General features: G+C 39.5%; 5 protein-coding genes and 2 pseudogenes across 10 annotated transcripts in view; 6 read left to right on the plus strand and 1 right to left on the minus strand.

The window, feature by feature from the left end:
- Window positions 1-23,353: 23,353 nt before the first annotated feature.
- Window positions 23,354-155,541, minus strand: RNLS (renalase, FAD dependent amine oxidase). Of its 2 annotated transcripts, XM_067552789.1 has the most exons (7): window positions 155,363-155,541; window positions 154,638-154,743; window positions 150,448-150,590; window positions 148,532-148,690; window positions 58,073-58,246; window positions 37,598-37,773; window positions 23,354-23,699 (listed from the first exon to the last, which is right to left on the minus strand). In XM_067552789.1, the coding sequence occupies exons 1-7, from the start codon at window positions 155,481-155,483 to the stop codon at window positions 23,547-23,549; spliced, it is 1,032 nt and encodes a 343-aa protein (XP_067408890.1). In that variant the 5' UTR covers window positions 155,484-155,541; the 3' UTR covers window positions 23,354-23,546. The 2 variants fall into 2 exon arrangements, with proteins under 2 accessions (XP_067408890.1, XP_067408891.1); XM_067552790.1 differs by lacking the exon at window positions 58,073-58,246.
- LOC137156120 (lysosomal acid lipase/cholesteryl ester hydrolase-like) lies at window positions 146,211-186,819 on the plus strand. 5 transcript variants are annotated; one of them, XM_067552785.1, is made up of 12 exons: window positions 146,211-146,766; window positions 158,559-158,598; window positions 170,381-170,454; window positions 174,596-174,709; window positions 174,977-175,094; window positions 180,034-180,232; window positions 181,057-181,166; window positions 182,642-182,778; window positions 183,815-183,958; window positions 184,106-184,177; window positions 185,006-185,074; window positions 185,791-186,819. In XM_067552785.1, the coding sequence occupies exons 4-12, from the start codon at window positions 174,605-174,607 to the stop codon at window positions 186,022-186,024; spliced, it is 1,188 nt and encodes a 395-aa protein (XP_067408886.1). In that variant the 5' UTR covers window positions 146,211-146,766; window positions 158,559-158,598; window positions 170,381-170,454; window positions 174,596-174,604; the 3' UTR covers window positions 186,025-186,819. The 5 variants fall into 5 exon arrangements, with proteins under 5 accessions (XP_067408886.1, XP_067408888.1, XP_067408889.1 ...); XM_067552786.1 differs by lacking the exon at window positions 146,211-146,766 and adding an exon at window positions 166,863-166,977 and having other exon boundaries at window positions 158,580-158,598; XM_067552787.1 differs by lacking the exon at window positions 158,559-158,598.
- A 2,909-nt stretch (window positions 186,820-189,728) lies between these two features.
- LOC137156268 (lipase member N-like) lies at window positions 189,729-197,566 on the plus strand. The gene is given in 6 exon segments (XM_067552989.1): window positions 189,729-189,825; window positions 190,077-190,194; window positions 193,513-193,711; window positions 196,890-196,964; window positions 196,966-197,002; window positions 197,474-197,566. Coding segments are annotated over 6 exon segments (531 nt in total). The 5' UTR covers window positions 189,729-189,816.
- A 757-nt stretch (window positions 197,567-198,323) lies between these two features.
- Window positions 198,324-224,504, plus strand: LOC137156269 (lipase member M-like; annotated as a pseudogene).
- An 8,253-nt stretch (window positions 224,505-232,757) lies between these two features.
- Window positions 232,758-250,157, plus strand: LOC137156270 (lipase member M-like). Its single transcript, XM_067552991.1, has 9 exons — window positions 232,758-232,859; window positions 235,116-235,233; window positions 236,645-236,843; window positions 238,577-238,686; window positions 239,558-239,694; window positions 240,724-240,873; window positions 242,650-242,721; window positions 247,077-247,142; window positions 249,822-250,157. The coding sequence occupies exons 1-9, from the start codon at window positions 232,758-232,760 to the stop codon at window positions 250,053-250,055; spliced, it is 1,188 nt and encodes a 395-aa protein (XP_067409092.1). The 3' UTR covers window positions 250,056-250,157.
- Window positions 250,158-259,177: 9,020 nt separating this feature from the next.
- LOC137156271 (lipase member M-like) lies at window positions 259,178-279,058 on the plus strand (annotated as a pseudogene).
- A 4,404-nt stretch (window positions 279,059-283,462) lies between these two features.
- Window positions 283,463-288,358, plus strand: part of LOC137156240 (lysosomal acid lipase/cholesteryl ester hydrolase-like) — a 12,313-nt gene continuing 7,417 nt past the window's right edge. Inside the window, exons 1-4 of the mRNA XM_067552960.1 lie at window positions 283,463-283,567; window positions 285,705-285,822; window positions 286,538-286,736; window positions 288,267-288,358. The exon at window positions 288,267-288,358 is cut by the window's right edge and continues 18 nt beyond it. Coding sequence (XP_067409061.1) covers window positions 283,463-283,567; window positions 285,705-285,822; window positions 286,538-286,736; window positions 288,267-288,358 — 514 coding nt within the window. The remainder of the gene's footprint in view (window positions 283,568-285,704; window positions 285,823-286,537; window positions 286,737-288,266) is intronic.

Raw genomic sequence — 288,358 nt, forward strand, 5'->3', positions numbered from 1 at the left:
TCTGCCATAGGCTCATTGTGTAACTTTGTTAACATCTCTGCTTCCATTTCCCCATCTGCCAAAAGAAACTAATAGTACCTACCTCACAGTGATGTTGTGAGCTTTAATTTATGAACATTTGTGGCCTCCACAGATGGAAGGTCTGGTTGGAGCATTATTACTTAAGTATTAAAAGAAGTACATATTTAACTTACTTTATTCAGAGTGTTAGTAGATGCACCCAAGTAATAAGTCCAGAGCCACGCAGTGGACTCCATATCAGAACAGTTTGAGTCAAGAATGTGTCAGCAGTAATGGCAAAGAAGGAGAGCTTCTGACTATTGAACACGGGAGAGTATAGATTTAGGCTAATATAGTATATATACATGGTTTAACAAAAAGTACAGTAGCTGTAGACATTTCTTAATGCCTTATCAATAATATTGAGAGATTCTTTTAACCTTTTATATGTGAGAAAAGAGTCAGTTGACTGTCATGTACTTGTAATGAGCCAAGGACAGTCTCTTTCTGGTTGGCTGGGATGAGGAGTGTCTTCTCATTAAAGTATGGCCCTGCTCTGTATAAATAGTCTGTATAAATAGTCTCATGAGTATCTTTATTTCACTCAGTGGCTTCCTAAGTGAATGTCAGGATGTTGGGCCTGAGTCTCCCTTTCCCCTTTATGCTACTCCAGTAATGTAAAATGGCTGCAACAGTATGCCTAGTGTAGACTTCCTTTGAGTGTGTGCAGCCAGCATCCTTGGCTGTGCACCAATCCTCTCGTATCCACCAGAATAGGATCATGGAAGTGGGGAAAGAGGCATCCTAGGGGTGTCTACTCTAACAGCCCCTACAGACCAGTGCCAGCCCTTAGGCTATATTAACTTATGACGGGCTAGGCAAGACCCAGAATGGCCCCACAATATCAGGAGGGGCAAAGCAAATCCACCTTGTTCCATTCCTTTGCTGACTGTAGCTTGGCTGGAATAGAGAATAAAGGCTGGAGGTTTCTAATTTCCATCCATACAGGCTCATCCTGGGGTGTGATAGTCAGACTCTAGACACATTCTTTCATGCTCACGGGTCATTATAAAGGTGTCGTCATGAATCTAAAGACCCAACTCTGCCCTTGGTTACACTTGAGAAAAGTCCTTGTTTGTAGGCAGAAGCTGGCTCTGGAACTTAACGTACATGTTTGTCAATAATGTGAGAACCAGAATAGATTCCATCTCACTCTCCCATAGCTATTTGGCTCTCTTCTGCTAACTGGAGCAAAAAGTAGCAACAACTTATTTTTGTCACTTAAGTAAGCAAATGTGATCCTGAATACACCATGAAGAGCAGATCTACTGAGTAAGAAGGTGCCATTTTTATATAGCCCCATTTCAGTATAGAACTGCGTTCTAAAGACCTTACACATCAATTAGATAAATTAATATTTTGTCATAAAGCTTTTTAAAATCAAATCGGTGAGGCATAATAATTCTCCAAGCTCATTAATATTGGGTATAATATACCATGTATGAGAATGAAAAGAAAAAAAGAATTGCTAAATTAGTGTCAGAAGGTTACTTTTTTTTAAGTCTCTCTGGCCTCCTGAAATTTTATATCTGTTCATTATGAATCTGTTCCCCAAATGGCCAGCACATGTTGAATCTTGCTGTCCTCTGAGCTACAGGAAGAGGCCTCTGATGGGTTAACCACAGCGGATCTAAAATCTTTTCAAGTCACTTGAGAAAAATTTTCTACCCTACAACGGATAATGTCATTGTCACTGAAGCAGCAGGCAATCCTTTCTGACTATAAAGGGGTCTAGTCTCATCTCTCTTTTCCCTGGCTGTTTTCATAACGCTGTAATTCTATTCTAAACTGAACAAAATCTAGACTTTAGTGTAAATATTGCAGCAGAATCCCATAACACAGATCTGAAGCAGTTCCTAAAATTACAGCTGTAAAGCAGACATCTCGGCAGTACATTCTGCTCCTGCGTGCATTTCTTCAACTGCAGTGGAGTGATGTCATCCTTTCTCTTAGCCCTCTCAATTACTGCTATACTTGTTGTTTTCATAATGTCTGGAAAGCTGTCTGTAACTTTTGTTTCTGCAAATTCCCACCACTTTCTGAACCCTTCCCTGTGCTGCTGATGCACTCCATTTACAGCCAGATTTGCTCTTTCTCTTTAGATAGAGATTGGACTGCTTCTTCCATTGCAAGGACAATGAAGGCAAAGCTTTCATTGGAAAGAGCTGAATATTCACCCTTCTCCTCTACGGAAGAAAAACAGCTCTTCTACTCTCCATGTTTTCCCACCACACTGAAGAATATCCAGAGCACTTATATGCTGTTCAAAAGGAGTCACATTTTATGTAATTAATCTATACACGTAGGCCAAACTTCAGAGGTGATGTATATGGCGATATGTTACACTCCTTTACATCTAACTGCACACACTTACTAATGCGCAAGTAATACCAACTTGTAAGTAATACATCAGTAAATGGATGCAACTAGATGAAAAACATATTTGAACAACATAAAGGTAGATTATTAAAGTATGCTCAGCTGGCTACATGGGGAGCCCTGTGGTATAGGGGAATCCTTGGCTGGCATACAGCTGGTATAGGTAGCCTTATGGCAACTGGTTCCAGGGTAGGAAGTGTGTTGGAGGAATGACCATGAGGAAGGGGCATGACTGGAACAACTCTGCTCTGTGGTTCTCTCTTGTTGTGCCCTGCTGCCTTTGGGGCCGTAGCTGCCCTGTGGCTGCTCCAGGGAGTGGGTTGGCTCCCAACTGGCCCCAGAACTGAGAGGGAGATGGACAAATCCCTACCTTCTCTCTGTGTGGTGGATGAGGGAATTAATTTCATAGGGACAGTATGGGACTGGTGGTATTTGCACTGCTCCCATCCATGAGAGTTCTGCCTTGGGAAGAGTAGTTTTGAAGGATAACCAAGGCACAGGTGTCTTTCCAATGTGGCATGCAGATAATGAGTACATCACTCAGATGTTTGCGCTATACCTCATCCCCAGACTGTACCAGCCACTCTCAACCAACTTTCCAAAGGAGATATTATGCTACTGAAAATCCTGTCCAGGTAAAATTTCTGCCATCGGGGTCCTCAGCTATGGGTTATATTGGTGGAATTTGTGATATCCCAGAGCTGCATCAAGCCTAGTTTGGGACAAGTGGTAGTCCTTTCTCCAGAGAAAGGACCACAGAAGTGTACCACTGTGCTTGGAATGAAATACTGTGTATTTGGCTCCTCCCCCTGAGGAAAAAAGACAGAGCTGGGCAAATGAAGGAAAACTTGTACAATGTTATCCAGGAAATACAAGGCAGGGTCTGAAGCACAGTCAGCCCTACTCTTTTTGAAAAGTACCAGTGTTTTCTATTAAAACTTAAAACCAAAACACATTTAATTCATTGTTGTTATAGGACACGCTAACTATTGAACTTTAGTGCTAACGGAACAGAAAACAGGCTGGTCAATTTAAGTTTCTGTATCACTTCCTGGTTCCTACGCTCTAGCCAAACCCTGTCAGGTTGGGCTTGGAAATACCATACGGGAATATTTGAAGACAACAAACGATTTTGACTGACAAAATATCCTGAAAACATTTCCATTCCTATTATGTTTTGTAAAAAGCTTCACTTTTTTGGATCAGGCTTGCTTACATTTTGCAAAACCGGCACTACCAACAGTAAGTATTTAAAAAATCTTCAGTCAGGCCCTCCAAAAGCCTTTAAAATCAAGAGGTTAAACGTAATAAATTTGGGGTTCTTGCTATTTGCCTTCTTGTTTTGAGCCTGTAGAGTGCATGTTTTCAAGCATTTCTCCAAAACCCTGGGGACTGAAAATTTCCTTTAAATAAAAAAAAAAAAAAAAAAAGGTTTGAGATTTGCACATAACAGCATGACTCCAGGAACTGGGATTTTAAGGAAGATACTAAATACAAAATGGCAGAAGTTGACAATACTGAAAACCTGAGTTTTGGGCCTAAATTGCCACACAGCCTCCCAATAACAAGGTAATAATTTTACAAGGCCAATAGCTATTCAGCACTGACCTACTGGAAAAAGAACATCTGCAGGTCCATCTTTTTGCATCTGAACTGTTCAGCAATTGAATGTCATTTGTTTTCTCCAGCAATCTGACACAGCTACACACGTTACCACTCACTTCAGTAGTGGAATCAAGTGTTAAGGAAAAGTCATTGCCTGGAGCAAAAATAATTGGCAGGTGTGTTCTGCCTTGCATGTTGACCTTCAGCCTTCCTGAGACACTTTACTTATCTTGGTGACTGAGACAGGTCAAGAAAGTTTGGGAATTTAAATTAAACGTGCTAGACAGAAAGCAATGAAGAATGATCCTCTCTTCTTCTTCTTTCTTATTGTTTTCCCTTCCCAATCTGTCCCCTTTCCCTTTCTCTCTTGTAGCTAAAGCAACATGCTAGGGTTAGGCTATGACCCAAGTGACCCATGCTTGCTTGGAGTAGAGGCCAGTATATTGACCTATATTCCAGTGACATGCACTAGAGCTGAGCAGTGCATTACTGGTCAGAACCCTTTCCAGTCAGACTGGAAATTGAGGAGCACAGCCAGCTCTGTGCACTGGGCCCCTATGTGTTCTGGATGATCAACCTTTCGGCTCTCTGGATCGGGCTGTGAAACACTACCAGGGCAATGCTGTAGGGCATCTCACAAGGGCTAGAACCCCAGAGCTAAAACTCAGCCATAGTGTATTATAAACTCCTTAAAAGAAAGAAGGTAAGAAACAAAATGGCATTTGTTTACTTAGAATTGTTTCTTCCAAGATTTTCACTTTAGCACATTTGTCTGTCCTTTCTTAAGTATAAAGAAAGATACCATGACTGTCAAAAGGCATTACAACAGCTGGGAATACTGTATATACAAAGCCTTGCTTGATCTCTGCTCCGGGGATCGTTCAAAAGATGTTTGTTTTGGCTTGTGAGTTCAGTAATGTTTCAATACATCACATTTTAAAATCATGCGCAAATTGCAAAATGGATGCCCTTCGTTCTTTTTTTTTTAACATTCTTTAAACGTCTTTTGCTCATTTTGGGCAAAATTCTGGCACCCTTACTCATGCTGAGTTGCACTTAATCACACAGGTAGTCCCAGTGGATTGGAGAATTTGGCCTTAAAGATTAATGTATTTTGCTTTTAAAGATTTTGAAATGCACAATCAATCCCCATACAGATTTGAGCAAAGGATAGAGATAATAAAGAAAGGGCTTTTCAGCTGAAGAGCAGGTGATGCAGGAGGTGCCATCCAGCTCAACAGGAACTGTGTTCTAAAAAAGATAATTTCAAGTTGAGCTGTGGTTTACCACAATGTTCTTGTGATCAGCTGAGTGGTCAGATGTCAGGGGTGACTGAAAAAAAAGTTCATTTTCCCACAGTAGATGCGCGCACACACACACACACAAGCCCTGTGCATATAAGAGGAAATCACTTTTACATTTCATATCTTGGCTGTGGCAAAGTTTAGAACTTTTTCTCACCCTTGTGACTTATACTTCAACCGACCTGTTGAAAAATGCTGTTTTTAATTTCATTAGCATGACCCATTCTCTTATTCTATTGTTTTATAAACCTATGCCGACTTTTAGTACATTCATTCTGTGCACACTCCCATAGAGCAGTAAGGCATAAGAGCTTTAACTGCTCTCCTTACTACCACAAAGTTGGGCTTAGAGAAAAAGAGAGGTCCCACAGAACTCAGGGAAATTAATTTTCTTGTCACTTAATGCTCTTTGTTCCCTAGACATTTAACACTCAGCAAAAGGTCAATCGTTTGGCTTTTGACTGATCTATACTGTGTCCCAGTGAAAACAACAGAGCGGCATTGAAAGGCTTAGCTTGAGGTGTGGAAATCAAAGGGTTAAAGTGTCATCTGTGATGGCAGAAATAGCTTTTACCACTAATTCTTCCTGTGCTGGGGTGGGTAAATTGTTTTAATGAACCGAAGTTCTCTTTCGTGATTAAATATACTTCAATCCCTACATTTCTAATTTAGTGAGAACACTGAGTGTATCAAATGGGAGAGTTGTTAACTCTATTTGCATGTTTTTAGATGATAAATATATTTCAGAAATTCAAGTCAAGACCAAAAAAGCACATCATTTGAAGGTTTCACTGAATATTTTACACATGGCATAAGACAGACTGCACCAATCCTTCTATAAAGAGACATGCCTAGAGCTCCACTTTACTGATCCATTTTCCTGAAAACTGACACTGTCTTGTTTTCAGTGCTGTGCATTTTTCATAACACCCCAGTCTCTGCAAGCTTCAGGCATGTTTCAGAATGGTGCTGTTGTATCATCACTGAGCCGGGTTGTTTTGACTCAAACTGCAACCCAAATGAGAGAATTAACAAAATTGTAACAGAGCTAATGCTGAGTCTGTGCAGTAGCATATACAGAACAGCAGCAGAAGGTGACATCATTGATATTTCAGGATTTCAGCTCTGCAGTGCAAAGCAGCTTACAAACTGCACATCAGAGTCAAAACCTGGATTAGAGACAAAAACAGCCCTCACTTCTCATAAATATCTTCTCAGTGGCTCAAAATATTCAGAGTGCAACAGCTCAGAAATGTCCCTTCTTCCCTTAGAGATCATTTGAATTGCCAATCCCTATCACAATTGCCAAACCCAATCTCAACTCTTAAGAGCACAGTCCAAGCCTCACAGTTCATTATTTCGCTTCAAAGTCATTTAGCTAAAGTTAAATCCTGAAAAAAAAATGTTGCTCAGTAATATGATGCTTAAAAATAATTGCACAGTTCATGCCATGTTGATGCAGCTACTATTTCTGCATTTTTCAAACAGGAACTTGTCAGTCACAATGATTTGCAATTTTGGTGCAACTGTTCAGAAACGTATGTGTCTTCAGACTGTTGCTCTATTAATGTGTAGCAGACGTACAGAGGCATAAATATGCTCTCTCTCCCTTTCTCCCTCTTTCTCTTTCTCAGCTGATGCAGCAGACACACACACTGGAAAAGACAGACCTAACAGTTTGACCTGCTGAACTGACATTTGTGGTTTTCATCACAGAACTATCTTTCTACTGGGAATCAAACCCATAGAACCACTGAAATGCAGCTCTAAAACTCATTTTGTTCAATTTGGAATAACGAGGGTGGGGAATTTGTCCTCACTAATGAGGAAAGGCATTAGTGAAGAAAGCTGGGGGAGGAAAATCAGGGGATTGAATGCACTCCAGGATGTTTTAGGTCTTCACCCCAGGGCTTATTGTCACATATATGATATGTGACTAGCATCATTAGAATAAATGGGAGAATATAAGCATGGAGACTTTCTGTAAAGCAACTAGAATACATATGAAAACAGTTAATGGGAAAAGCCCCTAGACAAGGAGCAGGGAGGTTCTTTAATAAAATGCCAAGTTAAACTGTTCGAGGCAATACAGAGGCTGATAGGGGATTGGTCCTATAAGGTGCTGAACACCCTCTTCTCCTCATTGCCATTTTGTGACTCCATCCTGGGTGCCCTTCACCTGGAAATATGTGAGCAGGTTTGGGCCCCAAACATTTCAGTGATCCAAGCAATATTTCGTTTCAATCCAACTTTAGGAAGCCAAAGGGCACAGACTCTGGGAAACAAGCACGTTTAGCCAGGGCCTATGTTTCCTTCATATGGTTTTTGTGGTGTTTCTTTTAAATAGCTTAGATTCCATCTGGCGAAGAGGGAAATGAATCTGATTGGTGGTATGGAGCAGGTAAAGGAATGTCCAAAGTCTGCGTCTGCCACTCAGCTGAGGTGTATGCCCAGTTTTTGCCATTATGGTTCACATCCTCTGAGTTCCGTTGGATCCACTGCTGCTCCTTGATTCAAATAGTAGTAGAGGTCCATAATACCTGCCATCATTCCTATCTCATGCAGACTTTGTAAAAGTCATGCTCACCGTTGTTACCTTTAACTGGTCTGCTGGAAGGTGAGTTAGACTCTTCAACAGTCACAGAGTGCAACTTCATGTCTCCTGAGTGGGTGAGCTGCTGTGAACCCCTGACAGTCGTGTTCAGTTCTCCTAGGGCAATTAAAAATACCTAACGGATACGTCTCTAGAGACATTTCTGTCAGTCAGGTCCAGGTCAAAGCAAGCCAGATCTCTAGGCACACTCCACACGCAAAACTCCGTGATACTGCCCCAGCACTGTGGTCTCACGCTGCGCTATGGCCCTGCCTCTGCTTGGGTTGGCGGTGACATGCCTCACCCCAAGAGGTGCCAGCTGGAGCACAGGAACTGACAGTCGGGATCAGGCCAGGGGTCAATCTAGTCCAGTATTCTATCTCTGACAGCAGCCAGTAGGAGATTCTTCAGGGGAAGGTGCAGGAAGCTCTGTAGAAGGCAGTTATAGCATAACCTATCCTCAGGGAAGTTTTTTCTATCCTTCATTAATTCGAGTCTTAAGCTCGGGTGTTAAGATCCCTTCCAAACCTCTTGTATTTTTCAGTCTTTACTATTGTAATTCTGGATGTTATTGTTATCCATGTACATGTCTGCTGCTTTTTGAGACGTCTCAGTCATGGGCTGTGCTCATAGGAGTGGCAGTGCAGCTCCTGTTTGGGCAGACTGAGGACTCCCCTTTCTCCACCCCGGTGCTCACTGCCTTCATATGGGATGGAATCCAGCCTAGAAAAACCCACCCCCTGAGCACAGGTTTCTGTGTTTGGAGGACTTCTATTGACACTATGGACCCATGATGGAGTAGCATCAGCAAGGGATCTTTCCCACAAAGTCCTCTGTGGGGGTGCTGTTGGTTGGGGCTTTCTCAGAAAGCAACTGGTCTCGGAGTTAACATCCCAATAAGCCCTAGTGTACACCCCATTTTTTGCACTGATTTGATGATATTTGTTTCTAAACCAACAATATTAAATTGGTGCAACCCCCTCATGTGAACACAATTTGATAGAAAAGTGCTTAGATCAATATTGCTTGTTTAGCTCAGTAAATGGGTTTAGAAATGGGTATAGTTCAATTGTAGGAAATACTGTATGTAGCGAAACCCTAAAATGGATGTGGCTCATGCCACTCAGAGTCATTGCTCTAGTCTAGGCTGTCTTCGGGTTCAGGAAGACACCACTGACTTCATTACTGGACTGGGCCTAGGGTCACCAGAAGGATGGCCTGAGGAAGAAATAAAAGAAATGGGTGGACTCCGAGAGGGAGAGATGAGACAGCTGGAGAGAAGGGCAGGTCCTTTGATCTGCAATCACCTCTGGGGTGCTACTAAAGTGGGATGTTTGGGTAAAAAGGCATGTTTAAGCTTTGCCATGTCAGCATGCTGATCTCAGCAGAACGAGCAGTTTTCCTTTGCGTAACCTGAGTACAATTATAGCAAAATTAACATTGACAAAATCCATATGTCTCTGACTGATATCCTAGTTTATGGATCCATAGCCCTCCTGGGAGCGTCACAAATCCACATCATGTTCTGGAGTGCTACACTTTGCATTTGGGTCACTGATTCAGCTGACAGATGTGTATCTCTGTAAACACACTTGTAGCTAAGCAGCCCCCTAGTGACTACACAGATGTGGATGCCGAAGAGTGCAAGTTATTTCAGATAAGGTTGGCATTAAGTTGAACTGAACATTTTCTCCCCAGATCTGCCTCTTTTTGACTGTTATTAGTATTTAGTGCTGTCTGCTCAAACCACATCCCCTTCTTGGGGGAGTGGGGAGGATCTGCCAGCTCAAACTAAGTAGACATGCAGATCTGCCCTTTTGGAGCTGCAGGTCTTCAAGTGGGTGTAGAAGTGGCTGTGAGCTCTTTAAACGCATAATTAAAACCACATTTTGGAGACAGGCATTGTGGCTCTGATGAAATCCTATAGGCCCAAATTAAGCTTCATTTTAAACTTTTTTTAAAAACACATCTGAGTTCTTTGTTTATTTGAATGAGACTTTGGACCAGCACAGTAATCTGTTAACAATGCTCATGTAAAATGCGAGCAACAGGTACAGCACAAGGCGCATTACTGCAGTTATCGTCACATGCAACCAATGAGCTGGAGAAGCACCTCCTAGGGGAAAAGAGCGCTGCACAGTCTCCCAGGATCTCAAGCCCGTGGAAGAACTAGTAGTGATGGTGGAAAGTTCCTTACTAGGCATGGGCGTAAGAATGAAACACTTTCATGCTTACGGGGACTACAGCAAGTCACAACAAAACAGCCATCAGTTGGGAACAATTTCTGGTTGCTTTTGACCTAAGCTGGAATTAGACAGTTGGTTGCTATGCAGGTGACCGATCCCCCATTACATGAGAGGGAGACAGGCACATACAGAAGGCCCTCTCTGCATGTGTATTCCGGTGGGGAGACGCTCTGCCAATTTATTTACCTTGGCAGTGTCCTCTAAAAACTGGTCTATTAGTTGTTCATCGCTTTTATTTAAACTGTTTGTCTCTCAGTTCATCCTTTAACCCCTTTGATGCTAGGCAGTGGCCACTGTTCGTCCTTTTGACCAGCCTGAGCTGAGCACACCAGGATATCCTAGCTTGATGTCAGAGACTACAGTGATTTGGGCCTTCTGAGTGAATAAAAGGGGAGTTCTCTACAATGTGATTAAAAAGAACTAGGTTAATCAGCTGCCATTCCCCTCTGAACTGGTGGGAACTTGGCACATTCACAGCAGCAAGCAGTTGACTTCTGAGCTGTAGCATAGATTATATCAGTGCTAGATCCAATAGGCTGGGCCACATTTTGTGTCTAAATCTGAGATCACTGGGGAACTTCACTGACTTCAGCAGAACTATACCAGAGTTGCATTAGTTTCAATGAGATCAGAATAAGATCCCTTATTTTGACATGGTCATACGTCCTGCCTGCTGACAGTAAATTCCCTTACAGCAGCTGACCAGTATGAAAGGGGAGATGACATAGGGCAAAAATAAGTGTTTGAAAGACTGATGCTAGAGGAAGGAGCACACTTTCCAGTGCATGGGCCATTAACTTCTCTGTCTCCAAAAATGCCTCTCCTGCTTTCTCGGCAAAACTGAGGGCTTTTTTCCCCCTCCTGATTAGCAAAGCATGTTGGATGCACACAAAAGTCCCTGAGTACTTTGTGCTCCAGGCCAGCAAGTTCCTCTCTTTAATGTTGCTTCTTTTTAAAGTGGTGAAATTATTTTATTTCAACCAAGCTTATAGAACAGGAGTTAGCGTCCTCCCAAAGAAAACTATGATTTGCTCCTTTTTGCTATTATTTTTACCATCAATGCCATACTCAAGACCTATAATTTAAAGGCTGGTCTTTTCTTCCTTTCTTCCCTCCCTTCCCCTTGCCAGTTTTTGCTTCTTTTCTCCCCTGATCATTGAACATTTCTTATGGATGAGCAGATTTATGGTGACATGTTGATGCAACTCTGATACACAATTTATAAGCATTACTCTCAAAATCTAAGGTGTGTTTTTACACCCATCTGAAAACATTATGATTTATTTAGCTCTTAATAGAAAAATTGTGCAGTCTATAAATTTCAGAAATGCTACCTGTCCATTGAACAGCGACACAACTCAGTCTGGGATTTGGACTTGGGTTTTTTTTGTTTTTTGTTTTAAAAGATAAGTTCAAAAGCATGCATAAAGCCATGCTGCTGAAATCTCACAAGCAGACAATGAGTGTAGTGAGTGGGGGTTATCAGATGTAGGAATTAACCTCTAAGACCTATCAGATGATATGCGCCTCAGCCAATTTACATGGTGTCTATGGTGCAGGAGCAGACTGGTTGAGTTCAGGCCTTGATGTGAGGCCTGATCAATGCCACTCCCCAATGCAAACTCCTAACCACACTCCTCTTCAAATTTTCCCCTAGATCATGGCCTCAAACCATTCACCTCTACAAGGAAGATGTCTGTCCCCACTGCTGGCAGGCAACCAATCTTCTTTCCTTCCACTTTAGCCAGTGCAGGCAGACACCCACCCCATTGTCCCCATCTATGTACAGTACTAGTAGCCGAACACTTCGCAAACACTATTGAGTTTATCCTGAAGGGTAGGGAGATAGCATTATTCCCAATTAAACGGTGGGAGCTGAGGTTTCGAGAGATTGTTACTTATCTCAGGTCAAACAGCTAGTTTGAGGCAGAGCCAGCTGAACACACATCTCCTGATTTCCCAGCCAGTGTCCTGACGTTGAGGTCATCTTTCTCACACCATAAGTGCTGTTCTTGAGAGTTCAGTGTGGGTGGTGGTTGTGCTGCTCTTCCCATGTGGGGAGACTGGAAGAGATTGTTGTTGGGTTGAGGGTGCTGATACCTCAAAGAGGAAGTGGCCATTCATAGTCAAAGTAAGTGTCTGTAGTCGAGAGGAGAATGAGGAATTCTCAGAGGGAACAGAAGCCTATCTGTGTAATAGCCTGTATTTTTGCCAGTCTTATCATCTGTTTTTATTTTATTTGCCAGTCAGACTAGGAACCTTTCAGCAGCCACAGGGTCCTGGACAAGTTGCCCTGACACTGGTGCACACAGTGATCAGAAGGAAATAAGTGGTCTATAACCCTGCCTGAGGGGTTAAAGTGTTGCTCTGGACTTGAGTGGCCCTGCAGGCATGTCAGGACTGGAGGGAGAGTTCAAAAGAGGGAGAAGCCCGACCCACCAGTGGGTAGCTTTGGGTGAAGAGTAGATTTCTGATCATTCCAGCTCATGAGGGAGGGGATGGAGACAGGGTAGTATCTGCTCCATGCCTATGGACTGTCTGAGCTCCCTGAGAGGACCTCCCTGGGCTGCACTATAAACCATTATCACAAGATGGTCCCTGATGACTGATGAGAGAACGTTAAGCCGGAATGTGGCTTGCCCCTGGCTCCCCTGAAGGAAAAGCGACTGGTGGCTTCTTTAAGACTTTTTATTGTTGTTTCTGAACCCTGGAGGTGGCAAACCCCAGAGAAATTCACATGGAGAGCTGAGTTTCAGGCTTTGGGCTGGTGATATTAACTGTCCCCACCTAAATGACTGTAGCCTAAGTAAGTACATGGCCCTGACATGTTGCAGAGGGACGAAGCCTTTGACATACCTACCCAAGCTCTACCTAACTGTGGTGCCAAAAAGAGACACTGCTCACAGTAGATTGTGAAGCTGTTCATAATGGGATCATCCTTCTAACGATGTCAATATTTAAATAATCACTGTTGGGCTCCAGAATCAACATTCTGTGAGATAAATGGGTCAGCACACCCCTCTCTGACCCATCATTTCAGGGTGTCTGCAGACTAAGAAGACATCACTTCTTCTGAAGGTTTTCTTTGTGAGCATAAGAACTTTTAAAGTGAAAATTTACATTCTAGAGCACAAGATAGCAGACTCCAGGAAAATGTACCTACCCAGCAGGCCAGTGTGACCTCACCCAATCCAGCTCTTGTGCATATCCAACTATCTAACCAAATGGCATGCTAAGCCCACTCTGAATGCCATGATCTTGTGCTAACAATACTATCTGTTTCTTAAATCTCTAAGTCCTCTGGAGTTTCTGCACGGAGGTATGTTGAGGGGAAAAAAGATGTAAAGGCATTAACTGTTTCATTTAGAGAGGAAGGGTGGCCTTGAAGTACCACGCTGGGAGCCAGGAGATATAGGTTATACCTGATTTACCTATCACATAAACTGAAGGTTATGCCCAAACAGGCAAAAGTGCAGGAATTTTATCTGACTAATCTCTTCAGCTACCTTAAAAGATTCTGCCACTCTCCTTTCAACTATGGATAGTGGCTTCTGAAGTATCGGCATCAAGTACTGGCCTTCCTGTGGGGACGTCAATCTCTTCATGACTCGTTTTTCTCCTGGATAGAGTGAGGATAATATATAATGATGATATGAGACTAGACTACAAAACATTACGAGGATTCAAATCCTCTGGAATGTCTGTCATGTCCCTCACAGGTACAGACAATATAGGGGGCAAAGAAAAAAGAAAACCCTTCAGAAAGGTTTCCAATTTCCCTTAAACTTGATGTTCAAATTGATCAAAGGAGGGTCTTGGTGTTTTGGTTTGTTTGGGTGAGGTAATATCTTTTGTTGAATCGACTTCTGCTGGTGAGAAAGACAAGCTTTTGAGCCACACAAAGCTCTTCTTCAGGTCTGTGAAAGGGACTCCCAACCTCACAGTCAAATGCAAAGTGGAGCTGATTGTTTAACACATCTTGTAAGGGATCATTCAAGGTAGAGTGGCCTGTTTAAGATCTCATCAGTCATAGGACAAAAAGAAGGATGAGTGGGTCACAGGTTTTGTTATAAACTGTAAATCCAGTGTCTCTGTTCAGACCATGATTTTTGGTGTCCAGCACAGTAACAAATTTAAGTTCTCAGGCTTGTCTTTTGAAAGTGTTGGGCAGGTTTCCTTTGAGAATAAGGACTGAGAGATCAAAGAGAAATGGAAAGGAAGCTATAATATCATTTCCATTAGCTACTGAAAGACTAATATGGAATACTCAGTCCACTGGATGACAATATTTTGGCTTACATTTTTTTGATTAGTTGATTGCAGATAAGTTTTTTTTTTATAAGGTATAATGAGTTAAAATATTTAAAAGATATATGAAATATTTTGTCCATATTTCCATTCCTCTGACCATAAAAAAAGAAAAGAAAAGATGAATTCTTCTAGTTCTAGAGTGTGCATTTGTCAGTTTATAAGTTAACTAGTGAAGAGTCAGTCATGAGATTGCAGGTCAGAACATGGGATCAGTCATGATTAGTGATAAAACTAGATGATCATAATGATCCCTTCTGGCCTTAAAAAAATCTATGTCTTTTATATTATCAGATATTTTGAGGTCTAATAATGACCATAGTAGTTGGATTGCTGGAAGGATGGGGTCATAATCATTTCCCCTTATCTATCTTTGGCTTGCGGTATTTTAGTGTGTCTCTGATAGAAGGCATCACTTTCACAATTACTTTGAATTAAGTCATTCTTTCATTTGGGGGAGTTTTTGATTTACTCTTAATAGCTGAGATTTTCAAAATACAAGGTCTCACTCCCACAAAGGAAAAACCACAATAGTTACAGTCAGAGCTGTATTATCTTCTCAGTTTCTGTTTTCCATGATTTTGTACAAAGTGTTCTGCATTTAACAGTTTCAGATTTGGCTTTAGTTGCAGTTTCAATGAGATGGCTCTTTCCCAATTAAAAATAAGTGAAGAAGCAAATGTTAGCATGTCTCTGCAAATCCATCCTCATTTGGACAAAGGGTCCCATTTGTACCAGAAAACATTTCAGCCCATTTTTAAGCAAAAATATATCTATCATAGCAAAATTTTCCACGAAAATTAGCCCGTTTTACAGTTCTTTACAAAATATAAAAATGTTGAATTTCAAGATCTTCAATTTTATTGAAAAAATGTTGCACCCCTCAACTCATAAACTTTGGGCCACTGACGTCAACAGGAGCTGTAAATGGTTGTATGAGGCCAGAATTTATTTTTTACCTTCTTAAAAATGTATTTTCTACACGATAGCCATCTGCTCCTCTCCACTGCATAGCAGGGAGGGAAGCAGACATTATTAGAAAGGGGCTAAGGGTCACAAAGAGGGGAAAGACAACTATGCAATAGTATTTTTCCTCTAGAGTGTAGCCACACTTACTCATTGTGGTCTCTACACAACAGCTGCATGGTTGTGGGTATGTGGCAAGAGACAAGATGGCGGTACCTAAGCAACATGTGGCTTTACATGGTATTTTCCCTTCATACAGCAGTATAACTTGTCAAGCAAGAAGGCATGGTCAACCAATGGCTATGTAGCAGAGACAAGAAATGAGAAGCTACTGCGGTCAATGCAGAAAGGAGGGAAGTGCAGACTATCTGAATTGCCCCTGATGTTCCTGTCAATCTCAGCCTTCTGTTAGAAGCACCTCTCATGATGCCTGGCTGTTCTGCTTTGGCACTGCCCCTTCTCCCAAAGAGGTCAAAGCAGTGGCTCAGAAAGGGTGAGCAAGTGTATGGCTCTGGGCTGCCTCAGTTTTACATGTGCAGAGGAGTGCAAGAGCCAAAGAAATACTGTTTATTCAAAATTCATGTTGAGGATAGTTTTTGGGTTGTGATTGTTTTCAATGTGCTTGTAACAGTACATGTTGGTGGCTCTTGCTAAGCTACCATCTTACTGCAGTATAGCATGATCATGTAATTTGAGGCACCACTGAGCAGGTGCTGAAACACAGACTACCTGAACAGCCTGAATGGGAACAAAGGTCCCAGTCCTGTAAAGACCGCTACACGTGAGTAGATTCATGGATGTCTACGCACATGTAGAGTTAAGCATGTGCATAAGTCTCTGAATGATTGAGGTCTGTCTTTAATTTACACATTGTGATAAAAGCTGCCATGAGCTTTAGGATGTCAGATGGGTCAAAGACTTATATTTAGTTAACTAAACTGACTAGAACGAACACTACTGTTAATGACAATTTGAAATTATTTTTTTCTTATTGAGTAAGATAGCTGTGATGGATTTATCTATAGATGCAACTACTTTGTTTCTTTTTGTTTATACATAATAAAAAAACCTTTCCCCACCAAACAGACTTCTTTCAAAATATATTATTAATGCCCCCCTCCTAAACTATGACAACTACACTTTATCAAGTATGTGCCATTGTCACACAACACACCAGAGGTATGCAGTTATCAGATTTCAACCCAAGCCTTGTCATGTGTCATTGCCTACCTGGCAATTCCACACAATACTATTATCCCAGGATATTCCTGCTCTCAGCACTTTCTCTGTTGCTTACTTTCTAAGAACAGCATTATACAGCAACAATCTTCCTTTGACAGTGGAAAGTTTTTGCTTGCCAGCTACAGGTTACTGGTACATATACAGCTGATCCTAGTCAGAAATGACTGCTGAGGCTCTTGACAATTCTAGGGCAAACAGGTTTATAAAGGGAGGGAAGATACCAAAGTTCTTATATGGTGCCCATCACTAGGATAACACCTCCCAAAATAACAGTGGACACAGATATCTCTCTCTTTCCTCCAAGCAGCAAGGCCTGGATTTTGTTTTTTTTAAAATTTCCTTATCAGGAGCTGTAATGACACAACTGTTTCTAAATATATAAATGTAGGCTGTTTACTCAATCAAATTCTGAGTAACTGCATTCACTCCATAACATTCTTCACAAAGATTCCTTTAAAAAGGGCCATTCATAACAGTAAAATTGAAAGGACAGGATAGTTGTGTCAGAACAAACTTACAGGTACATGAGGCATCCTGCATTCTTTGCTCACCCAAGCTCCTTTATACGTTTAACTGGAGATCTGGGTGCTCAAGGAATACAGAATTAGGCTCTTACTTTTCCTGCATTCCCGTTGCTCCTATGAAAGATGTGCTTTCTGATTAGGGCATTTCTCCTTGCAGCCCAGTTTCTCTTTCCACTTGAAACTGCAGCAAAGTCATTATCTTGTGTTTATGACTCCATAGTCTGGTGCAGAGGAAACTATTGACAGGTCACAAATTCAGCATTATGTGGCTTCAATACAGGATGAAAAAGGAGATGGGCTGTGAGGGAGAAAAGCCCTCATTAAAACAAATGGCTTTGGTAATTAAAGTTGATATGACAAATTATATTTAAAAAAAAAGTGAAGGGTAAATGGATTTATATTCCTCTTTAAGATAATGATTTCCTTCCCAAGTTAAAACCACCCAATTCAAAATCTTTCAGCTTTTTAAAAAATTGGACTTCAAATAAGCTATTCATATATTTCAATCAAAGTCTATTTTAACAACCATGTATATATTGCTCTTGATTTCTGGTGATATCGTAGTCTAATGGAGATACAAAATTCTAGGGAATTCCTGTTCTGAAGAGAGAATGTACCCTGACTGAATCGCAGAACAGTATTTCCAGGCTGGTTTCATTGCCCTGCAGGGCATAATTGCGTGTCACAGTAGTTGCCCCATGACAAGGACAAAAGAACTGGAAGGGTGTAAATTACAGAAATCTGAATCACAGCTGTGTGAAGCTTTGCTCCAGGCAGACAGACACCCCATGAAGTTTGTGAATTCTCAGAAGTCAATATGAGGAGCATGGATGAATAAAATAAGAACACTGATTTTTTGGGGTCTTTTTTTCTGATTCACTGAATCCATGGCTGTTGAACTGCAGTTTTCATTTTGACAAGCGGTAGCATATTTAAATTGAAAGTCCACCAGTAACTCCAACAGACTGAATGAGGAGACTGGCTGCACTGTATGTGTGAGACAACAGGACAGATTCTGTTATGGCTAACACCAGTGTAAATCTTGAGTACTTTAACTGATGTTGATATTCTCCATTGCATTTAGTGGCGTTAATCTGGATTACACTGATGTATCAGAGATTAGACTAAGGACCGGTATCTCAATGATACACTATTTTTCAATAGACACAATACACTGGAAAACATTGGTAAAACTGTTCCCATTTTTTCCAAGGCTTCTTTCTCCTTTCAGAAACATCAAAGGAAAAAATCCTGCTTAAGGTTACTATCATTTGTCATCCTTAGCTCCTGAGCAGAACTTGTGAGGAGACAATTTGTTAATATAGCTTCGTCAACATTGCAGCACAAAGGTTTATTTCAACTAGAAGACTGGGCTTATTAGCCAGTGTGCATTAAATCAAGCAACAGCTAAACCCATTTCTCACTTGAATACATTTATTTCTAAAGTGATCAGCTTTTTGTGGCTACTCTAATGTTTCTTTTTTTTTTAAGTTCTTGTTTGGAAGTATTGTGTTCAGGCATTGCTCCTCCAAGAGTGACATGTGCACATTTACAACACTTGCCACTCTGTTCCTGGCCAGGGTTTCATGAGACAGTTCCACAGGTTGGTCTCAATGGTCTTTTAAACAATATGGACCATTTGAAGCCTGGCTTCCTTTGTGATTTATACCATGCTGCCCATTTACAGGATTTTGCTTGTTCAAATATACAAACCTAATAGAAAGAATTTGACATTAAAAACAGAAATGCCATGAAGCATACTTAGGTACTAAATTAAATTTTAAGCAAGTTATGTCACTTAAAATGTAGCATTAGTTTATGGACACTATTAAAGGAACAAACCATAGTGATTTAACTGTTGTATTAGATTTTGGTTTCTTGTCAGAGCTTTCAGATACCCCAAAAAATTCAGGAAAAAAAAAGATTAAGAAAAAACAGTCTGAGTGATAGTTACTTCTTGGATACATGGGCTAAAATGCAGGCTCTGAGAGCAGGTCTACATTTAAAACGCTTCAGTGGCACAGCTGCACCTGTGCTGCTGCTGTGCTGTAGCGCTTCAGTAAAGACACTCCTCTGCTGACGGGAGAGCCGCTCCCATCTGCATAATTGGTCCACCTCCCCAGGTGAACCTCCTGTTGACAAAGCACTGTCTACACCAGGGGTAAGGTCGGTATAACAGGGTTGCTCAGAGGTGTGGAATTTTCACAGCCCTGAGCAACATAGTTACACCAATGTAAGTTTATAGTAGAGATCTGGCCTGAGAGTATGTAGTACAGTTGTAGCAGTGTTGTTCTCAGAATACTAGAGAGACAAGGTGGGTGGGTGAGATAGTAATGGGCCACTCTACCTTGAATGGTCCCTTAGAATATATGCTAATTACTTATATATGTAAGCAGTCTCCACCCACTAACCCCTTCTTTTTGTCCTATGACTGCAGAGGTATTAATTGGCCACTCTACCTTGAATGGTCCCTTACAATATGTACTAACTACTTGTTCTTAACAATCTGTTCCACCTTGCCTTTTGCTGTGACACTAGAAGTACCTTTCCCAGACCTGAATAAGAGCTCTATGTGACTCGAAAGCTTGTCTTTCTCACCAACAGAAGTTGGCCCAATAAAAGGGATTACCTCACCCACCTTGTCTGCTCTGAGAGTGACATTTTATTCCTTGCTGCAATGCAGAAGAATACCTAATACTTCCAAATTGCTAAATATGACCTAGTGAAAGGGCTAATTAAAATAAAATTTGTGTCTAACTTCAGTTGGGAATGTCTGTAAATGTAGATTTAACATAGGGGCCAAAAGTGTTAATATGACCCAGTCACTGTCCAGCATTAATCAGAGACCTCAGCCTGTTTAGCACCATGGCAAATGCATCATTATGAATACTATTAATCTTTTATTAGAGATAAAGAAAGGAAGGATGCACAGTTAAAGCATCTGAAATGTACACTATTAAATAAGGCTTTTATTTTAGCAGCATCCCTTGTTCCCTTTTCATTTAGCTGGAAGGAAAACACCCCTTGTTTGACAGCCTTCTAGATGGTAATAAAGTGTCTTGAGGAAAATAGCTAGTTGCTGCTGCTGCTGCTGTTGTTGTAAAGCTCAATTCAATTTCATCCTAGCTGTTGGCTGGAATTGGCTGTAGCCGGTAGAGGTGGAGATGTCATCTGGGTCCCTTTCTCTGGCCCAGTCTAGTCAAGACACCTTTTAGGATCAGTTTGATGAAGGCCTGGGTGCCAAGAGATGGTGGGGGTAGCAGCCACGATGGTGAAGTTTCTCCGGTAGTCTCTAGCTGTACTTTCATATTTCCCTCCCAAAGTGCCTTTTCCCCCTTTTTTGTAAGGACTCCAAAAGGGAGTGATGGGTGGAATAGCCCATCTCCTCATTATTTTGTCCACCAATTAGGCCTAATATCTGACACATTCATTTTGGTTCATTAATTTCCAGACCCATATTATCTTTATGAAGCATGATCTCAACAGACAGTCCTAAGTTTATAGCAGTGAGCCTTTTTGGTTGGATTAATTCACTCTTTCTATCTCCCTTTTGTACCATTTCCCATCAACATTTGTTGTTGTGACTGTAGGAACTTTCATGTACTTTTTCTCACATTTTGGGCCTAAAAATTTACACTATCACCACAACAGGTCTGATCAATTACAACTTGACTTCACAGAACCAAATTAAAAGTAGTTTAAGAATATTTGACATTCTGACAGTCCGTATTTCTCAAAGCAATTAGACTATTTTTTATTAATTTATTTTTCAGGTCTCATCATATTGACTTAATTGTTTGTTCAAGTATATACATAGAAATATCACTGCCATTGCACACCTACAAATGTTCTACCAAAACAAAGTATCTAACATCTATTGTTAACTACAGTTTAATTGCGACTACTTAAATTAATTGTGTTTTAATGTTTTTAGTGTAGCTACTGTAACTCTGAACCTGGAAAGCCATCAGAGTTTTATTGCTGTTATCACACTGGTATGTAATTGTGCTCATGTAAAGTCCTTATCTACATTTTCTCTTTGCATTTGTTATCCACTAAAGCAATGGCAAATTCTTCTATAGCTGCTGCTCCTGTACCTTTCCTAAAGTCGCCAGAGTGCACCTTGTTTAGTAGGCTAAGAATCAATGTCTCTCCAGACAGCAAAGAGTCAAAGAACTGAGGCATGATGCACCCTTCGCTGAACCACTATGCTGGCAAATATTGAACTATTTTAAGTGCATCTATTTTCAGGTCCAGTAACTTTGTGCACGCATGTGCGTGTGTGTGTGTGCGCTTGTGTTAAACTCATTAAGTTAACTTAATGTTACAATTTAGCATTACAACTTAGCATTATAGCCCAGATGAAAACATATATATTAGAAAACGCTACAAGGTAACAAATCTAGTGAAATTAGATAGGTGCATTTGTATGTCTGCCTATTTTCTTTCTAGCACCCTCTTCATTCTTCCTTTCACATGTACAGGCTGTTTGTTTTTGGTTGCACCACTTCTAGGATGGGTGACAAATTTTATTGGTACTTTATCTCTAGAAGTGAAGAAATAAATCCTTCTATGAGCTTGCAGAAAGCTCTCAGTAACATCTTTTGAATATAAAGCCAGTATTACTTGACTAGTAATAAATAAAGATAATAAATATACCACCTCAGAAACACAAAAAGCAGATTACCCCAGAGCATAAGTAGATTATGATGTAATTAAGTAAATAATAACATCACCAGTCATCTTGCACTGGATGTTGGATTTTCTATTACTGTAGGGCACAACCCTGTGCTGCACAAGTGTGGTAGTGAGAGGAGAGGGAGCCACTGCTTGCTTGCATGGAAGAACTGCCATGTAACACAGTGTGGGGGCCGGGGACAATGACAGGGACGTGCAACTACCCTCCCTGGCACACTGTATCTCCACAGACATGATCTTTTGCCTTGGAGACACAGTCAGAGCTTTGACTAGCCCAGTGGGTTATGAAGCTGGCTGTAGGCAGTGGGTACATTTTGCTGCTTTTTAGAAGAGCAGGAAGGTGTGTCCCATTCCACACTCCCCAGAGTCCCTATGGTCAACCTTACCCACTCTGCACCAGGACCTATCAAATGTATTGTTGGATGGTTGGGAGCAGTGCTGAATGAAATAACTTTGGGGCCCTATGCACTATGGGGGGATGTTGGAGAGTGAGCCTGCCCCATGCTGACCCCGCAGAAGCTCCCGCACGGCTGGCCTGGCTCCCCAATCTGACGCATTGGCTTTTGCCACAGCATGGAGGCAGGGCCATCCCTCTGTTATGCCACACCCCCTTCCTGACCCTGGGTGGTTTGTTATTGTTTTGGGGTGTGTGTGGAGGGTGTGTGTGTGTGTGGAGGGTGTGTGTGTGTGTGGAGGGTGTGTGTGTGTGTGTGGAGGGTGTTCCCTGCCTCCCGATGGTGGTAGGACTGCTCTGAGATATTGGGGAAGGAGGGACCCAGTAAGTGCACAGTGCATATTGGTTAATCTGCACCTGTTTGGGGGACACACTGGGCAATGATATTACTCTACTCTGTCACTTCCATGACTTCAGATAGTAGGGGCAGGATTTTATTCTGAATATGTACTATATAGCTCCTGAAGAACTTCTTGATGTAGGCCAAGATTTCCAAACATGGATGCCTAAAGTTAGGCTCCCAAGTCCATAGTTAGGCACCTAAATAAATGGCCTGATTTTTCAAAAATACTGAGCATCCAGGAGTCTTGATGACTTCACTGGAAGCTGTTGGGTACTCAGTACCTCTGGGGAAAAAAGGACACTTATTTAGGTACCTAACTATGGATTTAGCAGCCCAACTTTTGGCAACCACATCTGAAAAGCATGCTTGTAACTATTATGGCCACTTTTTATACTTGTTCTATGTGCAAGGCTCTCACTGATCTCAATGAGAGTCTTGGGCAAAGATCAAGAGTTGACAATAGTGTGCATTCCTATGGTAAAATGTTCAGACATTTCTAGGGGCCTTTTTAAAGGTATTGAGTAGCCCAGTGTGACTTTTGAAAAACATCTTTTACCCCTTAAGTTTGTAACACCAGATAAAGTCAATGGGACACTTGTGGGCAAAAAGATGGTGGAATCAGGCGATCAGAAGAGTTTCCTTTATAGCAGAGTAGCAAATTATGTACCAGAAGCCTCAACATTTATTTACATTTAAACAGATATGAGCAAATTCATTGTTTTTTTTTAATTTATGTAAAATATAGGCCAATCATGTCAACAATACACTAATATTTAACATCGTGATAAAATTCACCATAGAACTAAAACTATATGGAGACAACTTTATACATTAGTTTTTAAAGCCTCCACAATACATGTGGCAGAATCTATGCACCCATCAAAGTTCGAATGAGTAAATCCATCACCCCCACACACCAGGGAAGGTTTGATATGAAGAGTCATTTGTCCTGGAGAATGGGGAATGGCTTTTGTAACCTGCAAAAGAAAAACATACGGGAAGAATAGGTAAATATTTATTGCTCTGCATGCTGTATCAGATTCTAACAATGACCAAAATATCACATACAATGTTTACATTTTGGTTTTGCTCATTAAAATACTTTCTAGCCAAACTGTGATCACCTTATTCGCACAAGTAGTGCCACTGACAGGCTGGCTCTTAGGAAGCACTTAGCTATCACCTTAAATTATTCACATATATAACCCCCTACAATATTACAATATTAATTTTTATGGTTATGCTTATTATGTGCTATGGGCTTTCCAAATGATCAAGAGAGATGGTCCCTGCTCAGAGGAGCTCAAAGGACAGAGACAAGTAGACATAAGTTAGGGGAATGGCAGTGAGCAATTTATATAGATGTCAACTTAATTCACTGTAGGAAGTGTAGTTGAAGTGGGTCTACAAGAGGGATTTAAATATGGACAGGGTAGAGGCCTTGTGAATGACTCAGGGAAGTTGTATCATGCATGAAAAAGACAAGTAATTGATTGTCAGAAACCAACTATATTTTAATTCAGCTACAAAAATTGACCATTCCACTGTAAAGCGCTTTGAGATCTACAAGTGAAACACAAGAACTAAGGATCAGTATGATCTGTAGACTAAAGGGTAAATATGCTAGAGATTATTCAGTAATATGGATCCCAAATGCATAAAAATTCACTTAATTTTTTTTTAAAGTAAGAGATTCTTATAGGCCTCTTTTTAAAAAAAATCAGAAAGTAAACTGTACATTTAAAAACCAAAATCCATAAACAATTCCTCCCTAGTTAGACTAAATCCTTGCATGCTAGTTTCCTACCCAAAGCAAATTTTCATGGCCACAACTAATGCCACTACAAATAGAAAGTCGACTTTAAGTAAGTTAACTTCACTCTGCAGTGTAGACATACCCTCAGAGACATGCATTCATCTCCCTTTAACTCCCCATGTGTAAGTGAGATAAAAATTTGGTTCAATAGCTGTGTTTTGACCTGGGAAAGGCAGGGTGGACCTAGATAGCGAGGAGTCATATGCATGTAACCTAGGGCGGAATGTAGGTCAAATGTTTTTCTAACTTGTTCATTGCGTGTTCTTTTCTGGGCAAAGGCTGTTCTATGGAATTCCCAAGGTACTTATTTTAGTATCTATAGGCCTGTTTACAGAAACACAGAGTAATATAAACAAATGGAGCAGAGACCGGAATGCTGATGCAAATGACAATAACTGTTTGCATGTTTATAAATATGGAATTTGTCCAGTCTCTTTAAAAGGATAGAACCACAGATCTATGTCAGCAGTTCAAAAATTCTGTGTAGCATTTAGTAAACTTCCAGAACAGATAAAAGAACCAACACTGAATTATTAAAAGGGCATCTTCATTTCACTTTCTCATGTCCAACTAGTTTACTTTTTCTGTCTCAGAAACCTTAAACATGCTCATGTGCAATCTGTCTTCATCTGTATCACAAAGTGCTGTGCATTTCATGTTACTGAGCAACAGATAATAATATACTTGAGGATCTCCATAGCACTTTCAACTTTTTTATTTTCCTCATCTTCATTGGACCAAACTCTTTTCTAACTGAGGAGAGTTAGAATACAAACTCCCTCTGGAGTATACAAAACGATTCCTGAGGTAAGCCGAGGTGTCACTTAAGCTTCAACCAACCATGTAGTTGTGCTGCTACTAAGCCTCTAACCTCATCAGTACTATTTCATACCTAAGAATGTAAACCACAGAATGTTATTCTGGCAACAGGTGAAAAATGGGATAACAAACATGCTGTTGGGAAAACACACAGACCTCTTAGGACACATTTTTCATAACATCAGTTACAGATGAAGATACTATTTATGACTCATGATACTGCTTTATTTTATCTTATCACTAAGACTAGCAACCATAAAAAACTTTATACATTTTATTTTTGTAAAAATGTATTTAATACGACAGATTAACAAATAATTAATACCAGCATTTGTATCATAAATGTGAAAAAGATGCACAATTGAAGTGTCTCACATTGGCTCCCTTCACAGACTGTTGAAAATACTAGGGATGGAGTCTGGGGGTCGGGGTGTGCTATAAGTGCAGATAGATATCCACCCCACCCCTCCAATTTTCTGACTATGAAAATTTTCATTTCAATTTTTAATTGAAATTTATTTTTCATCACAATTTTCTGATTGTCTGTCTATGAGAGAGATGGCACATTCCTTCATAATGTGATCCACCTGAAATGTGCATGTCTGCAACAGCAATGTAATTCTAATTTAAGAAAGACACTTCTATATATACTTTCTGGCATAATTAGCGAGTGGTAGTTTTGCATATTAAATGGAATGCATCAGTGGCAAAAAATTGAATGAGTAGTTGTTATACGTTATGTTATATAGCTCTCTCTATCACATTATATACATTTTACAACAATTTATATTACTTCAAAATAATGTCAACATATAGCATTGTTTTTACCAGTTTTATCAAATTTGCTCTCCATTCCCATCACCCACATTCCTTTTCTTACAATCCTGCATGGACTCTACATTTTCAATCGCTTGTGATAGTCTGTGAAGGTTTTTTTTGTTTTGTCTATACAGCACTATATCTCTAGTGCCTCATTACCTTTAAAGGTTTTTATTATAAAAACATGTATTTTGGGGGGGATGATCATTTACAATATGGGCACATGGACACAGTACTGGTCATTGTTATTTGCTGTGAAAACGACAATGAAGTCTGTGGGTCTGATCCAAAGCCCACTGAAGTCAATGGGAATCTTTCAATGGATCTTTGGATCAAGCCCTATAATAGAATTTGTCTCCTACATGTGTAGGAAAGTGAAGTACTCACAGAGGAACGAGTACTGGGAGGGACCAAAGATTTAGGGGGTGGCTCTAAGGAAAGCTGGGAGGGGTGCTATAGGGTGCTTTATGCAGGACTACTAATCTCACTCCCTTTCCTCCCTCTCCCTGTGTTCTGGTTGGAGAGGAGGCACTGTTTAAAGTGGGTGTGGACCCAACTGATTGCTAGGTGCGCCAGCTGCTTTGGTGTCTCGGCAGCCTGTACTATCCTTAAATGGTACCTGTAACCTGCTTTTCTCCTGGAGCTCATCATGGCCTGGGTGGGGAGGAGGGAAGAGAGCAGCCGTGGGAGGAAGGGAGTGATTTTTCTTGTTCTCTGTCTGTCAGCCTGGGTCCTTGCAGCTGCATACTATGAAGCAGTCTGACATTTGTTTTAAATGTGAGAATGTTGACTATAATCCCTTGCCAGACCCTAGTAATCCACCTAGTAAGGGTGACCCACATCTGAGAACTGGTGATGTAGTAAATTGGTGAATTCTCAGTAGGGCTTTCCTCCGCATTAATAAGGGTTATTTTCCTTTCATGGGCTATGGTTCAAACAAACCATGGTGTACAGAACACTACAAATCACTTACAGTATATGGGCAATGCAGCAGCGTTTAGCTTTGTAATAACGAAAGGAATCTACTTTTTTGAAACTGTTTTAAGCCACAACATCCTGTAGTCAGTTAATTTCACTCCATTCCATCTCTAAAAAAAAACCCTAACCCATGAAAAACAAGCCCATATAAAAGCAGCCTCTCTGGATGGCAAAGAATACAGCAGATAATGAATCATGCACTGTATTATAGTGACATCTGCTACTGCCAGTGTAGTTATGGATCCATAAGCCTGTCTGTTAAAAACCCCTATATTGATGGGCTAACTTGGCTGAAAAAATTTACTCGGCCTTGAACTGTAATGTAGGGCCAGATTGTAGCTTTTAAAGCCACAGCTGCTCTAGGGGTTTGCAGAGGGGCACTGCACCAATGGCTGTCCCTGCAGGCAATCTGCCTGCAGAGAGCAGAGGCAGAGTGTTCCCAGGGATCTTGTGGACTGCAGACAGAAGCAGCTACTGCTGAACGTAACTCACTACAAGGATGTAGTGTGTTGCACCCCCATAATAATAATCACCAAGCTAAATTATTCCCTCTTCTGGTCTGCACAGTGCATCTTTCCTTCCTAGTGTTTGTATTTCAGATGTACAGCATAGCAGGACAGCAACTGTCTTTAGCTTTGTGCCTTGCTCAGTGCTGAGCACAGTGCCAGTATTAAGTAAATAAAAAGTACCAGTAAAAGTCTGTCCCCAGACTACCAGGCAGTGCAGAGAGCTAGCCTCACCTGTACCTTTTTGGGTTGCTTCCACCAACCAATGCGCCAACACTTTCTCCCTTAGTCTGTGTGCCGGCAGTGCAAAGTGTGGGATTTAAACTGACCTCTGTAAAGGAGTGTGAGAGCAGGGTGGGCTCACCATGTCTCCTCTCTACAGTCCCAGCTTTAGTCCAGAATCTGTCTCAGGCTTGAGAAAGAAAATTACCATTTTGTGCTCATATATGTAATATTGTCAATTAATTACTGTGGGGGGGCCCTATCTGGTAGGCATTATAAAATCATCTGATTGCCATCATCAATAGGATGGCATCTACGCAAATAGGCTTGGTGTGGTTTGTTTCCTCTCCCCTGAGAGCGTGGAAGGGAGCTGGACTCCTAGGAACCACTCTGGTTCCTACAGAATCTCTTTTTTCTGTTCAGACCTCCCTCTTTTTTAATCCTTCCTTCAGAAACGTTGCATACGCTAACCAATCCTCTAGTGGAAAAAGGCTAGACATGGCTTCTTACATTAGCAAGAAGGGTCACTCACACACAGCTGGACATCTGATAGGCATATTATTCAGGCAAAATGACTCGCTTGCAAGCTCTTTAATATATAGCCCAGTACAGCAGATTATGGATAGAGTGGCAGCCTTAACTCTTGATTGCTTGAGGTTTAAAAGGCAGATCCCTAATAATGTCCAGTGCATGTTTTGTTAGGTACTTTAGAATATATCTGAATTGCTCTTCTCATTCCCCAGAGCAGTACATTGCAAAACAAATGAGACACTTCTATAAACTTTCATCTCTGCTGCCTACAGTCTAGGAGCCCAAGCATGTTCCTGAATCCAGGTTTCCTAAATTGCAGCTCACTGTATCACCCCACACCAATAAGCTGGCTCCATGCTTGTCCTTCTATGGGAACATTTCTTTATTTAGTAGGTTCTGCTGGCATTATAGATACTGTTTCTAAAGCTTTCTATACTCTTGTCACTATCTTCTTATGGAAAGTAGATTAATATTTGGTTATTGGAAGACTGAGCGGCTTCATTAAACTAAAATAAGCTGAACTGTTATTTTCACTGAGCAGCTTTGTCTAACTGTCTAACTGGGGAAAAAAGGACCAAGGAAGAGATACAGTTAATTCTATATTTATAACCCACACAATGGGCTCCAATCTGTTGGAAGTCCACTCTAGGTAGAGATGTTAGATGCAGATTTTTCCACTATCCCTGCAGAGTGCCTGCAACAATCTTCACCATCTGTCATTATATGCATCACTTTGTGGCCTCATGACTGACAGTACTGGTACTATATTTTTTTTTCCTTTTCTAAAAATGAATAAATATGTAACTTTCAACAGACACCATAAGGTAAAACAAACCACTAAGTACAGCAGCACACTGAAATGCTTTAAGACAAGGATTGCACCAGGTTATGCAAGCGAAGAAGGATATGACATATATCCTAATAACCTGTCTCCTCTCACAAAACAGAAATTCAAAATAGAGTATAAATACCAGAATATATTTATATACATTTATATACATGGTAATCATCTGTCACTGGAGCATATGATAACTTTCTCCTGCTGGGAGGTACTGAAGGTCTTCAGGATTATAGGAAAAGAATAATATGAGGAGTCAAGAGGTCAAGGAAACTAACACAGAACATACTGGTAATAAATATCATCATACATAGCTCGTAGGTCACATTTTTCATCAGTAGATCTCAAAGTACTTGACAAAGGAGTTCAGTGTTGTTATTCCCATTTTATGAGTGGGGAAACTGAGGCAACCAGCAGTGATGTGACTTGCCCACAGTCACTCAGTAGAGCCAGGAATAGAACTCAGGACACTTGAATCCCAAGATAATCCTCTAGTCCCTAGGCCACACTGATCATCCCCATCCATATAAAAGTGACTTGTTACGATTTATTGTGATTAGCAACTGCTTTGAAGGAATTCAAGATAGCAGTCTGCCACTTGTTCACCAGCGGGCAAATAACTGAGACCACACAAAGGATTGGTCTAAAAATAGTTTTTACATTGATTTAACTAAATCAGTAAAATACCTGATTTTGTTAAATGGGCGCAACCTCCTAGTGAGAGCAGTTATTTTAGCATAAAGGTGTTTATGCCAGTATGGTTTGTCTTGGTACATTTATCAAAGTGGGAAGGGAAAACTCTGACACAAAAGGGCTTCTGAAAGTTTTATTAGAAAACTGCAATTTCAGCCCCTTACTTTACTGTCTATCAAATAAATATAGTTTAGCTAGTGGAAAACGTGGTTCTACTCTGAAAAGTGACCATAAATATGGCATTATGAGATCCCAGATTATGGTATCTCAGTGACTTCCAGTTCAAACAAAGAGATGTTTTTAATACGTAGCAAGCTCTGCAGACTCAATCTGCAAATCTTTCAATCTAGATTGGGTTATTTTTCTTTTTTTAAAGCATTCTTCTACAGCAAAACATATGTGCCTTCTTTAAAACTGGGATGGCTACTTTTTTCAAAATGTGTATTACTTCTGTCACTTAAGTAGCAGAACATGATTAAAAGAGCACACAATTACAGAAGTGACTGTTTTGGTAAAAAATCATCGAATGCATTGCTCACTAAAGCTCCAATTCTACCTGTCAGTGCAGAGCTACAACTCCCTTTGATTTCAGTGTATCAGCATGCCACCCTGACCGTGTATGAAAGGCTAGAAACTGGAGGGCCAAATTGTGCCCTTACATACATCTTCGTTTCCCCGATAACGAACACACAATTAAGTTATGCCAAGGAAGAAAACATAACCATTCATTGAGATGCAGGAGAGTATATTCAAGGGAGTAGTTTTTTAAAAAAAAAATCCCACGCATAGCCAATACTCTCAGCTTTTAAAAATGTTTCAATAGCCCAAATTTTTAAATAACGTCCATGATGCCACAAAATATCTTTGAGGGAACTTTCAAAGGCACAAAGGGCAGTTAGGTGCCCAGTTCCCATTCTGTATAAACTATAGTTAGTACTCCTCGTGGGCATCATATCATCCCAAGACTCCCCCCGAGGCTGTGCTGTAGAAAATAAGAGGAAACCCCCTTAAAAAAATCTGATGCTGGTAGCTGTGCCACAAAAGTTGTTAACTAAAAAATGTCTTCATCAGCCTTCACATAAACGTACTATAAAATTTAAGAGTTCAGATGGCAAATCTTGCGAAACAGGAAATGGCTGTAACCTGAAACACCAAATAGGGTATAGCTGCAGAGCATTGCTTCAACCATTGTCCACTTTCCTCCACTGATTTCATCATACCTATGTAGCTGCTCCTCAATATCCCAGTAATAGAAACCTAATAACTTGACCCAAACCGTATAATATACCAATAATTAAAAAATTAACTCAATTCAATATTTGGGGAGCTTAAAAACATTTTATTTCAATAAATGTTGGCATCATCTAGATTCTCCCATTGACATGTTCATTTTAAATGGATTTTCCCTACAAGGGTGACAATTTCAAAGTTTCATTTAGTCAGTGTCTATTCATTTCAAGGTACTTGGAACTCATGGGAGGAAAGGAGTTTATTTTTGGTACCGTGTTTTGTGCCAGGAAATCTTGACTAATGGTATTAATGTGTTAAACACAGAGTAAAAGACCATGACTTTTTTTTTTTTTTTTTTTTTTTAACCATGCTTCACATTTTCACACCTTGTTTGAACACGATTCCATTGTATGTGGCAAGACTGAATGTCCATATTGTATGAAATCACTACTTCTCAAAGCAGCTGATATCAGTTATTCAACACTGTAAGAGCTAACACAGTGTGGACTTAAAATAAGTGAAACCAAGCTGGAAGGGAAGGGAGAGGGGATAAAATAGATAAGAACTGGGTAGAAGTTGATGACAGAAACAGACAGAGGAGGAACGTGGGAAAAAAAGTAGCTACAGAAAGGAGGGAGGGAAGGAAAAATGAGACTGAAGAAGTTGAAAAAGAAAATAATCCCGAGAGAAACAAAGAAAAGAAAAACAAAGAACAGCAGGGGGTTGAGGAGAGGGGAGGAATAGGGTAGAAATTAAGAAAATAATGCTGGAGATTACAGAGGAAAAAAGTGGAAGATGCAATTTTCCCCTCCATCATTCCTTGACTGTCTAGACTCTCTTGGATCAAAAATGTGTTTTGGCTGACTCAGGTTACCTTGCAGTACAATTTTCAGGTCTCCTGCAGTATAATTGTAAGCTCCAGTCAATTAGTGAAATCCTGGCCCCACTGAAATCAATGGGATCTTTGCTCTTTGACTTCAATGTGACCAGAACTTCACCCCCCCACCCTCCCTTCTTTTTTATTTGTCATTGACAACAGATGATCACATAGACTAGCTCAGTAATTAACAGAAAGAAAAATGAATACTCTGCAGAAAATAATTGTTATAGGACATGTCTTAACTGAGCAAATAGACAAAGAGGAGAGAGGGAGACTGTATATAGTAATCACTCCTATGTAGGATGCTATGGGTCATATTAAGGATCAAAGGAGCTCACCAAATCATGGGCTCAGTGGGGACAAAAGACCCACAATATTAAATAATATTGCCAATAATATTAACATGCTCTTTAAAAATAGACAAATATAAAAGTAAAATATTTAAACAATTAAAAAAGTAAAGAACATCTCACCATTGGGTAACTTTTTCCCCCATTGAAACCAAGCCTGCATCACTTTTACATTTTTGACCAGTTAGGAGGCATTTAAAAGCTCTAACAAGCTCAATTAATCATAGACATTGAAAAGAATATGATGGGGGATATAGACTGCATTTATAATGCATCCATCCATCACTGTGATATATAAACACCTTATGGCATAGAATACCTCCAATATTTTCCAGGGTGGACCAACAAAAAAAAAAAATCCTTTGTGTGTTTTACATTATTAGCAGATTGTAGGTGTTTTCAGGGCAACTCTTTGAGGGGAATTTGCAGCAAATTATAATCCATCATCCAATATTAAATGCAATGAGAGATAATTTAGTTTGTCTGCATATGGTATATCCTCCCCGAGATCATGTTTTTATTCAGGTCACTAGACAATTTTTTTCTAAGTTTTTCTAATAGGTCAATGTCATTGAGCATAAACAATGGAGGGAGGGTTAGTAGGAGAACAGTGTTTGTATGTTGCTCATTCAATCTTTCATTTTCCTCTTCTGAATTTTTTTCTATATTAGCTATTTAAAATTGTTTCCAATTTGTAAATAATGAGAGAATGGTGAGCGTTCAACCTTAAATGTTACTTTACATTGAACAAATGAGACAAGGTGATCATGTTTGAATCTGTATATTTTAATCAAAACAGCATATGTGAGGTCCATTTTTGTAAGTCACCCCATTCTACATGTAACAATGGGCGTCAACACTGGACATTTCTGGCCCTCTTTTAAAGATACTGCTCAGAAAGCAGTCATCAAAGCCATCCTATAGCCATATTGCATAGGCTATTCTCCCCACCCCTGCAACCCTCAGATAAAGCAGCTCTATCAAAGAGACATCCTGGGTTGGGAAGTCTTTGATTCTAAATGCTAATATAGTCTTATCATAATTAAACCAGGGGATACAGAAGTGCAGCTGTGCTGCTAAGTAGTATCAGTCAAAGTTTGGAAGCACTAATCCCTCATCCTCTATGGGTAATTGTAATGTCTTCATTTTAATCCTAGGATTGTGTTTGGCCCATATGAAAGACATAACTGCAGTATTTAATTAACAAGCAGGACAAATCCTGCATAAAAGAATCAGGGGAAAGACCCATACATCTTTCTATTTCATTTTGCTTCTGTCCTAACAGCTTATCATAATTAAAAAAAAATGGTTGTAAGGGAATTAGTGAGTTCTGCACTCAGGTATTTAATTTGGATAGTGATTATTTGTATGGGGCCCTCCTTCTGATATAGGGATAGAGTTTTATCAAGAGTTTTATCAGTTTTATGCCCACTTATTTACCTAGTATGTTAAAGTCTCATGGTAATTCTTCCTGTGGAGTGGCCAAATAAATTAAAAAGCTGTTGAAATAAATTCCGTTGTTTGGGACCAGTACTGTTTATATCTTCTCCGAAACTTACTTTGAGTGTTTCAATTGCCAGTGTCAACAGCATGCCTGACAGTGGGAATGCTTGAAACAGTCCTTTGGTTTTAATGACAGACCTTGGCTTTTACGGAAGATGTAAATGCTGGTCTCTTTCAGAAAACCCAACCCAGTGAACTTTTTACATTTTTTTAAAAAAAATTTCTGTGTCACTCTGCAGCATTTACATGAACAAAATGTGTATTTAAAAAAAAAATTGGATACCAGAAACATTAGGCTCCAATTTCAGAAAACTTAACTATTCTAAAAAGCTAAAGAGAAGCTATAAGAATATCAGAGTTCTTGTTATATCTATTAAATATACAGGGAAACAATACAAAAATTAAAGAACTGTCTAACATAAGAAAGGGAATTTCAGTTGAAATCACTGGGGATTGGAGAAAAGATTGTGGCTAGCGAGTGAAACCATCTGTCATTGTATATTGAGAGTGAAGTGGGTAGAGCTGTAATTGTTCAGGGACTGGGTATCTTCGAATCTAGCAACTTCTAAAAAGTGGGCAGCATTTATGTTCAGGTTTAGTTTTTTTCAATTACTGAAAAATGGACAAATTCTAGGACATCATAAAGATAATCACAAAATACACTATTTTAGAAATATGAAGTAAATGAACCTACTATGCAAAATAAGGTACATTATTATAAAGTAATTGTTTTATTTCATTCTATATTTAGCAATGTGTATGGATTTACAAAAAAACCCCAAATCCCCATGTCTGAACATCAGGGAAAACTCATTTTGCAAGGACTCACAAAGTATAAATTATCTTGGAGAATATACTTGTTAATTCTATTCAGTACCATGAAATTAACTGTCTTTTTTAGTCCTTTACTTAACACACATTCTCATGGTGAAATAAATCAGAATTATACCATACATAATACATATGAATCAATATCACTCCATCATATAGCCATTAAAGGGAATATTATAAATAAGACCACTGTGATGTATGAACACAATTAAATGAAATTTGCAAAATATGCTACGATAGCATTCTGTTGTAATAATGCAATGGAAAATGGATTTCTTTTATTTAGCTCAACAGATGGTTTTGTTTTGTGAGCTCTTCCTTGATCCAGTCACTATGTCTCCACCTGCTTCTCTTTAAATCATACCTATTCCAAAAAGCCCAACAAACCCTATCCTCCACTCAAAGTGTGAACTAGATAGACATCAGATAACATAGAAGACTCTAAATAAATATTAGATTATTAATACATTATCTAATTTATTATACGTATTTAAAAATAAATTATTAATTATATTAAAGATCATAGTGGACAAGCAACTCACTATGAGCTCCCAGTGCGATGCTGTGGGGGAAAGGCTAATGAGGAGCATAGGAACAGGGAGATGATTTTACTTCTGTATACAGCATTTGTGAGACTGATACTGGAATACTGTGCCTACTTCTGGTGTCTTCACTTTAAAAAAGATGTTGAAAATGAGAGAGCCACAAAAAATTATTCAAAGGCTGCCGAAAATGCCTTACAGTGAAAGACTTAAAGAGCTTAATCTGTTTATTTTATCAAAAAGAAGATTGAAAGGTAACAATTAAAATGTATAAGTATCTTCACGGGGAGCAAATACCAAGTATTAGAAAGCTATTTAATCCAGCAGAGAGAGGCTCAACAGGAACCAATAGCTGGACATTAAAGCCAGACAAATTTAAAATTAGAAAGAAGGTATAAATTTTAACTGTGAGGGTGATTAATCAATTGGACAAAACTACTAAGAGAAGTGGTAGATTCTCCATGTTTTGATGTTTTCAAATTAAGACTGGATGCCTTTCTGGAGTTAGACAAACAGAAGTTACTGGGCTCAATCAGGGGCAAGAGGGTGTAATTCTCTGGCCTGTGTTATACAGAAGGTCAGACTAGATGATATAATGGTCCTTTCTGGCCTTAAAAATCTATGCATCTATTAACGTGGACTAAAGTCAGTCCTCAACCCCTGTTTTTAATGCCCTTGCCTAGGCACTCTGTCTTCTGGTCTTGATTCTGCAGTGGGATTTCTATGAGCAGGATCCAGAAGCCTGTGCAGCTCCTATTGCACAATCAAAATCTCTCTGTGTTCTCTGGGACAGGGATCATGCTTCTGACTTAAGCATGTAGCACTGGCATTTTGGGTGCTATTGTAATAGGAATGATTAACTATAGTAATAAACCTAATTAACATAATGTTATCTTGTACTTAAATTACCTAGCTGCCATAATGATAGGCATTGTGGGAATTAATAAAATAATACTATTGAATTATAACCAATCAGAGAACTATATGACTATTTTCAGTGTAAATGGTTTTAAGGAATTTGAACCCATATCAAAGATTTGTACTAGGGTTTGAATATCCAGAATGTTTTTATTTAAAAAAAAAAAAAAAAAAGATTTTTATTAACACAAAAAAGCAAAGAAAAATGTATAAAACACAAAATATTTCTAAATAAAAGTAATGAATGATTTTCAAGTAAAATATGAAACTGTTATGTTCATAGTTACATAATTTATTTTTAAAAATATTGTGAACTGGGAGCTGACTTGGCAAATATATATATATATATATATATGTATATGTAGCTTATAGCAAATGAAAAGAGCTTACCCAACTAGGCCAGGTTCCTAAACTTGGTTGCAAGCCAATGTTACGAGAATAGAACTTACAACCAATCCTTTACGGTCACTTTTGCAGATTTCATAAAAAGTAAAAACCTTTGAAGTGACTAACTACTTTAAGTAAACAGTTTGCATGAATGTCCATGTTCAATTTTCCAACGTAATTTAACTTAAGAGGTTCTGAGTAATACCTACATATATTTCAGTACTTTGGTAAATGATTAACCATTTTCTTTGATTTTTGAGACATTTAAAATATCCAAATTTTTCTGTTATTTCCCCTAAGATAACTTACTGACAAACAGAACTGGGCCAAATCCACTGATAACAATTAGTGTCTCTGACAATGGGAGTATTTGCTTCTCTGCAGTAGGCTGGGAATTTTGTTAATACTATCCCCTACTCACCAACACTTGGAAAAGGCAGCTTGAGTTACTATATTGAATAATACAGCAAAAATCCCACTGAAAGACATGGGTACATGGGAAAAGGGCTGCTGATTTATTTCCTTATTGTACCCCTTACAACACTCTCTACTTTCACTTATAGTGAACTCTGGGTAACTTTATTCCTTGTACAAAAGGGATAAAAAAAATTCCAAAAATGCTCAATAGTTCAAAAAATTACACAGCTCTTAAAATTATCTTGCTGTATTCTTTATGTAGTAGTTTAACTATGGATAAATGGATTATGGATACTGATCATCTTTCATAATCAGATTTTCATCTACTTATTTCTGTAAACCTGTGGCAAGTTGGTAATACACTTAGTTGTAAGTGTCCTGCACATATGGGATACAGTATACCTGTAAAATGGCAGTGCCTATATATCTATATAGCACCTAACATCCAGATTGATTGTAAAGCATTCTACAAATTGATTGTACAGATGTACGAGAGCTCAATAGTATTACATACACATACACCATTTTCTTCAGAGTAAGCTGCAATTTGATGGCCTCTGTTACTCACAGATGGTTCTTTATGATAGATAATTACCTGAGAGTATCTCCACTTCTGGCACTTGATGCTAGCTGGTTTAGGCAAACCTGGCATAATATTTTCTAGCTGATCCAGGATTATCTGCTGCACCTTTTCATTGTCCCATTCTAGATGTGCAATTCCAAATGGTACACTGGTATGCACAACAACAGATGGCCCAAATTCAGAAGATTCTACATGGGTGACAAAGAAGGAAAGACAATTGCTTCCATAAATAACCCCCAAAAGTTTCAATGAATCAACTGAACTAAGAATTGGTTGCACTGCTCCTAAATTTAAAATCTTAGCTGTAGAAATTGATGGTAGATGTCATGGATGTCAGTCTGCCACCACCCTTACTACAAAGAGTTACTCAATATATCTTTAGGAGAGACTTAGACACATGGCGTAGACACTTAAGGACATTTTCAAAGAGGCTTCTGCTGTGCTCTCAAGTTTTTGGATGCACACTCTTGTTCACCCAAAGTTTTTTGTAACCCCAAAGATTTTGTGCCTATATTGAGCAGATATATGTAGGTAAGGTAACAATTATGACGTAGACATCCATTTACTATGGAGGGAATTGAAACAGAGGTCTTTAAGTTAAGCAGACTATGTACTAAATCAGGACAGCAATGCTAACAACTTCTCTAGTTAATGCAGAATGTTCCTTCTTTATCATAGTTTAATACCATGACTTAGATTGATAGATATACAGTTTGAGGCTGGGTTCTCATCTTTGCAGATATGTCAAATTATTTATTGCTCATTCTGAATTTTGAATTATGCACAAGTGTGCATCTATCAGAAAATGAAAAATGGGTGCAAGTAAGTAAGACGTTGGATGTTTTGTTTTACAGGAGAATGTGAAGCTCTTGGGGAAACTATCACATTCCCTGATGGATATAATTTGGGATTGGCTAATTTCCAGAGATTTGTTAGGGCCCCTTAGGGATTGCTGTTGTGGGGAGGAAGGAGGACGTGAGGCCATTGGGAGGGAGAAGTGGGTCAGAAATCCTACGTGCAGTAAATCTTGACTGAATCCAACTCCCCTGCCCAGTAACACCCTTCTCCCTTGCAAGACTACTCATTGACTTCTCTCTTGCAAGACTACTCAGCTTTCCCCGGATGCTGGGTCTGATTTTGTTTCAGTCTAAGAAATAACAGGAAAGAGGCAGAAAGTGTCTGCAATAGAGGTTGGTGATGAGGATTTAGTCTGCAAAAGAGAAGAATGAGGGGGGATTTGATAGCAGCCTTTAACTACCTGAAAGGGGGTCCCAGGGAGGGTAGAACTAGGCTGTTCTCGGTGGTGGCAGATGACAGAACAAGGAGCAACGGTCTCGAGTTGCAGGGCGGGAGGTCTAGGTTGGACATTAGGAAAAAGTTTTTCACTAGGAGGGTGGTAAGCACTGGAATGGATTACCTAGGGAGGTGGTGGAATCTCCATCCTTAGAGGTTTTTAAGCTGAGGCTTGACAAAGCCCTGGCTGGGATGATATAGCTGAGGTAGTCCTGCTTTGAGCAGGGGGTTGGACTAGATGACCTCCTGAGTCTGGCAGGCAGGCTGTCGAGAAGCCATGCAGACGAAGTAGAAGGAAATCAGACCGGATTCTGTCAGAACACAGACGTACTCCCCAATTGTCACAGGGACTTCCTTGTATGGAGCATATTTGTGGGAGGACAGCCTTCTTCATAAGCGCTCATAAAGAGAGGCTGGAAGCTTTATTGTAAAGAGAGGAGAAAAAGGGATGGAACTGTGCTGTAAAGGAGAGCATACACATTTTGGGGACATGGGAAGCAAGTTGCCTGAGAAGCATACACATCCTCAGCACAGCATAGTAAATATACTCACCTTCAGGGTGCTAAGAGTTAAAGTCACATGGGCCTTGAGGCAGCCTACTGCCAGCTACCTATCTGTTTGCACTGGCCACCAAATACAAAGAATAATGTAAAAACATGAAGCTTCCTAGGCAGAAAAGGAGAACAATAAAAAGGGAAAGGTTCCTATTAACTAAAGTGAAAAGACTCGATGTGTCACCCTATCGAATAGCAATCAGGAGAAATGTTTTTGTTGGGAACAGCAGAAGAGAACTTCCTGTAATTTCAGCTGAAACCTAAACAGCTATGAACTTAAAACAGTAGATATTGGATGCAAGGCATTTTTTTAAATTAAGGGTTATTCTTGGATGCTAAAGTTCAAAAACACAAACAGAGCAAATCAGTTTTAAAAAATGGCCAAGATGTTGGCCAACTTCACTGTAGTTCTGTAAACACAGTAGTGTGGTAGCTCACAAAAGTAAAATTATACAATGAGATAAGTTTGTCTGTTACAGTTCTTGCAGTATGTGCTGGATTTGATCCTTTTTTTGCTCTAGTGAGCTTTAGCTGATTGCAATCACACAATTCATTTTTCACCATGAAATTTAAAAGTGGCCTACATTCTAGCTCCACTCTGCTGCCAAAATATAAACAAGTTATAACCATTTGGTACAACCCCACTTTTCTTCTGTATGATCATTTTAATGTTCTGGAGGGCAGGCCATTGCAAAATGCGCAGACGTACTGTAGTTTAACAAGATTGTGATTATCTGTCAAGAACCAGCACTCCTACTGCCGCTTACGTCATTTTTAGAACTCTCTGAAACACAGCAGCAAATGCCAAGTGTAATTTAAACAAATAACATCCATAACTCTGACACAGACAAGCAGCCACACCCATGAGAGCTAGAGTATGAAAGTATGAGTCAAGAGGGGATCCACTTCCTCTTTCTAATCTGAACTGCTGAAGAACTGTATATACTAATGTGTACAACCACAAGTGAAGTACTTACCAATGTTCTAGGAGCCTGCAGACCATAACTAATTTGCTTACATATTTACTTAAGTATATATGCATTCTGTCAATTTATATTCACCCCTCGGTGCTTTTCAAAGCATAGACTACAGGCCTTAAAACGAATTTCTTTTTCCTCCATCTCTTTCATTCTCTCATAATATGTTACTTTCCTTTTCCCATGTAACTCTGTCTCTTCTTTTCATTATGTTCTCTGTCCTTTCCTCGTTTCTACCACGTACTATTTTCTTCTCTGCTCTATCTTCCTCTCCCTCCTTCCCTTCATTCCACCCATTGCTCTTTTCTCCATCCTCTGTTTTCCATGCGCAGGCTGGCATCAGCAATGGCTAGTGGGTCAGAGAAAGAGCTGCTGTTACTTGGCAAAGGATGGAGAGGTGTAGGAACTGCTCGCAAGTGGGAGGGAAAGGAAGTGCTGCTTGTGGATGGGTGGGACAGAAGTGCTATGGCCTTTCAAAGAAGCATCGCCGTGAAGCACATAGACTGCACCTGCTATTCAATGTGCAGATGTCACCCATCTGGGCTGAATGTGCAATTGTGTGTAATGAAATGGACTGTCTCTTTCTGTCAGCTGTCATTTCATTGCAGCAGCAGCTCCTTTACTGTTATGAATTGTTAACCAAGGGTGAGAAACTCATTCTTGCTATGGGATGTGTCAGCTGCAATAATACTGTTATTGTAACCTATCTTTCCTCTTATGCATCTTGCAATGCAAATTAACATTATGCCCCGAGAAACAGAAAATCTAGGACATAAAGCAAAAACAAGCACAGAAATTGCAAACCCATATACCAAAGAAATTAGAACCATTGTAAAAGTTCAAGGAGTGACATAAGGTTTTTAATAAAAATTAATCATAAACACTTGTAAGTTTAAGTACACACAGGAAATAATCCTTCATAAACAACAGAAAATTGTGCATGGCACACAGCAATCATATTTCAGGTTGCTCCAAAAGGACCACCTCTGCAGCAATATGAAACTTGAACTGTTATAATAAGCTAGTAAGAATAAAAAAATTAACTTTAAGGTAAATGTAAATATCAGACCAAAAACTTCTGTTCTGTTTTATTTTTGTTAAATTATCATTGGAATAACCCAATTATTCTTCGTATTTTTAATTGACCATATGATTGTCCAAAAATTATTTGCATAGTGCTGGAATGAAGCAAATACTTAAATTCTCTTTGCTTTAATAATAATAATAATAATAAAAAAGCAGAGGTAGTTAGCTGGATAAAGCATTATTGCCTTGGAATTCATCTCTTATAAAATGCATTTTCTTAACAAGCAGTATCACTTCTCTCTTGTCTGGATTAAATCTCAGGCAGCTCACTCATCCATCCCAACCCCTATCCCATCTATACAATGGGATATTAGATTAAGCTGTCCAATTCAGATGAAAAGATTTAGAAGTGTGTGTCCGTGCCAGTGCCATCCACATGCTGATAGCAGCACACAGAGTGACCAAATGTTCCAATTTTATAGGGACAGTCTCAAGATTCGGGGCTTTTATCTTACATAGGCGCCTATTACCACCCACGGCCTGTTCCAATTTTTCACATTTGTTATCCGGTCATCCTAGCAGCACAGCACAGACCATTGCACTTACCATCTCACCATCTTGCCTAGTGGCTTTTTACATACATGTTGAACAGAAATGGCATTAGTATACAGCCTTGCAGAATCAGACAAGAGAACCTTCAGGGCATCCCTTGGATTCTCCTGTCCTGAAAGAACAGAACGAATAAAATGTGAACCAGACCACACAAGCCAAGGTCCACAAGTGAGACACCGAAATATCATGATCAATGATAATGTAAACTGCTGATAGTCTAAAAAAATTGCCATGGACATGGAGAAGAAAAGAGTGAACAGGAGAACAGTCCCAGCAGGAAAATGAGAGGGAGAGGCACCAAACCCAATTATGCAGACCCTTGTTGATTTAAGGTCCAAAAATTTTGGACTCCCCACACTTTGCAATTCTTAGAGAACTCTATGGTAGCAATGCCCTATGCCCCCCCAAAATACTACGTGGCAACATGGGCTACATCCTTATCCTTACCACTCCAGGCCAGGGACAGTAAGGGAAACCACAGCTTCACAAACATTGACCTATGAAAACCAAAGCTGCTGTATGTGTAACCACAATGAACTATATTTATGCACGGAAATGGACAGCAATGTTTGGTGCCTTTCCAATTTTAAAGTTCCGGTCTGTTAATCTATATTAAAAGTTTGTATTGCATTGCCTGGTTTTTTTGCACACTGATTTTCTGCACTGTTTTTGCCACTCAGTAAATTTCTATTTTTTTTAAAATAAAACATATGTACTGTTTCACAACACATGTTGTAGAAAGCATAGCAGAACTCCAAGCATCCAGTGCTTGTAAATGTACAGCATTACAGAACTCATTGGTTCAGGAAAACAGTGTCTCATATTTATAAACGTTCTGCAAGCATTACACAATTCCTAACAGCTCTCAGAGCTCTAGGCCCCTAGAGAACAGTCTAGCACAGAGACTTCTGGGGTGCTCTTTCAACCACATGGCTCCACACTGAGCTCTTGTAATGGGCCTTGTGTCTGGCTGTTCAGAGTCAGCATGCAGCTGCTCCACTTCCACCCTAGTGGCAGCTCTGCCCCCTTTATCTCACAGATATTATGCAGGACACAAGAGGCAGCTTTAATCATTGGGATATTTTTCTCACTGAAATCCAGTCTGGTGAGTAAACACCACCAGCGTCCCTTCAACCAAAAGCAAACTCCACAGTCATTCTGCACTTGCAGAACTGATAGTTGAATCTTTCCTTGAGGCTGAGCTAGGGGAGCAAGGGATAAGTGGGGTCTCCCAGGATCACTACTGGTATTTCAATATTGCCAATGGTAATCCACTAGTTGGGAAAGAAAGTCTCTACTTGCAACTCTCTGAACATTCCTGTGTTCTTAAAGATGTAAGCGTCGTGCACCTTCCCTGACCAGCCTACGTTGATGTAAATGAACTGTCCCTTGTGATCCACCACTGCTTGTACAATCAGAGAAAAGTAACCCTTTCTGTTGATGTACTCTGTGGCAAAGCAGGCTGGTGACAAAATAGGAATATGTGTGCTATCTATCATCTCAATACAGTTCAGGAACCCCACTGCTGCAAATCCATCTGCTGTGGCCAGCATACTGCCAAGAATCCCAGTTTTGCATAGCGCAACACACTTGCATGACAGTGGTCTCCTCTATGGATTTGCTCACTGATTAGTAGCAATCCAAGTTTACAAGCCTCCAGAGTGTGATCACCACTTGCTTTTCCACTGTCAACTCACTGATTCACAGATGTGGCCTTTCACATCAAAATGTTCTACTGCCACTACTTGTCATCCCAAACCTGCATTACGATGCCATCCCACTAGTCAGTGCTCGTTTCTCGGGCCCAGAAGCCTGTTAGGCAGCATATTACACGTATTTCTGAAATCTGCAATAGCTTACAGTTTGCTCTCTGTTGCAATTCATGGTGTTGATTTTCATCTATAATTCCTGATATGTCTTGGGACCCAAGTAATTAAAAGGCCACATTTTTCCATGAGCTGAGATTAGCCATGTAGTTTTTGCTCACAGTGACCAGATTTTAAATGGCTGGCAACTATGGACAGGGTTTTGTCAATGGCTTTTCCTCTTGACCTGACAGAGCCTTCATCTATTGACCTTTGGAGCTTGCTTCTTTTCTTAGGGCTCAGTTATGGCTTAATGGCCCAACCCCCCAAAGCTCCTGGATGCTCTACACCTGTTTCACTAACATTTCAGATGGTGCAGCATGTTCCCCTCTGCACATCAACTAGCTTTGCTAGCTAGTAGAGAGACAGGGCCTAGCTTCTACTCCCCACTTAGGGGTTGATCATGCACGTTGGGATGCTAGAAGTGAACTATCCCTACCCTAGAAGCACAAAGGGGAAAGACACCTTTGGCTTTCCCCACCAAGGCAGTAGCCACTCAGCCTGACTTTTGCCTGAGTGAAGGACTATTGGAAGGTTTTTTTTTCAAAGTGGGTGAATATTTTTGTTACTCTGGGCTTTGTTGCTGCATGTATCGTATCTTTACAAGTTCTTGCACACGCATTCAGAAAGGGGGCTTATCTGAATGATCACTGAATGTTTTAATAAAACAAATATTCCTAACCCGCTGTGACTTGTTGTGCTTAGTAGCCTGAGATTTCCATAGAGGGGCTGGTTCTTTAAAATCTCTCATCTCCTCTGTAGCATGTGCAAAACAAACTTCAGAAAACAGTCAGTTGAGTTTTTAATTTCTCCTGAAAGCTACTCCGTTTGGAGATCTTCCAGATTCCATTGAGTCAGAGTCTTGTAGTTTTGAAACATGCAAACTGTTAAGGATCCAGTTCACCCTCAAGCCTTTTCTCCATAGAAGCACTGGTCACGGGAATAACTCTATGGAGATTTTTCCCAAAAGCACCAGAGTATAGGGGGATGGGACAGCTCAGCCACCACACCTAACTACCTAAAGTTGCTGCAGGGGGCCTGAGTGATACGCACAGTTGTCAGGGAAGTAACACTTGCAGTTACCTCTCCCAATTTGCTTAGATCAGATGACAGCAGCTAACCCAAGAAGCAGTGCTTCTTATCATCGGACATTTTTGGGGGGGGTGGTGTGATGCAAACAAACCACTGATGCATACAACACTGTGATATAACATACAAAAGTCAGTTAAAGAACTTTGTAACGGCCAGTCATTTCAGGGATAGCATATGTAGACAAGTAGAAATAGAATGAAAGCATAAGTTTGCTCACAATTCCTCTCTCCATCCCTGATCCTGTGTGTATAATGAATCCAAACAATGGACACAATCGTGCTGAAAGTCACAGGTAACATAGTGGATGAGAACTGGTTACATCTCTGACTATTTTGGTGGGTGAGCAGCTGATTTGACCATTCGCTTATGTTGCCAGAGTTCATAGCGTTCAGCACTCACATATTAGTGTGACCGGTGCACACCCTCCTAAGAAAGGCAAGTTTGCTCCTGGATTTTGTTTTAGGTTTCTAGGCTTGCTTGGGTGGGTGAGGTTCCACGTTGTGCAGGAGGTCAGACTAGATGATCATAATGGTCCCTTCTGACCTTAAAGTCTATGAGACTATGCTTGCAGTGAACAAGGCAGTCCCATTTGCCATCATGATTAGAGATAGGAGAGCAAAACATGCTCCAATGCTATGCAGACATCAGGAAGTAAAGTCTGGAACTGGTTTTACTAGTCATATAGCATGTTTACACTGCAGTATAAGCCCTAGTTCAAACTTAGGCTCAATCCCAACTCCACATTCTACCTACATACACATCTGTCCGACTTGGGCCAGTATAAGCCCTCAGGATCTGGGCCCTAAGACCTGCCACCTGGATGGGTCTGAGCCCAAGTCCCATGAGGACTTGCATCCGAACTACATAATTTTGCAGTGTGGGTGCAGCAGACCCAGGTCCCCAGACTCGTGTCCTGACAGTTCACCAACACTATCCTACAATCCTATGGGCCACCGTCCCCTGGACTTTCTATCCCAAGACTAGCAAATCAACTCCCAGGAAATGGAAACAAAACTACCTGTTTTAAATACAGCTGCCTGGCATTAAACCATTCCATTTCACTGTGGCTGTTCAACTGCCAACGGGGTGAACCGTCTCCTGAACTAGCTATGGCCACCAGCAAGATGAAGTCCTTTGCCAAGTGCACTGCTACTTGGTCATGGCACCACACTCAGACTCTGTTAAGTCTGTGGTGCGAGGCGAGCAAGACATTCAATTTTAGTACGAGAACCACAAATGTACCAAGAAATAGCAGATGAGCTGGCTGTGTTGGTTCATGAAAGTCCATAATGGGTGCACAAAATAACCCTGATTTCTGTTGCCTGTATGCATCTGTGACAGGTGCACTTTCTGGCTCAGTGGACTTGTGCATGGGTGACAAATTCACGGTCCAAAATACAGGGCTCTTAATGTTGTCCAGAAATGTGCCAGAGAAGAGGGAGGGGTGCAGTTCTTTAAGAGTCTGTATTATCATACGTGTTTGTATGTAGCCCATTGGTAGATGCGGTCATAGCAGGCTGTACCATAATCTATAGGAAGGCAGTAATCCATGTGGATGCTAATGCAGCATTCTGTTGATTTCACCTACGAATTTTGGCCTAATCACAGGTGCTGATAACTGTGGACTATTCCCATAATAGGAACACCAGAGAGGAAGACACAAGAAGGAACTGGGAGAGGAACAGGAGAGATTGCAATTGCTCTTCCTTGCTTGCCTCAGAAGCTAACAATTCCCTAGGACTGTAGGGGTGAGGCTATAGAGCATACAAGGGCAGTGGAAACTAATATTGTAAAACTACTGTGCAAGGTGGTTTACCAGAAAAAGATCTCTGAGCTGTTTGTGGACATGAGCAGAGGCAGGAGCAAGCGGGCCTTGGCAAAGTTTGAAATCCTGTTGGTGCTGTTTACAATCTGCCGAACGCACATTCAATCACCATTCTACACCTACTGAGAGTGGAATTAAACTTTATTTTGCCAGCGCCTCTGAAATCAGGAAAGGGAGTATGCAGGGTCCTCTAGAATAACAATGGGGACGGTAACTCTATTTATGACAATGTCATTTGGTGGGAATAGTGTCCCAGTCTGTCCATGAAGGTAGACTCCTTATTGGTAGAAACCCTGGCATCCTGAATGTTTCCTGTGCAGCCCACATTGGCATCCACAAATCAGCATCTGTAGTTGACAAGAACCTGCATAATAATGGAGTAGGACCCTTGGCGATTTATGTACTCATGTGCCTTGAGAGAGGTAAACCATGGTGAACCTGGTGCAGTTTGGAAACCCCATTCTCTCTAAACCATCATTTACTTGAGGGATATTGTTTGTGCCAACCACCTTTTGGGTAAATCACATGCCTCACTGCTTCAGAAAATTCTACCATTACAGTTCCCACAGTTGGCTTTCTAACACCAAACTTCTCAGCAACGGACCTGTAGCAGGCTAGGGTAGCAGCTTCCAGAGGGTTATAGCATCCTGTTATTGACAAGGATGGCAGCTCTCATGCATGTGTTCTGATGCTGCAGGGTCAGGGCAAGCTGCTCGCAAAGCTCCAGAAATGTAGCTTTCTTCGTGCAAAAGTTCTGGAGTCAATGCTGGTCTTCCCAGTTCTGCATGACTATGTGATCCCATCAGACTGTGCTTGTGGCCCTGCTCCAGAAACAACAATCTACACTATATGGTGGCATCAGTGGCTATACTGAGAATTGTGAGCAGCATCAGCCAGCTTGAGTCTGCCGTGTTTGTATCGTCATTGTCCTCCTCCAAAAGTGCCTTTGGTAGATCAGAAAATGCCACTGAAATGTTCACCAGCATCTCATGGATGCTTAGCCCATTTCCTGAAGCAGAAGTGAAAGTGCAAACAGGACATGTTCTTCAAATGATGACTCCTCCATGTTTCAGACTGCTGTTGCCGGGAGCATGTAGCCCCAAAAGACCACTCGGCAGGAAGTGTTGGCAGGCTGTGACAACTTCATGTAAAAAGTGCCATTGGATGGACAGTCAAGTTTTCCCACAGGGCACCACAAATTAAGGACTAGAGCAGCTACGGCTAGGGAGGGCACTAGGAAGCCTGGGATAGTCTGGTTTGGTTCAGCTCTGCATAGAGCAGTATAGATGCCTGATCACAGGTGTGAGACCTGGGTCCGGAAATTCTAAACTCTGGGTCAATATTCAGTGTGGATGTTCAAACCTGGCCTTATAAACACCGAGCGTGTGGGCTCGAGTCCCACAGAGCTGGATTTACACTGCAGTGTAGATATAGCCATTTAACCCACATTAGCAGGCCTCAGTCTCCTGACCTTCTTTTAGTTAATTTAGCCGTGAATAGCGCAAGGGACATGAAACTTCTTCCTGCATTTTTTTTTTTGATGTTTCAGCCTCCTTTGACTTCAGGATCCACAGCAATTATACTTTTTTAAAGGTGAATTCTGTCCTTTAGTCTTTGAGTCTTTTTATAAAGTTCCTAACACTGATAACTCCTCTCAAACCTACTGGCTCAATGCCAATAATTCAGTTTAACATCTGGCTCTTCAGATCACAAAGATCTTTGATCCTTGAAAAATACTGGACCTATTGACAGACATCTATCTTAACAAGAATTCACTAAAAGTCATATCCCAAACAGGTATTTTTCTCCAGCTGATCAGTGTCTTCATTTTCAGTAACACCGCCAGATACTGCGAGGGTGGAAAATTAACTGAATATAAATTCATACTCTGATTTTCTTATGAATTCTGAAGGACACAGTCATAAATGGATTAGTTTTTCTTGTTTTACCATGTCACAAAATGCTAACAATAGGGGATACCTGATTCAAGGTAAAAAATTCAGAGATTAAATCCATTTCTTTGAGGATTCGTTTTACTTTCAGATATATAGAAAAGAATCATACATTATGTTGTGTTTGGAGTATTATCTCAATGGATTCTTTTCCAAAATCTGTAAAGAAGCAGAAAAAGAAAGTGGTCTTTACATGCATTTATACTTTGCAAAACACACAATTTGGCAGGGAAGAGAATGAGGAAAGGAGATTATAAGATTCTGAATGGGAGAGCTTCATGAAATATGCTTATTTGTATTTGACTTGGATGGCATTCATTTTCATTAATTTTGTGGTTTAAAGCACTTAGGCAAATTATTATTGTTCCCTACTTGTTAATGTCCTTCAGAAATGCCTAACTTTTCTATCAGCCTTTCCTCTAGGAAACTCAGTTTTACTCACTCAAGTTTGATAGGTATATTTTAAATGTTTAGCTCAAATGAATCTTAATTAAAGATACAGTACCATATCCATGGTGAAACCATTCATCAAGTCTCTAGCACCAGAGTCTTAGCTGAAAATTGACTTCTGGGTTTAAACAGTGAATAAAATTTAAAAAATATTTTGGGCTCTTTGCATCGGTTCTGTTCTCTGCTGAATGGGCACAAAGTGAACAGATTCTGGCGGGAGCTGGTCAGCAGAGAATTCCCATTGTCGAGAGGAACTCTCTGCAGGGGTATGCCTGGCCAAGCCAGATGCTGTGGCAGCCACCCCCTAACCTTTGGTGAGAGGGCAGGAATGAGGCATGCTAGGATCACCTATCTTCCACTGGCATAAGTTAGAGCAGGCCCTTAACTGCTCCAACTTCTATAAGGGCTGACTGGCATATGATGAGGGAGCTGCAACTGGGCAAAATTGCCTCCACCCTGCATCCTAGCAGAGCTTGGACTCAGTGGAGATTTTAAGTCCTTTGGTTTTTCAACTTGTTTTAGTGCTGTATTCTGACAACTCTTTTCATGCTGAGTAGTACTTTACTCTTAAAGTACTGCTACTGATTTCAGTGAGGCTACTTACAGAACTAGCTGCTACCTAGGGAAAGGTGTCAGAATATGGCCCTTAAGGTTTTAAAGACACTTTTGTGTAATATGGCATACAATATTAACAGCTTAAAATTGGATCACTTCTATTAGTCAAGAATATAGATGTGCAAGGCAAATTAGTGACTATGCATATAAAATAATGAAATCTCAGCAAAACTTAGACACTTCTAAAGTTCCATTAAAGATGAAGAAAAAAGGGAGGTTTTATTTGCTTAGTCATCTTCAGTAGTTTGTGGGGAGGGGAAAAAAGGGGACTTTGCATGGATCAAACTGAACCACACAGTCTCTCATGCAGAACATTACAGTGGTTCATTTGTTCATAAGTATTTTCTAACTTGTAGATTGTAAAAGCTTCTGTTATCTTTACAGATAAAACGAAAAATGTTGGTCCACAAATTCTATCAAAGTCAGGCTGTGTAATCATTCAGTTTAGAAGAAAATGTAGAGCTTTCAACATAGCAGCAATCTGTGATCAGTGTGGTGATATTTATTACCAGATGTGCCCCAAAACTTCTGTGTAATTGATGTAAACAGTGAGATGCTTCTGACAAACTGTATCTTTAGCTCAGCTAAAAAGCCAAGGTTCAGAAATAGTCAAAGTTTAGTGCTCCTTTAGCTAGTGGTAAATAATCTGACAAAGTTACAGGTTTTGCTTGGTCAGTCACTACATATTTTGCAACCTGAGAATTAATTAACCTCTGATTCTGGGATGCCTGGCATCCCTCAGTCTTGGGATCAGAGAAGCTGAAAACTATACCTTTGATGAAGAGGACGAAGAAACAGAGAACGGCAGACTTTAAAAAAAAAGCATCACGTTCAGAAGACAAAGGCATAAAAACAGGGATATATTCAAGGCCTTCTGAGTTGTTTTAATTACACAAGAGAATATTTTGTGAGCATCTTGCATCCCTCTCCTCTCTAGTCTGAATGCTGATCAGGTTAGTGCTGCGTTCCAATGCAAAGAAATAAGGAACTGCTGTACCCTTTAGTCCTGGGTAAGATAAGGTCAGGATTTGGCCCTGGGTGAAGGACCCGATAGTTGCTTCAAATTGCTATTGAAGTAAGAATTGGGCAGCCCTCACAGGGCAGAGGCCAACATTTCTGGGAGGGGAAAAAAAAAAATAGAAGCCAGCTGTATTTGTCCAAAGATAATTATACACCCTGAGAGAATTTTATGTGCTTGGCCTGAATTGGTGATCACTATTCAATTCCTATGCTAAAATATTTAACACCGACAAAACATTGCCATATTAACACCCTTGTTCAGCCTCCACAGAGGCGCCAAGAACTGAATGTACAGAGAATGAACATCTTCGCTCTTAGAAGTGGTCGCTCTGGCTCCTGACTGAAGCATGTTTGTGGGGAGTGTGAGAAAACTTGTGCAACAGCCTGTGTTTGCTGTATCTGCTCTGCGGTTTAGAGAGAAGACTCAGTAACTTTCAACAAAACAAAAACCACTGTGAACTTTGAAACAATAGCCACACCCTAGCTTCTGGCTTTAGCAAAACAGGAGCAATTACTTCCATGTAATTACTAAAGATGTCCAACAATAAGGAAATCCAGAAAAAATTCCCACTGGTTCATCTGAACAATACTAAAACTGGAAGGAACAATTCTGTAGCCGGGGGAGCAAGACCCATTTTCACCACAGGTTTGATTACACCTGCTTCTCAATAGGTTTAGTAAAACAGTGGTTAAAAACTATTCTGGTCACTAGACCACTGTCTATACTGTGAATCCCACTATTATTAACAGGGGTTGCTTGGAAGTTTTTGGCAAGTCTCTTCCTCATATAGGTAGCCAAAGGGACTTACTTATAAACCTCAGGTTGCAACCCAACCTGCAAATGGGGCATCTTTATTTATAAGGCTGCCATAAGCACTTTACCATCTTTCATACAGGAAAATCTACCAGGTTTTTTTCCTCACATGTTCCTGGGAAGTGGAGGATACCAGCGTCACAAAACCTGGAGTTAGAAGAGATTTAAAAAGGAAAGATACTTTATTTCCTGCTAGTCTGTAGATTTTGATGGCAGTTAATGTGAGACATGGCGTATCTTCTGACATTATCCCAAAATCCATTTTGAGTGTGAAGATTTGGGGGAGGGATTTTGCTTTCTCCTCAGCAAAATAAGCTATTAAAGCTAGGCAGGCAACAGAAAAAGGAGTGCATAAATGCACTCTGTGACAGTAGCAGCAGAGAATCTGAGGCAAAAGGGGAATGGCCTCACTTGTTCCTTAGACCTTGTGGATAAGGCTGAACTGCCTCACTATTTTCAGTAAGAGAGGAATGCTCCAATCCCTCAGACTGGAAAAGAGGTCAGGACATAGAGGTAACAAAATTACATCTAAACTAAAAATACAAATTTCTAAAACCTAGAAATAAACAGGAAAAATACATGAATTTCCTCCAAAATGCCATTATTAATTGAATCTATTTCATTGATTGGTAAAAGAACAGACTGTTCTTGAAGTCTCTTAAAAATATTCATGGTGTGCAGAGGTTCTTTTATTCTGCATGGTATCGCTGTAATGTGCGGACTATATCTCAGAAGAACTCATGTAAGGAGAATCTGAACAGTACTAGATTTCTGATCCAGTATTTCTTTATCCTCATGGATAGTTTCTGATTGGCTTAATAATAAGCAGGCAGACTAGGGATGGGATTATCAAGGAAATTCACATGTAATAAGCTACAGACTCTTCCATGAGACAAAGCTTTAGCTGTTACCTATTCCTAAAATTGCTCTATTGGTACTGAGGGATAAAGGAGTCTTCCCTTTACAACCCAAAAAGGATACTTAAGAATTATGCTGAACATGAAAAAGTGTCTTTTCTTCTTTTAAACTGTATAATGACATAGCCGATTAAACAAGAGAAGGGAACTTACTACCTTTTTGTGAGTCATTCATCTTTTATATCTATAGAAAGCAAAGATTCTGCAGTCTTATGAATATGATTTTTGGAATAATTTTGCTGAAGCAGTCCCACTGTCCCTTATAAATATAAATATTGATGGAGTTTTTAAAACCAACTATTGTGTAATTATTTAATATACATACATACTATGCAGAGAATTTAATATACAATAGAAGTAGGCTCTTTTCATGATGCAATGTTCAATAACATTACATCTGCAGGTGTGAGCCGCATTAAAAAACAATGAGTCAGCTCCTCAGCTTGTGTATATAGGTGTGACTCCATCGAGGCTACTGGCTGAGCATACTCCATATGGAGACTGGGAATGGTGGTATCAGTGATTTTTACTACTGATTTTTCTGTTATATGATATACATCCAGAAGGTGAGACCAGCTGAAGTAACTGATACTGTGATTGATAAGGAGCTAGAATTTTCAGGTAAGAATGAGGCTACTGTAACAGTTGCTTTTTAAAACCCCGTACAGATTTTACAAATGCAGGGATTGGTTCAGTCCTGCAGGCACCACAGAGTTCAGTTTGCAACCACTGAGTCCCCAGAGTCTTTCCAGTAGAGGCTGCCCATGGAAATCACAGAATCAGTGCATCACCTGCCCACCCACTCTCTGTCTTGACTCAGTCCATTGTGTGTTGTGTTTGCCATCTTCTGATCCACCAGAGTAGGGATTGGAGTCAGCTTGTGCTGACATATCCTCCATCTGAGAAGACTTGCTATTTCTAGTCCACATCGGAGCTTGTCTGATAGAGTAAACTGGGCCAACACTGAAAATTGCACAGAGTAATTTACCATCAAGGAAATCCAGAGCCTTTTGTTCTGCTCCTGAATCAGAGTACTCAAACTGTATAAATTTAGCCCTAGTCAAGTTCTGCCTTCACCTATGCACCTGCACAACCAACTCATGCCAATAAGGATGCATCGCTGTGAGATCAAGTTTGGTATATAGTAGCTATGTGTAGTGGATTCATAGGGAAACTTTACCTAGAGGACAGAGGTTGCAATTTCTCTCTCAATGACATACTAAAAGGGCAGGTCTACTCTAGAAGTGCTACATTGGCGCATCTACATGCTGTAGCACGTCTGGTGAAAACACTGTATGCTGACGGGAGAGCACTCTCCTGTTAGCATAATTACTTCACCTCCACGGGGAAGCTATATTGGCGGGAGACCGTCTAGTGTAGACCTGCCCTACGTGTGATGGGACAAGTGTAAGTGGTAGTGTAGTCCTGCCTTGAATGTGATGGGACAGACTCTGCTCACTCCTCCTTGTTAACAGAGCACCCTATCCTATAGGAATAGGGAGGGCCAAAGCAAGGTCACTTCTCCTTTGCAGAGAGGGATACACTAGCCATTGAGTTTTTTGCAACCTCTGGGCCACTATAGCAGCTTCAGAGCTGCTCCAATGGAAGATTCCTTCCTTATCTGTCCCTTGTGAAGATCCTCAGCACATAGTGAAGTCAAGGGTTACCTATGCAGGATCAAGTTTTATAACACAACTCAGAGTGGGAATCTTGAGCAGTACCTCCCAGGATATCAAGGTGCAGTTAAAAGGATACTGTACATTACTTTATACAGTTACTGGGTCTCCTAGCAGTGATATATGGCCTGAATCTAATGTACAGTAAATACAACATAAAGAATTCATTTACCTGATTAACACAGAGTGGTAAGCAGTGCCTATGTGGAAGCACAGTAATGCCCTAAGTGAACATTCCTTAAAATGAACAAAATTTCTATTTCTGTATTCTTTCTTCATTTACTTCTCATCTGCCAAACTCTGACAACCGACTAGCTTTGATAACAAACTGCATCCTATCATGATTTTAGTAACAGGCTGATTGTTCACATTTTATTTGGAAATCTCACCAGTATAAAGTCAAACTACCACTATAAAGTGCTATTTATTTTTGTTCCTTATCTTCTGTTATTTGCTAAATGAGTCAAAGTGATAATTACCAAGTCTTGTGTAAACAAACAAACAAAACAAAAAATACTTGGGACTTCTGTAAAGAGCAATGGAATGTAACAGCCATAAATAATCTTGCCTTTGTGTAGACAGCATATGCATATCTATTTTAGCAACATCTATTACTTTGAAAAATAACTCAGCTTCCCATGACAGAAGGCTGCAGTGCTCTTCAAGCACTCTGTTGTTTGCCAACAAGATTTCATCTGCAGTGTAAAACCCAGATAATATAAAATCTTTGTTTAATGTATTGTGAATTATTATTGTACATAAAAGTACATGAAAGTAAGTGGGGAAGTGTTTCCCGCACCGTTCATGTTTCATTTGTATCTTGCCACTATCTCTTATTAAACATTATGTACATCTATCAAGGGTGCAATAAGAGAAAAATGAGAGTGTAAAATATTTATATATGTACTAAAATAAATCAAAGAAAACTTTGTAAAACAGTGTTTCTGTTACTATACCATTAATATAAATAAATTACACATTGCATGCTACTGGTGTGTGTGTATAATTATACATATTCCCATTAACTTTAGGAGTTTTGTATATGCCTAAATAAATGAGAATCTCTCGACAGTTTACATGTGCTATTCAGCTGTTTATATTTCTATTTATTAAAATATCCTTAATAAACAGAGCAAGGACATGTCTTTCAAACCTCCCATGCCATGAAGCAGCACCCACCATCAGAAATATTTCTCTGTTTCCTTGCTAACATGCATTATTCTCCCACTCCACTACTAGTTTTCTTGGAACAAAGTTGAAATTTGTAAAATTCTAGTTAACAAGGAACAGAGTACAAAAGAAAGGGCTGGCTGGCTGTTTATATGTTGTAATGAGGCCTTGTGGGAGGCAGCTCACGTGCAATTGCTGGTCCTCAGCTTGTTCAAACCCTGCAACTGCTATGCAGTTCGTTCCTCTTGAGAAATTGCACTTTCCTAGAGAAATTACCATCATGATATTTTGGAACCTTCACTCCGAGATGAAAAGAGTGAGTCATTTTGAATAGATGTGTGTTGATAATCTTTAGTAACGTATTAATGATATGTCCAAAACATTTGCTGCCCAGCTGGTTAAGTGCATCAATAAACAGTACCATCAGTCAGTATGCCTGAGGCAGGACAAGTCACTGGTTGAAACAAAACCTGAAAAAGATGCCAGATGATTTTGGTGGGACAAAGGAAATATTTAGAAGAGAGAGCCCAAACTATATCCTTACCCTCAATTTGGGGGCACTGTCTGATCATCAAGGGAGATGTCTTTTTGAGTTCTCATGCTCCTGAATACCAAAATAGCAGCAGTAACAAGAAATGCCTGTTATCATCCCCAGTGGCCAAGAGGCTGTGCCCTTTCCTATTGGGACCTGGTTACATCAATACAGAAGTTTTCCACCACCTGATTATCACAACTAGTTCCTGTAAATGTGAGGATGGAAGTCTGAGTATGCAACAGCTCATCTACTATGTAGCACAGCAAGACTCAAGCATATCACTTTGGAACTTCTTATTTTACACCGGATCCTTGTTCAGTATTGGATTCAGATCAAGGTCCAGATGGCGATCTTTCATGACCTCACACGAACTGCACCTGGGATATTTCAGGAACAACCCCTCTCTCTGAGCACTACTTGACAGCTGTATTATTTGGGGATGCTGGAGTTAGAAAACGGTGAAAATTGCCTTTCCAGGCAACTGGCCCATAGCTGTACCCTTACACCAGCAAGCAGAACGACCTCAAGTTTTCTTGTTGCCTGAGGGAAATGTGAGATCATCTCGTTGCCACAGCTTTCCCACAATAATAAAGCTAAAGAATGGCTTGCCTCACTTCCTGAAGAGGGTAACTAATATAATAATAGTTTTAAAATTCCATGTATTTGGCATAATAATACAAGGAAAAATAAATTCAATCTTTCTGATATGGTTGCTTTATACAATTTTGGAAACCTCAGTGGTAGGTGCATCTGAAGTACTCTCATAGACAGAAGCTGATCAGTGCACATACTCAGTATGAATTTAAACTCAATCAGTCCAGACTGAACAAGATACATAAAAAAGAAACATTTCTAGGTTCATATGCTTGCATAAAAAACCCTGCTTCAGTCCAGTTAATGAATACTATTTTGGTATTGATATAGCACCTGATTCTGAAAATCCTTACTAACTCCAGTTGTTCAATAGTTCATAGTATTTTCTGCGCAGCTCTCCACGTTTAGCAAAAATGGATAGATTGTTATTCCCATTTCACAGATGAAGTAATTGAAGTTAATTGACTTGGTCCAGGTCAGAAGAAATCAGTGGCAGAGCCAGGAAGAGAAATTCAGATCTCTTTACTCCTAACCCCATGCTCAAATCCACTAGACTATCACTGTCCCAGTTACATTTTTTAAATAGTTGTGCATTTCAGGATGTTCTAAGAAACTCTACCAAATATAAGTGCATGAGATTTAAATGAGGCAGTTAGACCCTAACTTCACACCAATCTATTGATAACAAACCTATGCCAGTTTTTATTTGCCAAGAATTCCAGTAATATAGGATTCACATTCTGCCCTTCCCCTAATAACAAAACAAAAAAATCCCTCCTCCCTGAAAAAAAGATTAATGGTTCACAAAAAATTCATATTGGAAAGTTGCCCATAGTTACTCTTAACATGACCCAGAGTAGTAGTTTTCCCATGGGATTCTTGCTAACTATGTTTAATAAGTACAGTATAATATCTGTTTTCATGACCATCTTCAACAAAGATGAGAGGTGTAAGCCTCACTGAATAACTGCTAAGCTCTTAAGCAGCACTCTGCAAAGTAGACTTGTGAAGTAATATTATACATACTGTAATCTCAAGGATTTACCATGATGAAAATGTAAACTAGCTAACACTGAATTAGACTGATCAGGCTTGATTATATAATTCATTAATAGTTCCAAACATGCTCAATGGAAAGATCAAGAGTTGTAAAATAATGGATCACGGTATATAAACCGGCATGTGCATGAATCAGTGTTTAAATAATGGAATGGAGACTATTTCTTGGAATAGTAACATTTGTGATGTTTTAAATCCTCTGACACTGTTTTCATAAAGTCAGTAATACAAACCATGTGCTGGGTGATGATTTTCTGAAAATTTCCCTGGTTTCATAGTGCATTTTTATTACAGGCCAAATGTGACATTAAATTTTATCCCCTGTGGCTTGGAGTTAAATACTTGCTCTTTTCAGAATAGCAACACTCAATTAAACAGCATTTTTCATGATCTACACTCTCTATTGTTACTGTGTTTAAGGGAAATAATAGGAGCACTGACCTATATTGCGCTTCTTATTATCGATGGAGATGAAGCGTATGCAGGGATTATTGGTGATGTACTGTGCAGCCCAGGGAACATCAATCCATGTGCCAGCTTCATAAAAGAGTCCCAGAGCGTAGCGAGAGGAGTAGCTCACAGATTCCAGTTGCTGCTTTTGACTTTCCTTAATTACTGTTGGAAAAAATTAGACAAGAACTTTTCTCTCAGAGCATTAAACGTGTGAGTATGATAGTTAAGCTGCTTAACCTTTTCCTAAAACAGGGACTAGAATGCTTAAAGGCTGTTTATCATTTAATATTAAAAACTAAAAGTTTCTTATTTCTTTCTGGGAGATTTATCCAAACATTTTAGAGGTACGGTATTAAGAGTGTATCCTTGACACGCTCAATTTTGTTAGTGGTTTATATCCTATTTTTCCAGTAGCAGACACTGACTTAAAGCTTTTATGAGAGGAGCCTGTTAGTGGAACTCTTAGTCCTGGTGTGCTCACTGGGGCTGCTCAGGTGAGAAAATGCTATTCAGGGTGTGTAAAGGGTTGCAGAATAAGGCACTAATGTAGCCAATGCACTATTGGTTATGTGATTCTGCCTAAACAAAATGGTTGTACGTATTAACAGACCCTTTAGGAACCCTTGAAACTTGGGAAAAAATAGTGACTTGGGCCCTGATTCTGCGGTCTATCCTATTCCAACAAAGTTTAGGCTTAATTTTAGGGATGGGCTCATATCCTGTTGACATCAGTGTTAAGTATTACTTAAAGTTAAGCATGTGCTTTAGTGCTTTACTGAATTAGGCTTTAGGGCTCAGTCTTCTGAGGTATAGATCAGAAGAGCACTGAACCACTGCTAGGGCAACTGAGCATAGCGCTTTGTTATTTATGATCCATAAGGTGAAGTAAACTGAAAATGGCTACTGCCAGATGATGGAGCAGGAAGAACATTGGGTCCAGAACACAGCCTGAAGCACTGGTCTTCATTGGCTGAGGAAGGTTATGTTTCAGGGGAACAGTGGGAAGCATTTTTATCAGTGATTAGTGCTCATGGCTGCCAATGTTTTATCTCTTCCAAGTGCCGCTCCAAAGCACACTCCAGCATCACGATTCATGGTGAGCAATAGGAAGAACTGCAAATCCTAACACAAAGGAATGACTCTCAGTTCATCTAGTTCAGTATCTTCTGTCCTCATCACATTTGAACTCTTTATTTTAATCTTGAGCTATATCAAGCATACAAATGATAAGCAACTTGATGAGCAAGGGAGCATAAAAAGAAATAACTGAAATAAAAAATAGTTTAAATCTATTCAGCAATAAATGTACTTTGTACAAAAGTCCAGATTTAAACTACCACCATCATAGAGAGGATAGAAAAAAATATCCAAAGGAATTTAAAATAAAATGTAATTCTTTTAGCTGCATGTATTTTAAGCTTATTTAGATGCTTTTAGTTCAACTCTAAGTCAAATTTTTCTGTTACCAACTTTTCTTTTTCTTCATTTTTATTAAGTTTGATTGTCATAATTTTGCAATCTTTATAAAATGTTGGAGAAAGTTTTTGTAACAGCAGATGGCAAACTTCAAAAATGATTGTTTCATCTGAGAAAACAGCAACAGTTACACTATTTACTGGGACAGAGATATGGTACATATTTTTGTATTGCTAAAGTATATGGTCAATAAGGTCTTTGAGACCTGAAGTTAGTAGACAATAAAGATGCAGTACAATTACAGGATGTCAGAGTTCCCTTGTCAAATGTGAAGTGTCTCCTTCCATTACCATGTTTTACAGTTTCAGTATCAAAACAGAGACAAGAAACCAATCTAGGAGAGACAAAAGACCAACTCTCAACACCTAGCTTTATACTGAATTACATCAACAGCAAAAGGATTAGCAGCTTTTATTAAGGAATTATTAGGCATACTGAATACTTGTATCCAATTATAATACTTCCTGTAGTCATACCACATACCTAGGCAGCACAACTGTTGGATAAATGGTGACATTTCAGGAAGAGGAAATAGACTGATTTTCTGTTCTTGTTAGTGTCATACTCATACCAACGTAATCTGCCTTCTATGATCAACATACATCAAATGGAAAAATGTTGATGTGGTTGGCCCTGCCACTTGTGGATAACGCTGCTGCCCCAAACTCCTAGCAATAAAAAATTTATAACACATCAAACCAGCACATATTCTGTCTCTATGAACTGACATTTCATTGGGCTGAGGCAACAACTGTAGGATCCAGGATTATAAATCAGAACTTCTGAATCTGGTGATTTCATTCAGGAACTCCCGAATCAGGCAGCGTCTCTCAGGCTCTCGAATTCAATGTCAGGACAGAATTTTAGAAGCACATTTTAAACTTGCCCAGCTGGGTTGATCACTTCTCTCCTTTATGTGCAAAAAATTCCCAGTGTATATAATTCTTACTACATAAACCCCCGAAACCTGCAAATTATGCACACTACCCAGTCCATGTAACTTTGTTTCCATTACTGTTACCCTCTCCCTCTCTCTTGTTCACTCTTATGTCCTCTCTGTAATTAGGTTATAAGCTAGTTGGGGCAAAGCCTGTCTTTTAGAACTGTATATATTTGTATAGCGCCCAACCCATTTGGGACCCTGGAAATTTACTGGAGTCAGGTGGTGCTACTATTCTACAAATAATAGTAGTAGTAGTAAGTCTGGGAATTTTTAAGATAGAGAGCTGAGTCAAGCACCTTCTCTTTCTAGGCTCAGAAGAAGAAGGTAGTCAACGCAGATGTCAATATGTCTTCTTTTCTCTAAAGCGACAGCTGGGAATTATCCCAACAAACCACACTGCTAAAACCTCTGCAGTTTGTGTGATCTCTGTGGGGTAAGCAGCTTGTACAAACCTGCTTGCAATAAGTGTCAGTGTTTTCAGAAACCATTGTTGCAATTTCTAGTAGCTGTTCACACAGCATCTGGTTGGAACAAAGACAGAGCAGCCTCTGCTAAATACTCACTCCAGAGCAAAAAGAGATTACACTTGCCCAGCATCACCATTGTTGTTACACTTCAAAAATGAAAGAGACGCCCTCAGGACCCAGAGCTGTTCAGGGGCGACCTTCCCTCGGGAAGCACTAGGGCCCATGCAGTGGCGCCCCTCCCAACACCATCATGTGGCTTTGGGGAAAGAAATAGCGAGGAGGAATCAACCAGAGACCAAAGCTGGCAGGAGAAGCTACAGAAGCAGCTTGAACCGGGATCAACAGATGCTGCTGATGTCCTCAGAGTATTTTCTACATTTTTTTACTGGACATTCTCTGCTCTGTGTAGATTCACTGTTTGCTCCAAACCGCTTCCTCCTCTCGCTCCCTCTCTGTTCATCACAGCCACATTTCACACCTTCCCTTCTTATTCCTCCTTCCTCTTCTCGCCTGCTCTGGCCCCCTCATCCCTCTGCCTTCCCTGGTCTTTCCAGTTTAGCTAACCCTAACAAAAACAAAAACAAAAAATAGTAGCGGAGCCATGGTAGCACAAGCAATGTTGAGGAGCAGCATGGGCTAGCTGCACCGAGTCCATACCCAGGGGTTTGGACTGGGCACAGCTAGCTTGTGCCACCGTTGCCTGTGCTACCCTGGTTACAGTCCTATTTTTAGCATGCTAACTCAATGAGAGCTAGCATGAGTATGTCTACGAGAATTGGGAATCACACCCTCCAGCCCCAAGTGTAGCCATACCCTCTGTCTGTACAGAGCTTAACACAATGAGGCCCCATTCTTGGCTGGTCCCTAGGCATTAACATAACCCCCTCCCCATGAATAATAACTTCATATATATATAAGCCCTGTTGCCTGCAGCCTTAGACTGTCTGGCGCTTACTACTGATGCCTGTTGGCGGAACAGGATTTCGGCTCACAGCGGCTTTAGAACTCCAGATGCGAGTTCTCTGCTGGCCTCTTTCGGTGAACAGGGGGAAATGACGGAATGGGCTGGGCCTTATTTGCATTTTGGTTAAGTAACAGTCTGGGGTATTTTGATTAAAATACTGGTTTAAGTTTTAAGGCTGGGGGCAATAAAATGCTATTGACCCTGTTGGGAAATGAAAAACAACCTAACTGACACAAACTGCCTGTGGCTACCATGAGTGACACTATAGTCAGGTACAGTTGGGAATGGGAACTTGAACCCCCAAAACCACTGACTATGAGGGGACAGTGACTCACTCTGATTTTCAGTAGGGAGCTTTTCTCTGGTAAGAAGGATGTTGTGAAGGGTTCTGGATGCCATTGATCTCTTGCTAAACAGCTGAATTGAAACAGCGAAGGCCACAGAGTTGAGATGGCTTTAAGATGATACATGAGCTGAAGCTGCAGCAAAATCAGCAGCCTATCCAAGGGACTAAGGTGTGGGCCTCCCTCTCCAATAACTGAAGCTGAAATCACTGCTGCTGGGTGAAGTGATAGAGGTCCCAGAGCAGTCCAGGCAGCACTGACCTGCCAGAATCTCCAGCCCAGAAAAACAAACTGTGAGTGAGGGAACCAGGGAGGAGGGAAGTGGCTAATGCACTCAGAAATGCAGGTGGAATCTAAGGCAGGAACTATTGTGAAGACACCCTGGGGGTGGGAGTCTTAACTCACAGAATTTGTTAATTTATTTATTGCTGGCTTTCCCAAGACTTTTCTTTAGTGTTCCTCCACCCCCAGGTCTCTCACCCCGTTCCCCATAAAATTTTCTTTGTTTTAAGCCTCTGCTGGCTAGGGGAGAAATATTGTGAGTGGGGAAGTATCACTCCTCAAGGGCACCTAGGGTGACACACATAATTTCCCAGGTTTCTGGGTGGAGAGCTCAAAAGCTGGTGTTATTTCAGTCTTTAGAAGGACAACCTGGAGCATTGAACCTGACCCTTTTTGCTGCTGACAGCCCCTGGCAGAAGGGTTACATATATTCTGGTTGTGATCTGAAAAAGTATATAAAACTGTAAAATAAATATGTAAATAAATTAATATGAAACTGATTTTTTTAATCTAAAATATCACAGGAATATCCAGGCTAATTTGACAGATGTTACAGGCTCATTTTCTCTTTGGAAAAGATATGTCTTCAATCTACATTGCTCTGTGTGGGGCAACTGTCTCAGCACAAATGAAAAACAAATCTGCAAAATATTGCAGGTAGAACAACAAACCTGCATCTCAGGGACAAACCAGTGGGCCTCTGAGTATCTTGTCAACTGTTTCAGAGGAAGTTGTAGAAACTCTTTATGGGATAATTGTCCCATAATCTGCCCAAAGTGGACATGGAGCTGCTATATAATAAGCTAAGAATGCGGCTATGTAATAATTTAATGACTATTGTATGTGACCTGGTGAGTGAGGTAAAGGTCCTGTGTGAATGTACTGATCTACCTTAATATGGGTCTGCTGGAAAACAAGCAGGGAAGCAACACAATAAATCTACATAAGCAACTTCCAAACAAACACTTGGGGAGCATAGAAGGACAATGGCCTATTTCCAGGCTCCAATCCAAAACTGCACTGCTGTTTTACCAGTGCTGGGAGATCAAAGGGCTATAAACTGTTAAAAAGTGATTTGTTCCCCAAAGCAGGAGGGAGAAATGGTTTGTGAGTTAAAGGAGCAGACTATGCCACCTAGACCCTACAAGTTTCAGGAGGATTATAGGAAGTTTAGACCTACCAGAATCCCTATGTGCAAAATGCATAGAAACCTGGTAAGCAAGATGTGTGTATAGACTATTTCATTGTTTTAAGGTTTGTTTCCTCTTAAACGCTTTTGTACTAAATAATAATACTTCACTTTTAAGAAGGCTGCTTGGTCATTGTATTAACCAGCTTCTGGAGGAAAAAGAACAGTAGGCACTGAACAGAACTCATGTCTGCTTAGGTAATCATGGTTAGCATCTGGGGACTGCAACTCAAGGCCCAGTTTGAAAGTAGGAAAATCATGTGATTCTAGAGAGAGAGGTGATTCTGAGACCAGGAGGGATCAGCGGTGCAGTTAGCCTGTGACACTGCCCACAGAGGAAGTTTCTTCCTAAGCCCTTTATGTTAGAGGCTGGCAAATGTCCTGAAGCATGAAGGTATATGTCCTTCCTACTTATTTTAATCTTATCAACCATAACTGTAGATGTCCTCAATGTTTATATAAACGTTCAATCCTAGTCTGAGTCCTGCTGAGGTAGTGACAATCTGTTGCAAAGGCTAACTGTGCATTGTTGCAAAATACTTCCTTTTATCATTTTAAAATTTGTTGCCTTTCAATTTTATTGAGTGTCTTCTTTTTCTTTTATTATGATAAAGAGTAAACGAGTGTCCAATTCACCTTCTTCATACCATTCGTTGTTTGTATCTGTTATCCTCACTCTAATTTTTAAATCTAAATACTTAAACTGGCATCATAGGTATTAAACCATACATCTTCCGTATAGTGGGCTTGTGGCAAGCAAAGAAAAAATTCACAAATTAGATACCTTCCTTGTAAAAAAATAAATAAATAAAATTTGTTTTTGTATAATAGGTAGGAAACTACATTGCAGCTAAGTAACTTCACAAAGTTTTTCATAGTTCACAATAAAGTACGCAAGTACTGTCAAGTTCAGTGATACAATCTTGTCTTGAAACACCCAAAGAAAAACCTACTGTACTATATGTGAAAATAATGGGATGGTGTGAAGTAGACAGAAAAAGTACATTCAGAGTTAAGGCTTTTATTTTGTATTTAACTTCTCCACTTTAATCTAGCTATTGCAAGGATCTCACCAGAGTGTGTGATTTTATGTCTCATACAGTATGTTCTTTTACACTGAGGACAATGGGTTGAACTAAGGATACGGTGAAGGCTTTAGCTTTGAATTTCCTTACTTATATTGGTTTAAATCAGAACCGGATTGTTGTTTTAATATTTTATGTTTTCAGAAATAACAACTAATAATTTTTTCCACTATAACAAAAATGGTTAAGATGATTTTAATAACATTTTGAAAAAAAATGTACGGGGACAAGATTCAGCTTCTAGACATTTTTTTAAAAGCATCTTTTGAAGTCCTGGAAATCAAGGTTTACAATGGAAATACTACAAGACCTTAACTACAGTAGCAACGCTAGTGGATGCCATTATAATCAATATACTCTGGTGATTAAATTACATCAAAGCAAGGAAGTGTGTGTCATCCATTTGTTTTTTCACCAGACCCTGACAGAGGACTGGATTATTAATTATTTGTAACATCCATTAAATACAGTATGTGCTTTTTATTTGCTGTTCCAGGATTGTAATGTTCATCGCACTCCCTCTGTGGTATTGGGGAGCCAAGAATCTAGGGATCCCACTAGGGCCAAAAGCAAAGCAGGAATGCCAAGGGTTCAGTTATCAGTGCAGAAGCTCAGAAGTGACCCCAGTTACCAACTTAGAAATCAGGGAAGCAAAATGGGAGGCCAAGAGTTAGCCTGGAAATTGAGCTATGGTCCAAAGGGACAGGGAGACTGGAATCCCAGCCACAAGCTATAGAGGTTACCCTGAGCAGGAGTCAGGAAGCTGTGCAGCTCAGCCACCAGCCTGGCAGAGAGTTCAGGGGCTGAGGTAGGAGGATTAGGATTTGCAATTTTGAGTGAGTGGAGAAATTAAGAGGTCCCTCTGAAATTGTATGTGGGGCCCACCTGCTATACTGTTCTGTAGCACATTTTAAAAAGAGACACAGCAAAGGTATACACTCTGCCTGTCTGAAAGGCCAGCAAACAGAAATACATGAACATATGAGGTTCGAGGGATCTTAGCTATTCTTCAGTCTGACTGGAACTAAGAACATTGCTGAGGTAACAACTTCACTTTCCAGAAAGGATCGAGCAGACAGCACCTCTGTTGTGAATACTGCAGTGTTGTGTAAGAATATTTAGCTAAGTAGTAATGAGATAAAATAATAAATGGATCATGCCAGTGGTGTACTGGGCAGTTAAAAGAAAGGAGTGGAATGGTGCAAAGGCTAGACTAGAAATCTCCAAAATGACAGGATGGGTAAAAGACACAGGACCCTATACAGACCACCCTACTATCATAAATTTCTGCCACAGTGTAATATGAGCCGCCCCATACACCATTTTGTATGTCTACAAATACTGGTCAGGGCTAGGGAAAGAAAGAGAAGACCATGTTCAGAAAGTAAGGATAAAAGGTGCTGAGATAAAATATTACTTTTTATGGAAAGTTATGTGACCGATGTTTTGTGCTTGTAAGAATTGAGTGGATTCCTGTCTTCATATAAATTTGTACACAATCCAGCTATCCAGTCTGTGTGTGCAAATGCAGTTCTTGCATATGCATAAAGATACATGGGCAAATTTGTACAAATGTAGATGTGGATTTGAGGTCAGTTGAAAATTTGTCCCTTTCCAGAGGTGAGTGGGAAAGTATTACTATTTTGTTTGACTGTCATGTGTGAGAGTCAGATGTTTTCCAAGCTGTTTAGGACAGCAGTACTGCTACAGCTGACTTTAGTGGAATTGAAAATATAAGAATATGCCACATAATAGCCCTATGGAAATATATCAGATATGCAAATATTATACTTTGTTATAATTACGATGATCGCTGTGTAATCTTGAAAAACGTTTGTAAGTAAGCCATGATAACTTAGAATCTAAAAGCTATTTACCCACTAAAAGAACAAATAAGTTGCAGCACTGTTTTAAGATGAGTTACAGCTGGCAAAGAATGTTAAAGACAACAAGAAGGGGTTCTTCAAATACGTCAGGAAAAAAAGAAAGGTCAAGCATGGTATGGGGCTGCTGTTCAGTGGAAAAGGTGAGCTGCTAACAGAAGATTATAGGATAGCAAAGCTGCTCAATGCTTACTTTGCTTCAGTCTTCTCACAAAAAATAACGTGATGGGATGATAGGCGAAGTTACCATAGACAATAAAGGGGAAGGGATGCAAATTGGATAAGTAAATAACATGTCAGAGATCTTCTGACCAATTTGAATGAATTCACATGAGTGGGGCTGGATGCTATTCACCTGAGGGAACTGAAGGAATCAGCTGAAGAAATCTTGGCGCCAATGGCAATAATATTTCAAGTTCATGGATGACAGGAGAAGTTCTGGAAGACTGGAAAAGGGCTAATGTAGCGCTCATCTTTAAAAAGGGGAAAAAAGAAGGAGCTGGGGAACTATGGAACTGTCAATCTGATTTTTGACACCTGGGAAGTTACTAGAGAGCAACGAATAAAACATTCAATTTGAGAATACCTGGAGGATGAAGGAGTAAATCGCTAGCAACCAGCATGGATTTACTAAGAACAAATCATGCCAAACCAGCTTGATTTCCTTCTTTGGTGGGGTAACTGGTTTAGTGGATAGGGGGATTGTGGTGGACATAATGTACCTGGACTTCAGTGCCACATGACATTCTGATAGATAAGCAGGAGAAATGTGGGCTTGGCAGAACTACCATTAAGTGGATACACAGTTGGTTAAACAAGCACAAACAAAGAGTAACTATTAATGGAATTATGTCAGATTGGAGGGAGGTCTCAAGTGCGGTTCCACAGGGATCTGTTCTGGGTCTGGTGTTGTTTAACATCTTTATTAATGACTTGGATGCAGCAATAGCGAGCATACTGATTAAATTTGCAAATGACACAAAGCTAGGGGGGGTTGCCAACTCTTTGGAGGACAGAGCTAAATTCAGAGGGATCTTGGTAAATTGGAGAACTGGTCTATAGAAAAAAATTATATTCAATAAAGAGAAATGTAAGGAAGAAAAACCAAATGCACAAATACAGAATGGAGGATAACTGGCTTGGCAGCAGCACTGCTGAGAAGTATCTGGGAGCTCCAGTGGTCACAATCTCAACATGAATCATCAATGCAATGCTGTTGCAAAAAAAGCAAAATTTTAAGTTGCAAAATTAATGCAGTTTTAGGTTTCATTAATATAGCATGCAAATCATGAGAGAGGTGATGGTACCATGGTGAGACATCTCTGGTTGGGCCTCAACTGGAGTACTGTGTCCAATTTTGGCCACCAATGTATAGAAAGGATATAGAGAAACGGGAAAGGATCCAGAGGTGAGTGACAAAGATGATCAAAGGGATGGAATTTAAGCCATATGAGCCACGGCTGAAGGAACCGGATATGTTTAGTTTGGAAAAGTGAAGATTAAGGGCGTGACGTGATAGCATTCTTCAAATAGTTGAAAGGTTGCCATAAAAAAGATGGAGAAAAGTTGTTCTTTCTCGCCACAGAGGGCAGGACAAGAGGCAATGGGTTCAAACCATAGTATAGCAGATTTAGATTAAATTTTAGGGAAAACTTCCTAACTGTAAGAACAGTAGAACAATGGAACAGACTGCCTAGGGAGGTTGGGGAAGCTCCTTTACTGGAGGTTTTCAAAAGGAGGCTGGATAGTCGCCTGTCTTCGATGGTTTAGATGCAACAAATCCTGCATTTTTGGCAGGGGATTAGACTAGATGACCCTTGTGGTCACTTCTAATCCTATGATTCAAAGCAATAGTTCAAAATGACAATTTTTAGTATTGATATAATGTTAGGATACTGGGGATATTTTTTTAATCTCTAGAGGGTTTTGTTTGTTATGAAAATACCAATCAATTTGTATCTGTTTCTACTGGACACTTTGCACAATCTGTCCGATTTAATTCTGGTGGGAGTGCTGTTAGATACTGGCCTTGCTCTGGACCTTTGGTGCCACTTTTGTAATGCCAAAACTACCCAACGGAGCAGCTGGGGGTTCTCTTAGCATGGGATGAATTCCTAGATGGCACTTTGCCAGTTCTAAGCCACCCATTCCTTGCTGCTGTGGCATAAGTATGGCATGGCCAGAGTGTGCTCTTGTGATCCTGGTCAGCATAATAGCCCCAGGGGCTGTTATAAGTAGGTGGAAGTTAGAGCACCCTGAGGCCTGCTCTTAATTATATCTGGGGATGAGCAAATCCCTGACAGCCCCCAGTCATCAGGGGAGTGAAAAGGTGGTTTAACAGCCACCCTTTATCACACTCTGTCCACAAGATGCATTGATTGGATTTCTGGTGCAACTGAGGATTTGCCCATGACTTCTAATGTGGCTTCTTTAGTGTCTCTGTATTAATTCCTACTTCAAACTATTCAAAAAAGAAAATATAATTGTCATCTCTTAGAAGGCTCAGCTGGAAACAGAGCAAAACTGTTAGGGGGTGACTTTATTCTGAAGGATGAAATGGAATAGTATGGGCCACCCTGAGCCAGAGAGCAATCTGATGTCCTTTGTTATAGACCAGACCAGTGTTTCCTAATCTTTTGAATCCTCTGCTCCACCTTCAGGAAAATGAAACCCATTTTCAATCCCACCATGTTAACAGGGCAGCATGGGGAAATTTGCAATACCACTGTTCTGTGCTCACCTCCCCCAGCTAGTCCTTCACAACTAACCTCCAAGAGATATTTGGGAAATGCTCTCATAGACATGAGTTTAGGAAAATGTGTCCCGTTTTTAACTGATTTTAACATGATATTGCACATCCTGCACTTGGATGGGCCAATCAGTAATGCAAAAAAGTAATTTACGTGCGTAGGTGCCATTTAAGAGTCCCCAAATACTGGTCAGGGACATCCCATTAAGGAACACAGCTTTGAAAGAATGAGATCTCATATTTAATATTTTATTTCTGAAGTAATATACTTTTCTTATACTTATTAGCCAAAAAAACATGTTGAATTTTTGTTTTTCTTCAACAGATTGGTTTAAGAAGATTTTATTTGCAGTGTCTGACTTAACTGTACAGTGGAATGAATCTCAACAAGTCAATTATATACAAATTGCCTGTCCTAGCAGCAATATTTTAAAGCTGCTGCTGATCGCTATTTTAAGTTTAAAAGGAAACTCTGTGGTTAAACTGTAACATGGGTATTTTTAGCACGAGGATCATTTTAGCAGATTTGAACAAAACACAACCAGAGGTATATGCTTCTCTGCTTAGTACCTGGACATGGTGAGAAAAGGTAACATTATATCACAAGTGCTACTGTATCTTTATTTGGGATATCAGTTATTCAAAATGGCACATTATTGCAACATCCCTACAATGAAGTCAGCTGGGATAACAATGATTTCTTCCTTTGTGGGTTTTTAGAGACATTTTATATTTCTCTAAAGAATGATTAAAAGCTACTTTTTAAGAGGCCACCAGTTTGGTGGTCATAAAGGCCGGACTCTTCAGGCAACAACCCATTTGTTAATCATTAAGGTTTTTTAAGCTGACGCTGTGAAATGATACTGGCTTCCTGCCATTGCACTGACCATTTCAAGCTGCAGACTGTTTTACTGTTTCTCTACTTACGTAGGTGGTAGCAAAGGTTATGAGAAAGACATCATTTGCTAGTTATGTTTTCTTATCAAATGTCTTCAGGCTTTGAAAGGCAGCACTGTAGTTAAATGCAACTGCATTAATATTTGCAAAGTAATGGCAATTAAAAATATGACATGCCCCAATATAGGTATATTTTTAATATGCAGAGTTTCCATTTGGATAATATATTTAAGACTGCAACATAACATTTAGATATAGGCTGGCAATTTACTATTAGTAAGTGCCATTTTTAAATCGTTGCAACCCAGAATGGTTTGCTATAAACTTAATTACCTAAAGTTTGTGATACATGAAAGATTTGAAAAAGGCATTTTTATTAAGTTATATAATCAAATAGGGGAAAAAGATATTAAAAAGAATGGCAATACAAGGAGCTTTATGATGTAGCTAGTGGATTTTGACAGGTACTAGGTTTGTATACACATTCCATACATCCTGTTGATAAATTTAATATATGTTCACTCTGTTATTATAAGACACTTCAGTACTTTTTTCATAATAGAATTTATATTACCTGTCTACAATATAACTTAGAATCGTAGGACTGGAAGGGATCTCAAAGGACCTTCTAGTCCAGCCTGCTGCATTCAAGACAGGACTAAGTATTATCTAGATCATCCCTGACAAGTGTTTGTCTAACCAACTCTTTAAAATCTCACATGACGGAGATTCCACAACCTCCCTAGGCAATTTATTCCAGTGCTTAACAGCCCTGATAATTAGGAAGTTTTTCCTAATGTCCAGTCTAAACCACCCTTGCTGCAATGTAAGCTTATTGCTCATTGTCCTATCCTCACAAGTTAAAGAGAACAATGTTTCTCCCTCCTTCTTGTAATAACCTTCTATGTACTTGAAAATTATTACGTCCCCTCCTCCCCAGTCTTCTCTTCTCCAGACTAAACAAACCCAATTTTTTCAATCTTCCCTTAGGTCATGTTTTCTAGACCTTTAATCACTTTTGTTGCTCTTCTTTGGACTTTCTCTTTGTCCACCTTTCCTGAAATGTGATGCCCAGAACTGGACACAATTCTCCAGCTGAGGCCTAATCAGCACAGAGTATGGTGGAACAATTACTTCTCGTGTCTTGTTTACAACACTCCTGCCACTACATCCCAAAATGTTTGCTTTTTTTGCAACTGTTATACTATTGATTCATATTTAGCTTGTGATCCACTATGACTCCCAGATCCCTTTCCACAGTACTCTTTCCTAGGAAGTCATTTCCCATTTTGTATGCATGCAACTGATTATTCCTTCCTAAATGGAGTACTTTACATTTGTCCTTACTGAATTTCATCCTATTTACTTCAGACTATTTCTCAAGTTTGTCCAGATCACTTTGAATTTTAATCCTGTCCTCCAAAGCACTTGCAACCCGTCCGAGCTTGGTATCATCTGCAAACTTTATAAGTATACTCTCTATGCCATTATCTAAATCAGTGATGAAGATATTGAACTGAACCAGATCCAGAATTGATCGCTGTGGGACCCCATTCGATATGCCCTTACAGCTTGACTGTGAACCACTAATAACTACTCTCTGTGAATGGCTTTCCAACCAGTTATGCACTCACCTTATAGAAGCTCCAACTTGGTTCTATTTCCCTATTTTGTTTATGAGAAGGTCATTTGTGACAGTATCAAAAGCCTTACTAAAGTCAATATATACCACATCTACTGCTTCCTCCTATTCACAAGGCTATAGTCTGCTTTAGTCAACCTTTGTCATAAAGGAGTGAGATGAAACTGCTACACTTTTAAAAGTGTTTTGTTTCTGTTTGGTAGAAAGGAAAATCTCACACTGAAAACTTTGCAGATTGCGAATATGCTGTACTGCCTCCGCATGTAGGAAGGGCCGGTGACAGCATGAAAGGGATTGGAAGATGGTTGGTCAGTCCCATAGACTGGAGATCCATGGGGAACTGTGGCCTGAATCTAATGGATCTTTGTCTCATACATGAAGTGCTTCCCATACAATTTCCCAACACTAGCAATATAGTTTGCTCAGTTCCTATGCTGCTAGTAGCCCTTCTGATGGCTTTTATGCACGTCTGAACCATCTGATGGAGGATGAAGCTGTAGAGAGCAAGTTAATGCTGCCCCTGCTAATAGTAACTTATGCAGCTGTTTCCCATTGAGTGACAATGCGTTTCTGTTGGAGCATGTGCCCCGAGTCCTTGCTCCTTGACTCTACTCTCTAGACCAGGTCCTTCTCTCCCACCCCTCCATTCTCAACTCCCCCCCCACCCAAAATTCCAGTGGAGCTCCGTTCACATTATTTTTGTTTCAAAGAAGCAGCTGGGAACTATGAGAGTGGGGTGCATACTGTCTTTCTCTCCTATTTCCCACGACCCCCATCCCAACTGTAAAACCAATGCAAATTGCTGCTCTCTGTCACATCATACAGGAGAATACTGTGTATAGTTTCTCCAATAATGACATGAACGTGTCTTCATTTTTATGTCTTTTTAAAGAACTATCTTTTTTTGGATTTTTTTTTTTTAATTTCATAAATACCTACAAAATTTCAAAACAATATTCTAGAGTTGCATTCAGTGTGATGCAAAGTTGAGAGACACCATTCCAGTCTCTTCAGTCTGGGTATATAGACAATATCTGAGCTTTGTAGGGCTATTGTCTGCATTTACATTTGATACAGAAGTCCTGCACTCATTTAGGTGAGAAGAATAGTGTCCTTGACTAACCTGAAAGCGTTTTTAGCAGCCATGCAAAATAATGTTTCAATCTGATTTCAATTTTGGTTTGTGTCTCATTTAAAAAAAAGGATTTAAGAGTTTCCTTTTTACAGATTTTCCTAAAAAGTCTGCTAATTCACATAATTGTACCCTTCCTCCTTCCAATATGAATACACTAAATCCTTTAATCCATTCTGTAATGTTAAAATTTCTTACAACAAACTTTTCTTTAATAAAAACTGAATATGCTTTGCAGTATTTGGCTTTAATATATACTGCATAAATCAGCACACAGCCTAATGCTGTTCAGTGGAAATTATTTTAATTCTTGGCACGTTATTGAGGAAGTGGAACAAGGACTTGAGGTATTAGATTTCATTCTTAAAGGGTAGGGTTATATTTAAAGACTTAACTCACTTTTGTTAAATCTTTGATTATTTGAATCAACATTCTAACATTTTCTGTCAGGTGAGCTGGTATTTGTACGTTTTAAATTAAGCTAAATCAGATTGGTCTCCGTGTTTGAGAGCCATATTGTGTTCTGGAGGTGCTGAAAACCCAAAAGGAATAGAACCACACTCTGACTGGCACACTCACTGTGCATTACTGCATTGTGGGTGAAATTCACTCCAGTGCAAAGGGCTCAGACACAAAGGAGCAGATCCTCAGGTCATGTAAACTGTCCATAGCTCAATGGAGCTATAGTAGTTGAGAGCTGAGGATCTGTGGCACAGCCTTCTACATCATTTTAGGTACACTATATTGTGTGTGTGTGTGTGTTACGTACACTGTAATGTATCTTCCTCTGAATGAGAATTTTCCTGTAGTTTAGCACAGCTGCAGGTTTATGCTCTTTTTAGAGATACAGTATTGTTCAAAATTAAGTAAATCTTAGTTTAAAAAGGGAGTTCATAGAGAAGCAGGCCCATTGGGTCAATGGGATCTGAAGTTTATAAATCTGAAGAAAGCAGGAGGCTTTATGGTCAATTTTGCAAGGGCCACTGCAAACATTTTCTTATGGTTGCATCACCATCTGCACAGGGGAGGAAAAAAACCATAGAGGGGTGCTTTAGCATGGGAGTTTCCATCAGATTTTTTGAGTGGTGGGAAGCTTGTTTCCTTGTGGAGCAGGCAGGAGTAGCTCTCACCAACCTCACTGATTCCCCAAGATCAAAAAGCTCTCAGGCCATCCATGGAGGGTAGAAAGATATACACAGTGCCCCAAGAAACTGGCTAACTAATGAATACTAGGTAAAGGGCCAACTGAGGACACTTCATATACAATTTTTTAAATGACATGGAATATGCAAGACTTGTTTTTCATAACTCTGATTACTTTGTTTCTACGGTTATCTTTTTGTAGCTTGTAATGACACCTACAGTTAAGGCTGCCTTACACTTTCCATCATAAGACCCTCTTTTCACTGGTTTATAATTTATAATCTTAGTTCCCATTGAAATCAATGGGACCTGCAAGAGCTCAGCACCTTTGAAAATCAGGCCACTTCTCTTTAGGTGCCTAAATGTGGATTTAGGAGCCTAACTACAAGCACTTACATTTGGACATGTTGATTAATAATAATAATAATGTCACCTTTTCCTTCAGGGACATATTAATTACTCCAGATTCATATTCCGCAGTTTTGTAACAACCTGGGCCATTTTATTTCTTACCTCAGAGTGGACAGCTCTAGAAATAAGTACTTTTACTATTTGTGCCAAGATGTGAAAGCCCATTACTTATATAATCTTAATTATAAAACACTTAGCAAATAACTTTGACATGTACTGGAGCATGACTCAGGCTGACCAACAAAATGAGATTTTTTTCAGGAATGACGACACCAATAGAAATGGCTCTGAGAGCCTTTCAAAACCATAAATAGAAAAACATTGGGTTATCGGGCAATATATTGTCTCTGACAAAATATTCTTGCTGATGATCCTGACTTATGGGTTGCTAATCCTCACTGGTTGTAATGGAGGCATCTGAAGCTACAATGCAAAAGACTTGCCCATAGGTTCTCTCTTCAAAATAAGATCTTCCAAAGCTTTTTTTATTATTAACAACTAGATATGATACACGTAATAGTACAGTGCTAGTAACATATACCCATGTGTCACAGGGAACCCTGTCTGGAATGCTGTCCTGTGGCAGAACAGATGCACCTTCCCTTTCTCTTGGTCCTCAGTAACTCCATTTAGGCTTTCTCTTGATTCAGTAATACCCTCCCTTGGGAACAGTTTATTACAAAAATCATAATTCAAACAAGCCATAACAAAGTCCCCAAGTGTAGTCCATTTCCCATCCCCTGTGTCTGTGGTCCTTAAAAGCCCACATGCTCTAGTTCATTGACATAGCACCTACCATCTTCCACAGCCTGTCACCACACTTGGGCTTTTCTTCAGCCCTTTCAGCTGGAGTGCAATCCCACACCTGTCAGTAGCCAGTCCCCCGGTCCCATCACAGCTTCTCTGCTGAGAGTTCACCTTCACCAGAGGAGCATTCCTCACCCCTCTTCCCTCAGCCCTCTTCAGCCCTCTGGCTCCAGCTCTCCAGCATGGAGATGTCAGAGGGCAAGTCCTGCCACTGCTCCCCTGCTTTCAGCTCTCTCTGGCTTAGAAAGCAGCAGGCAACTCCTTTTGGCCCTGACTCTCTGTCTTGCAGAGCTCAGCCAGCAAACCCCTCTAGCTGCTCTTGCCTTCAGCCTTCACCCAAGAACCACTTACAGCTTCCTTCAGGGACCTCCTCTAGTCCGCTGGTCTCTGGCACCTCTGACAATCCCATTCCCAGATAGCGCTCACCTGGCCTTTTCCTGACTAACCTAGGGAGCTCTTGCCTCCCTTTTTCTGACTGACTCCAACTCACAAAGTATCTCATTTATATGGCCCAATTAGGAAGCAGCTGACGACTCGCAGGTGCCCTGGCCTCTTCCCTCTTAAAGGGCCAGTGCCACCCTGTAACACTGTGGAATTATAACCTTCAGGTTGAGCTGTAACCGGCTCTATAAAAATGTCAGATTAAACAAATAAGTTTACATTACAATTGCAGATCAGGAGGAGATGGATGGATCAATCATGGCAAAAGCCTTTTTCATACAAGAAAAATTGACCCATTTTCCTCTTTCTTTTATAGGACTCACAGGATATAGGCAGAAAAGAAGAAAATAAGGGATAGGGAGGGCAATATAAATACCAGAAAGGTGCAAATAACTTAGTTATCACATATTTAGAGTTTCTTATCTTTCTTAGCCTTTTCCATTCAGCCAGCCATGCTACTACATTTAGGACTCACTGAATTCTGTTGCTAGCACGGTCCCTAAGATTGCATTCAACGAAGTGGATTTCTGCCCACAAAAGCTTATGCCGAAATAAATGTATTAGTCTTTAAGATCCTAAATATAGTTAGTCAAATGGGGTAAAGCACCGACATATGAAATTACTCATAAAACTATGGCCTCCTAGGTTGTATGGGCATGGATGACCTTGGACGACAGTTGTACTGGGGTGAGGGAGACCTTCAGAGATTGAGTTCCAAGGTAACGCATTATTCACAGTTGCTTAGAGATGCTTATCTGGCTCTCTCAAGTAGACTATTGGAATCTTGTGACTTTCTAGCACCATGAAGACATCTACTTTGGAATGTCCAAAATTCTGTGTTAACTACTTGAAGAATCCATACATTTCAAGGCCAGAAGGGACCATTGTGATCATCTAGTCTGACCTCCCACAGAACATAGACCATAGAACTTCCCCAAAATAATTCATGGAACAGATCTTTTAGGAAAAAAAATCTAATCTTGATTTCAAAATTGTCAGTGATGGAGAATCCATCACACCCTTAATAAGTTGTTCAAATGGTTAATTACCCTCACTATCAAAAATGTACACCTTATTTCCTGTCTGAATGATGGGTTCAGGCACTAGTCTCCTGGGTGCAGGGCCTTGCATCTTAGCCAATCCGCTTTTATATTTACAGAGAGAAGGTGGGTGAAGTAATACCTTTTACTGGACCAACTTCCAATAAAAGATACCTCACCCACCTTGTCTCTCTAATACCCAGGCACCAACATGGCTACAACACCACTGCATACCTCTTTTATGTTGATAGTTCTAATTGAAATGAGAAGCTGTTCTGCCTAATGGTCTAATGACATGGCTTCCAGGAACAGTCTTGAACCATTGAACCCGCCTGTCTATTTAAATAGGCTATTGTGATGATCTTATCCAGCACCATTATGACTGGTGGTACAGATCTGGATTAGGGAGGTTTCCAGTGTTTTGCCTCCTTCTGTGTTCAGAAGTCCTGGACTGAATGGAGTTCTAGAATGAGCCCTGTATCATGGGAGACCGGCAGCTGTTAGTAGGTTAGTCAGTGATTCTCTGTCTCTTTATTTCTTTAAAACAACATCCTGAATAGGTTGCGTTGGATCACAGAACACTTCTTCAGGGTAGGGTCAGTGAATCACTGCAAAAGCAAGATGTTTTGGCAGCAGCAAGCTAATCTGCCGCCCATTCTGTTCTCCTGACATCCATTAAGAAATGACTGGAATAATATATACAAAAGTCCTTCCAACCAACATATATTCCTCCCCTAGTTCATTTTCACTGGACCAGCTGGATTAACTAAATCACTGAACCTATTAGTTACAGAAAATAGTTCTCATTAGTTATTTTAGGATGTGTCTATAAGGTAAGATTAATCTGTAGTTTTTGATGTGCATTAGGAAACTCGTGATACGCGAGTCATACTGATAGCGGGCACACAGATGCCTGTTCCATTTTCAATGCACATTGCATGAGCACACAGCAGCAGTTTGCTGTCAACTGAGGGCACAGAGTTCTCAGAAAGTATCCCATGGTCCTTGGCTTCCCTGCTGAGCAGCATGCATACTGGGATTGTTTTTGCTGTGAATTGTGGAAAGTCTAGTGGATTCAAATGTTTCAAAAAAATCCCATGTTCCACTGTCTCCATCCCAGGGAGGCTTGGGAAAGCTTGTGCCATTTTCAAATGGCTGTTTGCCAACAATGGGTCCAACAATGCTCCACACCGCTATGATGACAAGTGTGAATAAACACTGGCTGCTCGGGTTGTACTACAGCACTCAGGGCTAGATGAATTGGTACTGGATTTCTCCCATTGCACCACCAAACAGGAGATGTGGGAGCAAGAGAATAGTCTCTGGTAGCAGCAGCAGCTTCTCTGCCAGCAGAAGGATACTCTGCAGTGATGGCAGAAGGCTGAGGTGGAAGAACAGGAGGACACTAAGCTGTTCCTGGATCACATTCACAGCATTCAGTGCCACTTCTGCACCCAGGAAACCAGCATGGATTGGTGGGAGAGGTCATTTTGCAGCGCTGGGATGACCAGCGGTGGCGAGAGGATTTCAGAATGGTGAGGTCAACCTTTTTTGAGGTCTGTGCAGGAGTCTGGAGCTTCAGCGACATATCCATGGAGAAACAGGCTGGAACTGCCATCTGGAAGGTGGCCATTTCAGAATGTTACCGGTCTGTAGCCAACCAATTTGGCCTGGGGAGATCAGCTGTTGGGGCCATTCTCATTACAGGTCTGCTATGCCGTGGAAAAGGTGCTGTTTAACAAGGTCATGAAGATGAGTAATGCTCAGGAGATTATTGATGGCTTTTCAAGCATGGGGTTCCCAAACTGTATTGGGGCAATTGATGGAACCCATGTAGCTATCATTCCACACCTCCTGCCAGAGCACATAATTTATAAACAGAAAGGAGTATTTCTCTATGGTCCTCCAAGGAATGATTAAACACAGCGGCAGTTTCTAGTTTACAGATAGTAGAGATCATGATGCTAGGATCTTTCTGAACTCAGTACTATTTAAATAAATGGAGAAAAGACTGTTCGGCCCCAGGAGCAATGTGGACATTAATGGTGTTGAGGTTGGTCCAATTATTCTGGGATGCACTAGCTAATGGAGCGAGACACAGGCTGCAGAAGGAAGGACTATTTTAACTATCACCTGAGTAGCTGCAAAAAGGTAGTCGAGTGTGCATTGGCTGTTAGAAAGGCAGATGGCTCTGCTTCTGGAATATCAGGAAAAAAGTTCCAACCATTATAGATATGTGCTGTGTTTCACACAACATTTGTGAGAGCAAGAAGAAAAGCCTTCCTGATGAGTGGGAGGCTGATGTGCAGAAACTTGCTTGGAGGTTCAACCAGCCAGCAAGGCATCCCATAGAGAACACAAACACCCAAGGGAATCACCCAGCTATCAGGGGTGCTTATTGTTCATATTTTGAGTCTCATGCCTGAACATATTAGCCTGTGGGGTGTGTGCTGGGATGCAGACATTGCAAATACTGTGTATTGTATGTAGGTGGTTGAAGTTTAACGTTCTTTATGTGCTTTTGTAAAACCCTATGAATTATTTTAGCTTTGTTTAAAGGAGTTTCTGTGTTACATCTATTATGAGTCATCATTGCATTTATTGTAAATGGCTTTATTATGAAAAAAACAATATATTTTTAATGAAACCAATGGAAAAATAGTATCTTTGTATCTGGAAATATATATAAGTAACCAGTCTTCTTAAGTAACCAACTATACACAAACCTTTTAATTTCTGCAACAGAGCAAACACAACGCAAAATGCAACAGTAAGAACATTTCAAATATAACCATTTAAGACAGGAGGATGGATGCATAAAATTAAAGGCAAGTATCCACCTTGCCTCTGGCTCATCTTATCTGCAGGGGTTTTGGGTATTGCAGGGCTCAAAAGAGCTAGACTCCTAGGTGCAAGTGTTCTTGATGCCCAGAGGCTGGATCTGAGAGATGAATGGGGAGCACTGCTGCTGGGGAGTGTAGGTTATGTTGCTGCTGGTCCCAATAGCCAGCATTGCCCAGATGCTGAAGGATATGGCTGGGTCCCAAATTATGGGACTGCAGAGCCTGCTGGCATAGTAGGAACATGTTTTGCAAGAAGGCATTCTGGCTCAGGATAGCATCCAGAAGTTGCCTCTGCATCCCTCTGTCCTTTTCCATGCTCCCCTTTGCCATGGTGATGCTGTCCTTGGCCATAACTATGCTTTCCCTGGCCACTGCGACACTGTGCTTAGCCATTGCCACTGTCTTCTGGGACAGCTGCATTTCTTTATCCCTCTGGGTCCTCATGTACAGCCTCCACCTCTCAGCCAGCCTGGTTCTCCTCTGGGACTCTGTTATGAGCTCTGTAAACATCTTATCATGAGTTTCCCTTTTTCTTCCCCTCAGGTTGGCCAGCCTGTCAGCAGTATGTGGAGGCCCTGTCCTTGATGGTCTGGCTGTTGCAGGTTTTGTGACTGGGGGGGTAGAAAAAAAATGTTGTTTATTGTTGATATCCCAGATAAGTAAAACATGTTCCCCCATTCTTCGGGGGAACCTCAGTGAAGATATGTGGTCCACGGATCCAAGGATGCTAGGTGCATTTGGATTTCAGTATATTGTATCTGCCTAGAGATGGGAGCTTTGTTTCAGGTTTGTTTTTGCAATTTTGTTTGTGTGCTGGAGGCACCTCTACAGTGTTAGCCATGTCAGGGAGGGTTTATAGAGAGTATGGGGGCCAGCTGGATAGTTATCCTCTCTACATTCCATTTAGGCTGTCCTCATTCTCTATGATATTATGCTGAGGCGGGTGATTAGGAGGCAGAGAAAGGTCTTATTTTAAAAGGCAAAGGGCAGAGCTGTGAGATACACTGTGAAGTTATTTACTAGGATGGTCCCCTCAGAAGTGCTTCAGGAAGGGAAGGGGCTTGCAAGGTATATGATGGGGGAGAGGGAGGAGGCATGGGCATGTGGCTATTGCTTAGATTGTGCAAAATAAAATCAAGCTGCTTTCTCAGTCTTATGTTCTGTTTTTATCTCCACTGCAGACAAGGAGAAAGTACAGAGAAAAATAGATAGGTTCCTGCAATGATTTTCAGCTACAATGCATGTTATAAGGCATTTGTACCTCAGTGAGGAACATCAGAACAGCCATACTTGGTCAGACCAATGGTCGACCTACCCAGTATCCTGTTTCTGACAGTCACCAGTATCTGATGCTTCAGAGACAGAACAGGGCAATTTTGAGTGATCCATCCCCCTGTAGTCCAGCTTCTGGCAGTTGGAGATTTAGGAATACCCAGAGCAAGAGGTTGCATCCCTGATCATCTTGGCTAATAGCCATTGATGAACCTATTCTCCATGAATTTCTCTAATTCTTTTTTGAATCCAGTTATACTTTTGGGTTATACTCACAACATCCTATGGCAACAAGTTCCACAGATTGACTGACTGTTGTGTGAAGAACTGCCTTATATTGGTTTTTAAACTGTTACCTATTAACTTCATTGGGTGAGAGCTAGTTCTTGTGTTATGTGAAGGGGTAAATAACAGTTCCTTATTTACTTTCTCCATATCATTCATGATTTTATAGACTTCTATTATATCCCCCTTTATTTGCCTCTTTTCTAAATTGAACAGTCCCAGGGTTTTTAATCTCTGTTTGTATGAAAGTTGTTTCATACCCCTAGTCATTTTTGCTGCTTTTCTCTTTACTTTTTCCATTCCGATTTTAATATATCTTTTTTGAAATGAAACAACCAGAACTGCATGCAATATTCAAGTTGTGGACATGCCACAGATTTACATAGTGGCATTATGACACTTTTTGGTCTTATCATCTATCACTTTCCTAATGGTTCCTAACATTCTATTAGTTTTTTTTTTTTGACTGCCGCTGCACGTTGAGTGGAAGTTTTCAGGGAACTATCCATGAGGATTCCAAGATCTCTTTCTTGGAATGGAGTGATAACAGCTAATTTTGATCTCATCATTTTGTATGTATAGTTGTATTCTTTCTCCAGTGTGCATTTTATCAACATTGAATTTCATCTGCCATTTTGTCACCCAGTTTAGTAAGATCCTTTGGTAATTCTTCATTGTCAGCTTTGGACTTATCTATCTTGAGTAATTTTGTATTGTTTGGAAATGTTGCCACCTCATTGTTTAGCCCCTTTCCCATATCATTTATGAATATGCTGAAAAGCACAGTCCCAGCACAGATTCTTGGAGATCCTGCTATTTACCCTCTTTCTATTGTGAAAGCTAACCATTTATTCCTACCCTTTGTTTCCTATCTTTTAACCTGTTACTGATCCATGATAGGACCTTTCCTCTTATCCCATGACTCCTTGCTTTGCTTAAGAGCCTTTGGTGAGTGACTTTGTCAAAGGCTTTCTGAAAGTCCAAGTACACGATATCCACTGGATCAGCCTTGTCCACATACTTGCTCACTCCCTCAAATAATTCTAATGGATTGGTGAGGCATGATTTTCCTTTACAAAAGCTGTCTTGACTCTTCCCCAATATACTGTGTTTATCTTTCTGCCTGATTAATTTGTTCTTTACTATAGTTTCAACCACTTTGCCTGGTGCTGAAGTTAGGCTTACTGGGATGTAATTGCCAGGATCGCCTCTGAAGCCTTTTTCAAAATAGGTGTTACATTAAATACCTTCCAGTCATCTAGTACAGAGGCTGATTTAAGCAATAAGTTACATACCAGAGTTAGTAGTTCTGCCATTTCATATCTGAATTCCCTCAGAGTTTTTTGGGTGAATACTATCTAGTCCTGGTGATGTATTACTGTTTAATTTATCAAATTGTTTCAAAACCTCCTCTGCTGGCATCTGAATCTGAGACAGTTCCTCATATTTGTCACCTAAAATGAATGGCTCGTGGGGCTCTCCCCCATAAACTCTACAGAAAAGCCCAGTGCTAAGAATTAATTTAGGTTCTCTGCAATGACCTTGTCTTTCTTGGGTGCTCCTTTAGCACCTTGATCATCCAGTGGCTCCACTGACAGTTTGGCAGGCTTCCTACTTCTGATGTATTTTTAAAAAATTGCTGTTAGTTTTTGTGTCCTTATGTAGTTGCTCTTCAAATTCTTTCTTGACCTGCCTTATTATACTTTTACACTTGACTTGCCACAGTTTATGCTCTTTTCTATTTTCTTCACTAGGATTTGACTTCCAGTTTTTAAAGGATGCTTTTTTGCCTTTAACCACCTCTTTTACTGTGGTGTTTAGCCATTGAGATTTATTTTTTGGTCCTCTTAAATTTGTTTTTTTTTATTTGGGGTAAACATTTAGTTTGAGCCTCTATTATGGTGTTTTTAAATAGTCTCCATGCAGTTTGCAGGCATTTCACCCTTGTGACTGTTCTTTTTAATTTTCATTTAACTAGCAGCCCCATTTTTATGCAGTTCCCTTTTTGAAATTAAATGCTATGATGATGGGTTTCTTTGGCATTTTTCTCCTTACAATGATGTTAAATTTAATTAGATTATGGTCACTATTGCTGAGTGGTTCATCTATATTCACCTCTTGGACCTTATCTTGTGCTCCATTTACGATAAATCAAGCAGTATTGTTTGTGTCTTGTCTGGTATGCAATATATAGTTATACCTCATGTAAATTACAAAAATAAACCGTTGCATTTTGGACAGATGAGTACTTTTGTTATTAAAATGTGCTGGTGTGGGGAGGGAGTGGCCACAGACTGACTGCACCGAGCTGGCATGACATTTTGAAATGGCAAAAAGGGTGGGTGGGGGCTCCTAGCTCATATCCACCACTAATAATAATAGAAAATAGATTGTGAACATAGGTACTTACATGTCGAAGTTCTCTCCAGGGTATCTGACTGTTTTGTCCTGGCCTGGGTTTCTGGTTGGGAGTCGGGGTCAGCCGATGCAGGGCAGGAATTGGAGTCTATTGTAGCAGAGGAGGACTGGAGCTGGCTTTTCAGTTGGCTGTGGTCAGATTCCTGAGTCCCAAAAAAGATTCTGTGTCTCAGGGGGGCAGTTCCTTTCCAGCATCCTCCTGCTCATCCTCTGATGGGTCTAGATGATCTTCCTCAGTGGGGGAGAGAATGGAGACAGCAGGCTTCAACAGTGCCTGGCATGGGTTGTACTGTAATTGTGCAGAATCCTGTCCAGTTTATCCCTCATTTCAGTGTGCTTTCTCCTGAGCCGCTTGCTCTTTATCTGGCACAGGTCGGCATCCTGGTGATGACCGCTCAGGACATCTGCTTGGTAAAGTCCACTTAAAGGTTCTTATTCCTGTGGCTGGCCACAAGACCTTCCTGTACCAACACTTTTCCCCAAATGGCATTGAGATCCAGGGTTTTAGCATGGCTCCATATGGCTGCATAAAGCATGCTATGGGGCTTCTGGATTTCAATCATTCACAGTCAACCTGCAAATCACTGTGGGCTAATCTTCAAAGGATGCAAAAAGTGCAATTGTGTGCACATGAGCAAAAGACCAAACTAATTAAATTCAAAGCAAACCTAGTCCACTTTGCATTAACAGGATTGCCAGAGTTCCCGATAAATGCATAGTTAGTGCACAGTAATAGTGATATTGTGTGTATGCAAGTTTTATCAAACCAGATTAATTTGATTTGATCTGGTTTAAGACCCCCATTTACACAAGCCTCTAGTGACCAAGAGGGCAATCCTTGGGAAACGAAATCTGTCCCTCCCCACACACACTTTGATTGGTAAAATGAGCTATCCAATACAGGTCCGGTGGAATAACTGGCATTAGGCAAGGGAAATACCTGGGATCAGATGGAAGTATTACATATCTTATTTTGGAGCCTTCATCAGACTTTATGGCCTCAGTAATCATTATCATTCTGTTTGTAACTGGCACAAGCTAGTTACTTCTGATGCCAACATTGCTATGAGTGTATCTTTACCATCAATGTAACATGCATGATTGAGATTTGTTAATACTGTGATAAATCAACAGTTGTCAATACATTTCATTTAATCTGGGTCTTGCATTACTTTTTGTTGAGATTATTTGTATTTTTAATCATTTCTTTAGCAGCAGGATATCTGTTTCTCTGCTTATCTCTGGGGTCCCAAAGGGTGGATCTGTGTATCTCTCAGTTGCTGATATTAGTGCCTTAACCTCATGTTAACAAGAGCCTATCTTGTATGTCTGCTGAATATGTAATGTATGGATCAGATACATTTTGAGTACATGGCCAAAGAGGTTAAAATGCACACATATACACATACAAAGTATTATGACTAAACACCAAGCTATTATTAGTAACATTTTTGTTGTCAATACTTCCACACTGATGGTGTGGTATTGCCTTCTATTTTTATAGATCATTTATATGAAGAAAGTGGGAGTACTATGTAGCAGAGGTGTCCAAGTCTAACAGAATAAGAATGGGGTTAGAAACGAGGAATTCCTGAGATCTAAATCTAGCTCTGGCATTTATTTGCAAATGTGGCTCTTGAACAAATCATTTAACCTTCCCGTGTCTCAGTTTTCTCATTGCTAAAATAGGGCTCATTAAACTTAGCTTTCTCACAGCAGATCGTCGTGAGAATTACTGAGTGTTCAATACCACTCTGAAGATGGAATACACCACAAAAGCACTAGATGTTATTAAAGTAGTCACAGGTACAGTCAACAACTCCTAGAACTTTAAAGCAGAGTACTTAGTCAGGGAGAGGTTTTCCACCTTCCTTTGTTCCTGTAGTACAACAGCTGTAAATTATATCTATATTTTACTCATGCAGTGAAATCATGTTAAATTGATGCTGGTTCACTGCGTAATGATAGGAATATTAGCAGGTTGCTTTAGCCATCCAAGAAAGATAGGTCATTTGCTTCCCAAGCAACCTTTACTTCTGTAGGGAAATGGTGCTTGTTTATTCATTCTACCAGCAATGTTCAGAAGGGCTTAAAATCTCTGGTTTTATTCCTTCTTTTTAATGTTTTTGGTAGAATTAAATTGCATGGTACAGTGATGTGCATAAACAGCTTTATGCTTCCCTGTTCCTCTTTAGTTCAATTTAGTTTTGACTGAGCCTGACTGAACATTATCTCGTTCTTGCTGTACCATTTAATAGAACCACTTTTCCTAAATCTCTTATGCCGCAGTAAACTTGGCTCTATTTATTAGCACCCAAGAGAAGACTAATACATTGCTTGGCATGATGAGTGCCCATATACTTCCTTGGATGCTAATTTTGTTGAATTGGACTGCGAGCAAATACTGACACTGTTACAGTTAATCACTCAGCATGTGACAAGTCACAGCTGAAGTCATAATGATTGTATGAACTATTTACTGAATAACGTGAACCATATTGAGTTTATGGTTTTGCAATACACTGAATAGGTATGACAGCCTGTTACTACAAAATATTTAAGTCACATAGTTATAGAGCTAGGTGTATAGCTATAATTACATAACTATGAATATGGCTTTAGTGTGTAGTGTTGGTAATATACAAAGAATCATTCCCGCTGTAGTGAGGAAGGAAGCCAGCATGACAAGCTCCGCTGCCTGCACCAGAGATAGCTGGGACCAGGAGAGAAGAAAGAAGCAGAGTGATGCCAAGCCCAGCAGAGTCAAACAGGAGTGGCGCTAACTCCCAGGTTGTACACTCGCTGGCTAGCCTCTCTCATAAAGACACAAGCTGCAAGAGAGGGAGCTGAACCTCAAGGAGCTGGTTCCCCAGTTTGACAAACGTTGTCAGGCAAGATGGCCTTATGATTTGTCAGATTAGCTGAGACCCCCCCATGAGACTAAGATTATATACCATCGTATAACATACCATACTTTCCAACATATATAAAAAGAATGTACAACAAACCTCATGTTAAATGTGAAAGCAAAACCAAATGTTGACAATAAGAAAGCTATTTGTGATAAGTGAGGGAATGGCACTGACAACATGCAACTGCAATATTGACATGTTAGCAAATATCTGTAGGAAGACAGGGCAGAGAGAAGCACAGGACCAGACGCAGTTAGCAACTGAGACAGAAGAATAAAGACCAATACCCAAGACGTTATCTTAGTGCTCCCAGAACAAAGGTCCTGTGATCAGCATGTTCAATTTACACACAATGGTAGGCAATTATATTTAGTCACTCTACATTTGCGAAAGTTCATTCCATCAGAAGAAAATACATACAAAATTTGCTTGAACGTTAGGCAATCTGCCTTACAAAGATCTTCTACAGCACAATATGGCTTTGGACTTCATTGTTCCTTATTGCAGGAGCCTGTATACTCATACCGGTTGCTCCATATGTCAGAATACTGCTGCAGAAGTGAATAACAATAATTAATACTAAGTTTCTGAAAATTTGGAATGGGAGGGAAGAACACAAATATAGTTCCCACCCTCCACACAAACTGAAGAGACACTGCTTGATTTTGAACTTTCATGCTTGATTATGAACTTTCATTTCATGGAAAAACTAACAGTTCACCAATATATTTGAACTTGTTGGTCTGTCTGTACAGACAGAGGCATTGAGAAAAGTTTTACATGTTTTAATCCTGCCAATAAGGAATGGAGACTGTCTCTATGTGTTTTTTAAAAAATATAGCAAAAGAGTCCATCAATAACATTCAACCAAATCCACAAAGCTAGAGGAGAATGACTAAATTTTAAAAGGGTCAGAATGTACAGAAGTAAGGACAATGCAGGCTTAATGCTGAAACTCCATGCTTCATTCTTACCTCCGTGCTTAGAATTAGGCCCTACAGTGTATATGGTACGTGAGATTACCCACACAGTGAAGTTTTTAACTTCACTGTTTTTATGTTTAAGTCGGAACCTTAATGTTTATTTGAAGCTATTTACCTAGCTTTGCTCTTACCACTGGGAAAAAGGACTATGGCGGATTCCACTCAGAGATCAAGATTTGGATTTATAACCCAATACTGACATCCCAGATGTAGGTACAACTGCCCAAACTGGCAAAACACACGTTAGCTCAACTTTGGTCAAGTTAATCCAAGAATATTTCCTTCCCCTGGATATAAGGGGTAAGGTTTAGGGGATGAGTAAACTATATTCAAAGAAAGATAATATGAGGTCTCTTGGAGCTCAGAGAAAGCCTCTCCTGACTACTCCTAACTATTCACTTAACAATCAGTTGAAAGCCCATACAGTTAATGTCTTTCAGAGGGACAAAAGAGATGTCACAGAGAACTGTCTCTCGGGTACCTGATCCCCTGACCATAGCATAGCTGGGCCCAGCTCCACTGAGTCAGAGTGAGCCCATTCTAGCCAACTAAAGGGAGCCGGGCTACATTAGAGCCTATAAAGGGCAAGCAATGAAAGGGGAAGGTAGGCAGGCTGTGCCAGGAGAAGGGCAATCTCACTGAACTGATGTCCAGTCCAGTCCAGTCATAGGTCCCTGAAGCAAGGGCCAGGTGCCCGGGGAAGCTGTCTTGCTGCTACTGCTCCAGAAAGGGACCAGAGTTGACTAAAATTGGGAAGCTGCCAGGAGCAGGAAGGCCAGATTCCCCTTCTGATGCTTGAGACAAAGGAGTGGGTTAAAAGTTTTTCTGTTAGTTTATTTTCTTAAAACAGGCAAGTAAAAAGTCTTAAAGGAATCAAATTTTGTAGATAAGTCTATCAACATACTAAGTAGTGAGGAAACAGTGCAAGCTTCAGAAGATAGACAGGAAGAGGGTAAGATAGAAAGTGTGAAATAACTACAGCCAGAAAAGCACAGACAGCAAAAGGCAAAGAGGTTCAGAATTTCTCACCTGATTCTAGCAGGAAACAACCAACCGCCAGTGTGAGTCAACATGAGTTAGGCATTGTCTTTATATACGCTATCTTAGCAGAGCACAGCAGCGAAAACGGCCCCTGACCTCGAAGGAGCTTTGCAAGGCCTTTAATTTCCAAAAGAAGCCAGTCTATAACCCGACGATATTTATGACCAGACTTGGAGGGAGGACAGACCCAAAAATTAAGAATGAACAGGAGCCGTCTTCCCCTCTCTATCTCCAGGCCATCTATATAATTTTGGTATCCTGATGATTAGTATACACAGATTGCCAGCTCTGAACTGTGAGCACCACCCATATATTTCAGTAAAATGCCAGTTAGGTAACATACCTAAGTTTTAAGGCTAACTCCTATCTAAGAAGCAAATGCCTGCTTCTAACACACTGAGACAAAATCTGAAACTTGATCTCACCTCTATAAATGGCCGCAGAGGGCAAGAGATGCACACTTATTGTGGAGACCAAATTCTTAGGAATGGAAAGCAAGAAAACACCCCCCACCTAAATTATCTGGATTTCCCAGTTACTCCTGTCTTCTGTGTTTATCTTTTGAATTATTTGATCAGTGGGGTAGGATCTCTTTATTTTTGTATACTATATAGTGCCAAGTACATTGGGGCTAAATAAATAATGAATAACAATAATTAGTGACAGTAACTCCAAATTTAACTAATAAAAAGACTTTACTACTTACTTAAATCTCTGAATTATCTTCTTGAAAAACTATAACCACCATTAAAATTGACTTATTAGTACTGATTTCACTGTACTATATAATGTAAATTATAGGATGCAATTTGGTTGATTTCTTGCATTTCAGTGTTTGTAACAGCTGATCAGCACTGACGTGTATTGTTGATTTACGCTTTTAAAAAATCATTTTATTAATATTAAACATGTGTACAGAAATTGAACATCCTAAACACACAATAATAAAATAGTACAATATAATAATGATAGGTGTTATGTAATGAAAGCACACATTCCTTTACTTTCTGAAACTGGTGGCTTTTCCCTCAAATTATAATAAAAGAACAAATAATACATAAAATTTATATACCCGCTATAATAAACAGAATAAATGCCTATCTTTTGGGCAATAAACCGCACAGTATAGTTGTACTATTGTACAATACTCGGTAGAAAGCACACCACACAACACTACTTTAGTAAGAAAATAAATGATAAACTCGGTGCTGCTGTACAAAGGAGAAGAAATAAAAATGTGAGCAAACTGATACAGGTGGGTGCTGTAAGTAACAAAGTCCCTCCTGCCTCCTATCTTCTCTCTGCAGATTGACCATATATTCGCAGCCTAAACCTTCGATGCTGGCATGGGTTTGCCATGGAGGAAGGTTTTGGTGGAAGAAGAGGGAGGTTGTGAAAAGGATGCTTACTCTTCTGTAACCCCACTTTCAGAATGAAACTCTGGGACACATTGTAGTAAAGAATTTGGCAGGAAGAGAGAAAACAGTATTTAGTAGTAAGTAGTCTATGACCCTTTCACTGTTTTCCCCTCACTCTCAGGCTCTTCATGCTCACCCACTTTCTCTCTCCACCTCCACTCTAGCTCTTATCCTTCAACCTCTCCTTCACCTCTTCCCCCATCCATGTGCCCTCATTCATGTACTCCACACTCAGATTCATCAGTTCACCCCCTGCCCATTAACACTCCACCCTGCCAACACAACATAATCTCTCTCATGTCAGAACCCCTCTAGTTCCTTCGATTGCCTCCCAGCTGCACTCCCACAAAGCTCAATCCTCTTCCTTCACCTGAACTTTCCAGGCTCAGAACCTGCTCCGTTCCTTAGCCCACAATATCCTTTTATCCTGACCCCACCATTTCTTGTCCAACCTTCCTGTATCTCGGTATTGAGTATGGTAGTAATTTAGGCCTGAGTTTCAGAAGGAGTCTAAGATATTGCACCCAGATTTTCTAACACTTAGATGTTTGTCTGGTTACTGTGCTGGTGTAGTGAGGCAGCTAGATGTTTAAATGCATAAAAGACACCAGCAAAATTACATCTGGAATTATTTGCAGGTATCAGAAATGAGGCTGAGTTGAAGCTGTTCTAAAATTTAGGGTCTTAATATTTCATTTAATAAAAAACATTAAAATAATGACTTACCCATCCATTTCAGAACTGCTGCCTAAATCATGCCTGCTGCAGGATCCACTATGGGCATGTCAAACTTAGAATCAATAAGCCAAATTCAGACCATCACCTGGCATAAGCCTGTGCAATTACACTGAAGTCACCAGAGTTGCACCTGCGTATACGAGTCATATCTAGCTGCTGTTGAGGAGTGGGTAGCACTACTCAGGATTCATCTAGTTCTTAGAACTGGGAAAGCAGCAGTTATAGGAGTGAAAAGGAAGGGGAGGAAGACACTGACCTATAGGCCAGAGGCTTCAGAAATAGGTGCAAGAAACCTTGAAGAGGTCAGTTATGGTATATCCTGCGCACAGGAGAAGTTTCTGCCTAATCCATTCATTTAGAAGTTTGTCTTATGCCGGATGCAAGAGCATTATATATCTTCCAAACTCGTGTTGCTTCCACCCCTGCTCTAACTTAATTATCCATGTGTGTCGAATCCTGCTGTGGTCTTATCCTTTATTTTTTACTGCATTTTCCCCATGCAATGTTAATATAATTGGTGTGGAGGAAAGGTAGTATTTTTTTTAAATAAAACTGTTCACATATAACTTGACATATCAAATTCACCACCTCCAGAGAAAATAAAATAATGCTTTAAAAAAACCCCCCAACCTTTTTATTAAAGGAAAGTTACAATATAATGTTAGCATACTACATTGTATATTACTTACACAGGATCAGGTTAATATTTAAAGAACCTGGTCTGGCTTGCTAGCTAGAGTGCCCTCCTTCTCACTCTTGTAAGGGTGACCACATTTCTAAATACCTATCTTTGTTTTGGTGCTCGCTTGTGTATGTGTATATTTTGTCTGAAAGCTTTTCCATTATAAAGACAGTCCATATTTACTTTTCCACAGGATAAGGGGTCACATATTCCCAATAATGTGCAATACAAAGCCTAGTTCTAGCAATAAAAATAGATTAATTTGTCAGTCTGTTTAAAAATGTAGATCCTTTAAATAAATAAATAAATAAGCAGACTCGGGGACCTCTAGGAAGCCAGCATTTTGTCGTAAGATGAATTTCTAATAATTTCCTCCCCAAATTAATTTCTGGACACCCGACCACATATGCAAGTATGTTTCCCTTTCCCCACAACCCCTTCAACAGAAGATCTCCCTAGTAGCAAACATACGATGGATCTTAACTGGAATCAAATGTCATCTATACAGCAATTTATTAAAAAAAAAAATCATAAGTACAAAAATTGAAGATATATATCCCATTTCCCACATACAGACCTACTCAAGCAGAATATTTGACTTTGGGTTTCATGGCCTGTGTTTCATTTCCATCCAAACTTTACATTAGCAGTGATGGAATATTTTTTTTTAAAGTTTTATTTTGATGAAGCTAAGGGTTTCCTCTCCATGTGGCTGATTAGTAAAAATAAAAATAAAAGTGAGTTAGATACTGAAAACCAGGTATCCAGCTCACTACAGTTTCCATATTAATGGCTTTGAATTCAGTAATAGTATTAATATAGGCAATAGCAATAATTCTGGCCCAAAATAAGCAATATGAATACGTTTCAGGTGAAGTTTTAAACTTTTATTAGAATTCATATGATGTTGAAAGTTGGTTATTTAAACTTTTTGATATGTGTGATGGGCCTGGAGGGATTAGTGAGAGCCTGTGAGCTCAATCAGCCCCTCTCAAGCTGGGATGGAGCTATTTACAGGTCTGAAGCTGGCCCAGTCTGTATGTGTGGAGAAGGGGGTAGGGGATCCACTGGGAAGGAGAGCAGATCTCATCTCTGGCTCTCACTGAGGGAGAGAAGCCTAGCTAGAACTGGGTGCTGATCTGATCTGCTGGCAGATAACTTTCCTGAAGGAAGATAGGGCAGTGACAGGGAGCCCAAAGCAGTTGTGAAGGAAAGCCGGAGGAAGTGGGTCTGCCCAGGATTCTCTGTACTGGTGGAGAGGTCTGTAGGGAGCAGGAGGATTCCTGCATGGGCAAGGACTGCTCTGCTAGGGGAGTAAAGAAACTCTCCTGCAGCAGAAGCAGCTGAGTGGCAGAAAGTGCAAAGAGGCTCCCCAGTAAATCATGGGAAAAGGCCAAGGGAGAGAAATGCCAATACACAGTGAGCCCAGGAGAAGACTATAGGAAAACCCCAAGACTGGTGGAGGTAAGAAGTGGTCTGCATAGACAGACCTTGATTGCTTATTAATGGCTTGCTGGAGAGCTTGGGTTCCCCTATCAGGCTACTGGGTAAGGTGGTGTTGAACACTCCCTGAAAAAAAGGGTAAAGACAACTGAGTCCAGAGTTGGGCTGAAGACCCAATGTGAGGTCACTGAAATATTGTTTGCTGGGTGTTTGGTTTACCCTGGAATTTGTGGGACTATGTGACCCTGCCAGAGGGCCAGGTCACAAGGACAGGTGGACCACTAGGAGGCTGTTTGACAGAGGTGACTTTGGGGAAGGCCCTCCAATGGCCCATGTAGCCACGAAGGGGTGCTTGGGGTGAGTCACTCTTACAATATGCTACATATTATCTTGTTTTATTTCTTTGGGAAATCACTAAATATCAATTTATAGAAGTATTTCTTCATTGATTAGACACCTTCCTTTTCCATGTATTGTCTAATAACACCCAAAGATTTCTGAAGCCTTGTCGTGTTTCACAAGTAACATGTTTTCTTTCTGCTATTGTAGTAGTTGCTCTTTTTGTTAGTTTTTCAGTAGTGCATATTGAAACAAGACTATGTACAAGGACGAAAAAAAGTGATCCACACTTTGGATATATATCTATTGAGCACTCTAATACATATTTACACTTATCTGTATTTCTGAAGTATTTTTTTCACATGTAATATCCCCTAATGCCTTTTTTTTTTAAATAACACATGGCATTCACCTGTGTTACCTAGCAGCTTAATTTGATTTCCAATTAAAAAGGAAACAAAACCACAACATTTTACTTACCCTTCTAGAAAGAGAAATGGAACTTTCTGTAGATTAAACTTTATTATAAACTGTAGTGGCCAATGATAAAATCTATTTGTAGAGGCTATCTACTTTGTAATGTATAATTTAAGAGAGTTTAGGGTGTGTAGTTTCAAGAACCCAAATACTGATATAAATTTACATAATATTGAAATGTTATAATTTATTGATGAGGCATAATATTAAATAATAGAGGTGATGCTCTCAGCAGTTAAAAAGCTAATGTATAATTTACAGGTTCAGACTTGGGTGGAAATTGCAGTTTAGTTTCCACATTCTATAAAAAAGCAAATATACTGCTTTGTTTTTATTTGAGAAGCCTTTAATGGTTTTGGAATCTGATGCAAACCTATTTGACAGAGAGTAAAAGAAAGATATCAAGCTAAAATAGTCCTCTGTATTACATATTGTTATTAGTTCGCTGTATACTTATAAAAAGCTTCAAGTAGGAAGACATCACCGCTAGTTCACTGGACAAACAGACAACTTTCAGGCAAGGAGAAATGACCCATCCCTCACATGTCCTTCAACAATTGTTACTTACATAAAATAGGTCTTTTCTAAAACTTCTCCAGATAATCAGTATTTTTCTTAATGCAGCACCTGCTATGTTAATTAGTCTTTAACATCATCAACCAGACCGGCAGAATTTACAAATAAACCTTCATGAGATGAAAGTGGTGAGAACCAGGCTATGAAAATGTCATTTGACAAACATTTTTGTTCACACACAGAACTATATTTCAGTGGCTGAAACATGTACAAGAAAAAAAAATGCTGTAATCAATTAGAATATAGCCAGATTTCCTTTTTGAAGTGTTTGAATTAGGCACAGTCTCAATGGTATTTTCCCTTAGCTGCCTCAAGAAGCAGAGAGCTGAGAACTGTAAGCAACAGTCTATAAAATAGGAGAAAGCTATTGAAACATACTGGTCTCAGAATACTCTTATTTTCCCATTAAACATATTTGAATTCTTATGTGCATGCTGTTGCCACTCAAAGAAAAGGAACACTTTTGCCTTCCACTGACTTCAATACAATTACTTCAGATTTACATCAGCGTAACAGGTGTCATAATCTGATCCAGAGCGATGAGGGAAGAGGGCAAGGAATAGAGAGAGGAGGGGACAATTTGGGACTGACAAACTGCGGAGGAGAGGAAATGTGGGGATGGACAGATGAGAATGAAGGAACAAGGGGGCAGAGTCAACAGGAGGGGAGCAAGAGATGTCAGGCAGTAAAATGGAAGAAAGGAAGGAATTAGGAATATGATACAGAATGACAATTTTTGAAAGAAAGAATAAAAGGAAATGAGAAGCAGCTTTTCAGAGACAGAGAGACACTGAAGGATGAGACAAAGGAGAGAAAATTCTGAGATACCGCAGACAGAAATGAAGAAAGAAAACGAATTACAAATAATAGCAGATATAGGGCTAAAAAGAGATGGTGAGAAAAAGGAAGAAAGAATAATTTAGAGATGCCAGAAGAGAGATACAATTTAGGTTCATGGCTATATTTATCTTCCTATATTTTTGTGCATTCCCATGGCAGACATTCCATCTCTCTGTAAGTCTAGGAGAGGTGATGGATGTATCCTTTTATTTGTCATGGTTGTATTGCTGGGTATCTGGATGCTGTGCTTAAATAATTAGGGCTAGCTTAGATCATATTTTGACATCTCCAGAGTCCATTGTTGCCTGTGACTACAGTTTAGCATGGGATGACTTTGTCTCTTCAAGAGACACCTTCTCTGACCTCATTTTCTATATGTTTTAGGGCAGATGTCAAGTTGAGGATCTGCTTATTTTCTTCAAGTTCAGACTTATTCCAGGTCAGGATACAGGCTCCTTCTTTTTACACTTAAAGCATTAAAACAGAAATGGGGGATTGTTCCTGTTCTTCGGTGGAGTAAATAGTCTTCTTTTGACACTGTTAACATATCCCCATCTTTTAAAGATACTTCCAAAGAGCAATTGTTTTATAACTGGAATACATCAAATTGCACCAAATAGCAGCAGGTATTTTAAAAAGAATCTCAGACAAGATACAGGCCCCCTTACAAAGGCATAGCTCCCGCCCAACTTCTGCAAATGACGCCGTTTAAACACCAAGCTCTGCTTCCAAAATACTCAGTATAACACGAAGAAATGAAGTGCTGCCATCAAGTGCACTTAATATAAGTTTGTTTGGCAAACAGTCCTGTCCTCCCTCCTTGCAACAGTTACTGCTAACTGTAATACTTACATGAGAAAATAAATCCATTTCCCAGCCCCTGACCTCGGACTGCCCAATCCTGCATGCACATCTTTGGTATAAAGGTTAATTGCTAAATACATCTGTCATTCATTTCACACTGAAAATATTGGCAAGTCTGACTGAAGTTTTCTATGGTCATGTACATTTTGCCTGGTTTCCTTGTTGTGATGCATCTTTGAGTGGAGATTTGGCTTTTTTTTTTTTTTTTTCCCTATCCTGTTAGTTTCCTTCACATTGTGATGACTCAGACCCCAGTCGACTGGGGAGAGAGACTGGGCTGGGAATTAAACCCATCTTTCACATGTTGAATGCACAGGGCCAGAACAAAGACTTAAGTCATAGGCCTTGTAGTGGCCCTCTAACACAGGGGAGGGTTTCACCCACAGTGTGCTAACCACAAGGTCACAAGGTCAGCCTGGGTTATTCAACTGATTGAGACTTGCTATGGTCTTTAAAATGTAGGGTTAAGTGGTGGTAATTGTCTAAGCTTTTGCAAAGTGCTGGCTTCCTGTGGTGGGGCCTGTGGGTAGAAAAACTTAATTTGCAAGTAACAGGCATTTCACTTTAGTATCATGTTAAAATTTTAAAGAACTCTCCTTATATCCAAATATCTGGTATTAATATATTAAAATAGCAGAATAGAAAGTGAGAATGAAACTCCTGCAGAATTTCTGTGGGTTTTAGGAAATCCCCTAGTCAATTTTACCAAAATTCCCTGAAGATTTCCATTGCAACTGAACATGTGAAAATCTAAAGAATTACTTTTTTCTCCTCATGAGAAAGCAATAAAACTAAGCAACCTTTAATGGGAAACTGCAGAAACAAGGCAGAGAAGCAGAATTCTCAACCATATAAAGCAATTTGTCATAACTTATTATACTGAATAGCAACAGCAGTGGCATCACCACCACAACTACTCTGTGCACCTTTGTGCAAAAATAGTACCAAGGTTAAGGATAATAAGAAGTTTTGAAAAGTACATTAGGAACAAAAGAAATCCTCGCAATGGCATAGGTCCACCATTAGTCAGAGATGGTAAAACTTCATGATGAGACAGAAAAGGCACTAGTGTCTAAATATTTCTGTTCTGCATTTATGTGACAATCAGGGTCTAGACACTCCAAGAGAAGAACAGGGGCCTGAATGCCAAAGAATAAACAATTGAATCAACTGACTGGATACAATATTATTTTATATAAAACACTATTGTAACAAGTAAGGTTTTTTACAAAAGCCAGTGACACACTGATGGACTAAGACCATTGTGAAATGTATGCATGAACACTATATGAGCAACTATGGATCCTTACTGATATTATGTTTTAAAGACATGAAAAAACAGGTTTTCTCCGAACCAGGAAAGACGTTCTGATCCATACTTTTGAGTTCATTAATAATTAAGGAGGATGTTAGACATTACCTATGAGGCATAAATATTTTAAAATCAGCAGGCCAAGATAACGTTGAACCCAACAGTCCTACAAGAGTTGGCTGAGAAGATATCTGGCCTGCTGATGTTAATTTTTAATACATTTTGGAATCCTGAGGAAATTCCAGAAGACTGGAAGAGTGATAGCATTGTGCCAATATTCTAAAAGGGCAAGTGGAATGACCCAGTAACTGTAGGCTGGTTAGCCTGAGATCAATCCGAAGCAAAACAGTGGAAAAGCTGATAAAGAATTAAACCATAGGAATATAATGCCAGTCACCATGTTTTATGGAAAACACATTGTATCAAACAAACTTGATTTTATTATTTGATAAAAGTAGAGGTTTAATTGATAAAGGTAACTTTTAGATATAGCCTGTCGTAAGGCAGCACCACTCAATATTCTGATTGAAAAATTAGTACTATGCAATATCAGTAAAACATACATTAAATGGATTAAGAACTGGCTAGATGACAGATCTCAAGAAGTAATTGTCTATGGGGAATCCTCAACAAGGGAGGTGCTTCTAGTGGGGTTCTGCAGCGATCAGTAATAGGTGTGTGACTATTCGACATTTTATCAGTGATCTGGCAGTAAGTATAAAATCACTGCTGATAAAATTTGCAGATAGAGTGGTAAATAGTGAGGAGGACGGGGCAGTCACATAGAGTAATGTGGTATGCTTGGTAAGTTGTGCCCATTCAAACAATTCATTTTTAATACAGCCAAATGTAAAATTATACATTTAGGAACAAGGAATGCAGGTTATACCTACAGAATAAGGGATTGGAAAGAGCTGGCACTGCAAAGGATTTAGGGATCACAGTGGACAAACAACTGAACATGAGTGCCCAGTGTGATGCTGTGGCAAAAAGGGCTAATGTGATTCTTGGATGAATAAACAAGGGGAGTAGTGAGTAGCAGAAAGGAGTGATGTAATCTCTGTGTACAGCACTGATGAGACTGATGCTGGATACAGTTCTAGTGTCCACATTTTTAAAAGGATGTTGAAAAAAATTGGAAAGGGTGCATAAAAGAGCCATAAAAAATTATTTGAAGGCTGGAGAAAAACTCCTTACAGAGGAGAGAGACTTACAGCTCAATGTATTTAGCTTATTCAAAAGACGAGTGAGGGGTGACTTGACTACAGTGTATGAGTGCCTTCATGGGGAGAACATACTGGGTACTAAAGGGCTCTTCAGTCTAGCAGAGAAAGGCATAACAAGAATCAATGGCTGGAAACTGAAGTCAGACAAATTCAAATTGGAAATAAGCCATACATTTTTAATAGTGAAGATGATTAACAGTTGGAACAGACTACCAAGGGGAGTAGCAAATTCTCCATCTTTTGATGTCTTAAAATCAAAACTGGATGCCTCTCTGGAAGATATGCTTTAGCCAAATGGAAGTTATGCTTTAGTCAGACACAATTTATCAGACTCAATACAGGGGTAAGTGCATGAAATATAATGGTATGTAGGAGGTCAGACTAGATTATTTTAGAGCTTGTCAACATGAACATTTAGTTTGTGGCAAGCTCCTGTTCCAAAAGCGGGGTAGTTCAGAGCCCACTAACGAGTGGCCAGTGCATGTCAGCAAGGTCTACATGGATACTTAGTGCACGACATGCTAGTGCAGGGTAGATTTATACACCAGCTTGTCATCAATTAAATGTTAGTGTGGACGAGCCCTAATGGTCCCATCTTGCCTTAAATTTTATGAATGCTGCACAACTTACTAATTGATTTTAGAATAAATAGACTCTGATACCAGTGTGCGAGCCAAAGATTTCAGTGACAGCTGAAAAAGAAAATCTGGGGTCACCTTTTATCTCGACGTTCCCTTCTGCTTATCTAGGGAAGAAAGAAACTCGCGGGTGGTTTATTCATATCTTTGTCTTCCTTCCATAAGGATTATTTTATTAGGTTGGGGTTATGCACAGCCTGTTTAGGTACACTGGCTAGAATATACCCTGTGTTTTTCCAAGCAGCAGGGATCCAGATCTAATGAATTCAGGTCAGAGGAGATGCAGAGGTGTCTTGCTGCACTGGCTTTTGAGCACACTAAAGCCGCTTTAAAGGTGCACCATGAGAATTAAGTTCTGTTGATCAGGAGTGGTTAGGCCACTCTCTGTAGCTTTAATCGAGTGTGAGTTAAACAGAGCAAATCTACCTCTTGTTTTTCCCATGTACTGGGTGATACAGTCTTTTGTCCTGTGTTTTGTAGGCAAAATACAGATATATCTGAAAGAGTAATGTTCTCTTGCATCTCAGTGGTTCTTGACTGAAGGACAACTCTGGTTCTTCATAGTGGGTGTGACTTGACATAAGAAACACTAAACTGAACCAAAGATTGGTTCCAAGCCCCCATAAATAAAGTTCCTGCTAAGGACAGCTAATAAGCAGGCTCCTAGTTTGAAGATATCAAGTGTCTGGATGGTTTTATTGGATAATCCATTTTAAGGGACAGCTGTTTCAAGAAGGCCTCTCATTTTGGCAACAGAGCCATAGTTACAAAGGGATCATAAAAAGAGAGGAATAGAGGAATTAAAGGAGTATCCCAAATTGATTTGCAGCTGGTAAGAAACAAATAAAAATAAAATATGGAAATTATTTCTTGGTGTTGACACTTAGGCCGTGAAGAGAGAAAGTGAAAGTGAAAAGAGAAAGTGTTTGCTGTGAGCTTCCCCCTGCACCTTAGTAGGCTTTGCCGTGGCCAATTAGGCCAGTGAGTCGTGTTCCCTCCCCTCCACTCGATATGCCTTACATGGGACTTCTGTCCAGGTTACTTGGATGACAGACTCAAGGGAATATAAAAACATAGAGAGATGGCAGCATTTGTATTTGAAGCACAGGATGTCTGGATTATGCCTGCTAAAATTAAATTTGTTAGTCTTTAAAGTGCCACAGTTGGATTTGTTCAGAAGGACATGCCCATGCATGAAATGATGATAGCACTGCCATCAGGTGCACCAGAGTGGAACAGCAGTAAAAAGAATGAGAATTCTAGTGAGACAGAAACAGTCCTGGAAGACAAACAACTTTGATTGTTTAAAATTACTTTATATAGATCTAGTTACCAAATCCAAGCATTCAAAAATGATGAATCAGGCCTCCAAAAATCATGAGACTTAAATTAATAAACTTTGGGTTCTTTTTATTCACCACCTTCTCGTTTTTGAGCCTTCACAGTTTCATGTTAGAAACTTCATTTTTTAAAATGAAAAGTAAGATGCTCAGATAATCATAACTCCAGGAACTGGAACTTTAAGGAAACACCAAATATTGCAATACTTGCAATAAATTGTGAAATGACCATGCTGTAGATACAATCATATGACACATGCTGTACACATGTATACAAAACCTGTATACATTTTATCGAGTAGCTACTTAAAGTGTACCACATCAATTTCAAAATCTTTTTTTACAGGGTCTCAGAAATGTCTTTTGATACTCTTCAAGATATTCATCAGTAAGGCTGTCTGATACAGCTAAGTCTGTCAGAAATGAATGTGAGGAAAAACCGATGCAGAACTGGTGATAAAGAATTAGAGCAAACATCTCTACAACAAAAGAATTAAACTCATACTGTAGAGAGGGTGGAATTACATTTTCAGTTAGGTACATGGGTCAGCACTACAAAACTGGGATCATCTCATCATCTTTTATGCGCAGTGGAAATCCCACTGATGACCACAGCCAGTTTGTTTGAAATTGGGGAATAAAACATGGTCCGAGCAAACCTCTAGATAAGTGAAATTATTGTTCCATTCAGCATCACTCAGTTGGAAAAGATGATTGTGGGATTTTTTAGGGTAACAGTTAATTCAGCCCTTTGTTTACTTTCCCCTTTGTGCACATAGTTACCTGCACTGAATTGTATAATTATCAGTGTATGCCTGAATTATTTGAATAGTTGGTTAAGACGGTAACTTTAGATTTCATAGTTAACACTACCTTGAGGTGAATAGTTCAGTCACAGCTGGAAGGTTCATTTTGAACTATAATGACTAGAGTTTAATTCTGGAAAAATGAAAACATTCCCTCTGCTCTATCTGCATCTGTCACTGGATCCACGTAAATACATTGAGTGAGGTGGAGCTGGCTTCTGGGCTGGGAACTTGATACTTCTCCTCTATTACTAACTTATGTGCTGTGCTTGTAATTTATATCAGAATCAGTAGCTAAAGGAGGTCTAGGAAATTGTATATAATACAGATAGCTGGGATAGTGATGCACTTCCACTGAAATGAACTTCCAGTAATAAAAAAAAACTTCTTAGTGGAATAAAAACCCACTGCTGCCTGGTTGTAAGCTTGGTCCACTCAGCCTTTTGTACCCAAGACCCATAAAGGCAACACAGATCCTTTCCTTAAAACAAGTTTTCAGACAAGATGTCAGAAAGAAAAATATAAACTTAGGGTGTGCACCAAGTTTCTACTAATCTGGATTGGCTACTGGGAAGCAGTAGATCTATTTTACACCTGAGAAAAGGACATACAAAATAATTTCCCTGCTAACATTCAGTTTCTCATGACAGCACACACAGAATTCTAATACTGAGTAATGTACTAGAGAACTCCCAAGGCCAGATGCACAAATTCCTGATGTTGCTGAAAGGAGTTCCAGCTTTCTGTCAATCTGCATCAAAAGCACTGTTGATGAGAAAGGAAGCCATTCTTCTTGAAGTTGCAACACCAGGCTTTAAATTCTTTCCTACAGAACAGTAATTCATTAAATAGCATAGAAACTCACCTAGCTAACCAGGAGACCAAAAGGGGGGGGGGGGCAATAAACGGAGCACAAACAAGTCACAGAGCTTAACGAATATTCTACCTTCTATCAGCTCATAAACCTTCCAGCACAAGGATGGTCTCTTTTCAATTAGTAGAGCACTCAGTGCTATGTGGCCCCAAACTCCACTAAGGCCTTTGGTGCTACCATAACATAAGAACAGCCATACTGGGTCAGACCAAGGTTCATCTAGTCCAATATCCTGTCTTCCAAGAATGGTCAATGCCAGGTGCTTCAGAGAGAATAAACAGAATAGGGACACTTCAGTGCATGGTTTTGCATTCCTGTCCATCCTGGCTAATAACCATTGATGGACCTGTCCTTCATGAATTTATCTAGTTCTTTTTAGAACCCTGTTATAGTGTTGGCCTTCACAACATCCTTTGGAAAAGAGTTCTACAGGCTGACTGTGTATTGTGTGAAGAAATACTTCCTTTTGTTCATTTTAAATTAAACCTGCTGCCTGTTAATTTCATTTGGTTACCCCTAGTTCTTCTGTTATGAGGAGTAAATAACACTTCCTTATTTACTTGCTCCATGCCAGATATGATTTTATAGACCTCTATCATAGCCTCCCAGTCTCATTAATCTCTCCTCATATGAAAGCTGTTCCATACCGCTAATCATTTTTGTTGCCCTTTTCTGTACCTTTTCCAATTCCATTATATCTTTTTTGAGATGGGCAACCAGAACTGCATGCAGTATTCAAGATTTGGGTGTATCATGGATTTATATATAGGCAAAATGATATTTTTCTCTTATTATCTATCTTTCCTAATGATTCCCAACATTCAGTTAGCTTTTCTGACTGCTGCTGCACATTGCGTGGATGTTTTCAGAGAACTATCTACAATGACTCCTAGATCTCTTTATTGATATATTTAATAATGATATTGATACTTTAAATATTAAAACTAAAATTGAAATTGTGTAACAATTTAAAATGCATGTTTCACTATAAACTGTGTCCTAAGTTAAATATTTGATGTTGGCTTTTTAAATTCACCCCTCTTGTTTACAAAAGTGAGTAGAACACATTTTTCTTTTCATAAATAAAAGCTGTTTTAGTTGCACAGTTGAAGAATAGTGTCTTTGAATCCATACTTGTGTAACTTAAAGTTAATTTATTTTTCAAAATTTAAGATAATACTTTTATGCTAAGACTTTCTATGACCAAATCTCAGCCTGGAGCAGATTTTTACAGTTGCGTAATAAACCTCTTAAAACATGGTTTATAATGGAAATACTGTCAGAGCCTTAATTAAAGTAGGCGCCACTACAGTACAGCCATTACACAACAAATGGATTTTGCAGAGAACACTGGGCATCCACTGATTTCTGACTTAAATGCTTCTTTTACTACTGGATTCCCATAATTTCATCCCATCATTTCAAACAAAAATTGTCAATAAGGTTCCATGAATCAGATCACTTGTTTATTCCACTGTGTAACCCATGGCACAGTAGAAAGAGATGAAGAAAAAGAGATTAAACTGTGGCTAACATCAATGAAAGCAATTTTAAACCATAAGTACAAACTGTTACTTTATAAAACATGGTATGGAATCTTTAAGGTCCACACAAAGCAAATAGAACCATAGAACTGAACCTGCAGTCCAAAGAGTGTGGTGTAAACAGTGCTGGATCATCTGCAAAGTATTGATTACTTAAATATATATGTATTTTAAAAAATCAGACCGGTTCAAACATGTATAACTATCATCCTCTAAAAGACACAAGTTTTCATACTGCTACAGCTAAAAGCTTTTCTTCTTCAGATCAACTCCGGGGTGGGGGATTCCTGTGTTTTTGAAGCAGAAGGGCCTGAGTTATACCTTCAATGTCACATGGGCCTGCTTTAGGGAGCGACCACACTGTCATTTTCTGATTCTTGGTATATAATGTAGTTCTCCACAAACCAGAAGTAACCATCACAGTTGATTCCCTTGTTGTCAGTCTCAGTAAACAGGCCAAGGATTATACAGGCCATGGACACTACTATAAAGACACAATGCAGGCCCTTTCAGGTCAGGGTTTCTGGACAGCATAGAAAACCTTGTATTGCTACTGTCTGAATTCTTTGGTCTCTGTAAAGTCTTTTAAAAGTGGGCATAATTTACAGTATGCTAAAGCCACCAGTTCATTCTCAGAAATCATTCCATAGTGTAATAGCTTCTTTTTCCATTGACTAATCAAGAAAATGAGGAGACCAGCATTTTCATTCACACTTAGCTATTTTAAAATGGGACCATCCAACAATCAAAGGTATGCACACTGCATATTTATACCTTCCACTGCGTGGCTGCCAAACACAATAGCATGCAAAATGGTTCACAATTCCTGATACCTGCTCATCTCAACATTTCGGAGATCACCTTCAGTCTAGGAAAGAGTAATCTGCATGGAAGGTGTCATTCTATTCTTCCAGACACTCATGCATGAGTGTGCACATCCTATCCCTGTAGAGTACTCTACAACTGTTTCTACTGTATTACAGAGACAAGTGGGTGAAGTAAAATCTTTTATGGGACCAACTTCTGTGGGTGAGAGACAAGCTGAGAGGTGACCTGAAGAACAGCTCTGTGTGACTTGAAAGCTTGTGTCTCTCACCCACAGAAGTTGGTCCAATAAAATATATTACTTCACACACCCTGTCTCTCTAATATCCGGGGACCTACACAATGATATCGTCCACTGTATTATATCACTTTTATATTGCATTCTTTGCCCTTCTCTGGGCATTACATTCCCAGCTTTGTTGCTGATTTGCTGTGTAACCTTGGACAACTTACTTAACCACCCTTTATCTCAGTTTCTCCCTTTATAAAATGAGGATGATAATTTGCATCACAGGGATTTTGCGATACTTACTTAATATTTACAGCCCTTTCAAATAATCTGATAGACACCACGGAAGTGAAAAGTATCATTGTTGAATGCTACACTCTTCACTCAGCACATGAAATGATGCAAATAATTTATAACTTTATATTATGTAAATCTATATAAATAAGAGTTTAATGCAAAATTAAGCATTAGCAGTTAAACAAATTATAAGATCAAGTATTCAAGAGCTCAACAATTCCAAAACTTAAGGTTTTCCACTAAAATTAACAGCTAGGCTACACATTCTACATTTTATGAGACCAGTAATATAAATAATACCTTAAAGTTTACATTTAACAAGAAAAACAGGAATAGAATGTAGTACATGCAGGGAACCCTAGTATTGTGGCTTTAGTGTTTGATATTTCAAGTTTATCAATATAGAACACTATTTTTTCCCCATTTATTTATACATTTATACAGTTTGCAATGCTCAAGTTGCTAAAATGTGAGATGTAGTAAGCTCCTACGCTAAATCTAAAGGTTTCTTTCCTATTCAGGTGAGACTATTTCAGCATAGCATCTGTGATGACTGTTACTCATCTACAAGTATAATGTGCTCAGACCTTTGTCTGAAAAACCCAGATATTTAGAAAACCTATAGCATGTTGGCTTAGTTTTCATTCAATTTTCCTGGTTCACTGACAGATTCGTGAATCACTCTATTAAAAGTTTAAATCTTGTTTCTTGAAACGGTGCTAGGTTTTGTAGGTGAAATCCTGGCTCAATTAAAATTGATGGCAAAACTCCCACTGGTTTCAAGGGAGGAAGACAGGGGTGTCAGGATTTCATCCAGTAGTTCAAGGTGTTAGTTATAATCTAAATAGGCTATATGGTTTTGGGACTTGTCTACTTTAGGGATAACTTTTCTTTTTATTAACCATGATCGATTTATTCAACCCTAAAGAATAAGATGATGAATAATAACCAACATGGATTTGAAACAATCATGAAAACAAATCATGTTTATTTCTAGTCTATTGTATCCAGGTCCTTATACAGTGCCCATCACTGTATTATTTGAGTGCCTTTCAGTAGTGCATTAAGCAATATGACTAATTAACTGTCACATGTTGGTTGTTCTTGCATTTTCTTGCCAGGGATGGAAGCACAAGCAATGGATGTTTTGGTGGGTTTTTTTGTTTTGTTTTTAAATAAATATAACAGTTGCCTTTCCTAACGAACACATTGCAAGGTGAAAGAAATGTATTGCAATTGGAGAGGAAAATGGTTAGGTATGTAACGGTCCTTAGCTCTTGAGTGAGTTCATTCCACAGTCTCAGACGGCACCCACAGAAAGTTCTGTCTCCCACACACATGAGGTTTACTCTGATTGTTGAGAGTTCCACTAGTGCCAGAGGAGTGTGGACTGAAATTGGTTTACAACTAATTTGATTTCTTTCTTTGACAGGGTAACTGGCCTAATGAATAAGGGGGGAAAGAAGTAGTCATGATATATCTGTACTTTAGTAAGCCTTTTGGTGCAGTGCCACTTTCTCATAAGCAAACTAGGGAAATATAGTCTAAATGGAATTACGATAGGATGGATGTGTAACTCATTGTAAGACCATTTTCAAAGAGTAGCATCAGTGGTTTGGTGTCAAACTCGAAAGACTTATCACGTGAGGTCCTGAAGAGGTCTGTTCTGGGTCTGGTACTATTCAATATTTTCATTTACTTGGATGATGGAGTGAAGAGTATGCTTACAAAATCTGCAGATGACACCAAGCTGGGAAGGGTTGCAAGCACTTTGGTAGACAGGATATATACATATATGTATTTAATGTAATATATTTAATGTAGTTACTTCATGCTATTAACATAGGTGACATGGTAACAGGCATGTAAAAGAGTCAAAAATAGGTTTTTGGAAGATTTAAAATAAAATAAAAAGTCTGTTTAAAAAGTTATTTTTATGCTTGACATTTGAAAGATTGCTCATTCTTCCATCCACTATATAGTATGCTTGTTTCATTTTCATAGACCCTCTATTATAAAAAAAAATACATTGGCATTTTTCATAACAAGGGCTACAAATCCCCTAAAAGCCCACCCGATGATCTGGGATAAAACACAAATCCACAGTGCTGCGTTTACTGACCTAGATAAGAGCATACATGACATAACAAATACAGGCTTCTCTTTCTCTCTCTCTGACAACTCTATTTTCATGAATAAGATCAGATGGGGATTGAAATAGATGAGGAACAAACATGCATGTAAAGTCACATTTTACCTCAGAGCGTAAGTGCAGGTTCCCAGTCACTTTTAATTACTTGTAGCTTCACCAGAATGGAAATAGTTGGGGAGCGTTTACACCACTGCTGCATTACAACCTGTTTGAGATCTCAACAATCTCCTGGGTTTGGCTCATCAGAGGCAATTTTAGGTTTTTGAAGCCCTCGTTTTGGAAGATTAAAAAAATCCCTCTCATATACAAATGTAAGTTTTTCAAGGGGGCCCAAATATTGGCCCATCAACTATGAGAGTATCTTTCTACCTCTCCTAGATTTCCTGATAACAAATTCTTTCTCTGTGTAAGATTGCTCAAAAAGAATGTCTGCAACGAAAGAAAAAAAAGTTAATTGAACTGATCAATTGTCAATTTGATCGAAAATTGTATAAAAAAGAAATGGTCAAATTCATTTTTAAAATCGTTCCTAAAAAAAAAGGCAATGGTGGGTGTGAACATTTGGATGTTTTCCCAGATCCTCTGCAGGAAAAAAAAAAGGTGTAAAATTATTTTAGTTGTATATTTCAGTGTCCTTAAAATATATTGTTTTTAAATGATTATTGCCATTTTTTGGCAATTATTTGTAATAAAACTAATTTTTCATTTTCTGAAAGTAAATTAAATGCTTTGTAATGTTGTAAAATCAGCTTTTTTATGTGGTGATAGGGAGATCTGTTTATTAAATATCAGCCAATTCACATCCTACAAAAGTTCCTCATGTAATTACGTTAAGTTTTGTATTGCAATCTTCTGGACAGGAAGACATTCTTTTAATTTGATGATGTCTGGACTTTATAAGTTTACGAGTAGGAGCTCCTTTAAAATGAACATGAAAGAACAATGCCCACACAAAGAGCACATTAGCAGCCAAACAAACAATAAATAACTGCATGAGATGAGATTGATAGAACAGCAAATACTTGTCTAATTTTTTTTTAAAGTTCAACGGTCCCATTTATTTTTTAACAAATAGAAACACACATCCTGTGCCAGTCATACTTTTAAGCTTTCAGAGGAGTAGCCCAACAGAGTGAAACTACAATAAAGGCCTACTTCTAAGATGTCTTTTGCATTTTTCTGCATCTGGGCTTTAAGACCCACATAGCTCTTAGATCATATGATAATTCCCACTCTTTGCTCATTCATTCTGGGATTCCCATAAGCTACAAAGTTCCTTTTAACATAAAAGCTACTAAGGTTAAAGAGCCAAACTAAAACCAAAACATGCAAGTCATTTCTCCCACAAGACATATTTGAACCTGTGTCTCAAAAATGTATAATCAAAAGCATTAGTTCACTGCAACGTCATTTTTTACATAGTAATTTCTCCTCATTTGGATAGTCACAATAGAAACTGTGAAATTCTGACATTGCTGTGAGTAAGTTTCCACAGCTCTTGTAATATAGTTATGGCTAAGAGCTTTGATCGCCCCAAATTTCAGCTTCAACAGTTCTCAGTAAATTAGAAGTCCCAACTAAAGTAATTCCCCTCCAAAAAAAAAAAAAAGAAAAAAAAAAGAGGGATGGTTCATAGAATGATTCATAGATTCCAAGGCAAGAAGGGGTCATTGTGATCATCTAGTCTGAGCTCTTGTAAAACACAGGCCATAGTACTTCCCGCAAATAATTCCTAGATCATATCTTTTAGAAAAACATCCAATCTTGATTTAAAAATTGTCAGTGATGGAGAATCCACCATGACCCTTGGTGAATTGTTCCAATGGTTAATTACTCACTACTAAAATGTATGCCTTATTTCCAGACTGAATTTTCTAGCTTCAACTTCTATGTAATAATTGAGCCTGCAAATCTCTCTTTTAGGGAGTGAGGGTACCTTTAGAAGGGGGGTAATGCTAAATAGGCTGCTTCCCCCCCATTTGCCTAAGAAGGGAAAAGTCTAGGCACAGTGTCTCCTCCATTTGCAAAACCCATAGGGATGGGAAAGAAAAGGGGTGAAGCAAAAGCTAATGTAGGGTCCAATCCTACTCTTACTCTTGCCTTCCATTGGATGACTTGCATGACAGCTGTATGCTTGGGCCCATATCCAGCTAAACTAGTGAGTTTTTCTGTGCTACCAGAAATATCAAGATTAGAGATACTTTTTAATATACTGTATAATCATTGAAACACTTGAGCATGTTCTTAATGAAATTTAACATACTTAATGAAAAAGGCTACAAAGCATGCAACAATACCTATGAATCCTAGCTTTTAAGGATTATGATTATGGTTAACATTACCAGTTCTCAGATGAAATGTATAAATTCCCAAAGAAGAAATTAACTGGTTTCTAATTTTATAAATTAATCACTAAAAACAATGTCAAAATGCTGAAAATTATCTATGGCAACCAGTACAGTAGAAAAGAGTCAATATATTGCCACTATTAAGACATATGGTTTGGACAAATCCCGTTTCCCTGGTGCGATCAGAAATGGGGACTATGGGATCCTAGTGATGGTTGCTTCCTTATCACAAAGTGTCTACCAGCCTGTTTCCTTTTTAGACACCACCGTCTTAATCAGTCATTTAGCTTTAATTTAGCAACTCTTCTTGCAACATTAGAGAATTAGCGGTAAAAGTAGTGTATCTACTTTTTAATTCTGGTAAGCCTGTGTCAGTACTACCCTTCCCCCAAACCTCTCTAGGACGCATTAGCTTCTGCAACACGAGTCCTAGTCTGATAGACCTGCTAAGGCTCATCTGAATGGGTCTTCCCTGTGACAAGACCCAGACTCACCAGAGGGAGAAACTGTCTATGTAGCAGAGGTGCGAGCTTCAATGACATCTTATGGCAATGAGCTCCACAACTTTTTTTTAACATAAAAAGAAATACTATCAGTTATGTTCCTGTCTTTCACTACATCTGAATACCCCATTTTTATTTTACTATGAGAAAAGTTAACTAAGAGCAGCTGATTGACTCTGTCTATACCAAATCCCCTCTTATTTGATCACTCTCTACGTGAAACACTTTTATTTTTTTCAATTTCTCATAAAGAGAATATTTTCACTTAGCTAGCCTGGAAGAAATATACAAGTGACCAACCACACTGAAAGATCTGTGAGTATAATTAAAAATTCAGTTTTGAGGGATTGTTTTAAATTGTACTGACTTTAAATTTGGCTTTACAATTTTCTAAGCTCCTAAATTTATATTTAGAAACTTAAAAGAAAAATCTTTGTTTCCTATATGCTTATGTTAACTTATAGCCAAAAGGAAGTCTTACTTCTGGAAAATAAACAGGCAGTTAGCTCTTGAAGCAGAATAATGCTTTGTGATTTCTGAAACAGGAGTTTTGTAATGGCTCAGTGTAAGACACTTATTTGTGGTTTTCATAGAACAGACACTGAACAAGACTGTCAAAGCTAAAAAAACTGACTATGAACAAGGAAGCTGATTCATGTTACTTGAAATACCACAGGCTTCTTCAAACAGCGCTTTGCTTAAAGTTGATGCTATTTTAACTAACAGAAAATGAAGTTTAAGGGCTCTATTTCCATGTGTCATTGCTGCACCTCAACTTCTGGTGTAGTTTAAACAAAAAAGACATTCATTTAGATCCTGTGAAATTGGCAATGTTTTATATGAAAGATCCTATGCATGACAGCCAGTTTTTGAGTTGGTAAGAAGGTGCACGCTTATAATCCAGGGGACAGTCAAAAGGGATTTTACTTGCCCAAACAAGTAAAATGTATTTCAAGGCTGCATGAACAACTCTGATCCTCATCTATATAGTTCGGTTTGTTCTTACTGAACTGAATTATCCCCTCTCTGTCCTGATGAGATCTGATCACTGAATTATTCACCTATTTCTAATGGATTTTTTCCAAAATCTCAGGCTATCTACTGAAAATTAGCCATGTTAGAACTTGCTGTAATCAAATCTGATTTCCATTCTAACCTGGATTCATACTCACCAACACAAGTAAAATAACAATAAAACTAAAAACCCAACCCCAAACTGAAATCACTAGTTAGTTACCCTCACAATACTGAGCTAAATCTTGTCCTTTGTTAGCCCTGTGCTACCCCAACTGGGGTCACCAGGATTGCTCAAATGTAATAGAGGGTAGATTTTAGACAAGTCTTTACTTGGATATTTGGATCTCTATCCAATCTCTCATTTACCTGCGTAACAGAAAATCAACTCAAAAGTGTTTTAACAAAACCTGCACATTTTATTTAAAGGCAAAAAATATGTAAAGCCACAGTCACAAAAAAGGATATAAACAGGCTGAATATTAAACAAAGGAAGAAGCCACCTCAAATGAGTTCTGGGATTTGGGATCAGCGTGGTCCAAGTCTTAGTATAAAATGTCTACTTTGTTTTTCTCTTATTTTATTAATAATGTTCCAACTGATCTTGGTTCCTGCTGTGACTATAACCTACCTTGCTTTAATTCTGCCTCCACAAGGTAAAACTCCTCCTGATAACTCTGTATTTTATATCCTGGGAACATTTCCCATTATGCCCTGCTCTTAATTGTGTCCTTGGACTCTTCCTGGACAAAGTTCATCTGCTTTTTTCCTCTCAATGAATCACTGAAAAGGAGGAAAATAGAGTAGAACAGACTGAAACAGCTTAGAAACACAACGGCTAACATTTTCACAGATAAGAAAATGGGAAAAGAAATGGTGGTTGCACAAGAGGTCAGTTAGAAACCTATAAGAAGTAATGCCCTATTATGAGCTTTTAGGTAAGGATTCCAATTAAAAAATTTAATTATGAATCCAAAATTCTAAGACTGTGTAACTAGTGAGTAAATTCCAAATATGACCAACACACATAGGCAAGCATTTGGAAATTCACAATTATCTGAATTGTTTTGGACATACATCGTTTTTTAATTTATATTTTTAAATTAATTTTTTGCAAATACACCAAAATACAAGATTCATCTTAAGACACAAAGTAAACAAAGAGGGTTAGACAAAGCGAGGGGAGGGGAAGCGACATCTCCATCTTCTGGGTCTATGTTTCATACTAAAAAGTCAGCCCAAATTGCTTTGAATTTTTCAGACATTCCCTTTCTGTGGAATGCCAGTCATTCATTAGCTAAGAGGTTAGTCATATTACTTAGTCAAGCATCAATATTTGGTGGGTATAATGGATGGCTCAAGGTAACAAATACTTTTTACTATGGATGGAACTTTTCGAGTCTCTGAGGCATGTACAAAGTAACTAGGTTCAACCACATTCCTTCAGAACACTCCCCACTCAGTCTTTGGGATCATGCCTCACAACTGAGAAACAGCACACACTGTCTGCTCCGTTAGTCAGCTGACTCTCAGTGCTTCCTGTGGAAGACAGAGCTATAAGAGAAATACAGGGTTCCCTCTTAAATATCAGTATGTTCTATCCCACAATCATTACTACTAATGCTCTGTTTGTTTGGCTGCCAACAGCATAAACAGCAAACCTCAGGGGGCAGAAGCTTCATGGACCATTTTTCCACCGACACAATGGGGAAGTTTATCATTCTCATTAAGGAGGCTCAAGGACTGTCTAAGGGGGCTATGATGATACTAACAAAACCCATTTAGGTGCTGATTTGAGGTACCACAGTAACCTTCCTCTGTGTCTCTGTGGCTCCTTGCCGTAGACATCTCATCTAAACATTATGCACTGATAACACAAATGTACTGCAACTATAAAATGACCATATAAATGAGCATATGTCTGAGAAACTATAGAATGCAAATTAGAAATTTAATTTTGCACCTGTTTCCAACCTTTGTTGAAGACTATATAGTACATGTTTCTTAATTCTGAAAATACTTAGAGTTAATGCTATCATCAACCACAAGCTTTTAAAGTCTTGGGTAAGGTTCAAAATCCTAATAAAATTGATGAATCCTGACTTGCAGTCTCAGCAGGGAAAATTACTGTCATCAAAATCACTGCCAATGGCTAAGCTGCATGAAAGAATAATTATGCATGTTTACTGTTAGCCATCAGTCAAGATCCTGAAGGTATGAGATATTAAATCGAACTGAAAGTATATGGACAGCCAGTATTCCTACCCTAAAAAAACCACCAACATATCCATATCTAAAGATTTGTTTCTGTCAGTAGTTTGAGTTATAATAGGTTGCTAATGAGAATCCAAGAGACATGTCCACTTTTCTGCACACAAAAAAAATCAATAAAATAAACACTGGAATAATATTAACCTGAGTATTAAAATTTTAATTTTATAATGACTTGGTCTTGAGAAATCCCTGCTACCCACAGGAATATAGTCTCCTTTATTTCGAGCATATGATTTACGGCTGACTTTCTTCTCTGCTCTTATGAAAAGACATTTTTAGCTGTCCCATGTGACTTGCTAACATCTGCACCGATGAATGAATTGTAAGAAGTGCATCTCAAAGGATTACATCTATCAGATTTTTTTAAAGGGAAGTTATATATTATAAGTTGATGTGCTGATAATTTTTGAAGTACAGTCCAATGTAAACATCCAAAGGTAATGAATATTTAATCACTGTGCAACTGACAAAAAAAAGTTCAAAATTAAGGACTGTGAGACGCTCGATATAGCCACTTAAGAGTAAACTGCCTGTACTGTATTTATGAAGTGGCATTTTTGCTTTGTTACAAAGTATCTTACTCTATTCTCCAATAGGGACAGATTGTGAAACCTGCACACACACAGAGATCCACCACGGAGGGCACTGGAAGACATCAGTGGTGGAGATGGTTTGAAGCTAGCATCTGCTCCAACTCTTCCCAGTCTTCCTCCACCCTTCTATTCCATTCCCACTCCCAGATTTCAGAACTCTTTCCCTTCACCTGGAGTGCTTGCATTTTGTTGCTTGTAGCAGAAGAATGGTGAATAGAAACCTGATTTCTGAAGCACAAGTAGGGAGAACTTAAAGGGCAGTACCATCATCCCCAGCTGCTGACCGGGGAGCCAAGCTGCTCGCTCAGTGCTGCTTTAATCAAGCAAATGCAGATTATTCCAAGGGCTTTTGGGCTCTTCATAGAGTTCACTGAGATGCTGAACCTGCCCCTTTTTTACTTCCTCAGGAGGCGATGTAATAGCCACTCCTTTTGCACACAGGGCCTATTGGAAGGGGACCATTTAGGATTTGGCTGACAATTGTGGGAGCAGACTGCACAATCCCTACTGCAGTGCTCTGCAGTACCTATAAGGTTGGCTTTATTTTGCAGTAGCACCTACAGGTTTCAGTAAGGTTGGGAGCTACTTGTGCTAGGCACTGTAAAGACATAATACATGATATCATAAAAGTTCTTCTGTACACTGCTTTCCGCTCATGTGTGTTTAAAGTAGTTTTGACAACGACTGCAGGCATCTTTGATTAATGCTCTGGTCATGAGCTCTACTTCAAGTCCACCTCCTTCCTTATTTTCTTGGTCAGTCCCTGCCCCACCTTAAAATATGTTTTTAAAGAGTGAAAATTGAATAAACTTCCAACAACTTCCAATAAACTTTTCCCACCATGACCACCATTAACAATCCCTGAACAGTGTCTCCACCGTTTTCAAGCATTATCTATAAAACATTGTATATTTGATAGCGTGTCAATTACCGTATATTCACTGACAACAACAAAAATTCATTATTACAGCGTTAAAGTTGCCCAGTGGTATCTCATGCTCTTCCAGAAGGTTGAGTTCAGCAAAACTCAAACTGCTGAAAACCATGAAATACAGAGTTATGGCACATGTCAACAATTACCTCTGCCCCCTGGAGCTGGCAATAGCCACTAATAATTAGCTGCATGCCCTCCAGCTGCATTCATTGTGTTAGGTGTAGCTGTACTGAATGGTGAAAGGATTAGTTGGAGAAACTTGGCACACTTGCAGTTGTGATATGCAGCAACCTGGAGGGCTCTACCCCTCAGGAAAGGGTCTCAGTCTCTCTCCTTGCCCCATTCCCATGTATGATCAAAGGAAAAGAGGTGCATGTGTACCTTGAGATATCCAATGTCTCTCATTTCTGTACTGAGTTCTGTAGATTGTCATTAGGGGTGTCTGGTGCGGTCTTATCATGTGGGGATGGTCAGGTGGGAGATGAGTAGTTTGTCGGCTTAACGATGGGTAAATGAAAATATAGTATTATATGGAATCCTGTGGATAATGTGATTGAGTTGTAAAATTTAGCAAGTATTGGGTTGATTCTGTGGAGTAGGCTCAGTGTTTGAGTGTATAGCAGATGTAGGTAGCTACTGTTCAGAACAGCTCACCTTAATACAGGTTTTGCCTTAGCAAAAAGAAGGCTAGTGATTTTCAACTTTTGGTCCATGGACCCCTGGGGGTCCACAGACTAAGATTTCCAAAGGTGTCTGTCTGTACCTCCATTTAAAATTTTTTAGGGTTCCTCAAATGAAAAAAGGTTGAAAATAACTGCATTAGACTTTGTAGTGTAGTGGTCATGCGCCATATTCCCTGAGTGATGTGCACTACCTATGAAGACAGAGTGCAAATGTGTGTTAGGGTGTTTTGGGGAATTGCTCAAAGAAGACAGAGTTAAGGTACTCTACTGTGTAATTTAACTCTGAATTTTGAAGAGGTTGAGTTTGCTGAACTTGATGTTAACAATCTTAACTCGCTGACAAAAAACTTCATTAATACAACAACGAGAGTTCTGTGGCACCTTAAAAACTAACAAATTTATTTGGGCATAAGCTTTCGTGATCAGAAACCCACTTCAGCCCACGAAAGCTTATGCCCAAATAAATTTGTTAGTCTTTAAGGTGCCACAGAACTCTCCCTGTTTTTCTCAAAACAGACTAACACAGGTACCCCTCTGGAATTCATTCATGCAGAATTTTCCAGTTTTTTTAACAGAAAGATAAATGTTTTTTGTAACAGTGTTTATTTAGGCAGTTGTATTTATCACATAAGTTTGCAAGTGAGGCACTACTGAGGCAAGCTAAAGGCAGAGGATGCTGTGTGATTCCTAAGTGGTGATCCCCTCCTCTGGTACACTTTATTATAGGGGAATGAGTATGTTGATTTAAAATGTTTGGAGAGTGGAGTTGCTGGCAGGGCAGGGAGAGGAATCAGATATGATTTATGTCCCAACATTCTGACAGTTTTATTCCACGTTAGTTACAATAACTTTAGAGTGTGTGAGAGAAAACTGTGTGTGTGTGTCTTCTTCACCTTGGCCCCATCCTCCAACAGACAGGTCCCTGTCAACTAATGATTCCCTCCCCAGCTAACACTCCTCTTCCTATCCTGTGAGGCAATTAGTACTTCAGAAGCTATTAGCACATACAAAATTGCTCCTTGCTGTCTGGCACGTTCTGCTGCTGCATATGCATCACAGGCCACAGCTTATTAGAGGGCTGCCCTCTTCCTTGGTTATGTAGGTAAGCCGTATGCTGAGCCAGGCCTATCCCCCCACGACACCCCTCCCCCCCACTGGGGTGCCTTAGCTTTCTTGATTTTCAGAGGTTTAAGTTAAGCCATTCTTCACATTCTGGACGGCCATCAGGCATCACTGGGCAACCTTAAGTCTGTTAACAAAGATTTTGAGCACTTAATTTCCTTGGTTATTTAAAAAATAATTACTCAGTACTCTTTTTATCCCAGCCCAGCTTTCCTTTTCACTCCCTTAGCTCCTTGGCAGCTGTGGTCTCAGCATACCAGTAAGCTAGCTGTGGCTAGTTACTGTGGCAATGAGTTATCTGGAAACCTAGGCTTACCTAGCCTTGCTGCACATTTCCATTTTCTTTGGCTTGCAAGCCTTTGGCACATACCATTCTAGAGAGCCAAACTCTTCCTTTGATAACATTTTCAACAGTGTTTGCCCAAAAGAACAGTGGATGCCAGGCATGAGCTGAGATTAAATGTTGAGTGACTCAGATCAGTTTGGGGATGATTAGAACCATGGTTTGAACCCCCATGTGCTCCAAAAATGTTATGACTTTGGATTTTGTAAAATGCTGTGATTTTTTTAGGCTGTATCTCGGGTTCCCATTTACACAAATGACTCCAGCTTTGGACTCCTAAACCTATCCTGCACCAGTCTTGAGGCACAGCAAATTTCAAGACAAGCAGACTAAGCATGTGGGTTTTAGAGCACTTAGAAGAACAAACTTTTAGCCAAAAAAGATTTTTCAACCTTAACTATAGCAGTTGTGGTGCTCTTGTATAATACAATGTCATAGTTTTCACACCACTCAAATTTTTTAGGGAATAAACCATGAACAGAGTAGAGAAAGGCTACAGCTAAGATTTAATATTTGAATGTATAGAAGGGTCTGTTTGGGAACGCTGTTCTGTTTATGCTGCCCTCAGTTTTTTAAAGTATGTTGCTCCTCAGCACCCTCCAACAGGGGCAATGACAATACATGACAGTGATTATAACCAAAAGAAAAAAAAAAAGTTTGAAAGATTGTGTTTGTGGTGTTGTGAATTTGAGACGTTTTCTAACCATTACATTTCTCCACACAAAAGTTATTGGCATTGTCAATGGCTTATTTTGTATCAGAGATTTTCTATTTTTAAGTTTAAAAGTACTATAAGCCATAGCCACATAAAACTAAATTTCTAATATGTGAAAGCATACAAAATCCTCCTAGCTTATAGCTCTATAGTGAAAAGTTTTAACCCCAGCACTACATCTGCTGGTTCTTGATGAAATGCAGAGAAATCCACAGCAAAACACACAATATAAACTATGTCCATTGTGCATAACCCTACCCAATTCTCCTGCCTTTTTCCACATTTTTCTGATAGTTAATATGTATCCATCATTAGATCAAATAATGCCTGGATCTCATTTCAAATAATGATGGCAACTGTATCTTCTCTACCAATATATCCCTTTTGTACTACAGTTTTTAAAGTTGCAAGGAACTGAACTGGGAGCTACATGGTTAATTTCCCCGATAGACTATAAAATCACCAAGTTGAGAACAGTGAAAGCCGTTAATCGGAGCGATAACCTTTGAAAGCATTACTCCTTTCAGGAATATGGTTGCTAGTTAAACATGAACATCTGGGAAACCATTCTGAGTTCATTGTGCATAAACCTGCTGACCTGTACACAGAACTCTATTTTATTACAAACAGACTAAACATAATATGGAAAGAACACAACATTTCTTAAAAGAACTCTTATTTGCTACACTATTCGTGACAAAATTCAGCAAAATCCTTGAATATCTGTAGCACTTGCTGTACCAATTCTGTTTAAGGCTTGCTTGAGCCTCTCTGCTGTTTTAGTTTCCAATGTAATTTTGACAAAAATAGATTTTTATAGAAAACATGTTTATGAGTAGATATACTATTTATGATGCCCAGAATAGAATTTTAAATTCAGAAGCCTCATGGGCTTCTCTGTTCCCACACAGACATAAAGGGAATCTGTCATTCTTTAACTTCTGCCAACTGAACTGTGGCAAGGGAACAAAGCTTTTAGATAATATGGGAACCTCAAGAACTGGTATAACAGACATGGAAAAGTGTTAATCTGTAACAGAACTCCTTTACCTCACATTGTTACAAGAAGGTTTGTTTTTCTGTCCAGGTCTTCTTTCTTTTTCTTTTCTTTTTTTCTTGTTGTTGTTGGTGTAATGAAAATGTGTAGCCCTACTATGTGTTTGAAGTTGGTGGTACCTTCACATACACACATTTCACTGATCCAGGAGATACTGTAATGGCAAACTGTATCATGATGTTAGGCTCTCTGTTTTGGTAAGATTTAGTTTGTAGCCTAATTGGCCAACATTCTCAATTGCAGTTAAATGTTTGAGGACAGCCTGTTTAACAGGAACAACAGAGCACAAAGTGCCATTTTGGCCTACTTGGAGACTTTGAAACATTGGCTGGGTCTTAATTGCTTCTGCCAAGAATTTACTCTGTCAAATAATAATTGGGACAAAGAGCACGCTGCTCTTGGACTCCACAGGACATGAAAAAGTGAAAGGATAGCTTAGGGTGGTTTGTGGGACCACATGACATCAGGTATCAAAATGTTCATTTGGCCCAAAGATGTCTATGATCAAGAGTAAAACAGGCCACTCCACACAGATACACAGGGGTGATCAGTGGGGAGGTGGTCAGCATATTAAATTAAAAATGTTTTGCAGATTACCAATGACCTATAGTGTAGGATAAAGTTTATTTGGTTTGAGTTAATGAGTTTTAGAACGAGTTAATTTAGGGTGGAGACAAAGATGTGTCTCATAATTTTTCTGTCATTTGATCAGCAAAACTGCCCTATAAGAAGCAAATATTTATAAACCTTTCCAGGGTCTTGAAATCACTATATTTTTAATTCCGCTATGGACTTTTAAAAAAATATCAAATGTCTCAATGATAAAACGTTTTAGAGAAATTAAGGCCCTAGGTACCACACTTTCCAACTGGTTGCTCAATTTCCTCTTTGATAAATCCCTCAATCTTCAGTGAATCCACATCTATCAGCAGTTTGATATTTGCTAAATATTCTTTAATTAAAGATTTATAATTTATTGGGATTCTGATCAATTATATATCATTTGTACAGGTCAATGCAGAATTTCTTGAATTCACTTTTTCTGTTAGTCTAAGGCCTGGTCTACACTGGTGGCTTAATTCGAATTAAAGTCCCTTAATTTGAATTAATTACTCCCGCATCTACACTAGTGCATTGTTAATTCGAATTAAGGAGCCTTTAAAATCAAATTAATAAAACCACTTCTGCAAGTGGATTAGCGCCTGAAGCGCATCAGTTAATTCGCATTAGTGTGAGTGTGGATGCAATGGGACTTAATTCGAATTAATTGGCCTCCAGACTGTATCCCATGATGCCCCATTTCAGTACCCTCCCCCAAAGCAGCCCCGGAAAGATTTAAATCTTCATTCCCTGCGGTGAATGGGTTTAAAATCCAAGCTGCAATCACCTCCCCACACACACAACAAGCCCTTTGCAGTTTGTCTCTTTAAGGGTTTGAAAATTTCACTTCCCCTCTCCCCGCATGGTGAATGCGTTTTAACTGCCCAGCAAGTCCTTTGTAGTTTGTCCCTTTGAAAGTTTAGCCCTTTAAAGTTTGTCCCTCTGAAATATTTCACCACCCACCCCCCTCCCCGCGTCGTGAATGCATTTTAAATGCCAGCAGTGAGAGGAAATTCTTTGCTACATTGTTTCAGTGGCCAGTCATGGAAATTGATACTTTTCTTAAGAGTTTATTCACAGGGCTACATGTGGATACATTATGTCATGCTTTCCATCAGTGAAATGGAAACATTTGTATCACTGTATTAATATACTAACTGACTCCGTTGTTATTTATCTTACATTCTACAGACACCTGTAGAATCAAAATCAAAGGCAAGCAATATACAGGGGGTGGTGGGGGGAGCATAAAAGGCAAACAGCATACAGTTCTAAAGTAATCCAGGATAAGATGTGACCTGTTTGTCATGGTCAAAATGAGAGCATAGTTCAGCTGGCTCCATGTGCCTGCAGCAATGGCGATCGGGGGAGTAAAACTACAGCATGAAAATCCTTTTCCTGTTTGTTTGGGGGTGGGGGGGGGGAAGAGAGTGGGGGAAGCAGCGCTGCATCCTGGGATGATGACATTCGTCACAACAGTATCTATGGTTAATTGCACTGTGGGATAGCTTCCCACATTGCACTGCTTTCTAATTCGAATTAAGGATGGCCAGTGTGGATGCAAGAAACCAGCACAAACACTGTAGTGTGGACAGTCTGCAGCGCTTTCTATAAATCGCTTTCTGTAATTCGAATTAAGCTAATTCAAATTAGTGCTGCAGTGTAGACATAGCCTAAGAACCTGAAGCTCCATGTGAGTATTTGATTAGGTGACAAGAGGTTTATTTTTGAAAAAGTTGCTGAACATTCTTATTTTTTATAACAGTTTTTTGTAATATTTCAATTTAATAGGTTATTTGAGATTTTACTGTGACTAAGTATCAAAAGCTTCCGATTTTAGTAAGTAGCTTGAGTTTTGGTGCATGTGTTCTGGTTTTGGTAGAGATTTTAGCAATCAATTTACAGTTGCACTACCTTTTTGCTAGTTTGGGTTGCTAAAATGGCTTTTTTTTTTCTTATTCACTGCATATGAGTTTATGTCCTTTCAGAACAGTTTTAAGTACTTTTAATACTCTGTCGAGGTCCTCTTAAGAGTGCAAGTATTTGTTAGAGTCAGAAGTGGGAGGTGAATGAAAGGCATTCCTAGGCCAGGTCTACATTAACCTGAAAAATCAGAGGCAGTTGACGGGAGTTATGCAAGCTATGCAGAGTAGCTTGTGTAACTTCCGTTGACTTCTTAACTTCCATTGTGCACGGCGTCTTCACTGTGCTGCGCCAATGGGAAAGCGTTCCCAACGACGCAGCGCTACGTCACTTGAGGGGGTGTTTTTAGTGCGTCGACTTCCGGATCGATTGAGAGGGTCTTCACTGACCGCTCAATCGATCCAGAAAGATCAATCTGACAGCAGTGAATTTGCTGCTCTCAGTGTGTACATAGCCCTAGTAAGTGATTATCAAATCTCTAACGTTAGTGTCTGCTGGGACAGCATAGAATCATAGTGTTTAAAGCCAGAAGAGATCATCAGCTCATCTAATCTGATCTCCTATACATCTTAGGCCATTAAACAACACCCAGCTACCCCCATATCATGCCAACAACCAGAATTAGACCAAAGTGCTACAGCTCTCAGGACGCTAAGAATGTCAAAGGCTGAGAATAGGAGGAACCAAGGTGCACCAATGCTCGAAGTCCCTGAAACAACAAGGAACTGATTTAGTGAGAGATACACAGATGGTCCTAGCAAGTGACCTGCACCTCACGATACAGAGGAAGGTAAAAACCCCCATGGTCATTACCAGTCTGACCTGAGGGAAAATTCCTTCCTGACTCCAAATGAGGTGATCAGATATATTGTGAGTATATGTGCAAGATGCCCTAAAAGAGAATTCACGAGACCATCAGCATAATCCAACAAGGCAATTATGCTTATTAAGGTGCAGGAAGAAATAGGTAGTGCAATTACCAAGAAGCAGTCAATTTAAGCATTTGATTTAATTTTGGGCTGTACTGAGACCTGAAGCTGAAATGCCTATCATAGGAATAGAGGTATGACCACACATCAGATCAACCCACCTCTAAAACAGTTTTGGTTTAGGGATCTTGTCTACTTGTGTCAAGGGTGTGTGTGATCTTCTATACTACTAAAGGTGATTGAAATACTCGACTCATTTTTTGTTCTGAATTAAATTTCCAATTGTCTGCATTATATTGGAGTGTTTTACACTACCTTCTTTGGTGAAGTGCTGCACATAAATGTTAGCCAATATAATAAGGGTTTCATTTGTGCATAGTTCTTCCTGCGTAGCAACCCATCTTTCTGAAGGGGAGGAATGCATTTCTTAATGTTGCTAATCAAGGAGACTGATTCAAATGCACATCATAGATCACAACTCCATTCTTGGGAAATGAGGTGTCACATCTAGTCTCATCTTTAATTTTGTTTGTTCTGTCTACAAAATGTGGCTGAGATTCTCAAAACTACGTAGGGAGTTTAGACACAAACTTCCATAATGAACAAGATGTCTAAATTCCCTAGATTGCTTTGAAAATCTCAGCCACATTTGTTCAGTCAGAGCATAAACAAAACCAAAAGTAGTCTTTAAACTGTAATTCATGAACTTTTCCCCCTCCCCTCCAAGGAAACCATCTCCCCCCCACCCTACAAAAGATTTATTTATACCCTTCACATTCCCAAGCAGCAATACATGGAATTATTTCCTTACTTAGAAAACTCATTTCTTCACTTTTGGCTCCTCATTGACTTGTCCTGGAAAAAGAACAGGCAACTGTGTTCTTCAAGGTCTCTGGTGGCTCTTGATGTTTCCAAAATGCACTATTAGGGTGAAATTTTGGCCCCAATAAAATAAATGGGAGCTTTACTTTAACTTTAAATGGGTCAGGATTTCATCCTTAGTCCCCAAAATTGTGGAGTCCAACATAATCTACCCTAATTGCTGTTGAATCTGTTGGCGGTTCTATTTTAACTGTAAATTTCCATCTCCATTTGCACCTTTTCAAGGACCCATTTTTTGAAAAACCATAACCAGCTATTTGCCCTCTATGCTCACAAGGCCCTGTTTTTCCAGATCTGCAACCTTTTCAGTTAGTTTCTTCTGCTACCTACTTCTCATTTCTTCCGTTCATTCTTGAGGTCAGAGATTCTGTGCTGCATTTCCTCTTTTTCTGTAGCCAGTTCCTGAATCGTCTCACTCATTTTCTGAACTTAATCTTCAATCACCTCAAACCACAAACTCATGCTTATTCCAGCAATGACCGTTCTCACCAATGGGATCTTTACAGCCTCTCTCACCAATGATGCAGCACAATTTCTTTTCTTTTCTTTTTAAATTGTTTTGGCCAAAACCAAGGACATTTACCCGAATTTCAGATCAATAAGTTATTCCACAGTTTTGTGGTTCATTTGTTCAGCAAAGTACATGCTATAGACAGAGGGTATGGAAGTGGTAAACTGGAAGCAGAAGCTCAAAATCCCTTCTCACATGCTCGCACGCTGTATTCCTCTGTTGGTTTTATACAACACCCTTTTTTCTTTTAATTCTCAGGGTTTAGAAGAGCAATAATATAAAAGTTTGTGCCACTATTCCAAAGCAAATCATACTTATTAAAAAAAATCTCTACAATGAATCTGATGAGATAACTCTTGGGACAACAATATTAAAATCTAAGATCTAGCTAATTTATTGCATACAGTAGCCATTAACAATCTTAATCATAACCAAAAAAAAAAAAAAAAGCCAAAGGTTCCAAACAGTAGTGAATAAAACATTAAAGATTCCTTATGGAAATAAGACTAATTTGCAGTTTTGATCAATATCACTCAAACTGGATTATATTCAGACGAGACCTAATTTGGGTTTTTACTTCACTACGTGCTTCTTCATTTCCCCTTATGTTACAGCTATTCAACTGAAGCCCTTTCTCCTAGCATTTGTTTAAAAATGCAAGAACATAAGGAATAATGGTTTCCTTTGGAATAACATTCTATCATGGATATCAGCAGCAAAACAGTATGTCTTTCAAAGATGTTGCCATGAGATGTCAACAGCACTTTAAAATGAGTGAATGAACACCTATTTTGTATTTAGGCACCTCAAATCTAGTTATAAGTACAAACTATTACTACTATTCCTTTCTGAGCATGTTATATTTTGAACCTAAGAAAACTGACACAAGTAGATTGATTATTGTCCCTTTTCTCAGAATATTTGTAAGAAATATAGAGAGAACCTGCAAGCTCCAGACAGTTAACAATACTGCAAAAGAAAAGGGAGAACTGAGATAATAAGGCTCAGAGAAAATGTGCAAGACTGCATGCTAAACCATACAACTACTTTATTTTTTTAAATAGAGAAGCAAATATAAGGAAGAAATTCAATTCAAAGTCTAAATTGGAGTTGGAAACAAAATCCAAACCTTCCTAAAGCTATCTATTCTTCAAGGATCTGACATAAGCAAAACAAAAGCTTTTGTCTTCACTTAGAAACTCTACAAAATACCTATTACGTGCGGTACAAAGTCCATATTGCACAGAAAGTGGCAAATTCTTGGTACAAGGCCAAAATTCCATTGATTGTAGATGGAAGCCATGGAAAACTTGGTCCATGATATTGACATATTTTTAGAAAAAATCACACAAGGAATGTAAGCATGACCTGTCATGCTAAATCATAAAAGATAAAGAATCGAGTAAATATTTTAAAACGTTGAGTATGTATTTTACACATCAGTTCCTCAAGTAAATGGAATTTATTTTTTCCTATCAATTTTCCTATTATGAGTTTTGTGATTGATTTCAGTAGGAACTGATCAGAAGAACAAATACAGAGATGTTAAGTGACTTGCCCATGGTCAGACATGTTGGAATTTTCATGATACATAGTTTTTTTGTAACACTGTTTAAGTATGGAAATAAAGTTATAGAAGTATGATGGGATTATATGAATTGCTTGGATACAATCAGGTCAGAAGACCATAGGAAATTAGTAGAAGATTATGAAAAATCAAAGCTAAATCTGAGGTTGAGTAGAAAACCCCACATTTTATTTAGGGCTGGATTTTGCCACCTTCATGCATCCAGGGTAGTGTCTAACTCCGGACCACAGTCAGATACCCTTTCTCATGGTGGGCAGCACATTACTTCCCAAATAGCCCCAATGAAGTCAGTGGGGCTACTGACAAGAGTACGGGGCTACTCTGCATAAGAGAAGCCATGAGCAATTATTTTCTAGCATGAATAGACAGAATTTCAGGTGGAAAAAAAAGTTTTAAAAGATCTTATTTAAAATAATGTCATCTGAGCGAACAAAACCATGCTGACCAGATAGAAAGTGAGGCCCAAAATCCATGTCTACTTTCGTTCTTGTATATGTGCAAGAGAGCTTTTTTGCATGTGTCTATACAGATGCCTATACATGACATGCACACACCAACTGGAGACCTGAGCATATGTGCACACACAAGGCGAGCCCTGAAACCCGACCTGAATTCAATGGGACCTGACTCCAAGTGCTGGGTTTGAGCGGCAGTGGCTGCATACCCCTCTCTTGCTGGTGGCCACCACCTTGCTGCATGCTGACGAATCACAGCACCTCTCGCTCGTCAAGGCAGGAGTGGCTGGCAGGAGCAGGGCATGCAGCTGCCATCACACGGAGCCCCTGGACAGAAAGCGGCCAGAGGTGGATCGCAGGTATGGGAAGCATGAAACCCCTCTGGGCCTAGTGCCAAGGATGAGGTGGGGCCACTGATACAGGTTCAGGGTCTGGATCGGGGCTGAAAAAGACTTGGGTTCAGGTCGGCTGTGCCCAGGTTAGGTTTGGATTGGGTCTTTAAAATTAGGTCCAAACAGACCTCTACAGATAAGTAATTGGCGTGTCTGGAAGTGTAGGTACACAAGTGAGCACCTGTTTATAACTACAGACATTTTATTGTGAAATGTTTTAAATAAAGCTTTATGCTGCTAGAAGAAATGCTTACCCCTCCCATTCTTGGTATATTTCATGGGAGAATATACTGAGAGGCCTGAGGCTGTGGGAACGACTAGTTGAATGCATGAGTAGACTGAGTTGTGAAAAAAATTGGTTTATATTGCTAAATAATGGAATAATTTCTCTAGCAATGTTCAGGACAAGTGCACAGCATGTCATGCTAAGATTTATTACACAAACCATATTCCTCTCCAACTTTCTGAGTTTAACAGTGGTGAATTGGTGTTACTTGCTCATTCAGGATTGATCCTTTTGGTGTTTTAAAGCTGGCTGTCTGATTTAAGGGCTTACGAGATGCCTGTTCCCTGGCACTGTATAACAGATGCTGAGTCCTTTGTATACTAAAAACAATTCAGGTGAATTAATACCAATTTAATTCAACCTAGATGGAGAAAATCCATGGCTTTACATTTAAATTAAAAATTTAACTGATATAGGGCATAACTTTCCTCAGAATTACTAAACTTTTTAAAATAGTCTTGTAAATATTTTGTAAAACATGCTGCTGACATGTTACAATAGTTGTCATTTTGATGCCAACTGAGTAACAAACTAGCTTTGCTTTAAATGAAACCATATTTTCTTTCCTTATTTTCTACATTAAAAAGCGCTTTGATGAGGGAAAGAGACTCATGTGGAAAGTGTAAAAGAGAGCTAAAATCTCTCAGTTCTCTGTCATGACTTTATTTGGTGGTCTGGAATGCACAAGCTGGGAAGTGCTGGTATTTCCCTCAATAAGGATGTGTAATTTCCAGTATTGAGCATGTGGTGATCTCTTCTATGAGCAAATACTGGAGATTTCCCTGGCCCAGGCTGGATTTTTTTGTGTGGGCAGGCTGTATACCTATATATAACCCCAACAATTCCTTATATTTTACAACTCCACCTTCTGTTAGATCTGCCTGTGCAATGCCCAACTCTTAAAACAAGTTTAAAGATCAGTGAAAAAGATGTCAATTTTTTCCCATAAATCAAAGCCCTTATGCAGTCCAATCTAATTTTGTCATGCATTGTTTGAACAACGCAGCTACTGCAGCAAAGGTAAGATTATATTAAGAAAGTGAGTTAGTTGGTGAGAGAAGCTGAGGAGCCAGCAAGACTTCATCAGATTGGTGAATTGGTTCACCGTGTGTTGTAGGCAATATAGAAAGGGGTGTATTATTGTAGTACTTCAGTTCAAATTATAAGTTTAAAATAAAACAAACTATATATATCCTCACAGAGGTTTTGTGAGGACAAATATATTTAAGATTGTGAAGTACTTTTGAGATCTATAGATGCAAAGCACCTCATCCGAGTTAGGTATTCTTGACAGTCATATGATACTACTTAATACTTTTTTAGTTACATAGCAGTGTACATACAGGGAGGCGGACATGATTGTCAGACATGAAGGGTATTAGAATCAGAAATTTAAGTCTATTCATAATCAAGTCCTACCCAATTTATCCTCACAGCATACCTGTATTGTAGATATTATCCCCATTTTTAACAACTGAGAAACTGAGGCAAAAAACTTAAGTAGCTTCCCTAAAGCCAGAGAAAATGATGTGAGAACCACAATTACAATTCAGGAGTTTGTAGTTCCCAGCCCTGCACTCAGACCATAGCACTTGCAAAATCCTTTTCCCAGAGTATTTCTTTATTCTTTAACTGATAACGTACAAAACGTTTTGTATCGAATGATGATTCAATGAGCAGTGTTTGCTGTAGTATAGGTTCTCAAGATCCATATTCCCACAGCTCAATAGCACTCCAAAATTAATCCAGAGATGAAAATAGCAATGTGAAGTGTGTATACTAGCAGAGGACTTACTGTTGTGTGCCCCCATCTCAAATATCTATATATCCAGAGTAAAATATAGTCATTAACAGAAAGTACAGCTTGAGATATCTATTTTAAGGAGAAAAATATATTTCACTCATGAAGTTAGTGAATGATTTCATATTGCCTCATCTATATCACATATCGGGAATGTCTCGCCTATCACCCTTTCATTTAGTCTTTATTTTGTAACGTCTCTTCTGTGACCTCTCTCAACCAGATTTTTTCCAAGAGATTAGGTATGCAAATGCATGTGCACATCACATATATGTCACCATGCATATTAATCAGGAAATTACACACTAGTAGCCATCTGCGTACAAAATTATCTAATTTTATAGGGAACTTAAATAACAGTATTTGTAAATTAAACCTGAAATTGTACACACACTTTGGGCATTTAATTGTGTGTCTAAACTGAAAATCTCAATCCCCACTGTCTCTCCACACCTGGAATCAGGACAGCCACAAATACTGCACTGAAACAGAAGTGTCAGAGCATTATGGAAATAGGGATTCTTAAAAATTATACTTTGCTGCTGACCTGCCAATAGCACAAGTATAAAGAAGCAGACAAAACATAATCGAACATCACTTCCTGTCATACACTGTAACAAACGTTGCTGCTCAAAAAAACCCAAAGTTTCTCTATGGTATGTTTTTCCTGAGGGTACAGGTGGAGCTGCTCACTATAAAAAAGGAAATTGTAAGCAGCAGAAGCCCTGCCCTTGTGAAATGATGGTCAGCAGCCTGCTTACCTGCCTTAAAATCCCCATCAGCTTTCATGTGTGTATGCTGCACAGAGTAAAGGAAAGCATGAGCACTTGCTACAAAATCAGCCTAAAAAATCTCAAACCTAAACCAGATACTACAATATCTGATCATGGTACGATGCCACACCAAATTACAGCAAAATATTGGTATCATCCCAGTGACCCTCAAAAGCGTAATAACAGCACTTATGATCCGCTGAAGCGTGGGGGTAAATGAAAAAAACCCCCAATAAATTACCATGTATCTTGTTATTTGTAGCCATGTGCTACATGTTTATCCTGAGAGAGGATCTGGGAGGAATTTTTAAATGGTTTTGATATGTCGCCCCGGTAAGTTGCCTGGAAATGCTTGTTACAGTTTCCAATGTCTTAGCATGCTATAATATTTGTAGGCACATGTATAAAAACTGAACGCTATTCATCATCTCCAACAAGATATCCATAAATTGTGGATCTTGCAAATGAGTTTTCTCAGCCATGCGCCCTGTAGTTTGCTACAGCATGGTTTCCAAACAAAGCAGCTGGTATGCTAAGTATCAATTTATGATGCTTCCATTTTATGGATCTCATTTCTACTTCTCCCAAGCTAAGTTCTGTGAAAGTGGAATATATGGCCAAAAGAAGAGTGCTGTGATCATAGATCTCAAGAGGGGAGAGTCAAGAAAACACTGTTTCAACCGAATAAAGGGGTGAAAATCCTTAGGACCCCCAGTACTTAAAGTGATCTCTGTAAAATAATGGCTCTATGATTGGCCAAAGATCACAGAATCATAGAAATGTAGAGCTGGAAGGGACCTCAAGAGGCCATCTAGTCCAGGACCAAGTAAACCTAGTCTAAATCTAGACTATCCCTCACATTAAAACCCTTAAGATCCTCCATTGATGGGAATCCCACCCTTCTAGTTAGGAAGTTTTCCTAATATTTAACCTAAATTACCCTTGCTGTGGATTAAGCTAATTACTTCTTGTCCTACTTCCAGTGACATGGAAAACAATTGATCACCATCCTTTTATAACAGTCCTTAAGATCATGTTTTCTAAACCTTGTAGCTCTCCTCTGGATTTTCCAATTTGTATACATCTTTACTAATGTGTGGCACCTAGAACTGGCCACTTTATTTTAGGTGAAGCCTCAGCAGGGCCAAATAGAGCAGGACAGTTACCTCCCATCTCTTGCAGACAACACTCCTGTTAATAATACACCCTGAAATGATATTTGGCCTTTTCCACAACTGCAACACATTATGAACTCATGTTCAATTTGTGATCTACTATAATTCCTAGATCCTACTGCCTAGACTATTTTTCTCCGCTTCTGTAGCTGTGCATTTGATTTTTGTTTCCTGAGTACTTTTGCACTTGTCTTGATTGAATTTGATCTTGTTGATTTCTGACCAATTCTTCAATTTAAGGTCCTTTTGAATTCTAATCCTGCCCTCCAAAGTGCTTGCAACCACTCCAGTCTTGATGTCATCTGCATATTTTATAAGCATACTCTCCACTCTATTATGCAAATCATGAATGAAATTATTGAATAGTACTGGACTCAGGACAGACCCTGTGGGATCCAACTAAATACTTTCCCCCCAGTTTGACAAAAAATAATTAATAACCACTCTTTGAGTATGGTCTTTCAACCAGTTGGGCACTCACCTTATAGTAAGTTCATCTAGACCACATTTCCCAAGTATTTATGAGAATTTCATGTAGAACTGTATCAAAAGCCTTTAAATCCAGATATATCACATCTATTGCTTCCCCCATCCACTAGCCCAGTAGCCCTGTCAAAGGAAATTAGCTTGGTTTAGCATGACTTTTTTTCTTGACAAATCCATGCTAGCTGTTACTTATAATCCTATTATCCTTTAGTTGCTTGCACACTGATTGTTTAATAACTTGTCCCAGACTCTTTCCAACTATTGAAGTTAGGCTGACTGGTCTATAATCCCGAGTTTTGTTTGTTCCCCCTTTTTAAAGACAGACACTATGTTTGCCTTTCTTCAATACTTTAGGACCTCTCAGATCTTCCAGGAGTTCTTGAAGATAATCACTAACAGTTCCAAGATTCTTTCAGCTATTTCCTTAGCTATTCTACGGTCAATTTCATCAGGCTCTGCTGAATTGAATATATTTAGCTTATCTAAATATCCTTTAACTGTACTTACCCTATTTTGACTTGCGTTCCTTCCCTCTTGTTGGTAATATTAATTATTTTAAGTATCTGGTGACAATTTACCTTTTTTAATGATGACTGAAGCAAAACAGGTATTGAACATGTCATTCTTCTTGGTGTCAGCTGTTATTTGCTTTCCTTCCTCACAAAGCTGAGGACCTGCACATTGCTTCATCTTTCTCCTAATGTATTTATAGAACCTCTTCTTATTGCCTTTTATGTCCCTTGCTAGACACTAACTTTTACAACATTTCAGAGTTTGGACAACTTGTCCAGATTATAGCGCCTCCTTGCCAGGAATACACTGGCCTCAGAGATATATACCTTGTAACCCATCTTACTTTAAGCCTTATAGAGCCCCATCAGGACTAGCCTCTGTAGAAGCTTTAATAGGTATGCTTAGGCTGGCATCTGCTGAGGAATCTACTGTCAGGATTCCATGAAAAAGTCTTTGGAGAAATGCCAGAATCCTGTAAAATACTAACAATGGAGAAATTAAGAGAAAGAAATATAAAAAATCCTTTGAGTTTTTAAATACAGAAATGGTTCCTACTGTTTATCATCTCAGACGTGATTTAAATGCTCATTTTTTTCCTTGAGCACTATTCAGAACGTTGCCAACATGAATCAATCTTTATACCACTCTGTATAGGCCAAGGAATATCAACATCTACAATATTAAAGTTAACAGGAAATCATTTATTTTATGAATTTAAACACTTAGTTTTTGCAAATTGATGTCCATTAAAAATTAAGGATGGTGACAACCACTAGACCCTAAAAATACTGATGTAATCAATATTGATTCTTTGTGAATAAAGAAAATTATTTTTAAAATGGATGATTAATTCTTTTTCTTGTCAGGAAAGATTCCCTGGCACTTTTTTCAGATTAGAGTTACAATCACGGTGTCCTGTGCAAATTCCATCTTGGGTAATTATGTCCTATCTAAAAATCCCCAACTGGGTAAGTTATTGAGTTCAGAAATAACTACAACTCAGCTTTTGAAAATATATTGTGCAAATAATAAAACATTTCAAACTGCAAAGTTGAACCAATTTTAAGTTTTATGTGAACAAGAAAGTGCCTTACAAAATAGGACTTTGATTTTTATTTTATATTTAAATAATCACTCTTAAATTCGAAGTGGCTGAATGGATTTTGATCAAGTTTTCCAAAAACATTCCCCTTTCTGCCAAGATTAAAATATAACAAATTTGAGACCAAAATGTGCTAATTTCCTGAAAATGTCTAGTTTCTCTCCTATGCTTTATGGAAATGGTCACCATATATTTGTTTTGTGATAAGATAGCCAGACACTTTTAAAAAATTGTCTCTGGGTTTTCATTAAATACAATTTTGCTTTCCCTTTTTCTATGAGCAGGAGGATATACTATCATGTGGTAAAGCTTGATTGAGCCACATGCCTGAGAATAGATGGACAAATCTTTAACTGAAGCATCACAAACTACAACACAACTGTTGAGACCAGATTGCTTTCATTTGTGCAATTAGGTTGATCCAATTTGCTAATCAGACCAGGTATTCATCTGCTGCAACATGGAAAGTGACTTTTGGGGGTGGGGAGGACACAGGCAGTGGAATTGACTCAAATCCTTCCATACTGAGACCCTCTCAACTACCTTGCACAAGATTTACCATATTGTGTTCCAAATGGAAATCCTTTACCTAACATCAAAGTAAATATTTTTAAATGTTTTTCATAACATTGTTTTTAGGAAGAGTATTCATTGTAAAATTTACTATTTTACAAAACATAATTTTCTCTAGTTTGGTCTAATAAGTACCAAGGTAATCACCAATTACCAAGTATATATCTTGTATGATCTAATGATCTTAATTTCTATTAAGTTATGTTTTTGTCACAATTTTTAATTGTTTTTCTCTATTACACAAAAATAGATTTCACTGCAGTTTGTTATACACAGCCTCTGAAGTATTGCTTTTTTGTTGCATATTTGTATTAATTTATTTTGTATAAAACAAACAAGTTTGAAATTGCCTAATTTGTGCATGTAGTTATGTGTGCAATCTGGGTAATTATTTGTACAAATGGTCACTGGATGCATAAGTTTGTATGAAGATTTTATTTCAGACCTCATTATGAACATGCTCTGAACCAAATTCTTGTGAAATGGTTTCTTTACAAGTTTATCTTTTTTTCATTAAATAAAAAAGTTATCTTAGCATGGTTTTCTTAAATTATATTTAACTGACAATGAAAAAGCAATACCACATGTGTATACACATCCCAGTATCTCTCCCCACAGCAGAAAAGTCCTTTGCCTTTTATGTTGATTCTGTCTTTTTGCAATGAAATCATTATTCATTATTTTGTATTACCATATTGTCTTGTCATGGACTAGGACCCCACTGTGCAAGTGCTCCACAAACATAGTGCAAAAGCATGGTCCCAGCCTCAGGGAGCTTGCAATCTAAATAAAAGACAAGAGACCACTGATGGGGGACAGACACCTGGCTACAGTCTGAAGTTAAATTTTTCTACATGATCAAAAGCATCCTGAAATGTTATTTATTTATTATTACCTCATCAGACATACCTGAATAGGTCGAGCTACAGCTGGTAACAACATAAACAGGAGCACATGTATCTGGCTGGATTTTTTGCTAACTGTTTGAAATTGATTCACTCAAACACAGTAGAAAGTATGGGCAAATCCTTACTCATGTATTTGTTAATCATTTTAATAACCCCATTGGAACGAATGGGACCAATTGCTTGAAGTAAGATTTTGCTTTTACAGACCCAATGAGTGATGTGTGTTTGCTTATATTTCTTTAATGAGATATGATATTTACTGGCACCTAAAAAACAAGAACCCACTAAGTATCTTTACGAGCCTAGTACAATACGATCTAAGTGTTACATCAGTTATATCACTGAAATATTAAAACACTTGATTCCTTCATTTCAGTCCACCTCCTGAGTTAAATAAACTTCAGGGACTAGGCATACTGTTAGGATGCTTGTTTAGCTTTGTTACGGGGGGAAGGATTGTGTAAACAGATGCTTCCTGAACTTTAGTTTTGAAGTGAACTAGATTCAGGCTCATCCTCAGCCCCAGTGGTAGCAAATTCCAGCAAATCCGAATGCTCTGTCCAATGAGCCCCAATGAGCTTCACCCTGGGAACCCTAGCTTCAGGGCCCCTGGTGATCTCCATCAGGAAAGTTTGATTATTTAAAATTACTCACCTGATGACATGCTGCCAATTAGCAGTTTGGCTTCTCATACACATCAAGTATGATTGATACAAAGTTTTTTTCATACTATTTTTTTTAAATAGTAAAATGTCATTATGTTCATCAATAAAGACAGATGTTAAAAAAATAACTGTAAGGACAAATGGGGAAATTAATGGCTTATCAAATTCAACTGATAGGACAGTTCCAGCCAATACAAGTCTGGTATGAGCTTAAGACAATATCAAAAAGGCTAAGCATCACTTGAAAATGTTCTGCAAATCACATGTGAGACAACAAAGCTTTGCAACTCCCTGAAAAGTCACGGGATGAAACACTGATAATGGATATTTAAATTATGATTAAAGAACTCAAGACCAATAATGCTCTGGGAGGTCTTACATCTGACTTTTTACAATAAATCTCATAAACAGTGTTTATATTTTTAATGAAGCTATTTACTAAAGTAAATTATGAATGTGAGATTTTACCTCCAAGTGTGCCACTTCAGAAGAGTATACTTATTACACCCAAAAAATCCCAACCGCACGACCCCACCCCCTTAAACACTAGCAGTTATTGTCTGTTTTTATCTTCCAAATTTTGGAGGGCTGGGCAGGAGGTGCAGAACAGAAGAGCTGATCTTGTGGTTAGTAGTCCTGAATCAAAGTTCACAGGGGTAGATGTTCTATGGGAATTACCAAGGGACTTTTAAAGATGATTCACTATGTTAGCAGGCTACTGGGAGTATGAAATATCTTTCTCACTTTATATAGAGAATCAAATCTCCAAAAAAGTAAATTTATTTGGGGCTAGAAAAACATCTCAGCCTGGATAAGATAATTACCTTTGACTGAATAATACATATATAATTTTTTAACTGGTACAAATATCTGTGTGAATTTGTTTTGGTAGATTTTTATTATTTATATTAAATAAATACGTTGTTATGTATTTCTGTTGGAGAAGGCAAGGTGAAAGAAATGTGCCTTGCACTTGGACCAGAAAGTGATGAGGTTTGTGATGGTCCATAGTTCCTAGGAGTTCATTCCAGAGCTTCGGACCACACCTGGAGAAATTTGTTTCCTGAGCAGTCGAACGTTACTCCTATCATTGAGAGTTCCTTCATGCCAAAGGAGCTTAGTTGTTGACCATGTTCTTTGTCCTTGAGCTTTAGTTTAGATGGTCTTTTAGGCATCCTGGGCCCAATCATGGAGTGCTTTGAAGATAAGGACTGAGGTCTTGAACTTAATTCAAAATTGTGTGGGAAGGCAGTGTAGAGAGTGGAGGACAGGTGTGATGTGCTGACCGTAGCCTGTACTGCTGAGGAGATATGTTGCAGCTTTTTGTATTAGGTGGAGTTACCTGAGTGCAGAAAATTTCACGCTCAGGTATATCACATAGCTATAGTCCAGGTGAGAGGTGATGAAGGCATGAATAACTGAGGACGGGTCTTCATCAAGCAGAATGGAATGAAATCTTCTAGCCAACCAAAAATGGCAAGAAAGCATTACTTGCGGCCATTGCAATGTGTGAGCTCGGCATCACTGAGGAATCCAGAAGTTCTCCCAAAGTACGGAATCCAAGAGTATGGACTGAATTGGCGAATTGTGTATGTGGACCTTCAGTCAAAGGAAACTGCATAATGGCTGCAAACAACTCAATATACTTTCCTCTGCCCACCAGCATCACCTCAGGTTTGCTCAGATTCAACTTCAGCCAGCTTCAGCCAGAATCTGATCTCCAAACACCAGACCATCTTAGTGGTAGTGGTGTGGTTTGTATGTAGTGAAGGATAGGTAGAGCATGCGTGTTATCTGCATATTGCTGGCACTTGAGTCCATCTTGTCCGACCAGTTCACCTAGTGGTTACATGTAGAGACCTGATCCCTTAGGAACCCTACAAATAAGCTTCTAGTCTTGTACTTCTCCATATAGCCAAATGTGGCACACTTTTATTATATTTTCCAGCGTGTGTTTTACTTCTAATATTTCAGTCTGGCCAAAAACTCTGAGAACTATCAAGACGGACTCTGTTTTTCAGCTGACAAGGGTAGGCAATATTTGGAATTAGATCAAAGTAGAAACTGGACCCAATTTCTTGCATATATCCTATTTTATTCTCCTTCTGATGTTTTGTATACACATACATTCACTCACAGCAGGCTTGATCCTTTAGGCCTTATTCATATGAAGAGTCCCATTGAAGTCAACACAACTACTCATATGACTTGACAGGACTTCTCATGTGCTTAATTAATAGCTATAGTAGCAGGTCCAAGATAAGCACACCAGGTAAGCAGACATGTAAAAGAAAGGTCAGAAGGGTCAAACACAATGTCAAACACAGCCTGCTGGCCACATATATCCTACTTGTTATATTTATGTGTCCTGTATTATTATGTTCAAATTGTTCAGAATTTAAGTTTTTATTAAACAACAAAAAGCAGTAAGTGTCTAGCCCTCATGATGTGAAGTAAATTTAAACCCCTCCCAGAAAGCATGAAACAATGATTGCGGTGCCCCCTATTAATGTAATCTGCACACCAGTTCTGAAGTTCATTTAAATGTCTACATTAACTATTAATTGTTGACCATTTTAGCAAATATAACAGGGAAGAGGGTGGGAATTGGGAGTTGCTACAGCAAAGGAAAGGAAGAGGGAAGAAGAAAGATCACCACACAAAGACAAGGAGGGGGAGAGAAACAGAGAATGAAGGTTGGGGAGTAAAAGAAACGAAGGGCAGAAACAGTGCTCCTAAAGGAAAGCGTATTTTCCCACTGAGCAATGCTAAATGTGACACTTAGGTACTCAGCAAATAATAAAGAATATAATTAAACTTGTCATTATTATCAAGAGCCACTTTCTGTTATCCCAGATCTTTGTGCAAACCTTTGACATCAGGAGGGGTCTTGCTCGGAATTGAGAGACGTCTATATTTATACCCTCGTCCACCAACCACATTTAAAATTAGAATTTGGCCTTCTCTGAATGTCCCTATTATAGTCTATTGAGTGGTTCCAGTGACATCAGCTCTAGTGATTTATTCTCAAAACATTAAAAATTTATGATTTATGATTCTATCAGAAATGTTCATTTACACTTTGTTTTGAAAATGCCATATTGATATCAACAATTTGTCACATCAAAGCTAATAACCTTTAAATGTTTGCATGTAGTTTAAGAAAGCACAAACAATAAGTCATACAGTATAATATCATAACCCTAAGGGTTTGACAACCAGCTAGAACTAGTGTGTCCCTCTCTAAAATATATTTTTGAGTCATGTTATGTAACGTGAGTAAACCTGATTGTTAATTGAAGTTTGGACAAACCCTGCTGGGCTTTTCTGGAATACGATAAAATATAAACATTTTATTTTTCTATAAAAAATATATGCAATAATGTTAGACAAAGACTTGGGGAATGGTGAAAAGACCTGAGCTTAGCTCTCACAATTTATGTTGCCAAGCCTCCTTGATGAATTATGTTAATTGTATTCATATAGCACACGAAAAATTCATATGTAAGGGGAAAGAAAAATTAAAAAGACATTTCTTTCTATTAATAGATTACGCAATTCAAAATTGCAATGTCTGACTTGGAGCAAAATGACTTCATGAAAATATCTTAACAAATGAAACTTACTATAACTTGCTGCATAAATCATTTTTACTAAACGTTTCAGTTTTGCCATTTAAAATTGCTTACTCTGTAAATCAAACTTGAAAGACAAAAGCTTGCCTGTCAAATTTGTAAATACAAAAAATAAGACAACTGCTTGGTAGTCTCACTCACAAATGTATATTAATGCCTATAATTCTTCAAAAATTCTTGGTTTCAATAAAGATTCCAGCTACTCAGCATCTCCAGAATATTCATTACATAATGTATGTTTTGTAGAATTGAGTCCTTTAATTTACAACAATTCCTGCCTTTAAGTGTTTGATTTTTCTGCACTTATAAGAGATCTTGTAAAAGCAGGAAAGTGCCATTTATTTTCCTTATACTGTTCTAGAGAATCACAGCAATTGCTACTGAAAGATTAAAAAGCCCAAATACAATCACAGGCTACAGTAAAAATCTTTGCACAAACCTAGTTTACATTGTTTTAGGCCTACATATTTGGCAGTCACAAAGACCATTTGAACACTGCCACCTACTGTTCTTTTAAAGATGTTGCAACTAACTAAATAGAATTTCCTAATTTGCCACAAGACAATTCCGGTATTGAATTCAAAATACTTCCAGGTTCAGAAAGCTACTAACCCTTCAAGTGCCAAACGTTTTTCAAAGAGAAAAATGTAAGTCTGCTTTTATTAACTTTTTTGGTAACTCCACTCTGGCTGCAAGGAAACATTGTTTTCATAGAATTTATTTGTGAATACCAACTACAGCAAAGCCACTGAAGGATAATTTCAAGATAAATCAGTATAATTGGTTATATAATAATGCTTCTCCCTTCACACTATTAATCATTTAATGGAGATCAACATCTTATGGGTTCCATTAGTTTTGATTATTTCTTTTTTCCTTAGCTACTACAACAAAACACAACTGCTTAGACTTATTTGTGGCTGGGGAGGAAATGGTGTACAGAAGTTCAGCTACATACAGTACCCTTCTGTACCGACTTTTTCTGAACTCTTCAAGCAAGAAAGGATGATTAAATGTGAAAGCACTCAGGTAAAATGGAAATAGTGCCAATTGACTAGAATGACCTTTGGAGCAGGCCCCAAAAGAGGAGCGACTCGGGAGCAGACAACTGTAACATCAACCATCACAGATTAATAGTTCTAGAATGGAAGTCAAGAGGCACCTAATTTATGGCCATCTCCTTCCTTCTCCCCTCCCCCAAGTACACACAAAGGAGTCTAAATTCTCACTTTACTCTATACCTGGAACACATATTAAATATCAACTGAGAGGTCAATGGTCAGAAAGAGAGAATATATCCCAGTGTAATACAGGTTTTCCAGTTTTCCAGTGTGGTGCATTAGTTCTCTTTTTTAAGCTTCAAGTTTCAGAGATGAAAACCTTTGCCGAGACAAACTTTTTTTTATAATGTCTCTCACTGATGTATAATCTGATATTTTAGTCTGTGAAAATTTGTAAGTAAATGTACATGTTTTAAAACAAAGAACTTTAAACTGGCCAATTGACAGACACTTCACTTCAGTTGTGGGGGGAAAAATAAACAAATGGGTCAGCCCATAAAAGATAAGTCCCTGGTCCTTTTCTAATTTATAAACCTCATTTTATTAATTTGTCAAAGTTGTAAATTAAATTTTAAAATTATCTCTAAGGATGCAGGTCACCATTGCAAAACCTAAAATTAGGCTTCTTAATTGATAATTAGACACCTAAATTAAAGCTGCCCGATTAACAGAAGTCCTGAGCACCCACAAATCCTAATGAAGTCACTGAGAGCAGCAGGTGTTAGCAGTATCGAAGAAAATCAGGCCTCTTTTATTCAGGTACCTAAACTTAGATATAGACGCCTCAGGCACACAACACTGAAAACGAACACTGAAAATGTTATGTCCAATTTTCCAATTAGTCTGTTTTAAAAAAAACCATGCTATATGTTTAGTGGTTTTCAGTCATGATTAATATGGAACAAGAAATTAAAATACAACATTCAGGCAGTTAACTATTCTAAGCTGGGAGAAAAGTACAGTAAGAACAGAAAATTTCCATATAAAAGGGAACAGAAGGAACACGTCAGATCAGTTTTGAAAGGAATGACTTGTCAGACGCATCAGATTAGCAATTTGGCTGTGGCCTTCAGGATCAATGAACATTTTAATTGCTTCTTTACATCAAAAGTTAACACTGGCACACGTGAACTGATCTAAATCTCAGAGGTTTCTAACACTATTTTCATTTCACAATCCTCACCTACAGATTAGCACAAACAATATCTTACCAAAAGCCACTCAGTAGGGTGATAGCCATAAACATGTTTAAACATAGTTGGAGCTAGCATAGTTTCCACAGGTAGCATGGACAGGAACTGTTACAGCGATGCTAGAGACTCACTGGTTGTGAGCAAAGGTGCTCAAAACAAAATCCTGGTTCATTCTGGCCAAGAAAGGAAAACCACTGCCAGAACAGTTCCAACCCCAGCGTGTGGAGGACCTAACTGAGGACCTCTATGCCAGAATGACAGCAGAGAAGGAGAGCACAGCTGCACCTGGTGAAAGGGCAGCAGCTGGGCAGTAAGCCCAGAGCCATATATATTTTAATTTCATTAAGGATTTGTCAAAAGATAGATGATAATACATCAGAAGGCAAAGGAATGTGCACAATAAAGGCTAGATTTTGCTGAATGTGGGGGCTAACAGCATGATTAGGGCTCTGTGTAGATTTGAGGACAGGTGATTTATCTCTCATTAGTGCCACACTAACCCCTCACTGCAGTTATCACATATTTCTTCTTTTAAAAGTTCTCTATTTCTTATGGCAATAATGTTACAATGCCACCCAGCCTTCTCCTTGTCACTCGGCTTCAGTTTCAAAGTCCTACAATGTGAGCAATTAAACAAAGGGCGTCTCAAGCCTTACTTCTAAATCGTTCCTTTTCTTCAAAACATCCTGCCTTGCACCTACACAGCTATACAACTTAAATCCGCTATAACAAAAAGCTTCATTAAAACCAGTTAAGGCTTGCATACATAAACCACCACCATAGCCGTAAATATATCAGCAAATCACTAGGTACATCCTAAGGTCATCTCTTGCAAGTCATAACTATTTCACCTTCTCTGTTACCTCATTCACAGCTATTGCTGACACACCCGTGCTCCCACTCCACATAAAACTTGCAATCTCGGTTCCGACAACAGATACTTAGGCTGTGATGTCTTTGGTGCAGTGACTGTCTTTTGTTCTGTGTTTGTACAGCACCTAGCACAATGGGATCCTGATCCATGACCAGGGCTCCTAGGCGCTACATTAATACAAAATAATAAATATCAACTGTTGAAAAAAAACAAATACAGTAGAAAATTCATTTGTACTATTCAGAGTTATTGTACTAAAAGTGGAGACAATTCAGAGAAGTATGAAATGCCAGAATTTTAGTCCTGTTTTAAATGCAAACCTCAACATAACCTTGACCATGGAGTCACCAGACAGACATACCTATAATTTAAAATCCAAATGGAACTCCCAGTCACACAATTGATGGAAGGAATTTACTGTCAAAGGCACAAAGGGGTGCCCGACTCCCACTGTAAGTCAATAGGAGTTGAGAATCTACTTCCATCGGAGTCTTTGAAAATCTCCCTTAAATTCAGCATTCTTAAATTCTGAAATTAAATTTGTTAGTCTTTAAAGTGCTACAGAACTCTCATTTTTGCAGCATTCTTATACATTCTTTTCACCCCCTTGCATATAAAACATTAGAAGGACTAACAGTAGAACAATGAAGGATATAAATGTTACAAGTCCTAGGAGACTACATGACCTAGGAAATTAGCAATGTTGGTTTAAATTAGCTATTAGCTAGGAATTACCTATTGGCTTAGAACTGGGTTAGGTGTGCAATGAAAAAAGTTTATCTTGTAAGTCAAAACAGAACTCTGAAAAGGAGCAAGGGGAAGGAAAGGGGGAAGACAAAACCCTCACAGAGCTCCATCTGATAAAGTTAATCCTGAAAACATAAAGAGGATTAAAGATAATACACTGGGAGTGCATTATTGGCATAGGAATACCAGAACAGCACTCCTACTATGGATGCAGCTATACTGGCAAAGCTTCACTTTGTTCCAGTATAGTAAAACCAGCCCCCACAAACGAAACAAGCTAAACCCATAAAAGCACGGTACAGACTTCTTCCATCACAGCTATGTCAGTCAGGGATCACACCTTGTCACACCTCACACCTACCTGTGCCAGAAGACATCCCTAGTGTAGTCCTAGCTTTAGAGGCAGAGGATAAGAACAAAAAACCACTTGGGAGTAAGTGAAATGATCTGCTCAGATAAAGTAGATTTCCCCTTACCATGGCCTGACAAAGTTTTGTTCCTGAAAGGGTATGACTAGTAAATTACTCTCCACTCCTAGGGATGATAATCCTTTCAAAACAGAGTTATGGAGCATGGTTTTATACATAAATAAGGGTCTTCTGTTTCCTGTGATGCCTATCTGGTATACTTTCTGAGCACTAAATTTTTTAGTTTTTTCAGGTTTTTTCTCTTCTTTTTTAAATATAAAAAGACACTATACTTTGACAACAAAGATATCTCTCTTCGCCCCACCCCCCAAAACACCCACTTCATTCCCAGAGGTGTGCAGGGAAACATAGGTAATTCAGCATAATGCCTGGTTTTATCTTTGATCTTTTTATATTATATAGTAGCCTTTAACTTTTCCTGTGTATATATTTTTAACTTGGGTGTATGTAATATTCCAGAATATTCCATACAAAAACTCTTAAGACAGCATTCAGGCTGCACAGTTACACAATCAAAAGTAAAGTGACAAAGTTAAAGTTGAATCTGCAACCTTAACTCTATTCTTACGTATGCATGCACAGTTCTTAATTACATAAAGACACATTGCTTACACAATGGAGTATTTTTTCCTGCAACCTTAGTACACCCCGTGGAATTTTGGTTTTTTTTTTTTTCGTTCTTATACATTTATACTGATTCTACTGTCATGTCCAGCATGTCTTTATTAACTGACTTTTTTACATGTTAGGTTTTCTTCCCTTAAAAGGTATATATTTTAATAATACAGTCAGTTTCAATGTACAGATAGTATTTGTTTTCTTTGAAACAATAAATAATTACAGTAGCACTTAGCAGCCCCAACCAAGATAAAGCCCCATTGTGTGGGACATTGTACAAATACATAATGAGAGTTAATAATCTAAGCAGACAATACAGATGAAGGGTTAAACAGGAACAGAGGTATGAAGAGATGATCTGCCCAAAGTCATAAAGTAGGTCAGTGACAGACCTGAAAAGGAAGCCAGGTGTCCTGACTCACAATCTGTTGTCTTATCTCCTAGGCCATGCTGCTTCTCAGAAACATCACTCACAAATTGTTTCTCAGAGAAATAAATTTTAACTCCTATTAAAAAAGTTTTTAGTTACTACATATTGCAGTCTGATGTAAAAATGGACCTGCTCTGTATTTCTCAGGTGATCTTAATAAAGTTCAAATGCTACATTGTCCAAATACTGAATGTATTTACTTTAAAATATTTTAACCTGTTTCTTTAAAAAGAGAATTTTGCGTAAAGGATATTCTTCAATACTACTGATTTGATACTTTGAAGTATATTTCTAGATTCCAAGTCAACTGTTAAGTGTATAACCCAATTAAGCAGTGGAGATGGCAAAATTTTTGGCCAAAGCTTTTTTTTTTTTTTTAAATTAAAAATGCAGATTCAGCATGATTTGCAAATGGTTTGCAAAGTCATGTCCGTTTCACTGCTTGTGCCAAAAAAAACCCCCAAAATGATAAATCTTGAAAAAGTCAAAATGCTTTGTTTTGACATTTTGAAAATAAGATGCTAAGATCTGATTCAAAACTATTTTTCATTTAGAAATTTCCTTCAATTTTATTTTAAAAAGTTAAATACTAAAATGAAAATGAAAACTTTTGTTTGCTGCAAAATAGTTTTCTTCCTGATTTGCTGAAAATAATATATTTGAAAATTTTGGTTTTGGGTTGAGCTGAAACAAGTTGTTTTTTTTAATAAAAAAAAAATCAGTTATTCCCTATAGCTCTATCGAGTAGTTAATATATTTACAACTTTCTAACTTCATTTTTTATAGTTATAGACCTGCTCAAGCCTCATTAGATATGCTTTGTGAATAGCAATGAGTTAAGGACAGATTGAGGAAGAATAGGAATAGAATTCAGAAAATCATATCTATTTAGGAAGGGCGCTTAAGACTATGCTTAACTTCAATGGGATTGTAAAGTTAAGAATATGCTTAAGTGCTTTCCTGAATCAAGACCCTGTATGATTTTTAAAGGCCCAGAATACATTGACTCAAAACCCTCTTTCCTCTGGAAGAAAGATGTGCACTGCTCCCCAGATGCAGTGTCTGCAGAGCTGCTCAAAAATGATCATCAAAATTTTATTATAATGGGGCAAAAAGTGTTAGTTCTCATGACATTCAAAAACTAAGGAACTTCTACATTCAATTTTTTCTCAAATATTTAAAAAAACATCATTTTCAGGCAGAGTCAAAGGTGGAAAATTTCATGAAATTATGAGAAACTGACAACAGAGGAACCTTATTCCAATCTATTTTTCAAACTTTTATTACAGTGATCCCAGAAATAGAACGATTCCCAATTCTTTATGAAACTCAGCGCACATTGTGCATTTTCCAGACAGGAATTCAGAAAAAGAAATCAAGCTAACTCACAAATTAATCCCAAGAAAGTTTTCCTCATTATTGGGACTTTTAACTTGAAAGGAATTGTCTCTAGAAATTCCATTTGCACCTTATCCATAAAGTTCTGTGCACATGTGTATATTATAGCTGATCTATATCTTTTTAACAAAATTTAAAACTCTTAATTTCTTTCATGCTATCAAGATATGCGATGAATATACTAAAATACTCAGATCTGCACATAACGAAGTTCTGTACATTTTTCTTCACTTCTCTCTTTTTGAATGTTTCCTGGAGTTTTAAAACAGCCTGATTACTTTTTTCTAAATTTTTTTTTTTGGTCTGCCATTTGATAGCAGAATTGTTTTTGGCCATACATCAATCCATCCACTACAGATGACGGACAATCTTCACACTCCTTTTCCACTACTCTTTCTTCTTAATTACACAGAAAATACCATGACTGTTGGAGCACTCTCTTGGGAATTTCAGCATCCCAACCCAATTTATTCCAAATTCACTTGGGGCATTTTGATATCTCACCTTTTCTTAGCCTCTAGTCAATAGGTCAATTTGGTGTATTTCTCTAGAGCAGTGGTTCTTAACTTTTCCAAACTACTGTACCCCTGAAGCCTGAGTCCCACCCCCACGGGGCTGAGGCATGTAACTTAGTTTCATGGCACCCCTGTGGCTCCAGGCAATTACCTTTCTTGCCACCCCCAATACCAGCTCTGCACTTGCGACCCCTCTAAAACTCCAGGTTAAGAAACACTGCTCTAGAGTGATATTATTATATAGACAAACTCCTTCTTCTTCTCACTGATCTATACAACTTCATTTCTAACTTCCTCCAAATTATTAAATTATCACTGTACTCTTTTTAGTAAACTCCTAAAGTCCATGGAAAGGTTAGTGACTAATCTTAGCCAGGTTTTTTGTTTGTTTGAACTAACATCAATATAACTTTGCATTTAAAAAAACACCACCTTAAAACCAAGTATTCAAACAGAAAACACCTGTATTTAATAAAACAAGAGGTCTACATGTGGGCTACAAAAAGTATTAGAAGCATGAAGTTGTTTATGTTGACAATAGGGAGTAATCTCTTCCAAATAAAGGGAATTAAAGAGAACAGGATTATTTAATATGGTAAAGGGAAGAGTAAGAGGAATTATGACCAAGTCTATAAAATAGTGAATGGCAGAGAAGGGCACTGATGGGATGGGATAAACACACCCACACTGACCAATAATGAGAGCCTGTGAGCCCAATCAGCCCCACCCCATTACACCTGTGTGAGGTGTCAAGCCTAAAGGAAGGAGATAAAGAGGAAAGACTCAGCTCAGTAGAAGCTGATTGGGAGAAGGAATGTACTTCTTGAGTACTTCTTGTGATGGAAGGGCTAGCTAGGATCAGTGCCTCTTTAGGGCAATGAGGCGTGGTGAGGAACCTTTTGTTTATCATAACTAGTTTGGTTCCCTTTTTGGGGATCTGAAGAAGAGGCAGGCTAGGAAGAAACTACAAGACAGGACTAGTAAAAAGCAACCCCAGGATACAGCACAGGATCTGAACGAACAGATCTTATTTACTTCATGCAGGATCCCTGGACTAGAACCTAGAGTAGAGGGGGGTCCTGGGTTCCCTAATGACACACCCTACTGTGTGATGTGAAGATGCTGAAGACAAGGGCTGTAAAGCCCACAAATCCCAAAGTTGGGCTAAAGCTCTGGTTCAATGCTGCCGGACTATTGGTGTGTTGGACTTGGGTTACCCTGGAAGGGGCAGGACTAAAAGTAACCTGGCTGGAGGGCCGTCACAGGAAGAGGCACTTCATTGCAGGACTAGCGTGGCTGTTGGCAAAGGACACCAAAGAAGAAGAGGCTGCTACACCATACCCAGCTATGAGAGGACATGCCTGTGGTGAGTAGACTCTTCCACACTCACTAAGACACTATTTGTCTTATAGAAAAAGAATGGCATTTGGAATGAAAGACTGGAATGAAAATATTGTCCTTTACCTACTGTTATCAGACATGGACTCTGCTTTTGTTATCCTAGAGATGGGGCTTATACTTGAAGATTTGTTCTCCTCTTTCCTTATCTTTCCCTCTTCTTTGTTCATCAGCTGCTGTTATTATGGATGGGCTTTATACAGGGTTCTGAAAACAGTCAGACTAGAGCTCGTTCTGAGCTCCTCTGACAGGATACATTCTACAGCACAGCTGAGCAAATAATTGATTTATATTAGTTTGGTGGACAAACCAAAAAATAGGTGTCAGTTTCAAACCTAACCTGACTTTTGTTTTGTTTTTGTTTTTCTTGGTGAAACAAATTTTTGGAGTATTGAAAATGTTGAATTGTGATTTGATTTTTCTCATTCAGAAATGCATTTTTTTTTTAAATGATCAGTTTCAACATTTCTGAAATTCTTGTTTTCAGTTGTTTTTTCCAGCCAAAGCTAGTCATTGAATTCAACATGTGAAATCAGCAAAAGGCTTCAGTGCATTGAAAAATACATTTTTTCAGAAAATGTACTATTTGCCAAAAAACTTGGCCTGCTCTTTCCACAGCCTATTAGTAGCTGTACCCTTAGCTCCTACTGTTTCACCCTGGTCACAGATAGTTTGCGTCTCTGATGTTCACTGCTATGTGGGCAGTGAATGGAGAGGCAGTCTCCAAGGTAGCCTGGTCCCAGTCCTATAAGTGCATTAAAGATCAGAATACAGTAGTAAACAATGAACTGAGGACTTAGAATATTTGGGCAATATGCTTTCAGTGGATATTCCTGGTCAATAAATAGGCCACTATTTGTTGTGTGAGTTCAAGTCTCCAAGGGTACATCTACACTGCAATTAAACACCTGTGGCTGGCCTCTGTCAGCCAACTTGGGCTTGCAGGGGTTGGGCTATAGAGCCATTTAACCATGGGATAAGCGTTTGGGCTCAGGCTGGAATCTGGGCTCTGGAATCCTGGGGTCCCAGAGCCCAAATGTCAGCCCCACAATTAAATAAGCCTGTAGCCCAAGCCACACAAGCCCAAGACAGCTGATATGGGCCAGCTGTGTGTGTTTAATTGCAAAGAGTCATACCCTGAGGAGCCTTAAAGTTAAAGAGCACAATTCAGCAGAGAAGGGGGTGAGTGAGTGAGTGAGTGAGAATATGCTAACTTTACTACTGAAAACCCTACAATTTTTCCTGAAACTGCAGATGTTACTAAAATTATATTAATTGCTCAACAAGTTTCTTATGGAAAAGGCCTGCTCATTTACTCCCCTAAACAGATTTGAAGGAGGTGATAAGCCAGTAAACAGCCATTTGGGGGACTGCTGACTACTTATTTATATTTTGGGATCTGATAATTGCAAAAAACATATGTTTCTAGTTACTACAGATCTGGATGAGTTTTTACTATGAATATAACAATTACAGATCAGAATTCTCATTCTTCTAAAATAACAGGTGGTTTTCTGTTCTGAAAGTTGGATTTCATTTAAGCTATTGCTTGTATAAAACATAATCTGATGTTTATTGGACAGTGCACACCTACTTGATTTACAGCATCTGCAAAATATTTCCTCCTTTCTGCAAATGAGAACAGGTCACAAACTCAGAGGTTCCTTGCAGTGTCCTACTATACATTATTATTCTGAATTCGATACTTAATGAAATTGTAAAGAAAGACTTACTGTTCACAATGTCACCTTGAAGTTGAAGAATCTGTGGAACCGGTATTGTGAGAACAACTACATCAAACTGTTCCGGAGATCCTGTTTTCTTGCAGACCTCCCATTTCCCCCCTCTGAGGGAGATCTGTGTTACATGATGTTCATAGAAAACATCAGCACCTGCTTCAAAAAAGAAAACCAGATTAACGCATATAATTCTGTAGCAGATAGTAGAAAATGTGCACAATATTAAAATAACTTCAATTAATAATCCCAACTGATTACTGCAAAGAGTTAAGCACGTGCTGCACTTTAAGCACATAATCAGTCCCATTTACATCAGTGTATCTAATCACATGATTAAAGTACATGCTTAAGTGTTAGCAGGACTCAGACCTAAAGACCTAATGCATTGTAATCACAATTATAACAACAAATTTCCAATGTCAGCAATTGAAATAATGCAGAAGTGTTGTTTAATATAAATAATATTAACTTATCTAAAAATGTATTAGTAGAATAGTCACTAAGTACTGTAAGAAAACACTCAAATTCCACTGCTTTGAAGAAGAAAAATAGTAATGAAGCTATGACAGTTTATAGCAGCTGGATGATCTGCTCCCTCGTCTTTTGTAATCAATTCTAAACATAGTACAGCTTTATATCATAGGTACATATTGTGAAACCGTTTGTTCACAAAGGTTAATAAATCTTTCTTTTCAGCACTATGCTTCCCAGGCAGTTGAGAGAGTCCTAGATCATCAGATGAACACTATGTTTAAACCAATACTATACATTAGTTTAAAAATCCCAAATTCTGGTCATATGCAGTTACTCAAGATTTATGAGATATAAATAAATTTTCCCCTGAACCTCTGTTCACACAGGGCATGATCCTGCTCCCACAGAATTCAATGGTAACATTCTCATTGTCCTAATGGTGCAGGATCTGGTCTATATATGATAAAGCAGAGAGTGCAAATATAACTTTGGCCTCTGATCCTGCAAACACTTAAACACGTGCATAAATGTGCACATGCAGTCCCATTTGAAGTTAACAGGACTACTCACTCAGGTGCAGTTACACATGTGTATGTGCTTACAGGACTAGGGTCTTCGTTTTTAAATTTTTGCAGATTGTTTCCCATTTAAACAGCTTCAAGATTGATATTGGCACGAAACATTTTTATGAAAAAGAATCAGTCTTTTCCAGGTTCAAATAGACTGTAACAAGCCATGTCCATTCAAAACTTTAGTGTGCCATGACAGATTAATACATTCTAAGGCCAGGAGGGACAACTGTGATAATCTAGTCAGACCTCCTGCATAATACGGGCCACAGAACTCCCCCAAAATAAGACTGTTTGAATTAGACCATATCTTTTAGAAAAACATCCAATTGACTTCAAAATTGCCAGTGATAAAGAGAATCCACCAAACCCTCGGACACCGTTCCAATGGTTCATTACCTTCACTACTTTGTCTCCAGTCTGAATTTGTCTAGCAACAACTTCCAGCCACTGGCTCTTGTAATAACTTTGTCTACTAGATTAAAGAACCCATTGTCAAATATTTGCTCCCCATATAGGTACTTATAGACTGAGATCAAGTAACTCCTTTAACTTTCTCTTTGTTACACTAAATAAATTGAGCTCCCGGAGTCCAGCACAATGAGGCATGTTTTCCAATCCATCATGCTCTCACATGTACAAATCTACTACCAACCTTCCTTGTCCAAGGGCATGGGAGCACTGCAGAGTCACTACATTCAGACCTTTTTCCTGAGGGTATACTGAGACTGAGGTGCAAAGGAAAAATTCCTATCACTTTCAAGTGACACTAGTTTCAAGAGTGAGTGGGTTCCTCGGTCACTTCTTGTTGATCAGAGGAAGGATAACTAACAGAGGAGTTAATTACAAAACATGTCTGAAGACTACCTGACTCCGTTAAATAATGCTTGACAATTGAGGAGATTCCCTGGGGAGTAACAAAATTGTGAGATCCTTCTTCCATCACCATTCCTTCGACTGGGGCAGTCAATGGCTTCAACACACCATGAGTCAAAAGCTCCTCGTAGAAGCTAAGAATCAAACAAAATATACATGCTAAGTATCTGCAAGAACAGTAACAACCTCATTAATTGTTAACCACGGCAATTAAAGACTGGCATAACAAAAATTATATAACATTTGTCTTCCACTATGTACTCAACTGGAGTCTGAAGCCAAACTATGTATGTTTAGTGTTAATATATTCCTAACAAATTTAAATATATAAATTATCATAGAGTCGTAGGACTGGAAGGGACCTCGAGAGGTCATCTAGCCCAGTCCCATGAACTTATGGCAGAACCAAGCATTATCTAGACCAGGTATTTGTCTAACCTGCTCTTAAAAGTCTTAACAATCTCCCTAGGCAATTTATTCCAGTGCTTAAGTATACTGACAGTTAAGATTTTCCTCACGTCCAACCTAAACCTCCTTTGTTACAATTTAAGCCTTATTGCTTTTTGTCCTATCTTCAGAGGTTAAGGAGAACAATTTTTCTCCCTTCTTCTAACAACCTTTTACATACTTGAAAATTGTTATCACATCCCCTCCTGGTCTTCTCTTCTCCAGTCTAAACAAACCCAATTTTTTTCAATCTTCCCTCATAGGTCATGTTTTCTAGACCTTTATTCGTTTTTGTTGCTCTTCTCTGGACTTTCTCTAATTTGTCCACATCTTTCCTCAAATGTGGTGCCCAGAACTGGACACAGTATTCCAGCTGAGGTCTAATCAGCAAAGAGTAGAGCAGAAGAATTACTTCTTGTGTCTTGCTTACAACAGTCCTGCTAACAGTCCTGAGAATGATGTTTGGGGTTTTTTTGTTTTTATTTTTTGACAACAGTGTTACACTGTTGACTCATATTTAGCTTCTCATCCATTATGACCCCCAGATCCCTTTCTGCGGGACTCTTTCCTAAGGAGTCATTTCCTATTTTGTATGCGTGCAACTGATTGTTCCTTCCTAAAACGGAGTACTTTGCATTTGTCTTTATCAAACTTCATCCTATTTACTTCAGACAGTTTCTCAAGGTTGTCCAGATCACTTTGAATTTTAATCCTAACCTCCAAATGACTTGCAACCCCTCCCATCTTGGTATCATCCACAAACTTTTTATAAGTGTACTCTCTAGGCCATTATCTAAATCACTGATGAAGATACTGACTAGAACTAAACCCACAACTGATCCCTGCAGGACCCCATTTGATATGCCCTTCCAGCTTGACTGTGAACAACTGATAACTATTCTCTGGGAACTGTTTTCCAACCAGTTACGCACCCACCTTATAGTAGCTCCATCTAGGTTGTGTTTCCCTAGTTTGTTTATGAAAGGGTCATGTGAGATAGTATCAAAAGCTTTACTAAAGTCAAGATATATCTCATCCACCACTTCCCCCACTATCCACAAGGCTTGTTACCCTGTCAAAGAAAGTGCATGCATATGTGTGTTTATAAAAACTTATGTTTACTTTCTCACTATTTCATTATTAGGGAAGTAAAATGTACCCACCTAGCTCTTCCCATTGCAATCCTGCTGGAAAGTTTCATATCAGCTAGGAATTCTGACTTTTTATGGCAGGAAGATAAAAGATGGTGTTTTGAGGCGCTAAAAGTATTTAACTGACTGCCCACTTTTCTTCTACTGGGAAAGCTCTAAGTGATGTCTCAGCTGAGTTGTCAGTATCTTCCTACAGATGGAACTCCGCTTCCTTTAGCATTTACAAAAAATAAACTGCACAGGGTATCAATTACCTATCATTACACTGTCAGCCCACTAATCCAACTCCTAAGGATTTATTTTAATATTCCAAACCAATGAGCAGCTTCAAACAGTCACCATTATTTTAACAAAGATTTTGCATGTTTCCTCTCTCTCCACAAAATATTACTTTGGACCCCTGACAACTTTTTTTTAACTGTAAAGGTGTCATATCTTTAAAGCCTCCTCCAGCTGTCGAAAAGGTTTTGGACAGATAACCTGGGTCTTGAACCACTGACAGCAAGGAAGATCAAATCTAAGGCCTTGAATTGGTAATAGAAGCAGACTAGGAGCCAGTGGAGGGAGCACAAAGAGGTGATGTACTCATGGCAGTCTGGCCCACGAAGGAGGCAAACACTGGAGTATTTTATGCAAGCTGGAGTCTCTGCACTGCTGCTATCTTCAGCCACAGTGAGTTACATTAATCTGGATGGATCTCTGTGGCCAGATTCTCACCTGGGAAATCAGAGCGAAGAGCCATTGGAAGAAGGCATTTTTCACCATTTATACATTTTGAGACTTAGCCTAGATGCCAAGTCAAGCAGGTCCCCAAGGTAATAAGATGAATACCTCCAAATGAGAGATACACAAACACATGGAAAGAGGTGTAAAACTATTTTTAGGACACCTGACATAATCTTTTTTTAAAGATAGGAAATAATAATTTATACAACCTGCAGAATTTTTCAGAGAATTAGTCAGATGGCACAGTACACTATAACTCTGAGGTTTTGTTTTCTTTCCCTAAGTTTCTTTCTTGACTTTCATATTTAATCCCTCTGACTTCAGTTAGGAAACAGAAAGTAGTCAAGGCAGAATTTGGACTAGAACCCTGCAACTCAAGCCGAACCCAATGGGAGAAGTGTCAGGTCCAGATCCGATTGGAAAACAATTAGATCTGCTCCGTTTGGCTCTCCTCCTCCTCGCTCCTGCTGGCCACCGCTACTTCACTGCACTGCATGTGTTGCAGAGAGTGCGCCAGTGTCTTTCACTCTGCAGCATGCACATGGTGCAGCAGGGGGTGATGCTCGCAGCTGCCACCACGCCAACAACCCCAGGAGCAAAAGGCAGCAGTGATGATTCAGGTTTGGGGGACAGGGTTGAGTAGGTTTGGGTCAAAGCCTAAAAGTTAGGCTCAAGCAAACCTCTAATTTGGTCCTCTGTAGTCTTCTCTCTCATTCAAAAACATTCCCTTTAACTGTACTACTTAGGTAAGGCCCAGTTTTGTCACCCTTGTTCACACCAGGTGGTACCTCATTCTCTGAGAACTTTCACTGAGATTACTGGAACTACTGGCAGAGTAAATTACCACTCAGCATGAGTAAGAATGGCAGAAGTTTACTGAACTCCTGGAATGCACATGATGGCAGGCAAAAGGACATACTTAATGAAAATTGCTTTTTTATTACAGTTTTGCATCTTTGTCTAGTCAGGACACTGCTGAGGAGCACATGCAGTTTATTTATTATTTACCCAAGGTCAAACTATAACAGCCTCTAATATGAGCAGTCTTCTTAACTTCAACTATGTACATGAATAAATTTGTGCTGCCATTATAGCTTATTGGAACCATTTAAAAATTTGTGCCTCTAATGAATATGCTTTCATTCGATTACATTTTGATATGTTAAAAACTAGCAGGGGATGTTCACATCAAACAAGCAATACCATATCTAACTCAATAGCAATGCCACATACTTGTAAATCTGCTAACTTTCAGTCTCATTTTTTATTTTGTTATTCATTCCATTTGCCTACAAAACAATAGGTAAAATTCTCTTGAATTTAATACAATTACTTTAACAATAATAATAAGATCATAACAAATACAAAAGGTACACTGTCAATTTATGTGCAGCCTGAAATTGAGATTTTGGGAATTCAATTTTTCTTAAACTAATATTTCCATTTTTAAACAAAAAGCTTCTTCTTGAATCACTGTTTTAAATAAATAAACACTCCTGTGAGCCTCCCAAGTCTAAACATAGCAAAACTAAGACTCCAAAAGTGAAATTTACTAAAACCAAAATGAAATTGATGACTTTTTTTTATTGTCCAAGCTGTGAAAACTGCAGAAAGTAAACCAACCTCTGTTTTCAGTGACAAGGGAGTTTTCATTCTTTCACTTTTAATAAGTTGTTGTTAGTAACATCTGTAAGAAAACTGTTCTTCTGAGAGCAGAAAATTATTTTTTTAAAAGATCACTTGGTAATCCCATGTACATTTTGTATCACAGAGAGTGCAACCTATCGGGTTAAAAAGATAATGCTCGCTGTTACTTTTCCTAATCGTTCTCCACAAACTTTTTATTCAGCTTCTCACCTCTGATGCTTTTGGGCATAGGCGGGTCTAAGCGTGATGTACTGTGCTCCCAGATCTGCCGTACAGCCGGGGTCATGAGGGCTCCTGCTCGTAGCCATTCTTCCGCCTGGGAGAAAGGACAGGCAGGGAGACGGGATTAAAGGACGGCCACTAGGCGTGTCTGTTCACGCTCCCCCATGTACCGTCACGGGACACCGTGAACACTCCGCAGCGCGTCACCTGCGATGGGCTGCAGAAAACGACTTTCCATCAGGCTCTTGGGCTTTCTCGTTCTCGCCCCCAAGGGCGATCAGGGCCGCCCCTGCTCTCGAGCCCTCAAGGCGCGGCCCCCACAGCCCTCGGCTGGCCGGAGCGGCCGCCATCCTGCACAGCTGTTCGCTCCCTCGCAGATGCTGTCATCGCAGCCCCAGCCCCGCTCACCACGAGCCGGGGGAGGAGACGCCCCGTCCCTCGCCTCCGTCCGCTCCCGTTGTCAGGCCCTGCTGGCGCTGGCAGCTTCAATCCATGCATTCCCCGGCCCTCGGGTCTCAGTGGGGCGCTGCCCACGTCCCGCATGGGGCGTTCAACTCCCCGGGCCCTGCGCTTAGCCGGGCTGATGCCTCCCTCCCCGGAGCCGGGGTGCCGGTGCCAGCCCCTGCGCCGCCCGCGCTCCCCGGTCCCTCGGCACGGGGCGGCGGGGAGGCGAAGTCCCTGCAGAGGCCGCTGTGCCCGCGGCAGGGCCTCACCTGCGCCCCGGGCTTTGTCCCAGAGCACGATGCGCAGCGGCCGCTGGGGCAGCTCCCTCCGCAGCAGCGCAGCGCACAGGCTGCCGGTCAGCCCGGCGCCCACGATCAGCACCCGCGCCATGAGCCGAGCCGAGCCGAGCCGAGCGGCTCACAGACTCCGGCTCCCCCGCGTCGCTGCTCTGCCGCTGGGGCCAACCAGCGAGTTGCCCGGCGGATCCTGCTGCAGCCCCACTCGCCGGCAGGGGGAGCAGCCCGCGGGCCCGGCTCTCACAGCTCTGCCTGCCCAGGCCGAGCCCCCAGAGCGCCGCCCGCGTACCAGCGCAGCCGCTCCTCCTTCTCTCCTCGCCGGGCTGAGGGGGAACCCAGGGCCTCAGTGAGGACGAGCTTTCGCAGGGGGGAATTCCTGCTGATTTGTATCCATGGTGGGAGAGGTCTGTCTGTCTGTCACATGCACACACGACAGGGACACGTCCACATTACATATGTGCTCCGCACCCGGCCCTACATAAACAAATCCCTGCCTAGGACTAGCCTTACACAACCCCCACACATCTCCCGCCCCCACCAACACTCCCTAAACAGGACTCCAGTATATGCTGACTTCTGTATATGGAGTCAAACGACAGAGCAGATAATCGAAAACCCAATCCTGTAAGTGACTCCGCATGCACAGGCTTCCCCGGAGCGGATTGGACCACATATGTGGAGTCACTTGCACAACTGGGACCTAACTGAGTACAAAGTCACATGGACCTGGTGTGAGCTGCAGTCTTCTTTTCCAGCCAGGGCTAGGCCGGTGATGGTCATTAGGGGGATGGGGAAAGCCAAGGAAAGGGAAGGGTACCCCAGCCATTGATACATCAATATTTAATGGTAAGCATTTTAGAAAGAAAAGCTAAAAATGCTTAACGTTTAAAATCACTAACAAAAACCGTGTAAACAGAAATGCATCTAGTTCAAAAAGAGAGTTAAACTAAGTTCTTGTTCTACTTAACTGCCAAGTTCCTAGATCTGCAGTCAGAGCGTCCCATTTGTAACTGGTGAGATTGTTAACCCCAATACCTGTGTAAGGAATGCCGCTTTTTCTTCTACTTAGGTGTTAGTAATGTCACCAGTTATTGCAAAACAAACCTACAGACCCCCCCATGGTGGAAACTCAAGCTTTAGTAGGTAACAAGTGTTTCAGTTCACCTTTGTTATATGAATTTATAATGGTATAATCCATACATGTAGTTTTGTTTGGAATCTCAAACTTTTTTTTTTTATATATTTTGATAAACATTTCCATTGCCTTTACCATTTTCATTATTATGTTTTTGTTGGCACTTCAGACTTACAGTCCTTGATCATAGGATCAGGACAGGATGTGCATTTTGTCTCATGTACCGACTACATTCATCGGCACTGAAGCAGTAAAGCTGCAAATGCAGAGCCACTAGTTATCTTTAAAACTGGACATTCCCCGTATTCTGAGGGACTGTCACAGAACATGATTCAGGGGCTAGTTGGGAGCCTGTATCCATAAAAGCTATGGGCTTGGCTATTGATATGCACATTTATAAAATGCTGTACACTCAAACTTATCAATATCTGCAGTGCTCTATATGTTGAGGATGCCATCTCCCCCTCCTTTTTTTAACACATGGATAATGGTTTTAGAGCTTTAAATCTTGTTCCCCAGTCTGACACATTGCTCTTTTTTCTGCAGTGGCAATGGTCATCTCAGTTTTTATCTTTCACAGGTGACATCTTTTGTTTCCAGGTGATTCCCATGCTCTGTCTGAGTTTTCCATGTGACATTTTGTCATCTTATTCATTAAAATGGCCATGGGGTGAATTTTGAAGTTTGGCAGCTTTTCAGTAGAAGTATAAAGGGCACTATAAGTTTGACCTTTTCCAGCTGTACAGAGGATTTGTGGTGGATCTGAAGGATCTGTGGTGGATCTGTGGACAGTAGAGGATTCGGACAGATGGCAAAAGAGGAGGAGGAGTAGGTGCATTATTTATGCTACTATTTCTTTAATTACATTCCAATAGCATCCTATAATTTTCAACATTTAAATGAAATTCAGAATTTAGAGCTAGTCAATGTCAGATATTTATTTTCTTCCTTAAAAAAGCACCACCAATAATTATGACATTAAAATTTTGAATTGCATAATTCAGGAAAATACTATCTCCATTTTTATATATATATTTCAATGAATCCTGTTAATTGCCCTAAAATATTTCCCCTCAAATTAATTTCTATACTATTAAAATAATGTTAATGTGTGATTAAGCACACTAATGTTAGGAATTGCAAATGTGCAGTAGAATATTATACAATTGTTTCATACAACCTTGTAAGTCACATCTTTGTGACATTAGTGGGGCTACAGTCCTGCAAAGCACTTCAGCATGTGGTTAACCTTTAGTGTGCAAATAGTCTTATTGATTTCAGTGGAACTATTTGCATAATTTAGTTTATGCACATGTTGAAGTGCTTTGCTGGACTGAGGCCTGGTGGAGACAGGATTATACCAGTGTACTTAACTTTGCAACCTTAAATATTGTTTAATATATATATTTTAATAAATTCTCCTCACAAAGAAGTCCAAGGTCAGACCACATGAGAGCAGTGCCTTACATCTTGCAAGGTCAGTAGAGGGGAGCCCTTTCCTGTGTTTGAATAATTGTACACTACAAAATACACAGAGACTGCCTTATAAGATATGTCACAATTAAGGTAGGCTCCTATTAGCTTCACCTCATTCAATACACAGCATACAGAATTTTGCATCTTGTGTACAATGTTTATTTGACCCTGAAGAGCAGAATTTTTTCTTAGGCATGTAGAATAACTTACCATCTGATTATGCTCCATCCTGTATGTTAAGGACTTGCAAGTAAATATCCCTATCTGTTTTGCAAGGCTGAATTTTTAACTGATTAACAGGGATGAAGCAGGACTTAATGAACAGCAGCTGCCTATGCATGTTTTCATACATGAGACAGATATGTACACTTTACAGAGTACACAGACTAAAAAAGCACTGAGAGTAAGGCCTATAATACAGCCAGTCTTTGTTCTCAGCTCTGCAGATACACATAAATAATCTATCATATGAACTCAGATATACAATGTACACTGTTCCAACATGTATCATTTAGTCAAATCAAAACCAGTTTTCATCAAGGTGCTTTTTTTCCTCAGCAGGGACTCCTTCCTTCCAAATTTCAACGTCAATACATTGGTAAGTAAAGCTATTTATCCCTCAAATAGTAAATGAAGACTTATTGCGTAAGAGTGTAATTACAATCTGGCCTGGCTTCTTAGGGTATGATATCTTTGGTTGTATCATCACGAATGTTACATGCCAAGCTTCCCTTCAAGAAGTCCAACTGAAAGATCATTATTTAAGGATACCACAGAACCAGTGTGAGCCTCATGGATATAAGAGATTGTAGTTGCCTTTATTAGCTTAACATAACACTCTCTGTAAGAAGAAGAGAGGTTACAAAAGAAGACTATAAACATTATACAAGAATGTAATGCTGAAGTATGCAGAAAGCCTTCCCCTGACTACAACAGGCTATGCAATATTATATACACATACTTGCAGCTGGTTTTGGCACAAAGGCCTAAATTTGATGTCAGATCCAGGGCCCCACAGAATCCCCAATTACCACATAACTAATGCTGATATTTGACCAGACTCATCTAGCTTTATAATAATCTTGCAGTGTCATCCATTCAAGTTTCAGTTATATATGTAAAATCAGGGGCCTCATTCATGGATTGTGGTGACTTTATTATCCACTGAATTCGCTGAATTTATAGCTGTTTGCCACAGCAAAATGATATTATTTTTTGCAAACTCATAACCACCGAAATATCCATGTGTGCACTAAGTATAATACACCCTTGCTTCAAAATGTTTGAACAGTCCACAAAATAATACCTTCAGTAAATGCCCCAGTAATAGTGAAGGGTGGTTGTGGATCTGCTCTCCTACAGCCTACTGGAAAAAATAATGGTGAAAGTATGTAGTGCATTCTGTCTTTTTTTGGTCTCCTTTATAGCCATCTGAGCTTTCATTTATTAAAAAAATGTTTCAGGCTTATTCCATTTCATATATAGCTTTCACAGAGTAATTTGCAGTTTTCCACATGGCTGGGTTAACGTCTAAATGACAGCAAAGATCTGAATAATCCTTCTAAAAGCATTAATTTTACTCCAAATTGGGACAGTTAAAATGTTAAAATTATTATAGGCAGTGCTACTAGTGCTGTCTATATTTAAAGTTGCCTGACACTTCCCATTATATGACTGTTTTCAGTTACTTAACCATTGTCAAATTTTAACTGGGCTGAAATTTTCCATGTGGGGTGCCTGCACAGGCTGATTTTTTTTTTTTTTTTAAGGGTTTCAGCAAAAATCATTCAGCTGTTTCCCAAAAAGGAGATTCAGAGAACAATATGTTTTTTTGCCCATGCTAAAAAAAATTCTTAAAACCCTTTAATTGAGAAGCTCTGCTTCCTCCATGCTTTGGAGCAGAAACTTGAATTATGGTAGAGGGATTGCCTGGTTTCACAAATGTGTCTTTTGCTGTTTCTGTGGGGGGGAAAAAAGACCGAAACTTGGCCAACTTATAAGCCTTTGAAAAATCTGTTTTCATGTGCTCTGTAGACACTTGTTAGAATTTGGTCGTTAAATTCTCTGAAGATTCCCTCTGCACTGAACATGCGTCATCCCTAGGCTTTAAGAGCTGAGTAGAACTTTCCAGAAGGTTCCATCTCCTGGTCATTAGAGGTTGTGCAGTGCTGGGCACCGGAACTGAGAGTCTCTCCTGGGTTCTCTCTCAGAGCTTTCCCTGTTGGCACCCAGGCAGTGTGAAAGAGAAGGAGGAAACAACCTGATTTAAGTCGAATGCAGAGAGGACAGGAACGAGAGCAGGGGGAGTGGGGAGGAAATGGAGGACTAGGACTAGCTGGGCAAAGGGACTGGGCAAAAGTGCCAGGCTGGAGACTGGGAGTGGTCATGGAGAGAATACTGTAACATGGGAAAGGGAAATAAGACAGTTATTTATAAGGTTAAAGCAGGTAAACATACACACACACACAAATGAGTTACAGCTGGTAACAGAAGCTGCTGTAATGGGCAAGCTCAGTATGTCCTTTAGGGCTAACCCAAGTTAAACAGCTTAAGGATTCCTTGCTTGAGTTTAGAAACATTCCCCTCCAAATTCCAAGCAGCACAGTGATACAGTTCCTTCTGGTTAGGGATGTTTCTCCTCTTCCCCCTGAGTTCAAAGTGTGATGGGTTTGTGCATGTCCCCTCTTCATGGGTGTCAGGGGAGCAATCAACAAAGTCTTTTGTCCACTGATGTTCCACAGTGGTTCATCTGATGTCTATAGGCCTTCTTTTGTTGGGCAGGAGATGACACCTTGTGGTAATACTTCTTTCCTGACTGGGCACGGGGTGGGAGGTGGGGGGCGGTTTTCAGTTTCATAGCAAATACTTTTATAGTTACAAAGCAAACACTTAAATATTACCTTGTAACACAGGATACAGATAACATAAGTGATATAATGCATGCAGCAACTCACAAACATTTCATAAAGTCCAAACACTAAACACATCTCTCCAAATCTAATACCTATTTTAACAAAACTAACACACAGGTGAGCTAGACTGGTTTCCAGCTATGCATATGTCAGTGTTCAGAGAGGCTTACGGGCCCTCGCATGAGCTGGCATCTGGTCTGCCAGTGTCACAACCACCACCTCACTTCACCAGGATGTTGTGAAAATTAATCCACTAATGTTTGTGAAGCACTCTGACAGTGTGCTGATGAACCTCATAGAAACACCCATGAGGAAATTATTCTCTATTCAGAGCAGGGTTTAAATAATATGCAGTAAAAAAGGCTTGGGGACACACACTGAACAATGAGAATTAAACAAAATATCCAACGTATGCTGGATGAGGTAGAATCTGAATGAGGTAGGGGTTCTGTGGGAAAATAATAGTGGAAAAACATTATTTCAACATAGTTTTTTGTGTTCTTATGTAAAGTAGTGTAAGAAAAACACATAATTGAATCTAAAGCACTCAAGAAAATACTGTCTTTCTGTCCTTCCACATATTCTTTCAAGAAAGTCTTTCAGGCTATTCCACATATTGCATCACAGCTCCTAAACAGCCAGCAGCATTTTAAACTCTGAACCCTCTAACTCTTATAAATCTTTTAAATACCAGCATAAGAAACAGGAAAAGGGGATTTAAAAATTTTTTATTTTCCTCTTTCACTGGTTGCAAAAAAAAAAAGAAGGAAAAAAAAAAGGAGAGAATAAACACTGGACAAGGAGGGGTGGGGAAAGCATATCCTCCCCCATCCCATGCTTTTCCTTTCTGTGCATTTAGCTTAAAACAAAATATTAAGTGCTTCATCACAAAGAATTCAGCACATGGAATACAATATTAATGACATTTTCTAGGGAATAATGTCAGTACCTTTCGTAAGCATGACCAGCATTTCAGATTCTCCAGGTCTGACTCACTCCGTAGACAAGGATCCCCACCATGCCACTTTCTTCTGTTCTGCTTTCCCTTTTAATTTCTCATTTTTTTTCCCTGTATTTCTCCTCCTCACTGATTAGCTTTATTCCAGTCTCATCTCAAAGCTGTAACTCTGTCTCTCTTCCTTCACTGTTTTTATTATTTGACTCTATAAAACAGAGGTTTTCAAACTGTGGAGTGTGCTCCCATAGCAGGGCGCAGAGGAATGTTCAGGGGGGCAAGCAGCGATACCAAATTGTTTTGAAACTTTTTGAGCTGATTTAGAATTTGATTTAGAATTTTTGGTTGCACCCCATCAACCCAGACAGGCCCACTGAGGTGAGGCGGTGGTGTTCCCGCCACAAGCCCCTCCCCCAACAGTCCTCTATGCCCCTCCCCCATGGGGACGCACCCCACAGTTTGAAAACCTCTAGAAGCTGTTGCTAAATGGAAGGCAGAAATTTGGGGCGGGGGGTTAACATGTGTCCTCCTTTTGCCCTTCCCCCAGAAGTCACCTCTGCCTATCTCAGGTGGGCGTAAGCGGTAGACTATGTTATTTGGAAAGGGGTAACCAGCCCCAAAAGTTTGACAACTATAAAGTATTGCAATCTTTCCCTTTTTATAGCAGCTACACAGTTATGCCTTTCCTCCAGCCCAGAGTCTGGGCACATGACTTTTTTTTCTATTTGTACATGGCACCTTGTGTGGCAATGTCTGTTTTAAGCAAGAATCAGCAAAACACCACTGTAATGTGTGACCAGCCATACACCAGCAGATAGGGATGTCCAAGGTTGGATATCAGTTTTTCTATATGATGTTTTATTAGGAAATAGCAGTCAAGGGTTATACCAATTATTGCAGAAATTAGGAAGTGGGTTAGAAACAAGAACAACCACAAACTGTAGAACAGAATAGTAGAAAGTCACACTGTGGAAAAGGTGGAAAACTTCCTGTAGTTTATGCTGTTAACTTTCACTGTTTCCAGTGTCCTTATTTATAATATTATTCAGTAGGTATTATACATAAAGAGCCTTTATCAACATACATTTCAATGTTTTGTTCGATACCTATGCCTCATAGGACTAAAGTTTGCCTCAGTTGAGGATCATGCACCTCAGAAGATAAGAGAAGGAGTAGGAGCCATAGGATATACCAAATGTTCATAAGTAACCATTTATTTTTGGTGCGTCAGCTTCTGGGTAACAATTTGAGGCACCTAGGGCCAGATCCTCAGATGTATTTAGGCTTCTAAAGTTAAAATGCTCTAACTGTCCATAGATATGAAGACTCAAAAGATTCTGACTGCAACAAACCATTTACTAAAGAGGTTAGTGGAGGCTGTGAAGAGGATGGAATATGAAATATTAGGCTATTAAATATCTTTCAGGATCTGGGCTTGGCTAAAGGTTGGTTTTCAGAGATGCCAAAGACTTGGAGCTCCCGTGAGTTACTTTTGAGAAGTTTGGTTGTAATCTTTATTTGATATAGACTACCCCAGCCAGGGTTGAATTCTAAGACTATGAGCATTATTAAAGTAGCAGGTATCTTTAATATATTTTTTTCTGTCCTTTGCCTTTCTTTTAGTTCATCCTTCTTCTAGGGAAGGGACAACCCATTACCTCAAAACTATTCCATACCCTGCCCAGCCTCCTATAACCCTTTTAATAAATGGTTGGTTGCAGTTAGAATAAAAAACTCTGTTAAACTACTGTTAATTAGCTTAATAAATGTAATCTTTCAAGTTGTCTTATCTGCGGACATTTAGAGCATTATACCAAAATATGTGTTGTGCAAATATACTTAGCGTGGTCACCGTATTATCATTTTCCTTTACAGTGTTTCCCAAACTTCTGTAAGCTGAACCCTTTAGGAAAATGTAATCAATTGCATCCCCTATAATCCCACCATGAGTTGTTAATGGCTTGCCCACCTTAATCTATACATCATCCGCCTTCTCCTGGCTGCTTGTGCATATACCATGGTTTGGTAAATGTCAATCTATTTGTCTATGATAACACCTACGATGTACTGGACACTTTCCAGATATTCCGGAAAGGTCAGCCCTTGTCCCAAACATTTCAGTCCACTGTGCTGTTTTTAAATGAATTACTTGTATGATTCTTAATTCAGTGATTTCCATCATATCTAGTGGTGAATTAAAACTCACTGTGGCCCATATCCAGTCCAACCAAAGGGCCCTGCATTACACATCGTGGCACATCTGGCTTCCTGCACTGCCAGTACTGCCTCTTGCTTCTAAGGCCCTTGTAGACTGCAACACTCTAGTGTTTGCTGCTGGCACAATACTACCGATCAGACTTAAAGTGCTATAAAAAGTGATCAGGCTATAATGGAGGGATATTCAAACCACATGCATGTTAGTAGAAAATGCTTTTATCAATTAGAAATTGAGCTCATTACTAAGGTTTAGGCAAATATTGGAGATCTAGATTATTTTCTCAACTAGGTTAGATAATAGCTTTACTTCTGAATATAGTTGTCTGATTTTAGAAAAATGTAAAGGCTTCTTATATGATTCCATTAACTAGCTGGAATTCTGAGCTCATGTTTATGCTCAGAAAACTTGAGATGGCAACAGGCCAGTAACACTTCTGTTTCTAACAGAGCTGGTAACCCTCGTAACAGCACTTTCTCACATCTCCAGTTAAGACATTTCCTGCATTACAATGGCTGGGGCTCACTGTAGTTTAAAGTGACTCCCTTTGTGTTCTGAATCCCATTTTAGAGTTATCTTTTGGAAAACTATTCAGACTCCACAGAAATTAATTTTCCAATAGGTTGAGTAGTCTTCTGTTGCTAGATTTACTTTTTCCTTTATGAATAACTTTTCATAATTTTTAAATGATTGTTTTATCACTGAATTATTTGTTTGGGAGTGCTTAATCATGCACCAAACTCTTTGGTAAAATAAGGAAATGTGTTACACCTACTATTCATCACTATAATTTACAGCGAAATATGATTAGTTCTTCTGGGAAAGGTGGATTTTCCATGGTGTTTTTATAGAAGATGAGTTTATTAAATGTGAATACAGACATCAATGAGAGTTTGAAAACAAAAGATTTGTAGTTAGAGGGAAAATCTCTCTACATTCAGCTGGTAGGTATGTCATCAAGGCTGCTTGGAAAGGGGGAGACAAGAGTGCTCTCAGGGAGAACTGCATGAGTTGGGCCCTTCATTTTCATTTTTTTGTTTGTTTTGTTTTTAATTTCCCAGGAATTTATTGGGTTTCATTCGAAAATTTAAAAAACGGGAGGCTATCAGTAAAAAATGAAAAGGAAAGGCAGCGAGTGGGGAAAGGCTGCCTGGTACTCCCGGGGGGGTTCTCACTATGTGCCAGTTGAGGAAGCTTTCCACTCCCTGCAGTGGTGGATGGTCTCGGCTGCTGGAACCCGGCTCCTCACCCATCTCGCTCCCCCCACATTGTGCAGGAGAAGCAAACTGGGCTGTGCTGAAGCAGTGGAAGGTTGTAACCTGTGTGTACTGGCCCTCCTGCTGGACAGAGCCCCCTTCTGATTCTGGCCCTTTAGTGTGGTGCCATCCACTTCCCCTGTGAAAAATTTCCCCGAAAAGCCAAAATTCAGGTGAAAATCATTAAAAAACACATACTGGCTTTTTCAAAAACCTGGGACTTTTGGGGGGGAACAAACCGATAACAAAAGGCTTCAGGTATGAGGCAACTCTTTCTCCAAGAGCTGTAACCACTCCAGGGCACAGTCTATTGCTGAAGTGTGCACCAAGGAGCAGAAGATCTAAGGAAACCCCTGAATGAAGGACACGTGATAGGACACTAGTTAAGTGGCAAGTGACCCACGGGCCTAGTACTGAGCACATTAAATCAGAACTACTGGCAGTTTTCCAGCTAAAGCATTTAGACCTTATTGAAAGCACCCAAGTTAGAGTGATACGTTTTGCGTTGGTGGGATAGCACCCTTATCTTTACAAGTGCCATAAGTTCTTTACTGACCATAAATAGTTAGAATCTCAATTTCAAATTTCATCCAAAAGGACAATGCCCTTAACATAGTGCTCAGATGTTGGTTCGAACAAAGAGTGTCAGCTGAATTGCTAGTACCACTTGCTGCAACACTTAAATGTTCCTTAGAAGTCTGTCATCCAAATATTGATCCACCTTCCACCTGTTTAGAGCGTAAAAGCTGACAAAAATGTAGTGTACAATGGTATGGCTGCTGCATACTCTGAGGCTGCATTACAATATGTATCTTGTTCACTATTGTATATTAATATTCAGTACTTATTCCTATCTAGGAGTATTCTTGATTTTTGAGTTCTCTCATCTCATCAGTTCTCCTGTTACGATGTATGTGCACATGGATGTAATAGGTGGTGATATGCACAATAGAAAAGCAGTCCCTTCCTTGGTGATTTCCTGCTCCCTGCTAACTAACCTCAGCACAGAGGTTCCCAATTCTTGGATTTATTTTTCTTAATGCGCTTTTCTGGGGTTGTCCCTTTAAATGTGGCAGAGCCAAACAGCTGCACCTCTGAAGTGTGTATTTTGTAACTGACTGAGCCTTGTTGCATCTTTCTCTTACATTTCAGAAATATCTGTTGTACTTCTCCTGTTATATTACTGCAGCTGGAATATATGGGCCAAAGGTGTTAACATAATCCAGGCACTATCCACCATTAAACAGCTTTAAACAAGGTTCATGATTAGGTATACAGAGACCTCTACCTGCTTAGTACCAAGGCAAACACACAATTAAAAAGTCTAAAAGATTTTAATTAAAGATAAAGAAAAGAAGGAAAAACAATTAAAGCGTTTAAAATGTAAAGTATTAAATAATGCTTTCATTTTAACAGCATCCCTTGTTCCCTTTTCCTTTAGCTGTACAGTTTTTAGGAGGGGAAAAAAACCCTTGTTTGACAGTCTCTTAGATGGTATCAAAGATGATAAAAACTGTCTTTTAGGAGAAAGAGAAGAAGTTAGGTGAGATGGACTAGATCTGCTGCTGCTGCTGCTGCTGTTAAAGTCTAATCCCATTTCATCCATGTGATGTTTCAGATTCAGCTGGAGCCAGCAGAGGTGACTATGTCATTTAGATCCCTTTATCTGGCCCGATCTGCTTAAAACATCTCTCAGGATCAGAATGATGAAGGCCCAGGGTTCCAGGAGATTGGGATAGGTGGCAGCCACAATGGAGAAACTTGCTCCAGTAGCCAGTTTTTCTCCCCAGTCTTTCTTTAAAGACCCACAAAGGGAATGGTGGGTGGAAAAGCCCATCCTTTCATTATTTTGTCCACCAGTTAGGCCTAGTTTCTGACACTCTTGGAGGAAGGGTGTTGTCCCAAAGGACAGGAGAAGGGCAAACATAGTACCTTTCAACAAAAAAGAGAACAAAGAGGACCCAGAGAATTATAGACCAGTCAGCCTAACTTCAATACCTGGAAAGATACTGGAACAAATTATCAATCAATCAGTTGCTCTCCCCCTGCCCTGCTTGACAGGAGACTGCTCTCTTCCCCCTCTCCTGCCTTGGGTTGGAGGAGTTCGGTGTCTCCAATGATTATTTGAGGGGGCCATGTCCCTGCTTGGTCCCCGCTTGTGCAAACCCCTGAGAGTAGTTATTAATGGTTTACTGTCAAACTGGGGGGGAAATGCATCTAATGGGGTCCTGCAAAAGTCTATCCTGGTTCTGGTACTATTCAGTATTTTCATTAATAACTCAGATAATGGAGTAGGGATTATGCTTATAAAATCTATAGATGATACGAAACTGGGAGGAGTTGCTAGCACTTTGGAGGAAAGGATTAGAATTCAGAATGACCTTGACAAATTGAAGAATTGGTCAGAAATCAACAAGATGAAATTCAATAAAAACAAGTGGAAAGTACTATACTTTGGAAGGAAAAATCAAATGCACAGCTACAAAATGGGAATTAACTGGTTAAACAGTAGTACTGCTGAAAAGAGTCTGAGGGTTATAGTGGACCACAAATTGAATCAGTCAATAATGTGATGCAGTTGTGGAAAAAGGCGAATATCGTTCAGGGTTGTATTAACAGGAGTTAAGACACAGGAGGTAATTATCCCACTCTATGTGGCACTTGTGAGGTCTCAGCTGGAGTACTGTGTCCAGTTCTGGTTGCCACACTTTAAGAAAGGTGTGGACAAATTGGAGAGGGTCCAGAGGAGAACAAAAAAAATAGGGCAAGTTTTCTAAACCTTTTTCATTAGGAAAGGCTAAAAAACCTGGGCGAGTTGTGGTCAGTCTGCCATAAAATGTTGGCATTCAGAATAAATTATCAATCTGGATGGCATTGCCTCATTGAAAGAACTAATCCTCCCTTAGTCATGCTTTTGCAGTGGCATGGAAATATCTTAAGTGCACAGCAAACTCATAGGACATTACTACTAGTTTCTTTTCTCTCCCTCCCTCCATAAGGTGCTAGCTCGCATGTTAGTACTGAAAGCCAATCCACACTCAGGCGGTATCAGAATATAGTTAATTAAATGTCCCTTTTTTTTGTCTCTGTACCATACTGCAGTAAAGGAATGGCAGAGTGGATATGTTGTAACAGTACTTATTTTTTATACTCTCTGCTTGTGACCAGCATATCGGTTTAGAGAGATCACAAATTAAGAGACCACAGTCAGGAGTCTAGAGGAGAGTAGCAAAAATTTATAAAAGGTTTAGAAAACCTGACCTGTGAGGAAAAGTTAAAAAAAACAAAACAAAATTGGGCATGATTAGTTTTGCAAAAATGTAAACTACTAAAAAATAAAGGGAAAGAAGCATTTTTCTTCTGCAAAGTAGTGTTTTAAAGCTGTATTAACTCAATGCTCAGTTGTAAACTTTTGAAAGAATACCCATAACATTTTGTTCAGCGTTAGGAACATTCCTGAGGTGTTCATAACTCTGAGGTTCTACTATATATTAAGGGCTGTTCTAAAGAGGACAAGTTGCTCTTCATGTCCTCTGAAGGTAGGACAAGAAATAAAGGGTTATATCTCCCTTGCTGCAGATTAAACTATAAGGATAGTTAAGATCTGGAATAGGCTTCCAAGGGAGGTTTGTGGAATCCCCATCACTGGAGGTTTTTAAGAACAAGTTGAACAAACACCTGTCAGGCATAGTCTAGGTTTTCTTGGCCCCATCTCAGTGCAGGGGGCTGGACTAGATGACCTCTCATGATCTCTTCCAGTCCTATGTTTCAGTGTGTTTTTGTTTTTTTTTTTAAAGTCATATTTTGGTGCTAAAGTTGGTTTAATTTATATGAATATAGCCCTCACCCTTCTTAGCAAGGGGACTGTGCCCCAAGAGAAGAGATGCACCTTGTGGTTCACAAGAGAGTCATGCACTGGTGTCCTCACTGGCAGCAGTAGGGAAGAGGAAGAGAACACGACATCCCCCCCCAGTCACCCTGGCAAACCTCCTCCCTCAACCAATGGGAAGAAGAGAAACAACTGAAGTCACCAGCAGCCAGTTAGAGGACACAAGACAGCCAAGCAGCACTGCAAGAAATCTGACCATGGGCAGAGCCCTAGATGCCCAGAAAAGCAGAAGGGAGGCTAGGAATAGCCGTGCGTTCATAAATGTGGCAAGACTAGCCTGGGAGTGAAGGAAAGAGAGAAGATCTCCCTACAGTTGGCCAGAACAGCACTGCCAGACCCAGAAACTGGCCTGTCTGTAACCTCAGTCAGCCAAAAAACTTCAGAAGGAGACAATCTGCTCCCACTGCCTCTGCAAGGGGAGGAAACAGCCTGGGTCTTCTGCTGCCACCTGCAGCCTGCTTGCCCTGCAGCCAGTCCACACTGGATCTGGGATTTTGGATCCCGAGACCTGACCTGCTAGGTTCCAAGCTTTAAAGACTGTCAGCACAGTTCCAGAAAGGTGTGGGTGGTTAGTTCTTCTCCAGTGATCCCCAGGGAGGACCTGCATGCCTGCACCCATCTTCTGAGTGCTCAGCCAGAAAGGGAACCTGAGTGAGTACCCTGTATTACAGCTGATTAGGTTGTTAGACTTTAATCTTGCACCGTTAAGATTCATTCCATCTGTGAAAGGGCTTTAATCTGCCTGGATCATCAAGACCTGCACTGACAATTCCCAGTATAATAAAATGCGTTTCTAAGAGCATCTCCTTACAGGCTGCAGCATGTCTCAACGTGCACCACCTGGCTACTTGAAATGTAAGGGACAAATGGAACTGAAGGGGGAGATGCTTTTGGTAGGAACATTAGGGAGTGTGTGGTCACATGCCATGGTGGGCTTGCCGGCATAGCCGTTTGTAATTAAAAAGCATTATATCTCTAATCATTTAATATTTGCATTGATTGTATATTTGTCTTTAATCAAATTGTTACATACAACTTATAGTCATTGGTTTTTAACCTGTTTTCTTGTGTAAGTTTGAATTATTTTTGCGTTCCAGTGTGATAGTCACTGCCTTAGTGTGTTTAACACCATGTCTGTTCTTTAACACACCAGGACAAGGAGTGGGGCATCTACCATCAACACCGTGAAACGTGTTTGAAAATTTGGAATTGTCCTAATACTACAAGGTACCCCTCTCCTATTTGCACGTCATACAGGTACTCAGCAAGTGCTGAAAGGGGGATTATCAGGGCAATTAACTTGTATGTTTCCTTATCCGGTTTAGTCAGGATAACCCCAGATCACCACTGTGATGTATCTGTGAGGTGAGCTCAGGGAGTACCTGGAGAGGGCCACACAATTGCCATGCATGCTTTGTCCTTCTCAGGGTCATTGTTACTCTGGGCATTCTGGTCTCTGGGGTCCTCTAAATGTCTATAGGGGACACTGCTATCATATCTCACTTTACTGCCTTGAGGACTTCTGGCATGCCAGGGTCAGGAGGAAACCAGATTACATTATGTTGCCCATGGGCAGAGCCACTCAACTCCACACCCTGTGGCTGTCGATCAGAAAGCACTGAAGGAAAATGGGCTAGGAGTTGTGGACGACACCTTTGTTCCCCTTAGGGGTCACAATGTGAACAATGCACCCATTTTACCCACCTCTGAAAACTCTAGCCTGAGTGGCTTGGCCAAGGTCACACAGGAAGTCTATAGTACAGCCAGTAACATAATCTACATATACTGAATCCTAGATCAGTGCCTTAAACACAACACCTTTCTTCCTTGAAGTCTACAAAACCTACACCAAAACTCTGTATTTTAGTACTCAGACTTGTTAATGACAACTGAGAGGGTAGGCAGATATATTAATATTGTTCCATGTGCTGTAACCTTCAAAGAAAAAGATATTTCTAATATAATATTCATATTCTGTCAGTGTCTGTATGTATTTTATAATGAACGGTCCTGAAGCTCCCTTCAGCACATCATTGCTCTTGTAGATTTTGCACTAAGAGTATATTTGCAGTTAAACGTATAGACTAAAAGACCTCATGATTTATTTATTGCAACCAATATGTTTTGACCAGCATTCTTGTTTCTATTCCATTTCTTGGGAAAGTCATTTTACTCCTACCTATATTTTCTTTTATTAATGATTTTTCAAAAGCAGTAGTGAACTGAACATTTCTGTTGTAGTAAGTTACTGCTTTCTCCTATTATAAATGGAGAGACTCTAACAAAGATTGCTTATTTGTCAAGAACACTAACTAACTGGAAGCCAAGGTAGTCAGGGCCTGTGAAAATATCAAGCATCTTGCTAAAGAAAATCATATTAAAACATGCAAAACTATTTGCAGGTGGGTGAAATAGAATTTAGTAGAACCTATTCAAGCAGATATCTGGCTACAACTAGATTTTTGAAAAGTGTCAGACAACCTGCATGTGTGATAGTGTGGTGGAGGAGTTACATCTCTCCTCTCTGTCCTGTTTCTCCCTCCTTGGCCACTCTACCACCTCAGCCACAGTTCAAATCAATGGTTCTTGGGCTGTGGACTGTTTGCAGCCCAACCAGCACACAGCTGTGGCCCACATGAAACTTTCAGGGTCATACAGATAGTATATATATTGTGTGGATGCGGTCCACATAACACACAGAGAGCTGCATATAGGCCCACAATGGTGAATAGGTTGAGAACCACTGGTTCAAACACTGGGAAGGTCTGGCCAATGAGAGAGACAGAATGCAGCAAACCATGCTGGTTGTGGGTGAAGTCTAGTTTCCCTATTCTTACTGTTTCATCTCCTCTGACATCCCACAACCTGACATTGCTTTAGTACTGTGTCCATCATAGGTGCTGTCAATCCTGTCCTTGAGTCTCTCCAAAGGAGCTGTCCTCCTGTATCTATACGAAGCTGGTATCCTCTGCTTTTTTAGGTGTTAAATCTAGTAGGGGAAAAGTAATTTAGAGATGGGTTGTTCACAAAACAATAGAATGTGTGTATGTATGTGGTACTTCTTGTTGTAATCAACGCATTCTTTGTAAGGTGTGTTTATTTTCTATACACACTTCTGTAGGGTGTGATTTTCTATACACACCTTTGTAGGGTGTGTTAATCCAGTGTAATGTGATGTGATTTATACTTGCATCTATATTTATAGATAATGTATTATGAATTGTAGCAAATTCTTGTATCACTTTCACTACAATAATGGTCACGATAGAAAATCAACTCTTAACCAACGTCTTTTTGTGGGGTTTTTTTTAAGGAAATAGACTTGGCAGAATTTGGTTTTATTTTTTATATTTCTGAGGGATAATATCAATGTTTATTTTAAGGGTTTTTATTTTTATCAATTTAGATTTGCACAGCTGCACAAAATCATGGGTTTTATGCATTTTTTTCAGGTTTTATTGATTTAAATTTTCACAGTTGTGAGAAACTATGGGAGGGCTCATACAATGAGGGACATCAGACAATACTTAATGACAATGGAGGTTGAGATTCAAATGTTAACTGTCAAACTTTATAACCGTTAAAACACAAATTTTCAACATCACATGCCAAAACATACAAATTAAATATCCTTAAATCACCTCTAATAAGTTCTCAAACAGCATTTTTCTTTTTATCTATAAATTTCTATCATCAGTGGAAATATTTTTGTCTGTTTGTATGTGTACAGTGAAATTGACGTTTATTGACAATTACACATATAAATCTAATCTTTCCAAGCCTAGAAATAAAGCGCTTCTTTTGTTTGGGCTTTTATCTTGCGTATTGAATTGTTCAGAATCAGATTGTCATCCTTTTGTCTCTAACTGATGGGTAGGCTTGTTTAGCTGTATTAACAGAAATATTTGTGCATGCAATATACTGATGCCTGTAAAGTTTTCCTTACGATGAGTGCAGGCTCAAGTCTTCTTCTCTTTTCCATACTATCATAATAGTTCTATTTAGAGACGGGAAGAGGAAGGTAAGACTGATCCTAAAGGGAGCCATTCTGTCACTTAATGATGGTGGAAAACATATACCTATATCCTCTGTGCATTGATGGGAGAAAGAGCACTTTATGACCTGATTAGTGCAAGAGAAATGTAACACAGACACAGTCTAACTACCAAAAGCCCTTTCTCTGCTGGTGGAATGTGTGCAGCATCCTGGCACATCAGCCTGCACTGGAGTCATGTTATTCACTCCAATACTCAGCATTGTTCAACACCACAAGCCAAGTCCTGTTTGCCTTGCTCACATTAGTAGCACCATTGGCTTCACTGGGACTACCGCAAGTGTAAACGTTTGCAGGACTGGAATCCTAATGGCTAGGGTATGTAGTAAACTCTGAGTAAACTGTTGGATTTATTAATGAATTAAGACATGTGACCACAAAATTGTAATGGATAACTTGTAAAGACAATTAAACCCCTGCTAATTTTTATTAGAGTGGTCTACAAAGACAATTCAATCTTAGACTCAACAAATATTGTTGAAAGTGATACATTTTCCTTGGATCTGATTTTTTTTTTCTGCCAAATGCCAACAGTGATTAGTCCAAAAAGGCCTCCTCAGGTCTGTATTACTTCAGCAATAGATTGGAAACACAGGGCACTTACTGGTCTTAATGACCAGACAGAGGGAATTTGACTTGAGATAAATTATAAAATGAAAATAGAAATTAAAAATCAGGCATATGCAATTTATTCTAATACACTTTGCGATTTCAGATGCTATATGCAGGGCACAGCTAAAGAATTATTGTCCTGTACTTTAGCTATTAGTATTTCTAGAACTCTTCTCCACTTAGCTTAACATAGAGATTAGCACTTGATCATGCAGCCATTGTATATGGATGGGAAGGCTTTAAACCAGCTGGACATCAACTTAAGGAAATGCTGGACTCAGCATTTATTATTGCTGTTAGAAGGGGATTGAGAAGGGAAAACCAAAACCTGGGGATCTAATGCCACCAAACATGTTTCAGCCAGCTTTAGTTGCTTTCCAGCTCAACCCCCAACTCTATTTGTTATTGTAAACCATATATTAACAACACACAATGCAAGTGTTATTTATGCATTGCTTCTGCTTCTGCGGAGGCTTGAATTATGTGAGTGATGTTGCTGTTAGTTTGAGGCTAGCGTCCTAGCAATAAGTGACCAATAGAATAACCAAGCAGAAAGCAGGACTTTATTTTGCAGTGTTATACTCTAGGAAAAATATTATAAACATGAATAATAGTAAGCTACATTAAGTCATAACTGATGTGGTTTGTGTAAGTTACTCTTGATTCTGATGGCACTAACACAGTATACATTTTTTTTCTAAGTGACCCAAGATGTGGCTGGCTGTAGTTGTGACATGTTTGATCCATGGAACTGTATCAGCGGAAGGACTCGTTGGCAATAGCAGACCTTTTAATCCTGAAGCATTTATGAATATTGTAAGGAAAGTATCCAAGGGTGGGGAGGAAATCTTTGTGAAACAATGACATGTACATTGCTAGTAGTTAAATATGTAAATCTGTGGATTAAACTGACAGAGCCTATAATAGATAATGCCTCACAGTTCAGTATTCCTTGAAAATACGGTCCTACTAGAATCTACTTCCAGTTAAAATCCTGAGTGAATACATAGCCTAGGAAAGACTTCAAAAATTGAAAACCTGTTGACAGTCAGAGACCAAAGACTTTGATTGTTCTTCCTGTAGAGTGAGATCATCACCTACTGGAGATACCCCAGTGAAGAGTATGATGTTGTGACAGCGGATGGCTATATACTTAGAGTTAACAGAATACCTCATGGGAGAGTAAATGCTGACAACACAGGTAAAATTGATATCCATTGATTAAACAGGAAACTTGCTATATCCTTATAATTAGGTTAGGAAGGAATTTAACTTAGAACACAGAAGTATGTTCAAGAAGCTTACAGGCGTCTTAGAAAATCCCATGGTTTTATGGAGTTTCCATCCAATGCAGGGAGATTTATGGAGAAGCCCCTCCCTGTAATGCCCTAGAAGAGTTTTCCTCCCATAGCCTACTCTCCCCTGCAGCTCTGCCCCAACTGGTAGCACTGGTCCTGCGGGAGCCATGCTGCCATTGGCAGAGTCCTTCTGTGGCTGTGCAGTAGGTGTCACAGAGAAGAAATTTATGTTCTAGTTCTGCCCCAAGACTTCTCAAGCATCAGTAGCAGAGCTTCCACAGGGCAATGAGGGTGGGGTGAGAGTAATACTGAGTCCCTACACTACCCCTGTGCTTGTACCCTGGGGGCGCCATTGGCTCTCAGCCTTCCCCATGATCCTGGGAGCAGAGAGGGGTGATGTGGGTTTTTGTTTGAGAAGTGTTTATTTCCTGCTTTTTTTTTTTTTTTTTTGTCCTTGATTCTTCAAATGGGTAACCGGTCTCACACTTAGTCATCTATTTTATCTGTATGCTCCCATGGCTTACACTAAAGCCTGTGCAACAAATAGCTGAATGTTAAACTACTTGTCTCCTTCACTGCAGTTGGGTTTCTAATCTCTGTTGCATAAATTCAGTCTTGAAACACTGAAAGGATCTCACCACTTGTTTCTTTAAAAATGTACATTCCAAAACTTTTTTTATTATGGTAAAACCAATATTTATTTTGCCATTTGAGTTCAGATGGGCTGTGTGGTTCTCTAATGGGAAGTCTTGACGACCCTTTTGGAATAAGAGATTTCTCTAAACTGTTGCTTTTTTGAAGAGTACAAATAACCAAATGCTGTGGCTCAAACAAATTAATATTGAAAATGATCAAGAGGGAAAAAGTATTTATATGTAATGTTTGCACCATGTCCTAAACCAAGCCTGGCCACTTGCAGGGAGGGTGACCGGTTAGCAAGTGTGGAAAATCGGGACAGTGGGTGGGGGGTAATAGGCACCTATGTAAGACAAAGCCCCGAATATCAGGACCTTCCCTATAAAATCGGGACATCTGGTCATGCTACTTGCAGGGATTAAGCACTGTCTTTGCAAGGTGCACAATGCACAGGTAGGCTGTTTTCCCCCTGCTAATCCCAAAGTATAGCTAAACAGTGCTAATTGTCTGGATAAAAGTGGGAAGAAAATTCTGCAGAGAAGTGCACTTTAAAAGCCATGAGGGGATAGCAAAGTGTGTGTGAGCATTTGAGAGACTCAAGGTGTAGGTCAGGATCTTAGCATAGTGAGAGGACAAGGGAAGGAGTACTGTGTGGGGAAGGAGGAGAGGAGAGGGAAAGTGCGAGTACTGCAGTAAGGGGAGGGAAGAGGAAAAATGCACACAAAATAATGGGGAATGGAGAGATGATGGGGAGGGAGTAAACAAAATTGACGCCAGGAGAGGTGAAAGGTTTCTGCCTGTGGATATGGAAAACTGAGTCTTGTTAGTATAAACCTTGTTGAGCATGAAAAAGAGGCCCTGATGACTAGAGTGCCGCTGCTGCAATCCAGATGTTGAGATCTAAGTCAATTGTCTTGCCTAGAGCAACATTATTGCTTATTCAAAAGAATCACCAACCACAAACCTAAAACAGGAGGGTTTTTTTTTTTGTTTTGTTTTGTATGTGCTTAAGAGAAAACGGTTAGAGTGTGGGAAGTGTCCTTGTGCAGGAGTGATGGGAAAGGGTATGGTGCACAGCTAAGATGATCAAGAGATGCAAAGTGAACTTAGTGGGTGTCTGGCTGGCTGAGTTCCTGTAAAAGTGATTATTTAATGCTGCTATGATTTTATTTGTTGTGTTATTACTGACAGGCATCTAGAGCTGTGGATGGGCATCTCTTTATATTTTTAAATCTAAATAAATTAATGTTACCAATTAGTTTTTGTTTTGGGGATTTTTGTTTTTTTCCATTGTATGCTGAGTGATGGCATCAGTAAAATGAATCCATCAGGGGGAGCTATTGGATTGGAAATGAGTGTTCTTGAGGTGGTGATCAGCAATGACAAAGAGATGGGGAAGAAGTACAGAAAGTCTGTGATGGGTTTCAATAACCTACCACACACACAAAATCTTCATAACAGTGTCTCTGAATGCAGTGCAAATTTTGGTTATTGTTGCAGTTTAATTCTTGCCTGTGTAATGTGAAAACCCCTCTCTTCAGGTAATTGGCAGATAATGGTCCTCTCCTCAGGACATAGCTTCAAAAGACTTGATTTATTACTAATGTTTGCACTTTAACACTTTTTGTCTCCACCATCCATTTCCGTTTTGCACGTTGTTCAACATAGTGCTTTGATCATCCAGGTCTTGCATTACATCTCCCCCCTAGACAGGTTACATGGAATCCTAGACCACAATAATTCATAAACTTTGCCTTTAATACAATGGACTGCAAGGATACTAAAACTTAATTCAATAAGTTTTTTGCCCCCCAAGGATATTGCAGGAAATTATCTGTCACAGTAAGAACAGAGAGACAAGGGGGGTGAGATAATATCTTTGAGTGGACCAACTTTGCTTGGTGAGAGAGACAAGCTTTCGAGCTACCTAAAGCTCTTCCTTAGGTCTGGGAAAGGTACTTAGACTATCACAGCCAAATACAGGATAGAACAGATAGAATATGTGCTAACTATTTATGTTAAACTGAGTGGCCACTTTACCTTGAATGGCCCCTTAGAATTTGTGGTAATTACTTATCCTGAACTATCAGTTTGATCTTGTATTTAGCGGTGACACTCTAAGGCCTTGTCTACACTAGCACTTATGCCGGCAAAACTTTTGTTGCTCAGAGGTGTGAAAAAAGCACCCTCCTGAGCAACATAAGTTTTGCTGGCATAAGCGCTAGAATGGACAGTGCTGAGTTGGTGGGAGATGGTCTCCCGCCGACATTTATGTGGTTTATTATGTCAGAGGGAGAGCTCTCTCCCGTTGACATAATGCGACTACACAAGTGCTCTTACAGTGGCACAGCTGTACCGATACAGCTGTGCCGCTGTAAGTTTTTAAGTGTAGACTAGCCTGAAGTACCTTTCCGAGACCTGAGGAAGAGCTCTGTGTAGTTCGAAAGCTTCTCTCTCACCAATAGCAGTTGGTCCTGTAAAAGATATTACCTCACCTACCTTGTCTCTCTGATATCCTGGAACCAGCATGGCTACAACAGCACTATGTATGGTAACAATAGGGTATTTTTAAAAATGTATCTGTTTTGAAATCGGGTTTTGGCTTGTTCTAATGGTTGATGGTTCACAGTATATTTAATTTTGTATAAAACTCCTCTCCTATCAGTTTTATTTTTGCAAACCTAATTTTGAATAACTGCAGTAATTTGCAAAGAAATCATTTAATTAGCTTCAGTTGTAAATAGACTTTTTCAGTGTTTAAATTTCAGACTTTTAGTTTTATATAAACAAACAAACAACATATATTAAGGACTTCAGCTATGTTGTCTACTTTAATTGTTTTGTTGGAGTACCAGAAGGTAGTTAAATGTTTCCATAAACTATTGCGATGGTGTTAGGGATGGAGAAGGAGAGGTGCGCATCTGTGGAAGAATAGTAGGTTCAGAGGCAGGAAAGTGAGTGGTGCTGATCCCGGGTTGGTCAAGACACTAGTGAAGGCAAGAAAACTCTTAAGTGGCAGCATACCCTCCAAGCAATTCAAATCTCTGTGTTCCCTGGCACCACTTCCAGTGCAGTAACTTCCCTGTTGGGCTTGAGCTGCTAGTTGTTTTCAGGAGATGGCAAGGAAGACTCCCATAGCTGCCAGTATATTCTGGACACCAGGTCCTCAGGTCAAGTGATCACAACATAAGTCAAACCGGAACTGCTGCTAATTATGGTGTCCACAGGTGTAAGTGCAATGAAAGGGATTCCCATCAGGACTTTTTAAGAAAAAAATGTCTGAAATGCAGTGGTATAAGGCGCTCTGGCAATGATTCCATGTCACTTTAAAAAACCCAGTTAATATTATAGCAGTGGTTCCCAAACTTTTTCCCCCAAGGAACCCTTTGGCATCTTACTAAATGTCCTGGACCCCTTTCATTTCTGATACTACCAGAAAGCCCCCTCCAACATGACCTGACATGAACACATTGCATGAGAGGGCACACTGTGCAGATGATGCCATTTTGAGAACAAAATGGCGTCCTTCATGTGGCAAAAGAGCCAAAATGCTGTTCCGGTGGCTCCACGGACAGACCTTGGTATAGCCCATGGCAGACCCACAAAGGTTCCAGGACCCCCCTTTGGGAACCATTGTATTACAGCAGCTACTAGGAGGGGAATAAACATAGCCACAATGAGGGTAGGAGGAGGCCATGAGAAGAGGCTGAGAGAGGCCCTGGATCCAGTAATCAGGATGAAACTTACTAACCTAATGCATCTTTCCAAGCATGTACTGCTTGGGGCCTGAACTACATAACAAATATGTTTTCTGACAGTGAAATATTATAGGGCTCATATTGAAATACACCCACAGTGAGCATTTAGCCACAGTAATTCTAAGCCATTCCCTTAAATCTTCTCTAAAAATTTCCATATTTATTGATGATAGCATTTGAGAAACATGTCTTTTTTTTCCCATAAAATCGTTATTGATTTAGCAACCACTAGCACAAGTGAGAGAATAATTCTATGTAGTTTTCCTGTTGTAAGAAGTGTCTTTAAGGAATTCCACATTACGGTCTCTGGCAGTTCAATTTAATCCATCTAAAGCCTAGACGTGCATGCTGGAGTCAGGAGTTTGGCTATTGGGGCATGAGTGTCATTTTGTTATCAATGTCACAGAACTTTTGGTTGTATGGAATATTCAGTGTCTCTCTCTTTCAGGTCCGAAGCCTGTTGTGTTTCTGCAGCATGGTTTACTTACAGATGGCAGCAACTGGATCACTAATACAGCTAAAAACAGCCTGGGCTTCATTCTGGCAGATGCGGGCTATGATGTTTGGCTTGGAAATAGCAGAGGGAACACCTGGTCTAGACGACACACAACCCTTTCAGTGCTCCACGAGAAATTCTGGGCTTTCAGGTAGACCAGAATTTGAGAAAAACAATGAAGTGACCAATTTATTTTTGTTTCATAAAGTAGTGTTGAGAAAACTTTCACTAATGCAGTGATAAACGAATAAAGAATTAGGCTAAAACACTAAAATGTGTCCACTAATTTTAAGTGCCCAATTTAACAATTACAGCTGGATTTTTTCAGAGGTGTTGAACATATCCAGTTCCATTCAAGTCCATTGGAGTTGTAGATGGTGAGCATCTCAGAAAATCAGATACTTGATACGTCAGTCTGTGCCCCCAGAATTGGAGGACACACTTGATAATGTAGGAGTTATTGTCTATTTTGCTGTATTGTGCTTGGAGTTCTCTAGGAATCATTAAATTAGTATGGGTACAGAATAAGTTCAGTGAAAACAAATGCCATTTAACTATAATATGAATTTAGCAAAGGACAAGAAAGTTCAACATAGTCTTGCTACAATATCTGACAGTCGTCATCAGACATCATTGTCATTAGAGACTTTGTTTAAACATAGTTGCAGCTAACCTGGATATGAGAGAGCTGTATCTCAAACAATCTATTTTGGTTTTTTTTAAACACACAGTTTGGACCTCTGAATCATTCTGACTGATATAGTGGAAAAAGGTTTAAACATGATTCTTTACGTCAGATTCTGGCCCAGTGTGAATGAGGCTGTGAACATTAGAGGCACTTTGGGGAAACAATATGGAGAAGCTTGCAGTGCATGTGCTCTGCTTGTTCTATGGTTTAAAGACTTTTTGTGTTTAAAAGTAAACGTCTAACTCTATTATACATCTAACATAAAAATGGTACCTTTCCTTTTGTAGCTATGATGAAATGGCTAAATATGACCTTCCAGCAGTGATTGATTTTATTGTGCAGAAAACTGGACAAGAGCAGTTGTACTATGTTGGCCATTCACAGGGCACCACTATAGGTAAGTTAAGGGGAGTACTATGTATTGTTAAATCTGGAAATAACTGTCTGTTTATAAGCTAGATCTCTTCCCTCCTTTGCCACACATCTGCCTCACATGCACACATTCACCCTTTTTCCAATTCCCTTTGTTTCTGCTGCAAATATCACAGGTAAGCTGAGGGGAATTTTTAGGGCAATGTCATGTCCTGGTGGATCTGTCATGTGAAAGTCATGTTGTGTTTTTTTCAGACTTGCACATAGTAATCCCTAACTCTGATCCAACTGGCATGTGTAGATAAGGTGTAGTTAAGGTGCACACTATGAAGTGCAAATTTTTCTCTTGGGCCAGTCCACACTAGGAAGAAAGTGTACTGCTAAAACATGTGAGTTAACCTATTTCAACTAGCACATTTTAAACTCCTAATGGAGAGCAGGAACATTCTATTTGAACTTCCAGGGTTCACTGTGGTCAACTAACATTTTAAAATACCATTGCCCTGTCTTCTTGAGGGTTTAGAATTGCATAGTAGCTGCCATTTAGTAAAATAAACCATTTTATTCTAGGGTGGACAGGGCCACAGAAATTCAGCTAACAATTCTGTAGTAGATGCATTAGCCAAGGTAGGAGCCTGCTGAGCATCACAATTGTTATTTGATTTCTGCGGTGCTCACAAGAGTAATAAACACTTATTCCTTTTGCTCAGGCCATGTCTATACTGACGGTATCAAATTCGCCGCCGCCAGATCAATCTTTCTGGATCGATTGAGCGGTCAGTGTAGATCCGCTCAATTGATCAGGAAGTCGATGCTGGTAAACCACCCCCTCAAGTAGTGCAGCACTGCGTCGATGGGAACACTGTTCCCGTCGGCACAGCGCAGTGTAGACAGTGCGCAGAAGGGAAGCAGAGCAGTCGACGTGAGTTACGCAAGCTACTCTGCGTAGTTTGCATAACTCCTGTCGACTGCCGCCGAATCGCCAGGTGAGTGTGGACCAGGGCTAAGATAAGTAAATCTGAGCCTGGCAACACAGAGGAAGGACATCCGAGTAGGGAGGTGCCATTCTGACTATAGTTGGACTTTTTGGGAAATCTCAAGTGCACACTCAGTGCGCTACTTTCAAATCATCAAAACCTTTTGTTTTAAAACCGTGTTTCATTAAACAAGGCAAAGGCAACTACATTACATTCAAGTTAAGTTCCCCTGAAAGAAAGCTTCAGACTGCAAGTGTCATCATCTCCTCCTCAAACTTCAGTAGGAACTTCCTGGTACTCGGGTCTTAGGAAAATTGCACTCTATCACAGCACTGCAAGGTGTGAACCTCAAATGCAGGTAGACAATGTTTACATTATAAACAGCCTGTGTTTTCAATTGACCTTTAAAAATTCTCAACATTTCTGTTTTCATTGTGAAAACTATTTTACAAACCATAAAAACTAAACATTGTGCCTGCACTCCTTGCAATAGTAACTTGTTCGTCTCTTTTTTCGTTTTCAGCTTTCATAGCATTTTCAACTATGCCTCAGCTGGCTCAAAGAATCAAAATGTACTTTGCCTTAGCTCCAGTAGCCACAGTTAAATATGCCAAAAGCCCATTGACAATGCTTGCATTGCTTCCTGATGCAATGATCAAGGTATGTGATTTCTTTGGACAGAATATCATTTGGCCAAAGTTAGCAGGACTTTTTGGTGGCGATTTTAAAATGAGTTAAGAGACATTCTAGAATATTCAGAGATTTTAGTGTGCAATCTGCACCAATATTAAAGATAGTCACATACCTTAATCCATAATCTGTGCCAAAATTTACGGATAAAGTATATTACATCAGAATTAGGAAACTGATTAGAGGCATGGGCAGACTTCAGTTTGGTGGGGAGTGAAAAATCTCTGACTATTCAGAGAGTGTATGAATAAAAGGAGACATGAGAGGTGTGTAAAATGGTAAATGGTATAAAAGCATTGCCACTTGCCCTTTCTCCTAATTCAAGAAAAGGATAACATTCCATAAAACTGAAGGGCAACAAATCTAAAACTCTAAAAGGAAAAAGTTTTTACTAAGATTCAAAGGAGGATTGCCTATTTCTATGGGTAATAAAGATGTCTAGCTATACTTGGTGGGATACAAAATGAGGGATATCAACCTTATTGCTTAAGGATATAAACTAATCATGAGCTGCCAGGGGTTTGGAAGCTACTTCCCACACTGGAATGATTCTCCATTAAAAGGATTTTAGTATCTTCCTCTGAAGCACGTATTACTGCAGAGACCAGTAACTGGACTAGTTGCACTACCAATCTGATCTGATACGGTAATCCCAATAACTTGGCCAAGAGACCATGTTATAGTTCAGTAGACCCAGAAGTTTGCAAATACCAAAGAAGGAGAGGAATTATTTTGGGCTATCCAAAAGGTACAGCTAGGAAGAATTAATTAAGGATTGGAAAATAGTAATCCAGATCTAAAGGAAGAATTCTTAACAGTGAGGACTGTTAGAATAGGAAGTTGTCTTCCAAGTAATAGAACATTCCTCACCTGAGTTATTTAAATGTCCAGTGAACATAGCATATCCCCTATAGTATATTTGAGTTCTAGCTTTAATAAAGGGAAAGGAAGATTTCATCTCCAATATCTGTAGTTTTAATAAATATAAATCTTTGTAATTTTACAGATTTTATTTGGCGTTAAAGATTTCTTACCTGAGACTTTTTTTGGTGAGGTTGCTGCTGAATTTTGCAGCCAGGACAAATTCGCAGAGATTTGTGGTAACATCCTGTTTGTACTATGTGGCTTTAATGAGAAGAACTTAAATATGGTACGTATACATCTACAGATGTTCCTCAGGTATTCTTTTTGAAAGACCAATTTCTCCTTGAATTGTCTGCTTTGATTTGTGATAAATAAATATATGGAGCCACTTTTGGAATGAAACTTCTTGTGAAATTTAAATATTTCTTTTCAGAGCCGAGTTGATGTATATACAACACATGCCCCAGCTGGAACCTCTGTTCAAAATATGATTCACTGGAAACAGGTAGAATTTCTGAAACACAGAATGCCCTTCAATCATGATGTAACAATCATACATGGTAGTTGAAAATTGATTTATGGCCAGTTTCCCATACCATTCTGTCAGGAAAAGTTGGCATTCAGAATAAATTATCACTCTAGGTGCCACCAATCTACATTACCACATGGAAAGAACTCATGCTCCTTAATCATGCTTGTGTTTAGCCTTTTTTGAGTATATTCTGCAAGCAGAGAATTTTGAAGTGGCATGAAAATATCTTCAAAATAAATTGTCAATCCAGATGGCATTGCCTCATCAAAAATACTAATACTCCCTTAGTAGCCTGGCATAGCATGTTTTGCAAAGCAGACCCTTGGCAGTGTCCATGAAAAGATCTTACGTGCACAACCACCTTACAGAGCAGCACTACAATTTAGTTTTTCTTTACATAAGATGTTAATTATCTTGCAAACTGATATTGACTGCTAACCCACACCCAGAATATAGTAAACAAAATATCAATTTTTTTCTGTCTGTGCCATGCTATTGTGTATGTATATCAGAATAGACATGGTGTAACTATATATATTTTAATGCTCTCTACTTGTAGCTATCATATCTGTTTAGTAGCACCACACTTGCTCTGCCACATGCATTCCAGTTTCCTCAGGGGATATATGGCAACCCAGTTTTCCTTCAACTGCTGTCTGTCTGTATTTCACCCCCCTCACTTTTTAAAGCAGAGGGAATGATTAGCCTCTACATATGAAAAATCTGCTAATGTATGAATCACAATGATCACAATTATGTTTACTAAAAATATATACATTTGATTTTAATCTTTTACTCTAGGTAATTCAAACTGGTAAACTTAAAGCTTTTGACTGGGGAATCCTGCTTAACCAATTGCACTATAAACAGGTAAGCCTCTCCAATTGGGAAAATATTTTTCCTTCTTTTAAAAAAAGCAAAAAAGGCAGAGAGAGAAGGTTCCATATTGTGTCATTTGGTAGCAAAGATTAGGAACCAAATTCTATTCTCCTTTACAGTGGTGTGAATCTAGAGCCGCACCACTGAATTCATGCTGCTCCAATAACAGGGCATATTTAAATTGGATCACCAAATTAAACTATTCAAAAATGCATTTATCTGAAGATGTGGACACTAAAATAAACGCAGTTGCATTTTCTCTGACAGAACACTCAAATAAATGCATGTTATGTAAAAAGTCACTAGCCTACATATCCCAGCGTCTGTACCCACACTCAGTTTAATGAGAGTATTTCAAAATACACTCAAATTTATTTCAAAATAGAATCAGTTAGTTGATATTTTCTTTTTCGTATATTTTCTTCCAGTTGGAATGTCTAACCTTACATATTAAAACATAGGTTTCTGTTCTGTTGCTGTTTCTTTAAAAAAAATTAGGAAAACTTAGTACCAAAAATGATGCAATGAATTTTCCGGTTGAAAATTCAAATGCAAACTGTCAGGAAATTCAAACTTGTGATTCACAACTCTTGTCCTCAGTGCTGTCCTTTCCAGAACTACAATAAATCATTATAAAGTTGTTCTTTGTTTTAAATAATCCTCTAGTAACATGAAACTTTTCTTTTATAAAATCCTTTTTTTTAAAGGATACTCCTCCCTTATACAATGTGAAGGACATGCAAGTGCCAACTGCAATGTGGAGTGGTGGACATGACTGGCTTGCTGACCCTAGGGATGTTGTCCTTTTGCTCTCCCAAGTCACTAATCTTGTTTACCACAAGACGATTCCTGACTGGAACCATCTGGATTTCATCTGGGGCCTCGATGCACCTAAGCGTGTGTATACTGAAATCCTTGACTTGATGAGGAAAAATCCATAAAAATAGTGTGGCTATGGAGTCAAGGATTTGAGTAATTTCTGTTGATATGTGTCTGTCTTGATTTTTATCAAACTACAAAACTATTTACACATAATGTTTTATACTCACAATTTTTACTTTAATATGATTCTCTTTAATGATCTTAAATATTAGGTCAGCAGTATATACATATCCAAAGAGAGTAATTGAACTAGCACTGTACATTTTTAAAGCACACCACATACATTTTAAGTCTTCTGCTTTCTAAAGTATGTGTCGTAAATTAAATACATCATGGATCGGAGGGTAGATCTGCTTTCCAGTTGAATTTTAGTTTGTGTCTGGACGACCTTTTCTATAAGGTGAATTGAATGCATGGGGCACAACTGATGCATCCAGCTAGACTAGACACGCAATCACAACGCCCAAATTCAGAAAAGAACTCAAGTTCTTACTTCATTTTAAATACGTAATTCCTTTGATGTCAATGGAACTACACTGATTTTAATGTAGCTGAGGATTTGGGCCAGAGACTTCATCTCATAGTCCCAGTCACGTACCTCAGGTCAGGGTCAATACACCTGTCACAGGACCAAAAGACATTCTGCATTAATCCCAGTGATTAATGAAGAGATCCAATGGGCATGCCTTTTTATTGTCCCCTTGAAGAATAGTGCAGTGGAAAAAGTTAGACTATTATAAGGAGATTGTTCTATATATGTATGTGATATGTGCTATTAACTAAAAATAAATCTCTAATTGTAATCTATTTCTATTTACATACCTTTTGAATTCAATAAAAGTGAAGTTCTTTAAATACTCAGATTCTGAAATGTGTTCCTTTGTTTCATAATTAGCGAATCAGAAAGGAAGAATCTGATACAACAATTTTAAATGATGAATAGCAAGCTAATGCAATGGTTACAAGATTCTAATATCTAATGCTCAATTCAATGAGAAGACACATATTAACATGTAACCTGTATTAACGTGAATCAATATTAGTTTTTTGCCAAAAACTTAAAAGTTAAAAAATTATATCTTTTAATTATCACAATACCCAAAACAGACTGCAGAATCAAAAAGTAGAATCCTGCTCATTATTGTTTAAACTGTAAATTTCTTGAGACTACACAATGAGACCTGACTGTGAATCCTGGTTTTCATTAGTCAAAAACTTTAAATAGTCACATCTTTAAAACTACTGAATAAGTTGTCTTAAATCTTGCTTATTAATGCCTAAGAGACCTGCTACATTTGAACAAAAGTGCACCAGCCTTTTAAAGCTGTGCATGCACAAAAGTTCTCATTGGAGTCTGAGAGCATTTCTCTCTTCCCATTGCCACATACATGGAGAAGTGAAAATGTTTGGAGTTTTTTGGAAGTTTTCAGAAACAATCACAAGGGGCCAAAACAAAATACAGAAAATTCTAGTGCAAAACAAATGTGCCTGAAAGTTAGCAAGGGTTGGAAGCTACATTTCAGTCTTGGTTATATTGTTCACTACTGCTTATGTGAAGTCTGTTAGAATAGAAAATACTTTGAATAAAAACAACCCACTCTCTTCAATATCAAAAACAATTTAGGAATGGCTGTAATATTATTTTCATTTTAAATTAGTTTCTAGTGTTTGCTGCTGACAAACTCTGTAGCTAATAAAGCTTAAAGTGAATTCCAACTGTAAATATTCTTGGCCAATATTCTTTTCATTCCATTTCAATACAACTATTCCTGGGGAAACTCACTTTGCTCCATCCATAATGTGCTTCATGTGACTTTGAAAATTTTACAATAATAATTTTAAAAGAATTGATCTTGGGTGCATAGTACAGGAGGCATGTAATCAGCTTTGGCAGATCTGGAAATGAAGGGAATCATCAAACTCAGGATGGGTAGGAAGAGCACTTTAAAAATTCATCTGGCTTTCTGGATATTCAGTCTGTCTTACTTCTGTCTCCAGCTGAGCAGTCAAGATAAGCAATCCAAGATGGTAGCAATCTGTTTTGTTTTTTGTTGTCTGCAAGATCTGCTCACGGGAAACCTAAAAGTCCTCCTCAGTGACAACTGAAATTACTCCTCTGCACCAGAAATTCTTCACAAATTAAGTTTAGAGAACATGGGAAAAGCGTCTAAGATAGGATTGCAGTCCCCACTATTCATGGGAATGTATTCCTTCAGGCAAGGAGGAGATGGAAGAAACAATGAAGAAAATACTGCAAGGAGTACCAAGCCATAAAATCATTGAGCTAGCATCAGCTTTATCCCCCACTCTCAAATCCTTTAGAGCTGTTGTAGATAGCTTTGAAAAATGATGAACCCCTATTAATGCCGTCAAAAGTGGGAAACTGCAAAATTACTTTAAAAGTCTGCTTACTGAAGTAGATGACCTGAAAGATCAGTCTTAGATTACCTGTAATCTTAAGTGGACAAGCAGAGAAAAGCATGTTAATAATCTGCTGCCCTGTACTTGCACATCATTGCAATTGAAGATACAGACTTTGATTTAGACATAATGCACATGACAGTTTGCACTCTAGACCCTTTCCAGTGCATGCAGTAAGCACTTATAAGAAAACTCTTGTCTCCAGCACCCAGAGAAAGATCTGAGGCTTGCTAGAGACTTGGACTGTATTTGGTGAGAATATTTCAAGGTAGTCAGCTTACAGCTGTGAATGTAGAAATGGAGTCTCCATGCTAGACATTCTAGTTTGTTAATGTAAATACACAGCTCAAAAAGAGAGGATTAAAGTTTGCAGTACGGTGGCCAGCCAAAAAAGATCCTAAACAGAGAAAAAGCTAGATTCGTTAATGCTCCAGAAAAGGCAGATAAATGTATTGAATCCTGTGAAGATGTGGATAATTTACAAAGAACAGCTAGAGGAACAAGCTGTTCCACCAGGAAGAAGAGAAAGATGGAAAGGAGAATACAGAAAAGATTGCAGCAGAGAACTGTCTTTCTAAATTGTGTTACTGGTTATTTTCTTCTTTGCTTAATTACAAGGGAATGGAAAAAGTTTTTCTTACTCTGGAAAAATTGAAAATATTAAGGGAGATGGTGGAAGCCTGGTCTGGTCAGCTACTTACACTGTTATGTGTATAGAAGTTGGCATCTCTGTGTTTTAGACAGTATGTGTAAAGGCTTGCTAGTGAATTAGGTCCTAATTTTCAAAGACGCTGAACATCTGCAGTTCCTATCCATGGCACCTCTGATAAACAGATCTTTATTGCCTTGGACATTAGCCATTAAGATGATTGGAAATTTGATCCACTTAGATCCATAATATAAGGAATTAGGACTTGATCCTTCAGTCATTGCACATGGAAAGGGCTTAAACCATCTGGTCATCAGCTGCCAGGGAACGCCTGATTCAGAGGTTGTTATTGCTATTAGAGATGAGCCTGAACCAAAACCCCACATCAGAGCAGTCCCTGAATGACGGGAACGCTCAGATTCTCATCCAGATCCAAACTTTGAACCTAACTCCTATTTCCTTAGTGTGCTGAGCTATTAATTTTGATTAATAATATTTGATTAATTTTGAATCTGAACATCACATCTGAGCCTGATCTCTACCTGCTGTAATGAACAGGACATTAAAGTATAAAGTAATTATGGCTCTTTACACCACACCTGCTGAGTCATCTCTAATCATGTGTGTGGTGCTGGAAGACTTAAGCATGATTCAGATAGCACTAATATGGTACATGTGTTATTCCACGCAGGCCCAAGATGTGGCCTGTGACGTGTTTGATCCATGGAATTGTTTTGGTGCAAGGACTCTCTGACAACTGGTCAAATGACAACAAATATATATGAATATTGTAAGTAATGTATTAAAGAGGGGGAGAAACAGTGAAATATACGTTATTAATTCAGCCTATTATTTTGTGGAATAAACTGACAGAGCCTATAATAGATAATGCCCCACAGTTCAGTATTCCCTGAAAATATCTCACCAGAAACTACTTCTAATAAAAACCCCTAATAGTGAATACGTGGCCTAGGAAAGCCTTAAAAAATTAAAAAGCTTTCGGCAGTTGGAAGCTAAAGCCTTTGATTTTTCTTCCTGCAGAGTGAAATAATCACATACAGGGGCTACCCCAGTGAGGAGTATGACGTTGTGACAGCAGATGGCTACATCCTCAGTATTAACAGAATTCCTCATGGGAAAGTAAATGCTGACAACACAGGTAAAATTTATGTGCATATTAAATAGGAAACTTGTTGTAGCCTTAAATTCCTTTCTGGCTTAAATCGGAGCTAGATTGCAGACATACATGTAGGGAGTTTACGGGAGAATTCTGCGAGTTGATTTCATGGCGTTTCCCTTTGAACTGCTCTTAAAAGGAAAGATGGGTAAAGTTCCCTTCCTCCCTCCCTGGAAGGGTTTACCGCGAGCGCCTTACTCTACTCTACAGCTCTTTCCCACCCAGCCACCACTGGCAGCACCAGGTCTCCAGGAGCCATGCTGCCATTCACAGTGTCCTTCCCTGGCTGTGCAGTAGCTGTCACAAAGGACAATTTTATGGAAAACAGTTGGTGCTGTGCCCGGGCTCTGCCCCAACCTCTAGTGGAGAAGCTTCCATGGGGCACTGAGTGGTTGAATAGGAAGATACTACATAGGCCTGACGCCACCCAGGCCTTGTACCTGAGGCAGCCTTTAGATCTCAGTCTTCTCCACTCCTGGGAACTGAGGCCATGTTAGAGAAACGCCTATGTCCTGTGTTTTGTTTTTTGTCTTGTCTCTTTCAGTCTTTACTTAAGCTACAGGTCTGATTACTCAGTTGTCTAGTTTTTCTGAATGAGATAGTATGACTAAAACTTAAGCATGTAGAACATGTAGCTGAGGTTTAAACTACTTGTTTTATTTACTCTTATTAGATTTCTACTATTGCATAAATTTATACTTGGAACCCGCAAAATATTGGACATAGTGTAGACTGCGCTACATTGGTGCAGCACGTCTGGTGAAGATGCTGTATGCCAATGGGAGAGCGCTCTTCCATCGGCATAATTACTCCACGCCCACGAGAGGCAGAAGCTACGTCAGTGGGAGAGCGTCTCCTGTGTGGATAGCACTTAGGTCGCTGTAACTCGCGTCTCTCAGGGGGGTGGCTTTTTCACACTCCAAGAGCGACGTAAGTTACATTGACTTAAGTGGTAGTGTAGACCTGCCCTGTGTTTCTTTAAAATTCTGTTGTGATGAAGCTCATTGTGCTTGGATCACCATTTGACGGTTGTATTAAGGTCTGATGTAAAGAGCAAGCCAGAAGAATCCATTTGCAAGTTATATTGGTCCTGCAAAACTCAGGAACTATGCTATATATTCTTGAGCACCATCTTATCCCTTAACTATTTACATATATACAGGCACTGCAGACTAGTAATATGTAGGTGAGCTGTGATTGTTAATGGGAACTCTTGACCCCTTTGGCATAAGGGTAATTCCTTTTTTAACTGTTGCTTTTTTGAAGTGTAAAATTAACCAAGCACAAAGGAACTAAAATATTAATATATAATTGGTTATAACTAAAGGTGTTTGTTTAGATATTTCATTTGTAACCTCGGCTCACTGGGCTACACACTAGAAACACAACCATTAGCATTAAAGGAGTCACATACAGGTGAAATGTGAGCAATCGATCCTCATGGACCTCCATCTAAAGATGGGGCTCTATTATTGTTACCGGGAGTGAGTATTGTTTTCATTTCATTGTTTTCATTCTCTGTAGTTTTAGTTTTATGAGGATGTTTGTGGCTTTGTTTTGTGCTGTAAAGTATACATTTTAATTTCTGCAATATGCATGGAAGAAAGGATATGTGCTTATAAAAATTAAGTCTACAAATTTTTAAGTGTGTTTGCTCACGGACACATTAGTTTTAATTTCATGTCAGTGCAATGATCATGACAATGGACAAAAGTTCCTTACACATTAATTGAACCATCTTGTGTCCCTACCCCTTATACCACTGTTTTACCTAAGCATTTCAGCAGGCATTCTGTCTGCTCTGCATGAATGTGTGTGACATTTTTGTGAAGAATGGGGGAGTTACCCCGAGTAGCAGAAATGCTAGTTTTCCTGCATCTGACATTCCTGTCCTGGTCTTTAGCTGTGGGAAAGTCCATCTGTAGCTTCAGTCTTGGAGGTATTAAACAATGTCCCTGCAAGGACCTCAAATGTGCAGAGGTGGAAGGGGGAAGGCTCCTTTACCTATTAGCGTACACCAGATACCAACTCTTTGGGACAAGTGTTTACAACCCACATTGAACTAGGATGATTGGTAGAGACTTGTTTATTCTAGGTCAGTGATTTTTTCAACCAGGGGTATGAATACCTCCATGGGTATCCAAAGATCTTCAAGAGGCTACATCAACTCATCTAGATATTTGCCTAGTTTTACAATAGGCTACATAAAAAGCACTAGCAAAGTCAATACAAACTAAAATTTCATACAGACAATGACTTGTTTATACTGCTCTATGCACTGTACACTGAAATGTAAGTATAATATTTATATTCCAATTGATTTATTTTATAATTGTATGGTAAAAATGAGAAAGCAAGCAATTTTTCAGTAATAGTGTGCTGTGACTTGTATTTTTATGTCTGATTTTGTAAGCAAGTCATTTTTAATATGTAGGTGAAACTTGGGATGCACAAGACAAATCAGACTTGTGAAAGGGATACAGTAGTCTGGAAAGACTGAGAGCCACTCACTGTTCTAGGTCACCTACGCGAAACTGTGCACATATATGAGTGCAGGGAGTGAGGTAAAAGTAATGACTCTGAAAAGGAAATGCTCGGACATGCAGTGGTATAAAGTGCACTGGCACTCACTACATGACACTTAAAACCAGATGTTATAAGAAGCTCCTGGAAGAGGAATAAACATGGACACTGAGTGTGGGGGAGAGCAAGAGAAACTGATGCACTGAGATTTAGTTATTGTGGGAACAGGTGTGGAATACTTGAGGAAACTGAACTCAATTGCTTCCATTCTCTCCAATAGAAAATGAGAGCCTGGATCCAATAAACAGGGTGATGCTCACTAACCTAAGATACAACCAGATGTATACTGCTTGGAGCCTAAACTACATAACAAAATCAAATATTTTGAAAATCAAATACAATAGGACTAATACTGAAAAGGCACTCTCTGCATGTAGCATTGTAATAAATAAGTCATTCCCTTAAATCTCTAAAGATTTCTATGTTTAGTAATGATACATTTGAGAAACACCATTTTTCCTTGACATTTTTCTTAGGTTTAGACCCATTTACACAAAAAATGAAAGAAGAGTTCTATGTACTCTTCCAACGGTAAGGGCATGTGTCTTTAAATTAAAATTATTTAAAATACAGTCTTTGGCAATTCAACTAAATATCTCTGTCCCCTGGAAGTTTATGTTGGATTAAGGAATTTGACTATGAAGCATGAGTGATGTTTTATTATCAGTGTCATAGAAGTTTTGGTTGTGTGGAATATTCAGTGTCTCTCTCTTTCAGGTCTGAATCCTGTTGTGTTTCTGCAGCATAGTTTGCTTGCAGATGGTAGCAGTTGGATCATTAATCTCACCACAAGCAGTTTGGGCTTCAATCTAGCAAATTCTGGTTATGATGTTTGGATAGGAAATAGCAGAGGGAAAACCTGGTCTAGACGACACATAACCCTTTCAGTGTACCAAGAGAAAATCTGGGCTTTCAGGTAGACTATAATTTTGGGGAAAACTAGGACATGACCAATTTATTTTGTTTTGTAAAATGGTGCAATGAAACCATTGTCCTAATAAAGTAAGAAGTAGGCCAAAATTCTAATTTTGTGTGTCCAATTTCACAATTAGAGCTGAATGTTCAGAGGTGTTGAACATCTCTAGCTCCATTCAGTTCAATTGGAGTTGTAGGTGCTAAGCATCTAAATAAATCAGGGCCTTGAGAAGTCCGACTGCGCCCCCAGAATTAGTGAGCACACAAAAATATGTAGACCTTATTGTCTTTCTCTGTCAATATAGTATTTGGAGTCCTCTGGGGATGAACTCTAAAGTTGTTATGAGCACAGAATAAATCTGTTAAATCAAATAATTGACCCTATTGTGTGGATTTGAAAAAGGAGTAAAACAGTTCATCATAGCCCTGCAACAATAACATAGCCGTGTATCTAAAACAATGCATTCTTATTTTCAAATACAGTTTGCAGCTAACATCCATATTTACTGGTGTAGCTGGAAAAGAGTTTAAATATATGTCCTTATCTCAGGGACCTTAAGGCTAAAAAGCTAGGGTAAGGTTGCCTAAGAGTAGAGGATTTGGAGCTACGCTTAGGGTTCCTATGGGTAGGGGTCCACGACCTAGGTTTACGGTTCCATTGGGTAGGGGTCCGTGCCCTAGGTCTAGTGTTCCTAAGGGGAGAAGACCTGGAGCTAGGGTTAGGGTTCCTAAAGGTAGGGGAATAGGAGGTAGGGTTAGGGTTCCTATAGGTAGGGGACCCCACCCTAGGGTTAGAGTTCCTAAGGGTAGGGGACTTGGAGCTAGGGTTAGGGTTCCTATAGACAGGGGACTTGGAGCTAGGGTTAGGGTTCCTATAGACAGGGGACTTGGAGCTAGGGTTAGGATTCTGAAGGGTAGGGGACTGGGAGCTAGGGTTAGGTTTCCTATGGATAGGGGACTTAGAGCTAGGTTTAGGGTTCCAATGGGTAGAGCTCCCTGCGGTAGGTTTAGAGCTCCTAAAGGTTGGGTACTTGGAACTAGAGTTAGAGTTCCAAAGGATAGGGGACTTGGAGTGAGGGTAAAGGTTCCTAAAAGTAGGGGACATGGAGCTAGGGTTAGGGCTCCTGTGGTTAGGGGGCTTGGAGCTAGGGTCATGCTTCCTAAGTGTAGGGGACTTGGAGCTAGCAGTAGGGTTCCTAACGGTAGGGGACTTGGAGCTAGGGTTAGGGATCCTATGCATCACGGACTTGGATCTAGGCTTAAGTTTACTAAGGGTGGGGAAATTGGAGCTAGGGTTAGGGTTCCTAAGGGTAGGGGACTTGGAGCGAGGGTTAGGGTTCCTAAACATAGTGGACTTGGAGCTAGGGTTACGGTTCCTATGGGTAGGGGACTTGGAGCTAGGGTTAGGGTCCCTATGGATAGGGGACTTGGAGGTTGGGTTAGGGTTCTTATTGGTTGGGCTCCCCGCCCTAGGGTTAGGTTTCCTATGGGTAGATTTCCCCGCCCTAGGGTTAGAGTTCTTAAAGGTAGGGGACTTGGAGCTAGGGGTACAGTCCCTAAGGGTATGGAAATTGGAGCGAGGGTTAGGATTCCTAAGTGTCGGGGCCTTGGTGCTAGGTTTAGGGTTCCTATGGGTAGAGGACTTGGAGCAAGGGTTAGGATTCCTGTGGGTAGGGGATTTGGAGCAAGGGTTAGGGTTCCTAAGGCTAGGGCACTTGGAGTAGGGGTTTGGGTTGCTAATGGTAGGGGTTCCACCCTAGGGTTAGGGTTGGTATGGATCAGGTTCCCCGCCCTAGCATTAGGGTTCTTATGGGTAGGGGTCCCCACGCTAGGGTTAGGGTTCCTGTCAGTAGGGGACTTGGAGCAAGGGTTAGGGTTCCTAAATGTAGGGACTTGGAGCAGGGGTTAGGGTTGCTATAGGTAGGGGTCCCCATCCTACGTTTTCAGTTGGTATTGGTAGGGGAACCCGTGTTAAGGTTAGGGTTCGTATGTGTAGGAGTTTCCATCCTAGGGTTAGGGTTCCTTAGGGTAGGGACTTGGAGGTAGGGTTAGGGTTTCTATGGGTTGGGCTCCCTGCCCTAGGGTTAGGGTTCCTATGGGTAGAGGTCCCTGCCCTAGGGTTAGGGTTCTTAAGGGTACGGGATTTGGAGTTAGGATTAGTGTTCCTATGGGTAGGGGACTTGGATCTAGGGGTACAGTTCCTAAGGGTAGGGAAATTGGAGCGAGGATTAGGGTTCTAAGGGTAGGGGACTTGGAGCTAGAGGTAGAGTTCTTAGGGTAGGGGACTTGGATCTAGGGATACAGTTCCTAAGGGTAGGGAAATTAGAGTGAGGGTTAGGATTCCTAAGTGTTGGCGCCTTGGTGCTATGGTTGGTGTTCCTATGGGTATGGGTCCCCGCACTAGGGTTAGGCTTCCGAAGGGTAGGGGATTTGGAGCGAGGTTTCGGGATTCTAAAGGTAGGGGACTTGGAGGTAGGGTTAGGACTCCTATGGATTAGGGACTTGGAACTTGGTTTAGGGTTTCTGTGGGTAGGGGTCCCTGCCCTAGGTTTAGGATTTCTATGGGTAAGGGACTTGGAGCTTGGGTTAGGGTTCCAATGGGTAGGAGACTTGGAGCTATGCCCTTAGAAGTGGAAACTGAGGGTGGGGTGCTTGTAGGACTACTCCACATCATGTGGAGGTGCTCCGAGATGGCATCTCTCTGGCAGTATCATTTACTTACCTCACTGAATCTGGGATCCTCTCAATTTGAGCCTTACTGCCACTCCTCAGTATGCCTCTGTGTACTGAGGCTTGGTGTTTGCAGACAGACCCACTGCAAACTTTCAGGTCTTGGTAACCTTTTCTGCCCCATAATTGTCCTGTTTAGAAGGGATGATGTGTGAGTTCCCATGTAGTGCTCTTGTGTGCACCCTGGTGTCAGCTAAAAGGTTTAGGGTTGTGAACAAAAAAAACTTTCTTCCTCCTGTGTTCAAGGAAACAGGACTTTGTACATTCCTTGTAAGTAAACAAAGTTGCCCTAGAGGTACCAGCCTCCTTCATCAATGTATCCTCCTGACTGGAACAATCTGTGAAACCCTGATTATTATTTTTAACTACCTTCTACAGACAAAAAAAAAGTGTGCTATATAAGAGCCTGGGGGTAGTATTAATCCAACTTGATGGTATTTGTGTTTGAGTTTTCATGAAATGGGCATGTATGACCTTCCAGCGATGTTAGACTTTATTCTGAATGAAATTGGACAAGAGAAACTCTTACTTTGGCCATTCTCAGGACTCCACAATAGGTGCAGTCAGAAGAATACAAATAAATGTGTTTCATGTAATGTGTCCTTAAGCAGCAGCAGAGAGCTTGGTGTGACTTATTCTTAATCTCAGTTGACATGGTTTTATAATTTGGGTTTGGCCAGAGTAAGTACATGGCTGCTGTCTGCTTCCATTCAGCTGTGCACAAGTGAGAGAGCAACTACAGACACTTGGGGAAGAGGCCAATATATTTTCCTGTTAGCTTCCAGACTGAAACATTTGTTATCTAGCAACATGTACAGCTCTTGGTTTCTGTATAATACTATTGTATAATACTGTTTCAACTATCATTCTGTATCAGACATGGTTTCTTACAAACAAAATATCACTAGTGAGTGTGGGACAAACATCTGCCTTAATCAGATCAAGTGTTTGAAGGAATACAGCTCTACATGCATATTTTGCATTGCTGTAATTTTTTCTAAGATGGTTGCCATTAATCTCTTTGATTTCTCAGCTTTTTATTGCATTTTCAACCATGCCTAAAAATCTAACTGCTGCTTTGGCTCCTGCCTACACATTTCAGAATAGCAAAGGCCCTGGGATATAATTAGAATTTTTTCTGAGGTTGTTTTGAGAGTGAGTTTTACAAAACTTATTACTCTAATAATGGGGGTGAGGGGGTGTGTGTGTGTGGTTTGTTTGTTTGTTTTTTTTTAAAGGTGATTAAATGGACATTTAGAAACTATTCTTTATGGCCACAGACAAGTTTTACGTACATACATTTTTCATGTGGTGATGGGGAAATGACCTTTTAGATTAATGTACAGCATGTATATATGCCTTTCTGAATGACAGATTGCACAATGCCAACTGTCTCTGCTGTACATGCAAAGTGAACTAGTTCAGGTTAACTTTTTACCATATTTTCAAGTGCTTCAAAGCTGTCACAGTGTGACAAATGTATTGGGTCTAGGGCTGGCTGAAAAATTGTTCGTGAAATTTATGTTCACTCTCACGGAACATGCTCTAATGGAAAGAGGTCATGAATAGAATGGAATTTCAACTTGAGCATTCCTTCAAACCCTTATTCACATGAGTAGTCCTTACTTGTGCAATTAGTCCTACCCAAATCCCTAGCAGAAGGAGCTCAGCCTCAATTTCCCAAGCTTATCTATTTTTTTTATTCAACTGTTTTACCTTAATGCTACAAAAAGTCAGTTATATGGGGAAGGGCGCTTTGGCTAAGATAAAGACTGAAAAGTTCTAGCAAACTAAATTCCTCACCTGGAATTTTTTGTTACACACTTTCCTACATAAATTCACTTATTGTTCCCTTTTCCCAGATCTTATGATATTCATAGAGAATGATGTGTTTGCATTTTTACAGACTATTTGGCAAGAAGGAATGCTGTCTGTTGAACAGGAGACTGAGAGAATGTACTACCAAGATGTGCAGAAATGGATTGATAGTCTGACTTTGCACCAAAGTCCTATACCTTATCAGTGGATTTAATAAGGAGAACCTAAACATGGTATTTATATTAAAAGACTAGAATCTACACAAGCTAGTATTTGAGTTTCATAGTATTTTTCCACATAATATTATTATTAAACATTTATATTATTATGATACACAAAAGTGCCAATCATGAGTAGGGCCCTATTGTGCTGGATGCTGTGGAAACACAGACAAAGATACTGGCCACACCTTGAAGAGCTTGTGAATATGAAGTTTTTATCAAGAAAGTGAGACTCTTTTCAATGTTGCTGAGTTGGTTTTGCCGGATCCCCCCCACGTACAAATCAGATTGTCTGGGCAGTGCAAAATCCACCCACTCCTCCTGTCCCGTGGCCTAATACATATGTTGTTTGTTCTGTGATGAAACAAATATTTTTTTGTTTGTGTATTTCTGAAAAGAAATCTAAGTAGAGTTTTGGATGTTAATGATATTGAAATGTTAGGCCCTGAATTTAATAGCACTATACCTACAGGGAATTTCATTCCATTGTCAGCCCAAGAACCTACAACCACTTAAACCTCATGATTAGGACTGAAGAGAGGTTTATGCCGGCCTTTGATTTAGAATGAATGTGGTCCCCAATAAATTCAAGTATTTAAACCTGAGTTTGTACTTCATTCAAATTTCTGAAATTTTAGTGCTGATCAGTTCCCTGGAGGTGCCAGCGATTTACCAGTCTGAAATATGTTGAATACACATAGTTTGGAAGGTAATCTGGGTGAACAGGGTCTAATTAGTGCTGAATAACTCACTCATTTTCACTCTTGGGTGGTCCATTTCAAACTTTGTTTTCCTCTTCAGTTTTGGTCACAAATCCATGTGAGCCCCTTGCATTTCACTTATTAGCTTGAACAAACTCAAAGCAAAACTCATTCCAGACATCAGCACTTTCTCTGTTTTTTTGGGTACAGATCATGCATTATCGCTAACAACTGTGCAGAGGGCAGAAGTTCCATTTTGCAAAGCATTTTGAGATTGAAAAATTTGGCTTTGTTCCAAATTGGAACAAAATCTGAAAATTGTGAATTTCTCTGCAAAGTAAAGTTCATGGAAAAAAACTCATTTGGGGTTGAACAAAATGTTTTGGTTTTATTTCATCTGCTTCTAAATTTTTTATTGTGTATACAATATAAAAGTTAAAAGCAATGAAAAGTCAAGTATTTGCTTCCAAAAATGTCAAAACAGGATATTTTAAAAAAATCTGGTTTTGTTCTTATATGAAAGTCCTTTGAAATTGACCTAATTTCATAAAGCATTTAGATTTCAGTGGCCCTCTTTATTCTGGTGGAATATGGTTCTGTTGAAATTTCTGTGACCAGTTGTAATCGTTAAATTTCACATTTCCAGCTGAAACCATAAATTGGCTCTGGTTCATTTAGTGATTGCCCCAGGCTTGCTCCATCCCCGGTGAACTTGGTCCAAGTATTGGGTGTAATGAAACTCACTAGAAAAGTTTTGCAAAGCTCCTTGACCTTTAAGCTAAAACAAATGCATCAAACACATCGATTTTATGCTTTTTTAAGCTTAGATTTTATACCCTTTTCAAGGTGGAAATGGGCTGTAGGTTGGGGTTTGCTTGTTTTTTGCAGTTCATGTTTTTTAAGTCCTGTTTGAAAAACTGTGATAAATGTTGGTTTGTATTTTTACTTGTCCCGTGCTTAGACCATGGGTAGGTTTAACTGTAAAATTGTACTTACTGAGCTGAATGATAACTATATTGAAACTGGATTTTTCATTTCATTTAGAAAATAAATGATATCTCAAAACTGTGTTCTTGCAGCATCAAGTAGATGTGTACTTTCCACACTTTCCAGATGATACATCTGTGAAGAATGGAATACACTGTGGTCAGGTAGAGTTTCTGAAATTGAAAATGCTGCTTGCCCGCATCTTTGTTTTAAATAAAAATACTGTATTCAAGGGTGATATTTTAAATTCTCAACTGAAATGATGACTTATGCAGGAGTGGCATACATGCAGATATATATATATTAATGACATGTAAAAGAAAAAACCCGAATCACCCTTTAATACTGGATAGTAAAGTTTTGCAACACAAAACTACATGCATTCTTGGATTTCAATATGTTAATTTCTGTGTAGTAGATAGCATGATTTTCAAATGATTTCTTAGAAGCCTTTTGGCTTGTTTGTAATATGGATACAAAATTTCCAATAAACAGACTATTACATAAGAGTAAAATAAGATTTTTAAGAAAACTACTAAATCATCTTAACTTCAACATGCTGGAAAACTACCTGTTTGTTTCTCTCAAGAATTGTAAATATTCTTTATTTTAATCTATTTGGTACTTTAAAGCAGAAAAACAAATTAAGCACATTAAAATTTTTAAATTACAGATAAAATATACTCTGCAAAATCTGGGGATTTCAAATATTTTGATTATGGTGGTAAGAACAAGGATAAATATAACCAGGTAGGGGCAAACAATATTTTTGTTAACAAACATTCTTCAGGAAGAATGGAGAGGAATATTTATAAGCAGAGGGAAGGATTGCACAGTGGGTCAGTGCATTAGTCTTCACTTCTGGAGATGAGTTCAGTCCGGTTTCTGGTCCGCGCTGTTATTCTTGACATCTTAAATAAATTGCTTTCTGGAAAAGCTAGGTCCAGAGCAGAGAAAATGAGAGGTAATTTTAAACACAGGAATAGGCTCAAGAAATACTTACGAGGCTCTGATCCTACAAAGACTGATACACATGCTTAATTTATACACTGATTAGTACAATGGATTAACAAAAATACTTACCATGAAGTAACAAAAAATAGTGTGGCATTAAACTGTCTTTAAAAAATTAGGAAGTTATTCAAAATCAGAATAAAGGAAATGAAAATCCATAGACTCGATAGTGAATCTATTTAAGCATGTCAGTAAAATAATGGATACAGGCAAACAGAGTGACAATTGTTTGGACTCTCAAAAATACTTTTGACAAGATCCCTCAAAAGGCTTTTCAGGAAACCCTAGTTGAAGGGTGAAAGGTAGAATAATAACATGGATCAGACATTAATACTATGTACACACTGCTGCTTAAGTCGGTATGAGTTATGTTGCTCAGAGGTGTGAATAAGCCACACCCATGAGCGACATAAGTTACATGGCCTATGCACCAGTATAGACAGCGCTATGTCAATGGGAGTGCTTTCATGTCAGCTTAGTGTCTACAGTAGCAGTGTTACAGTGGCGGCTGCACCTCTGTAAACTCTGTAATGTAGCCATAGCCTTAGGCAGAAAAGAGAGAGTAGGAATCCATTTTCAATGAGGCAAAAGTTAACAGTTCTGTGTGCTCCAGATTCCATACTAGAAGTAGGGTTCTTTTATGTAGTAAAGATCTGGACTAAAGGGGGATGAGTTAGGTCAAAACTTCAATAGGACACCAAATTATTTAGGTTAATTCAGACTAAAGTAGACTGAGGAATGTATGTGAGTCTAATGAAGTTAAGTAAATGGGAAGCACGTTGGCAGATTAAATTTGATGACTAATGCTGCAGATTTGTGATGGCAAAAACCATGAAGCAGTCATGGTTCAAAATAACCAGTTCTGCAGTCACTTACACATGGTGGTAGGGAATTGTGTGGATAGATATCTGACCAGGCTCCATTGGGAGTGTTTAGTGAGATGATCTTTGCCCAGGCTTCTGTAGCCACCATGGAGAAGGAGTGGGAAAGATGATCTTTGTCCAGGCTGCTCTTCCCAATTCAACAAAATCCATACTGTGTCCCCTCCAGCCCCACTAAAGCTGACCCTCACTTGACCAACTCACTATCCTCTTGGGACAAACATTACATGAATTTGAGCTTAATGTGGTTATAAAAGTAATTTAGAAAAGTCATAGACTTGGTTTACCCACTTCTGTGTATATCATGTAAGCTAATTCCTTGTTAAGTAGAAGTGTTTCTGTAGTTGTTGCTCTCCCTGGTTCTGTACCTGAGGAGAATGGCTTTCCAAATCCCACCACATTGTACCCTTCTGCGGAAGAGGAGAGGAAGGAACTGGCAAGCATAAAAGAGGCCATTTTAAAATCACAGTTTATAGGACAGATGGTTGAAAAATGACTCTCCTGGTAAAAGTTGGACTTTTTCTGGGCACTTTTAGATTCACCAGATTCATGGGTGTGAGGGATGGATCTGTTTGCATATTTTGTATTTGATTCCCTTGAGGTAGAGCCAATTTCTCAACGTATGTATCAGCACCCAGCATTTTGGATTGGTGAGCTCTTTTTAAAATCTGGCCTCATCTGTCCACTTATTTAAGTGTGTAAAAAGGATACAATAGGTGCTAAGATCTTTTGAAAATCTGACCCATAGCATACAGGTCATCAATAATGCTTTGGGTGCACACTGCCATCTTAATGGGGACGGACTGGCTTAAATGCTGCCATGCCCTACCGCTAATAGTAATAATAACTAATAACTTGCTGCAGCTGCACAAAATTCTAATTTACTCATCTACTTGATGTTCCTTTCTTGACAGCCTGCTCCATCTCATTCTCTTTCCTCTTCTTTTTCACCACACACACAGATTAATGAAAGGTTAGGGGAGCTAGAGACAGCAGGCCCAGAGCAGCAGGCCACTATTGGTAAGGCAACAGAGAGCCTGCTCTCTGTTCTATGCTGCCTAATTATACTATGAGAAAAACTTCCAAGTGACAGGAGACTTCTTTTGTCTGCGCTGGTGGTTCTCAACATTTTGGGCTCAGAACCCATTTGTAAACCTTGATGGCTAGTTATGATAGGCTGGGCCTTTACTGAGTCCTGCTCAGATATTTTCAATCTTGTCCCCTTCCAAAGTCCTTTCGCCCATTAGGAACCTGAAACGAGTCTCTCCAGATTCCTAGGTACAGGGATCCCCCAATAAAAGGGACATCCGGTCTGAGTTTTCCTTTAAGAGACTGTCTAGAGGTCTGGCTTGTTTATGGTGGGTAGGTACAGCTAGACCCCGGCTCAGATTTTATCTCGGATCCTTCCCCCTGGCAATTGACTTATACCTAGGCCATGTCTATACTGATGGCGGCAAATTCGCCACCGCCAGATCGATGTTTCTGGATCGATTGAGCGGTCAGTGTAGACCCACTCAATCGATCAGGAAGTCGACGCTGGTAAACCACCCCCTCAAGTAGCGTAACGCTGCGTCGACGGGAACGCTGTTCCTGTCGGCACAGCGCAGTGTAGACTGCGCGCAGAAGGGAAGCAGAGCAGTCGACTACGTAACTCCCGTCGACTGCTGCCAAATCTCCAGGTAAGTGTAGACCAGGGCCTAGTCTGGTGGGTCGTTCTGAGTGGCAGAGGTTTACAAGACGTCTTCTTTCTGAAAACTCTGTAGCCAGGTGTTGGGATTCCCTCTGAGACCTCTTTCCACTTGGCTTCCCAAGAACTGAGTTCAACGCCAGACTTCATCACTGAGGCATCTCTGTTTGGCGTATTGCAACTCTACACTGAGTTGATCAGACTCAAATGCAGGGGGGTGGATGCCTGCACATCACAATTCCAAAGTTAGACATGTCAGGCCAGGTTCACCTAGGCCTGGGTCAGCTAGTTCTGGGCACAGCAGATTTCTGCTGTTTCTGCGCCTTCCTGTGACAAGTTCTGTTTTTAAGCTTGGTTCTTCCAAGTGAAGCAGGGCTCTTCAGGTGCGCCTATTTGGCAATCATTATCTTTCCCCTGATTCGGATGGGGGCATACCCCATCCCACGAATAAACAGCTTACTAAATATTTCTTATCCATGAAATACAACATATGTATTAATATAATAAGTACTAAAATGGTACATTGTGCATGCCATAGTAGTGGGTCCTGTCCTGAGGGGCTGGCTGGGCTTGGTTCCCCCCTCCGAGCATTACCATCATCCAGGTTGTAGTATAGCTCCGATTTGGCCCAGCCCCACTGCCGGGAGGGTTGGCCAAGCCAAATTTATGAGAGAAGTGCTGTATCCTGGTGCATGGGGTCTCTGCACCACTCGCTCAGATTGGGCCTACATCATGGCAGAGGGACAAATGGAACACCAGGTTGCCCAGAGTGGGAGCTGCTGCTGCAAAGTGACTACAGGGCAGGTTGTGCAATCACACAAGCCTCCCTCACGACCATTAGACATATTCTGGAGATCCAATCTTGGGTCACCATGAACAGACTGAGAAACCGTGGTCTGGGCCATGGCCTGTCCCCCTAAATAGATGTAGTGGATTACACAATGAGCACGTGTTCTTGTAAATGATTACAGAGGGGCTGGCTATCTATATTTAGTTAGCTCTTTCATTACAAAATATTATTGTTACTTTTGTTTTGGATGCATCAACATATCTTTGTTTGCAGCCTGGCTTTGGTCTTTGTCCCCTTTGCTATCCCACTGCCAGAGATGATGTATAATGGAATTATGCCAACCATTTGCTCATCCCATGAAATTCCATTTGCATTTAGCCATTGTCTGTCAAGGCTTCATAATCCTCATTGGGATACCGTCTATCGCAGATCATTTCACTCTGCAAGAGGGGAAACCAAGACTTATGCCTGAGATAATTTGCACATGTGAGTTCTCTATAGTATCTGGCTCATGGAGGAGGGGATTTCACTCTTAGCAGGAAATGTCAGAGTGTCTTTGTTTGATTTTCATAAAGTCTTTCCTGGTTTGCACAGTGACATCAAGTAAATCACATGAATAGTGCAACAATTAGCTCCTCTTATTAGGATTCCAACCCAGCTCAAACCAGGAAATACTGGAAATCTTCCCAGAGAATTTATTCTCATAAGGTTTCCAATCCAGTTTTCAGAACAAAAAGTTTTAGATAAGCATGGATAAGCTACAGAAAACCATCAGACCGAGATTTTCAAATGTGAATGGTGATTTGGGTGCCTAATTAGAGGCATTTAAGGGGCCTGATATTCAGAATGTGCCGAACACCCGCTCGGCGTGTCAGCTCCCTTTATGTCACAAGTGGGGGATCAAAAATTTGACACACACAAAATCTGTTACCACTTTAGAAAATCTTGGCTCATTTATTTAGAAACATCTTCAATCTCACTCCTCAGATTTGCCTTGATTGCCCATCACTGATCCAAATATTAAAGCTAGTGAGGCAGTTTCAGAGGGGAATGAACATTTGGAAGTCAATTTGTGGAAGAGTTCAGGGGGATTGTAACGTCAAGAAATTTTAAATTTTAAAAGGGAAAGAATTTAAAAAGAGAGAATTTAAAAAGAATTTAAAAGGGAAAGAATTTTAAAAGGGAAAGAATTAACTATTGAGTCCAAATAAAAAAGCAAAGAAGTAGGTGGAGGTGAGGTAAGGCAAGGCTGGGGCCCAGAATAGAAACTCTCCGTATTAGTGTAATAAATTCAGATTTAAGTCTATAGTGAATCCAAGAAAAAAGCCAGCTTCAGGAATTCAGAAAAGCCTGAATATTATAAGCAGTGAAGTCTGCAAAATGTGAAACCTGGGATTGAAACTGGCATGTAAAAGCTTGCTCAGGAATCATTACTACATTTCTAAAAGTTTGTGTGGTGGGTGGGACACCAAATCCTTTTTGCTTAATTCTATTGTGCAATTTTATGTTCATAGAGTAAGGTACTGCTGACAGCACATAATAATCAAGCCCAGACAAAATCAACATATGCAGTTAGTATTGTGGGGAGGACAGGGGGCACACCTCAAAAGTTTGGAATTTGGATGCTTAAATACCAAGATTATTAAGGGAGACACCGCCCAGGATATTTGGTTGTCAAGCCTCATAATGTTCCATTATACTTACTTGGAGTTGGCTTACTGTGCTCCAATGCTCTGCTACTTCCCTTCCCACTTCTGGTGGCTCAGAAAGTACAGACAAACTACAGTCACTCCCTCTGAGAATGAGCCAAGATGGCATCTGCTGAGCCTCTTAACTACTTGTGATAGTCTTAGGGAATTAGGGAACTAGAACCAGTACCATGTGGCTTGGGTCTCTAATCTACTAGAATATTTGAGTATTGATAAAGCCCATCACAAAAGGCTATTAAGGAGACAGTAGTCATGAGCTGTCACAGTTCTGAAACTGGTCAAGAGACAGTAAAGGGAGAACAGTAACAAATGATGTATTTTCCACATAACAGGATTAACAGTAGAACTGATCAAAAATTTTCGGATGGAATCCTTTTGATCCAAAAAATGCCTTTTATTTGAAATCAAATCTTTCAGCAAGAATGTGTTGATTTTTTCACAATTTCATTTAGAAAAAAATTGCAATGACTTTCTGTATGGTCAAATGTTCTGGGTTGTTTTTTTTGTTTTTTTGTTTTTTTGTTTTTTTGCTTCAAAATAACTTTTTATTCCAATTTTTTTTTATTATAATAAAAAGTTGAAATTAGAATGAAACATTTAGATATTATTGAAATGGAGCTTCTTGGTTGGTCTGAAATGAAATTTGTTTTGTGGGAGATTTCATTTAGATGGAAAAAATATTTGAAACTGTAGAATTTTCCATGAAATAGAAACTTCCTGCATAGCTTTAGTTAACAGATCTTATTTTCACAGGCGTTATAGTCTCTGAAGACTTAAGCACATGCTTAACTCTTTGCATGTATGTTGTCACATTGAGTAAAGTTAAGTACATACATAAATTTTTATTCTATCAGTGCCTAAATTTGTTTAACAGAAAAACAGCACCCAGACAAAATAAAACAGTAAAACATACAAAGCACAACTTATACTTCTTATTGTTATGTCAAAGATTTGTGCTTCACTGATGTTGCGATATGTACATGCTTATGTATTTCTGTATTTCAGTTTTCATGACGTGGGTATGTATGTCTTAACAGCAATGATAACATTTATTCTGAAGAAAAATAGACATGAAAAACTATTACACTGGTCATTCTCGGGGCAATATCTATATGTTAAATACAACAGAATGCTTTTTGTATGTGTCCCTGTTCAGTAGGACAGGTTTGATTTGGAGTAATTAATATCCTTTCATGTGGATTTATAACTAGATATTGGCCAAAAAGTGGTATGTTGTTGCTCTGTAAACATCCTGCAATTTTCTATAAGCTTGCTATAATTAATTTCTTTTGATTTCTCAACTTTTATTGCATGTTCAACTATGCCACATCTAATTAAAAATCAGTTGATTTCTTTTGCTCCTGCCTAGACAGTAAAAAAACAGCAAATGCCCTATAATATAATTCTTGTTGTTTTTCCACTTTTTTTTAAAAAAATAAACAGCCTGAGTTATCTAACAGTAACTAAAGTGGGGATTCAGAATCTAAGCAAAATGGAGTTATGTATGTATATTTTAAAATTCATACCACTCTCAGTGACTGAATTTTTTATGTGAAAGAAGCTGTGATGATTTGGGGTATCCATGTACAATTTATCAATTCTGTTTGAGATTATGAACTCTGTGTATATGTTTATCAAGCTGTATGCTCCATTTTGTTTTGTAAGGCTGGTCTCTTCCTTTGTGCTCCTATTGTTTTTATCTCCCTTTTGGGCTGAAATTCCAAAGTGTGGTGATACTGGACTAAGAATGAAGGGTTGCTAAACTTTGATTCTCTAGTCACATGGAAACTCCTTGAACAAAGAATTGTCTACAACCCTGGGCAAACAAGTTTTCAAATCTGGACTCCAGGGACCTGATAAATAGGCAACTGATCATCTGATTGGAGGGGTGGGATTGAGGCTGACCAGAGGGTCACATGGCAAAGGAAACAGGAGGTGATTAAAATGATGTGCTTAGAATAGCTCTGTTTCACTGACCAGAACAAAAAGAGGAACACGTGCTGGTCGAGGAGTGCAGACCGCAGAGGTGACCTGAACCCCAGAAAGGACTCTGACATAAGCACAGAGTAAGGTCAGGAATAGTGAGGAAATTTAGGCAGGAAAATGCGTGTAGGTGTTTATTATTTTGCCTAGATCTGTGTTTCACTTGTTATCTAAGTAAATAGTAATTATGTTTAGAAACCTTTGCAAAGCCAATCTGCATGTCTGTTTCGTCATTATTACATATCCCAGAAGAGACCAATTTATAAACCTAGAGAGCCCACAATTTTGGAGTTCTAGAAGAGAATCTGCTTAAGCTACTGGGGAGCTCCTCTTATTGTGGTATAAGCTACTAGAGAGCCAGCGCTAGTCACAGGGGCTAGGCAGTTGGACTGTGGGGTCTCAGGTTGCAGAAGGTGGTGCTAGATGAGGAGCTGCCCTCTGAGAGTGTGCCTCCACATGCCAGCCACGGACAGTGGCTGGACTTTGTTCGAACCCAGCAAGTTTAAAGTATGTGGTGCCCACTGAGGTGGGACCCAGACCCAGCAGTTTGGTGAGTGTCCAACAGGGGAAGCACTACCAGGCTGTGTTAGTGATAGGAGGCTTGCAACGGTTTGGGTGCCCCATAGTGAAAAATTTCCAAACTCTGAAAGCCTCATAAAAATTGTAATTGAGGGGTATAAAATCATAGGAGGAAAAAAAGTGAAAAACTTCTCATTCTTTCTTAAAAATTAATTTTCACCAATTTGGCCCACATTAGTTTCACATTCTCACACCATGAATTCATGATGAGTTTGGGACACTTAGAAACAAGTTAGACCTGTTTAAAAATCCTATGAACTGTTTTTCCAGTTAAGGCATAGAGAATCAGCAGTGTGTACAGATCAGTGAGAGAGACGCAACAAGCCAAGGGATTCATTCCTCGTGAAGGAGACTAAAGAGGAAAGTACCATTGCTTAATAAATGTTCATCAACACGGCAAAGAATTATAATCTTACAGCTAACTAATAGTGCATTGATGTTATAGGCTAATGCCCTGTTACCAACAATCTACAAGATTCTACATGAATTTAGGTAGATGTCCCTGTAACTGAATTGCCTAACAAAGCTGGACTCCAGATCTACAGTTTACTTTCAGTGTTTGGGTGTTTCCTTAATAGATAATTGCAACCTGGCAATAACTTGTCTGTATTAATAAAGGAAAGAGCAGAGGTATAATTGTCATGCACACCCTTTAGTATTCACATAATTGCCACTCTGTTCATTTGATGACAGGTATTTTTAACTTTGTACAGGAAATCTGGAGCTTGGTATAGCTGCTCCTCTTAACACAGATCTACACTTACGGGGTGTGTCTACACAGCAGCTACACATCAGTGGCTGGCCTGTGCCGGTTGATTTGGGCTTGTGGGGCTCAGACTGTTGGGCTGACCCATTGCTGTGTAGGCTTCTGGGTATGGGCTGGAGCATGAACTCTAGGACTCTCCCACCTTGCAGGGTCCTTGCAAGCCTAAGTTGGCTGGCACAGTCCAGCCATGGGTGTCTAGTTGCTGGGTAGACATACCCACAGCAGCGTGTAGAGTACAGATTCTGCATGCTCAGCTAACATGGGTATAAATAGCAGGGTAGACAGTGAGGCACTGCTTGGTCAGTAGAGTAGAGTGTGCTACACACCTGAACCCTAGGATATATACCATACATGGCTCTCTCTACATACCCAATTAGTGCCTCCCACAGCTACACTGCTGTTTTTAGCAGTGTAATGTCCTGCTGCCTCCCTATGCTGGAGCCTTTCACAGTCACGTGTAGCTACACACTGCAGTGAGTGTGGACGCAGCCTGCCTTTCACTGCAGCATGTATCTATGCAATACACTGCCACAGGTATAGACAAGGTCTTTTTATAGTATAAGTCCAAGTAAACATATATCGAAACACTAAGAAATCAAGCCAAAGAGAGCATGGTTGATACAAGATGCTTCCAGGCTGATGATTAGAAAGCGAGAAGTATGAGATCTTGATATGGCAGGTCTCTGCAGTCTCAGGTCTCAGCTTTTTAACTCCAACTCAGATTTGCATTTAGCTAATGTACTGGCACAGCATGAGGAGTCAATCTTTACATAGATGGCAGAACTGCTGCAGCCTGTGAGACTTCCTCTAATGGGGGTACTTATTCAAATTTTGAGTGAGGGGTTTTTGGCTGCTTTTTCTCTACCAGAGGCAGGTGTACAGAAGACATCTGCTGAGTGTGAGCTTTATGAAAAATCAGAAAATCTGTAATTACGGTAAGTACAACATGGGTTAGACCTTTCATTGTTTTCAAGGGTCATGGAGCAGGAGTGATTTTCTGTAGCATATATATTTTCTTTGAAGACCAGTGCATACCAGGAAGTTTGAACTGCCTTAGGAGGGAGTCTCTCTGGAGTGTACCTAATAAATCATTCCAAGTTAAGAAATAGATTTTAGCATTCTTCCAGAGCCTGCAGTATGGTGTGATGCAGACGTGTAACTCGTCTATAGAAATTTGAGATGGTGGGCTATATTCATTGTTGTCCTGTAACTTCCTTGTACTGCTTCCACAGCAGCTCCTGGCACAGGGCATGGGACAAGGATAGGACAGAAAACAAAGGGAGATGTCAAAGCATTTTTGCAGGGATGTGAGTTAGGGACCTCAGCTGATAAGACAAATATTTTTTTAAGATGCACCCTTTAAGTAAATGAGATGTTCCATTGGGATTTAAAATGCGTCTTATAAAGAGGCAAGGTGGATGAGGTAATATCTTATTGGACCAGCTTCTGTTGGTGAGCGAGACAAGCTTTCGAGCTTACACAGAGACCTGAAGAAGAGCTCCGTGTAAGCTCAAAACATGGCTACACCAACACTTCATATCTTCATACAAAGCACACTTCATAGTAAAACTATTACTTTGACCATCACAACTAAACTACTCTAGATGTCCTCTCTGGATCTCTCCACTACTATTAGGAAATATCTGACTTCAATTTGCTTGTGCAACTTTAATTCAGCCCCCCTATGATAATGCATTATCATATAATCTTCAATTACACTTCCACATTATTTTTCCCACAAGAAAAATGGAATATGGACAAAGCAATGTATTTTTCCCTAATCTCATTCTCGAAAATGTCTGAACAGTTTTAGCTGAAAATTTCCGAAACAATTCAGCATGAGGCAGACATGTGGCATGGTAAATTCCATTTTAAACAATTAAAGATCAGAAAATCAACTGGAAAAAAGTGCTTATAATAGAAAGTATCAGAGAACCTTAGCTATGGGCAATGTTAACAGTTCCATGTATAATATTGGGAGCAATTTCCATTGCCTTCCTCAAAAAGCAAAGTTTAAAACCACACAACTTGGTTAATTTCCTCCTGCCCCATTCCTTTATGTTACACTGACCTTCAGCATTGGAAAGTGTCATTTCCGTGAGTGTATGTTCCTATCAAAGCTATTGATGCACAAATTATTTTGCACAGGGCCAAATGTGGCTGTTAATTCTGGTGGCGTATTTGACAAACAGTATTGTAAATTCTGAAGAATTCATAAGAAGAGGACATGGGAATCCAGAAGCATTTATGAATATTGTAAGTTGCTTATTAGAGGAATCTGGGCACAGTTATTTATGCAGTGTGTTTTGTAATTTCTACTTTAAGAGGTTTATCCTTTAAGCAAATCTGTCTCTTGTCTCCAACATTTATCTTCAGTCTCCATTTCTCAGTAGGGTCCAATCTAATCTGTCTTTATTAGGGCAGAGATTATGATGGGTACTGGCTATGGGGTCTGGTTTCAGTTATACTGAACTCATCTGTGGTCTCTGGAGGTCCACTACTGTTCTGAATGGGACCCAGAGTGATTAAAAAATACACCGAACATAAGGGAACAGCTTTTTACATTCTTCTCTTCTGAGCCTTTCTCCCAATGGTATAAGAACTGAACTGGCAGACAGCAAATAGTGATTTCACTATCCAGTTAATCAAAAAATTGTAATGCTGCTAATTAAAACATAAACTTGATATTGTATTATAGTATTATTGAAGTAGGTATTTTTTAATCTTGGAAGCTTGATGGAATGTTCTTGAAAGGATGAATCTTGGGACTCCTTTTAGGATTATTAGTTTAAACAAGACAGAAAGTGCCAAAATTCACTAACTCCTAAAAAGATTTTTCCCAAGTTTCAGAAATTCACCTTACTCACTAATCATAAACTACATTTTCATCTATTTTAGTTCATACAAAATGTCTGTGGATCATATACAAAATAACGCACAAAGGATCTGATAGTATGATATGCTGGGTTCACCTACTTGCAGCATGTGAACTAAAGTTGGTCTCTTTCCCTCTGTCAAAGTACGTTAATTTCTTTTTTAGAAATGTTAGCTGGCTATCTCCCAGCCTGTAACTGGATGATGAGAAAACACAGTTCTGCATTCCTTTGCTAAGACACGGTGTGTTGATGAGGGTGGACCTGGTTCTCAGAAAAGATAAGGATGCCATCTAGATAGATCATTACAAACTGATCCAGCATGTCCCTAAATGTATCACTGAGAAAGTTCTGAAAGGTTGCGGGAGCATTACATATCCTAAATGGCGTCACTAGGTATTCCAAATGCCCAGAGTAGGTGCGGAACACCATCTTATTTGTCCCCTGCCCAGATACAGAGCAAGTTATAGGCCCATGGAGGTCCATCTTGGTGAAAATTCTTGCAAGTTGAAGTGTCTCTCAAAGTTCATTAATGATTGACAAAGGGTTCTGAATGGTAACCTTGTTTAGAGCCTAATAGTCCATGCAAAGGTACAGGAGCCATTCCTCTTCGTCACAAAGAAAATCAGAGTTCATGCTGAGGACATGGATGAATCCCTTTTTCAGGTTCTCTGGGAATGCCTCCACTTAGGCTCGGAGAGGGAGTAAATAGGTCAAATGGAATCTCTGCCCCTGTTTGGAGGTCTATCTGGCATTTGTAGTAACAGGGGTGACTGTGTACGTGAAGTATGTCCGCCTCCCATTGTGAGAAACATCTGCAAGGTTCTGGTATTTTGCAGGTATTGTTTGGGTAGCTGATATCTGGGATTTCATGGACTCCATCCCTGTTGTTCCGGGGCTCTCAGAAGGGCAGTGCATCCTCAGGGGTCAAACTGCAAATAGCTTCTGATTTGAACCCAGGTTCAGTGAGGCAGGACTGTAGGCAGAATGACTAACCCAGAATCAAACCTCCCCAGTCTTCCAGAAGATGTATAAGTCATGAGTGGTGAGCCAGGTGATCATGAAGATGATTAGAGAATGTGCAGAATGCAAGACCAAACTGTAGTGTTTCATGGTGTCCCTAAAGGGTTGTGACAAGTCAGGGTGCCCTCTCATGCATGACAGGACCTGAGGAGAGGAGTGACTATCGATGCATTTAACCAGGTTGGGGACAACTTGTACTGGGTTGGAATTCCATGAACTCAAGCAAAATCTGAGTTAATAAAACAGCTGGAAGCACTGGAGTCTATTAGTGCTGCAAGCTGATTTCTGACATGGGAGAATGTTGCAGACAAAGTGAAAGTAGAGGGTGCATCAGATGTTGATGGACTGCTGTTAGGATACCAGTGAACGGGTGTGGAGGCCATATCCAGTCTTGAGGGGAAAATGTCCAGCCTTGACCTTTATATTGGGACTAAGACCTTGTATTCCCTGACCAAGACATGCAGACCTTGCCTTTTCCCAGACAGGAGATGGCAAAGTGCAACAACCCCACACAGTAAAGACAGAAGCCCAATGCCCAGCATCAGAGGGAAGTGGCTGATCCACAGTTACCTGCATAGTTTCAGGTTGTGAGGGAAGGGAATACTGGAGATGTGCTGACCAGGGTCATGTACGTAGGCATGGTTCTCTTCCTTTCCCAGTGGTGTTCTGATAGCCAGTCCTCAATCTTAATCCATAGGTCATAAAAGCTTCCAGGTTGGTTGGGGGGTCCTACCCATGCCAGCTCATCCTTCATGTCATCATTCTGGCCTACCCTAATATATCATTTTGCTTATTATCAGTGGAGACTCCTAGGGGCAGGGCAGCTGAGCTTCTATAAACTGACTCCTGAGCAACAGACTATGCTCTCTGGGAAGATTTCCAGGGCTTTCTGGATTGATCCAAATTAGAAATACAGTGAGAGAGGCTCACTCTTGCATTATTCAGGCTTTGACTGACCTCATTGATCTACTCAGAAAAGTGAAGGAATTCATGGAAATAACCCCCGTTTTGTTACTCCTTCTGAGAGACCCCTCCTCCCTGTACCAGATAATGGATTGAAATGTCATTAACAACCTTTTTATTTTTTTCATTTTGTAGAGTGAGAAGATCCTATGCAAAGGATACCCAAGTAAGGAATATGAAGTCCTGACAACTGATGGCTATTACCTTAGCATGAACAGAATTCCTCATGGCAAAGGAATTCCTGGGGACACAGATATGGCTCCATTTCACAGGAACCAAGGAGACTTGGGTCTTGTTTCAGCACTGAGAGATGCTGGTGGAAAGTTTGCATACAAGGTGCTATGGCAGGAAGGGGGTATGGCAGGGTTTCTCTGGGGTTTGCTGATTCTTTTCATTTCAGAGGCAGCCTGCTCTGGTGGGACTCTGTTGTATTAATTAAGATGGAACATATGGGCTCTAAGAGTCAAAAGGTGTTAACATGACCCAGTCACTGTCCATCTTTAAACAGTTTTAAACAAGGCTTGGAGTTTTGTATACACAGACCTCAGCTTACTTAGTACCATGGTAAACACATTACTGAAAATATTTTCTAACCTTTTATCAAAGACACAGAAAAGAAGGAAAATCAGAAAAGTATTTGAAATATAAAGTGTTAAGCAAGATTTCATTTTAACAACATTCCTTGTTCCCTTGCCCTCTTGCTGGAAAGAGGTTTTTGGAAGGAAATCTCTCCCTCCTACACTCACTTGACAGTTTTTTAGGTGGTATTAAAAGTAGAAATAACTGTCCTCTGTGGGAAAAGGAGAAAAAAGTTACTTGAGATGGACTGGAGCTGTTTTTGGTTATTGATGAAATCCAATCCTGTTTCCAAAAAGACAAAACAGGACAAACACACACAAAACAGGAGGGAAAAGAACAGCCGAGACAGAAAATACAGCTTCTGTCTCTGGTGGTGACTCTCACTAGTAACCTCACTGATGGAAAAACACAGGCTCAGCACATGGCCTTTTTAGCCACTCTGAGACGTGGTAAACTTGTACCACCATCAGGTATTCAAGCCATTACTTTTAATTGCCTCTTTCTGGTCACAGACTCACAGCAGCATTGTAAATATACAGTCTTGCCTGGCTAAGCCAGACTCTTTTGGACAGAAGGAAAAAGGAGAGAGAGAGGAAGGTGAAGAAATAAGGTGAGGAAGAAAAAGGACATGGGGGGACAGGAGGAGACAGTCTCACAGCCCAGGCGGTGGTTGGGATTTAGCCAAAGTCGATGGAGGGAATGATGTTATCTGGCTCCCTCTCTTTTGCCTACCTGGGTCAGGATATCTTTCAAGAGCAGGACAATGAAGGTCCAGTGGTATTACAGTAGATCCTGAGGTCCCAGAAGATGGAGGGAGTCGCAATCATAATGGTGAATGCTGGATTGTGTACTTCAAAGATTAAGACAGTTATTAGCTGCCCAGAAGAGCTAGGCAGACAGATGTTTCTGTGTCTGCTGGGTAAGACAATTAGACTGTAATATTAATATGTGATAACTAATTGTGTATTGACTTTCTGGATATCCAATTGGAGACACCTGGCACCTGATTGTTAGAATGGCCAACTGCAGATGAATGCAACTGGGCTCAGTGGGTGCTCAGCATCTCTGGCAGAAAGACAGTATGGTTTGGAAGAATAAACACAGCATTGCAAATCAGGAGGCCCTCAGTTATATTCTGACTTGTGTAGAATTAAGGAAGTCCCTTTGCCTTTGTGTCTCCATTTCCCCACCTGTAAAATGGGATAATATTCATTAGAGCTGGTGAAAAACATTCTGTTGGATCTGTTGTTGTTTAACAAAATTATTCAACAAAATTGACACATAGGAATGTGTCAGTTTCATTGCAATAAGTCTGAAACATTTGTATTGCCTTCTTCATTTCCTTTTGATATTTTTAATTTTGATATTTATAACTTAATATAAATGATGAAGTTAATATGAAATGTTTTGAACTTGTCTAAACATGTTTTTCTATATTTATTATATATCTATATATAATAACTATACTTCTGAATATTTCATTTAGTGGGAAAGTCCCAATTTTGACTTTTAGTTCATATGTAGAACTAAACCAAATGTTAAAAATCTCAGGATTTCCCAGAGGAAAATAAATTTTCAATTTTACCTTCTCTAATATTTATCCACCTAGCTCACAAGGGTATTGTGTGGATTAATTACTTAATATCTGTACAGTGCTTTATGAAGCATTAATAATATGATGCTAGCTACTCTGTAAAATCATTGAGCACCCAAAATTAGTGAACACATTTTTGCAAATGTTTGTCCTAACCTCTTTGTGTCTGTTTCTCATCTGTAAATTGGGGCTGATAATTCAGGGGAGTTGTGGAGATTGGTGCTTTAATGTTTCTGAAGTATTTAGATACTACAAAGGTGAACTCTATAGACAAGCTAGGGGTACCGAGTAATTCTGAATCATTTTGTTTTCAGTGCAAGGTTTGGATTGAGTGCAGTAAATAATGCCTAGCGCCACACACTGAGTGCAGAGAATGGGGGAAAAAGGAACATTCAGTATTGTCCACCCTATGCACTGAATGAGGCAAGTGTCTGGTGGAAAAAATAGTATGTTATCATGTAATTAAATACAATATCAGAATACATACACAGTAAGGGACATAATTAAGCTTGTACAATCAACTTTTGACTCAGCACCCTAGGAACATACTTGTAACAATTTTTAATATAATCCAGACAGGACCATATTCCCATGTTAGAACAAATGGCAGCGGACGTATATAAATGGTGTAATCTAGTAGTGAGCTAGAAGAGGCATAATAAATAATATTGAGATGTTCCCCCTTCCAAGAAACTTGAATTTGTTTTACATGCCCTGATCCTAATCACCAGTTCTTTGTACAGGACAATCCCAGATTCCAGGAATCTCCGCGCAATACAGATGCTCAGTCACCAAAGGGCAACTCTGCCTCAGGAACTGACCCTAATCAACAGTACAAGACAGAGAGCAACACTCCTGCTGCTGGCACAGCTTCCTCTCCCCCCAGGCTGCCTCTAGACAAAATCCCTTCCATACCAACATGAACAACAACATAGACACTTCCTCACATGCTAAGAAAAAAAACTTGGAAGACTGTATAACAAAGCTACCTGACCATGCCTAGCATAACAATAAACATACTGTATTTATGCCCGCTAATTTCTCTTCTTCCCAGAAAAGAATCCACTCCTTTGCATCCAAATATTTCTTGACTGCTTGAAAGCTGAGAAAATTAATAAATAAACCAAAATAAATACTGAACATATTATTATAAATGTTTGCTCTAATAAAATCAGGGACTATTTGCTTCTGCTCCTAGATCTTGGCCGGGAGATGAATCAGTGTTAAGTCATTACTACATTACTGAAGTTTCATTTTTGTAAAATATTCCATTTGTTTCTTTTCCAGACCCAAAATCTGCTGTGTTACTGCAGCATGTTCTTTCAGAAGGTAGTAACTGGGTTGCCAATCTGTCCCAAAACAGCCTGGGCTTCATACTATCAGATGTCTGGATAGGAAACAACAGAGGGAACATCAAGTCTAGAAGACACCAGAACCTTTCAGTTGACCAAGAGGAATTTGGGGATTTCAGGTAGGCAGAGCATGAAAATTTTTCTCTTGTATGCTGCATAAGCATTTCTTTATGAGGCTGTGGCAGTAATTTGTATCACTTTCACGTTTACCTTTTCTGCATGTTTGTTTTTCACTTAGAAATGTTGTTGAACATCTGAGGAAAAAGCAGTTCAAGTGTTTTGAAGGATAAAGACAGTGGAAAACACTTTCATCTTTATAAGTTCTTTCAAAAATATTTTTTAAGAGTTCTAGTGTCTCAGAGGGAGATGATAAACATAGTCCCTAAAATACAGACATGGGAACTAGGATTTCCATTTTGTGGAAGGTTTACACAAGGTTTGGACTGTTATTTCACCATGTTACTCACATGGATTTATAACAAGAGACTGGTCAAAACGGGTGCATCTCTGCTTTCCACTTCCATTCAACTGAGCACCAGCGACAGAGCAATTCCTTGCTGAGCAGCGTCTTGGGAAAGAGATAGAGACCAAAATTTTGAGAAGGGAGCTGAGTAGGCAAAAAAGAGGGTGGATGGAATTGAGATTTTAGATCACAATACTGGAATTGGATACACAAATTATAATCATGTTAGTTCCCCTCCTCCCCTTGTTGCTAAGTGCTTAGTATTACTTGTGACCCTCACAATATCCCAAGTCGTCTTTCCACTATTTGTACCTGATCTGGCCTTGTAAACAGGATTTTTGTTTTCATTTTATTTAAAAAAGATTTGAAGATGTGGAAGAGAAATTCGAGTCCATACAATATGGAAACTGTTGTTGTCCAACTTATTAACATGAATGTTAAGTAGAATTTTGTGCATGTTTACTTCACTTAGAAAATGAATACTGTGTAACAATATTTTTTTTCTTGCAGAGCCAAGCAGATGTGTATGTAGCAAACTTTCCAGACTATACATCTGTATAGAAACGTAATCCACTTGAGCCAGGTAGAGTTTCTGATATTTATAGAGCTGTTTAACCACGTCTTCTTTTAAATTAAATATTACACTAATGGATGATGTTTTTTAATCTGACTTGACTCTTCCTTACATACTTCAATTAAAATTTGTGTAGGAGAGAATCACCTGTGTACCAATGATATATGATCATATAATTATCTCCCTTTGCCACCAGAGAGTGAGGTTTTGTATTAAGTTTAACAGGATCAGTCAGTAGCTGCTCAGTACTGCTTGGGTGTTATCTGCTTGGTTTATTATTAGTTTATTTCTAGGTAAATAGAAGAATTTTGATGATCCAAAGAAAATGAAAGAATCATCCATACAAGCAGAAAGGAGAAATATTTCTACAATGTAATAAATATCTATCTTCTGCTATGTCCTTCACAAAGGAGATGGGAGGATGGAGTAGAATTAACTAAGTTTATACTAAAATCTTTTCAAACCTTACAGTGAGTTGAGCAGACAATTTTTCCTAGTATATGCATGGCCTCAGTGACTCTGTACTGGATCCTAAGATGAATAGGAATTGGAAGTGCTCAATTCCTCCCTGGATCAATCTTTAAAATACACTCAAAGGTGCTAATATCCTAATATAAGGATGAATGATTTTGTATTTATTGTTAACAATAAATGTTTATAGTTAACAATAAACAACTGTGGTTTAAAATGAGAGACAGGAAAGTTGGGTTCTGCACAGAATTCCTGTCTAATCTTGGGCAAGTCAGATAATATTGCAAGGCATTTCTGGAGAGGGAGCTGTGGGCTAAGCACTGCAACATATTGGGGCCATAGGATATAGTATTATACACAAGCTATACATGGCAGACTTTCCAGGTTTTCATTTTTTCTTGCAAAGATACACATTTATCCTCAATGAGAGTTTCTACAAATGTCCCCAGAGAACAAGTTTTAGTCTTATAGGTACTTTTTAACAAGGAATTTCAAATCCATGTCAACATCATCCAGACATTGAAATTTATGTAAAGAGGATGAATTCATGGGGAAAGATTTTCTCCAATGCTCTGCACTTACTCTGGAAAAGTGTGGCAAAAGAAATATCCCCTTCCCCTAGATAATCACGTAATCCCATGGCAATAACTCCAACTGCCTGATCTTTCCCCCCTAAACTACTAGCAGTTCCATTACCTCCAGAGGTAACTGCTGTACTTGGGGCAATAAAATTCACAATTGGCAGGATAGCCCTGTGAAATTTATCGAAGAGACCAGAGGGTTTGTTAGTTACAGGTGAAATCTTTACATTTTATCCAGGAAGAAAGGGAGAGAGTTCTTCAAAGAAGCCCAGGATAAGTCCCCAGTCTATCTAAAAATTAAGCATAGGTGTGGTTCCATTGAATTGAAAGGGAGTATTCATGTACTTAAAGAGCAGTACTGGTTTATGTGCTTTTTTTGCTTGTTTGGGGCTCAAAATTTTACTTCAACAAAGCAACTCAATAAGGAACCTTCTACCTGTAATTGTGGAGCTAGTTCCTTCCCCAGAAGGAACTTGCTTATTAACAATGGTTCATAGATAAGTGTTGCTACTTCAAAGCAGAGGCATAGTTAGAAAAAGTATCCAATACACACACTTGAAGTGAGCAACAAAAAATATGACAGGCTAGTGCTGTCAGATTAGCTAGACTGTTTTTAGCATGTGGGATTTCTTACCCTTTCTACACACTGTGTAGAGGCCTATTAGACCACCAAAAAAAGGTGATAAAACATTTTGGGGCCTATGCTGGCTCTCAGGAATGTCAATGGGAAAATTCAAATTAATTAGGATTGTATATTACTTAAAGGGAAAAGAGCCTGGCTAAATGGGAACCCTGTTTCAACTGGAAAATTTATCCTTCTCCATCATAACCGTCATTGTCACTAATATTCTGGGATACCAGTAAATGAGTGATGTTAGAATCTTAGAAAAGAAATATCCTACATTAATTAGAGAAGCACAGGATAGAGGCATTGGGCCAATGGAGAAATGGACTACAAAGCACAGAAATTATATTATCATCATCATCATCAAGATATTATGCTTTCCTGGTATTCATTTTTAGCTATTGGATAAAACCCTTTCAACCCACCTGGGTAGCTCAGTTAGTGGGTTGGTTAATCAGTCTGGAAAGGGGTAATTAAAGGTTCAATTTATGTTTAGAAGATAATTAAATTATTGCTCATAATTGTATAAGGATCTCGTTAGGATTAGTACATCACTTTATTCTGCAAATTGTCCATCATTGTCTGTCTGTCTATCATCTTCTTTTCTTTTCAATTCAAATGATTTTTCTTTTCCCTCAGTTCCTGATAGAAATTAGTTGATTTCAATGGAGAGTGTTTGAAAACTGTGGATTTTAAACAATTCCTTCTATTAGTGTGTTTTCTTTATTTTATTTATATTATCTTTATATATTATTATGAGATTTGAGTGTATAATTTAAAATGAAAAAATTGCCTAGGAGTGAATAGAGAGAACATTATGAAAACAGGTTATCTTTTATGTGGCACAGCTGCGTATTTTTTGTTAACAGAAACTGTGTAACTGGACATCTTATTACTACTTTTTAGTTTGAACATTTTATGACTCTTTAAAGCAGAAAAACAAATTAAGTTCATTCAGTTGTGTTTTAATATTTTACACCTTGTATTTTCTTTTTTGAGGTAGCTAAATCTGGAGAATTTAGGTATTTTGACTATGGCTGTAAAAACAAAGATAAATACAGTTAGGTAGGCAAAAGTGATATTTGTTTTTTCTTTTTTGAAAGATAAGAGGAACAAGGAGAGAACTAAAGTCAGAATATTTGTGCATTTGTGCATTAGATTTTTGTCTCTTGAGACCTGGTTTCCAATCTGATTATGGGCCGAGCTGTCATATTTTACATCCTAAATTACCTCATTGGAACACGTGGTATAGGCTGCACAAGGAGATAGGCTATGCTTGACTTAATCTTAAACAAAACACTAGAGTTGGTTCAAGAAACAACTATATCTGAGCCAGTAAGAAATAGTGACCACAATATAATTAATCTTAATATCCTTGGGAAAAGAATTTTAACAAAACCAAGCTCTGTGACACTAAACTTTAGAAATAAGGATTTAAAAAATGAGGAAGCTTGTGCCACAGAGCCTAAAGTCAGAAGTAAGGAAGTAAAATCCTTATAGTCTACCTAGAGGTTATTTAGGCATCTTATAACGGAGTCATAGGGGGTCTGTCTATGTCTATGCAGAAAAGGGAGCAGGAAGGCACAGAAGGACAGGTGGCCTCGCATTAATGCACAGGACTGGCCATTAGGAGATCTGGCTTCAACTCTCAGCTCTGTCACAGATTTTCTGTGCGGACATGGGTAAATCACGTAATCTGCTTGTGCCTTGGTTTCCTTTCTTCCCAATTGAGCATAATGACAATCCCTCTTTTCCTTCTCTTTTAATAATTATTTAGATTAGGTCTGCTTAGATTGAATTTATTGGGAGATATTGAATGCTGGACACTTTCCAAAATCAGGCCACTTACTAGAAGCCTAACCTAGGATTTTGGAGCAAACCTTTGGCTCCTGGTTTTGAAAATCTTGGAGCAAAGTCTCAATAAGTTTAAATATCAGACATTAACATCCCAGTATTCTAAGAGAAGATTAAAACAAAAAACCTAGATGTGACATAAACTTTCTCACTTAAGGGCACAGGCCAAACTCTCAGTGGTGGGATTAGAACAAAACTTCTAATATGAGTGTGTTTTTCATAGTTATCCAAAATATGGCTTCTTGCATCTTCCTCACAAGCATTCTTCTTTTGGCATATGGTGCCGGATGGCACAAACAATGAATTAGATCTTGGGTAAGTGATGTAGCCACTCTCATGGCAGCATTGTCTGGAGATGTCAAACTCATAAGATGCCTAAACTCATCTATCCACCTTATGATGATAAAGGGGGCAGCCCATAACCAGATGGCATGCTGTTTGTTCTTGAACTCCACAGGGACAAGACAGGGAGTTCAAGAATCCCCAAGAATAGGTGTGAGATAAACCACTCATGACACTAGGTATCTTGTAATTAAGAAGGATCTTTAGGTTCATATGATTGTTCTGATGATCATGCAAGAGTTGATCCAGATAGACTAGGGAATGCTGATCTGAGGCATTTATCTCCCAAGAAATACACCTTCAATCCCAAATATACTCTCACACTACCTGTTGCCACCATTGCTTAGAAAGGTTGTGTCTGATGCACAGCCTGAGAGGCTCAACTATTTCAGAAAAGGGGTATCGTGACTTTAGCCAGTAGTTTTTGTGTGGTTTTGAGATGAAATTGTGAAGTAAGCTGTCTTGATAATTGGATGTAGATAGGACAGAGAAGGGTCAAGTTTTATCCCTATAGAAAAAGAGTACAGTCCAAAAATGATTTGCTGATTTTTCAGGAGGATCTGCAGCTGTCAATGATCTAATGGCTTGGTGAGATGGAAACAAGATGGCACAGTCTTTACAGCTTTTAGTTTAAGTCGTCATTTTGAAAAGTACTTGGATAAGATGTCAAAGTCAGATGACAGGCAGGATTCCAACACCTCAAAGCTCTTTCTGTGTATTGCCAGGAACATGTCATCAGCATCACAAACTTAATTGCCAAGGTGGTTGGTGGTGGTGGTGGTGTGTGTGTGTGTGTGTGTGTGTGTGTGTGAGAGAAAGAACATCAGAAAAAGTAGAGATCCTGGGGAAGTCTGTTGTTCATATGATGTGGGCAAGTTGAACCATTTCTACACTTGACAATCACCGTAGTGTTAAAAATGGTCTCCATAATAAAATCTAGAAGATTCTGGTCTGGGACCATGAAGCAAAATTTTGGGACTTGTCCATGGTACAGAACTTTGGTATGCTGAAGGACAACTAAAACAGTGCCAATGTTATGTCCTGCCTCAAAGACAACTTCAGTGAAAGATATCCACCTAATTACTTGATTCTCAGTGCTACACGCCAGTTGGAACCCTACCTGGTAATGAGGTAACAGTGGGTTGATTAAAGGCAACAGATTTGGGGCAGAGATTGTCTTGTTCTGTTTGTGCATAGGACAATACAATCTTGGGCCATGACTAGGGCTCCTATATACTATAATAATACAAATAATAATTAATAATAATTAAAGACCACTGGTCTTGACTGCTATGGCTACAGCTATGTTATTGCACAGCTAACAAATATATTTGCATTAAAAGTTATTGAGGTTTTAGACTTTCATTTGTCTGATTTTTAAATGGCCTCTTCTCTCATAGAACACCCCTCGATTTTATAAGATAGAAGATATGACCATGCCAACAGCATTATGGAATGGAGGACGTGACTTGGTTACAAGCCCAGAGGACACTGCAGCTTTACTCCCACGAATTACCAATCTAATTTTCTATAAGTATTTTCCTGATTGGACCCATATTGATTTCATCTGGGGTCTTGATGCAACACAGCGAATGTATGCTGACATCCTTGAATTGATGGAGGAGCATCCATAAAACCACAGAAGTGGGTGAAATCCTGGCTCTTCTGCAGTCAGTGGGCATTTTGCCATGGAGCTTTATGAGTCTGGGATTTCCCCCTCTTTGTTTCCCAGTGGGTACTCTGTAAATTGCTGCTTACTTCCAAACCCTTTGTTTCGGCACTTAAATCTCCAGTCAAAGTTCTCGCTTTTTAAACTAGAAGAAGGTACGAGATTGCATTAGAAAATTAGTTGTCAGTAATGCAGCCTTTACATGTATCTGCCTGTCTATATTACACTCCCTGACCAGGGACGGTATTAAAACTGAGCCGTTTATTAATTAAACTTAATATCCAAATAAGTAACCACAGCTCACAGAAATCCCACTGCTTCTGAGTCTCTCTGGAGCACACCAAACTCTCCTGGGACCACACCTTGGTACCAGCTGTGTCCCCCTTGATCTCTTCAGAAGACTTCTAATCCTTAAAGGGACAGGACAAAGGTAACTGTAACCCTAGCATTCCATTATGATTGCAACATTATCAATTATTTATAGTGAGTCCGAGTTTCATTTAGAACATTTTAATTAAACAAAGGAGCTGTTTTCAATCTAAATCTAAGTAATTTTGAGAGGGAAGAGAGCTATTCCCAGAAATCTTTTTTTTTTGGTGCAGAGTGGACGTTCAGTTCTCTTGCAGTCAGTTAGATGCTGAGAGAAAATTTGTGTGTGTGTGTGTGTGTGTGTGTGTGTGTGTGTGTGTGTGTGTGTGTGTGTGTGTGTGTGTGTGTGTGTGTGTGTGTGTGTGTGTGTGTGTGTGTGTGTGTGTGTGTGTGTGTGTGAGACTGAGATACGTTGAAAGGGACTGATCTCTTCAGCCGTTCCCATTTGCAGGCTCCAATTCCATTGAGTAAGAGTCAACGATGTGATACATTTGTGAAAAAGGCAATTCTGCGGTGAACTAACAGGGATGTCATATCTAAGACATGGGGGGTTATTGTCCCCTCTGATGAAGCCTCAGCTGGAGTACTATGTCCAGTTCTGGGCACCACACTTTGGGAAAGATATGGACAAATTGGAAAGAGTCTGGAGGAGAGCAACGTGATAAAAGTTTTAGAAAACCTGACCTCTGAAGAAAGTTTAACACAACTGGGCATGTTTAGTGTTGGGAGAAGAAAACTGAGGGGATGCAGGAACCTGATAACACTCTTCAAATATGTTAAGGGCTACTATCAAGATGACGGTGATCAATTGTTCTCCATGTCCACTCAAGGTAGGACGTGATGTAATGGACTTCATTTGCAGCAAGGGAGATTTAGATAGATATTAGGAACAACCTCCTTACTATAAGGATAGTTAAGCTCTGGAATAGGCTTCAAAATGTATAATCTCCATTATTGGAGGTTTTTATGAACAGGTTGGACAAACACCTGTCTGGAATGCTCTAGGTTTACTTTACTGTGGGACTGGGGCCTTGGTGAAATATTCAAATGCTCTGAGGACATCACTAGTGTTGTATAAATAATAAAGGCTCCCTGAGTTTGGACCAAGGACAGGGCAACTAAGAAGTGGAACAACTAGCTGCAATGTGATGTACTGGAGTCTCCACTTGCCAGCATCCACTTGTTTCTTGGCCCATCCTCCAAACCAAAGGTATCTCTGTGTCACCATGCAATACAGTGGCTCTTAGGAATACAAGAAGCTGCTATTATCATTCTGGTTTGCTGGTCTCTCACCAGAAGTCCTAGATTCATAGCTCATCCTGTGCCTTTGGGATGTAGAGCGCAGTGCCTTCTGTACATGAACTGGCTTGGGTTTTTTGGGCCACTGGAAATAACCCGCACTCACCTCTGCTGGGATCACTCCATGACTAGACTAATTAACATTACCTATTGCCTGAGTCCTGCCACAGGCAGTACCTCTGGGAACTGCATCAAAGGGATTTCCAGCAGGGATTTCTACACACAGGACTATGTGGAAGCAATAAAGGACTCAAGGTTTTTGAAACAGGAGCTTAGTCAGTTTTCTTCACACCAGCTTGGTGTGTAGTAAAGGAAAGGTGTGAGGAAAGAAGTGACTTATCTCTATGTATCAAAGATGAAAACTCCTGGGTGAACTAATCCCCTATAGTTCAGGCCTTAGAGGCTGACAATGAGCCAATTTCTGCAAGCTGATTTGGATGTTTGGATTCCACGATTATTTTGTTTTTCATCTGACACAGCAAAAGTTTTGAACTTGCTCAGCTTTGGTTTTAGAAGAGTGCCATGTACCATCCTTACTGTTTTCCTATGCAAAGGAACCTGTGAACCAGCTAATCAGGAATAATCCAAGGATGGGGTGATACCATAAGAAAGGGCTGCTTTAAAAAAAAATCAAATCACACTTGAAGAAGATGGCATTGTGCTGTTCTTATCATCTCACCAACTTACTATCCCCTTCTGCAGATCCTGCAGGAATCTGTTTCTTTTTTCTGGATATAAAGTAAATTCAGAAAAGTCATAGATTTTTCTGGTTTAATCCTCTCCACATATACCATGTAACTTCTCTCTTTGTCAATCTGTACATAAAGTTGTTATGGCAAAAATGTGGAGTGCAGTCTGGGACCGTTGAACATCTTATTTTCAAATGATCTTGGCAGAAGTCTCCAAACACTGTCTGTCTGATCATGAATGTGTTCCAGGTTTTTTCATGATAGTATATTGGTATTTGGGAATGTGCCTGCACCAGCAAATGTCCACTGGGCAGTTAACCAAATTCTGCAAGGATGTAAACTTAGCACAGTATTCTGATGGATGGGTTGAGTGAGGAGGAATGTTTGAAAGAAATTCCGGGTGCATCAGTGAACTGCTATTTTGGACTTGAAAGTGAAAGTAACACATCTGAGGATATCATCCAGAAGAACCTGAAGTCTCTCCCAAAATGTGGGGTTTATTTTGTGAACCTGTGATTCTGACAATGTTGCTAGTGATAAGAGCAGTTTAGCATGGCAAGGGATTTAATTTGGCAAAATGAAAGCTAATACTGAATGAAAATTGGCAATATTGAATTGCACTTTCAGATTTCTACTGCACTGTGCAAATATTATTGAGATGGTATTTATCACCTGGAGGAAAAGGGAAAACAAAGAAAAACATCATTGCCTAATAAATTGTCATCAATCTAGCAAAGGATTAAACTTTGCTATCTAATATGTTGTATATTAATGTTATAGGCTGATGCCCTGTTACCGACAATTGAAGTGATTCTATGTGATTGATTGAATACAGAATTTAGGTGGACATTTCATAACGGAATTTGGTGACAATTCCTGACTCCAAGTCTATTTTTTTCTTTCAAGTTTAGGGTAATTTTTTTTAAGACTGCAGATCACAATCAGTCAGTAATTTTTCTGTTAGTAAAGAGCAGAGACATAATTGCCATGTGGTCTCTTTACTGTTAACATAATTACAAGAGTCAATTTATTTTGTGATATGTATTGTGACAGAGTGCTGGACAGCAACCCCTTAGCCAGTCCTCTGCCATGCCAGCCCCAATTAAGTGAGGTAAATTGGAGCTGGCTAGGGACACCTGTATGCGATTTGTAAAGGGGAAGCAGCTGTCTGCTTAATTAGCTGGGGCTATATACAGGCCCAGGTGAAGGAAGTAGGGAAGGAGAAGCTGGGGAGTGGAAGGGGAGCAGAGGCTCTGCATACCTAGCTGTAGATGCGCCTGAGGCAGCTAGCCAAATTATATTGTTGTAGGAAGATGGTGGGACTGTACATTGTAAATAAACTACACTCGACTGCTAAACCAGAGGGTCTTATATATATAAAATATTTACCAATCCTCTCTCTCTCTTTGGCTTATTTTTAGCATTTGATATATATGTATTTACTCTGACTTGTACTTCCCTTAGAGGAGTACCTGTGCCAATCTGTAGGCTCTCTGGAAAGTTAAAGGTACTATAAGAGTTTCTCTGCCTCTGCCCCTCCCCTTCAGCTACTCTCTTGGTCATGAATGACTCCAAGACCCTACTTCCTTCACCTGGGCCTGTGTAGAGCCCCTGGTTAATTAGGCAGACAGCTGCTTCCCCTTCACAAATCAGGTACAGGTATCCCTAGCCAGTTTCAATTTAAAAATCAGGCCAAAGAGAGAGAGGGCTTGGTAAATGACACTTCAAGACTACTCCTGATTGGAGAGCAAGAAGTATGAGATGTTATGATATGGGAGGTATCAGCCCTCTCGTGCTGCTTTTTTTTTTTTTTTTTTAAACACTGAGGACATCAAAGTTGCCAATGTTCAGACATCTGAATCCACTTCATGCAGCAGGACTGTGGTGGGTAACACCGTCTCTTAATTTAACTCTGACTCAGATTTGCATTTAATTACTTTCCTGGGACAGGATGAGGGATCAGTCTCCTCTCTGTGACGTGATTTGTGTCTCTAAACAAATGTGTACATAATTGTGCATTTCCATATATGTCAAAACTGCTGCAGCCTTTGAGACTCCCTCAAAAGGGGGCAGGAGGGGAGTCTCTATTTGGTTGTATTTGGAATGTGGTATTTTGGTTGCTTTTTCCTCTGAGGCTAAAGGGTGTACAGCAGATGTCTACTGAGGGTCTATTGAAGGGTGCTTCCTAAAAAATCATCAGAAAAAATGTAATTATGGTAAGTACAATGCGGGTTAAACCTCTCACTGTTTTCAGATGTGCATGGTCCAGGAATTTTTGAAGACTAGTCAAATCAGGTACTTTGAGCTGCCTTAGGGGAGAGCCTTTCTGGAGTGTATCTAATACAGTAAATCATTTCACACGAAGGACTAGATTTCAGCATTAAGCCAGAGCCCACACTTTGCGGTGATGCAGATGTGCACACTGACTGCAGAAATTTTTGAGATTGGGAGCCAGATTAATTTCTGTCATATTGCCTACTTGTACTGCTTCTTCAGCATCTCATGGTGCACAGGATGGGGTAGTGGGAGGACAGGTCAAGGTATCTACAGCAGGAGTGTGAATCAGGGACCTCAGGAGGTAGAATGAATGAAGTATTTTTAAGACATGTACACTTCAAGCTAAGGAGATATTCCACTGGCACTTAAAATGCATCTTCGTATAAAGCTCACTTCACAATTCTATAGCTATCTTGTCCATCACAAATGAACAACTGCAGATTTTTTCTCTGGTCTCTCCACCACTATTTTATAACTTTTACAGCTGTGCAGAATCTCTGGATCTGCAACTGATTAGAATTGCAATGTCTGAGCACATATGTATAATTTTGGGAGAAACTTCCATTGTTTTCCTCAGAAAGCTTCAGATGATTATAAATATTGTTGACCTCTTTAAAGAAGACATTTTTGCCTTTTTACCCTAGTCTGTAGTGTTGGATTAGAGCAGAGGATTGGAGAGACTGAACATTGCAGGGGGTTAAAATATTTGCATTTCAGAGACCTTTCATCTCTGTTCCAAATTTGGCCTGATTTATGCCCTACTGTCTTATCTATGCTTTAATAAACTTTTGACAAAGTTTAGGGCAAACTGAAAAGTTCACTTCATTTTTTCCTTTTTTTTAGTTAATATTTTATTATTTACAAAAACCAATATGTAGTTACAACATATCAGCATTAATACAGACCTACAAAATGATGTGGAATATACAATTGTTACTGACAAAAAAGACATTCAATAAAACTGCTGTTATGTGCGTGAACTGGTACGTTTCAACAAATGTTTTTTGGTAGGAAAATGCCAGTTTGTCACTACTGAAACTTTTTTGCAGAAATGTATCTGTTTTGAGGAAATTAGTAGGGTTTCCTGGGTCAAGGATGGAATTTCAAGAGGGAGATGAAGACTTCTCATCCCAAAATCAGATAGCTGAACCTAGGTCTTCCATCTCCTAGTGCATGGCCTAACCTATTAGCTATTCTGGCCCAAGATCTTTTTTATGTTCTCTGCTGTTTCTAAAGGTCCCCGTTTTTGTTTCTATCTAGAACAAAAACAAATTTTGAAATTTCAATTTATCACAAAGTGGAATGTTTGTTTTCTGATCAGCCCTACTGCATACCCTTAAATAACAGTGATCAATAAGATGAATACTGTAAGAGCACTCACTTGGCCAGTGTTTAATATTATTTACATTTTTTGATCCTACAGATTGTTCTGTTGTTCTCTTCTGATTCTTATCCAACCCAGCACCATTGCATCTTCATGTCTCTCAGGGATGTGATAAGCACTGTGACTAGCACTTATGTGTGATTCTCTCTTTTCTCCTAAGTGAGAAAATCTCATGAGTAATATTTTAGTTTAAGTTAATTATTTTATTTATTTATTGTATGCCTCCTGTGCTACTGTCAGGAATCACAGCCTGCGGCCCAGCTAATTTCCAGGCAACTTAAGAAGCGCAGCTGACCTGCAGCAGCTGCATGATTGGCTATGCCACCTGATTTAGCTGGAAGGGTCCGCAGATAGGCTCTTAAACCAGCAGTAGCTCACTAGCTTTTCAGTGCTCACACCTGCCAGTGTGACTGCCTGTGTTGCCTTATTCCTGCTGCTCCTGTCTTGCACCCAGCCTTGCCTACATCAGGAGCCCTGTTCCTGCCTACATCAGGTAGCTCTGGTTCCAACCTGTTGCGAGGCATTCTTTGATCCGTGTGAAGTTACCAGTGAGACATGGTACGCCCGATTTTCAGATCAGTAAGGTTTAATGTGTAAGGATTTCTTAGGTAGGTAGTTCAACACAAAGCCAACAATTAACTACAACATATCGTACTCACTAGATCCAAAGAGTTGTATGTTCACTCCAGAAGCTGTATACAGGAATGGCTTGCTTCAGGAGCCCTGCCCAGGGATCAGGCTGACAGTATCTCCTGTGGATATTTCCCAATATCACACTCAAAATCTCCCTTGCTGCACCTTAAGCCATTACTGCTAGTCCTACTTCAATATACGTGGAGAACAACTGATCATTGTTCTCTTGATAACAGCCCTTAACATATTTGAAGACTGATATCAGGTTCCACCTCAGTCTTCCTTTTCCAAGACTATACATGCTCAGTTTTCGTTAGCCTTTCCTCAGGAGTCAGGTTTTCAAAAACTTCTTTCATGTTTTCTTGCTCTGCTCCAGACTTTATCCAATTTGTTCATATATTTCCTGAAGTGTGGTGCCTAGAACTGGACACAGGACTCAGGCCTCACCAGAGCTGATAAGAATGGGCCAGTTGTGCACCCACCTCATGGTAATTACATATAGACCACGTTTTCCTATTTAGTTTATGAGAATAGTGTGTGGGAGTGTGTCAAAAACATTACTAAAATCAAGATAAATCACATCTATTGCTTCCCCCTATCCTCTAGGTTAGTAACCTGTCAAAGAAGAATTAGGTTGGTTCAGCATGATTTGTTCTTCGCAAATCCATGTTGGCTATTCCTTATAACCCTATTAGCATCTAGGTGCTTACTAATTGGCTGTTTAATAATTTGTTCTAGTATTTTTCCAGGTATTGAAATTAGGTTGACTGGTCTATAATTCCCTGGGTTGTCTTTGTTCCCTTTTTAAAGACAGGTACTGTTTTCCCTTCATCTCTAGCCCTCTGGGACCTCACCCATTCTCTGAGTTCTTGAAGACGATTGCTGAGCTAGTTACTTAATTACACAAGGATGAATTTCATCAGGCCCTGCCAATTTCAGTATTTTAACTTATCTAAATAGTCTTCAACCTGTTCATTCCATATTTTGGCTTGTTCCTTCCCCTTTGTTGTTAATATTAATTGTTGAGTAAATTGTCACCATTCTTCTTTTTAATGAAGACTGAAGCCAAATAGACATTAAGCACCTCAGACTTCTTGATACCTTCTGTTATTAGAGCTCTTTCCCCCTAAGCAGAAGATCTACACGTTTTTTCATCTTTCTCTTGCTCCTAGGGTATTTAAAGAACCTCTTATTATCTTTTATGTCCCTTGCTAAGTGTAACTTACTGTAACTTATTGCCTTCACCTTTCTGATTTTATCCCTACATGCTTCTGCTATTCTTTTCTATTCCTTCTTATCAATTTCTCAATATTTCCACTTCTTGTAGGATTCCTTTTTGATTTTAAGGCCATTAAACAACCCCTTATTGGTCTCTGATGATTCTTCCTGTCTTTCCTTCACATCAGGAGATTTGTCAGTCATATGTTTAATATTGTCTTCCTTAGAAACTGCTGGCTTTGTTTCCCCACGGACTTTCTTCAGCATTGGACGGTGCCTTTTTTTTTTTTTGGAATGTGTGCTTCCACCAAAAGTATTGATGGATAAATTAATTTTGCACAAGGTCAACATGTGGCTGTTCATTCTGGTGACATACCTGACACAAGGAATTGCAAATCCAGAAGAACTCATAAGCAGTGGCCATGGGAATCCTGAAGCATTTATGAATATTGTAAGTTTCTTATTGGAGAAAGTTTGGAAATAATGGAATGTGTTCACTGTTGTTTATGCAATGTGCTTTACAGTTTCTATAGTAACAGATTTATCCTTTAACCAAAATTCTCCCAGGTCTCCAGCACTTACCTTCACTCTCCATTTTTCCAAAAGGGTCCAATCTAATCTGCCTTCTCTAGAGCAGAGATTACGATGGGTACTGGCTATGGTCTGGTTTCAGTTACACCAAACTTGTCTGTAATGTGTGGAGTTTCACCACTGATCTGAATTGACTTCAGTGTGATCAAAAATAAAGGAAACATAAGAGAATAGCTTTTTACATTGTTCTGTTCTGAGGCTTTCTCCAAGTGGTATAAAAACTGAATTGGCAGAGAGTAATTTCTGATTTCACTAACATGTTACATCACTTGATTAAAAAATTGTAATGCTGCTATTTATAAACATAAACTTGATATTGTGTAATAGTATTAATGAATCACAGGTGCTTTTATATCTTGGAAGCCTGAGAGAAAGTTGTTATAAGGGTGAGTCCTGGAACTCCTTTTAGGATTATCAGTATGAGCAAGACCGTAAGTACCAAAACTCTCTCTCTCTCCTAAAAAGAATTTTTCCTGTTTAAGGATCTAATCTGACATCCCTGTGTATCAGAAATTCACATCCACCTTTAACCACTGATCATGAGTTTGTACCATTTCATCTTTTAGTTATATAAAATGTCCCCGGATCATACACAAATAACCCATAAAGGGCCTGATCATATAAGATGCAGGGCTCAGCTATTTGCAGGATCAGAACCAAATATAGTCCCTTTCCCTCTCTGGCCCAGCGCAGTTAATGTCACTTTACAAATGTTAGCTGGTTATTGCTGGCTTGTGACTGGATGAGTAAAAAAGGTCCACTTACAAACACCAGTCTGCCTTCCCTTGGCAAGAGTCGTGTTGTGTTGATGAGGATGGGGAGTTTCACAGAGCTCAGTTTCTCACTGTTGAGGATGCTGATGAGTCCATCTGTAAGGCATTCCTATTTCTTGGTTCTCAACTGGCACCACACCATCCCGAGCAGAGGAAGAGACATGGTCTTTCTTCTGCATTTTGAACCTTCTGTAGTCTTAGGATTCTTGAAGTGTGTAAAAATAGGGCTGGTTAGATTGTTCATGGGGAATAAATTTTTTGCTGAATTCAGAACTCTTTTCCATGTGCAGTTCCTGATACTGCAAATGTATTACTTATACCAACTATTCACTAAATGGTTTGGATGGCTAATTTTTCTTAGTAGTTAAGTTACATTATTATATTCAACCTATGTGGATTATATTTACAATGTATAATAGCAGGGTTGTAGGAACAGGAGGCTGTAGGAAGTGGTAGAGGGAAGGGTTCAGACTTCCTAGTGCCTCATTTTGCTTATTATCAAGAGAGGCTCCTAACGGCAGAGCAGCTGGGCAGTGTGCACCATACATTGATTCATGTGCACTTAGATCTTTCTTGTTTCTATAAAATGACTCCTGAGCAAACTTTTATTTGTCAGGTTTGATAAAAGCTTTCAGAGGTCTGCTGCCTTCTCTGCTTCTTATCGCCAGGCTTTTCAGAGTTTTTAAAGATGGCTTTTTTCAGGATTCAGCAGTGACCTCAGCCTCTAATTTATTCCATTGGATTGGAGTATTTGTATTCCGAACAAGTGAAACATTGGAACCCAGTCTTATTTCCACTCACCAAACTTCTTCCCTCTTTTGATTGGACTCAAAAATTCAATGTCTCCCTTTTTCAATTTTTGTTCACATTTCTTACTCTTGATCCCACTAAAACCTGCTGCCACCGTAGGTTTCTGAATGCTTATTCTTGCTAACACTTCCTCTCTGGGTTTAATGTGTGGATAAGTGACAGGAAAATGTGTAAACCTTTTATAGACTAAAATTAAGATAAAATTCTAAATTTTCAGATGCTTTTCTGAATTCAGCCTTCTCTGAACTTCCATGGTCTGGGAACTGAGCTGGAAACCAATAGACTACGTTCTCTGGGAAGATTTCCAATGTTTCCTGGATTAAGCCGTTTTAAAAATACAGCGAGAGAGGATAACTCTTTCAGTATTAAGGTTTTGTTCAGTGTTGTTTTTTAGGCTTAACTGCAGTGTTCAGGTTCCTGGAAATGAAGCCAAAATAAAACCTATTTTTTAACCCTCATCCCTGCATGAGATAATAGATGAAAAGGATATAAAAAATAGAATTTAGGCAAAAATCTTCATTTTCATTCTGTAGAGTGAGAAGATCCTGTACAAAGGTTACCCGAGTGAGGAGTATGACGTTCTAACAGCTGACGGCTATTATCTTAGCACAAACAGAATTCCTCATGGCAAAGAAAATCCCAGGGAGACAGGTATGGCTACTTTCACAGGAACTAAGAAATTCTTAGGGGGTGTTGTTTCAGCCCTGAGAGATGCTGATGGAAGATCTGCCTAGAAGATGCTATGGCAGGAAGGGGGTATAGCCAGGGCTTTCCGGTAATGTGCTAGTTCTTCTTATCTTAGTGGCAGTCTGCTCTGGGAGGACCTGTGGACCCAAGTTACCAATTCAAATAGCTCTTCTGTGGTGATACCCTGCCTTTTCATGCTTAAAGGAAATGCATTAGTAGCCAGTCTAGTCCTTTTATTCAGGGAGGTTGCATTCTCACCCCCTGCTTCAGTGGAGAATGAATCAATACCTTGATGGGATGTAAAACTCTCCCCTTCATCATATTGGGAAAATGTTTTATTCCTGAGAATAAATGTTTACCTGAACAACTCTTGCTAATCTGTTATGGTCTTTCCCATATCCTTTGGGTGTTGGAACTTTTTCCCTGAGAGGGACTGATGGTGGAGAACAGGATGGCAAAGACGTGGGTGTTGGCGAAGCTTGATTACGAACTGTAAATTCTTGTTTCTCAGCAAGTCAAAAATTCTGGAAAACTAGAGTTGTTCCAAGGTAAATCATTTCAACAATGAAAACGGCTAAATCTAAGAAGAGGAATTTATTGCAGGAGTTTCTCTATGTTCAGAGTCCAGGACTGAGCCCTAATGAACAGCTCAAAGTAGGAGCAAGTCTCAAACTTAGGATGTAAACAGAGAAGAGTCCAAAATTATTCTGTGCACATTGCCCTTGCTGGGATGTACTGGCTGAGCTTAGTGCTACTCAGACTTATGCTGCAGAGCTCTAGAAAGACTGAAATCAAATTTTGGACAGTGCTGCACTGTGTACTCAAATGAGAGTTGTGTACTGTCCAGAAGAGCTAGTTCCTATCCCTGGCTCTGCCACAGACAAATATCACTGTGTGAGGGCGGGAAAGACAACGAGAGCACAATTTTCACATGTGGCAACTAATTGTGTTCTCATTTTCTGGATGCCCAAATTGAGACACCTAGTTCCTGATTATTCGAATTACCAAACATTGACAACTGCAACTGAATGGGACTGGGATAATTGGGAGACGTTGATGCTCAGCCATTTGGAGTAAGACAACGTGGTCCACAGATATGAGCAGAGCATTGGGAATCAGGAGGTCTTCGGTTGTATTCCTGGCTCTGCACTATGTTACTTAAGGAATTAAGGAAGTTACTTTGCCTTTCTCAATCAGTTCCCTGACCTGTATAATGAAATATTAAAGCAATTTATTGCAAAGGTTTGTTGTAATCAAGTCAGGGAATATTTGCCTACTCTTGTAGACTTTGGCTGGAAGAGGAATCAGTGTTACATTATTACCATGTTACAGAATTCCTGTTTTTGTGAAATATTCCATTATTTTTAATTTCCAGGCCCAAAGCTGGCTGTGTTACTGCTGCATGGTCTTCTTTTAGAAGGTAGCAACTGGGTTTCCAATTTGCCCAATAACAGCCTGGGCTTCATATTAGCAGATGCAGGCTATGATGTTTGGATAGGAAACAACAGAGGGAATGCTTGGTCTAGAAGACACCAGAACCTTTCAATTGACCAAGAGAAATTTTGGGATTTCAGGTAAGCTGAACTGGAAAGAAACTACTGAATTTGGCACTTTTTGATTGTAATATATAATAAAAAGAACATGTAAAAGATGCCTATAATTTATGTGAACAAGCATTTCCTTATGAGGATGTGCCAGCAATTTATCTCTTTACATTTGCCTTTTGAGATGAAAGGTTTCCCTGTTTTTTTCACTTGGGAATAAATATTGCTGTTGAACATTTGAGGAAAATAGTTCAGGTGCTTTGGAAGATGGAGTCATTGAAAAACAACACTTAAGTCATTATAAATAAGTTTCTCAAACCTTTTTAACAGCTCTAGTACTTCAGTGGGAGACGACAGAACTTAATTCTTGGCAAGTACATATTCCCTGTGTCACAGAGGTACATTTTCACTATCCAGTGAAAAAAAGGATTTAGCTAAGTTACAAGTGTTTAAAAACCATACTTCACACATGCACTAATACTTTGCTATGCAGTAAGCTAACTGTATGTCAGCATAGATCGTCTTACTTTAATGAGCTCGTTAGGCCCTAACCAAGATCAGTGCCCCTCTGTGCTTGGAGCTATCTAACTAAATAATATGTAGAGCTGTGTGGGAACTGGAAATAGTGTTTCACAGAAAATTCTGCAATTTCAAAATTTGCTTCTGTTCCAAATGTGTACAAAACACTGAATTTTCCCAAGAAATAAAGTTGTTTTTTATTCCAGTCAGTCAAACTCTTTAGATTTCAACTTTTTAAAAAATGTTATATTACATTGTAATATAATTTATAAATATTTCACTATGGGTTTTTTCTAAATGAAATTTTATCAAATTTTGACAAATTTTCCAATGAAAAACAGTTCTGTCGGAAATTTTTCAGCCAGTTTCAATAGCAACAGAGAGCCTATAACTTGGAGTTAAGCACCTAGTAGATAAGACAGACAGTGGTCAACAAAAGAAGTACAATGATGTGCTTTGTATAGAGGCAGCTTAGGGAGAGATGGAGTATGAGCAGAAGTGTTTGCTCTTTGCCCTGGGTCTTGACTAGGGTCCGGTGTAAGTAGGGTTGCTCTCTGAGCACCAGTTACTGGTGTGGAGCTGGAAGAAGTCATTGATCTGCATGCTGTTTGACCATTTCAAACAGGCCTGGTATATACATGTAAATAAATCAAATTACATAAAAAAGGGACCCAGATTCAGTCATGGGTTTCTACTGCACTGGAAACCAACCTGCCAGGCCCTTGAATTCTACTGTTCAACAGAGGAGAAACATTGCGATCAGAACAGGCATTGGTGTTGGAAATAGGAGCAACAATATAAATCAATGCCTGTACCTGTAATATTGCATTTGAGTATGGTCACGCTATCTCAAAAAGGATATAGCAGAAATAGAGGTCTCGGGTTATATGCATGGGGAGACTTCCCTGCGAAGAGAAGCAGAAAAGACTGAGATTATTAGTTTAGAGAGGAGAAATAAGAGGGGATATGATAGACATATACTAAATAATAACGTAAAGAAGCCTGCTTGCATACTACCTACTCAACTGGGACTCTTAATGCCTCACTTTATATAAAAACTCCTTTTTGTCTCATAATTCACAACCCAGAACAAAACAAACAGCAAAAGAAGCCATCCACATCCAAAACTACACTTATTTTTATTTAACGGACAGATGTGTGGCTCAGTAATTGCATGTAAGTGCTGCACAGGAGCAGGAATTACAACTCAGTCATGCAAGCAGCTTTATCTTTTTGTGTTGCAGTTTTCATGAAATGGCCATGTATGACCTTCCAGCACTGATAGACTTCATTCTGCAGAAAACTGGGCAGCAGAGCCTGTATTACGTTGGGTATTCTCAGGGCTGCACAATAGGTACGTTCGGAAGAAGACAACTAAATGTGTTTTGTCTTTTTGTCCCTATTTCATAGCTGAGGTTTGATTGGGTCTGTTATCTCACTCTGAATATTTTTCACATGCATTTATAACAAGATTTTGGTCAAAACGGGTGCATCGTTGCTCTCCACTTCCATTCAGTTGTGCATGAATGAGAAAGCAATTCCCAATGGGACATAGTCTTGGGAAGGAGAGAGAGGAGACCACAATTTTGAGAAGGGAGCTGAATGGGCAGAAAAGGAGATGGATGCAATTGAGATTATTGATCTCAATATTGGAACTAGATACACAAATGATAATCATGTTAAGGTTGTTTTCCTCTTCTTGTTGTTAAATTCTTAGAATGTTCTTGGGACCCTCACATTATCCCAAACATTCTTCCAACTATTTGTATGTGATCCAGCCTTATGAATAAGGAGGGAACACTGTATTAGCTGGGTTTTTGTTTTCATTGTATTTTAAAAATTTTTGATAATATGGAAGAGAATCCAACCGTCGTCAGAAATATACAGTATGGAAACTGTTGTTTTCTAGCATATTCTGAGACAAACACGGAGAAAAGATTGCCTGTGGTTAGCAAATATTGCCGTTAATTTACTATCAGATACCTGTAGTTCCAGCTAATGGGAAAAGATCTTATCTTGTGTTTACCCTGAATGATCTTCAACTTTCTGCATTAGTTCTGATTTCTTACAAACAAAATATACATTGAGGTCTGAGATTAACACTTACCTTAATCAAACTGAGTGTCTGAACTGGCACAGGCACAGATCTACCTGTATATACAGGGTTGTTGTATGTTGTAATTTGGTTCTAAGATGGCTTTCATTAATCTCTTTTGCTTCCTCAGCTTTCATTGCAATTTCAGCATTGCCTCAACTGGCTCAAAAAATCAAAATATTTTTTGCCTTGGCTCCTGCATACACATTAAACAAAAGCAAAGCCCCTCTGACACAACTGATACGTCTTCCTACTGGTATTTTAAGGGTATGTAGAATCTTCCATATTTCATTACTTTAATGAATAATTATAGATACATGAAAAGTCACTAAATGGAAATTTGGGATCTGTAGCCTGTATGCACACAGGAGTGTTATATGTACATTTCCCATGCAGAACAATATGTATGCAAACATATTTACCACGCATCATGCAACAATAGTGTGACAAGCAAAGAGAAACTAGGATTATGAGAAACTGGGGGGTGGGGGTGGGGTGTGTGTGTGTGTGTGCGTGCGTGCGTGTGTGTGTGTGTAAAACTAATTGAATGTTTTTCACCAAAGTATTCCACTAGAGTTTTGCACACCTGAAATTTGATTTTTTTTGAGGGGAGAAGGGGGCCAGAATATCAAGTCTGAATTTCACTGACAAACATCCAAAAGCCTGAAAAACCCCCATTTTGCACAAAGATTCAGTCATGAGGAGTAGCATGTTCTTTCAAAGACTGTAAAGTATGAGGAAAAAAGGAGGTAACACTCCCACAAAAATAAGGGCAGAGAGACGACAGTTCTTGAGCTTTCCTCAGAATTAATACAGCACTCCACAAATATTATTCCAGAAGTAGGTCTGTCACATGAACCCCATTTTAAAGATTGGGAAATTTTGGCTCAGAGATCCTACAACTCCTTAAACAGAAAGGTCTCCTATAGGCTAGGATTAAAAGGTGTGATGTTAGAACAAATTACTGAGATGAATTTAATTAATACCATCTAAAATTATAGTAGAGCTCGTGGAAAAAATTCTAATGTTCTCCCATTATAAAATGGGAAGGATGCTGATCCCCCTCCGCAGGTGAAACAAGAGGAGAGGCTCTGGCATTTTACTAGTACTGAAATGAATACTAACTGTATGTGAAAGGATTCTTGGCTAGGATAAAGCTGTGAACATCCCAACAAATTTAATTCTTTACCTGAGTCTTTCTGAGACTCTTACCTACTTGTGAGGTGTTATAAGAAAGTAATAATAAGCAATGCATTTAAGAGTCGTGGTGAACAATCCCTCTTTATATTTCCTCAGATTTTTTTTGGCAAGAAAGAATTCTGTCTGTTAAGTGCGAGACTGAAATCACTTACCGCCAAGGTGTGCGGAACTGGACTAATAGACCAACTTTGCATCCAAGCCCTTTTTTTTATTTTAGGTGGATTTAATGAGAAAAACTTAAATGTGGTATGTATAGTAACAATCCTAGTTTACTGATCTGCAGAAGTTAGCTTCTTAGTTTCAAAGTGCTTGTGGAACATACCATCATCATCAACAACAACATATAACTTTGGTGCCCAAAACTCTCAGTCAGGATGGCAGTCCCACACTGCTAGGTGCTGTAGAAGTGTAGAAAAAGTCCCTGTCCTGGAGAGCTTAATATAAATATCTTTCTTGCAATGAGATAATTAGTTCTTTAGACTGTTTCAGCGCTTGGGGTGGTTCTTTTTTTTTTTTTTTTGTCACAGTGAGCATTGTGTAGAAGGTGAATTGCAGGGCAGTGCCCAATACAGTCTAGTACTAATTAAATTAAATTTGGCTCATCTGTTCCCCGTAATTGCTGCTGAAGCACTTTTCTTTCTTTATTGCAGCTTAGAAAAATTGATTTTATTTTTTTCTCTTTTTTGCAAATGTTTGAAATGTCAGTTTTGATCCCTTTCCTGGAGGTGCCATTGCTATGTCAAGGAGATGAATTCTGAATACAATGGGTTTGCATAATAACGTGGGTGACTAGGATCTATAGTAGTTCTGGTTTAGGTTCACGTGGGTTTGCTTGTCTTATTATGACTCTTGTCTATTACGATAGTTTCTAGGAACAACCAAGATCAGGCCCCATTGTCCTAGGCAGTATACAGACACAGGGTAGTAGACCATCTGTGCGTGAAAGACCTGGAAGTCTAAATAGAGAAAACACACACAAGAGGGTAAGAAAAGGGATAGCGCACACAAGCCAAGAGAATCATGTGCTGGTATCAATTGTCATGTTAATTCAGGGAGTTTTTAATTATGATTTCTGTTAGGAAGGCATTAGCTAAATGGAAAGAAAAGCAAGGCATAGCAATGAAGGGGACAGAACAGGTGAGAAGAGGGAGGGGAGGAAGATAGGATGGACAGGTGTGGAGTGATGCTAAGGTGCAGAGTTTGAAGCAGGGGGCGGAAGGCGATTAGATGAAACAGTGTCAATCAATCATATTAAACAGACAATCTGTGTCAGTCAGTCCCTGTTTAAGATACTTCTGCAGTTGCTTTGCTGGCTCCAGTCTCTGGTTGGCTTCTCCCTGAAGTTGTTTTCTTCAAGCCCCATGGCATGTGGAAGAGGGAAAAGGAGTGAGGATGCCCAAAGACCTTGGGATCATGGGGAGAATTCTCCTCTGCACAGTTCTGGGTAATTGGGGGGGCCCTGCTGGGCTTCCTTTTACCCTCTTCTCTGCCTAGTCTCTGCTTAAGCTGCTTCTGCAGCTGTTCCTGCAGGCTTCTGTCTCTGCCTGGCTTCTTCCTTCAGCTTCTTTCCCAAAGGCCACAAGGCCAAACCCAGTAAACTACTGAAATTTTGCTGTGTAATGACATCTCCAGTACAAAATTTGGGCTCAGCTGCTGCTGCACTTGCCTTTTGTAGAGCTAAATTCATGCACTTAATGAAAACCCATTTTAAATCTTGTAAATAATGACTTTCTGGTCTAGAGGTAAGCTCCAACTGTTCTCTCGGGCTTTTGTTAGGGGGAGGGGGATGGAAATGGGGCTGTGTTTGGAATGGATATGCTTTTTTGACTTTCACATTTTTATCTTTGGGTTTCTTGTAAAGTTTATTTGATTTACTGTGATAAAAATTTCTATTTTAAATTGTGTCCTATGACTAAAGCATGGATAAGTCAAACTGAATTGAATGTTAAGTTTAAGTAGAATTTTGTCCTTATTTACTTCACTTAAAGAGTGAATACTGTGTAACAATATTTTTTCTTGCAGAGCCGAGCAGATGTGTTTGTAGCAAGTTTTCCAGATTATACATCTGTAAAAAATATAATCCACTGGGGCCAGGTAGAGTTTCTGATATTATTGCACTGTTTAACCATGTCTTCTTTTAAAGTAAATATACTGTACTAATGGATGATGATTTATAATTTGGCTTGACTCTTACTTTCACACGTTAGTTAAAAATTTGTATAGCAGAAAATCATCCATTTATCAATGAAATAATCATCTCCCTTTACTATCAGAAACTGAGGTTTGGTATTACATTTAACAGGGTCATTTAGAACCTTCTCAATAATCAGGTATCTGCTTGGGTTTTTTTTTTTTTTTTTTTTTTTTTTATGTTTAATTTTTATAAATTTGTAGGTAAAAAGAAGAATTCTGATGATCCAAAGAAAATGAAAGAATCAATACAAGCAGAATAGAGAAAAAATTTCTGCAATGTAATAAATATAGCTGTTTTATTGTACATCCTTTTTGAAGGAGAAGGGAGGATGGAGAAAAATTAACTAAGCTTATACTACAATTTTTCCAAACCTCAGTGAATTGAGCAGACAATTTTTCCTACTGTATGCATGACCTCCGAGACTCAGAACTGTATCCTGGGACTAATAGGAGTTGAAAGTGCTTGATTTCTCCCTGGATCAATCTTTAAATACACTCAAAAGTGCTAATATCCTAGTTTTTAAGGTTTAGATTTATTTAGGTTCTTAAGCTGTGACTTGAGAAAAGCCCTGGCTGGGATGATTTAGCTAAGGTTAGTCCTGCTTTGAGCAGGGGGTTGGACTAGATGACCTTCTGAGATCCCTTCCAACTCTAACCTTCTATGATTCTAGTGAGGATGAATGATTTTTAACAGTACTGGATGGTAGTTAAAAGTGAGAAACTGGAAAGCTGGATTCTCCACAGAATTCTTGAAAAGTCATAGAATATTAGGTTTGGAAGGGGACCTCAGGAGGTCATCTATTCTGACCCCGTGCTCAAAGCAGGACCAACCTCAATTAAATCATCTCAGCCAGGGCTTTGTCAAGCCGGGCCTTAAAAACCTTTAAGGATGGTGATTCCACCACCTCCCTAGGTAACCCTTTCCAGTGCTTCGCCACCCTCCTAGTGAAAAAATTTTTCCTACTGTCCAACCTAGACCTCCCCCCACTGCAATCTGAGATCATTGCTCCTTGTTCTGTCATCTGCCACCACAGAACAGCCTCGCTCCATCCTCCCTGGAACCCCCTTTCAGGTAGTTGAAGGCTGCTATCAAATCCCCCCCATCATTCTTCTCTTCTGCAGATTAAACAAACCCAGTTTCCCTCAGTCTCTCCTCATAAATCACATGCTCCAGCCCCCTAATAATTTTCGTTGCCCTCCGCTGGACTTTCTCCAACTTGTCCACATCCTTCGTGTAGTGGGGAGCCCAAAACTGGACACAATACACAAAATGTGGCCTCAACAATGCCAAATAGAGGGGAATAATCACTTCTTTCAATCTGCTGGCAATGCTCTTACTAATGCAGCCCAATATGATGCTAGCCTTCCTGACAATAAGGGCACACAGTTGACTCATATCCAGCTTCTTTTCCATTGTAACCCCCAGATTCTTTTCTGCAAAGCTGCTGCCTAACCAGTCAGTCCCCAGTCAGTTGCAGTGCATGGGATTTGTCTATCCTAAATTCATGACTCTGAAATTATTCTTGTTGAACCTCATCAGATTTCTGGCCCAGTCCTCCAATCCACTCCAAAAAGTATGGCAAAAGAAATGCACTCTTCTCCTAGGTAATCACATAATCCCATGACGACAACTCCAACTGCCTGATTTTTTTCCTCAAGCACTGGCAGTTCCATTACCTCCAGATGCAATTGCTGTTCCTTTGGCCATAGAGTTCATAGTTGTCAGGATAGCCCTGTGGCATTTACCTAAAGGACCAGAGGCCTGGTTAATTACAGGTGAAATCTTTACAACTGAACCAGGACCACAGGGAGTGAATTCTACAAAGAAGCTCACAAAAAGGCCCCAGTCCAGCAAATCATTAAGCATATGCATAGTCCCATTGAATTCAAAAGGAGTATTCATGTACTTAAAGATTAGTACTGGTTTTAGTACTGGTTTTTTTGTTTGTTTGTTTGTTTTTTGTTTTTTTGTTTTTTTTACTGGATTAGGGCTCAAAAGTATACTTCAGCAAAATGTAAGTGAGAATTTGTCCTACCAAAATAGGGGGATTTCTCTATGTACATAGTACCCCAGCTGAACTGAGTGATAATCTGAGTCCCTGCCCCAATTCACTTCTCCCTGGTAATTCAAGACTTTGCCTATCCATCCCAGCCCCATGTGAACAGGACTTGCAATAGACAGGGAGTATGGAGCCCAGGAGTTCCTGGGTGTTTACCTCAGTCTCTCCATCGGCAAATCTAGGCACGGACGACATGGATACGCCTAACTCACCTAAGTAACTCACCTATGCCTATGATATGCCTAACGCACTTGTTACCCTCTTAACCCATGACCACTGCAATGCCCTTAAATGTGTGTATATATAATTTATGTACACCAAAAACGATTCTTTGGGGACTAAAGAACACTTCACAGCATAAGCACTGTGAGGAAGTGGCTTGGGTAAGGTACAATCCAGCAGTTTTTCAAGTGCAATAAACTTTACAGTTACAACAAAATTACAAGTTCACTGTCTTCTTCTTGGAGCCAGATGTGCTGCTGGTGTGGCACTGACCCAGGATGTGTTTGAGACAGAACCCATTGTCCACCTTCGGCTCTGGCCTTCAGTCAGGCTATGTCCTCCTCTGGCCCTGGCACTTAATGCCCTCTTGACAGAGTTTGGGAAAGGGGCCTGTCTCTTCTTCTCTCCCTAGACCAGTGCACATGATCCTGCTGTGAGAGTGGGAGACTCCTCCACACTATCGCTCCAATGCTTCTCCGACTCTGGTTACTGCCCTGGCTGCTCTGACTGGGCTGCTTCTCTGGCTGTTCATGCTGTTACACTCTCCCCAGCTCTGCTCTGTAGTCCTAGTACACGTGGAGGATGGGACCTGCTACTGATGCTATTTTTGCCTGCCTGCCCTGTTAATCTGGCTGATTTGGAGGGCTGATCTCACTCCGTTGGCCCTGGATACCTGGCAGTCCCAGGATCCTGATTTCTCTTCAGCCCTACCCCTTTCTCCTGGTTTGGGAAAGGGCCAACAAAACAAAAACAATAAAACCCCCGGTAGCTTTCAGTATGGGGTTAGCAGCCCCTTTACAAAAGCAACTCAATAAAGAACCTTTCTACCTTCTACTGTGGAGCTAGTTCCTTTCCCAGCCTTGTTGCTTAAGAGGTAAACTAATTAATAGGTAAGTATTGCTACTTCAAAGCAGAGACATAATTAGAAAAAGTATCCCATACACACGCTTGAAGTGAGCAACAAAAATATGACAGGCTAGTGCTGTCAGATTAGCTAGATCACTTTAGCACATGTGGTGTCTCAACCTCATTACACACCCTGTAGCTATTTGTGGACAAACAGAAGTGCTAAAACATTCTTGGGCCTATTCTGGTTCCCAGGGAAGTCAATGGGAAAATTCAGATTGATTATGATAGTATATTACTTAAGGGGAGGGGAGTCCTGCTAAATGAGGAACCTGACTCCAGTTGGGAAGTTCTCTTTCTCCATCATAACCATCATGGTCACTAATATTCTGGGATATCAGTAAATCGGTGAATTAGAATCTTAGAAAAAACTATTCCACACTAATGGGAGACACACAGGGTAGAAGCATAAGGCCAATGGAGAAATGGACTGCAGAGCACAGAAATGATATTGTTCTTTACTAGTATTCGTTTTAGCCCTTGGTGATACATCACTTTCAACCCACATGGGTAACTAGATAGAGTAGATTAGTTAGTCTAGAAAGGGCTAATTAAAGATGCAATTTACATATAGAAGATAATTAAATTAGTGTCTATAATTGTATAAGGATCTTTTTAAGTTCAGCACATCACTTTTTTCTTTTCTGGTCCACCACTATCTGTGTGTCTTCTCCTTGTCTTCTCAGTTCAGATGGTTTTCCTTTTTTCTGAGTCCATGATAGAAATCAGTTAATTTTGTATATGGTGTGGAACATTGGAAAACTCTGGATTCTAAGCAGTTGCTTCTATTAGAGTGTGTTCATTATTTTTTGAATATCTTTGTATATGAGGTTTGAGTATGTAATTTTAAAGGAAAAAGTTGCCTGAGAATGATTTCAAAGAATGTTATGAAATCAGTTTATCTTTTATGTTGCATCGCTATGTATTCCTTGTTAATAGAAATAGTTGAACTTTGCATATTAGTGCTATTCTTTAGTTTGAGTATTTCATGACACTTTCAAGCAGAAGAACAAATTAAGTTAATTTAATTAAGTTTTGTATTTTACACCCGTGTATTTCCTTTTTTAGGTATCTAAATCTGGAGAATTTAAATATTTTGACTACGGCTGTAAGAACAAAGATAAATACAATCAGGTAAGGAAAAGAGATTTTTTGTTTTTTGTATTTTGAAAGTTAAGAATGTTTATATGCAGAAATCAAAGTGGCATGGTGAGTTTGTGTTTTTTCTCTGTGTGTTAGCTTTTTCATTTGTGGAGACCAGGGTTCAAATTGGATTATGGGCAGAGTTGTCATACTTAACATCCTAAATTACCTCTTTTTTGGAACAGGTGGTGTAGAGTGGATATTCTTGACGTAATCTTGAACAAAACACAGGAATTGGTTCAAGAAACAACTGTGTGTGAGGCAGTAAGAAATAGTGACCACAATATAATTAATTGAACATCCTTGGGAAAAGAATTTTACCAAAACCAAGGCCTGGGACACTAAGCTTTAGAAAGGAGGATTTCAGAAAATGAGGAAGCTTGTGCCACAGAGCCTAGCGTCAGAATCAGAAGTAAGGAAATTAAATCCTTATAGTCTACCTGAAAGTTATTTAGGCACCTAGTAACAAAGACACAGAGGGTCTGTATATACCTACACAGAAACAGGAGTAGGAAGGCAATAAAGGAAATGTGGCATTGCTTTAAGGCATGTAACTGGCCATTAGGAGATCTGGTTTCAACTTCCATCTCTGTCACAGACTTTCTGTGTGACTATGGGCAAGTCACTTAATCTGCTTCTGCCTCAGTTTCTCTTTTCCCCAGTTGAACATAATGACAATCCCTCTTTCCCTTCCCTTTTTATAATTATTTAGATTTTGTTTAGATTGAAGTGAGTGGGAGATGTTGGGTGCTGACACTTTCCAAAATCAGGCTACTTATGTAGAAACCTAAACCAGGATTTGGAAAATCTTGGCGCAAAGTCTCAATCGGTTTAAATATCAGACATGAACATCCCAGTTATCTCAGAGAAGATTAAAACAAAAAACCAAGATGTGACATAAATTTTCTCACTTAAGGGCCCAGGCTAAACTCTCACTGGTGGAGTTAGGACAAAACTTCTCATGTGAGCATGTTTTTCATAGTTATCCAAGATGTGGCTTTTTGCATCTTCCTCACAGCATTTTTCTTTTGGTGTATGGCTTCTTACGGCATAAATGATGAATTAGATCTTGGATAAATGATGTAGCCACTCACAGCAGCATCATCTGGAGATGTCAAACTCATCTATCCATCATGATGATAAAGAGGGCAGCCCATAACTAAATGGCATGCTGTTTGTTCTTGAACTCCACAGGGACAAGACGGGGAGTTCAAGAATCCCCAAGACTAGGTGTGAGATGAAACCACTCAGATAAACACTAGGTATCCTGTTGTAATGAAGAAGGATCTCTAGGTTCATATGGTGGTTCTGATGATCATGCAAGAGCTGATCCAGAGAGACTAGGGGATGCTTATCTGAGGCGTTTATCTCCCAAGAAATACACCTTCGATCCCAAATATACTCTTGCACTACCTGTTGCCACTGTTGCTTAGAGAGGTTGTGTCTGATGCACAGCCTGAGAGGCACAACTATTTCAGAAAAGGGTTATCGTGACTTTAGCCAGTGGTTTTGGTGTGGCTTTGAGATGAAATTGTGAAGTAAGCTGTCTTGAGAGTTGGCTGTGCATAGGAATGTGGCCAGGACCCTGCCTTTACACACAATCTCTGAGGGAGCATTGGCAGTCAAGACTGAGAGTTTGGAGACTGGAGTTGACCAGGTCCTACCAATGATGATATGAAGGGCAGAGTTGATCGCTGAGTCCAACTTGCCATAATGATGACTGGAGCCCCACACTTTTGCATAATGTTCAACATGTGCAATAATTAGGGCATTGGTAGATGTCCATAAGGTTGCAGTGCTAGCATCCCATGAGTTGCCTACAAGCCGGTGGAAGAGAATATTAGTACACGTCTTCTCAATACGTTGTAGATAGGACAGAGAGCAGTCAAGCTTTATCCCTATAGAAAAATTAGCTGAAATAATTAGCTGATTTTTCAAGAGGATCTGCAGCTGTCAGGAGGAGTTAACCAGTTGGATGGAAACAAGATGGCACAGTCTTTACAGCCTTTAGTTTAAGTTGTCACTTGAAAAATATTTGGACAAGAAGTCAAGGTCAGATGATAGGCAGGACTCCAACTCCTCAAAACTTCTTTGGTGTATTGCCAGGAAGATGTCATCAGTGAAAACTTAGTTTCCAACGTGGTCAGCAGATTCGCTGCATATGTGTGTATATATATTAAAGAGCATCAGAATAAATAGAGATCCTTGGGGAAGTCTGTTGTTCGTATGATATGGGCAAGTTGAACCACGGTGCAAAATTGTGTGGTATGCCAATGAAAGGTCAACTAAAACAGTGCCAATGTTATGTCCTGCCTCAAAGGCATCCTCAGTGAAAGATATTAGTCTAATTACCTGATTCCCAATACTACAGACCGGTTAGAACCCTACCTGGTATTGAGGTAACAGTGGGTTGATTAAAGGCAACAAATTTGGGGCAGAGATTGTTTTTCTGTTCTGTTTGTGCATGGGACAATACAATCTCGGACCATGACTAGGGCTCCTATATATTATAATGCCAATAATACATAATAATAATTAAAGACCACTGGTCTCGGCTGCTATGGCAACTCCTATGTTAATGCACAGCTAACAAATAGATGTGGATTAAAAATTATTGAGGCTTCAGACTTTCATTTGTCTGATTTTTAAATTGCCTTTTTGTCCCCACAGACCACCCCTCCATTTTATAAGATAGAAGATATGACCATGCCAACGGCATTATGGAATGGAGGACGTGACTTGGTTACAAGCCCAGAGGACACTGCAGCTTTACTCCCTCGAATTACCAATCTAGTTTTCTATAAGTATTTTCCTGACTGGACCCATGTTGATTTCATCTGGGGTCTTGACGCAACCCAGCGTATGTATGCTGACATCCTTGAATTGATGGAAAAGCATCCATAAAACCATAGAGCACTTAAGGATTTGGTCCAATTATGAAATCTGTTTGTCACATATGTGGACATGCGCGCTACTTCACTCCTCTTAATAAAAGTGCCTTGTTATGACTGGTTTGGTTTCTTACCATTTTTTTCTCTGCACCAATTTTTCCATCACTGGCGCCATCTCAGAAAGCTGAGCTACGTTTCTTGGACTGAGGGAACAAGTTCACTCAATAAACAATTCTGGAGTGGTCATTGTGGTAAATATTTGTTATAGTAGCACCAAAATACCCTATCTGATATTGTGCTGACTATTCTACAAACAGAGAGATGATCCTGGTCCTGAATGGATTACAGTTTACAATCTAAAGAAGCCTGTTGTGTAAGTAGTGTCGATTAATAATTTTCTAACAAATATGTTCTTTTTTTGGCATTCTTTTATTGAATAATTGCTCCCACCTCCACCCACAAATAATTTCCTCCCACCCCCATAATTTGACCAGCTCTTGGTATACTACTGTGAGACATCATGGCCCTACTGAAATCAATGAGAGTTTTATGGGGCTGGGATTTCTCTCTCTTTGTTTTCCAATGGGTACTCCATAAATCTCTGCTTACTTCAATCCCTTTGTTTAAGCACTTATGCCTCTAGTCAAAGTTCTCACTTTTTAAACTGGTGGAACGAACAAGATTGTATTAGAAAATTAGCTATCAGTAATGCAGCCTTTACATGTATCTGGTTTTCATTGTTATGCTGTCAGACCAGGGATGGTTTTAAAAATGAAGGGTTTATGAAACAAGCATACACAGCTTGCACAAGCCCCACTGCTGCTGAGTCTCTCTGGGGTACACTGAACTCTCCTGGAACCACACCCAGGTACCAGCTGTGTCCCCCTTGACCTCTTCAGAAGATCTCTAATCTCTAAAGGGACGGGAAACAGGTAACTATAACCCTGGCATTCAATTATCATGGCAATATTAGCAGTTATTTACAGGGTGAGTCTGAGTTATCTGTTAGTCTCACTTGGAACATTTAAGTAAGCAAAAGGGCTGTTTTCAGTCCAAATCTAAGTAATTCTGAGAGGGGAGAGAGCTGTTCCCACAAATCTTTTATTTTAGGTACATAGTGGATGTTCAGTTCTCCTCAGGCAGTTTGGAGTCAGATGCTGAGAGAAAATTTGTCTGTGTGTGTCATTGAGATTTGGTGAAAGGGACGGGTCTCTTCAGCTGTTCCTATTTGCAGGCTCCAATCCCATTGAGTAAGAGAGAGTCGATGTGATGCAGTTGCGAAAAAGGTGTGAATATAATTCTGGGGTGAATTAACAGGAATGTCATATCTAAGACATGGGGGGGGGAGGGGCGTGTAAATTGTCCCACTCTGGTGAGGCCTCAGCTGGAGTACTCTATCCAGTTCTGCGCACCTTACTTTAGGAAATATGTGGACAAATTGGAGAGAGTCTGGAGGAGAGCAACATGATAAAAGTTTTAGAAAACCTGACCTCTGAAGAAAGTTTAATAAAACTGGGCATGTTTAGTGTTGGGAGAAGAAAACTGAGGGGATGCAGGAACCTGATAACACTCTTCAAATATGTTAAGGGCTATTAGCAAGATGACGGTGATCAATTGTTCTCCATGTCCACTCAAGGTAGGTGATGTAATGGGCTTCATTTGCAGCAAGGGAGATTTAGATATATATTAGGAACAACCTCCTTACTATAAGGATAGTTAAGCTCTGGAAAAGGCTTCCAAGGGAGGTTGTGTAATCCCGTCGTTGGAGTCTTTAAGTTTAGGTTGGTCTAAGTTTACTTAATTGAGGGATTGGGCCTTAGGGTATGTCTACACTGCCGGTGGCGCAGGATTGATTCCATGGCATCGATTGAGCAGCAGTGGAGACCTGCTCAATCGAATCCAGAAGTGCCCTCTGATCGATGCCATTAATACACCCCTGCAAAATGATTAATTCTGCATCGACTGGAGGGCATTTCCCATCAGTGCAGTGCAGTGGGGATGCTGTGGGAAGTAGAAGTTAGTAAGTCGACGGGAGATATGCAGGCTACACTATATAGCTTGCTAATCTCCTGTCAACTGCCGCCAAAATCCACCAGCAGTATAGACCAGGCCTTAGTGAAATATTCAAATGCTCTGAGACCATCACTCACTAGTGCTTAGCAAATAATAAGATTCTATGAGTTTGGGCCAAGGACAGGGCAATTGTGAAATGAAATAACTAGCTGCAATGTGATGTACTGGAGTCTCCACTTGCCATCTGTTTCCTGGTCCATCCCCCATGCCAAGGGCATCTCTGTATCGCCATGCAATACAGAGGTTTTTAGGAACACAAGAAGCTGCTATTCTCATCCTGGGTTGCTGGTCTCTCACCAAAAATCCTAGACTCACAACTCATCCTGTGCCCTTGGGATGTAGAGGGCAGTGCCTTCTGCATATGAGCTGGTTTGGGTTTTTTGGGCCACTAGAAATAACCCGTCCCCAACTCTGTTGGGATCACTCCATGAGCAGACTAATGAACATTGCCTATTTCTATCTCTGGGAACTGCATCAAAAGGGTTTCCAGCAGGGATTTCTACCCATAGGACTATGTGGAAGCAATAAAGGACTCAAGGTTTTTGACAGGAGCTTAGTCAGTTTTTCTTCATACCAGTTTGGTGTGCAAAGGCTGTGATGAGGAAAGAAGTGACTAATCCCTATGTAGCAAAGATGAAAACTCCTGGGTGAACTAATCCCCTACATTCAGGCTTTAGAGGCTGACAATGAGCCAACTTCTGCAAGCTGATTTGGATGTTTGGTTTCCATGATTATTTGTTTTTCATCTCTGACACAGCAAAAGTTTTGGACTTGCTCAGCTTTGTTTTTAGAAGAGGAACATCTTGAAGTGCCAGGTATCATTCTTAGTGATTTCCTATGCAAAGGAGCCTGTGGACCAGCTAATTGGGAATAATCCTGATGGATTATAATTCTGATGGATGGGTTGAGTGAGGAGGAATATTTGAAAGAAATTCTGGTGTGTTAGTGAATAACTATTCTGGACTGAAAGTGAAAGTAACACATCTGAGATTATCATCCAGGAGTTCCTGAAGTCTCTCCAAAAGTGTTTGTGTTTTGTGAACCTGTAATTCTGACAACGTTGCTGGACAATGTACAGCCGATGTCCACTGAGGGGTGCTTCCTGAAAAATCATTAGTAAAACCGTAATTATGATAAGTACAATGTGGGTTAAACATCACTGTTTTCAGAAGTGCATGGTCCAGAAGTGACTTTCTATTGAATATTAATTTGCTTGGAGACGAGTCATAACAGGTACTTTGAACTGCCTTAGGGGAGAGTCTTTCTGGAGAGTACCTAATAAATCATTTCACATGAAGAACTAGACTTCAGCATTAAGCCAGAGCCCACATTATGGGGTTCTACAGATGTGCACCCTGTCTGCAGAAAATTTTGAGATGGAGAGCCAGAATCATTGCTGTCATATTGCCTACTTCTACTGCTTCTGCAGCAGCTCCTGGTGCACAGGATGTGGTAGCGGGAGGATAGGAAGAAAAAAAAGATATGCCAAGGCATCTACAGCAGGAGTGTGAGTTAGGGACTTCAAAGGGTAAGAATGAATAGATTTTAAGTCGTGTGCACTTCAAAGAAAGGAGGCATTTCCTTGGCACTCAAAATGGATAGTCATATCAAACTCATTTCACAATTCTATAGCTATCTTGTCTATCACAAGAGAACCACTGCAGATTTTTTCTCTGGTTTCTCCACCATTGCTTTACAGTAGTTAAAGCTGTGCAGACTCTCTGAATCCACATCTCTGAAGATGATTGGAACTAAAATCTCATACAATAATGTTACCTCCAAATAACTACATTTGCAAAATTTAAGTTTGTGAAGTAAAGCATTTAAAAGTTTGGAAATGCCAGACTTCAGGTTGCCTGTGCCACCTTAAATGAGCCACCTAGCATATATGCATTATGATATAATCTTTAATTACACATTCACATTATTTTTTTCCACAAGAAAAATGGAATATGGACAAAGCAACGTATTTTTTTCTTAATCTCATTCTCAGAAATAGCTGGCCAGTTTTAGGTGATACTTTCCAAAGCAAATCTGTATGAGGCAGCCATGGGGCATGGTAAACTTAATTGGAGACAGTTAAAGTTTCGCAAAGGCATGCCCAACTGAAAACAAGCTCTTAAAATTGAAAGTATCAGAGAAGTTTAGCAACAGGCAGCACTATCAGCTCCATGTATGATTTTGGGAAAAGCTTCCATTGTGTTCCTCAGAAAGCATCAGATGATTCTAAATATTTTTATCACCTTAAAGAAGACATTTGATAGGGTGGAGTCTCCCTGAAATTGTCACCTCCTTCTACCCCAGTCTGCACTGTTGGATTAGAGCAGAGGATTGGAGAGACTGAACATTGCAGGGATTTAAAATATTTGCATTTGGGAGAACTTTCATCTTTGTTCCAAATTCATCCTGTTTTACACATTGCTGTCTTATCCATGCTTTTATAAACCTTTGACAACGTTTAGGGTAAACTGAAAATTTCACTTTTTTTTTCTTTTTTGTTAATATTTTTTTTATTTGCGAAAGTCCATATGTAGTTACAACATATCAGCATTAATAGAAATCTACAAAATGATGTGGAATCAGTGCTTAATTTGTGCCAGGACTTGCCAGTCCGTAGCCGTGGCACTTATGGGCTTGACACATCAGTTATGAAAGTAGAAAAATTGTGTAACCCTTCTGCCAGACAAAATTGGCAGCCACAATGGCCGGGTTCAATATCTAAGGCTTCAGTGATACAACACCAAGTCGACTTGAACCACCACCCAGTCACTTGGGAAATTACACACTATCTCCTGGGCGCCCCCAAAAGGTAATATTCCCCCTCTCGCAAGCACAGAGTCTGAGTGTAGAAAATAAACCTTTTAATAAAAGTAAAGAACTAAGTCAGCACTGATTTGGGAAAACAGTGCAAACAGAATTAATAAACATCAAAACCATGAGCAAAACCCATCCCACTCCAGAGTACATGGGGCGTGTCTTTCGCCTCTCCCTTCTTGCTTCCCCTTGCCCTACCCCTTGGCACTGTTGTAGTTGCACTCTTGGCCTCCGTTCCTGGGCTCGACTAGCCCCCTCTGCTGGCTTCTGCTGCTGGCCAGGTAGATTAGCCCAGTTGCCTGTCAGTCTCTTGAGGTTTCCCCAGTTCCCAAGTTAATGATTTTAGCTCTAGTAAGTTTAGCTTCAGTTCCTGGGGAAAGCCTGCTGCTGCCCGGAGCTTTGTCTCTGATTTTAACAAAACAAAAGACTCCAAGAGGAATCCCATTAACTCTATCTTTTGAATAGTGGAAAGAGGTAGTCAAACAATGCCTGGGGGCAGCTATTAATCACAGCCTGGGCAACTACTCTCGCCCAGGATCTTTCTTGTGTTCTCATTAAGTTTCAAAAGGTCCCTGTTTTTTGTTTCTATCTAGAACAAAACCAAATTTTGAGATTTCAGTTTATAACAAAATGGAATGTTTGCTTTCAAGCCAGCCCTACCGCATACCCTTAACTAACAGTGAACAACAAGATGAGTACTGGAAGAGCACTCGCTTGGCCAGTATTTAATATTATTTACATTGTATTGATCTTCCAGACTGTTCTGTTCTTGTCTGTGCTGGTTCTTATCCCACCCTCAGCACCATTGCATCTGCATGTCTCTCAGGGACGTGTTAAGCACCTTGATTGGCACTTGTTATGAGTGATTCTCTCGAGTGAGACAATCTCATGAGTAACTTTTTTGTTTATTTATTGTATGGTTCATGCGCGACTGTCAGCAATCACAGCCTGCAGCAGAGCTAGTTTCCAGGCAGCCTAAGGAGCACAGCTGAGCTGCAGCAGGCTGCCTGATTAGCTGAAGGGTCAGCAGACAGGCTCTTAAACTAGTGGCAGCACGCTGGCTTTTCAGAGCTCATGTCCGCCATTGTGACTATGTTGCCTTGTTCTTGCTGCTCCTGTCTTGCACCCAGCTTTGCCTCAGCCCTGCTCCTGCGTGTGATCCCACCTTGCCTGTTACCTGCCTGTGTCAAGTATTTCTGTCTTCAACCCTCACTTCTGACTACTGACTTGGGGTTTGACATCCAGTTCTCAACCTACAGCTTGACCCAAACCTCTGGCTTCTGACAACTGACTATGACCCTAGCCTCTGGTTCCGACACTTGGTTCCTGACACTTGCTGTGACCACTAGCCTACACTGCCCAAGTCCTAGTTGCTTGACGACTATGTGTGTTCATTATTGAAGGCAAACTCAAAGACGTTCACCTTACATTTGGAATGGAAAGTGGTAATGGTTGAGGTAGTTATTAGATCATGTGGGAATTCATTCTACTGCCTTAGAAAAAGTTCTGTCTTCCACACAAACAAGTTTAACCGTCGCTGTGGATAGTTCCATTATACCCAAGGAGTTGTTAACAACAAATCTTATGCCAGAGTTTCAGGTGATCTTTTAGGTTGCTTCTTCAATGAAGGCCTTGAAGATAACAACACAGATCTTGAAGTCTGCTATCCGCATCAATGATTTTACAAGTTTAAAGCCACATAGCCTTGTTCATTTTTCATAGAAGCATAGAATTTGATAAGGCTCAAATGTATCTTGAGAAGTCATCAAGTCCAGCCCCCTACACTGAGGCAGGACCAAGTAAAGCTCAACCACCTTGAGAGGTGTTTTTACAACCTGTTCTTAAAAACCTTCAGTAATGAGATTCCCTTAGAAACCTATTACAGAACTTAAGTACCCTTACAGTTAGAAGGATTTTTCTCATATCTAACCCAAAATCTCCATTGCTGCAGGGTAAGCCATTAATACTAGTCTTACTTTTATTAGGCATGGAGAACAACTAATCATTGTTCTCTTGATAACAGTCCTTAACGTATTGGAAGACTGTTATCAAGTCCAATCTCAGTCTTCCTTTTCCAAGACTGTACATGCCCAATTTTTTTAATCTTTCCTCAGAGGTCAGGTTTTCAAAAACTTTTCATGTTTTCTTGCTCTCCTCCAGATCCTCTCTGATTTGTCCACATCTTTCCTGAAGTGTGGTGCCCAGAACTGACTAGAGTGGGGCAGTTACCTCCTCTGTCTTACATATGACACTTCTGTTACTACGCCCCAGAATATTAGCCTTTTTCACAACTGCATCACATTGTTGGCTTATATTCCATTTGTTATCCACTCTAGAGCCAAGATAATTTTCAGTAGTACTAGTGTCTAGCCAGTTATTCCCTATTTTGTAGTTGTGCGTTTGATTTTTCCCTCCCAAATGAAATACTTGCACTTTTCTTTATTTCATCTTGTTGAATTCAGACCAAATATTCCAATTTGTCAAGGTGATTTTGAATTCTAATCCTGTCCTCCAAAGTGCTTGCAACCTCTCCTAGCTTGGTGACATCCACAAATTGCATACATATGCTCTCCGCTCCGTTGTCCAAGTCATAAATGAAAATATTGAATAGTACCAAACCCAGGACTGACCCACGTGGGACTCCACTAGGTACTCCCTCCTAATTTGAGAGAGAACCATTGATAACTACTCTTCGCGTATGGTCTTTCAACCAGTTTTGCACCCACCTTATAGTAATTATATATTGACCACATTTTCCTAGTTTGCTTATGAGAATGGTGCATGGGACTGTGTCAAAAGCATTACTAAAATCAAGATATATGATGTTTACTCTTTCCTCTTATCCACTAGGCCAGTAATCTGTCAAAGGAGAAAATTAGATTGGTTTGGCATGCTTTGTTCTTGACAAATCCATGTTCTGTATTCCTTATATAAGCCTATCAACATATAGGTCAGGTGTTCTCAAACTGGGGGCTGGGACCCCTCAAGGGGTCGCAAGGTTATTTGGGGGGAGGAGGGGGCGTCCTGAGCCCTCAGCCCCTGCACATGCCATGGCTGTCACTGTCAGCCCCGTGTATGGCTGACAGCCAGAGCCCTTCAGAGCTGGGTTGCCGGAGAGCAGCGGCTACTGGCTGGGTGCTCTGAAGGCAGCACTGCCCCCAGCAGCAGCACAGAAGTAAGGGTGGCATGGCATGGCATTGGGGGGGGGCGGTCATCACAACCTGAAATATTTTCAAAAGGGGTCCTGGAAAAAAAGTTTGAGAACCCCTGATCTAGGTGCTTACTAATGGATACATCTACAAAGTGGGTTGCAGCCCATGAAAGCTTATGCCTGCAGAAATGTGTTAGTCTTTAAGGTGCTACAGGACTCTCGTTGTTTTTACTAATTGTTTGATATTCCAGTATCTTTTCAGTATATATTCCAGTATTAATACTGATATTCCAGTATCTTTTCAGGTATTGAAGTTAGGCTGACTGGGCATGATGCTCTGGGTGCTGTGTTTGCCCACCTCCAGTCCTCTGGGACCTCACCAGTTCTCCATGAGTTTTTGAAGATAATTGCTAATGGTACTGAGATTGTTCAACTAGTTATTTAATTATCCTAGGATGGATTTCACCATGCCCTGCCAATTTCAACAATTTAACTTATCTAAATATTCTTTAACCTGTTCATTCCGTATTTTGACTTGTGGTCTTTTCCTCCTCTTGTTAATATTAATTTTGTTGAGTTTCTGGCCACCATTCTTCTTTTTAACAAAGACTGAAGCAAAATAGGCATTTAACAGCTCAGACTTCTTGATATCTTCTGTTATTAGCTCTCTTTCCCTGCAAAGTAGAGGATCTACACATTCCTTCATCTTTCTCTTGCTCCTAATATATTTAAAGAGCCTTTTATTATCTTTTATGTCCCTTCCTATGTTAACTCATTGTGTGTCTTAGCCTTTCCGATTTGTTCTGACATGCTTCTGCTATTCTTTTCTACTCTTTCTTATCAATATATCAATATTACACTTTTTGTAGGATTCCTTTTTGATTTTCAGGTCATTAAAGAACTCTTTAAAGGCCTCTTATGATTCTCCCTCTCTTTCCTTCAGGATAGTTGGCAGTTGTATGTTTAATAATGTCTTCCTTAGAAAATGCAGGCTTTTATTTTTCCACTGACCTCCTTCAGCGTTGGATAGTGCCATTTTTATGAATGTGTGTCCTACCAAAACTATTGATGGATAAATTATTTTGCACAGGGCCAAGATGTGGCTGTTCATTCTGGTGACATACCTGACACAAGGAATTGCAGATCCAGAAGAACTCATAAGAAGTGGACATGGGAATCCGGAAGCATTTATGAATATTGAAAGTTTTTTATTGGAGAAAGTTTGGAAATAATGGAAAGTGGTCAGTGTTATTTATATAACGTGCTTTACAATTTCTATAGTAACAGATTTATCCTTTAACCAAATCTCTCCCAGGTCTCCAGCACTTACCTTCACTCTCCATTTTTCCAAAAGGGTCCAATCTAATCTGCCTTCTCTAGAGCAGAGATTACGATGGGTACTGGCTATGGGGTCTGGTATCAGTTTCACTAATCTCATCTATGACCTGTGGAGTTTCACCACCGATCTGAATCAGGTCCAGTGTGATCAAAAATACAGTGTACATGGAAAAACAACAGCTTTTTACACTGTTCCCTTCTGAGGCTTTCTCCAAGTGGTATAAGAACTGAATTGGCAGACAGTAAATAGTGATTTCACTATCAAAGTTACTCTACTTGATTAAAAAAATGTAATCCTGCTAATTAAAAACATAAACTTGATATTGTGTAATAGTATTAATGAATCACAGGTGCTTTTATATCTTGGAAGCCTGAGAGAAAGTTGTTATAAGGGTGAGTCCTGGAACTCCTTTTAGGATTATCAGTATGAGCAAGACAGTAAGTGTCAAAACTCTCTCTCTCTCCTAAAAGAATTTTTCCTGTTTAAGGATCTAATCTGACTTCCCTGTGTATCAGAAATTCACATCCACCTTTAACCACTGATCATGAGTTTGTACCATTTCATCTCTTAGTTATATAAAATGTCCACAGATCATACACAAATAACCCATAAAGGGCCTGATCATATAAGATGCAGGGCTCAGCTATTTGCAGGATCAGAACCAAATATAGTCCCTTTCCCTCTCTGGCCCAGCGCAGTTAATGTTACTTTACAAATGTTATCTGGTTATTGCTGGCCTGTGACTGGATGAATAGAAAAGGTCCATCTACAAACACTGGTCTGCCTTCCCTTGGCAAGAGGCGTGTTGATGAGGATGGGGAGTTTCACAGAGCTCAATTTCTCACTGTTGAGGATGCTGACGAGTCCATCTGTGAGGTATTCCTATTTCTTGGTTCCCAACTGGCACCAAATCATCCCCAGCTGAGGAAGGGACATGGTCTTTCTTCTGCATTTTGGACCTTCTGTAGTCTCAGACTTACAACTCTTGAAGTGTGTAAAAATAGGGCTGGTTAGATTATTCATGGGGAATAAATTTTCTAGTGAATTCAGAGCTTGTTTCCATTTCTGAATCACAGTCGTGCTCTACTTGATTCTGTATTAATTATCTCAAAGATTCATCAAATGGTTTGGATGGAAAAAATGTTTTAGTAGTAAAGTTACAGTATTATATTTAAGCCATATGGTTTATATTTAAGAATGGATAAGAGCCATGGAATGGAAGAAGAATGGTTGGGGTTCCAGCAATATGGGGTGGTAAGATGTGGTAGAGGGAAGGGTTCAGACTTCCTAGTGCCTCATTTTGCTTATTATCAAAGGAGACTCCTAACGGAAGGGCAGGTGGGCAATGTGCACCATACATTGATTCATGTGCACTTAGATCTTTCTTATTTCTATAAAATGACTCCTGAGCAAGCTTTTATTTGTCAGGTTTGATAAAAGCTTTCAGAGGTCTGCTGCCTTCTCTGCTTCTTATCACCAGAATTTTCAAAGTTTCTAAAGATGGCTTTCCTCAGGATTCAGCAGAGACCTCAGCCTCTAATTGATTGTGTTGGGTTGGAGTATTTGTATTTATATTCTGAAAAAGTGAAACATTGGAACCCAGTTTTATTTCCATTCACCAAACTTCTTCCCTCTTTTGATTGGACTCAAAAGTTAAATGTCTCCCTTTTTCAATTTATTGTTCTTTTGACCTTATGATCCCACTAAAACCTGTTTCCACTGATAGATTTCGGAATGTTTATTCTCTCATCCAAATATTAAACCCAGTGAGGAAGTGTTAAAGTGATGGGAGAATCTATAAACATTTTATAGACTAAAATTAAGATTAAAATTTTAAACATTCAGAATTTCTGAATTCAGCCTTTTCTGTTAAGGTTTTGTTTGACATCACTTCAATAAATCAGGAAAGTACAGGGGTTCATGGGAATGAAACCAAAAATCCCTGCAGGAGATAATGGATTAAAAAGATATGAATAAACAAATTTAGGCAAAACCTTTGTTTTTATTTATAGAGTGAGAAGATCCGATACAAAGGATACCCAAGTGAGGAGTATGACATTCTGACAGCTGATGGCTATTACCTTAGCATGAACAGGATTCCTCATGGCAAAGAAAATTCCAGGGACACAGGTCTGGCTCCTTTCGCAGGAACTAAGAAGTTCTTAAGGGGTGAGGGGTTTTGTTTCAGCCTTGAGAGATGCTGGTGGAAGATCTGCCTAGAAGGTGCTACGGAAGGAAGAGGGCTTTCTGGTAATGTACTAAGTCTTCCTATCTCTGCTTGGATGGGACTCCCACGGACCCAAGTTACCAATTTAAACAGACCTTCTGTGGTCAAATCCTGCCTTTTCGCACTTAAAGGAAATGCAGTAGTAGCTAAGCTGGTTTCGTTGGCTCAGGGAGTTGCATTCTCACCCCCTGCTCCAGTGGAGAATGAATAATCCCTTGATCCCTTCATCATATTGGGGAAATGTTCATTCCTGAGAATAAATGCTTACCTGAACAACTCTTGCTAATCTGTTATGGTCTTTCCCATATCCTATGGGTGTTGGAACTTTTCCCTGAGAGGGACTAGTGGAGAACAGGATGGCAAAGAAGTGGGTGTTGGCGAAGCTTGATTACGAACTGCAAATTCTTGTTTCTCAGCTGGTCAAAAATTCTGGGAAACTAGAGTTGTTCCATGGTAAATCATTTCAACAATGAGAACAGCTAAATCTAAGAAGAGGAATTTATTGCAGGAGTTTCTCTATGTTCAGAGTCCAGGACTGAGCCCTAATGAACAGGTCAAAGTAGGGGCAAGTCTCAAACTTAGGATGTAAACAGAGAAGAGTCCAAAATTATTCTGTGCACATTGCCCTTGCTGGGATGTAGAGTCTGAACTTAGCGCTACTCAGACTTATGCTACAGAGCTCTAGAAAGACTGAAATCAAATTTTGGACAGTGCTGTACTGTGTACTCAAATGAGAGTTGTGTACTGTCCAGAAGAGCTAGTTCCTATCTCTGGCTCTGCCACAGACAAATATCACTGTGTGAGGGTGGGAAAGACAACTAGAGCACAATTTTCACATGTGGCAACTAATTGTGTTCTCATTTTCTGGAAACCCAAAATGAGACACCTAGTCTCTGATTATTCGAATTACCAAACACTGACAACTGTAATTTAATGGGACTGGGATAATTGGGAGACGTTGATGCTCAGCAATAAGACAGTGTGATCTAAATCAATGAGCAGAGCACTGGGAATCAGGAAATCTTTGGTTGTATTCCTGGTTCTGCACTATGGAAAATTAAGGAAGTTACTTTGTCTTTTTCACTCAGTTCCCTGACCTGTATAATGGATTATTAAAACAATTTATTACAAAGGTTTGATGTAATCAAGTCAGGAAATATTTGCTTCCTTTTGTAGACTTTGGCTGGAAGAGGAATTAGTGTTACATCAATACTATGTTACAGAAGTTCTGTTTTTGTGAACTATTCCACTTCACAATATATATATTATTTTCCAGGCCCAAAGCTGGCTGTGTTACTGCTGCATGCTCTTCTTTTTGAAGATAACAACTGGATTGTCAATTTGCCCAATAACAGCCTGGGCTTTATGCTAGCAGATGCAGGCTATGATGTTTGGATAGGAAACAGCAGAGGAAACACTTTGTCGAGAAGACACCAGAACCTTTCAATTGACCAAGAGGAATTTTGGGATTTCAGGTAGGCTGAACTGGAGAGAAATTACTGAAGCAATTTTATATTGTGATATATTATAAACAGAGCATGTAAAAGATGCCTATAATTTACGTGAACAAGCATTTCCTTATGAGGATGTGCCAGCAATTTATCACTTTAACATTTGCCTTTTGAGATGAAAGATTTGCATGTTTGTTTTTCACTTGGGAATATATGTTGCTGTTGAGCATTTGAGGAAAATAGTTCAGATGATTTGGAAGATGGAGACAGTGAAAAACAACACTTAAGCCATTATAAATAGCTTTCTGAAACCTTTTTAATAACTCTAGTACTTCAGTGAGAGGCGACTGAACTTCATGCTTGGCAAGTACATATTCCCTAGGTCACAGAGGTACATTTTTACCATCTAGTGAAAAAATGGATTTAGCTAAGCTGTATGTGTTTAAAAACCATACTTCACATATACACTAGTATTTTGCTATACAGTAAGTTAACTGTATGTCAGCACAGATCCTCTTACTGGTTTATAATATATTAAGCTCATTAGGCCCCAATCAGATCAGTGCCCCTCTGTGCTTGGAGCTGTACAACTAAATAATAAGTTAGAGCAATGTGGGTATTGGAATTTGTGTTTTATAGACAATTCCAGAATTTCAGAATTTACTTCTGTTGCAAATGGGAACAAAATATTGAATTTTGAATTTTCCCTAGAAAAAAATTTGTTTTTCTTTTGTGTCTTTTTCCAGTCAGTCAAACTCTTTAGATTTCTTTTTCTTTTCTTTTCTTTTATATTATATTATAATATAATTTATAAATATTTCACTGTGGTTTTTTTCTAAATGAAATTTTATCAAATTTCCTTGGAACATCTATTTTGACAAATTTTCCAGTGAAAAACAGTTCTGTTGGAAATTTTTCAGCCAGTTCTAATAGTAACAGGCAGTCTGTGTAACCCAAAGAGTTAAGCACCTAATAGATAAGACAGACTGAGTGGTCAGCATAACAAGTACAATGATATGAATTAACTTGCATAAAGTCACACAGCAGGTCATTGGCCAAGCTGGGTATAGAATCCAGATATGTGGATTCCCAAGCTGGTACCCAAATCTGCTATTCCATGCTACCTCTTTCACTGCACTGCAACTGCATGATAGGTGAGGAAGATTGCTTTCTGATCACCAGCTACAGGTGTGGAGCTGGAATGCCTGGAAGAAGTGATTGATCTGCATGCTGTTTGACCATCTCATGCAGACCTGGTATATACATGTAAATAAATCAAATTACATTAAAAAGGGACCCAAATTAAGTCACAGGTTTCTACTGCACCAGAAATCAACCTGCCAGGTCCTTGAATTCTGCTGTTCAGCAGAGGAGAAACACTGAGATCAGAACAGGCATTGGTGTTGGAACAAGGGGCAGCAATGTAAATCAATGCCCATACCTGGAATGTTGCATTTGAATATAGTCACACTATCTCAAAAAGGATATAGCAAAAATAGAGGTCTCAAGTTATGTGCATGGGGAGACTTCCCTACGAAGAGAAGCAGAAAAGACTGAGACTATTAGTTTAGAGAGGAGAAATGAGGGGATATGACAGACATATACTAAATAATAACGTAAAAAAGCCTGCTTGCATACTACCTACTCAACTGGGACTCTTAATGCCTCACTTTATATAAAAGCTCTTTTGTCTCATAATTCACAACCCAGAACAAAACAAACAGCAAAAGAAGCCATCCACATCCAAAACTACACTTATTTTTATTTAATGGACAGATGTGTGACTCAGTTATTACATTTAAGTGCTGCACAGGAGCAGGAATTACAACTCAGTCATGCAAGCAGCTTTATCTTTTTGTGTTGCAGTTTTCATGAAATGGCCATGTATGACCTTCCAGCACTGATAGACTTCATTCTGCAGAAAACTGGACAACAGAGCCTGTATTACGTTGGGTATTCTCAGGGCTGTACAATAGGTACGTTCGGAAGAAGAGGACTAAATGTGTTTTGTCTTTTTGTCCCTATTTCAGAGCTGAGGTTTGATTGGGACTGTTATCTCACTCTGAATATTATTCACATGGATTTATAACAAGATTTTGGTCAAAACGGGTGCATTGCTGCTCTCCACTTCCATTGAGTTGTGCATGAATGAGAGAGCAATTCCCAATGGGGCAGAGTCTTGGGAAGGAGATAGAGAGGAGACCACAATTTTGAGAAGGGAGCTGAGTGGGCAGAAAAGGAGATGGATGGAATTGAGATTATTGATCTCAACATTGGAACTGGATACACATATGATAATCATGTTAAGCTGCTCTCCTCCATCACTTCTGGTTAAATGCTTAGTATGTTCTTGGAACCCTCACATTATCTCAAACCTTCTTTCCACTATCTGTACCTGATCCAGCCTTGTAAACAGGGAGAGAACGCTGAATTAACTGGATTTTGTTTTCATTGTATTTAAATAAATTTTGACAATGTGAAAGAGAAAATGAAGAGTCCTTAGAAATGTGCACTATGGAAACATTTGTCCAGGACATTCTGAGGCAGACATGGAGAAAAGATTGCCTATCGTTAGTAAATTAACGGCAATATTTACTATCAGATACCTGTAGTTCCAGTTAATGGGAAAGATCTTATCTTGTGTTTACCCTGAATGATCTTCAACTTTCTTCATTAGCTCTGATTTCTTACAAACAAAATATACATTGAGGTCTGAGATTGACATTTACGTTAATCAAACGAGTGTCTGCACAGGTACAGATCTGCCTATATATACAGGGTTGTTGTATGTTGTAATTTGGTTCTAAGATGGCTTTCATTAATCTCTTTTGCTTTCACAGCTTTCATTGCAATTTCAGCCATGCCTCAACTGGCTCAAAAAATCAAAATATTTTTTGCCTTGGCTCCTGTATACACATTAAACAAAAGCAAAGCCCCTCTGACACAAGTGGCATTTCTTCCTACTGGTATATTAAGGGTATGTAGAATCCTCCATATTTCATTACTCTAATGAATAAATGATGCTATATGAAAAATTCATAAATGAAAAGTTAGGACCTATGGCTTGTATGCACACAGAAGTGCTATATGTACATTTCCCATGCAACAATGCAGAATAGTATGTAAGGAAACAAGTTTACCGTGCAATAATAGTGTGATAAATGTATTGAGACTAGGGTTAGGGGAAACTGGGGATTTGGTGCGTGTGTGTGGTGCGTAAACTAATTAATCGTTTTCCACCAAATTGAGTTTTGCATACCTGAAATTTGATTTTTCTGCAAATATAAAGCCTGAAAGCTTTTCACTGGCAAACATCCAAAAGCCTGAAAAGCCCCCATTTTGCACAAAGAATCAGTCATGAGGAGTAACATGTTCTTGCAAGGACTGTACAGCACTCTGCAAATATTATTTCAGAAATAGGTCTGTTTCATGACCTGCATTTTAACGATTGGGAAATTTGGGCTCAGAGATCCTACAGCTCCTTACTCATGTGGGTCGTCTGATTTCAATTAATAGTTCATAGGATGAACCCCAAGTGACTTGTTGAGTCTAAACAGAGAGGTCTCGTCTAGACTAGGGTTAAAGTCATTATGTTAGATCAAATTACCTAGATGAAATTTAATTAATACCATCTAAAATTGCAGCCAAGAGAAAGAAATTGTAGTACGGCCTGTTGAAAAGATTCCATCACCATGGTTTCCCATTAGAAAATGGTTTACACTGAAATCAAAATATTCTACAAAAAAGATCATTTTCTGTCACAAAAATCAAAATGAAATTCTTAATTTAGGTCCAGGGAATGATAATTTCTGCATCTTATTGAGCCACTCAAGTCCCTTCGGAGAGCTGTACCTCTGGGTCCTCCATGCCCTTATTATTGTCCATGAGCCATATTCAGGAGCAAGATCATGCTCTGTGATGTTTTCCCTGTGGCTGTGGCATCATGGCATCATGACCTCATAGGATTCCTTGAATTGGCTTCTATGGACTCATGAGTCCACCTATGGCCTCTCTTACCATGTAGGTGAACATTTTACTAGTACTGAAGTGCATCTGTCATTCACTAATTATAGATGCAAGAATTCTTAGCTAGGGAAAAGTTGTGAACATTCCAGCAAATTTTAACTCTTTACTTGAGTCTTTCTGAGAGATGCTTACCTATACATAAGGTGTAATAAGAGAACAAAAATAAGCAATGGATTTAAAAGTCATGGTGAACAATATTTTTATATTTTCTCAGATTGTATTTGGCAAGAAAGAATTCTGTCTATTAAATGCCAAACTGAAACAGCTTACTGCCAAGGTGTGCAGAACTGGACTAATAGACCAACTTTGCATCAAAACCCTTTTTCTATTTTCGGTGCATTTAATAAGAAAAACTTAAATGTGGTACATATAGTAACAATCCTAGTTTACTGATCTACAATAGCCAGCATTTGTGCAACATATGATTGTCATCATCATCATAAGCAACAACATATACATTAATGCCCAAAACCCTCAGTCAGGACTGCAGTCCCACAGTGTTGGGTGCTGTCGAAACATAAAAACTATCCTGCACTGGAGACCTTAATATGAATATTTAACCTGCAATAAAATAACGAAGTCTTTAGTGTATTGCAGAGTTTGGGGAGGCTCTACTTTGTCACTCTGAGCTTCATGCAGAAGATGAATTGACTAGGCAGTGCCCAATACAGTCTAGTAGTAACTGTGTCCTTTAAATTTCGCTCATCCGTTCCCTGTCCGTGCTGCTGAAGTACCTTTCTTTTTTTATTCCAGCGCAGAAATAATTGAGTTTTTTCTTTCTGTAAATGTTTGAAATGTCTGTGTTGATTCCTTTTCTGGAGGTGCCATGGCTATGTCAAGGAGAAGAATTAGCTTTGCAAAATAATTTGGGTGACTAGGATTAGTAGTAGTGCTGGTTTAGGTTCACGTGGGTTAGTGTGCATGTTTTGCTTTCTTATTATGAATCTTGTCTATTATGATAGTTTCCAGGACCAACCAAGATCAGGCCCCATTGTCCTAGGCACTGTACAGACATAGGGTAGTAGACCATTTCTGCCTGGAAAACCTCATAATCTAAATAGAGAAGACACACACAAGAGGGTAAGAAAAGGGATAGCACACACAAGCAGAGAGAATCATGTGCTGATATCAATTGTCATGTTAGTTCAGGAAGCTTTTAATTATAGTTTCTGTTAGGAAGGCATTTGCTAAATGGAAAGAAAAAGCAAGGAAGAGCAATGAGGTGGACAGAAGAGGTGAGAAAGGAAGGGGAAGAAGGTAGGCAGGACAGGTGTGGAGTGATGCTAAAGTGCAGTCAATCATATTATACAGTTAGTTTATCAGTGTCATTTGGACCCTGCTTAAACTGCAGTTGCTTTGCCGGCTCCTGTCTCAGGCTGGCTCCTCCCTGAAGTTTCTTTCTTCAAGCCCCCAAGGCATGTGGAAGATGAAAAAAGACTGAGGATGCCCAAGGACCTTGGGAGTGTGGGAGGGATTCTCCTCTGCTCAGTTCTGGATATTGCAGAGGTGGTCCTGCTGGGCTTCATTCTACCCCCTTCTCTGCCTAGTAGAGCAATTCCTGTTTAAGCTGGTTCTGCAGCTGCTCCTGCTGGCTTCTGTCTCTGGTTGGCTTCTCCCTTCAGCCTCTTTTCCAAAGGCCACATGGCTGTGGGGAGGGTCTTTGAGTTTAAGGCTAGAATGAATCAGAACACTGAATGTAAGTAGCACTCAAAAAGCCGGTTTGTCTCTGTTTGAGTGGAAGTCATGCAGTGTGATCAAGTGTCATTTGATTTCCTCCAGAAACCATAAACCTTCTCTGGCTCCCTCAGAGTTTGACTTTGGTGGGCTCCAAACCCAGTGAACTTCTGAAATTTTGCTGTGTAATGACATACCTAGTACAAAATTTTGGCTCAACTCCTGCTACATTTGCCTTTTTTTAGAGCTAAATTCATGCACTTGATGAAAACTTATTTTAATGTCTAGAAATGATGACTTTCTGGACTAGAGGTAAGCCCCAACTGTTCTCTCCAGCTTTTCTTAAGGGGTGGGGGGTGGAAATGGGGCTTTGTTTGGAGTTGGTACATTTTTTAGACTTTCACATTTTTCCCTGGGTTTCTTATAAAGTTTATTTGATTTACTGTGATTACAAAATTCTATTTTAAATTGTGTCCTACACCTAGAGCATGGATAAGTCAAACTAAATTGAATGTCACTTTAAGTAGAATTTTGTCCTTGTTTACTTCACTTAGAGAGTGAATACTGTGTAACAATATTTTTTCCTTGCAGAGCCAAGCAGATGTGTATGTAGCAAACTTTCCAGATTATGTGTCTGTAAAAAACGTAATCCACTGGAGCCAGGTAGAGTTCCTGATATTTATTGTACTGTTTAACCATGTCTTCTTTTAAAATAAATATACTGCACTAATGGATGATGTTTTATAATTTGGCTTGACTCTTCCTTTCACACGTTAGTTAAAAATTTGTACAATAGAAAATCATCCATTTATCAATGAAATAATCATCTGCCTTTACTGCCAGAAAGTGAGTTTGGTATTACATTTAAGAGAGTCATTTACAATCTTCTCAATAATCAGGTATCATCTGCTTGGTTTTTTGGGTTTTTTTTTTAGTTTAGTTTTATAAATTTCTAGGTAAATAGAAGAATTCTGATGATCCAGAGAAAATGAAAGATTCATCCATACAAGCAGAAAGGAGAAAAAAATTCTGCAATGGAATAAATATCCTTCTTCTGCTGTACATCCTCAATTTTTCTCCATTGTCCCTTCTTCATTAACTAATCTTATACTAAAATTTTTCCAATCCTCACAGTGAGTTGAGCAGGCAATTTTTCCTACTATACGCATGGCTGCTGTGACTCAGAACTATATCCTGAGGTGCAGGAGTTGGAAGTGCTAATAGCCTAATGAGGATGAATAATTTTGTAGTAACAGTGCTGGATGATAGTTAAAAGTGGGAGACAGGAAAACTGGATTCTCCACAGAATTGTTGTGTAATTTTAGGCAAATCATATATAATCTGATCTTGAAGGCATTTCTGGATAGGGATTGTGGACTGACTACTGCAACATATTAGGTCTTTAGGATACTGTATTACATGGCAAACTTTCTAGATTTTCATTTTTTTACATAGATACATATTGCCCTCAATGAGATTTTCTATAAATGTCTTCAGAGAACAAGCTTTAGTCCTTGATATCTGTTTTATGAAGGAATTACAAATGTGTGTTAATATCATCCAGATGTTGCTGAAATTTATTTAAAGAGGATGACAGATGAGTAATTTGTGGGGGAAAAAAATTTCTCCAGTTCTGTGCGTTAACTCCTGAGAAGTGTGGCAAAAGAAATTCCCTCTTCTCCTAATCACATAATCCCATGGCAGTAACTGTAACGATCTTGAGGATTCATTAAAGAACAAACTATTGAATGAGTCAGGAATAGAACTTTAATAACACAGATGGGAGTGACTGCGAGAAGTACAGGTGGGAGCAGCCATGTTAGATCTGATGTAGGGCACATCTCCCAATTCACAACACTGTCCTATGCTAAGGAACATCTCTAAATCACAATCTTCTACAAACATATCTCTACATATTCCCTCTTAAGGTAGCAAGTTAACCCTTAGATATCTTTAAAAAACTATTTAATGACTCATGCACTAACATCTAATAACACATAACAACTATGTAATAACACATGCATTATACAATTCCATAAACTCAATGTGTCAACTACCTAGAGAGAAGAGGTTACTAGCACATCACTAATATGTTCATGTTCATAGATCATGTGTATGGTTTTGTGGTACACCTCTGGTGCTGAAGTTATATCGAAGGGCAAGCGTAAAAATCTGTATCTTCTGAATTGAGTATTAAATGTGCATAATTTTGAGCTTTTCTCCATTAATTTTAGCTGCCAAAACCCTGAGGATGCATCCAATTTACTGTAATATTGAGCATTTGCAAACTGAGCCATGATCTCTGGTTGATAGTCTGAAATGTTCTCTTTGTACAGTCTTGTTGAAGTCCCTGGGATCTAAGCATATGCGTAGCTGGCCGGTACTTATTTCCACGGTGACAAGGGACGTCACCCATTCTGTTGGCTCCTCTACTTTTTGTATTATGTGCATTGCTTCCATCCTTGCAAGCTCAGCCGTGAGTTTATCACGGAGTACAAATGGCACCTTTCTACAGGAATGAATAACTGGAGGGACCTGCTTGTTTATCCGAATTGTATGTTCACCCTGCAAGCAATCCATACCCTGGAACAGGTCTCGCTATTCCTGAACGAGTGCCTCATAGCCAGGTTCAGTATAAACTTGTAGTGAGAGCACCCTTTTTACCAGATTGAGTTTCTCACATGCAGCTAGGCCCAAAATTGGTGTCACCTCTCGTGGCACTACAATGAAAGGGAGCCTGTATATGATGGTTTTATGGTTAACGCTAGCGAAGCATCATCCATGTACTGGTATCTTTGTTCCAGAATACCCTGCTGTTTTTGTTTGTTGGTCCCGGTTTAGGTCTTATTTTCAGTCTCTTGCTATCTTGTGCAGATATATTAACCTGAGCTCCTGTGTCCAATTTCAGTGGAATGACTATTCCATTCACTGTCAGAGGCAGTATCCAGTCCCTCTCATCAGGCTTGCTTTATCCCAGTTCATCCATAAAAAACTCCTCAGTCACATTGTCAGTAATTAAATGCACTTGACTCTTCTGCCTTCGGATCTGCAGCAGTTTGCAAAGTGATTAAGTTTCCCACAGTTATGACAGTTTCCCATAGGCAAGTTACTGTTTGGGGTCATGCCATGATCCACACTTGCCACATGACCATCTGGACTCAGTCTTTCCTTTAGCAGGAGTTGGTTCCACATTGTGATTTGAGCCCCTCTGACTATATTCTGCTTTCCTTAGTGAATGGATGACCCCTTCTGGGGAATTCAGTTGTTTTACTTGTGTTTTTACTGTTTCAGCAGTCCTGCATACTTGGAGAGCTTTGTTCAAACTTAACTCCCACTCCCAGAGCAGTCTCTCTCTTAACACATTGTCTCTAATGCGACGAATGAGTCTGTCTGTGATCATAGACTCTGTCAAGCCACCAAAGTTACAGGTTTTACTAAGTTTTCTTAATTCTGTGACATATTGCTTTATGGTGTCATCCAGTTTTTGTGTGCATGTAAAAAAAATCTATACCTCTCAAAAGTCACATTCCTTTTTGGCATACAAAATTTAGACAGTATTATATTTAATTTCATGCTTTCACCTTCCTCAAACTCAGAGTTGTTATAAACATCCAGTGCCTCCTCCCCAGCAACATGTAAAAATATAGATGATTTTATGTTTTCATCTTTGTCCTGTGCCCCAATGGCAGACAAATACAACAGAAATTGCTGGTTAAATTTATCCAGTTCTCTGCAACATTGTTCAAATATGTTTCCAATTTTTGCCTACCATTTTTTTCCTATTCAGCATGAATGGAATTATTTTTCTGAAACAATTCAATAGTTTCATTGACGGCTACAACACCAAATTGCAGTGTTGGAAAAATCACACTAGTGTGGAGCCCACTGTGGAAGTGGAACAGGGATGATCAAACAGAGGAGTCTTGCATTGTCCTGTCTGCTGGTGTCCTGTCTGTACATGTCACCACCCCTGTTAGCACATGTCACAGTTGATCCAAAAAGAAGCAGCATGCGCTAACCCTGGCTCCATGACAGAAGCTTGACACAAAGCACTGGGCACCTGACTGCCCAAAGGTAGCAAACCATGACTTCGGGGACTATGGAGCACCATCCTGCTAGGCTGGCTTATGCTATGCTATCATGAATTGAGAATAAATGGTTGTGTATTATGGACAGACCACAGTAGCTGTGACAAAGTATAGGTGAATGTGGTGGACTCAGAGTGGCCTGAAAGGCCTTAGCTTTAGGAGTGTGGGTCTCTGGAAGCAGAGGAGTTGCCTCAGCTGAGGGTTGGGGGTGACCGAACAAGAATACGAATAGGGCTTTAACTGAAGAAATATGACTCATTTATTTAGTCATTAATATTAAGTAAAGAGCATAAATGTAAACAATACAAACATGAAACCAAAGAAAGATACAAAGGCCTAATATTTTTCTATGCATGCAATCATTTCTCGTAATATACAGTTCTATTTTTGGTCATTTTATGTTTACAGACAGATATTCACTTGTAAACTCTCAGTTATTTTCAGACAGATGGTCGTTTGTAAAATCCTAGTTACTTTTCACAGACAGATAAACAGACAGATGTTCGTTTATTATCTTAAAGCAAGTGCTACTTTCATACGTTATCAAAAGCGCTTCTCTCCTTAAGCCTCTTAGGCCGAGTCGACTCTGATAAGTGTTAGCCGTCCCTGGACGCTGCTGGTTCATAGAAGGGCTCAGTCCAGCTACCGAGGATCCCAGCGGGCTGCAGTCCGAAGTGCCACTGACTTTTGGGGGTTTAAATACCCTCAGGCTGATCACCAAACTGATCAGCTTAATTACTATGTAACCAACCAGTGAACAGTGTCACTTTTGCTATCAGTATGTAACCAATTAGTGAACAGTGTCACTTTTGCTATCAGTATATAACCAGTTAGTGAACAGTGTCACTTTTGCAGTCAATATCATGATCAGTGAGCATTTCTGCTGAGGCATCCCGACTTATAGGCACTTTCAAGTGTTATTTAGCTGGGTGTGGTCAGCTCTAGTCAGCTTTTGTTTTTATGTTTGCCCTCTATTTGTGCTGTGCTAGTGCCCGGACAGCCCTTATCAGGTCCTTTCAGCCCTTTTCCCAAGCTATATACTTTACTATTCTATCGTAAAGCACAAAACCCATTAACTATTCTTTCTATATTCTACGAATGTATTCATAGCTGAAGTTCCTAACCATAAATCAGTATTTCAGCCGCAAGGTGTACGTGTTCCCTTTGAAAGCAGATCACAATCTGCTAATAAATTATGCTTATAAATATTAATAAAGGGAGGCAACAGAGATGTTATTGTGGTGCACACCCTTTTATAGCACTATACTGATGTAATAACAAGATGGGCAGCAACATACTGACGTAATAACAAGTTCTGTGTGGCTTATTCTCTCTCCTCTTTCCTGCTTCATTTAAATTAGGGCCATCAACACTGCAACCATTAGAGCAGGGGTGTCAAACTCATTTGCTATGGCGGGCTAGATTTGAATTAAATGTACTTCAAGTGGGCCATACGTACCATACATCGAAATACTAGGCACTTTTGGAGTGCTGTGTCTCATGCACACAGCACTCCACGTGCTGTCGCCAGAGTACACAGATCTTGTGGCACCGTGCAACGCCACGAGATCTCATGGTGTCATACTCTCATGACATCTCTCAGCGGCATACCTTCTGGCGGCAGTGCGCGCTGCTGCCAGGGGCTGGACCAAAAAGGTTGATGGGCCATATGTTTGACACCCCTGCATTACAGCATCTGATTCCCATCTGATTTCCAGCAAGTAAACTCTGGTAATCTCTTCTTTTTCCCTGAATCAAAATGCATTTTGGTTACTTTTCTGAAGATAGAATGATTAATAAATTGTCTCGGTTAATGTCTCAGAACAAATCTGTAGAACATTTTGACAGTTCCGTAGACAGAGATGTTGTTGCCGCCTGTTAGATTCCTTCTGAAGGAATTAAATTTCAGAATTTGAAATTTGCCAAGGGAACTTGCCACAAAGCATGGGTTTCTGGCACATGATCAAGTGCTACTCAGTAGCATTTTATGAATGGAATAGTGGTTTTGTTTTGGTTAATTGTTTAAGAGTTGCTTAAATATATCTGTGCTCTCTGGCTGGGTTTTATGTCATAGTAATAAACACTCAGTTTCATGAGTAATTGTAATCCCAAGCATATTAAAAACAGAAAACTGGATCCCACAGTGTTCAAGTTGTGATGTGAACAAAATTTAGGCTGCTGAGAATTAGGGTTGATGCTGAATGTAACTTAGGTCAAATGAATAGTCTGTTAAAACCAGTTTGCACGTATCTGAGTAAATGATCTTCCCTAATCTCATGGAAACGCTGTGTGGGTGAGAACTAAGTGAATTTTCCTGTTTTTTCTGTCAGTTTTCCCACATAACGTAATGTTCTGTCTGGCAAAATGGGCAACTTGGACAAACTGAAAGAGTTAGCATTTTAAAGTGATGTAATTCTATTGCTTATCTGATCATGATCACTACATGCAAGGCCTTATAAAAGCATGATGTCAGACAACTAAAACACTATCCCTGACATTTGTTTGCTGTTTGAGCACATATAACACTGTCTTCTGCATCTGTACATTGTAATTTTTTTAAGACAAGATATGTGTTTATAGCAATATTACTAATAGGTACATAGTTTTACACAGAACAAAGATATGGCTGGTTATTATGTAGCATGTTTGACGTATGGACTTGAGAGTTCAGAAGAAACTATGAGAATGCATGTGAATCCTGAAGGATTCATGAATATTGTGAGTTGCATGTTATTACTGGAGAAAAGGTTGGGAGTAGGAAAATGTATTATGAATTAATTGTATAACATCCATACTAATTTCCTCATTAACAGAGTGTGCTTTTAACCAACTCTTTTCCCCCACCCTGCAATTATTTTCACACACCTCTTTTTTTTTTTTTTTTTTTCAAATGAGCACATCTGGGGTGTTCCTTTGCTGAAGACTATATTAGACTAATAAGTGAGACCTTCACTATGTTTTTATTAGACAAAGCAGCCTCCTACCATTTTTTCTTTTCTGTGTAGTTCTTCTACTGGTGGAAGAGACAGGTAAAGTGAATGGTGCCTTTATATATTTTTTAATCAAAGTAATAGCTGATAATTTTAAAAGAAATGTAATATTTGCATAGGAGTATTAATTGTATTGTAACTTGGATTATATGTCTGTGCAGGGGATTAAAAGGACATAAGAATCCCCCCTTACACAGGAGAGAAGAAGACCAGAGCCTTAACATCACCTTCTATTCACTGGCCAGCAAAGCAGACCAATGTGAGGTGAAGGGTGTATTAATTTACTGCTGATATAGGCCAGCAGTAGATTACTACCCTCTGAGAGCAAGGGGGAAGCCCCATTTCTGTAAACCACAGTTCCTTCCTTGGAATTGTCCTGAGGCATTGTTATGCCTTACGACTGTGTGTGTTCTAATATGAAGAAAACAGATTTGGCTTGAAGAAGGAGTTGAGAACGTTTTTAAGTTTACTAAATTCTCTTTTCTAGCTGAGGAGGTGTGGTGATAACTGAATACGTTACACAGCCTTGTTTAGTATATGTGGTGTATTGACTATTCATCATTGCTCAATGCTCCATTACATCCCATCAAAATATAATTTGCAATTTTCCTTTCTGAGCAAGTTTTGCATGTTTGTTTTGGTTTTTTACCAGCAAAATAATTCACTCACCTGATGTAACTCACAGATACCTTTCATAGTAGTTGCTTTTGAAGGCTTAATGTTGAGCAGTCCATTACATGATACTTGAATATCTCAACATTATGAAATGCAAATGTATGTAAAGAGTCCAAGGTATGGGATGGGTGCATATGAAATGACCTCTCATAAATTTAAATGAATGAACTAAAATGAATCAAATGTACAAATAGTACGTTGACATCTGGATCACATCCAATGCCATATTCACAGAGAACAGTAATGTGCATGGTAGAGTGACATAGACATACAGCAATAGCACATAGAAAAAGAAAAGATAAAAAAAGAAAATTATGTGACTAGTGATTTGCAGGGTCGGCCCTTGCTATCTCCTTACTGCACAGAGTTTAGAGGCACTTGATGAGCAGAAGCATGTGCCATCTTTTCAGTCCAGTTAGCTGCTTGTTCTAAGGAGAATAAGGAAGAGGACTGAAATGGAGACAGAAATGAGAAGACAATAATAAATATCCCAATTCTTTCCAAAAGGCTGAACTTCACATTGAAAATGTAATAGTAACAGGTAAACCCAGTGAAAATATTCACAGATCCCCTCCCCTTCTGCCTTCACTCAGGATGCTGCACTTGCACCATCTGCTCTCCTTGAGTATGAGGACTCCACTGGGCTAGTACTCCAAAATGGTCAAGGAGAAGGGCAGGATCTTGGCCTTAGACAGCGTGAAGGAGCATCTACTGTAGTGGAAGATCACAGGAGCGCTGTTAGCACCACTAACTTTTCAAAAGTTAGCATGGCTACTACTCTGGCATATGCTTCTCCTGTACTGCCAGAGGCATTCTGCAAACTTCCAGTGCTGCAAAGCCCTGCTCAAGCTTCCCAAATACCTCAGGTGTTTACTGCTCATGTAGGTAGTAGTTGGCCTTTACCAATCTGATATAACTCTGGTTTTAAGAAGCTCTGAGAAAGCCGTCACATGCCAGGTTTATTACCACCATTTACATGTCAGAAGCTTATTATCTTTAGTTCTTTCTGAGCTTCTAAAGCTACCAGAATGCACTAGACAGACCTATAGCTCACATGGATCACACTGGAATGGGGTCTTTATATCTGGGAGCAGTATTTCTCCCTCCATCCACTTAATTGCCTTTTGTTCAGGTTCAAAAGTCACCCCTTTCCATATTTTATTATGTGTTTCTTGTGTATTATTCATTGGCACTTATTTTTCTAAATCTAAAATGCTAAGGGAGTAGGGATTTTTTTTACATTGAAATTTTACTGAAGCCGACTTGATGAAAAGTGCTATATAAGAGCTAGGTATTATGATTGTTGTTAATAGTAGATTTGAAATGCATATTTCCTTCTGACACTGCCATACTGGCATTAGTGTGCTACTTCATTCCTGAGTTTGTGCCTTCGGTATCTACAAAGGCTTGCGAGTCCAGTGTGGCTGGTTTCTAAATAGAGACTTTTCCGTAGCTTACTTGACCTTTTCAGAATCTTGTTTGGCTGGAAATCTTAGGAAAGCAAGCCCTTTGGGAAGATTCCCAGGTGAAGTGCATCCACCAATCTGGATTCAATCTCTGGGATGGCCCACCCACTTTGGAGAAAACACAGACATAGCATTATGGAACTTTCCTGCTGAGTGTAGCGGAAAATGGAAAGGGATGAACCCAGACCTGAGATCTAGTTGTAGCATCCAATGGCAGTGCAGTCAGTTCTCTTTAGCAGCCTTCCATGAAAGCTCCTTTTAAACCGCAGATTCCTTTTTATTCTTACTAGTATTTCTACTTTAATTTAGTTTTGTCTTTCCTCTCTGCTGCCTCCAAGACTTAGCCTGTCCAGCTCCTGTCCCAGGTGATACTCTGGACCTGAGTGATACTTAATAGCCCATCTCAAGCCATCTGCTCTAGTGAGTGCATCTTTTTCAGTGGGGATCCAGAGAGCTTAGCTTAACACTGTGTATGTCTCCCTGCGTGTGCAACACTTCACAATGGCAGACAAGGACAGGGCCTTATAACTCTTTGACACACACACACGATAGTACATAGCATTCAGATAGTACATAGCAGCCAACCTACAAAAGAACATAAGCATATCTGCTGCATTTCACTCAAGCATTTTTACCACTGTCATATTGACCTGCTCTGAACAGTGGGAAAAATACCCGTGCCCTATATATGCTACCATTCTCATTAAATCTGCTAGCTGGCAAGAGATTTTACAAAAAAAAGCTAGGGTAGATGCAACTTCCACTGACTCCCTGTCTAATTCTAGGTCTATTTCAAGGTCCTGGTTCACATCCTTACAAATCTCACTAAGTTAGAGTATAGCTCGCAAGACTTTTCTGTGCTATGAAAATTATCTATTTTTAGTGATGATATAAGCCAGCAGCAAACTACAATTCTTCTTCCCTCCTTTCCCCCCAGATGAAGGAGGAAGCAGAAGAGAAATTGGGACTGAGATCTGTGACTCCAAATCACAGTACCTGCTGGGGTGGCGCAGCTGATGAAGTATCCCTGTCAGGGCTGTGACTAATGCCACAAACTATCGCACATTAACATGTACAAATCTCTCTGCTGTAGGCAAGGCCTGAGGCGTCTGTGTAAAACCAATCTCTTTGCATAATCATCCTGGAATAAATATACCTGCAGAAGAGCCCAGCATTTCCTCTCCTACAGACAAACAGAAGTATAATTATAACTTACAAATGCAGTGTAAGCAAGGGAGGAATGTTGATTGGAGACATTTCAAAGAGAATGATTGTTTTTTCCTCTTGATACAATATTTACATAGAATAGTGATGGGTGGAAGAAAAATGCAGATCTATGTAGGATACCAGCTGGTGCCACCCTAGCTTTGAGTGTCATGGAGGTTGAGGTCAATTACTTCTCTAATGCATAATACTATTTGCCCTTTTCCCTTTGGCTAGACTAGTTGTTTTAATTAAAAAACAAAACTGGTTATATTAACAAGATCCACCTTCCCCCAAAAGCTCTGTGAACCCAAATGACAGTTTGAGAGGTCCATAGCTGCAGACACTGTCACCCATCTGTAATCCCTACTTTACCTAAATCTCTAGAAGTGCCCTGATCACCAGTTTCACAGAGGTGTTGCTGTCTTGTCAGTTTAAAATATTTTGAATGACTGGAGTTTGCAAAATAGTTGTATATAAATGGGCATTAATTGGAACCTGGCGTTTTCATTTCAAATGGAGGCTGAAAAAAATTAATACTGGTTATTTGCCATGGCACAAACTTGGAAAAAGCATGGATCTGTTAGAACAAATGCTACAACGGTCACAGAGACAAAATGCAAAGACTCAGAGGATCACATTATTTTAAGCAAAAACTTCCTTGATTTTTGCAGTAAAAGCTATTTAAGGCAGGCTGATAAAAATGAGCAAAAGTTTAAAACCACTTAACCCTCTGATTATTCTCCCATATTCCACAGTGCTCAACATACAGCACCAGTTTCTGCCACCTTTATTTTCACTGACGAGTACTTCATGAGACTACCCACAGGGTAAGGTTCTACTCAGTGTGAGCAAGTGGGAGAATCTGATTCAAATTTGTAACGAATTATGGAAGAGTATTGCTAAACAGAAGGCTGGCCAGGATTCCAAAGGCCAGGATTTGTTACAAAAACTTTAAAAATCATTGTTTTGTCATGAAAGTCAAAAATGTTTTTACAAACATGAAAAAACAACCTTACTCGGAGGGAAACTGAGCTGAAATTAAGTTTTGTCTGTGTTAGAAAACCATATGGATCCATAACTTGAACCAGATTTACTTGAAAATTGTCAGATTCACTGAATGGCTTGCAAAACTTCTGTCACACTAGAGTTCATTACACCTGTCTGAATAGTGTTGAATATAGTTACATTTTGTTATATTTTTGTAGAACTGAGGTAAAACTGTTCATTTAAAAAAGTTAGCTCAGTTCTTGGAAACAAATCCAGTCTTTGTATGTTAGTGAAAATATTCCCAGTCCCTTTCAATAAGACTTTCTAGAGTACAGATATTTTAACATTCTGTAGTTATTAAACTAGATAGTATTTAGTTTAAGATTAATTTAGCTTCATCCATTTTATTTAGAAAATAAATACTTGAAATATTTTTTGCGGAGTCGCATTACCTACCTGTCATGCTTTCCAGATTCAACATCTGTAAAAAAAAAATATACTCCTTGGGGCCAGGTAGTGTTTCGCAAATATAAAATGGCTTTAAATCACTGCTTATATTTGCACCTGGTATTGAGGTTTATTCATGCAAAACAATGTGCATTTTTTATTATTGACCGTGAAGTCAGATATCATTACCTTATAATCATAAATCACTCTCATCATACACAACTTAAACCACCCCCCATAAACTTAATGTTGTCTTCCATTAGAATTTGAAAAAAAAAATGTGCATAGATCAATATACTAAACTTGCCACCATGGTTATCACTTGTGGGGCTGCATATTTGAATGTTTTCACCAAGGAAACATAATTTCATAAAGTGATATTTGGAGGGTACAAAATCAACAAAAATTGCAAAGGTTTTGGTGAAAAATTGCATGATTGTTTCAGGACATACCTTGTTTCCCTTAGCTGTGGGGGAGTGAGAAGATTTTGCTGGGAGATAATGATCTTAAATATGTTTTTGACTGCTGGATTATTATGTATGTTTATTATTGCTCAAAGGAGGGTTCCAGAGTAGTCTATTTTTTAAATGTCTCAAGAAGCATCCAGAGCAAAGGATGGAACGAGTGTATAAATAAAAATAAATCTAATCAAACCAATACACCTTACATTACTGTATGTGTTACTTCTGGGTTTTACTGCTTTGCATGCTTCACTCACTCATTAAATAATTAGAGCGAAATGAGAAGGGTAAAAAAGGAGACAGTAGCAGAAGATGAAAAAAGAAACAAAAGATTCTTTAACTATATCAGAATAAGGAAGCCTGTGAAAGGTTATCCCACATCTGGCTACTATGGGATTCTTATACCTTCCTTTGAAGCTGCTGGTTTTGGCCACTATTGGAAATGGGACATTGGTCTGATCCAGCAGGGCAATTCCTATGTTGCCATTGCTAAATGGTACCATTCAGATATAACCTACATTGGGAGTGAGGGACCTTGCCCCTCCTCAAGGGGAGCTCAGGGAGACACAGTCTCCTCCCCAATTTGCAGGGAGCTTACAGTAACACAGACAAGAAAAATAATTTGAGCTAACATTTACAAACCAGAATTTGTCAATTAATTTGTCAAACGACATTGACATTAAATGACATCATGGACGTGGAGGGAACGAAGGCATTTAATTGCACAATAAATATGGGTTTAGTCATAAGTGGTGTTATATGCACCTACTTTAATTGTGAGACATGTAATTTGATACTGCATGCCTCTGTCACCTCTTGCTGCTTTTAAAATTGGTATTGTGTGAACTGCCATCATTCAAGCATCTAAATCCCATCTGATACCGTGAGTGGACTCTGGTGGGTAATATCTTTTCCTACCTAAACTCGGGTTTACATTTTAGCTGCGCTTTTGGGGGCAAAATAACTGATAAATTATATGTCACTTGGTTTGTGTTAAATTTATACATGGTTTTGACAGTTCCTTAGATGGAGCTATGGCTAATGGTTGTAACATTTCCTCAGAAGGAATGAGAAGGGTTGACATTGAACTCTGCTGGGGAGAAAAGATTGTTGGAAAAATATTTTGTGGGGAGAAAAGATGGTGGGAAAGAAGGATAGTAGAGTCTCCTAAGGGTAGATCTGGTCTTTTTCATAGGTTGAGACATTACTTAAAATTATGGTAAAATTTACTATTTACAGTACTTTACAAAAAGTGCATGGCCCACAAGAATATTCATTTGAATTGAGCATGCTGAATATTTTAAATGGATATAGGAGATTATTTTTTGTATTCTTAATACAGCATTCAACAGTAAAATCATTAAATATGAGATGGCATAAATTGTGTTGCTGGGTTCTTTTTCTGTGGTTTTCAAACAAGCCTAACTTTCAGTCTCTCGCCTTGTGTTGGTGTGCCACAAATCTAGCACTATTTGTTTATTTTTGTAAATTCTGTGGTAAATTTGATTCTTCAATAAAGTGAGGGATTGGTATCACAACACAGAACCAGGGAGAATGTTTACAGGCAATATTAAAGTCATGCTTTTAAGCACAACTGCCATTCCAGTCATATTATAAATAGGCCTCTTACTGGGAGATGTGATTACTACATGTGCCAAGTAGTATGGAGGTTTTTATGATGTTTTCTTGACAAATTTATTTAAAAAAAAAATTAGTTAGAGAATTTTTTAACCCTGGAAATAATGGTTTATAGCAGTATGTTAGATTATAAACTCTTTGTGGCAGGGACCATGTCTTCCTGTGTGTTTGATCAATGCTTAGTTTGATCAGTAGGCCCCTAATCAACAATATATTAATACAAAAATAACAAAAGTATAGACATGGCCATAACCTGATTGGCAGGAATGCATTCCTCAACATATTTTTAGTCCTTATTTTTACTGTGTTTAACAAAATGGAAGACACTAACTTACGGAACATTATTCCTTGGTATAAAGAAGTTTAACTGCTTTGTAGTGCTCAAGGTATAACAGTTCTTTGCATAGGACCTGATCCATTTTCTATTGCAGACAAAGGGAGTCTTTCAATAACTTCAATAAGAGTTGGATGTGGCCCATAAATACAGAGACTGAAGTAGGGCCTGGCCCCCATTGAATTAAAGAGTATTGTTCTTGTGATTAAGAATAGGCAGGTAAAATAGTGATTTCCCCCTCCCCCCCTCCATTTTCCAGCACATATTTCACACTCTTTAGATATAGAGAAAGTTGGCATAAATGTTACAAAGCCAAGATATATGTTGGTAGTGATATTATTAACATGGGCACATTGTTTTACACAGAAACAAGATGCGGTGGTTTATTGCAGTAGCCTGTCTAATACAAGCCTCTATAAGCTCAAAAGCACCCACCAGGAAGGAAAGAGACGTGAATCCTGAAACTTTTATGAATGTTGTAAGTCAAGTACTTGTGAAAATCTTAACACTAATTGAGCATAATAATTAGATGCCTGAAAATTCAGATTCAGGTTCAGGGCCTTGTTTCAAATTTTCAATCACCAGATTTGGGAATGTCTGGCTTTGGGATTTAGAGAGGCTCATTAATAACATCCACAAAGTGACTTAATTGCAAAGTTTGGATCCAAGTTTAGGTCCAGATTTAATATTTATAAGATCTTCATTAACAAGTTTTTTCTTTCACTCTTTTCCTTCCCCCTCTGTAGCAGCCCTCACTATACCTTCCGTCTGTGTTTTTTTTTTAAAGGGCCTTCCCCTGATCTATCCTTCAATAAAAATAAATTGGAAGTATTAAGTGTGCATATGAGTATGTCAGCTAAAAATGGGAGTGATCTCATATTCAGTTCCATTCCCTTTCTTGGTCCTGGATAGACAGTTCTTCCCACCTCTCTTCTCTTCTCATACGGCGTGGTTCAGCTGTCAGCAGACACCATTGCTTATAATCTTTTGGTTCTTACAGGTTCCTAAAGCTAGCACTCAGAATGCTCTGGAAAAACCTACTTCTCGCAGACGAGGAGGAGTGTTTATATTATTAAATATTCTGGCTCTGGGACCCAGACCTATCTCCCCTCCATGTGCTTAATTACCTTTCTGTTTGGGTTCTTGTCACAGTCCTGGCAAAGGTCCCCCAGCTGCACACTCGCTAGGGTGCCCATGTGCTTTAAGCATCTCCTAATCTGAATAGGCTATAACACTGTCTCTTTTCTTGGCCTCTCTGGCATGCGTCCTCGGCACAGACTCCGTTTGTTTACCCCTTCACTGAGATAGGGCCTCATGGCCCACCAGCTATAGGCCCCAGGAGCAGCGCTGATGCCCCAGATTCCCCAGTAACTTAAGCTCACCCTTTCCCTCAGCTCCTAGCTTGTAGGCACTCTGTGTTTACAGTGAAGCAAACAGATGCACAGATTTCACAAAGGGTTCCAAAAAACAATCACTCTTTACTTTAGCTAGCACAAGAAATATACAGAGCAAGTCAAAACTATAAGACACCTGTACACATTTCTCTGCTTCACTTTCCTCAGCACTCTTGGGAATTCTTTGAGTTTAGGACAGAGTACACTAAGGGGTCCAGGATACCACCTCCTGCACATGGCTTTTCCTCCAAAACATGGGGTATCTCCTCTCCTGTGCAGACAGTTTCCTTATTCCTCTGCAATGACATGTCCCTCTGTTCCTCTTTCCTGACCAAACTCCCTTTGTCTCTGTGAGTCATTCCTCCAAGTTCCACTTCGTCTCTGATCAGCCTCATTAGATGATCAGAGTCCCACCAGATGATCCATTGTTTAGTTACTTCCTCTCTGGAGTTCAGACTTGAAAAACTGGTTTGCCCTGGGCAGCAATCATCTCTTTGCCCAGGGTGCTCCATTTGAATGGATGATAATCAAAGTTTAGTGGCCTGTCATTGTCCCTGGTCAGAGAGAGAGAGATGACAGCCTCGACAGCTGACAGTGAATTGTACAGATTCAATGATACAGCAATTTCATAAAATCAACCAGAATACTTAAATTGGATATAGACAAATTACCCAAATCATCACAGTTCAAAAGTGATTTTTTTATTATATTTTTCTCATTTATTAATCATTGACCTTTTTTTCCCATCTAAAATACTTATTGAAAATTTCTTGAAATTACCATTCCAATGAAAACTGTTTTCAAATAAGATTCCTGAATATTTATTCCTTTCTGACGGAAGCCATTGCATTTGGATTTGTGAAGGAAGAGCATGCAAATGTTTACATTCTTTGTGGAGAAATGTCTAAGCTTTTCCACAGTTAATCCAGCCTTCCTGACACTTCCTTGTTCAGAGAATTGGGCTGGAAAGCTCATGAGAACAGGCCCTCTGGGAATATTTTCAGTACTTCATGGTTTGGGCCAGATTAGGAATATAGTGAGACTCATCAATTCTCTCACTATTTTAGGCTGTGTTTCATATCCCAGTTGAAACTAGTTAAGTGCAGGAATGCATACAATTTAAACAAACACACTGACACTTTCTAGTCTCCTCCCTGCAACAGATAATATAAAAACCTGATACAAGGAAATAATTTTAGATCTTTATTTTAATTCCTTCAGAGTCAGTTGATCTACTACAAAGGATATCCCAGTGAGGAGTATGAAGTTCTGACAGATGATGGCTATTATTTGAGAATAAACAGAATTCCTTATGGCAGGGGAAATACTACGGACAAAGGTATGGCTCCGTTTTGCTTGAGGCAAAAACCCCAAATAACACAGGTCCAAAATAAAAAACTAACCAACCCACCAATCCAAATGAAAAAAGATATATTGGGGGCAAGTTTAATATCTGTGGCAAAATCCTGAACCCAAAATGTTTTTTCTCAGACTGAAAACCAAGTCTTTACAAATTTCTGTATGTTCATGCTTATTCTGAAACAGGGTAGGGGAAAATTGAGAACGCTCAGGTCATGGTTTTGAAATTAGCAAGATATAAATCTGAGAACAGGAGAGGCTGGATGTCTGTTGGCTAAGTTGCACAGTGATTTTTTTCCCTATACATTTGTGACTTTTAAATATTTTGTTCTGTTTTGCTGTTGTTACGTCAAGCAACCAGCCTTAGTTATGAGCAACTAAAACAGGGATTTAGTATGGAAATACTGAGGAAATCTTAACTACAGCTGTTAGCACCATTACGGCTAGTTATAGGTATAGATATGTGAAATGCTAATGATAGTTATAGATACAATTTTCTAAACATTTCCATTCTAAACCCATCTTTCCAGTTGCTTTTAACTTTAGTTAATTATTTGCTATGGGGTATCATACTTATGGATGTGATCTGATATAAAAATTTTATCAGCATGTGTCTGGGATGAGAGGAATACAGTATGTCACTTAGTTGCCATGTTACAGAAATTCTGGTTTGGTAAAATTTTCCATTTATTTAGGTCCAAAGCCACCTGTATTTCTCCAGCATGGATTGTTTGGTGAAGGTAGCAACTGGGTCGAAAATTTGGCCAACAACAGCCTGGGGTTCATGCTAGCAGATGCTGGCTATGATGTTTGGATAGGAAATAGCAGGGGAACAACATGGTCTCAAAGACACCAGAACCTTTCAGTTGACCAAGAGAAATTTTGGGATTTCAGGTAGGTTAAACTGGAGAGAAACCAATGAAGGTAGCAAATTGTTTTGCATGTTGTCAATTCTGTATGTGCAGTGATCTGTGGTTTGTGCACAGCAGTGGTGCTCATACAAGATTTAGATTGTAATTTCTACAAGTTTCCATTTGGCTCCATTGCCAGGGCACTGAGATGCCATCAGTGCAAATCAGCAGAGAACCTCCTGCTGCACCCCTTATTCACATCATTAATGCCACTGATTTCAGTAACGGTAGGACTGCAAGATAGGGGTACAGAGTAAAATAAAACCTGTGTGGTAGAGACCTTTGCATTGAAATATGTCATTGCTAGGACCATTAGTCACCATAGAGACATATTGCACTGTTGGATATGTTTAGTTCATTCAATTTTACAAGGAACCTTTCCCTCACTGCAATCCTACACAGTTGCCAAGGACAATCAGTCCCTGAGCACAGAGCAGTACAGGGATTGCTCTCGTCTTGCACTATGGGGATAGAATTTGCCCCAAAGGGGCTAAGGAGTAGCATGGAATAGACCCTGCCCCCTTCCATCTGCACTAGTCCAGAGTGGGCAGATGAACTATAGGGGGCAGGCGGCGCCATGCTAAAGGGGCAGCTGCACATTCCCTTTCAGATGGAGAAGCTCAGACATAAAATGCACGTAATGCAGCTTTCAGGCAATGTCATCAAGTTTTCCAACTGGCTGCTGCCTCCTCTTTGAGCATTATTTAACTATAGTTGAGCCATTTTGTAACCAGCTTGTCTTTAGTGATTTACTGGAACTGGGTCTAGTTATTAGAAGTCCTTTTTAAGGACATTGTCATTTCCCTTTAGCACAGAAGCAGAATTAAAAGAGCATGGAGCTAACATTAATTCAAACATCATGGCTTGGTCAAAAGAGCCTGGTATTTCTTAGGCTTGTAAACACATCCAATACTGAAATATAAATAAGGCGTCTGTATTGTGTAGAGACTAAAGACGCAAACCTAGGCTAGGCTGGATCATTGAATAGTTTGAGCTGTTATCTGACTGACCCATGGTTCACCAGTCTTGCATTCAAATGCACATGGGCAATATTTGCTGGCCAGATTCTCTGCTTAGCCAGACCTCTGCTCACTGCAAAGCTGGTTACAGCTCCCTGATTCTAAGAGCAAGCCCTGCTAATTTTCAGCTGCTGCTGGGCAACTCAAAGTTGCGGCACTGATAAAGGGTCTTTCATGGATCCTTCGCCAATGAGGATTGGTAAATGGTAAATGGAATAGAGCTCCGTCACACCCCCTCTCTCATGTCTGAAATTCCCCCTGGTGTTGGGGGTTGAGAGGAGGATGGGCAGTAGCCAGAGTCACAACCTCAGACCCCATACAGTTGCACTCAGCAAAGCAGAGAGCTTCCCTACACAATGAGAGTTTTCTCCTGGAAATTTAATCCCAGACTCGTCCCCCTTTGTCACCTTAGTGGTGCATAGAAGCCATAACTTCCTTGAGAATCGGGCCCTATAACTTCATTATGTAGCTAATTTCATATTTATATATTACAGTTTTCATGATATGGGCAAATACGACCTTCCAGCCATGATCAACTTTATTCTGCAGAAAACTGGACAGAAGCAACTGTATTATGTTGGCTACT

This window comes from Emydura macquarii, unplaced genomic scaffold, assembly GCF_026122565.2.
Source record: "Emydura macquarii macquarii isolate MOO-44397 ecotype Brisbane River unplaced genomic scaffold, CSIRO-AGI_Emac_v2 contig_1390, whole genome shotgun sequence".
Taxonomy (NCBI): Eukaryota; Metazoa; Chordata; order Testudines; family Chelidae; genus Emydura; species Emydura macquarii.

Coding starts and splice junctions, on each gene's coding strand:
- RNLS (XM_067552789.1), bottom strand. CDS start 155,483: ATGGCGCGGGTGCTGATCGTGGGCGCCGGGCTGACCGGCAGCCTGTGC. Junction 150,591..154,637: donor TATGCCCAAAAGCATCAGAG/GTGAGAAGCTGA, acceptor TTTGATTCTTAG/CTTCTACGAGGAGCTTTTGA. Junction 148,691..150,447: donor GCATTATTTAACGGAGTCAG/GTAGTCTTCAGA, acceptor TTTTTGAAGCAG/GTGCTGATGTTTTCTATGAA.
- LOC137156120 (XM_067552785.1), top strand. CDS start 174,605: ATGTGGCTGGCTGTAGTTGTGACATGTTTGATCCATGGAACTGTATCA. Junction 175,095..180,033: donor AGTAAATGCTGACAACACAG/GTAAAATTGATA, acceptor TCTCTCTTTCAG/GTCCGAAGCCTGTTGTGTTT. Junction 180,233..181,056: donor GAGAAATTCTGGGCTTTCAG/GTAGACCAGAAT, acceptor TTCCTTTTGTAG/CTATGATGAAATGGCTAAAT.
- LOC137156270 (XM_067552991.1), top strand. CDS start 232,758: ATGTGGCTGTTCATTCTGGTGACATACCTGACACAAGGAATTGCAAAT. Junction 238,687..239,557: donor TTCTCAGGGCTGCACAATAG/GTACGTTCGGAA, acceptor TTGCTTCCTCAG/CTTTCATTGCAATTTCAGCA. Junction 240,874..242,649: donor ATGAGAAAAACTTAAATGTG/GTATGTATAGTA, acceptor TTTTTCTTGCAG/AGCCGAGCAGATGTGTTTGT.